This window comes from Carcharodon carcharias, chromosome 6 (genome assembly GCF_017639515.1).
Source record: "Carcharodon carcharias isolate sCarCar2 chromosome 6, sCarCar2.pri, whole genome shotgun sequence".
In the NCBI taxonomy this organism is placed as follows: domain Eukaryota; kingdom Metazoa; phylum Chordata; class Chondrichthyes; order Lamniformes; family Lamnidae; genus Carcharodon; species Carcharodon carcharias.
The window spans coordinates 27,328,270-27,616,627 of record NC_054472.1 but is presented as its reverse complement, the minus strand read 5'-3'; the positions used below and the strand labels follow the sequence as shown (position 1 = coordinate 27,616,627).

General features: G+C 41.0%; 2 protein-coding genes across 3 annotated transcripts; both read left to right on the top strand.

The window, feature by feature from the left end:
- Positions 1-69,302: 69,302 nt before the first annotated feature.
- On the top strand, positions 69,303-287,837 carry rttn (rotatin). 2 transcript variants are annotated; one of them, XM_041190273.1, is made up of 50 exons: positions 69,303-69,387; positions 69,515-69,650; positions 81,654-81,841; positions 90,009-90,204; positions 92,419-92,526; positions 96,401-96,491; positions 101,005-101,119; positions 103,318-103,468; positions 111,177-111,342; positions 120,062-120,249; positions 123,343-123,458; positions 128,667-128,837; positions 136,279-136,491; positions 139,231-139,343; positions 141,348-141,474; positions 142,686-142,811; positions 148,923-149,039; positions 160,682-160,821; positions 169,083-169,254; positions 171,632-171,731; positions 173,598-173,686; positions 176,009-176,126; positions 181,770-181,866; positions 182,898-182,954; positions 186,014-186,208; positions 187,463-187,702; positions 193,901-194,045; positions 197,494-197,648; positions 199,051-199,270; positions 200,563-200,691; positions 209,449-209,559; positions 210,411-210,569; positions 221,576-221,653; positions 223,415-223,607; positions 228,864-228,952; positions 229,293-229,410; positions 235,339-235,537; positions 249,039-249,129; positions 250,022-250,175; positions 254,128-254,265; positions 255,469-255,686; positions 260,675-260,780; positions 272,691-272,788; positions 273,972-274,049; positions 274,158-274,284; positions 280,363-280,565; positions 281,732-281,999; positions 284,396-284,499; positions 286,004-286,073; positions 287,650-287,837. In XM_041190273.1, exons 2-50 carry the CDS (start codon positions 69,614-69,616, stop codon positions 287,721-287,723), a joined length of 6,756 nt encoding a protein of 2,251 aa, XP_041046207.1. In that variant the 5' UTR covers positions 69,303-69,387; positions 69,515-69,613; the 3' UTR covers positions 287,724-287,837. The 2 variants fall into 2 exon arrangements, with proteins under 2 accessions (XP_041046207.1, XP_041046208.1); XM_041190274.1 differs by lacking the exons at positions 69,303-69,387; positions 69,515-69,650; positions 81,654-81,841 and having other exon boundaries at positions 90,175-90,295.
- On the top strand, positions 149,215-149,661 carry LOC121279230 (40S ribosomal protein S15-like). The gene has a single exon (XM_041190275.1). It carries the CDS (start codon positions 149,215-149,217, stop codon positions 149,659-149,661), a length of 447 nt encoding a protein of 148 aa, XP_041046209.1.
- Positions 287,838-288,358: the final 521 nt, after the last annotated feature.

Here is a 288,358-nt window from a genome sequence, read left to right as displayed (position 1 = left end):
AAAGCTTGAACTAGAGTTCCGAAAAGGAGAGATAAAAAAAATCTTGAATTAGAATTTTAGTTTGTTTGTTACAGTAAAAGTCTTAAAATGTGAGATCTTGTCCTTTGCTAATATCTGTTGGTCATTGGGAAATTAATCTCTTTTTGAAGTTATCGGTCTCGACTGGGATTGTAACAAATTGAGGGCTCTTGCAGAATCAAAACCCAAACGCTGTAAAAAAGGTACACTGGAATTTTCCAAAGTTAAAACAAATAAGATTTCATATATAAGTTTGCTGTATTCAATGAGAAGTCAACATGACTACTTTCAATGCTCAGGCATTTCTAGAGAGAGAAGGCCTGTCTGTTAATGTCTTGTGACAGTTAACAAGGTTAATTTTAAAGCTGTGACACAGAAATTAGGGATTGACTTAAAATTGGGGCTACAAAAAGCAGAGATTTTTTCAGAATTGGCTCAACACTTGAGGAGGAAAAGGGCGATGCCATTAGCATCACGTAGAGTTAGCTACTTCAATCACCTGAATTTATGAGAGAAAGAGAAATACGAAAGCTTGAATTAGAGTTCCAAAAAGGAGAGATAAAAAAAATCTTGAATCCAAATTCCAAAGAGAAAAAGAAACGGAAAAGCTTGAATTTCAAGAGAGAAAAGCAAGCAAGAGCATTCGAATTGGACAGGGAAAGGCTTCAGTTACACAAATGGTTGGGGGGAGGGCGGGGAAGGTTGGGGAGGCAGCAAAACTTGAGGACGACCCACACTTAACTCCTGGTTTTGATTTCGAAATGAATATTTGCTTAGTGCCTAACTTAAGTGAGAAAGAATTTCAAATGTATTATGTAAAGCAGACCTGAGAACTCGACTCATTCCTGGGAGGAAGGAGCTGTCTGACGATGAAAGGTGGAACAGATTGGGCCTATATCAATTCGAGTTTAGAAGAATGGGATGTGATCTTATTGAAACAAAAAAGATCCTGAGGGGACCATGTGAGGAGGGGTAAGAATTGACGCGCCCCCCCCCCACCTCCCCTTCCAACACCCTACCACTCCAAGTTTGATTGTAACAAGGTTTTTTTTGTGAATTCAGAGGTGATGTGCTTTGCCAATACTGCACGAGTCCCACCATGTATGCTTTCAGATTATAAAGAATTAGTCAACAGGTTCTCTGAATTTAAACAAAGAACAAGATAAAAACCCGCAGTTTTTTGTTTTTATCTCTTTGTTTAATTGACTGCCACTCCTCTTCAAGGAATGCCTACCTTGAAGAAGTTTTGTTCCTCTCTGTGACAAGATTTCCGTATCTCTCACTCAGTTCTGTCGAAGGGTCATGAGGACTCGAAACGTCAACTCTTTTCTTCTCCGCCGATGCTGCCAGACCTGCTGAGTTTTTCCAGGTAATTCTGCTTTTGTTTAAGAACAAGATAAGTCTATTGACATTACTTCCCGAATTTAAAAAAACTGGGTAAATCACAAACACCGTTAAAAAAAACTGGGTAAATCACAGCCACCATTCACACATCTCACACAAAAGAGGACAGGATTAAAGAATTTTTATAGTTCGTGAGGAAGATAGACAAACAGAAGAATATATGGTTAACTGTCCTTTGGCTGGTCACAATGCGGTGACTCCACATTGTGACCGGTTATTTCAACAAAAGCATTTAAAGTAGCCATCGATGCTAGTGACCCCAGTGTAGGGGCTGTCACACTCCTGGAGGATGAATCAGGCTTGGACACTGGTCGGGTATTTCTCCAAGAATTTGAACAAACACCTCGGGCTCCTTCCCCACTGGACCTGCTTTGTGACACTCTAGCCTGAGAAATGGAAATAGAAAAGGCACGTAAGGCTTCTAGCTTCGAATGGTCTCGCATTCATATGTCTGCTTACATACACGAACCTTCTTTAATCATCAATACATAATGGGCCTAAACTTCCTTGGAGTGGCGGTCAGAGTCAGGTTGCCTCTCCACTCCTAGTTTTTTACCTTAAATTTTTTTCGATCTTATCTTGCCTGATCTTCTGACCCAGGCCGGGTAGTGCAGCACAGCCTCGGGGCCTAGCGTCGAGGGCAGCTCTGACGAAGGCAAGGAGACCACAGCCCTTTTTATGGCACTAGCTGCTGTAAACCAGGTAGGTTTAAACGTCCAGCCAAGTTTAAAGCTCCTTGACAGCCAGGGAGAAGCTAAGTGTAGAAGGTAGGTGGGTAGGATTTGGGTTGGGGGGGGGTGGGATGCAGATTTGGTGGGGCAATGTTGGGTCGGGTCTCGGGGGGGGGGATGGGGAACGCATCGGGTTGGGTCGGGCCTGGGGCTGTGCAGGGACGGGTCGGTGGGGAGTCGGGTCACGCTCAGGAGCAGGGAGACGGGTCAGGTCCAGTCAGCCTTGGGGAAGTGGGGGTGAGAGTTTGGTCTGGTGGAGGAGAGAGGGCGTTGAGTTGGGCCAGGTGGGGAGGGGGAAAAGAGTCCCCGTGGGGGTGGATGTTCCAACCCGTAGGTTGGGGAGTTCCCGTCAGGAGTTGTAGTCACTTGCTGGTGGGCGGAGTCCGTGGGGGAGATAGTCATTGGGGGGGGGTGGGGAGAGACCCATGGAGGGGGCAGTCAGGGAGGTGGGAGAGGCACCTGATGGGTTGGGAGTGGGGTGGGGTTGTCCCATGGTGGGTGTAGCTGGAAGATCAGGGGAGTCGCCTGCGAGTTTGGAGGGTTGGGCATGTGCTGTGGGGGGAAGTAGTCTGGGGAGTTGCAGGGGAGACCCCTTCGGGATCGAGGCTGGGCGAATCTCCTTGCTGGGGGAGTGTAGTCAGGGGATGGAGGGAGTCCCCTGGGTGTTCAGGTGTGTGGGGGGAGTCCCGTAGGGGGTCGGTCTAGGTCTGCACAATAGTTACCCAGAAGGTAGAAGAGGTTTTAATTCTTCAAACTTTTTCTGGGTAACTATTGATGTAACACAGGCAGAACACAGGCATTTGATAAGGTACCACATCAAAGATTATTACAGAAAATAAAAGCGCTTGAAGTGCTTAGTAACATATTAGCATGGATAGAAGATTGGCTGGCTGGCAGAAAGCAGAGAGTATGCATAAATGGGTTGTTTTCTAGTTGGCAGATTGATACCAGGAATCAGTGGGTTGTCTTATGAGGAAAAGTCAGACAGACTGGGCTTGTTTCCACTGGAGTTTAGGAGAGTGAGGGGTGATTTGATTGAAGTAAATAGGATCCTGAACAGCCTTGATAAGGTGGATGTCAAAGGGATGTTTCCTTTTGTGGGTGAATCCAGAACTAGGGGGCACTGTTTTAAAATTAGAGGTCACCCTTTTAGGACAGAGACAAGGAGACATATTTTCTCTCAGACGGTTATGCGTCTTTGGAATTCTCTGCCTCAGAAGGTGGTGGAGGCAGGGTCATTGAATATTTTTAAGGCAGAGGTAGATAGATTCTTGTTAGGCAATGAAATCAAAGGTTATCAAGGGTTAGATGGAAATGTGGAAATCGAAACACAAGAAGATCAGACATGATCTTATTGAATGCCAGGGCAGGCTTGAGGGGTCGAATGGCCTACTCCTGTTCCTATTTCTTATGTTCTTACTGTTCCTATTTCTTAAGTTTGTGATTTAAATCACATTTTCGGATGGTTCCCAGTACAGGTCAATTGCCCAGAGGAAGTTTGCATTTCTGGGCAATTGCCATGCAAACCTTACCTGGGAACTGGCGGAAGGGTTCCTCAGTGCATCATTGGGGTAACCCCCCAGTACAAGTTACGGCCCGATGTTGCGGAGAGTGGAGCAATGGAAGGTGGCCTGACTTTTGTTCCTGTCACTCCCAAATGTCATGTTGTGCTTCCGATCTCAAACCACCCTGCTGGCCTGCTCCCTCTGAGTCACACTGTTCTGCCATGGTGGCGTCCAGCTGTGAGTATCCTGCAAGGCACAATTGCATGGCCACACCCTGAGAGCTGGGTGGAAAGAGGTAGGTGGAAGGGCAAAGGACAGTGGCAAATGTGGTGTGTATCAGTCATCGCCTCAGTCATTATAGTAACCTGAGACAATCAAGAATATCGTGAGCAGCTGATGGTGCCAAGATGCTGCCATCTCCATGACTGTGTCTTGTGAAGCATTTTCATCCTGAACTTGTTAGAGTGGCTGCTTCATTACAATGTGAATAGTCAGCAACAATGACTATATTTTCCTGTGGAAAGCCCATGATGGGCCACCTCTTCCTGAGTCAACAACCAGTGAGACAACTGCTACAGTTAGTACTCCCCTGACTGTTGATTGATGCCTCCTCCAAGCCACAGCAGCACTTCCATCCTCTTCCTGCTTCACAGCAGGAGTTCCTTATTGGCCCACATTTTAAACCCCAACCGAGATGCCTAAAAGTTGCTGGACCCACCTACTCGTCTCCACTACTTCCAGGGTTGGCGGGCTAGACGCTTGTTCTCCCCGGAGTGAAAATCTGACCATATGGGGAAGTTTCTCCCAAGTCAGGTTTGGGGAGTCAGGAATTTTCCTGACACAGGAGTGAAAATTCCCAATTCAGTAACTCATTGAAAAGGACAGCTGGTGTTTGCGACACAGTGAGAGAGAGAGGGAGAGAGACAGAGCAACTACTGCTGTGTGGAGAAACAATGCAGCTACTCTTTTGAAGAGTAAAGAAGTACTTACTGTTTTGTGGTAACAACCAGGCAGGAAGCTTATGGGGGGCTTGTTTTCTGTTTATAAGGAAGGGGACAGATAAGATGGGGCTTTTGAGATTTAAAGAATAAAGAGTTGCCAAGGTCAGCCTTCCTGGTGAAAGTCAGATCTGGAAAACTCAGGCTGAGTGGAACAACTTTCAAAGGACACTAGGAGTTTCGAGCTAGCACAGTTGGAGGCTAGGGGATAACTTTGGACAGGGTAATGGTTGGCTGTACTCTCAGTCAAGCATATAAAATGAAGCTTGGCTGAAAGCCCAGAAATTCATAACTCGGAAGAAACACCTGAGCCCCAGAGAAAACATTGCTTGATTGACAGCTCTGGGTCTCTAATCTCTGCTGCCAGTTTCACAAAGTTTATTTGCACAAAATTAAGAGGTATCAAGGGCTTGCAGTTTCTCTTATTGACACTTTAAAAGGGTCTGAATGATTGACACTTTTATTGGACTGTAGTGAAAAGACTTTTTTAACATAGTGGAAAGAAATGAATTACTTTTTTAAAGCTTTTTTTACACATTATATTGTGACAATAGGGTTCAATGTTTCTCCATAGTGCATAGTGGGTTAATGGTCATGGAAGTGACACATGGGGCATGAGGAACTGTGGGGTGGGTGGAGGGACATAGCTTGGCATAGGGGTCAGGAAGGGCCATGGGGGTTGGTTGGGGGGCACAAGGATAAGATTTTGAAGGTGTCATGTCCCTAAGATATGAAAGAGATCATAAACTGTTAAAACAAACCTTACATTTTTGCTTACATAAAAAGTGGGCTTTGCTGAACCAAAAGATGGCTGCTACAGGTCACATGGTTCACAAGTTGGCTACAGTATCTGGAAATTTCCAACAGCAGTTGCAGGACAAACGTTCAAAATTCATCCTTATGGAATCTCACATCTCTCATTGTGAGGACACATTACAATGAATGAAACCAGGGACCAGCCTGGTTCTATAAAAAGGGAGAGCCACTGAAACCTGTTATACCTGCAGAGCTGCTAATAGCCACCATCTATCGCCTAAGGGGAACAATGGATTTTGACCAGAGGCATAGAAACTGCTTGTTAACCTGCAACTGACTCATTCATGGGCAACATCACATGACCTAAGCTTCTGGCCTTTGGCAAGTTTTACTATTATATGTCTAGACTCACAACTCAGTCAGCTGTTTAACCTCCAGCCTGCAAACATCAAAGCATGGCTCCAGGGTGACCAACAGCCTGCAATATAAGTCTAAGCTGCTTCAAAGCTGTTTCTCTGGGAGATTCCTGCCATCACCTGCTGAGAAGAACAAGTCTCTGTACACCAACCTCACTCACTGTGTCGCCATCAACTCCTGTTCCAGCTAGCTGAACTCACCTGAATTGCAACTCCTCCATTTGGACTCTGACTTTCTGGACTCTGGCAATCACATGAACTGATATCCATACCTATTGTTCTTTCTCTCTTTCTCTCTCAAGTTACTCATAGTTGAAAAAAACTCCTCCTTCCTATCTTATTGTGTGCTTGTGTGTGTGCATGAAGTTGCGACCATTCTCCTGGGGTTGAATGCTTCTGATTTAACCTAAAGAGAGTTTGCTGCGAGTCATTTTAAAATCTACGTTACAAGCCAGGATTGGGGGAAAGACGTCACAGCCATTTTCAAAAAATTAAAACACTTCTGCCTATGGACAGATAGCAAGAAAATAAAGGAGTTCCGTTTTGCCTCGCTCCTCTGTCGGTAACAAAGTATTTCAATGCAGTATGCGATGAAATGGAGAGTTCTCAAGAATGGATCCATGCTAAATTTGGTCTAACATTCTTGGTTAGTTCAGAAGATTTTGAGAAGAAGCAAGGCACTGAGGAGAAGAGAGAAAGGTAAAGAAGAAGACCTGTTTGAACATGTCGCCTGTCTTGCCTGATCTGGACTATTACTCAACACTGGTCGCAGTCATATATTTTTGTTGTATAACAAATGCATATCCCATCTTAATCTCTGATTAAACTCAACTTACTCACCATGTTGGTTGTGGTTGATCCCGTGTTTCAAGGAGTTGAAAAGTTAACAGTTCCTAGTCTGCCATGCTGTGAATGCACACTATCCTGATGTGCATTGCTCAACTGGCTGATGTGATGCCAGGATACCAAACTTGGCCCATGCAGTTCCTGAAAACGGATTTGTCAACAACCAAGCATATCAAACAGTCTGAAGCTGCAAAATGGGCCCTACTAGTGTTCCATAAAGTGCCAGAAAACCAAATTGTAGGCAAGGCCATTTCTGAGAACTTCTGCTATTGTAGACTGTGTGGATCTATTGGAGGTGCTGTGGTGAGTTCCTGGATTTTCCAGTGTTGCTAGGTCCTCACAGCGCTGGCAGAGGAGCAACTGGCCTGTTCACACAAAGACTGTAATAGTTGCGGGGGCAGTAGTGGCAGTGCCTCTGTGACAGCATGACAGGGAGATGGGGCAGAGGCTGAGGAGAGGGCAAGCCCTGGCAATGCTGTCTGCCAAGTTGACACCAAACTCCTCCATAATCTTTGACAGTGACAAGAGGCTGCCTGGCAGGCCAGCCCAATGCACTGAGCATCCTGGCGTGCATTTTTTTTTATTCATTCACGGGATGTGGGCTTCGTTGGCTGGGCCAACATTTATTGCCCATCCCTAGTTGCCCTTGAGAGCTGCCTTCCTGAACCACTGCAGTCCACGTCCATTCAGCAGTCTCCTTTATGCTGCCCCATCAAGGTCCTCATCTGAATCCTCCGCAACAGAACTTGACCTCACTCTCCGGTATGCTGGCAAACAAACCTTCCTTTTCCCCTGGCCTGGCTGAAGCCTACTTGCACCTGGGCAATTCGCCAAGTGCTGATTACAACTCCATCTTAGCCCCCCAAGCCACATCCAGTGCCAATATCTGACCTGGTGGCTGCGGGTGTCAGATCAAGTGATGGGGCCTCTTCACCAGTGTGGTCTATATTGCTCCCTCTCTTCCTGCTGGGACTGCAATGGCTGTTCTTGAGGTCTGAAAGCAGGGCCTCAGAAAAGGAAGGTTGGCGTGAGGGAAATGGGATAGGGTAGGAAGCATGACAGCTGGGGGCGCCCGACAAACTGTCAAAGGCCTGTCAAGGCCATTAATAAACTAATTAACCTAATTGTCAAGGGCTGCCCGTCCAACCTTAAGGTTGCCAGACAGGCGAAGAGCCCAAATGGCCTTCGCATTTTTTATGAAACCTCATCCATGGGCAGGATGAGGTTTCATGAAGGGTGTATTAAATTAATAAATATTTTTTAAACATTTGATAAACATGCCCCAGTTCATGTGACGCTGTCACATGAGGGGACATGTCTAAATGATTTTTAACTTTTTTTATTTTGATGTTTCAAATTGAATATAATCTCCCTGAGGCAGCTCCGTGCTTGCACAAACGAGCGCAGACCCTGACTCTCCCTCCTCCCCCCACCCGCACAGGTAGTGCTGAGCGCTTCCAGCTGTGCGTCATGCTGGGTGGGCCTTAGTTGGACTGCCCACGTAAAATGGCAGCACACAGCCTACCGCGGGCAACGATCGGCTCCGCACCGGCTCCCGACCGGCCCGCCCGACGGGGAGAAAATTCTCCCCATGGTTACGCCATTTGTAGCTTGCTCACCATGCTATTTAACAGCTAGTGGATGAACTGGGAGTTGAGAGCAGGCATAAAGCAGGAACATACCATCATCCTCAATGTTCTCAGCAACGCTGGATGCCACTAGCTCTGGCACTAGCCACATGATGCTGAGAGCAAGCTCCTCCATGGGGCTCCCACCAGACTGCTTGGCTCCCTTCTATTTTGCCACCTTGTCCTGCAAGAGAGGTGGTGGAATGTCAGTGATTGTGTCGCACGCTGTTTGATTGATGTTCCTGTTATAGCTGAATAGCTGGTGGTACATTGGAGGCACTGAGGTGTGGATGTGAGGCTGGCAGCATTGTTAGGTGTGTGAGGCTGAGGTGGAGTAACTGGATGGTAGAAACAAGTCCTGAGTGCCAGGGAGTGATGAAGGTTGAACCATGAGGGTGTGGTGCATTAAGCAGGGCGGAAAGTTAGTGAACCGGTCAGTAGGTGTTATCATGTGAAAATGTATTCACCGACAGTCACTCCTCGTGGCATGGCTGCCAGGTCCTCAGATCCAGATGGCAGGAATTGAACTCCCTGGAAATTTCTTCCCACTTCCTTCTGAGGTCCTGGTTCCCCCAGGGGACCATCATACTTCCCCAGCCCCACCATTACTACCTCTAGTGCCACATCTGTCAACCCAGAACCCTCCCTCTGCCCTAGTGGTCAAATTTCCATCTAAATTTCCATTTAAATTCTGCCAGCATTACACAATGCAGCTTCCCTTTCAGAGGGACAGGGTGCCTTTAAGAACAGCAGGCTGGCTGCACCATGTGATATATGCAGAATGTTATTCAGCCGCCTTGCTGAGTGCAGAAGCAGCTCAGAGCACAAAGAAGAAAAAATCAGCAGGGGACCTCCTCAGCCACACCTGGCAATTATGCAGATGAGTTGGGTGCACCAAATTTGCTTGCCGCTCACTTCAATCAGAACTGGCAAGCCACAAATCATGACCCAAACAGGGCCATCTGAATATTGGTCATTATTGGAGTCATTTTAATCCTGTTAGTTTATTGGCATATTTACCAGTTTGAATGTGACGTTCAGTGTTTGTGATTAATTCATCGCAAAAATTGGGAGTTAACTTTACGAGATGGCAAAGGAAATTGAAATTGCCAAAACAAATAAGCAATATTAAGAATATTGTAGTCAAATAGTTGATTCAGACTCAAAGTGTGGACTCATTGGTCCACCTACTGGTTTCACTTTGTAATGCAACTAGTTTCAGTTTGGAATTTCTGTACATGGCACTTTTACTTGGATGTTCTATGCATTGCTTTGAGTGCAAAATCTTTCTCTCTGTTAATCACTGATTGAAGATAATTATTCTGAAGTAATACTCAAATATCTATTTTTATCTACCAGAATCGCATGCACTTAATAGAAACAACATTTGAGTTATCAGGCCAACTTAATGCCATCTGAAATAAAAACAGGAAACGCTGGGAGAAACTCAATAGGTCTGGCAGCATCTGTGGAGAGAGAAGCACAGTTAACAAAACATTCTGAGTGCATATGACTCTTCTTCAGAGCTAAAGAGAGGTAGAAATGTGATGGGCTTTATGCTGCTGAAGAGAGGGGGTGGAGCAGGTACAGCAAAATAAAAGTTCAGGGATAGGTTGTGTTGTATATGGTAGCAGCATGCCATTGTGATATAAAGATGTTTGGCAGAGCAGGGGTTAATGTGGGACTGAGGAATAGTACCGTCAACAGTATGATGTATAGAGTCACATGGTAATGGTCACATGGAAGTAGGGTCTGGAAGGAGCCATCATGGAGGCAGCACCCATGCATGGCAGTACCTGGGATATGTACATATTAAGTTCAACAATAAATGGTTTTTGTTTAAACATGCAAGTCGCAAGGTCAATTAGTGAGAGACCAAACAAAGCTTTACAACAGGGTTGGAGCTCAGAAGAGATTAAAAGACAAAGATGTCATGGGTACATGATTGTGTTAGAGACTAAGGCAGGTAATGATTGTGTTAGAGACTAAGGCAGGTGCTAATGTGGCATAATGGTCAGTTGGAGAATGTGTTAATAGCAGAATAATGCCAATGCCAACAATAGCAAGATAATGCCACCTGAAACAGGCTAAATGTGCTGGATTTGTAGATCTAGGTTGGATGTAATAAAACATGAACTTTTAGGTTTTAGTCTGCCAAATAAGATATTTGTTTTGTTTGTTTTCAGCATTAAATGTGTTTAAATCAGGACGATTTTTTTAATTCTTTCACGGGATGTGGGCATAACTGACTAGGTCAACATTTTTATTCACCATTCTCGATTGCCCTCGGGAAGGTTGTCATGAGCCAGCTTCTTGAACCACTTCAGTCCATGTGGTGTAGGTACACCCACAATGCTATTAGGGATGGAGTTCCAGGATTTTGACCTAGTCACAGTGAAGGAACAGTGATATAGTTCCAAGTCAAGACAATGTGTGGCTTGGAGGGGAACTTGCAGCTGGTGGTGTTCCTATGCATCGACTGCCCTTGTCCTTCTAGGTGATAGAGGTTTCAGGTTTGGAAGGTGCTGTTGAAGGAGCCTTGGTAAGTTGCTGCTGTGCATCCTGTAGTATGGTACACATTGCAGGCACTGTGCGTTAGTGGAGGGAATGAATACTTATTGTGGTGGATGGGATGCCAATCAAGCGGGCTACTTTGTCCTGAATGATATCGAGCTTCTTGAGTGTTGTGGGAGCTGCACTTGACTAGGCAAGTGGAGAGTATTCCATCACACTCCTGTCTTGTGCCTTGAAGATGGTGGAGAGGCTTTGGGGAGTCAGGAAGTGGGTTACCCTCTGCAGAATTGCCAGCCTCTGACCTGCTCTTGTAGCCACACTATTTATATGGCTGGTGCAGTTAAGCTTCTGATCACTGATAACCCCCAGAATGTTGATAGTAGGGGGTTCAGCGATGGTAATGCCATTAATTGTCAAAGGGAGATAATTGGATTCTCTCTTATTGGAGATAGTCGTTGCCTGGCATTTGTGTGGTGCAAATTTTATTTGCCACTTTTCAGCCCATGCCTGAATGTTGTCCAGTCTTGCTGCATGGGCACAGACAGCTTCAGTATCTGAGAAGTCATGAATGGTGCTGAACATTGTACAATCATTAACGAAAATCCCCACTTTTGGCCTTACGTTGGAGGGAAGGTCATTGATGAAGCAGCTGAAGATGGTTGGGCCCAGGACACTGCCCTGAGGAACTCCTGCACTGACATCTGGGACTGTTAGTCATTGATTCAAAATAATTATTCTGAAGTAATGCTCAAATTCTATTTTTATCTACCTGAATGGACTTAAGAGAAGCAATTTTAGCATTATCAGTGGCCAATATGATGCCATCATAAACAGGCTAAATGTGTTGCAGATGTGGATCCAGTTCAGCTATAATAGGGCATGAACTTTTCATGTTTTACTCCGCTAAATTAGAGAGATGAACATTTTTTTTTGTTTTCAACACAAAACATGGTTAAATCAGAGCAAAAATAAAATGTAGCCCTAATGATCTCCCATTTTAGAATTTTCAGTTCCCAATATGTCAGGTACATATTCATTTTTCATTTATACATGTATCTAGTTGATAGCAAAACTCAATGAAGATTGTGGTGCTTTTGGGCTATATTTAAATTTTATATAAGTCAATGATGACAGGTTTTAAATCAAATATTTAAATGAGGTAATAAGTATCTCCTTCTTAAAGGGATACCGCTAATAAGCTGTAACAAAAAAAAACTTCAAAGGAGACTTCAAACAAGTGAACAAGGTATTCAGTAAGCGCATACTTCCAACATACCATGTTAAGTCAATGTTATTACAATTACGCAGCTCTTCCTTGAGGATTTTCCCTGCCTGGTTGATGCTCTGTAACTACACAGTTGAAAGAAGAAATATTTTTATTAAGAGCTTCCAACTAACTGAGGTGTCTTCAGGTCAATACATATCCAAAAACCTGCTCTGAAAGCTCTGCTAACATTTTTACTTCTGCAACAAATTTCACCACAGCAACTGAGAGATTCCACAACATTCTAAAACAATCAGCAATATTCTAACTAAAACAACCCACAGTATCATTTTTTAAAAATGTCAATTATCTCCCAGTGGTAACAGATCCTTATAAAAAAGTCCCTGGATTCAGGTCCAGATCTGCAGCTTTGCCAAAAATTAACCAGTTCTTCCTTGGGCTGTACCCCACCTGAGTACCACGTTTTGCTGAGATCTGTCCATCAGCTTTTGAGATATAGGGTCAGATTTTCACTACTGTGGCAAAATTTCCCAACTCGGCAGACCTACCTCGATATAAAGGGATCTATCAAACACAATTTTCATGACCAAGTAGGGCCAGAGGTGGCCACAGAGAGCAAGTGGCAAGGTGGGCTGGTAGAAGTGAGATGAAAGTATTTGTCAGCTGATATCACTAACTATACAGGATAAAATATATCTAACAATTACTTTCTACCTTTTTAATTCTGTGTAAGGCTAGTCTTTCCACCCTACGGACCATAAATGGGTGTAAAATCTACCACACATAGGGCATTACTGCAAATAACATAAATAACTAGTCCAGAAAAGAAAACTTTGCCACAGTTTCCTTGTTGGGCCCTACATCTCCAAATAAGGTATCCAGTCAGACACCAAAAGCAACTGTCTTTGGGCAGTGCAATACTCATCCACTGACATTTCTAAAAAATAAATGTCCAGCAGAAATTTGAGAAGCCTAAGATGAAAGTAATCAGCAGTAACACAGGCCCCCCTTGTATTTCTAGCACATTGTCATGTTAAACAATGAAGTTTTAAACTTTCTGAAAATAAGATAATGGTTTATGTTGTCTTTTGTTTGTTAAATGATATTTTATCAGGTGAGAATAAAAGGAAACCCTTGTCCTCCATCTTCCCTTTGCCATATAATTTGCTGATAGCTCATCATTTTCCCTCTGTCCTGAACAGTGTCCACATTGGGTGTATTGTCCTCACGTGCAACAGTCTCACAGCATGGACACACAAAAACCAGAAGATCGTGAGAATGGTGATTTTTGGTAAAATTAGATATTATTGGCAAAGTGCTTTATTTGATAAAAATCAGATTGTGGGCACAGAGTTTATATGTGAGCAAATATTTGGGAGGGGGATGTAAAGTGTGGCAGAGGGTCAAAATTGTTCGTTTGCTGGTTTCCAATGCCAATTGGGTGTGGGGAATGATTTCAAAATCAAAAGAGATCGGCCTGATCAAAATTGAATTTCTGGCCTTAGGTGAATGCAATCCTTCAAATCCATGCAGCTGCTTGTAGCCGTCAGCTAAGTGCTGGGGTGGTGGGGGTGGGGGAACGGAATGGGGTGATAGTTTATTGAACGTGGGTAGTGGTCCTGGGATTTGCATAGCGCCCGTGCTCCTTCTTGCCTCATATGATAATGTTTTAAAGAAGAAAGCTGTCCCTTTTTGGTGGTGATTACTCAACAGGCTGCATCTACTCTAGGAAAGCCTCGGCAGAGCAGGCCCACTCAGGATAGACCAATATGGTATCAGTCCTAGAACAAGAACTTGACTCCTGATTAACACATTCAAGGGGCCTAACTGCTTGTTTAAGGCGACGACCAAAGAGGCCTCAAAAACTACATGACCAAACCGGGTGTACTTTGTGGGCAGAATTTTATGGCCCCATTTCAGCGGGGACAGGGCTGTAAAATGTGACAAACCATTATTAAACCCCATTGACTTCAGCGAGAATGTAAAATCCCGCTGCTGTAAAATTCTGCCCTGTGTATGGGACTTAGTACTGCAAAATTGCTCCACTTTGCTCCAATTATGTGCCTCGTAAATGAGCACAATGAGGACCAATTTCCTCTTGGAATTCAAACAAAAACCTATATTGTGAAAGCAAAATACTGCAGATACTGGAAATCGGAAATAGAAACAGAAAATGCTGGAAAAACTCAACAGATCTGGCAGCATTTGCAGAAAGAGAAACAGGGTTAACGGCCAGCATTTTGCCTTCGACGGGCGGGCAGCCGATTGCTGCCGCTGAAATGGGCCACACCGCTATTTTCCATGGGCGGGCCAATTAACGCCAGTCCAGTGGGTTAGCGACTCCCTGTGGAGAACGGGAAAATAGTCGTGGGTCTGGTGGCTTCAGACTGCCGGTTCCAATGGGGAGCCAGCAGTCTGTTTATAGAGTGGCCAGGCAGCCTCCTTGAGGCAGTGCACCATGGCCGCTCGGGGAGCGAGAGAGGCAGCTGTGGTTCCACAGGAACATGAGGAGGAGGAGGGGGTCAGGCTGCAGGAGAGGCCAGCGGGGGTGGGGGGGGTGCCCACTGTGCCCCTCGATTCTCCGATGCATACCTTGCTGTCCTCCTCCAAAAGGTTTCCAGCCATGGGGATGTATTGTATCCGGATGATGGGATGAGGAGGGCCCCCCATGTCACCAGCCAGGCGAGGGAGGAAGTTGGTGATGCTGTGAGTGCCCATGATGATGTGCAGCGCACTGGCACCCAGTGCCACAAGAGATTCAATAATTTGCTGCCTCTGGAAGGGTGAGTACCATATCTGTCTTGGCCATTTGACCCAGAAGGCAGCCTTAGCCTTTGAGTCCCCCCCACCTCCACACATTTTGCTGTCGTTACTGCATTGGGCATTTGGCGCACGCTGGGTGGGCAAACGGGTACTGACCATGCTTACATCAACCTTAGTGATTGAGGAGAAGATGGGTTCTCCCCCCAGCATATGTTGGTGTTTGTCGCATTTAAGTAGTCTGGGGGCAACCTGCAGGGGAGGCAGCTGGACACATACTCACAACTCCAACACATGTCATATTGATGGTGATGAGATGGTGGAAGGGGAGCCTCAAGGTGTCATGGCCAAGAGCCATCTGCTGTCCTCGGCGCCGCACCTAGCTGCGCCTCCTTGCCATGGGCACTAAGACCCGTGTGCTATTCAAAGTGATGGACGACGAATGTGTCCAAGGGGACCGTTGGGGGAGGGGGTTGGGACCAGCCATACTATCTTCTGGGGACTGATCACCAGTAGTGTGGACAGGAGCCGCTGGAGGCCTCAGATGGGCCTCTGTGGTTGGGGCGCAGCGTGCGTGAGCAGAGTACATGAGCGATCAGCTCCAATAAATCCTCTTCCCTGTTCTGCAGGCAAAAACTGAACACAATCAGCTGGAGCACCAGGGGACTGGAGGTGGGCACACCCTGCTCCAGTGCCTCACCACATTTCAGGAGGGGGCCATGGAGCTGGGGAGGAGGCAGGAGGCCAGGGCAGCCAGGGGCAGCGAGGCTGGGGTCCAGCGGCCAGGTATTTGAGGTCCACAGTCCCATCCGCTCTGTCTGCCCACCATCCAAACCACTGATGGCTGCTGCAATCATTAATGCTGCAACATTGCTCCTTCACAGACTGAGACACTCTGACGTGTGGGTCATACACAAAGGTCCCTCGTCCCCTTGAGGATTCGTGTCTCCACCATCTTCCAAAGTCACCTTATCCCATTTGTGACCACAATCACCATGGTCTAACATGCCATGGCATAACTGCTGCATAGCCAAAAACCTATTGCATCTGAGGTGGTTTGGAACCTCCAGCACCCTTTCAGCCAGTGCCCCCCACATTACTCTGTCCAAAAGGTCCTCAGCACATCAGCTGTGAACCTCATGGCACTCAACTTAAATAAATGCCACCACGTTACTCATCCCCGTGCCAAGGGGAAATGTTGCCTTCTGCCCACCCGGTCTATGCCCCTCCTAATGGTATGAAGGTCAATAATGTGACCTCTCAATCTCCTGTGACCCATGGCAAATGTTGCAAGTGTTTGCGATGTTTCCTCAGCCCCACAACTATCCAGGCCAGCATGCATCCAGGTCAGGAACCTCTGCACTCTCCCCACTCGAATGGTACATAACAGGCCATGTGGCATTCCTGAGCCTGTCTGTAGGCGCGTCTAATGTTTGGGCCTCCTCTTGACTCTTTTCCACCCAACCAATGTTCATCTCCTTAGGGTCTTGAAGGGTGAGCGACTTATGAGGCTGGGGGGAAAGGGATGAAAAGTTTAACTGGCTGTATGCTAACTGATGCGCTGTCCTTGTTGTTAATTTCAGCATCACTACCACTTCAGGCTTCCTCCACTGAGAGATTGGCGACCATCATGGAGAGGGGGTTCAATAGGATGGAAAATTTTCTGATTGGGTTATGCTCTGACCTACAAGCCCTCACAGCGGTACTGGCCACGGGTGGTCATTCCCAATGTGGGAGATGCTGTGGGCACCAAGCGTCGGCGCTCGGTGCCCATGCATCTGCAGTGAGCAGGGAGGTCCAATGGGACCTCATATCAGCACAGCAGCTGCCTGTCGTCGCTGCAAGCTCCTCTCAGGGCGCACCGGATGAGGGCAGCAGCTCCTCCACCCTTCTGCCAGTCAACGTTGCATCCATTGAGGCTGCGACAACTGGGGAGGTGCCAATTCTAGAACTGGCCACTCCCTCCCAGGCGGGGCCAGCACAAGCTCCACGGACCAGAGGACGGCCACCAAGGTCATCGAGGCCAACAGGACAGCAGAGTCAGCAGGCTGTCTCACAAGCCACTCCAACAAATGGGGAGGCACCTAGACGTAGCACCCACAAACGAAAGCATAGGCACTCAACAGGTATGTCACTGGTGATTTTGTGTTGGCCTTAGAATAGGGAACAAAATACTTATGTTTGCAATGGAGAAGTCTCTGTTATACTTTGGACATAATAAAGTGCACTTTTCTGACCATGGCTGAGGGTGTTTCCTTTGTGCTGCATTTTTCTTTTTCACAGACATATCATGAGTGTTTGAGTGGACATTGATGTTTCTGTACTAAGCCCTCATTTGCAGCTGATAAGGTGGAAGATGTAGCACCTAAGTGCCACGTGTGGAAGCACCAGGCAATGCTGCTCCTGCTGATCCATTTGTGTGGAGCTAGCTGAAGGTTCTTTGGATTAAATTGTCACGGGTGTCCCTGCCTCCTTGGTGTAATTGCAGGTTGGTGTTCTGCCCCTCATCATCACCCTGTGCTTCCTCATCCTCTGAGACACTGCTGGATTCATCATGTGCAGCCTCATCCATGATGTCAAGGTCTTCATCGCCAACTGCCTCCCCCCTTTCCAGCGCAAGATTGTGCAGAGCTCAGCAGACTACCACTATCAGAGAGAAGTGATCTGGGGGTACTGGAGTGCGCCCCCTGAGCGGTCCAGGCAATGAAAGCGCATCTTGAGAAGACCAATGCTTCTCTCCACCACAGTCCTTGTGGTGCCCTGGCTCCTATTGTCACACTCCTCAGCTTCTGTTCTTGGACGGCGGAGAGGCGTCATGAGCCACCTTCTGAGGGGATAGCCCTTGTCACCCAGCAGCCAACCATCCAGCCAAGCCGGAGCACTGAAGAGCCCCAGCATCTGGGAGTGACTGAGGATTTAGGCATCGTGGGAGCTGCCTGGGTACCTTGCACAGACTTGTAGAATCAGCATCCTGTGGTCACACACTATCCGCATGTTCATGGAGTGGAAGCCCTTCTTGTTGACGAAGGCACCGGGCTCACCTGCTGGTACCTTGATGGACACATGTGTACAATCGATGGCACCCTGGACGCGGGGGAAGCCAGCAATGGCCGCAAAGCCTCTGGCTCGCTGTACCTGACTTGTCTGGTCGCAGCAGAAGTGGATGAAAGTCAATACCCGTCTGAACAGAACGTCTGTAACCTGCTTGACACAAGTGTGGACAGCTGATTGGGAGACACCGCAAAGATCACCCACTGAGCCCTGGAAGGAGCCAGAGACCTAGAAGTGGAGGGCAACTGTGACCTTCAGAGCCGCTAGCATGGGGTGTCCACCCGCACAGTTAGGAGATATCTCAGGGTCAATAATCTGATAGATATAGGTGACTATTTCCCTTGAGAGTCGGAGCCTCCTTCAGCACTGCACCTCAGACATATTGAGGTAGTTGCTTCGCTGCCTGTATACCCTGGCAGCAGGATAGTGGCATCTTCTGCGGCCCCTTGCACCTTGGCCTGCCTCTTGGCCCTGCACCCCTTGTGCCTGTGCCTGACCTCCCAAAGGTGGCTCCCCTGGAGGCTGATTGTCCAGTCCTGGCCTACTCCTTATTCTATCCCTCCCTTCCTCCTCAGAGGAGCTGCCTCCAGTGGAGATGTCAGAACCCATATCCCCAGGCTAAATGGAGGCCTCTAGAAAGCTGCAGGCCCGAGAAAGATTACTGTCTGCAGACTGGTTTCAAATTACACAAGAAGCTCTTGGAAATCGATGTGAACTGCTAACAATCACACAGGCAACTTTAAAACACTTTCTGCAATTAAAACCTGGTGGAAAACATGAACAACCCCTCTGAGTCCACATATCCCGACATTGCATGAGTTTTATTTAAAAATCTCTAAGTCCTGGACAATTGGCAAGTTAAGGGCCTTAACGAGACCTTTAATTAATGGCGGGTGTGCGTCCCGCTGCTGAGCGCACCCACCGACCGAAATATGGTGATGCCGCGCGCTGACATCGGGACGCTCGCGCGATGTCACCGCGCAACATTTTAACTGCTGGTGTGTGGGCTCCGCCACCCGCACATCAGCTGCAAAATTCTGCTCCTATGTTTCAAGTCTGCATGACTCTTCTTCTGAATGCTGCCAGACCTGCTGAGTTATTTTTCCAGCGTTTTCTGCTTTTATTTAAGAAACCTATATGAATCTAATTTTATGATTGCTTTTTGTACATAATAGAAAAATTCAGCCTTTGATCCTTATCTTTGCTCCCTACAGAGGATTAAAAGCTCAAAAAACACAAAATTGGCAGATTCTGTGTGCTATCATAGTCAGAATTTGCCATAAGATACACATTTGTTGACTGCATCCATACAACATATTTGTGAAGTCAATCCATATTGGTGAGTTATTAAAGTGGCCTCAAATATAGGAACAATCAGACTGATGAGGAGAGATGCAGACAGGACACCGGAGGAAGAATTTTCCTTCCATCAGGGGGGAAGTGCAGGATCAGGCGTACCTCCAATCGGTACTCCCGATTGTGGGAGCACCGCTATTTTACGTGGGTGGGCCAATTAAGGCCCATCCAGCGTGATGTCCACCAGAAAGCACTATGCGCTCCCTGTGTGGGCAGGGGGAGATTCCTTGAGCCGAAAGTGTGCTCTTTCGCGCATGTGCGTGAAAGAGCGCACTCATTTCCCTGCGGCTAAGTGCTGCCTCAGGGAGATCAGCACCAAATTTTAAAATGGTGAAGGTGCAAAAATAAAATTTCCCCGACATGTCCCCTCATGTGACACTGTCACATGAGTTGGGCCATGTCCATCACTTTAAAGCATACATTTATTAAAATTTTAAAAACCCATCCGTGGAAGAGGTTTCATGTTTTTTCTGAAGCCCGCCAGGGCTCCTGGCCTGCCCGCCAACCTTAAGGTTGGACGGGCAGGTCCATTAATTATCTCAATTACTTTTTAAATGGCCTCAATAGGCTGTTAACAGTTCGGCTGATTTGGCTGCGCCCCCACCGACCTGAAAATTGAAATGATGCGGGTTGACATCGGGAGTTCCGCCAGACGCCATCCTGCGTTATTTTACGCGCCGGTGAGCTGGCCCCACCTCCCCACTCACCGACATAAAGGCCATGGCCCACATCACTGGTTTATTTCAATTCAGAAATGAGTATATTTTGTCTGTTTTAAACAAAATTTGACAGAATTAAGATATATTTACAGCTGACACAGGTTCCTTTAGTTGATGATCATATACTGAAGTTGATACAATTCAAACACATCAGCAGCCAGACATTGATGGAGGGTTTTTAGGGGGTATTTATTGAGCATGACTATTTAAATAACTGTTGTGCACCATACGTTCACATATTTTTTAAGTGGTTTTGAGTACTCAAGTGGCAAGATGGAGACATTTGCTTCTAATTGCATACAGGTGTTTGCTAATGTTCTGTGAAGTGAAGTAATTTTATTGCACACACTAATATCAATCAAACAGTGAGCAGCTAAATGACCTCTAAGCGAAATTGCTGGCCAGATATAATCTGTTCAAAAGAACAATGGATCCATTAAAATAAATCATGACACACACAACAATATGTTGAGCAAATTGGGTGGAAATGAGAACCAATAAAAATAACGCACTGCTGAGATTTTCAAAACTGAACTGCTCTTGACTGAATGACTATGAAATGCCTGAAAAAAGTTAGAAAAAATTTAATGCAGGAAAGCAACCAGGAGTATTTCCAAAAAGCTGGGATCTGTGTGGCCTAAATTCCTTGGCGCCTCAAACAGGGCTTGATTCTGACGTGTTAAGTTCTACCTTGGGCCTCATCAGGCCATCTGCAAGTGCCATCAGTCTCCTGTCAGCAGCCCACAATTGTGTTTGGAGCCAAGGGAGGTGTTCCAACTTCTTCCGCCTCGGCTAAAAACACAATTTCTGTGGCTATGCTGAAGACCTGAAAATACCAGCTAGGGCTAGGAAATCTTTGTAAAGCTTTCAACTAATGTAATTTATTATTCCAACTGGAAAAGAGCACGGGGCCCACATTTCAAAATACATTTCGGACGCAATGATATTAAATTTAGGGCCCCTTTCTCGCTCCCTCTGCATTCCTTTTGGCTTTGTGCCAGGAACTTTAACACGCACGGAACTCTGCACATCAGCCTTCAACTCAAACAATCCCATCTTTTCCCCATTTGAAGCTTAAAGGCTTTCCAGCTGTGCGCTTTACATATTTGTAATTAATGTCGAGAACACGAGCTTTGTGCTGGTCAGTTGCAGAATAAGTGCTTGATATGAGGTGTGAAACCATGGCCAGAATCTCCGGGTCGGCATGTGGGAGCGGGCCCTGCTCACCGACACGTGAAGTGATGCGTGGTGACATTAGCCGTGCATCCCAAAGTCACCGCGCGTCTTTCTGATCCTCAGCTCAGCGGGTGCGCACCAGAGTCGGCTGCGTGCCCGCCGAACTGTCAGAGGCCTATTAAGGCCACTTAAAAACTAATTAAAGTGATTAACTGAGCTGCCCATCCAACCTTAAGGTCGGCGGGGGGGCAGGCGAACAGCCCAGGCGGCTTTCGCATTTATCATGAAACCTCATCCACAGGCGGGATGGTGTTTCATGAAGGTTTTTAAACTTCAGTAAAAATCTTTAATGAGGTTCATAGACATGTCCCAGCTCATGTGACACTGTCATACGAGGGGACATGTCTTAGCATTTTTTTTCAATTCTTTACTTAAATTTTTAAAAATCAGCTCTGCGCCTCAGGAAGGCTTCTGCGCTCTTTCGCCTGCATGCATGAAAGAGCACAGGCCCCAACTCAGCCTACTCCCCCCTTGCCCGTACAGGGAGCGCCCAGGGCTTCTGAGTGCGCGTCAAGCTGGGCGGGCCGTAATCGACCCGCATGGTAAAATACCAACACGCAGCCGATTGCAGGCAACCATCGGCTGCACATCCCATGCCCGCTCCTGCCCAGCACCACCCCCCCCCCCCCCACCCCCCGACAGGGAGAAAATTCTCCCCTCTATGTTCAAGGTGGGATATCACTCCCAATATCAAGTCATGAATTAACCTTGATTTGACTGCAGTTATAATATCATTCCCGCTTCAAGGCAATGCTCATGTCTCTTTAAAGTTATAGAAAACCTGCCAAATAATTCCAACATTTAATTTAGCTCCTGTGTCATCAAAACAGTGCAGCATATTTTTAAACCACTATTATGAATCTTTTAAAAGAGCATCAAAGCAATAAAATGTAAATTTATCAAGAGAAAAAGACTTTTTTTTTACTAATTTTGTCTTGAATTTTGATGACATCCAAACAAAAAAGTTTGCTTCAGAACTAGTAGGACCAGAGTTACAGTGTAGAGGCATGACAGAGATAAAGGTTTGTATGGAAAACACGTGCTCCCATTCGACTTACCACTGGCACCTGGGAAATCCAGAAAGATCTCCTTATGGTAACACTCAAATGTTGATGAGTGCTGATGTGGGAAGTGAAGGGTTACCAGAGTTAATAGAGTTTGACTTGTTTTTCCCTCTCTGGATGTGTTATCTGTGTGTACAGGACACAAATGTGATTCTACGAAGGGACACAAATATGATCATACAAAGGGACACTTCCTCCTGAACCTGCTGTATAAGTGAATCTGCTGTAATTGAAAATTTTTGAGAGACTTCTGTTTGTTGAAGGCTCTCCCCTGCATGCTTGTAATAAAGACTTTCTGGCCTCAGCTTATTCCAGACTCCAAGTGGCTTTTGTCCCATAACAATTACCTATACATTTTCCAAAAACTTAAAAATAACCTGCAGCTGATCAACTAAATATATTAAACAATAAACTAGAATTCTATCAAATTGACCCTGTAGAATCGAACAAAAGCCTCATTGCATTAAAATCAAAAGCGGAAAAAATTAAACCTATGCTACATTAAGGGAAATATATCAAGATGTATAAAAACCTGTGGTGTAATATTATAAGTGCAAATCTTTTAAAAATAAGTCCGGTTTGATGTAACACAAAAGGCACTTGGGGGTAAATAACAGCAACTCAAAGCATTAGGCAAAGAAGTGAAGCAAACAACTGTTAAAAATTGTTCGGCATCCATTCACAAGTCAGTTACTGGGTACAATGCCAGGAGACAATTGAAATCTGTAATGCTGTGGAGGCCTCTGGGCTGGGGTGACTGCCAATCCATGGTTCATGGGTAAAAAATACAGCCCCTAAACCCAGAAATTACTGTTGAGATTATTAGTGAACAAACAAACGTGCACAACATTCCTCTGTCTGCTATGTTAGTGGAGATGTTAACACATTTAAAAACAATCCATAAAATAGCTTATAAACTAATGTCATAGGAATATGTCAAACATTCATTCCCTAATATCACTAACAGCAGTTCTCTTGGCTGCAGATTTAAAAGCTTAATAACCTGCCGAGGATTATCTGCAGTAACCCCAGAGCGACAACCATTTGAAAACCAAGAGCTTAAAGCATGTCAGATCTGTAAGCAGATTGATTTAATACTTACAAGACAAGCACAGATTAATGCAGTTCTCCATAGGAATTAATGTGTAAAATTCAGCCATAAGAAGGTTTTGGGAACTAAGCCCTGGCAGCCAACAAAATCTTGCACTTTTTTCCCACTGTGCTGGTTTAAACTAACAATTCAAAAGGAATTTTCTCCCTGAAAATTGGCTTCATTCAACTTTTCTCGTTGTTTGTATCAACACACATTCAAAGCGCACCTAAATATGTATATACTCAGACAGATACAATGATTTCATTGAAAAACATGTGTGCTCAGAAACTGTTTTTGAGATTCTATCAGTCAGATCAATATGTTTATATGAATTTTCAGTTCTAAGTTATGACTAAATTGTAAATGAAATGAAAATGCCTGATGATTAGCCAACTGTCAATTTAAAGGTGGAAGCTTAACACTGAAGCCCTCGGGGTAAGATGCAGATAAAAAATAGCTATAATAAAATAATAGCAGCAGTAATAAACATCCATCTGGTGGGGGGGAAGGCACACTTAAATGATGGTGACTTGACACTCGTTCTCCAATATAAGGATTGACTGGGACAGATTAATACAGTTCTCGCTAGGATGAAATGTGCAAAATTCTGTACTAAGAAGTTTGAGAAACTTGGCGATGTGAATCTTGTATATTCTTCACACCATGTTGGTCTAAATGAGAAATGCAGAAGAATTTTTTTACCCTGAAAATTGGCTTTATTTGTTGGTTGTACAACTTGCATTCAATGTTATGCACGAAAGCCTCAAAATATCAGTTGCTTCGAAAATGTGAGATGATATTTCCTACGGGCTGAATGTGAAAGACGAACAAGGATCTGTAAAGGTAATTAACTGAAAGGAATTTGAAGGCAAAAAATAAACTTGGTCTGCATCAAAAGATGGCTGACATTAACAGCTGAAACAGATGGCTGAGGAGAGGGCAGAAGGAGGAAGAGGTCAGATTTTTTTCTGTTATTGCAGCTATTTGATACTTCTGAATTCCCAATTGCAAACTAAGTAAGCATAAGATGGAATATTTTGGATATTTTATCAATGTAAATAAAAATTAACCAGATAGAGAGAAATTATTAGAAATTCCAACCCTCAGGAACATTCTTGAATTACGTCAGGTTTTGGGGATGACTAAGCACTTGAGCAGATTTCTGATGGATCTAATATCTGCACCGTCTGTGAATCCCTTAGTTTAGCAATTCTTGTATTTACTCGTTGACAACACCCATGATATATACCCTGTTTGAGTGTGACATTGCTGAGGTGTCAATTTGCAATAGGTGCCACATTTCCCGGAGTGATGTCCATTGCCCAATTTTCTATTGATTGGGCTTATGTTGCTCAGGTTGTTTACCTTCACGTGATTTTTAAGCTCTGATGCAAATTAGAAATTTATCAATGATTTTGACTGTACTGATTAGTCATGAACTATTCGCTCCAGTAAGGGTGGGGGCATATGCTTCGAATAGAGAGCAGCATTGAAGATTTGTTAGTGCCATTAGTCATTTTCATATGGATCTGTTTTCCTCTTCATGTTTTCATGTACATTTTAATTTTGACTTCTCAAAGTGGTTGGTACCAAAGCTCTGTGGAGAAGTGGAGGCATTTTGCTTAAACGCAAAATATTGCAAGTGGAGGTAGTGGTATAGTGGTACTTTTCACTGGGCTATTAGTCTGGGGACTGGGGTTCAAATCCTGCCACAGCAGATGGTGAAATTTGAATTCAATAAAAATCAAGGCCAGAATTTTTCAGTCGGTGTGTGGGGGTGGGCCTGACACGCGATGACGTTGGGCGTGCATCCTGACTGTCAGTGCGATGTTTCGTTCAGCGGGCGCAAGCCAGAGTTGGCTGCGTGCCCACTGATAATTGATAGGCCTGTTAAGGCCATTAACGAAGTAGTAAATGTCAAGTTTATGCTGCCTGTCCAACCTTACGGTTGGCAGGCAGGTGAAAAGGCCAAGCAGCCTTTATGTTTTTTTTAGGAAACCTCATTCACAAGCGGGATGAGGTTTCCTAAAGCTTTTCCTACTTAAATAAAAAGTTTCTATGAAAAATAAAAACACATCCCATCTCATGTCTTTAAAAATTTTTTAAAAACCGCTTCAATCTCCCTGAGACAGCTCTGTGCCTCAGGGAGATTGAAGCGCCCTTTCGCGCATGTGCGCAAAAGAGCGCTGGACCCAGCTCTACCTCCTCCCCTCCCGACCAGGTAGCACTCAGCAGTACCGCTCGCATAAAATAGCAGTGCGGAGCCGATCGAGGACAGCAGTCGGGCCTTGTGACCGTCTCCGTCTGCTCCCGCCAAGCCCACGCAAAGCAGGAAAAATTCAGGCCCTGAAGTTAAATGTCTGATTATGACCATGAAACCATTGCCAACTGTCGCAAAAACTCATCTGGTTCACTAATGTCCTTTAGGAAGGAAATCTGCTGTCCTTACCTGGTCTGGCCTACATGGGACTCCAGACCCACAGCAGCGTGACTGACTCTTAAATGCCCTCTGAACAAGGGCATTTAGGGATGGGCAATAAATGCTGGCCTAGCCAGCAACACCCACATCCCATGAATGAATGAAAGAAAACCTTACAACATTTATCATGAAGGATCTGCTGTGTTGTTATGTCCTTCAATGGTAAGACAGCAACATTTTTACATCTTCTAGTTCAGGTGTCTTTCAGAGGGTGATTTCTGATTTGCTATTTTCTTCTGAAGCCAAAGGAAGGAAAACTTTATGCCATCCTCTGGTTATTTTGCTTTTGTTTATTGGAAAAAGAGCTTTTGAGTGATCGTCTGGCTGTTGTAAGGTCGTGTCAGGCAATAATACTTTTCCACTGGCATCAGATCATAGCTGCAGTATAACAAATTATAGGCAGTGACAGGGACAACTGTGAGGCTTTAGATGTTCTGGGACCATCTGTTTCCATGATTCATTACAGGGAAAAGAAAACAATCTTGTAGTGTCCGAGTGAGTTTGTGAAATTGTTAAATATATGATTGATCATTTCTACTTTGTGTGCTAGTTGGAACTGCTCCGTTTCTATATTGAAGATTGTGGTCAACAGTGCACAAAATACATCATAATTTCTAAGAATTTATACCTAGTGCACCAGGAAGTCATTGTACTTTCGACTTCTGATCAGATTGTTCTGAATAAGAAGCAAGGAATGTAATATATAAAATATATGGGTTGGAGCTTCCTCAAAACTTGTCCAGAAACATCAACATAAATATGACGTAATGCTATTTTAACAGTGAAGGAAATGAAGGACATTTGGGTCACAATGGCTTTTGCATATTTTTATGCTATGTTAGAATTTCCTAGATCTTTCACGCCAATTTTGAGAGACTTCTGCTGCTCAATAACAAAGCTCCATCTGACATGAAAAAATGTAGCACATGCAAATTTTCTCAACTTACTCCAGTTCTGAATAGACTGCTAATTTAGACCTAAAATGTTAGGTGCAATAGGATCTACTAACATATTGTTAGTGTTTTATGGATGTTAAGTGTCTAATACACTTCAGTGAGACCTTCAATGCATTCTCTACATCTTTGAATGTATCTTTATAGCATCAGAAGCATTTGCATTCATAAATGAAAAGCTTGAATGATTATATATTCTTAAGCATGTTGTATCAAATATACAAAAATTATGGCTTGAACTTTAATATTCATGCAGAGAAACAAAGAAAGAACATGGCGCAAATTCACTGCTACCTTCAAGCCCCAATAGGTTATGCTGATTTCCACCTGTTTTATTCCAGCATATTCCAATCAGATTCCCAATAAAATACTGGTACAACTGGTCGGTTACGCATTACTGGAAGTTCTAGATCAATGTGATGTGGGTGACTCCAAGACTGACAATTATTGCCTTCCCCGATTACCCAGAGAAGGTGATGGTAAGCCTTCTTGAATTGTTGCAGCTCCTGTGGTAATGGTGCTTCCCTCAATCAATTGGACTGCTTTGTCATTAGATGATGTCAGGCTTTTTGAGTGCTGTTGCCAAGAGAGTGGTGAGTGGCGGGTATTAAACCTCTGATTTGAGCATTGCAGGCAGAGGTCAGTTGGTAAGCTGCCTGTCAGAGAGTGATAACGTTGCAAAGCCATGCTTTATATCTAAAATGACTTTATGCGTTTACCACTTTATTGAGTTTTAAGAGATACAGCAGCTAAGCTGGTGACCAAAAGTGAGGTGACTTCTGTCATTTCTGCACAAACTCAGAATTGCCTCAGATTTCTAGAAAGTTAAATGCCCTGCTTGGAATGGATACACTTAGACAAAACTACTTTTTTGATTTACACCTCATATTGTGTATGCCCTTAGCAAAACTCAAAATCCATGGAATCCCAGAGGCAATATCTCCAAGCTTGTAACAAAGATAAACCAGTTTATCATAAGCCGGTGAGAACAGCCACTATGCATCCCCATTGTGTACTGATGGCTTCTAACGTTGAATCATTTATGTGGAAAATAAAAGTATTGATCATGTGGTCACATGATCGAAACTGATTCAAGATAACAAATCTTATTACTCCAAGAACTAAGCCAATCTAGAAACAAACAGAAAGTCCCCAGAATCACAGAGTTGTTACGGTGTAGAAGGAGGCCATTCATCCCATCGTATCTGCACTGGCTCTCTGAGCATTTTAACTTAATGCCAGTCTCCTGCCTTTTCCCTGTAACCTTGCACATTGTTTCTATTTAAATAATCATCCAATGCCCTCTTGAATGCCTCAAATGAACCTTCCTCCACCACACTTCCAGGCATTGCATTCTAAACCCTAACTACTCACTGTGTGAAAAAGTTTTTTCTCACCTCACATTTTCTTCTTTTGCAAAACACTTTAAAACTGTGCCCTCTGGTTCTTGATCTGTTTGCGAGTGGGAACAGTTTCTCCCTATCTAATCTGTCCAAATCCCTCATGAGTTTGAAAACTTCTATCAGGTCTTCTCTCAGCCTTCTCCTCTTCAAGGAAAACATTCCCAACTTCTCCAATCTTTCCTCATAACTGAAGTGTCTCATCCCTGGAACCATTCTCGTAAACCTCTTCTGCACTCTGTCCAGTGCATTCACATCCTTCTGGTAGTGTGGCGCCCAGAACTGTATACAAAACTCCAGCTGATGTCTAACCAGTGTCTTATGCAAGTTCATCATAACCTCCCTGTTCTTGTACTCCATGCCCATATTAATGAAGCCTAGAATACAGTATGCTTTAAAAACAGCTCCCTCTACCTGTCCTGCCACCTTTAATGACTTATGTACATATACACCTAGGTCTCTCTGCTCCTGCACATCCTGTAGAATAGTATACTTTGTTTTATACTGTCTCTCCATGTTCTTTGTACCAAAATGTATCACTTCACACTTCTCTGCATTGAACTTCATCTGCCACCTATCTGCCCACTCCACCAATGTGTCAATGTCCTTTTGAAGTTCTACACTGTCCTCCTCAGTTTATAATTCTCCCAAGTTTTGTGTTGTCTGCAAACTTTGAAATTGTCCCCTGCACACCAAAATCTAGATCATTTATATTTATCAGGAAAAGCAAGGGTCCCAATACCGACCCCTAGGGAATTCCACTACAAACCTTCTTCCAGCCTGAAAAATACCCATTAACCATTGCTCTCTGTTTCCTATCCCTCCTATCCTGTCCCCAAGTGGACAGTCTCTCTCCCTCTGCTATTTGAGCAAGCTTGAGCCCTGTCTGCTGTTTGACTATCCACCCACCGCAGGCAGAGATTTTAAAATAGCAACCTAGCAGTAGCTGTCTCTGGAAGAAATTGACCATCAACATCTGTAAACTGCCTCGACCATCATTGATGCCAGTCTGGATCCATTCAAGTTATCAGCTTATAAGATCCTTTTAATTGTAATATTTATTAGACTTTAAAATATCACTTAGTCTATCCTCCCACTTTGTAACCTATTTGCGTATGTGTGTGTTTGTGAACCTGAGTACGTGAAACCAGTTTACAACTGTCTGCTCTGCCCGTCAGTGGCGGGCTGTGTTTCCTGTTGTCAAACGTCAGGAACCTCATTGTAATACATCTGCATATCGTTATAAGCCCAGCTCGCTGGAATCATTCCCCCCACGCTGGATCATCCAGACACATTGGCAGGAAAACACGCCGGTGCAGAACATGTCTTGACAAGTGTCACATGCAAAAATCAGGACTTACCATCAGGGCCTTGCTCACATCGTGGACATCTGAGGAGTAGAAGATGCTGGAGCTCAACAGCAATGGGAAGTCCATCGCATGCTGGGTGGAATCTCATGGACATGGCTCTGCTGTGAAGCAGCGCATGGAAGGTGGAAAGTCACCATTAAGGGTCTGCTCATAACAGATGATCATCGAGGGGGTGGAGAGGAAGGTCCAGCCGTGTTTGGGACTGGGAGATGTACCGGGGGGTGGGGAGGAAGGTCTGGTTTGAATGGGAGGAAGGTGTGTTGGGGGCATGAGGTTGGGAGGGGGGAACAAAAGTGTCAATGGAGGATGAGATTAGGAGTGGAGGAATGAAGGTGTCAGAATGTGAGTTTGGGGTCAGGGGAGAACAAAGGTGTCATTTGGGTGAGGTTTGGATGGGGAGCAAAGGTCTCTGGGGGGAGGTGGTGCTGTAGCGGAAGGGCTACAGGGAGGAGTGAGTAATGGGGGAGAAGATGGCAACTGGGGAGGTAGGTGTAATGGATAGAGTTCGGAGGGAGGAAGGGGTCCAGAGAGGGGAAGGAGTAAAGATGGAGGAAGAAGTAAGGGTGGAAGAAGGAGTTGGGAAGGAGGAATGACTAACAGGGGAGTCTGGGGGGCGGGGGGCAGTCCACGGGAGAGAAGGAGTTTCAGGGAAGGGGAGAGTCCAGGTGTGGGGAAGGAGTCTGGAGTGGGGAAGCAGTCTAGGGGAATGGAAGGAGTTCCAAGAGAGGAAGGAGTTCCAAGAAAGGAAGGAGTCCCAAGAGGGGAAAAAGTCTGGAGGGGAGGATGTCCAGGTGAACTTGCAAGGAAGGGCTCTGTTGAGTCTATGACTGCCTCCTGGGGAGTAAACTGAGGGTGGGCATGGTAGGAGAGAATGACTAAGGGCAGGGTGAGGTGGTAGGGTGAGGGTGTGACAGTATCAGTAGAAGAGACAGCGAGGGTGATTGCCGGGGACTCAGAGGCAGACACGAACCCTGAGGTGAGAAGGAGCAGATCGAGGAGATGAATGTGGATGGGGGTGGGATTTTTGGGAAGAAGTGAACATGCCCGTTCACCTGGACATCCCTAAAAGAAAAGCATTGTGGCTGGTAGGTGACAGTGGGGAGGTGGAAGGTGATTCTGTGGGCGGGAGGGGGGTGGTGTCCGTGACAGTAATTGGGGAAAGGAAATGGATGAATGGTGGAGCGGAAAGAACAGATTACCTGAAGAAAAATGGTAGATGCACCATGCCTGCTAAATTGAAAGTGAAACGAGAGTCGTGGTGGGCGAGAATAGGTGCTGCATTGGAGTGTGATCAGTGGGTGGGCAGAGATGCAGGTCAGCTCAAGTGGACAACTGAAAGTGAACTCCAGAAGTCAACAATCTCAGGACATTGAGATGAGTGTGATGTGGGAAGGATCCACATGCATGGCAGAGCGTTTGCACAAGGCTCTGTCTGCCACACACACAAACTTCTCCCTCCAGAATCACACGTGGGCGTGCCCGCAGCTGAACTGCTAGCTGGGGGGTGGGGGATGCAGGGGGTGGGGGTGGGGGGGGGGGTGGTGGTGGTACTCGTAAAGCCTGTCAATGAAGCTGAAAGAATCATTACATATTATTCAGTGAAAGTGAATATATTTTCAGATTATAAAGTGATGAAATGTGCTCACCCATGCAACCAACAGTGATCAGAATTTCTTAACTTTTCTAGACCTACCACTTCTAGGTGCAGCCCTGAGATCCGCAGTTGGGGTGGAGACAGCCTGTGCAACGGTTGGCCCAGTTGCCTTTGATGACTTTGGCATAGGTCCTCTGTAAAGCAAGGCCTTGAGGGCCCGGCTTGCTTTGGCTGTCCTCCTGTGGGCCATCTGCTCCTTCTGAAGTGACAGAGGATGAGGCTGAGGGGGTCACAGGCAAAGGGGATTCGGAAGGAGAGCACAGCCTCAGTGATTCCTGAGTGAATGACCCAGGGGCCCTCCCTTCAGATGCCCGAGGGCCCCACCTGATTCCTTGACAGGAAGGAGCACCTGGAGGGACGTCTAGGTGCCCCGTTTCCCTCTTGCGTTGCCACTGCAGGAACTCACCCATGGCTACCACAATGGAGTGCAGGCCTGTGCGCATCTACATGTTCTGCTGGACCAGGGTCTTCATAGCGTCCGCCATCCTTACCATGGAGATCTCCATACATGCATATGTGGGCACCACTTCATCTGAGAGTAGGCAGACGCACTCTTCCGACTCGTGTGCCACTCTGTTGCGGGCTTCCAACAGCTCTGGGTGATGTTCCCCTGCCTTCTGCTGATTCTCCACAATACATTGGAAGGCCGAATCCAGAGGCTCGTCACCTGACTTGGACCTTACAGATACCTCTTCCCCAGTAGTCCTCTGAGTGCCAGGGAGCTTGGCTGAATCCGTTTCCTCCTGCTATGGACATGTGTTCATGTGGCGACCACCAGATTATGAACCCGAGCCTGCTCTAGATCTAGTTCCCACTGAGGTGTGTGTTTCTGTGCTGGTGAAGGGTATGCGTAAGCTCTGTGACGGGTATTCCAGGCTGCTTATTTCCACCCCTTCACTGGAGGAGGAGTCCTTTTGGCTGGAGGTGAGGACCTGAATGGAGCTGAGGGACTGGCTGGCTGAGGGTGTTGGTCACTTGGCAGAGCTCCTTGTGAACCAAAGTAGAAATAATTAGTGTATGGCAGCACAGTCAAAGGCAGTAGAGAGAGAGAGCACCCAAAGTTGCGTTGAGAGAGGGATGATGTGGTGCAGGATCCTCACGTGGTGTTCGCTGCCAACCTCATCATTACTGCAGGCACAGTCCACGGCTTCACTGGTCAGCGTGATGGCACACTCCTCAAAATAAGTGAATGGCCTAATGTGGGCCACTCCACCCCTGGTCTGGGATCTCTCCCTGCTGCTGTGAGCCTGCATGAAAACAGATGGAGAGAGTATGAGCAGGACACATGGCACTACCTGGAAAGTTTGTGTGGTGAATGGCGCCATGGACAGGATGAGGATGTGAGTTCCAGAGGATATGAGCCTGATGGAGATGTGAGGGTGTGTGTGAGAATTAGGGGTGTTGTCCCTTGAGGTGTGAGATCCCTGTAGATGTGTGATGGGTTTGTGAGTGTGTGAGTTGAGAGTTATGAGAAGAGTGACTCACCCTGGAGGAACAGATGAGAACATTCATCCTGTGGTGGCACTGGGAGGCTGTCCTCTTTTGCAGGGCATTGGCACTGACCACCGCTGCCACGACCTCCCACGCTGGATTGATGACCTTGCTCGATGGTCTTTGCCCAGAGCGGGGGTAGCGGGCCTCCACTGCGTCCAAAAGGGATGCATCATTGAATTGGGGGCTGCAGTCTTCTTGCCTTTTGGGGCCATGTCTTCTGTGCAGTAGTCCTGCTCTTGAAGCACTAAGACGTGTGCGCGTGGCTGCACTTTAAATATGGCGCCAGGCATGATGAAGCAGCGAGGTGATGGCGTGGCGGGCGATGAGAGCCGGCCTGCCATTGAAATGGCGTGTTTCCCACGAACGCATAATTAATGAGGCGGGATTGGGACGATAGGGCGAGAAAGGCCACCATTGTGGCTGCCGGGTAGAACGTTCTTTTTCCCGCTCGCCACTGCCCTTAGGGCAGATCTCAGATGATTCCGCCCTGTGTGTGCCCTTTACAGTCATAGCACATAAACAGTCAAACACTCACTGAGTTGGCAAGCATGTCCTTTTGAAAAAAAACTTGCTGTGGTCAAACAAGCAGTGTTAAAAGCAGGGAGCCATTCTACCTCTCCTTACCTGATCACAACAATAAGACTGGTCCAGTTGAGATTCTGGTCAGGATGTGGTTGGTAGGGACTCTGTGAATGGTGAAGGTTAAGCAAATGGTGGCTGTATTGAGGTCAATGGGAAGGAAAATCCGGCGGGATATATGCTAGGTGGCACATCACCATCACCCATTTTATGCCCCTACCAAAGCTGAATTTTACCCTCTATGACTCAACAACAAGTTGCATTTGTTTAGCACCATTAACAGAATAAAACAGTTCAGGGCATTTCACAGGGTTGTAACAAAGAAAAAAATTGCCACTGAGCCACATTAAGGAGATTTTTGGGCAGATGATCAAAAGCTTTATCAACAAGATATGTTTTAAGGAATGTCTGAAAGGAGGAAAGAGAAGTGGAGAAGCAGAGGGTTTAGAGAGGGAATTCCAGAGCTTAAGGTCTTGGTAGGTGAAGAAATGGCCACCAATAGTGGAGCCATTAAAATTGGGGATGCTCAAGAGGCCAGAATTAGAGGAGCGCAGATATTTTGGAAGGTTGTGGGGTTGGAGGATTCCTTCAATACTCTAGCATTGAAGACATTATATGTCATCAAATGCAATGCAATTTAAGTATGATAAACCAACCACAGAATGGAGTGACAACCTTGGCCTTCACTCATTTCTGGAATAGAATCACACATCAAATCTGGAAGTTGTCCAATAATTTCTAAAGTTACAGCAACATTGAATTTTATAGCTGATAAATAATTCAATTTAACTGAAGCATTTAGGGGAAACCATTCCCTATTATGAGCCAAGTCAGTTGACCACACAAAAGCCTCATGCCCCATTATCCGATCCATACTCACACTATTCCCTAAGAGAATTGCTCAATACCCATTGGCAAAATGTAATACATGACAGAAATTTCCTGTTAACTGCACGATTTTCATCTTCTCACTCACAAGATGAGATGGAATTTTCCCTGCTAGTCAAATTCATCATTCTGATTTAGAGCAGAGGGTGATAGAATTCTAGATGGAACAGGAATGTAGAATTTCCACTTGGTAGAATGTAAGTAGGAGGATAGGGATTGGAAAGTTAGTGGGGGCTCTTCCTGAAATTGGTGGCTGCTCACTCTTTTTATACACCTATTTTGCCATCGGTATTGTCGGGGCCTTATTATGTATTTATAAGAGTTGGTAAAGAAAGCATTACAAGGTAGCCCTCAATTTCTTATGCTTCCTATAAAAAATTTCTACCCAGTTACATTTATCTATTTAAAATAGGCATTTGAGGTCAGCAAACTTATTTGCTGAAACTTTCATTTATTCAAAGGCTAAATTAAGTCAAAGTATTTGCATTCATAAAGTGGTTTTCATTGCCTCAGGACATATCCCAAAGCACTCAATAGCCAGTGAGGTACTTTTAGAATGTAGTCACGGTTATTATGGGGAAAATGTAACAGCCAATTTGTGCATATTAAGATCCTACATACAGCAGTGCAATAAATGGCCCAACAAGTTTTTTGTTAATACATTGGCTGGGGGATAAATGTTTGAAGAAGTCCATGCAGGAAGCTGGGGAGCTTTAGGTCATCTGCCACATCACTCCAGCCGCACCGCCCCCCCCCCTCCCCCACCGATCCACTTAACCATCCCCAAGCGCCTTGTGGCTGGCTCCCCACCCCACTCAACCACCTCGCTGAGACCCCTGACCCAGGACTTAACTCTGCTCCTCCGTGTGGTGGGGACCGCTGCTAGGACAACAGAGCTGGCAGCCATCCGATTGGCCAGCAACTCTGTAAGGCAGCACTCCCTCCTGGGAAAGGGATAGAAGTTTCGCCCTGAAGCAATGAATGTTGCTCCCCATGTTAAATTGCTGCGGCAGCCGTTGGGACTGTGGAACTAGGGAAGTTTTGCCACAAAACAAGACTACAACATACACAGCCTTTTCTGACTGGGCTCTACACATATTTTCTGAAGAATGCCAGGCACCTCGATAACACCTTCCCGTTCACCAATAGTCCCTTACTCCTTACTGTTCTTACATCGCTAACCATTACAACGTCCCCTTTCCAACAACACAAAACAAACCCAGAAAATGCACATTCCAAATCAATTTAATAAATTCAATCATGGCATGATGCATAGACAAATAAAATAATCACCCTGTGCCTTTCTTTAGTGCCCCTTCAGTATCCCTTTGTCTCTCCTAGTGTTCCTATGAGATTCTTCCCCAGTGGAGACACCATGTGTGTTTCAGACTGCACCATCATGCTGGGGTCCGCAAGTGTCTTGAGGGAGGTGGTCACCCATTCCGTGTTGGGAAAGATAGAGTCCAAGCTTGACGCAAATCAGTGCCAAGCCAGTCTTCCATGCTCCTCAATATTGAGCGCAGGCTTCCTGGCAGGCTTCCCAGTGGATTTCTTTATGTACAAAGTCCTCCACTGAGTCCTCTGTGGCAGAACTAGTCCATTGCTTCACCTTCCGTTGTGCTGGCACTTCCACCATCCTTTCCCCACATCCTGTTTGCAGGTAACTTGTGCCTATTATCTCACCAAGTGCAGAGCCCTCCTCTGTTCCATCCTCTAAAATGCATTCAGTGTCAGTATCTGAGTTGGTGGCTGCGAATGTAAGGTTGAATAACTATGTCACCTTGTCTTCACTATCTTCCTCTTTCTCAGCTGCCTTGGCAGGTTCCAGTTCTTAGGTCAAAACAAAAATACCTGGAAAAACTCAGCAGGTCTGACAGCATCTGCAGAGAGGGATAGTTGACATTTCAAGTCCGTATGACCCTTTATCAGAACTAAGACATATAGAAATGAGATGAAATATAAGCTGGGAGAAGGGGGTGGGACAGGAGAGCTCGATAGAGGGCCAGTGATAGGTGGAGGCCAAGAAGAGACTGCCAAAGATGTCATAGACAAAAGGACAAAGGGGTGTTGATATGGTGATATTATCTAAAGGATGTGCTAATGGGGACATTAAGGGAAGCAAGCTAGTGGCAGATGGCCCTGGTGGGGGTGGAGTGGGGGGAAGGGATCGAAATGAGCTAAAAGGTGGAGATGAAACAATAGATCAAGATAAATTTAAAAATAAGAGGGAAAAGAAAAAATTTAGTTGTAAAAAAATTATAAATTATTGGAAAAAGGGGGATCAGAAAGGGGGTGGGGATGGAGGAGAGAGTTCATGATCTGAAATTGTTGAACTCAATATTAAGTCCGGAAGGCTATAAAGTGCCTAGTCGGAAGATGAGGTGTTGTTCCTCCAGTTGGCATTGAACTGTTTTTGTTTTTGTTCTAGATTTCCAGCATCTGCAGTATTTGGCTTTTATCCAGATCTTAGGTGTCTGAAATGAAAAAGGACAGAGATAGGTCTATGTTGTATTCTTCCTACCAAAAATGTATAATTCCACATTTCTCCACATTATACTCCATCCCACACATTCTTGCCTAATCACCTATCCCTTGTTTATCCCCTTGCAGCCACTTTGCATCCTCCACACAGTTTACTTTTCTACCCAGCTTTGTATCATGAGCAAGCTTTGATATATTACACCCATTCACTCCAAGTCATTGATAGCTAAGGCTATTTACAAGGGAGGGATCCTTGAGGCACTTCTATAGTCGCGTCCCGCCACCCTGAAAATGACCCATTTATTTCCGCTCCCTATTTTTGTGACCATTAGCCAATCCTTAATCAACTGCATATTGATAATTTTGATTAAGTGTGAAGAATCGTTTAATAACATTCTCACCAAGCCCATGATTTCAGGAAACAGTGTTGTTCCACATATTAATGGCACATAGGGCGGAATTGTACTGCCCTGTAACAGTGGGCGAGGCCATAAGATAAGGCGAGCCGTTCCAAAGTCCATTGACTTGGGTGGGAGAGGAGAGCCCCGCTGGCGGGAGGGGCTGTAAAATTTTGCCCGTAAAGCTAAACACTTGATTAGATACACACGGACATCCTGAAAGCACAGAAAACAAAATGGGGGAAATAAAGACTGGATTAAGAAAAAGGACAAAAAAGAAGTAAGAAATATTGATGTAAGACATCTTAGATCTAACATTTTAAAAGTCTCCTAAAACAATTCATAAACTGAAGGGATTAGTCTCCGCCCTTATAATTGCTTACTTTCTGGGCATGAGAGTTTGCTTGGCAGTCATCAACAGTTAAAATAGCACTTTTGCTGATAAATTATTGGACTTAACTTTCTGTGATGCGTTTAATTGGCAATTAATGTACAAATGCAGCAACTTCGTGGAAGTTACAGGAAGACTGAGGGTGAAATCATTCCCCAAAAGCTAATGGCAGAGGGGCACAGATTGATCAGCAACTTGAGGTGATCTGTAACTCATGTGATATCTCTTCCTCGGCATAAGCTGCAGGCCAATTTGCACATTAACTTCTGCATGCACTGTTCAGACAGCATTATCTTTTCAGCAAACCTTGTCTTGGAGCTGACACAAGTGTTGCTGAAAGTCTGCCATCCGATGGATAGCAGTGGTAGTACAGCAATGCTTTCACATGAGGAAATTGCTTTAGGTTCTTACAGCAAGTATGGCAGATAGAGGGAAAAGAGGGAAATAGGATATGAGAGTGAAAAAAGACAAGATTAGGACAAAAAGAGAAAGTGAAAGAGTGAGGGGACTGGGAAATGGTTATTTACAAAACTTTTTTTGTTTTAAAATATTCCATTAGCACATCTGCACGACTATGCTTATTACTGGGTTCCCTGTGGGTCTCAGGGTCGCTATTAATGTTTTCAATTCCACCAGTGTCAAATCTGGTCAGTTTTGAATGCTGGAAATGAGGTAGGTTAAAAAGGGAAAAAAAAACTGCAACTTCCTCACTTACTTTCTGCTTGCACTTGCTCATCTTACAGAGTAAATCCATTCCCAAGCCAAAGGTTGCCAGCAGCCCAAGACTGGATTGCTTTCTTTGAATCTCATCAGTGTCTGGCTCCTTCAGAAATGTTATTTGGTGTCAATAACTTAAAGATTTTCTCCCAGGTGAAATGTTACAGCCCCGTTGTGGTAGAGGCAGGGTAGTAAAATGCAGGGAGCCGTTCAAAAGTCTATTGATTTGGGCAAGACCGGAAAATCCCACCAGCAGCAGGGGCGTAAAATTCCACCACCCCCGTCTTTGAATCATCCATTGGACTGAGACCAACCAAGGATCCCAAGGATACCTGAGCATCCTATTGGTCAGTTTGGCTGCTTCTCATCTATCCCTTACCCCCACCCCCCACCACCTCAATACATGTATATACACCTCAATATTTTCTGTTTCCAGTTTTACATTTAAGCTGCTAGAAGCCTGAGGACTGAAAATGCTAAACCCGTTTCACTCTCCGCAGATGCTCCCTGACCTGCTGGAAGTTTCCAGCTGTTTCTGATCTTGGGCGGAATCATCCCAGATTTGCACTCAGTGCATTAGCAGGCGGGCAAAGCGTTGTTTTACCCGCCGGCCGCAACGGCAGGTTTTCACGCTGTATTGTCCCAAACCTGCCGCATTATTTAAGCATCCCCGGGAAACGTGCCGCTTCCATGGTGGGCGGGCTCTCATTCGCCCCCACGCTATCACCTTCCTGCTTCAGTACGTCAGGCACCATATTTAAAATCCAGTCCCGCGCACACATCTCAGTGCTTCCAGCCCAGAGTTACTGCAGGGAAGATGTCTACAAAAGGCAAAAAAGACTGCAGCCCGCAGGTTTAATGATGTGTCAATGGAAGGCAATTTGGATACCATGGATGCCCGGTGTGATGTCCTCTGCATCCCGCCCTAGCTGCAGGGTGGACAGCAGCATCATCAATCCAGCATGGCAGTGCCAATGCTGTACGGAAGAGGTTGGCCATCCAATGCAGATAGTGGATGAATGATCTCATTCGTGAAGCCAGGGTATGGTAACTATCTCATCACTCTAAACTCACATTCACTGGCATCTCACTCACTGCCAGCTCAAGGGACACCACCACCCATTCTCACACACATGCCCTCAAATGTCCATCTGGCCTCATTTCCTCTGGAGACTGCCTCCTCAGGTATCACCATCTTGAGGCCACTTGCACAGATCAACATTTGCCCTGGCACACACCCTGGGATATCCCCCTTCACCAGTACACCTCTTGTCCTGCAGCGTCTTCCCTTGCCTAAGGCTACTTGTCCCCTTTCCCCAAGCAAGACCTTGCCCTGTATCCATTGAAAAGCCAACCACGTATGGCTGATCCGGTAGGTGCAGACCAACCCGTGAGGCCCCCTAAAAGTGATGTGGTGCTGTCTGTGAAGCCTGGTGCTGATGACTGCGAGTGCTGACCGAAGCAAGGTAGGCAAACAAAACAAAGCTTAAAGTTCTGGGCGAAGTGCATCCCCGCAGGTGCGTGTCACTTATGCGCTGTCGTGAAACACATTGGCGTATTTTCTGGCCGATGTGGGCGGGTGATCCTGTGTGGGCTGGTGGCGGGGGGGTGGGGGGGAGGTGATGGTGGCGGTGGGGGTGCTGAGTCCAGTGGGCTGGCCTTATAATGATACACTGATGTCTGATTACAATGAGGTTCCTGACGTCTGATGGTGGGAAATGTGGCCCGCCGCCCGCGGACTGAGGGGACGATTGCAAACTGATTTCAGGTCACCGTGAAACCAATCGCGCCATATTGTCCGCTCACGCCACCAAACGCACCCGACTCTGGTGGGCACAGAAAATTCCAGCCCTTATTTCATATTTAAGCTGCCGGGCTAAGGCTTTACTGATGGCCCTCCACATTCCCAGTCCTCTGCCAACCACCAGTTTTTAGTTTGCTCTGTGAACTCCAGTCACTGGGGTGCGTTACAGTAGAGGTCTGGTATCCTTTCATTTAAAGTTTCTTTTTCTGCCTTTGGGTCCTTAATCAGCGCAAGAACTGATTCCATTTATTTGGGGTAAAATATAACAGAAGTGTCCAAAGGCACCATTGACAATTGCTGCACCCGTCACAATATCAGCGTAGTGTCTGTCAGGTGATTTAAGGAGAAAATGGGCATAAATATTAACTTGAACATTCAATAATACTGAAGTTTTCCTGTTTTTTTAAACGATTTCCAGGACTCTTATTCACAGCAAAGTAATTCATTTAAAGATCTCCTGCACTTATGGACGGTCTAACACTGAGGCGCCTTAAACAACAGGCAAACACATATAATTTACCATTATTTACCGTCATGGTTAGCTGTGGCTTCATACTGGATATGGGGGTGCTAATCTCAAGGACTCTTTTAAACTGTTCTCTCTCTGAGCTCCCACAGGCTTACCTGGTGGTGACTACATCTCATAGTTCTTGGTGTACTGGCCCCGCTTCTTTGGGTAAAAGGATCTGCCATGTCCTGCTCTGTCCTCTTGGCATCACCAGCCTGCTGAAGGATGGCAGAGGCTCTTCCTCTCACAAGGACGCAAGGTATCACCCTCACTCCCCTAAATTCTTCATTTCCTTTTTTCAGAACGGAGGTCCACTCTCCCTAGTCAGATGTGATATGTCTATATGTTCTAACATGCTTCTTCAGGTTATGGACTTGATGACATTTGCCTCATAATTTGTGCAAAAATGTTTGTTTCACCTGGATCTCTGCCTTTCTCTGGGGCAGGATTTTTCGGGTCATCAGACGGGCCGGCCCCAGAGCGGCCAGGAAACAGCCCGCTGCCCGCAGTCGGCCCCCCGGCCGCGATTTCACGCTGGCTGGCCAATTAACGGCCAACCAGAGTGAAAGGCTCAACGCTGCCGGGGTGAGGGTGGGAGGAAGGCGAGTGTAAAGGTCCTGCGCAGGCGCGGTGGGGGGCAGGGTGGGGGGGGGAGGCGGGGGGAGCACCCACTGAAAGCAGGGAGCTGCCCCAAGGAGCTGAACAACCTTAAAATCAAAAATAAAGATTTTTAAAATATGAAAAAAATGCTCCGACTTGGGACGAGCTCACAGTGACATGAACAGAATCAAAACTCTGCCCAAAATTTATATTCATTTTTTTATTTAATTGTGGGAACCTCGTCCTGCCCCGTGGATGAGGTTTGCTAAAAAAAATCAAAAAGGCCGCCTGGCCGATTTGCTCACCCACCAACCATAAGGTTGGACGGGCAATGAAAAATGTGTTTAAGTCAATTGATTAAGGCCCTTAATAGGCCTCTTAATTGTCGGCGGGCGCGCTGCCGACTCTCGCCCGCACCCACCGAGTGAAATATCGCGCGAGTGCGCGATGATGTCAGGACACCCGCCCGACATCATCGCGCGCTATTTTATGTTCGACCAGGTCTGGCGCGCACCCATCCGCGGGGTGTAAAGTCCTGCCCTGCTATTTCCACTGAGGTTTATGACGGAAGTCATCACATTTACAGTGGACGTTGTTAACCCTTCAATTTAGATGTTGTCACCACACAGCAACAATACGGGGCTTTCCAGATGTTGTCCATCCTGACAGGGACTGACAACAAAAATGACAGAACCAAAGAGGAAACAACCATCCAGGAATTGGAGGGTAAGTCTTTAAAGGGTTCAGACAAGTGATCAGCAAGTCCATTATGAATCTCATTTTTATGACATTTCTGCTTCATAATCAGTTTCCCCCATAAATTATTCTCTATTTTCATGCACAATACACTAATGCATAAATTACAATTTTACAATTACAAATTTTGAAGTTTCTGCTAATTTTTTGATATACATGCAAACAAAAATTAAATAGAAATACGTCCCCAACTGAATTCACACACAAAGTGGGGCTAATCCAATATTGTGCCTGTTAACCTGATCCCATTGTTAGCTACCACCTGTAGAGTACCCTCAGCCGGATGTGCCCAGCACTAGTGTGCACGCTTGTCCAACAGACTAATTGCTTAATATTCTAGTAGCATGGAGTACTCTGAGTTTCCCAACCAAATTCTAAACTCCTATGGATGACCCATTTTCAACCACTGACACTGCTATCTGAAGGCTGGCTCACAGTACACCTCGAAAGGCACATGCTGCAAGTTATGAGGGAATGCATATGTTTCATCAGCACATACAGTCATCAATTAACTAAATTTAAGCCATAAAATTCACAATTGTCCCCAGTTTTTTGTTCATTTGTCTCAACCACATTTCACATCTTAGCTCAAGATGCTCATAGACTTTCTCCCTGTGATAAGATCAGAAGTGGGGAAGTTCGCTGATGATTGCACAATCTTATTACCATTTGCAACTTCTCAGATAATGAAGCAGTCCATTTTCACATGCAGCAAGCATTGGACAATATTCAGTTTTGAGCTAATAAGTGACAAGTAACATTCACACCAGACAAGTGCTAGGGGATGACCATCTCCAACAAGGGGCAACCTAACCATCTGCCCATGTGATTCAACAGCATTACCATCACTGAATCCCTCCACTATCAACATCCTGGGGAGTTACCATCGATGAAAAGTTTAACTGAACCAGTCCCAGCCATATAAATAATGTGACCATAAAAGCAGGTCAGAGGCTGGATACTCTGCAGCTACTATAACTCACCACTTGACTACCAAAGCCTCTCCACCATCTTCAAGGCACAAGTCATGAGTGTGGTAGAATATTTTCCACTTGACTGGAAGAGTGCAGCTCCAACAACACTCAAGAAGCTCAACACCATCCAGGATAAAGCAGCCCACTTGATCAGCACCTGATCTATCTATCACCTTAATAGGGGGTCAGGTAGCTCAGTTGACTGGTTTGTGATGCAGAGTGATGCCAACAGCGTAGGTTCAATTCCTGTACCAGCGGAGATCATCCATGAAGGCCCCACCTTCTCAATTTCACCCCTCGTCTGAGGTGTGGTGACCCTCAGGTTAAACTCACCATCAATCATTAAAGAGAGAGCAGCCTATGGTCCTCTGGATCTATGGCAACTTTCTATCACCTTAAACTTTTACTTCCTCCACCGCTAATGCACAGTGGCAGCAGTGTGTACCATCTGCAAGATGCAGTGCAACAACTTGCCAAGGCTCCTTCAACAGCACTTTCCAAACCTGTGACCTCTACTACCTAGAAGAGCAGGGGCAGCAGATGCATGGGAGCATCAACAACTGCAATTTCCCCTCCAAGCCACAGACCTGATTTGGAATTATATCACCGTTCCTTCACTGTTGCTGGGTCAAAGTCTTGGAATTCATTTTCTAATAGGACTGGGGATGTACCTACAGCACATGGTTCAATGGTTCAAGATGACAGCTCACCACTGCCTTCTCAAACAATTGGGGATGATCAACAAATACTGGCCCTGCCAATGATGTTTATAACTCAAGAACAAGTAAAGAAAAAGACAAAAATGGCTATTGGATTATACTTGATCCTATATCTTCAAAAGAATGATATGCTACTGTTGCTGAAAAAAAAGACATGCACTCATCAGGACAGCTATGCGAGATAAACCAACAGTAAAGAGAACAACAATTTATACTGCATGAGAAGAGAGTGCTGAATGGTTGGCAAGTGGACTCTGATTGGTAGAGGTGCTGCCATGGAAAAAGCAGCAGTTAACTGTTCTCTGCTGCATATGGGATGAGTTACAGATACCAAGCCCACTGAAAAAATACAATGCTATTATACTTTATGCTGCATTACTTCAAGGCAGTCTTATGGCCTAAGAAGCATGAAAATGAAATCATTACTCAAAAATAAAGTTATTTCATACACTGAATGTTCCTATTACCTAATGTTGTTCAGCAAGTATAATAAGTCTTGTACAAATGATATGTAAATGATGTGAAAATACACTGAACAATACAATGCCAATAGTTTGTGATGACTCAGTCAAATTCCATTTATTACATAAGATTCCAGAATTTTTAACTGTGGTTTTGGGAATCACAATCCATGATCTTCCATAGCAATGTACATTTTGCCTTGGACTTGTAGTTTTTGTGTTAATCTATGTATCATGTTAATTGCTGATGGCTGTACTTTCACTTTAAATGTGGGATTGATTATTCTGGATGTCACTGCCATCTGTTCTCCTATATCAGTTGAAATTGCACAACACAGTTGCAAATTGCCCGCAGTCTTGTTCAGGTATGTTCATCATTATAATTATGTGAGCATCAATCTCACTTGGATTCTACCTCGCTGGCATCATGTACTGCCATGAACAAAAATTAACAGTTCATTAAAACAAATGAGACCAGACACCTGCTAATTCAATGGCATTTTGCCTTTCTCATTACCCTATCCTTTTGAAAATACATTAAGTTCATTATTTGTGATTGAGGATGTAGATGTTCTCAATGATCTGCATCCATTAGTTCTTTAGCAAAACTCTGTAATACAAACCAACAGTACGCATCACAACCTTAACTCTCTGCAACCCATACCACGTGAAATTGGTGAAAGAAGGGAGAAATTTCGTGAGAGAGGGAAAAACACTGAAAGACAAAGGGCAGGATTTTTACCTGGTCGGACGGGCATGGCGGGCAGGCCTGGAAGCGGTCACGAAACTGACCGCTGCCCGCGATCGGGCCCTGACTGCGATTTCAAACTCACTGGCCAATTAACGGGCAGCCAGCATGAATGAGCGCTGCCAGGGTGGGGACAGGAGCAGGGTGAGGGCGGAAGTTTGTGCATGCTTGTGGGTGCGTGCACTGAAAGCTCCCTGAACGCACGGAACTGCCTTAGGGGGCTGAAGATTCATAACAGTACAAATAAAGACTTAAAAAATAAGGTGAACATGTCCCCTCATGCGACTCTGTCACATGAGCAGAGACATGTTATAAATGAGATTTAAACATTTTTATCTTAATTTAAATTCCTGTTGGAAACCTCACCCCACCCGTGGATGTGGTTTCATAAAAAATCCAAAGGCCGCTTGGCCTTTTCGCCCACCTGCTGACCGAATGGTTGGACGGGCTGTGAAAAGTCCAATTTAATTTATTGATTAAGGGCCTTAATAGGCCTCTTAACTGTCGTCAGGTACGCTGCTGTCTCTCGTGCGCACCTGCCAAGTGAAATATCACCAGTGCGCGATGATGTCGGGACACTCATCCGATGCACTGTTTTACTTTGGTTCGGGTCGGGAGCCTGCCAGCCCGCCCGATGAGAGAAACATTCTGCCCAATGTGTGCAAATATGAAAGAGAATGAGATACAGAGAGAGAGAGAGAGAGAGTGCACAAAAACATGGAAAATAAAATAATTGAACAGAGAGGGTTTCAAAAGGTGTGAGGATGAAATACATGGAAAGAATCGGAACTCCAGAAATAAAAGCTGATAAATGAACAATTTCCCATTGATATCTATGTCAAGTTTTCATCGGACTATAGGAACAGGAATAGGCCATTTAGCCTTTGCAGCCTGTTCATGCCATTCAATGAGGTCATTACTTATGACCTAGCTCCATATACCTGTCTTTGCCTCATATCCCTTAATACTTCAGGTTAACAAAAATCTCTCAATCCCTATTTTTAAATTAACAATTGAGCGAGCATCAATTGTCGTTTGTCAAAGAGTGTTCCAAACTTCTACAACCCTTTGTGCATCGAAGTGTTTTCTAATTTCACTCATGAAAGGAATGGAAGTTTAAAGTTAGAGCATCTGCAACGTTCTCACCTACTTCCTTTAAAACTCTGGAATAGAAACCATCAGGTGCTGGGGATTTGTTATTCTTTAGTGCCATTATTTTCTTCATTACTGTTATTTGCTTGCATTAATTTTGGTCAGTCCCTATCCCTGATTCAATATTAGTATCCTTGGGATGTCCTGCAAAGTAATTATTCACCACTTCCTTATTTTCATTGACAATATTGCCTTTATCAGTTTTCATGCGGTCCACATTACTCCCAATAGCCAACTTCGTTTTCATAATTGTAAAAATATTTGTGTTGGTTTTGATATTCTGTGCAAGTTCCTCATTATTTTACAGCAGTTGGGGCATTTATAGTATCAACTGTTTAAGATAACTTAGATAAAATGGTCACCAAAGAATGGACATTTCAAAATGCTGTTAATGCCCTGAAGGAATTTGGAAAAATTTCTCTGGCAGTACATACTGAACATATTAGGGCTGAATTTTTGGGCCCTGCCAAGGTTGGGAATGTAGGCTGCCACGGCCCAAAAGTTAAGAGGCTGGCATGCCGACACAGGTTTGGAGCCTGCAATACTAACCGTTCCCTGTGAAGCAGGCAGGCAATTAGGCTCATTCAGAGCCTTGTTAAGAGTAAGTGATGGAGGCATTTTAACTGCCTGGAGGTGGGCACCCAGTGGCAGGCCTGGATGCCAGGGGCATCCCTCCCTGCCTGCCTTGGGTGTGGGTACAACCAAAGGCCACCCGGTAGAGAGGTTCCCCACACACCCACTCCCAACAGTGACGGCCTGGCTGATTTTTTGCATTTTTTTAATTAAAATTTTTAAGAAGTGGCTGAGAGGGCACCTTCTTGAAGCACCCTCTCAGTTAATTACCTTGTACTGCAGCTGGCTGCTCCTCTGAAGCTAGAAGGCCTCAGATTGACCCACCAGTTTGAGCCCACCACCTCCCCCTCCCCTCAACCCCCTCTGCACTTAATTGGACAGGGAAATCCCAGGTCAGTGGCTGGTTTTCCCCGGAGATGGTGTTGTGTTTTCTGGCTCCCACAAGTTTAAACTAATCACATATTTGGACTCAAAATACTGGAGTTTCATCAAACATATTTTTTGTTGCTCTCCATGTGGCTGGTAGACTGATACATTGTTACTCAGCTACTGTGTAACAGTAAACGTGGCATCCTGGATGTACATTTGCGTAACAATTAGTTCCTAGTTCTTTACAAATAATATAACAATATTATAACAACATGCCTCTTTCTTTTAAAAAATGCCTCTATATCAATATAACTATACACCTATATATAATTATATATAACTATAATCATTCATATTTCTATATTATATTTAACCAGAAGAAGATTAACAATTGGCTTTTATAATTAAACTGAACATCTTTAGAGTCTTTTATAATTTGCTTTCTTTTCTCAAATAACATAATTCACAGTATTGCTTAGGAGGTAAAATGCTCTGCCTGTTCTTCTGAGCTAAAGCAGCACATTGTAGTCAGTCTTTGGCATGGCGGTACTTCTCCTCAAGCTCTGTGTTACAATTCTGCAGCATACACTGCTCTTCCAACCACTCCATCTGCCTGTCTTCCACCAGTTTTACAGCTTCCTGCTGTGCCTGCTCTGCTTGGCTTCTGGCATTTCATGCTTCCTCTTTTAAACTCTCCAGCCTCTTCCACAGTTTGTTCTTGGAGTCTCCATATCCTCCAACTGTGATGTATTGTTAAGCTGCATTTTCAGCTCAATGATTTGCTGTCCATTTCATCACGACCCATCACGTTTCTACCTTCCTTCAGTTCTGAAGAAGTCATATTTTACTTACCTATAACTCTGGTCTGAATTTCACTCTTGGCATGCGCGTGCAGTTGCTAGGCCCAGAAGCAGATGTAGAATCCGCTCCCGGGCGAGATCGCATTCTCAACTCGATATCATACTGGGTGGTCAATTAAGGGCGGTGGGGGGGGGTGCGAGGTGAGGGAGGGAATGGTGGGGGCTGCAAACAAAGTGCGATTGTTCTCTTTTTCAGGGAAATCCTTTTTAAAAAAACGTTTTTAATTGTGGAGGGATCTGGTCATATTCTACATCTCCTGCAGGGTCAGTTGGGACACCTCCAATGACATTGTGACCCAGTATCTGTATGCTGGGTCGGGATGAAGGTCTGGGTCATGGGGAGTCTGATGCTCAGAGACCCCCTACCCTCAACTCAACCAACACCCCTCCCACCCCACCCCCACAATACAATTGCAGTGGCAATATGCCAAAAGGCCTTGGATTTTCAAGGCCAGTATCTGTTGTAAACGACAATGTTCCCCATGGTTTGTACAGACTGATCTATTTTGTTAGAACTTTGGCACAGATCTGTAGGTGAACCAGCTTAGTACAATCGAAAGGAAATCTAGCAAAACTCAGAAATATGACGGCAGCAAAATCACAAAAGAATTAAAAGTGCTTGTGCTCCGTGGGCCTTTTATCCCACCCTTGGAACATGATTTGATAAAAACTTGCTGCCCGCCTGCCTGTTTTGCCCCTGCGACCAGCGCAAAATCACCCGGGCAACGTAAAATCTTGGTCGATGGGCTTTTTAATTACCTTAATTGGCCCTTTAGTTGTCGGTGGGCACGACTCCAACTCCCTCGTGTGCTCGCCTACCTTGGTATTGCACGCGTGCACCGCACATGTCACTTTGCGCAATTTTACGTGTGTTCACGTCGGGTGCGCACCCATCCTCGGATCGCAAAATTCAGGCCTCTGTTTCTCTCCCCGCGATGCTGGCAGACCCGCTGAGTGATTCCAGCACTTTCTGTTTTCATTACTGCCATTCTCTCCCTTCTGAAGTTCTTTTTTTGAAGCAATGCTGTTGATGTTTTGACCTGAGGTTCAGGATCTCCCTCTTGGATGCCTCCCCTGCCAACTGTTGAGTTACTATTCCTTTTCAGCATGTCACGTTATGTTCTGTTCAGTTTTTAGTCTTTCCAGGGCCTTTATTCTGTTGATCTAACTTTTCATCTTGGAGTGCTGTAAGTGTCTGGAAGTCCTCTTCTTTAGCCGTCTGAACTTTCCAAATTAGTTCTAATTCCTCCTCTGTTAAGAGCTTGTCGTGCCCTTCAATAGTGGCCCTGAAAATTTCAATATCTAACTGCAATCCATTCATTGGGCTTTGCATGTTCTCTCATAACAATGGAATTTACCCAATCCGTAGGCTCTGTGACTCTGGCACTCACTTTGGGCGGAATTGTCCCAGGTTTGCCCTAAGTGCAGTATTGGGCGTGAAAAAAGATGTTTTACCCACCAGCCGCAATGGCAGGATTTCGTGCCGTTTCATCCCAAACCCGGTGCATCCCGCCTCGTTAATAATGCGTTCGTGGGAGACACACCAGATGGCTGGCAGGTGGGCTCGGATTTGCCTGCTACACCATGACCTCAGTGCTTCCTCACTCAAAGCGCCATCTTTAAGGTGCACCAGACCACATGCCTTCTTCATGGGCAGGATTTTCCCCCTGTCGGGAGGGGGGGAATGTGCAAGAGCGGGTGGGTGAGTTCCCGACCGGCGCTCCTGGTTGGGGGCGCACCGCCATTTTAGGTGGGCGGGCCAGTTAAGGCCCGCCCAGCATGACGTCCACTCGGAAGTGCTGAGCTCTTCCTGTGCAGGCGGGGGTGGGGTGATTCCCTGAGCCGGGAGTGCACTCTTTCGTGCATGTGCGCGAAGGTGCGTGCAGATCTCCCTGAGACTAAGTGCTGCCTCAGGGAGATTGTTGAAAATTTAAAAATTTTTTTAAAAGGGTACAAAAAAATTTTCCTGACGTGTCCTCTCATGTGACACTGTCACATGAGCTGGGACATGTCAATTTCTTTTATTTAAACATTTCATATCCATTTTAAATTTTAAATCCCTTAAGAAACCTCATCCTGCCCGTCGATGAGGTTTCATGTTTTTTCTGAAGGCCGCCTGGGCTCTTCATCTGCCCGGCAACCTTAAGGTTGGATGGGCAGGTCCATTAAGTGTTTTAATTACTTTTTTACAGGACTTAAATGGCCATTGACAGTTCGGTGGGTGCACAGCCAACTCGGCTGCGCACCCACCGAACTAAATATCGAAATGAGGCTGGGTGACAACAGGACGCATGCCTGATGTCACCCTGTGTCATTTTATGCGTTGGCGAGTGGGATCTACCCTGACTGTCATTATTTAGCGATGCCTTTTTGGGGCACCTGCTGGATGTAGTGCAAGGCCACCGCTATGTCCTCTATCCCTGTTCTGGCTGCAGAAGGTCCACCAGCGTCACCAATCCAGCCTGGAAAGCGATGGCAGCGATGGTCAGTGCCACCAGAGCACAGAGGAGGTCAGCCATCCAATGCAGGAAGAGGGTGAATGCTCTCATCTGTTCTGCCAGGTTAAGTCAATCACCTCATCACTCTCAACTCATACACTCAAAAACCCACCACACATCCACAGGGGTCTCACACTGATTTTACACAGAAACTGATTTCTGCCCCTCAGGCCAATTTATACCCACCCCCCCCCGCCCCCAGCCTCCCACCCATCATGACACCCACTGACAATGGTACCAGACAATTCCACCCTCTCTTGTTTCTGATTGGGGTGGTGCTCTTCGAAGGAATGTCACGTCCTTCACCTTACAGTTTACTGAGATAACCTGCAACTCTTTACAACTGCCTCTTAATTGTCAGCAGGCACACTGCCTGATCCAACGAACGTAAAATCCTGCCTATGGTTTCATGTGCAGTGGGAGAGTCTGTAGAGAGCGATATTATCAGCTTGTCCATTCCAATTAAATCTTTTTGGCTTCAGGGTGTGCAACCCCAAATCAGCTGATCTATTAGCCTTTCATCTGTTTCCTTCAATTTACATTTTAAGGCTGCATTTTTCAATCTTGTTCAGAAATTGTCAACAGGCTCTCCTGGTTCTTGCCTCAGGCTTTGAAATTCACATCGGTGGATTTGATGACTTGACTTTGGCTGGATACGTGTGTTGAATTTTTCAAAAATTTTGTCTGTGTTTTTACTGTCATCCTCACTCATCTCCCATCTATTAAACACATTTAATCCTTTCTCTCCTGCCCACAAAAAGATGTAGCTGAGCCTTTCCTCTTTGCAAGTGTCTTTTGGAAAGCTACCGAATGTCAGTCTGCACTTTTGTTTAAACTTCTCAAATGCCTCTACTACATCATCGGTTTCCCAATTCATTAAGGGCTGGAGCTGTGTGTTAATTGCAATGGCAGCCACCATTTTGTTTTCGCATGATTTGCTCAGTTTTTTTCTCTCTCTCTCGCACTAATTGGGGTGGATTTTTCTCAATCTAATTCAACATTAAATCCATTTAAAATGTTTTAGTCTTACTCACAGACACCAACTGGCAACACATAATGTCTTCTGGTTCCTAGAAATTTGAAATAATCAGACCTTTATAATTGAAATGTGGGACCTTCGAGTGTATTTCTTGCTGTTCTCCATATGGCTGGTGGACTGATACATTGGCCCGAATCTTCCAAGCAGCGGCAACGATGAGTTCTGCTGTGCTCGAAGATTACCCCGACCCGACCCCACTGCACCTTCCTTTTGGGATCTTTGGATCCCGGCTGTCAAAGAAATGTGCTGTGCAGTATCCCTTGGGGAAATCTGTTGAAGTGGAGTAGAGTCGGGGAAGACAGGACATGTCCCCTTGTTATGGCATGAGCTGCCATATAAGTTTAAGGGTCCAGTCTTCGAATCTGAGTGAATGGGTGAGTGGATGAAAGTGTGAATGGATAGGTGCGTGAGTGAGTAGGTGGTGGAGTGGGTAGCTGTGTAGGTGAACGATAGGTCGGTTGGGTTGGTGAGGTGGGTGTGTGGGTAGATGGGTGAATGGGTAGATGAGGTGGATAGGTGGGTGAGGTGGGTAATTGGGTAAGTGGGTAAGGTGGGTGGGTGGATGAGATGTAGTCGGGTCAGGGAAGTAGTCAGGTGGTCAAGGGTTAGTTGGGTTGGGGGGATATTTGGGTGTTCGGGAGTAGTTGGGTTGCATCGGGCATAGTTGGGTCAGGTCGGGAGGGGTAGACGGGCAATAGGGGGCTTGTCAAGTCAGGTCAGGTGCATAGTCTGGGTCAGGAGGAGTCAGCAGGGGGGTAATAAGCTGGGGGTGTGGGGGATGTGGAGGCAGCTGTGTAGTTACCCAGGTGTTAGATTAGGTTTTAATCTGTCTAACATTTCCTGAGTAACTATCCAAGTAATGAGGAACCGTCTGAAGTTTCTAACTGAGAGTCAGAGACATTCGCGGTGAGTCCCGGAAAGCAGGGGAATGGCCCATTGAAAATTTAAACTCCCTGAGCAATTCCTACATAGGCCCACGCATCAGACCTCCGCAGGTTCCCAACACACATCTTCAGTTGTATGTCTGGTCTCCGATGATCCAGAGGCCGAAAGATTTGGCCCATGGTTGCTTGGCACCTGACTGCAGTGCAACAGTAGATGCAGCACCCTGAATGTACATTCTCATGACAATTAGTTCCTAACAAATTACAAATAATACAATAATATAACAGGTGGAAACGGACATGGCTCCTGGTTCCTGCCCCTAAAGCGAAAATTCAGCCGATAATTTGGATAAATCTGTTCTGCTTTGTAAATGAAATTGCAATCTTCAAAATCAATGAGTTTGCTCTCTGTACTTCCATAACTCCAAACTATCACTGTAATATTTTAATTTAGAAACATCCAGATCAACCACTGCAAATCATACTTGATGCTCCTTCACTGTAGTATCTTAAATGTTCTGAGCATGTTGAATATTAGGAAAAACAGTCTTGTTAAAAAATGTTAGTTCGAAGAGCCCAAGATTTTAATATTATAAATTTTTATCTATTTTTGATCCACCATATGCATACATTTTATTCATTTATGCATAAAACCACCATTTTAATAGACATGGTAGTTCCTTCCTAATTTACAGTGTTAGCCGGGAGTAGGATATTGTAATAGTCTTTACTGCTATTACTTGGTTGTGTCTTGGCATGTGGATCATAATTATGCAGTGGATGCTGCTTGTGTATAGCAAAGGGAAAGAAGACTCGTTTTGTTTTGTTTTTCCCTTCCGGCAGGCTGTCTTTTCCATCATTTGGTCATTTCTTTTGTCCTCAGCTTTTTTCGCACCCTTCCTGACTGCTTGTCTCCACGCACTCCAGTCAGCAGCGAGGACTTCCCATGCATAGACTCCAATTCCAGTCATCTTAAAGTCTCGCTTGCAGACATCCTTGTATAAGTTTAAGACATCTGAGGATGACTTAAATTATACTGCAATGGATTCCATATATTTCAATGTATTTTGTTCCATTCTCCACAATACTGATGACACTAACAGTCAGAAATCATTTTGTCTTTGACAGATACTCCAACCACGTATTACTGTCAAGGCATATATCAGCTTTACAGTGGCCTTGATACCTTGAACTGCCATGAACTGAGTCATTTAATCATCACATTGTGTTATCTCAAATATCAAATATCTCACAGCCATTAACTCAGATACTCACAATATTACCATTAATACTGCTAATCCAAATTGACACTATCATTAACATTTGAACAAAAGGCATTCACTGGATGTTAAATACCTTTAATCAGTGACTGGAAAATTGAAGTGATGTATTTGTCTTCATTTTGAATTAACCCTGACAAATGGGATACGTGACTCATGTACTAGTCTTCTTCTGGAAAGAATTTCTGTCAAAATGCACAAAAATGTTATTTGCAGCAATATTTAATTTGAGTAACTTGATTTTGTCAGCTTTAATTTGAAAAGTTTAAAATAATTGCTTAAATTCCCAATATTGACCAAAATGAAAAGTGCAAAATTGCAGCTTTAACTATTATGTAGACACCTTCACAATGATATTTTGCCAACAACAAAAACTGGAAAATGGATCAAAGTCTTTTAACCAGTATACCTGAAAATATTACCATGGATATTAGCCAAAACTGTTTCTGGAGCTTCTTTCAAATGAAGCCAAAATAACTAACATAAAAAAAAACCCATAATCTATTTGATTTTCTGAGGTTGTAAAAGGCTCTGCTCCAGTATTTTGTATCAAGGCAGTATCAGTTGAGTCCTTATGAAAGGACACCGTATAAACCATTATTTGTGTTCTCCAGATGACTTAGCAAACAAATCCAATCTCGATTATGGTATTCAGTTGGAAAGACCAAGCAAGTTCCAGGTTCAGTTCCTGACTTGGCCAAAGTTATCTGAATTTAACAGGTTGTTACAGTTGGCACCATTATCCATCATCAAAAATGTACCAACATGCACTTTCTACGATACACATGTAAAGATTTGGATGAAGTAGCAGTAAATTAAGCTCCTGGTGCCTAAACAATCATCTCCAAGCAATAATCAGGCTTAGATAAGGGTAGGAATAAAATACTGTGTGACATCTCACTCATTCTTTCATATAATTTCCAAGTCTCTGTTCATCTGCAATGTTCAATTAAATTGCAATATTTTTTTCATTCTCCCTTGCTTGCTTATCTTTCAATTTTCAAATTTGAGAAAGGTTTTGGATATTTTTCTTTGTTAAAGATGTTATATAAATGCAAATTGTTGTTTCTCTTTACGGATAATGATGGGCTTGTTGTGCGCTCCGCGCATTTTATTTTCTTTGGAGTTATATGAATTGTAATGTGCTTGTGACTAAAGATGCTCTATCGTTGACATCCAATGGTAATGACCAATCTATTAGGTTCTAGTAACTGCAGTGTATTTATTTAGAATGCAAATACAACAAATGATACTGCTTGAATAACATATGTTTGATATATTGTCACTCAGTTAACATATTCATCACTGGCCGCATATTGTTTGTTGACTATTGTAATTTTACTACAGATGGTTAAAGAACTTTATTTTATGTTGAGATACTCTGGTGTACAGTTGCCATCATTAGTGGATATAATGTGCAGTACATAATTCATCTTTATCCCTGTAGTTTTTTTAAAGCTTTAAAATTAGGACCATAGCATTCATTTTCCAAATATGGCAGTGCCAGCTGTTGTTGGTTGTTATATCAGCAGGAATCAGGCAAAGAAATTGCTGGGAAGGACAATACTGTTACCAGACATGGCTCTAAAACCATCATTTCCAATGTCACGCTTGTCTGATTTATGACGGCAACTAGCAGACACAGCTGAACGAACAAGAATTCAAATATAGTCTGGTTGGAACTCTTGAGGCAGCAGTTAAGCAGGAGACACTAAGTAGCCAGTCAGGAACTTAGATAGAAATCAAAGAAAAATAAATGAAGGTCAAAAGTATGTACTGCAGAAATGATGGTTCTGTTAGGGCGGAATCATCCCATATTTAGACCATAAGACATAGGAGCAGAAGTAGGCCATTCAGCCCATCGAGTCCACTCCACCATTCAATGAAATCGTGATTGATTCGATAATCCAAAACTCCACTTTCCCGCCTTTCCCCATAACCCTTGATTTCCTTACTGATTAAAAATCTGTCTATCTCTGCTTTAAATATACTTAACAACCCAGCTTCTACAGCTCTCTGCGGTAAAGAATCCCACAGATTAACTACCCTCTGAGAGAAGAAATTCCTCCTCATCTCTGTTTTAAATGGGCAACCTCTTACTTTGAGATTATGCTAGAGAACCATAGAAAAGTTACAGCACAGAAGGAGGCCATTCAGCCCATCTTGTCCATGCCAGCCCAAGGACACCCAGGTGCCCTTTCTAATCCCACCTTCCTGCACATAGCCCATAGCCCTGCAGCTTACAGCACTTAAGGTGCAGATCCAGGTACTTTAAATGAGTTTAAAGTTTCTGCCTCTACCACCAATTTGAGCAGCGAATTCCAGACACCCACTACTCTCTGCATAAAAAAGTTCTTCCTCACGTCACCCCTACACCTTCTGCCACTTATCTTGAATCTATGTCCCCTGGTTCTAGAATTCTCCATCAAGGGAAACAATTTTATCCTGTCCACTCTATCTATCCCCCTCATAATTTTGGACACCTCAATCAAGTCACCTCTCAGCCTTCTTTGTTCTAAGGAAAATAACCCCAACTATCCAATCTCTCCTCGCAGCTACACTTTTCTAACCCTGGCAACATTCTTGTAAACCTCCTGCACTCTCTCCAGAGCTATTACATTCTTCCTGTAATGTGGTGACCAGAACTGCACACAATACTCCAGTTGTGGCCTCACCAGTGTTTTATACAATTCCAAAATTATACCCTTAATTTTTTGTTCTATACCTCTGCCAATGAAGGAGAGCATTCCATATGCCTTCTGTACAACCTTGTCTACTTGAACTGCTGTCTTCAGGGACCTGTGTACTTGTACGCCAAGATCTCTCACTTCATCTACCCCTCTTAGTATATTCCCATTTATTGTGTAATCCCTGTAACTGTTTGACCTCCCTAAATGTATGACTTCACATTTCTCTATGTTAAAATCCATCTGCCACTTTACCACCCACTCCACCAACCCATCTATATCGTTTTGGAGATAATGGCTATCCTCTACACTATCCACTACTCGGCCAATCTTTGTGTCATCTGCAAATTTCTCAATCGTGCCCCCCACATTCACGTCCAAATCATTAATATATAACACAAACAGCAAGAGCCCAACACTGAGCCCTGTGGAACACTACTTGAGACAACTTTCCATTCGCAAGGGCATCCATCGACCATTACCCTTTGTTTCCTGTTACAAAGCCAACCTTTTATCCAGTTTGCCACATTACCCTGAATCCCATGTGCTTTTACTTTCCTGATCAATCTGCCATGTGGGGCCTTGTCAAATGCCTTGCTAAAATCCATGTACACACCATCCACTGCACTACCTTCATCAACCCTTCTTGTCACTTCCTCAAAGAATTCAATCAAATTTGTGAGGCAAGACCTTCCTTTAACAAATCCATGCTGACCATCCCTGACTAGTCCATGCCTTTCTACATGACAGTTAATCCTATCTCTCAGGATTGATTCGGCTAATTTGCTCACCACCGATGTAAGACTAACTGGCCTATAATTGTTTGGCAATTCCTTTGATCCCTTTTTAAACAATGGAACTATGTTTGCATTTCTCCAGTCCTCCGGTACCTCCCCTGTATCTAGTGAAGATTGGAAAATCATCCTCAGAGCATCTGCTATCTCCTCTCTGACTTCCTTCAGCAGCCTCGAAAACAATCCATCTGGCCCTAGTGACTTATCAACTTTCAAGGATTTCAGCCCTTCGAATACTTCCTCTTGCTTTATGACTATCCCGTCCAATATCTCGCAGTGTTCCTCCTGGACTACTATATCTACATCCTCCCTTTCCTTTGTAAACATGGAGACAAAATATTCATTCAAAACCCTTCCCACAGCCTCTGCGTCTACACACAAGTTTCCATCTTCATCTCTGATGGGTCCCACTTTTTTCTTAACTAACCTTTTAGCATTAATGTATTGGTAAAACATCTTTGGGGTTATCTTTAACTTTACTTGCTAATCTTTTTTCATGCCTTCTCTTTGATTTCCTTATTTCCTTTTTACTGCGTCCCTGCACTTCCTATATTTGTCTAGGCTATCTGCAGTGCTTAGTTCTTTGTGCCTATCGTACGCTTTCTTTTTCTGTTTGATCTTCCCCCGTATTCCTCTAGACAACCAGGGAGGTCTAGATTTAGCAGTACCACTCTTATTTTTGTAGAGGACATGTCACTTTGTACAATTAGGATCTCGCTTTTTAGTGCTTCCCACTGATTTTCCACTGTTTTATCCTCCAGCGGTGCTGTCCAGTCCACCTCAGCCAAATCCCTTTTCATTTCTGCAAAATTTGCCTTCCCCCAGTTCAAGACTTTTACTCCTGCCTTATCTCTGTCCTTTTCCATGGTAATGTTAAATCTAACTGAATTGTGATCACTATCCCTGATATGGTCACCGACTGTCACTTCACCCATTTGCCCTTCTTCATTCCCCAAGACTAAGTCTAGAATTGCATCTCCTCTCGTTGGGTATGTCACTAATTGGTTGAAAAAATTTTCCTGGACACACTGCATGAATTTTTCTCCCTTGGTGTTCCTTATATTGTTTGAATCCCAGTTGATATTAGGATAGTTGAAGTCTCCTACTATTATTGCCCTCTTGTTCTTACAGGCAGAAATTTGCCTACATATTTGTTCTTCTATCTCCCTTTCACTATTTGGGGGTCTGTAGTATACTCCCAGTAGTGTGACTGCCCCCTTTTTATTTCTAAGCTCAATCCATGAAACTTCGTTTGTTGACCCATTTCATATATCATCCCTTCTCACGACTGGAATTGATTCTTTAACCATTAGTGCTACCCACCCGCGCCCCCCACCACCACCCCCCCCTCCCCGCCCCCCACCACTCCCTCCTTTTTTGTCTCCTTCTCTATTGTGCCTGAAGACTCTATAACCAGGGATATTTAGCTGCCAGTTTTGTCCCTCCTTTAGCCAGGTCTCTGTTATAGCAATGACATCCTGCTGCCATGTGCCCACCTGTGCCCTTAACTCATCTACCTTGTTGTAATATTCCTTGCATTGAAATATAAACAGTTTAACCCCATCAATTTCCCTTGCTGGACACTTTTTAAACTTTGCTTCTCCTGTAACTCCATGTCTATCACAACGCCCCTAGCTAATGTTCTACCTCCATTTTTCTGATCTGAATCTGACCTATCTGATCCTACTCCTGGGATCTCATTCCCCTGCCACACTAGTTTAAATACTCCCCAACAGAACTAGCAAAAGCCCCCTCTGGTCCTAGACTCTCCCACAAGCATCTACTCTGTCAAGCCTCCTAAGAACCTTATATGTTTCAGTAAGGTCACCTCTCATTCTTCTAAACTCCAATGTGTACAGGTGCAGCCTACTCAACCTCTCCTCATAAGAAAATCCCTCCATACCCAGAATCAACCTAGTGAACCTGCTCTGGGCTGCCTCCAATGCCAGTATATCTTTCCTTAGATAAGGGGACCAAAATTGTTCACATTATTCTCGGTGTGGTCATAGCAAGACTTTCCTACTTTTATACTCCATTCTTTTTGAAATAAAGGCCAACATTCCATTTGCCTTCCCTATTATCTGTTGAACTTGTATTTTAGCTTTTTGAGATTCATGCACAAGGACTCCCGAACCCCTCTGTGCTGCAGCTTTCTGCAGTCTTTCTCCATTTAAATAATATTCAGCTCCTCTATTCTTCCTGCCAGAGTGCACAACCTCACATTTTCCCACATTGTATTCCATCTGCCACATTTTTGCCCACTCACTTAACCTGTCTATATCCCTCTGTAGACTCTTTGTGTCATCCTCACTACTTGCCTTCCCACCTATTTTTGTATCATTTGCACATTTGGTGATAGTACATTCACTTTCTCATCTAAGATATTAATATGCATAAAATGTGGTAGTGGGCAGAAAAAATAAAGTTTTACCTGTGGGCCGCAATGGCAGGTTTTCGCACTGTGTCGTCCTATTCCCAACGTGTCTCGCCTCAGTAGTAATGTATTCACGGGAAACATGCCAGCTTGCTGGTGGGCGGGCTTGGATTCGCCCACCACGCCGTGACCTTAGCGCTTCCTCGCTCCGGGCACCATATTTAAAGCATACCAGAGCGCAGCTTACTTCATGTCTTCAGACCAGGACTGCTCCAGGTGACTGATGACCCCAAAAGCAAAGACCACGGCAGTCCCAAATTTAGTAGCGTCTCTCTGGGGCACCTGCTGGACACAGTGGAAGGCCGCCGCGATGTCCTTTACTGCCACTCTGGCTGCAGGAGGTCCACCAGAGTCACCAATCCAGCATGGGAGACGGTTGCAGCGGCGGTCAGCACCATCGGAGCACAGAGGAGGTCAGCCATCCAGTGCAGGAAGAGGATGAATGCTCTCATCTGTTCCGCCAGGGTAAGACAACCACCTCATCACTCTCAACTCACAAACTCACAAACCCATTACTCATTTACAGGGATCTCACACCTCAAGAGACAACACCACTAACTCTCACACACACCCTCACATCTCCATCAGACTCATATCCTCGGGAGCTCGCTTCATCATCTTGTCCATGGCTCCGCTCACCACAAAAACATTACGTGCAGTGCCATTTGTCCGGCTCACACTCTCTCCATCTGTTATCAGGCAGGGGAAGCTGGCTCACAACAGCAGGGAGAGGTCCCAGACCAGGGGATGCAGTGGTCCACGTTAGGCCCCTCACTCACTTTGAGGAACGTGCCATCGTGCTGACTGGTGAGGACATGGACCCTGCCTGCAACAATGTTGAGGTCAGCGGCGAACACCCATGTAAGGATCCTGCACCACATCATCCCTCTCTCAATGCAAATGTGAGTGCTCTCTCTCCTGCTTTTGGCGCTGCTGCCATGCACTAGTTATCTCCACTTTGGTTCACAGGGATGCTGCAAAGTGACCAAAGCCCTCAGCCAGCCAGTCTCTCAGCTCCATCCACGTCCTCACCTCCAGCCAAGAGGACACCTTCTCCATTGAAGAGCTGGAGATAAGCAGTCTGGAAGAAATGTCACAGCTCTTAACCACATCCTCCAACAGCGCAGAGACACACACCTCAGTGGGACCTAAATCTAGAGCAGGCTCAGGTTCACAATCTGGTGGTCACAGCACCGACATGTGTCCGCAGCAGGAGGAAGCAGTTTCAGCCAAACTCCCTGGCACTCAGAGGACTGCTGGGGAAGAGGCATCTGTGAGGTCCAAGTCAGATGACGAATCTCTGGGTTAGGCCTTCCAACTCATTCTGGAGAGTCAGCAGAAGGCAGGGAAACATCACGCAGAGCTGTTGAAAGCCCTCAGCAGGCTGACACGCGAGTTGGAGGAGTGTGTCCGCCTGCTCTCTGATGAAGTGGTGCCCACATATGCGCCTATGGAGGTCTCCATGGGAAGGATGGTGGACGCCATAGAGACCCTGGTCCAGCAGAACACGGAGATGTGCGCAGACCTGCACTCCATGGGCGAGTTCCTGCAGTGGTAACGTGAGAGAGAAGTGAGGCACATTGATGCCCCTCCAGGTGCTCCTTCCCCTCAAGGAGTCAGGCCGGGCCATCAGGCACCAGAAAGGAGGAGGAGCGGCAGATGGACACCCCCGGGTCATCCACTCAGGAATCTCAGAGACTGCCCTCTCCGTCCAAATCGTCTCTGCCTGTGACCCCCCCCTCAACCTCATCCTCTGTCACTGCAGAGGGAGCAGCTGGCCCACAGGAGGACAGCCAAAGCAAGCCTGGGCCCTCAAGGCCTCAGTTGTACAAAAGACGCATGTGAAATTCATCAGAGGAAACAGGGCCAACCACAGGGCAGGCTGTCTCCACCCCAACTGCGGATGTCAGGGCAACGCCTAGAAGAAGTGGTAGGCCTAGAAAAGTTCAGAGATTCTGATCACAAGTGGTTGCACGGGTGAACACACTTCATCACTTTATAATCTGAAAATATATTCACTTTCACTGAATAATGTGTAATGGTGTCTTTCAGCTTCATTGACAGGCTTCACGAGTCCTCCCCCTGCACCCCCCCAACCCCAATCCTCCCCCATTAGCAGTTCTGTTGCGCACAGCTGGATCATTTGTGATTCTGGAGGGAGAAGTGTGAGTGTGACAGGGCCTTTTGGAGCCTCGTTCAAACACTTTCCCACGTATGCAGATCATCCATCACACTCATCTCAATGTCCTGAGCATTTTCAATGCTGCCTGCTGGGGTTCTCTTTCAGTTGTCCATCTGAGCTGACCTGCATCTCCACCCACCCACTTTCCTTACTCCCATGCAGCACCTGTGCCCGTCCAACAGGAGGCTCTGCTCACTTTCGATTTTGACAGCCATGGTAGTCGTTAAGGTTCTGATCAGTTAACCCGTCCTTCCCCCTCCTCCAGTCACCCATGTCCTTTCCCCCATCACTGTTGAACCTCTCAGCATCACCATCCAGCTCCCCACTGTCACCTACAAACCCAAACCCTTTTCTTTCTAGGATGTCCAGGTGAACGTGTGCATTTCCTACCTTCCTGAGAATCCCAACACCATCCATATTGACCTCCTAGACCTCCTCCTTCCCACAACTAGGGTCCATATCTGCCTCCCCACCAACCACCCTCACAGTCCATTCTACCGCTACTGTTACATCCTCATCCTCCCACCCTTTTGTCTCATTCTGCACCCTCTCATACTCATCATTCCCTCCTACTACGCCCACCCTCAGTTTGCTCCACAGGAGGCATTGACTCCACATACGCCTCCCTTGCATGTTCACCTGGACATCCCCCGCCCTTACACCTTCCACCCTTATTCCTGCTCCACCCTTACTCTCTTTTCCACCCTTACTCCCTCCTCCCTCCCGAACACCTTGCCTCCTCCGAACTCACTCCTCCCCAGGACATGTTCCTCGCTCTGAACTCCTTCCCCTCTTTGAACTTCTTCCCTCCTCCGAACTCCTTCTCCCAGAACCCCTTCCCTCACACCTTCCTCCCCATTACACCTACCTTCCCACTTGCCGCATTCTCCCCTATTTCACCTTCCTACCCCATAATCCTTCCTCCCCCTCCCAACCTCACCCCGCTGACACCTTTGTTTCTCTCCCCACTAACCTCACCCCTCCGACACCTTCACCTCCCATTTCCAACCTCAGCCCCACTCCCAACCTCACCCCCACTGGTACACCTTCCACTCCCACTCATAGATGGACCTTCGTCTCCCCACCCGCCCTCACCAATCATCCATAGCAACCTATGGCCAAGACTGTGATGTTCCAAAGCAGACCCCAGACATCAACGGAGACCTCCCACCTTCCGTGGGCTGCTTTGTGCCATGTCCATGAGAATGCACCCAACATGCAATGCACGTGTTCCTCCAAGGTCCAGTAGCTTTAGGGCTCCAGCATCTTCTGCTCCTTGAATGTCCGCAATCTGAGCAAGGCCCTAACAGTAAGTCCCAACTTCTGCATGTCACACTTGTCCAGGCGTGTTCTGGGCTGGCTTGTTTTTCAGCTGGCGTAATGGTAAATCTGTGGTGGGGGGATGCAAGGCGAGTTCATGCCGGTCTCCAGCTGTATTGGTGTTCTGCCATGGTGGACACCATTGGATGATCCTGCTGTGCTTTCACACTGGTGTGAAACCAATTTTTGGCCTTCTCACAATATTGTCCTCCCCAGCCCACCATGACACCCGATGCCAACAGGGCCGGAAAATTCCGACCTTTGATTTTGCTATTGGTTTGTCCTACTGCCTAATGCCATAGTTGTTGCAATGTCGGAAGGTTATACTAAAGATCTTGAGACTAGCAGAGTGAATTGATTTAAAGAATATTGTATATGCTATTTGTCAGATGTCCATAGCACATCGTAGCTGGGATGTACTCGGGGTCAACTTATCTGAATATAGAATATAATGCTCCGAAGCAAACATTGCCATCGAAAGAAAATACATGATACCAACCAATGAAGAATGCAAATTAAAGAGAAATAATTAATATTATGTTCAGGTCGGGATACAATGAGATTAATCACATTCCCAGGATGTACTCAGGACCGTTGTTTTAAATCAAATTCTACCTTATTACTCCACACACTTTTTTCATCCCTTGATACCTTGAACTGCTGATTATTCTCCTGTACGCATCAAAGCATCATTATTTGAAGGGGAGGGAAGGCTGCACTGCCAATTCATCCTGTCACTGAAGAAGTGATTCTTCACAAAAGCACAAAACACAGGGGCAAGGACAGAGTCTATAGCTGTGCCTTTTTGTTAACATTTAGGCTTGCATGCCATTTCAGGTAAATACATTTGCTTAATAAGAGTAAGGAATGTTTCCACTATGGATAACGGAACGTATCATGTTCTCTTTGTTGCTGGAGATTAGTGCCGTGAAGAAGAAAGTGCAAACTGAGTGTGAAAATCATTCCAAAGTCATGCAGATTGTAAACACTGAAAAAGACAGGGAGTAAACAGGGAAAATTGAAAAAAAAAGTGCTGGTAAATGAAAAAGGAACTGAGAGTGAATGCAGAATCCAAATGATACTCTCGCCAGGCTTTATTGCTTCCCATTTCTTTTCTCGTTTGCAATCGTGTCTTCAATTTCCCCCAGACCTTTACTTCCAAGGCATCAGCCCTCAAATTTGCCCTCTAATTCTAATTCATTGCCCATATTTGTGTTGGTTCTGCACCAACCCTCACTTCCTGTTTGTCAATATCCTGTAAATTCTAAAATTGGTTTTTACCTCCACTATCCCCTGTTCACCTTAAATGTCATGTTTGCTGGTCTTTGGTTCCACTGGCACAGAATGGCCAAGGTAGTCATTCTCTATGCTTGAGTGTAGAAAGGGTTAATTGATAGATGATTCAAAAATTATGACAACCTAAAAATGAGCAAAAACTGATCAACAGTTTTTTAAAAATCAGGCAATTCGGAAACAGCCTATAAAAAACATCTAGGGGAGAATTTTCCCCAAGTCAGGTGGGCCGGTCAGGATTGGGCGCAGGCGGGCGCAGAGCCGATCGCCACCTGCGATCGGCTTCGTGCCGCCATTTTACGTGGGCAGGCCAAATAAGGCCCGCCCAGCATGACGCACAGCCGGAAGCGCTCTGCGCCACCTGTGCGGGCTGGGGGGGGAGGAGGGAGAGTCGGGGCCCTCGTGAAAGAGCCCAGAAATCTCCTGAGGCAGCTCTGTGCCTCAGGGAGATTAAGTTCATATTGAAATCTTTAGATAAAGAAAAATAAGAATTATTTAGACATGCCCCCTCATGTGACAGTGTCACATGAGCGGGGACATGTTTATGAATTGTTCAAAAAATATTTATAGATTTTATTAAACCTTCAGGAAACTTCATCCCGCCTGTGGATGAGTTTTCCTGAAAAATCCGAAGGCCGTTATCCTTAGGGTTGGACGGGCAGCCCTGTTAATTATCTAACTTAGTACCCTAATGGCCTTAACAGGCCTTTGGCAGTTCGGCGGGTGCGCAGCTGCTTCCAGCGCATGCCTGCTGAACAAAAGGTCTGAATGACGTGCAGTGCATCGAGCTGCTGGGCTCACCCTCGCACACCAACGTGAAAATTCTCCCCCTAATATAGAAAGTATTCAGTGGCAATGTGCTGTGGCAATTTGCAAGTCAGCAAACATGGTCCTGTGAAACACTGGCACAGGGTATTTATCTCTGAGCACCAAAGGCAGCCCTGTTTTTACCACCTGTCTGGCAGTGAGACTGAGGGGCACTTGGGTGAGGACTAGCATTTAAAGAAGTAATACATATTTTGCAACAAACGTATATTTCTTTCAAGCACTAAGACTCCACAGAAAAGGTGGTCCAACTATGGTCAGCAAGAGGAGTTAGACATTGTACTAAATCAATGGAAATGGCTTATAATGTTTCCAAAAAGAATAGTAAGCCTTAGGTAAAAGCAAAATACTGCTGGAATGCTTTTATTTTGTTTTTTTAACAACTTTTTTTTTTATCTTCACTCTTATTTTTAAATTTATTTCGATCTATTGTTTCACCTCAACCTTTTTAGCCCATTTTGATCCCTTCTCCCCACCCACCCACACTAGGGCCATCTGCCACTAGCTTGCTTCCCTTAATGTCCCCATTAGTACAACTTTTAGATAATATCACCACTGTCAACACCCCTTTGTCCTTTTGTCTATGATACCTTTGGCAGTCTCTTCTTGGCCTCCACTATCACTGGCCCCCTATCGAGCTCTCCTGTCCCACTCCCTTCCATTGGCTTATATTTCATCTCATTTCTATATGTCTTAGTTCTGATAAAGGGTCGTACGGACTCGAAACTTCAACTGTATTCCTCTCTGCAGATGTTGTCAGACCGGCTGAGTTTTTCCAGATATTTTTGTTTTTGTTCTAGTAAGCCTTAGGATTGGGACAATTTTAGGATTCAGCAAAGGAAGACCAAGAAATTGATAAAAGTGAAAAGAAAATGTGAGTAGACTAGCACGAGACATAAGAATAATAGATTGCAAACGTTTCATAGATATGCAAATAGGAAGAGATTAGTGAAAATAAACATGGACCCAGTAGAGCCAAAGACTGGTGAAATTATAATGGTGACAGACAAAATTATAATTGGGAATAAGGAAACAACAGAGACATTAAACAAGTACATGGTATCTGCCTGCACGATCAGGGACACAAAAAACATTTTGGAAATAATGGGGAACCAAGGGTCCAGCAAGAATGAGGTACTTAAAGAAATCAGTGCAAGTAAAGAAATAATACTGTGGAAAATAAAGGGACTTAATGGTGACAAATTCCTGGGCCTAAAACCGTGCATCCTGAGGTTTTAAGGGAGATAGCTGAGGAGATGGTGGGTGCGTTGGTTTTGATCTTCCAGAATTCCTTAGATTCTGGAAGAAATCCTGAGGTTTGGAAGATTGCAAACATAATCCTGCTATTTGAGAACGGAGAAAGAGAAAAATCAGGAAGCTATAGGCCAGTTTGTCTAAGATCAGTGGTAGGCAAAATGCTAGAACCTACTTTTAGGGATGTGGTAAATGGACACTTAGAAAACCATAATATGATTAAGCAGAGTGTCTTGTCCATAAGTCATGAAAAAGATCATAAATAGTTTAAATCAAACCTTACTTTTTGCTTTTTTAAAAACTGACTTTGTGGGACCAAAATCATGGTTACTACAGGTCACATGATTTGCAAGTTGGCTACAGTTCTGGAAGCTTCCAACAGTAATTACAAGGACAAAGCTCAACCCTCATCCTTGTGGAATCTCACGCTTATTGTTGTGTGAACCCATCGCAATCAATGAAACAAGGGAGAAGCAGATGGTCTGTCTCCCCATCTTGGACTGATAACAAAGAGAGAGAACCATCAAAACTCATTATACCTGCAAAGGCAATGCCATCATCTTATAGTATTATCACCAGCTTTGAAGGAATTTGGCAACTCCTGCTTTCAGCTGGTTGAACCCACCTGAACTTTAACCCCTACGTAAAGGAACCCTCAGTGGACTCTGACATTCATGTGAATTAATATCCATATCTTCAGTTTTCTTTTGTGTTGATATTCCTTGTTGTAAAGCTCTTTCCTTCTTGTGTGCTTGTGTCTGTGTGTGTGCGTGTGTAGTTGCAACAGCTATCCCCTGTATTTGAATGTATGAATAAACAATACTTCTGATTTAACCCTAAAAAGAGTTTGCTGCGAGTCACTTTCAAGCTGACTTCACCAACAGAGGGTTTAGGAGAAACAGGCCACAGCCTATTTCAAAAATTAAAATAACCCTGCTTACAGACAGATGGCGAGAAAAATAAAGATCACTTTGCCTCTTTCCCCTGTCTGTACCAACAGTTAACTGGATTTATGAAAGGGAAATTATGGTCAGCATTTTCTATTTGGCATGCAGGGGCAGGCATGAAATAACGCGTGGTGACGTTGGGCACGCATCCCGACATCACAGCGCGTCATTCCCCACTTTCATTCAGCGCGCGCACACTGGACTCAGCTGCGCACTGCCACACTATCAAAGACCAGTTAAGGCCATTAACAAACCAATTAAGCAGATTGACAGGGCTGCCCATCCAACCTTAAGGTTGGCAGGCAGATGAAGAGCCCAGGCGGCCTTCGCATTTTTCACAAAACCTCATCCACGGGCAGGATGAGGTTTCATGAAGGGTTTGTTGAATTAATAAATATTACTCAAACATTTCATAAGCATGTCCCAGCCCATGTGATGCTGTTACATGAGGGGACACGTGGAATTGATTTTTCACTTTCTTTATTAAAAATTCTCATTATGAAATTAATCACTCTGAGGCAGGTAGCACTGAGCTAATTGGCCCACCCACGTAAAATGGTGGCGCGCAGCCGATCACGGACAGTGATCAGCTCCACGCCCACTCCCAACTGGCCCTCCCGACAGGAGAAAATTCTTCCCTATGTTTGACAAATCTGTTGGAGATTTTTGAGGATGTAACTAGTAAAATGGATAAGGGGGAGCCAGTGATTGTAGTGTATTTTGATTTACAAAAAGTATTCAATAAGGTGCCACACAAGAGCTATTGCATAACATTAGGACAAATGGGATTGGAGTCAATATGTTAACCTGGATTGAGGATTGGCTAATGGACTGAAAACATAGGGAAGTAATAATCTGGACATTTTTGGATTGGCAGGATGTAACAAGCTATTTACAACCTATATTAATGAGGGTATTGAGTGTAATATATTTCAAGTTTGCTGATGGTGCAAAGTTAGTTGTTGGGAAAATATGTTGTGGGGAGGACACAAGGAGTCTGCAGAGGGATATAGACAGTGTGGATGATTGGGCAAGATCATGGCAGATGATCAAAGTGTGAAGTTATTCACTTTGACAGGAAAATAAAATAAAGCAGAATATTTTTTGGATTGTGAGATTTTGGAAATATTTGTATTAAGAGAGTTTGGGGATCCTCTTATATGCATTATCTAAATAATGTGGCTACAAGATCAGGCAAGAGGCTGGAAGTTTTGATCCAGTGATAGAGACAGAACGGCAATATATTTCCAAGGCAGGTGTGTGGTTTGGTGGTGCAGTTCCCAGGTTCTGTTCCCCTTGTTCCTCTAGGTGGTAGAGGTTGTGAGTTTGGAAGGTGCTATTAAAGGATCCTTGGTGAGTTGCAGCAGTGCATCTTGTAAATGGTACAGGCTACAGCCATGGTCTGCCTTTGGTGCAGGGAATGAATGTATAAAGTAGTGAATGAGGCAAATAACTCACATCCTGACTCCCTAACGCCTGTTCATCATCTACTAGACAATACTCAAGAAACTGGACACCATCCAGAACAAATCAGCCCACTTGATTGGCAGCCCTTCCACCACCTTAAAGTTCCACTTCCTCCAGGCTCCACCACACTCTCCAAGCTCCCACCTACACCCTCCAGGCCCCTGTCTAAACCCTCCAAGGCCCCACCACGCCCTCCAAGCCCCTGCCTATACCCTCCAAGGCCCCGCCTACACCCTCCAAGGCCCCACCTACACCCTCCAAGGCACCCCCCCACACCCTCCAAGCCCCCCCCCCCTGCCTACACCCTCCAAGCAAAAACAGAAAATGCTGGAAAAACTCAGCAGGTCCAACAGCATCTGTTTGTGGAGAGAAAAAAGTTAACATTTCAAGACAAAACAAAAACAGAAACACCTGAAAAAACTCAGCAGGTCTGGCAGCATCGTTCTGTTGAAGGGTCATGAGGACTCGAAACGTCAACTTTGCTCTTCTCCGCCGATGCTGCCAGACCTGCTGAGTTTTTCCAGGTGTTTCTGTTTTTGCTGTGGATTTCCAGCATCCGCAGTTTTTTGATTTTAACCTTTCAAGTCTTTATGACTCTTCATAAGGAACGCCCTCCAAGCCCCGCCCACGCCCTCAAGACGCCACCCCCAATCCCCATGTCCCGCTCACGCTTCAATCTCCGCCCACACGCTCAAGGTCCCGCCCCCAGCTTCCAAGCCCCGCCCTCCCGCCATCCGTCTGCGGAAACCCGCGAGCAACTGCGCGAACGGACTGTTTCCCAGGGACCGGTGGGAGTTGGGAGGAACTACAATTCCCAGAATACAGTTGGTTTGAGGTAAATATTAACAAGGATCAATAACAATTCAATCCCCAATTCAATCAAAATTACAGGCAATTAATCATACCAGCTATGCTTTCAGTTATATTCGTTGCAAAATCATCAGCGTCATTTTTTTCTCCAGGGGACGGTTTGATGAGGTTAATGTTTCACCCGGACCAGATTCCCCGGCGGACCCGGCGCGACGGTTGAATCGAGCGGATCCGGGAGCTGAGAGACGGGGATGGTCATGGAGCTGTCAGCGCTCATCAAGAAACTGGGTACAGAGCGGGCCGGGAACATTAGTGTTATATCAAAAATAGTCCAACAACTGTGGAGTCTCTCTCATATGTATATATATATATATGTAAAATACTGTATCCGGTCTCTATTATAGTGTCTCGGTGGAATGTGAGAGAGACACACACACTCCACCGGGACACTGTAATAGGGAGAATGTCTGTCTGTCTCTCTCTCTCTATTATAGTGTCCCGGTGGAGTGTGTGTGTCTCTATTATAGTGTCTCGGTGGAGTGTGTCTGTGTGTGTGTCTCTGTTATAGTGTCTCGGTGGAGTGTGTCTGTGTGTGTGTCTCTCTCTATTATAGTGTCTCGGTGGAGTGTGTCTGTGTGTCTGTCTCTATTATAGTGTCTCGGTGGAGTGTGTCTGTGTGTGTGTCTCTGTTATAGTGTCTCGGTGGAGTGTGTCTGTGTGTGTGTCTCTCTCTATTATAGTGTCTCGGTGGAGTGTGTCTGTGTGTGTGTCTCTATTATAGTGTCTCGGTGGAGTGTGTGTGTGTGTCTCTATTATAGTGTCTCGGTGGAGTGTGTCTGTGTGTGTGTCTCTATTATAGTGTCTCGGTGGAGTGTGTCTGTGTCTCTATTATAGTGTCTCGGTGGAGTGTATCTATGTGTGTGTCTCTATTGTAGTGTCTCGGTGGAGTGTGTCTGTGTGTGTCTCTCTATTATAGTGTCTCGGTGGAGTGTGTGTGTGTGTGTCTCCCTCTATTAAAGTGTCCCGGTAGAGGGTGTCTGTATGTCTCTCTCTATTATAGTGTCTCGGTGGAGTGTGTCTGTGTGTGTGTCTCTATTATAGTGTCTCGGTGGAGTGTGTCTGTGTGTGTGTCTCTATTATAGTGTCTCGGTGGAGTGTGTCTGTGTCTCTATTATAGTGTCTCGGTGGAGTGTATCTATGTGTGTGTCTCTATTGTAGTGTCTCGGTGGAGTGTGTCTGTGTGTGTCTCTCTATTATAGTGTCTCGGTGGAGTGTGTCTGTGTGTGTCTCCCTCTATTAAAGTGTCCCGGTAGAGGGTGTCTGTATGTCTCTCTCTATTATAGTGTCTCGGTGGAGTGTGTCTGTGTGTGTCTCTCTCTCTCTCTACTATAGTGTATCGGTGGAGTGTGTCTGTGTGTCTCTCTCTCTCTATTATAGTGTCCTGGTGGAGTGTGTCTCTCTCTCTCTATTATAGTGTCTCGGTGGAGTGTGTGTGTGTCTCTATTATAGTGCCCAATGGAGCGTGTCTGTGTGTCTCTCTATTATAGTGTCTCGGTGGAGTGTGTGTATCTCTCTTTAATATAGTGTCCCAGTTGAGTGTATGTGTGTCTCTATTATAGTGTTTTGGTGGAGTGTGTGTGTCTCTCTATTATAATGTCTCAGAGAGGGACACACACTCTACCATCTATTATAGTGCCTTGATGGAGTGTGTGTGTGTCTCTCTCTGCCTATTATAGTGTCCTGGTGGAGTGTGTCTTTCTCTCTATTATAGTGTCTCGGTGGAGTGTGTCTGTGTGTGTGTCTCTATTATAGTGTCTCAGTGGAGTGTGTCTGTGTGTGTGTCTCTATTATAGTGTCTCGGTGGAGTGTGTCTGTGTGTGTGTCTCTCTATTATAGTGTCTCGGTGGAGTGTGTCTGTGTGTGTCTCTCTATTATAGTGTCTCGGTGGAGTGTGTCTGTGTGTGTGTGTGTGTGTCTCTATTATAGTGTCTCGGTGGAGTGTGTCTGTGTGTGTGTCTATTATAGTGTCTCGGTGGAGTGTGTCTGTGTGTGTGTGTCTATTATAGTGTCTTGGTGGAGTGTATCTGTGTGTGTGTCTCTATTATAGTGTCTCGGTGGAGTGTGTCTGTGTGTCTCTCTCTCTCTTATAGTGTCTCGGTGGAGTGTGTCTTTGTGTGTCTCTCTCTCGATTATAGTGTCTTGGTAGTGTGTGTGTCTCTCTCTCTCTTTCTTTATTATAGTGTCCTGGTGGAATGTGTGGTTGTCTGTGTTTTTCTCTATTATAGTGTACCCATGGAGTGTGTATATCTCTCTCTATTATAGTGTCTCGGTGGAGTGTGTGTGTGTGTGTGTCTCTATTATGGTGTCTCGGTGGAGTGTGTGTGTGTCTCTATTATAGTGTCTCGGTGGAGTGTGTCTGTGTGTGTGTCTCTATTGTAGTGTCTCGGTGGAATGTGTCTGTGTGTGTGTCTCTCTATAGTGTCTCGGTGGAGTGTGTCTGTGTGTGTGTGTGTCTCTATTATAGTGTCTCGGTGGAATGTATGTGTGTGTGTCTCTATTATAGTGTCTCGGTGGAGTGTGTCTGTGTGTGTGTGTGTCTCTATTATAGTGTCTCGGTGGAGTGTGTCTGTGTGTGTCTCTCTATTATAGTGTCTCGGTGGAGTGTGTCTGTGTGTGTGTGTCTATTATAGTGTCTCGGTGGAGTGTGTCTGTGTGTGTGTGTCTATTATAGTGTCTTGGTGGAGTGTATCTGTGTGTGTGTCTCTATTATAGTGTCTCGGTGGAGTGTGTCTGTGTGTGTCTCTCTATTATAGTGTCTCGGTGGAGTGTGTCTGTGTGTGTCTCCCTCTATTAAAGTGTCCCGGTAGAGGGTGTCTGTATGTCTCTCTCTATTATAGTGTCTCGGTGGAGTGTGTCTGTGTGTGTGTCTCTATTATAGTGTCTCGGTGGAGTGTGTCTGTGTGTGTGTCTCTATTATAGTGTCTCGGTGGAGTGTGTCTGTGTCTCTATTATAGTGTCTCGGTGGAGTGTATCTATGTGTGTGTCTCTATTGTAGTGTCTCGTTGGAGTGTGTCTGTGTGTGTCTCTCTATTATAGTGTCTCGGTGGAGTGTGTCTGTGTGTGTCTCCCTCTATTAAAGTGTCCCGGTAGAGGGTGTCTGTATGTCTCTCTATTATAGTGTCTCGGTGGAGTGTGTCTGTGTGTGTCTCTCTCTCTCTCTACTATAGTGTATCGGTGGAGTGTGTCTGTGTGTCTCTTTCTCTCTATTATAGTGTCCTGGTGGAGTGTGTCTCTCTCTCTCTATTATAGTGTCTCGGTGGAGTGTGTGTGTGTCTCTATTATAGTGCCCAATGGAGCGTGTCTGTGTGTCTCTCTATTATAGTGTCTCGGTGGAGTGTGTGTATCTCTCTTTAATATAGTGTCCCAGTTGAGTGTATGTGTGTCTCTATTATAGTGTTTTGGTGGAGTGTGTGTGTCTCTCTATTATAATGTCTCGGTAGAGTGTGTGTCCCTCTCTATCTATTATAGTGCCTTGATGGAGTGTGTGTGTGTCTGTCTCTGCCTATTATAGTGTCCTGGTGGAGTGTGTCTTTCTCTCTATTATAGTGTCTCGGTGGAGTGTGTCTGTGTGTGTGTGTGTGTGTCTCTATTATAGTGTCTCGGTGGAGTGTGTCTGTGTGTGTGTGTCTATTATAGTGTCTCGGTGGAGTGTGTCTGTGTGTGTGTGTCTATTATAGTGTCTCGGTGGAGTGTGTCTGTGTGTGTGTGTCTATTATAGTGTCTTGGTGGAGTGTATCTGTGTGTGTGTCTCTATTATAGTGTCTCGGTGGAGTGTGTCTGTGTGTCTCTCTCTCTCTTATAGTGTCTCGGTGGAGTGTGTCTTTGTGTGTCTCTCTCTCGATTATAGTGTCTTGGTAGTGTGTGTGTCTCTCTCTCTCTTTCTTTATTATAGTGTCCTGGTGGAATGTGTGGCTGTCTGTGTTTTTCTCTATTATAGTGTACCCATGGAGTGTGTATATCTCTCTCTATTATAGTGTCTCGGTGGAATGTATGTGTGTGTGTCTCTATTATAGTGTCTCGGTGGAGTGTGTCTGTGTGTGTCTCTCTCTATTATAGTGTCTCGGTGGAGTGTGTCTGTGTGTGTGTGTGTCTCTATTATAGTGTCTCGGTGAAGTGTGCCTGTGTGTGTGTCTCTATTGTAGTGTCTCGGTGGAGTGTGTCTGTGTGTGTCTCTCTCTATTATAGTGTCTCGGTGGAGTGTGTCTGTGTGTGTGAGTATTATAGTCTCGGTGGAGTGTGTGTCTCTATTATAGTGTCTCGGTGGAGTGTGTGTCTCTCTCTATTATAGTGTCTCGGTGGAGTGTGTCTGTGTGTGTGTCTCTATTATAGTGTCTCGGTGGAGTGTGTCTGTGTGTGTGTGTGTGTGTGTGTGTCTCTATTATAGTGTTTCGGTGGAGTGTGTCTGTGTGTGTGTGTGTCTCTATTATAGTGTCTCGGTGGAGTGTGTCTGTGTGTGTGTCTCTATTGTAGTGTCTCGGTGGAATGTGTCTGTGTGTGTGTCTCTCTATAGTGTCTCGGTGGAGTGTGTCTGTGTGTGTGTGTCTCTATTATAGTGTCTCGGTGGAATGTATGTGTGTGTGTCTCTATTATAGTGTCTCGGTGGAGTGTGTCTGTGTGTGTCTCTCTCTATTATAGTGTCTCGGTGGAGTGTGTCTGTGTGTGTGTGTGTGTGTGTGTGTGTCTCTATTATAGTGTTTCGGTGGAGTGTGTCTGTGTGTGTGTCTCTCTATTATAGTGTCTCGGTGGAGTGTCTGTGTGTGTGTGTCTCTCTATTATAGTGTCTCGGTGGAGTGTATCTGTGTGTGTGTCTCTCCATTATAGTGTCTTGGTGGAGTGTGTCTGTGTGTCTCTCTCTACTATAGTGTCTCGGTGGAGTGTGTCTGTATGTCTCTCTCTCTCTCTTAGTGTCTCGGTGGAGTGTGTCTTTGTGTCTCTCTCTCTCGATTATAGTGTCTCGGTGGAGTGTGTGTGTGTCTCTATTATAGTGCCCGATGGAGTGTGTCTGTGTGTCTCTCTCTATTATAGTGTCTCGGTGGAGTGTGTGTCTCTCCCTAATAAAGTAGCTCGGTGGAGTGTGTGTGTGTGTCTCTACTATAGTGCCTTGGTGGAGTGTGTGTCTCTCTATTATAGCGTCTCGGTAGAATGTGTCTGTGTCTCTCTCTCTCTCTATTATAGTGTCCCAGTGGAGTGTGTCTGTGTGTCTCTCTCTCTCTATTATAGTGTCCCAGTGGAGTGTGTGTGTGTGTCTCTCTCTCTCTCTCTCTCTCTCTATTATAGTGTCCCAGTAGTGTGTGTCTGTCTGTGTTTTTCTCTATTATAGTGTACCCATGGAGTGTGTATGTCTCCTTCTATTATAGTGTCCCGGTAAAGTGTGTCGGTATGTCTCTCTCTATTATAGTGTCTCGGTGGAGTGTGTGTGTGTCTCTATTATAGTGCCCAATGGAGCGTGTCTGTGTGTCTCTATTATAGTGTCTCGGTGGAGCGTGTGTATCTCTCTCTAATATAGTGTCTCGGTGGAGTGTGTGTGTGTCTCTATTATAGTGCCCAATGGAGCGTGTCTGTGTGTCTCTCTATTATAGTGTCTCGGTGGAGCGTGTGTATCTCTCTCTAATATAGTGTCTCGGTGGAGTGTGTGTGTGTCTCTATTATAGTGTTTTGGTGGAGTGTGTTTGTCTCTCTATTATAATGTCTCGGTAGAGTGTGTGTCCCTCTCTATCTATTATAGTGTCTTGATGGAGTGTGTGTGTGTCTCTTTCTACCTATTATAGTGTCCCAGTGGAGTGTGTCTTTCTCTCTGTATTATAGTGTCCCGGTGGAGTGTGTCTTTCTCTCTATTATAGTGTCTCGGTGGAGTGTGTCTGTGTGTGTGTGTCTCTCTATTATAGTGTCTCGGTGGAGTGTGTCTGTGTGTGTGTCTCTCTATTATAGTGTCTCGGTGGAGTGTGTCTGTGTGTGTGTGACTCTATTATAGTGTCTCGGTGGAGTGTGTCTGTGTGTGTGTGTCTCTATTATAGTGTCTCGGTGGAGTGTGTCTGTGTGTGTGTGTGTGTGTGTGTCTCTCTATTATAGTGTCTCGGTGGAGTGTGTCTGTGTGTCTCTCTCTCTCCTATAGTGTCTCGGTGGAGTGTGTCTTTGTGTCTCTTTCTCTCGATTTTAGTGTCTCGGTAGTGTGTGTGTCTCTCTCTCTCTCTCTCTTTATTATAGTGTCCTGGTGGAGTGTGTGTCTGTCTGTGTTTTTCTCTATTATAGTGTACCCATGGAGTGTGTATATCTCTCTATTCTAGTATCCCGGTAGAGTGTGTTTGTGTGTGTGTCTCTCTCTCTGTAAGTGTCCTGGTGGCGTGTGTGTGTCTCTGTCTCTTTCTGCCTCCACCTTCCATGAAGTTACAATCACTGTTGCATTGCCACTCCACTGCTATTTTATTAGCTTGTGCCGGTGCTCCGCATTTCTCACCTGGGCTTCCTAACTGACCCTCTTCAGAAATGCGGAGCATAACTGTTCTGGCAATCCTTCTACATTATACAGGGTTGGGGGTTGCTAAGCTATGCCCCCTTGTTAGAGCACTTGGTGCAGTATTTTGGTAAATCTTTGTTAGCTAACACAGTGAAAAGCTTTGGGGCATTGAAACAGCTTTTCAATGTGTTAGTGAATGAGCAAGGTAAGTGGGTAGGGTGATGAGGTTGGGCTGGGGGTTTGGAGTAGTCAGTTCTGATTGGGTTGGGGAGGGGGCGCTGGTTGGAGTGTGTTGCGGTCGGAATACCAGGCTAAGTAGTCGGTGTCAAGGGGGGAGGTGCTGGGGTTGAGTGGAGTGGCCAGTGTGAGTGATTATGGATAGTTACCCAGAAGTTAGAACTGCGTTCCCTTTCTCATGTCTAACATTTCTTCTGTAACTATCCAATGAGCAAGTCCGAACTATCTGAAGTCTCCATTGCTAACTCTGAGTTGGAAACTTTTTCGGAGAATTATGGATGCAGGGGAATCGCCCATCGGAAGTTCAAACTTCCCGAGCAATTTCCACATAGTCAGTGTTCTGGGACTTCCTAAGAGTCCCGTAACTGATCTTGGAGGGATAGGTCCGGAGATTGGAAGTTCTGGGCCCATAACTCAATATATGAAATGGCAGCGTATTGGAATGGGAATGTCATTTTAGCTGGTATTTTTTCACTTTTCGAAGTAATGGTAAATGTAGTTCTCTCCATTTAACATAGCTTGAGGCATATAAAACAACCTGGCATATAAGACAACCCCATTTTCTCAACACTGGAAATATTTGGAGTGTAAGTCAACTGCCTTTCCTGCTAAGAAATGCTATACTTGCAGTAGGAGTTGGCCTCAATCTTTCACCTCAGAAATGCATGTTAAACTTATAAGGTGCATGCTATCAACTAGGTGATACTGGCCATGTTATCAAGAAGATGTGGGATTTAAGACACGCCCACACATGTCAAACAATGAACAGAAATGGGTCATCCGGAAAAAAGATTTGAATTACAATGCTGGTTTCAAGCTAAAATTCATAACATTTGTTAACTCGTCCAAAAACTGTGCTGCAGCAAGAGAATTTGGTGTTAGTGAAAAACCGGTACAAGAATGGAAGAAGGAATCTACCCTGGAGAAGAAACTTAAGATCAAATGTGTCATGAGGACAGGGACCCAGCCACTGGCCTGATCTTGAGAAGCATGTATTGGAATAGGTCCTCAATCTTCAAAATGGTAACATCATCACCAGAAATGTAATGTGTACATATGCACATAAGTGGGTCAAATCACATCCTAAGTCCAGCAAAGATTTCAAGCAACAGCTAGTTAGTGTAGCTGCTTTAAAAATGAAACTGTCTAGTGTTGCAGCGGCAGACAAGATCGTTCAGAGATTGCCAACATTACCAGTTTTCAGCAATTCATCATCAGACAACAGGAAAAACATGAGTCCCATTATGTCACATTGGCAATATGAATGAAATGCCCATGAATTTCGATATGCCCATCAGTCAAACTGTGGAGTGGAAAGGCTCAAAAACAGTTCTAGTGAAAACCACAAGACATGAGAAGACAAGATGCCCAGTAGTACCATCCTGCATGGCTGACAATGAAATTAAAACCTATTGTAATTTTCAACTGTAAAACCATGCTGAAAATGAAGTTTCTTCCAGGGATTTTTGTGCATGTCCATGACAACAGGCAGATGGATGAGGATAGAGTAAAGTTGTGGGTTGATAATGAATGGAACAAGTGTGCCAGTGGCCTACACACAGAATGCAGCTTATTAATGTGGGACATATTCAGATCCCATAAAATCGATGAGATCAAGAGGCGCCTGCAGAGAAATAACACCCAAATTGCAGTTATACTGGGAGGAGGGGGAGACTAATGTCCATAGTTAAACCTTTGGATGTGTGCCTCAACAAGTCATTCAAGGATCACGTTCACGTTTATTGGAATAGGTGGATAGCTGAATGAGAAAAAACCTTCACAAAGAGTGGAATTATGTGTGCTGTCCTATTTAATGGTTTCTATGGTTTCTTCATCAAATTGTGGGATGCGTTTAATTCACAAACTAACATCAGTTCATTCAAAAAATATGGAATTTCTGTTTCAGTGGATGGAAAAGAAAATGATTTGTTATGGGCGGTTGATTCTGAAATTGAAAGTGCCAACTCTGATCCAAAGTCGGATCCTTACAATGATGCTATAGCCACACTGACTCAGAATGAATTTGATGAGCTCTATGCATCAGATGCCGAACGCAATGAATTTGACGATGTTTAAAATGGTTTGATTGTGGTTGAAGGTATTCTTGTAGAATTTATTCACTTAATTTGAATTGATTTAATTTGAATTACTGTTATTTTTCTTCACATTTCAAAATGGACAGTACCTACACCAACACTGGCAGTTCACATTTTATACTTGGCATATAAGTTGACCTCTGTTTTTGGAAGGATTTTTTGAGGCCCCAAAGGTTGACGGTTGACATATGTTGCGATCTGCAGTATAGATTGAGAGATTGATCTATAAAACAAATAATTGGGTTATCTATTTTTGTTGCAATATGATCCTTGCAATCTTCCATAATTTCATGGATAACATTAACATCAGGGTGGTGATACCTTCCCCTTAGTGGAGCTTCCCCACCTGGCTGGCTCTTTCACCATTTGCCCTGTTAAGACTGTCACAGTGGTGGTGTGGCATTTATTGTTGCATCATACCTTAAACCTGACCCCCTACTTCTTTGGCATTTTCTCCTCCTTTTGAGCAACTTGCCTTATTCCACCCCTCTCTCCTTTCATGCAGAATCATCATTCTGAACCACCATGTTGGATAAAAATTTTCTCATCAAGCTATCTTCACTTCCTCCCTCCTTCAGCCTCTGCTCTGAACAACTTCTCATCCTCAGTGATTTCAACCTTCCATCTCAAATTATCATGTTCTCTTTCCTCTGTGTTCATTGCCATCTTAACCTCCCTAAATCTGCCCCTCCATGTAAACTCCCTAACTCATGCATTACTGCACCCTTCACCTTGCAATCTTGCTAGTCTCATTGTATCAATCACAGATCAGGTCATCACATTTTGGTTTTAGCTGCTTTTTTCTGGCTATCATTCTAATTTTAGCCATTTTTGCTTTAATTGCATTTATTTTCCCAATTAAATTACAAGTAAGATAACATTTCCCCTTTTAGCTGTTTTTCCTACTTGGTGTGCTGTTTGACTCTGAACTAAGCTTCAAACACTATATCCTGTCCATCATTTGGACTGCTAAATTCCACAGCATTGCCTATATCTGCTGATGCCTTCCTGCTGCCACTGATATAATTGTACACTTTATAATATATATAATAAATATATTATATTTAATAAAAAATGTTTATTTGTGAGAAAATTTTGAATGTATAAGATATTTAACAATAAAACATAGCAAGCGCTGTCTTTAATTAAAAACAACCTATTTGAACTGTACCTAAAAAGATTAGCTTTGGTTGGACAGAAGTCTTTCTCAAACCTACTTTTGGCTTGTGTACAAAGCATTGTAAGTTGATATGAAATCAATTAAACCTTTCGTAGAGACAAAACACTGCTTATGTGTGCCTTTGTGTTTTCTTACTGCATGTATTGTGTAGTGTATTATATCCAGTGTAGATATCGCTGCCAAATCTTGTATTATGCTGTGCGAGCAGAAGATCTTGGCAACAGAAGTTAGAGTAACTGAGCGTTTGGCATTGGAAAGACATGATTACAAATGCAAGGTTTTTAAAGATAGTTATGTTTCAAGCTGTCTCATTTAATTAAAGGTAAAATGGAGTAGTAATGAGCGTTATGTGACCTAGTTCTGCTCAGCAATAAGCCCATGTGGCCTGGTGGCCAAGGAAACCGGGGCCCAGGTCCAAGCCCTATTGTAAGCAAGTTGCAAATTTTTAACTATAATCAAAACAAAAAGTGCTAGAAACATGTAGCAGGTCTGAAAGCATTAGTGAAGAGAGAAACAGTGTTACTGTTTCGAGTTGAATATGACTCTGCAGAACTGGTTCTGAGCTGGCTCTCTCTCCACAAATGCTGCCAGACCTGCAGAGTATTTCCAGTCTTTTGTGTTTTTACTGCAGATACTGGAAATCTGAAATATTTTGCTTTTATCATGCAAATTTTTAACACCTGGAGACAAAGGAAAAGGCAGTTGGCCTTACTGCTGCCAGACTTACTGACTGAGACCCTGGACAGCGTGAGTGAATCTCTGAGAGAAAGCGAGACAGGAAAACAGCAGCTGCTTTGAACTGCAGAGGGAAAAAGACTGTTTTCCATTAGCCACCAGACAGAATTATGGTGGGAACTTATTTTTTGGTCAGACAGACAGGGCCTCTGTACTTAGGCAAAACTTTACTCCTTGTTATGATTCCTGTAGAGACCAATAAGTTTTAAAAAGAGATTTCAATTCCCAGTAACTGATCAGGCAGGATTTCACATTTTAGCACTTCTCTGTAACAACCACACTAAAAACAGCATTGACTAAACATTACTTAGTAGGCAACAAACACATTAAGCTACACAATAACTATTCCTTGATAACAACACAACCGAAAATTCCACGCCATGTTTATACATTATATTGTACTCCATGCAGAATTGTAGTCTTTACAGGATCAGTTCAGTGTTACTCCCAGATTCCAATAGGCTCACTTCTCCAGTTTTGCTGAGTCATGACATCCAGTGTCCATGGAAAGTCGTTTTCCTCTGTCTTCCAAAATGACTTCCAGCAGCAAGGCCCTCTTCAGCAGCTCCATTTCCAGGCCACACAAGGATGAGTGAGAAGTGGGCCTATTGGAATCTGGGAGTAACTTTGAACTGTTCCTGTAAAGGCTACAATTCTGTAGAGAGTACGATGTAACATATAAATGTGGTGTGGAATTTTTGGTTGTGTTGTTATCAAGGAATAGCTATTGTGTGGCTTAATGTACTAGTTGCCTACTAAGTAATGTTTAGTCAAAAGCAAAAAACTGCGGATGCTGGAAATCCAAAATAAAAACAAAAATAAAAATATCTGGAAAAACTCAGCAGGTCTGACAGCATCCGCAGAGAGGAACACAGTTAACGTTTCGAGTCCGTATGACTCTTCAACAGAACTAAGGAAAAATAGAAAAGAGGTGAAATATAAGCTGGTTTAAGGGGGTGGGGTGGGACAGGTAGAGCTGGATAGATTAGTCAATGTTGTTTTTAGTGTGGTTGTTACAGAGAAGTGCTAAAATGTGAAATCCTGCCTGATCACTTGAGTCTGTTACTGGGAATTGAAATCTCTCTTTAAAACATATTGGTCTCTACGGAATCATAACGAGCAGGAGTAAAGTTTTGCCTAAGAATAGCCATCACAGGATTATATGCAAAGATTCTTTTAAATTAATCCTGTTCTGAACTGAAGAGCTCCACTGAATGGTAGCAATGGTAGTCTCCCTTGTTGTATTTGCAGTCAATTGTGTGTTGTCCTAAGCGTTGCTGTGAGATGTTGGTGGTTCAGTTACTGAATCAGTGGAAACGAGGGGAAGCAGCTCCGTCATATTTATGCTTAAGCCTTGGACTGTTCATACTATGAAACGCAGCAAATGGAGGCAAACCCCTACATCTCTCATTGGCCATACTGCTACAATATAAAAATGCTAATTAGATGCTTGTGTGCCTTAACTGATAATCTAAAAGCAATTTAAATTACCCTAGTGGACCTCAACTTTTACTCTTTCTTTCTTGTAGGTCACCAACTGGTGGAAATTAGAGTTCGAGCACTAAAGAATATTTTGTGCAAAATTGATCACGGTTTGGTTTCTGTTATTGATTTGGCTCAAGAAAAGAGTCTTTTCATTCGACTATTTGAATGGTTCAACTTTCCAACTGTCCCTATGCAGGAAGAGGTACTCGCATTATGTAGTCGCCTTGTAAAGGTGAGTTATTTGTAGAACACCTCCTTCAGTCTGTTTTGTTGTGAGAGCATTAGAGGAATTAATTAGGTTTTATCGATAAGTATTGGAAAGTGCAATGAAACTGTTGTCCTTTAGCTTGTTTTATAATTACCAATGATGTTTAAGTATCTAATAGAATCGATGAATATTGAGGCAATGAAAAGAATCCTGCCAAGGTTGCTCTGTGTCAAGCTAGTGTGAATGTTGAACTTAGGCTGGCTTAATAAATGTTCTTAAGTTTGGTGAATTATGTAGTCAGTAGAATAGACTGGAAGATTTAAAACATATTGTGAAATTCCTGCTTGGCTATTATGACTTATATATCTGCTTAACTGCTGTTAACTCCAATTATTTTCTAAAATCTTAGCAAAGGATCTTCATCACAGAATTGTTACGGTGCTGGAGGCCACTTGGCCCAACACATTTGGCTCTCTGAATGTGCAAATCACCTAGTACTATTGCCCTGTCTTCTCCCTGTAACCCTGCACATTCTTCCTTTTCAGATAACAGTCTAATTCCCTTTTGAATGCTGCATTTGAGCCTGCACTCGCTGCATAAAAAGTTTCTTCTCACACCACTTTTTTTGCTTCTTTTATTAATTACATTAAATCTGTGCCCTCTCATTCTCAATTTTTTCATGAGTGGGAACAGTTGATCCCTATCTACTCTGACCAGAAATCTCATGATTTTGAATACCTCTATCAAATCTCCTCTCAATCTTCTTGCCTCCAATGGACACAGTCCTAATTCCTCCAATCTATCTTCATAGCTGAAGTTCTTCATAACTGGAGCCGTTCTAGTGATTTGTTTCTGCACCCTCTCTAATATCTTCACATCCTTCCTAAAGTGCGGCGTTTAAAACTTGACGCTGTACTCTACCTGAGGCCAAACTAGTGACTTAAACAAATTCAACATTGTCTCCTTTCTGTTGCTCTCTCTGCCTGTCCTGCCACCTTCAATGATTTGTGCACATATATACTCAGGTCCCTCTGCTCCTCTACTCCCTTTAAAGTTGTACACTTATATTCTCTCTCCCTGTTCTTCCTACCAACATGAATCACCTCACACTTCTCTGCATTAAACTTCATCTGCCACCTGTCCACCCATTTCATCAATTTGTCTATGACCCTTTGAAGTTCTACACTATCCTCCCCTTGGTTCACAATGCTTCCAAGTTTCGTATCATCTGTAAACTTTGAAATTGTGCCCTAAACACCAAAGTCTATGTAATTAATATATATCAGGAAAAGGATCCGAACACTGACCCCTGGGAAACTCCACTACAAATCTTCCTCCAGCATGAAAAACATCTATTGTCTACTACTCTCTGTTTCCTCTCACTCAAGTTAATTTCGTATCCATGTTTTTACTATCCATTTATTCCAAGTTATAACTTTGCTCACAGATCTGTTGTGTGGCACTGTATCAAATGCCTTTTGGAAGTCCATGTACACTATATTAGCAGCATTGCCCTGATCAACCCTCTGTTACCACTTCAAAAAACCCCAGCAAGTTAAACACAATTTGCCCTCGAGGCTTTCCTTAATTAACCCACATTTGCCCATGTGACTATTAATTTTGCCCTGAATTATTGTTCTGGAAGTTAAACTGACTGGCCTGTAGCTGCAGGGCTTAGCTTTACACCCTTTTTTTGAACAGGGGTGTAATGTTTGCATTTCTCCAGTCCTCGGGGACCACCCCAAGTCTAAGGAAGACTGGAAAATTTTGGCCAGTGCCTCTGCAATTTTGACTCTCTCTTCCCTCAGTATCCTTGGATGCATCTCATCTGGCCCTAGTGCATTATCAACTTTAAGTACAAATAACCAATCCAATATTACCTCCTTTTCAATTTTGAATCCATCTAGTGTCTGAATTACCTCATCTTTTACCATGGCCCAGATAGCATTTTCTTCCTTGGTGAAGACAGATGCAAAGTATTTATTTAATACCTCAGCCATGCACTCTACCTTCAAGTGTATATCCCCTTTTTGGCCCTATTCTTTTTATCACATTTTACTATTTATATGCCCATAGGAGACTTTGTGATTCCCTCTTATGCTAGCTGCCAGTCTCTCTTTGTACTGCCTCTTTGTTTCTCTTTGCTGTTTCACCTCTCCTCTGAACCTTTTATATTCAACTTGGGTTTTCAATTGTACTTTCTACCTGAACACCTGTCATAAGTACACTTTTTCTTCTTTATCTCTCCTATGTACTAATCTATGTCATCGGTACCAATATGGACCACGACTGCTGGCTGTTCACCTCCTTTCTCCCCCCCCCACCTCACTCTCCTGCAGCCGCTCAGTGGAATCCTTGACCCTGGCACCAGGGGGGCGACACACTATCTTGGATTCATGTCTGTGGCCACAGAAACGCCCATTTATTCTCCTAACTGTTGAATCACCTATCACTATTGCTCTTCCAGACTTCCTTGTGACCCCCTGTACAGCTGAGCCACCTGTGGTGCCATGGACTTGGCTCTGGCTGGACTCCCCAGATAAACCATCAGTCTGAATACTGGTTGGAGAGTGGGATGCACTCAGGGGACTTCTGCTCTACCTTCCTGTTCCTTTTTGACTGTATGGTGGTCACTTCTTCCTTCTCTGCCTGCATTTATTAAGCTGTGGGATGACCACATCTATAAATGTGCTATCCGTGTAGCTCTCCACCTGTCAGAAGCTCTGCAGTGATGCCAGCATTGCTCCAGTTTCACAACCCGGAGCTCCAGCTGCTGCAACTGATGAACCTTCCTGCATAAATCGTTATCCAGGACACAGCAAGTGTCTTGGAGCCCCACATAGCACAGGATGGAGCAGCCCTGCCATTTCTCTATTTATTAACTGATATCCTGTGACTGTGATTAAACCTTACCACTAGTAATAAACCTTACCAATATTAATAAAGCTTTACCAATACTGATAAAACTTTTAATAAACCTTAGCAATATTGATAAACCTTACCAATACGTAGTACACCTTACTAGTAATAAATCTTACTTAAGAATGAAAGATAAGACTCAAATATTCAGGTTGAGATATATTTTCATCATCAGGGAATCTAGACTTGATGGTTAGATATACTTCCAGATTAAATATAGGCAAGTATTATAGTGATCGTTACACCTCAGCAGCCTTGATCTATTTCACCTATTATTCTCCTTCTCAATGGTTATATTACCTAACTGTTGCTTATGTACTTGTTCACTTTCTGCTTAATATTTTTGAAATAAAATGAGGTTATGATTCCTCAACTGCACCTTTTTGAAGAGTGGCCAGAGGCCTTACTGAGACATAAGATGAATCTAGTGAAAAAAGAGCTAACTTGTATTTGTATAGTATCATTGACAACCTCAGAACTTCCCAAACGCGTCACAGTCAATTAAGAACTTTTAAAGTATAATCAGTACAGTAATGTGGAGGAATGTTGGCACCAGTTTTTACACCAGTTCCCACAAATAGGAATAAGATTATCGAGCAGATAATCTGTTTCAATCAAGTTGATTGAAGGCAAAATATTGGACAGGACACTAGGAGAACTCCCTTGCTCTCTTTGAATAGTGCCATGGCATCATTTACGTCCACCCAAGAGAGCAGACTGGGCTTCAGTTTAATGTTTTGTCTGAAAGATGGCATATCCGCTTGTGCGGCAATCTCTTAGTATTGCACCAAAACATCAACTTATGTGCCTGAGTCTCCGGAAAAGGGCTTGAATTTCTGACTCATGAAGACAATAGTGGTACTGCTGAACAAAGACATGCATCTAGTAGCAAGGATAGAGGGTATTTTGAGAGTATGGAGAGTTGTATCTCATTTCTGAAAACAATATAGGGTAAGAAAGACAAAATAGTATAGATTCAGACAGCTAGAAAGCATCATCCCCCCCCCTCCCAAATTTAAGGGCTTCCTTAGTCAGTATCGCTGAAAAAAAGAGACATGCTGTTGAAGCTTTCTATCTTGTACTCATCAGGACAGATGCAGAAATGCTAAATTTCAAAGGGAACAATAATTTCCACTGCATGAGAAAATGGTACTAATTGATTGGCAAGTTAGCTCTGATAGGTCAAGACATTGCCTTGGCGAATGCATCAGTGAGATATTGTCCCCCATGCTTTTGTTTATTCAAATAAGGTGCAATGTCTGGACATATTCCTTTTGACTGCAGAGGACAGGTCCCTGCATATGAATATATGTAGGTTCTAGCAAGCTTAAGTGAGCTACATTGCAGAATCACACCTAACGTTAGACATTTATTTTGAGTTTTGCAAGCATGGGTTTGTTGATTGCAGTGAGTACACTGCCTATTTCAAGCAGTCGAAGGAACGTGCTGTTTGATACGATGCACTGGTTGTTGGACCTACATACCTGACATCCCACCAGCACTGAAATTCATTTACCACAATACTCATTTGTGTGGTAGGCAAAGCATCTTTTTAACTTGATGGCAGCATCCTGTTAGTGGAAAAAAACAACTCGTGCTGCCACTGCATATTAGCAACATGAATCTGCTAGCTTGACCTGTTGCTTAATTTTGTTGAGATACTTTATCCTTCCAGGGTAATTTGAGCTGGGCACTTTTCAGGTCTAAACTTGCCCACCTTGGTCCATTCATGAATATGTGCGATACACGGCAAGCATTGATCTGATCAGGGTAATCATTATCCCGCAGGGTAGCTTTGATGCGCCCTATTTTGGCATCAAGCTTGCACGGTGAGCAAATGGCTCGGGCTCTAGTAGCAACATCAGCGGTTTCCCACTAACAGGATGCTGCCATCAGTCAAAAGACATTCTTCCTATCACAAATGAGTAATGCGTTACATGAATTTCCATGCTGGTGCAATGCCAGGTACATAGGCCATATGTCCCAATGACTGGTGGATTGTACCAAACGGCACGTTCCTTCAGTTGTTCACAATAGGCAAAGTACTCGCTGTACTCAACCATCCTGGGCTTGCAAAACTCATAACATAATGTCTAACGTTGGGTGTGATTCTGTGACTGGGTAGCACTTGCTGAACAATCCTGAGTGTGCTAAGAATTACACTAACAACAATTTAAGATTATCAGTCAGGCTCACAATGTAGCTCACTTATGCTTGCTAGAAGCTATATATTTTTGTATACAGAGACCTGTCCTTTGTAAGGGAAAGGAATGATATCCGGACATTGCACCTTTATTGAGTAATAACGCATGGGGGACAATAGCTCCATAGTGAATTCCCCATGGCAACATCTTAACCAATCAGATTCGACTTGCCAACCAGCACCCTTTTCTCATGCAGTATAAATTATTATTCCCTTTGAAATTTGGCATTCTTTTGCCTGTTCTGATGAGTACAAGATGAAAAGCTTCAACAGCATGTCCCTTCTTTCTCAATAATACTCAAGTTCTGTACTACCAAGCGACTATTTAGGTGAAATTATCCAAGGAGTGGCTGTTATGGCACAGCCGATGGTAAATGCTGAGTTTTCAAATCTCAAAGGGAAACTTGAAACAACTGCCACAACTTGTTTTGCAATTTGTATAAATTTCAAGATGTGTGCCCTGAATTCAGTAGCAATAAGACCACCAAGTCTTATAGGTTTTTACAAAACTAGATAAAACATTTATTAATAAGAGAAATTATTTTAAATACATAAATAGATCTACAAATTACTACTGTGATAACTTCTAAATCCTCTACTTAATCTGAATCCCAGTTACACTTTCGTTAAGACAGTAGTAAGGCACATATTTTGAAAACACCCAGGCAAAGTAAACAATACCTTAAACAGTCAAACTGAAAGTGAGCTCTCTTAACTTCAACCCTGAAGGCCAAGTTTGAGGCATAGATGCTGAAGGCTTTTCACACTTATTGAATCTTAGACTGCCTTCCCTTACACAGTCTTCTCTCCTCTATACATATTTTCCCCTTTGAACGCAAATTCCCATTGTTTCACAATGTCTTTGGACTTGATCTTTCTGATAACAATCTTCAGAGCACTAACTTTTACCAGTATCCTTTTGGAAAAATAAACACACTCTTTTTAAACTTCAAAACAAAAATACCTGGAAAAACTCAGCAGGTCTGGCAGCATCTGCGGAGAGGAACACAGTTAACGTTTCGAGTCCGAATGACCCTTCAACAGAACTAAGTAAAAATAGAAGGGAGGTGAAATCTCTGAGAACCAGGCCTGCTGAGTTTTTCCAGGTATTTTTGTTTTTGTTTTGGATTTCCAGCATCCGCAGTTTTTTGCTTTTTAAACTTCACCTGGTTAGGTGACACATTTCACTCCCTCTTGAAAACAAACTAGACTGGTTTATTTTAAAATGCAAATGTTCCCTTGACATCTATGTTTCTAAACTTCCCCATGTTTACCTAATTAACATTTCAAACCTAACTTCTCTTCTTAATTCAAAGCACCCAGACTAGCTGCCTCTAAATCGGTTAAGTCTCTTGCACGCACACATATAGACACATAGATGCATCCCACTATTACTCATTTTTTACAATAAATTCCAATAACATTGAGAATTATTATATCATCCTGACAGTGGCACTCACTGTCAGATTGCCACTCCGCTCCTATTTTCTTACCCAACACCCGGACTTCCGAAACGGACCTCTTCAGAAATGCGGAGAGTACCTGTTCTTGGGGTCCTTCCTCATATTTCAGGATAGTTGGGGGAATCCAAGCCATGCCCCATTTTTTAATGATACTCACTGTTGTATTTTGTTAAGTCTTCATTCGCGAACATACTGAAAAGATTTGGGACATTTAAGTAGCTTTTCAGTGTCTTAATGCGTAATGTGAGTGAGGTAAATGGGTAAATGAGCGGAGCAGGTAGGGTGGCAGGATAAGTAGGGTGCCCACTGGGTGGCGGGGGTTGGTTTCAGAGGGTTGGGGGGAGTCAGAGCAGGGGGTCAGGGGGATCGGTTGTATAGTTGCCCAGGAGTTGTACCTGGTTTTTTTTGGTCTAAAATTTCCTGGGTAACTATCCAGATAAGTAAGTCGGAACCCGCTGAAGTCTCCGACTCTAAATCTGACCATCTGGGGACTGCATGACCTGGACCTATGTTTCCTTATTCATTAATTGGGTACATCTCCTGCCTCTGCAGTAATGAATGGCTGTGAAGCTCAGATTAAGGAGAGTGTTTTGTAGAGCGTCTATCTAGACTAAGGCTTAATGCAAAATGTTTCACAGTTAATGATTAACTTCTGAATGCAGTCACTGCTGGCTTCAAAGTTGTAACCAAAAAGAGGCCTTCCAGAAGAGAATGGGGAAAATAGCTTAGTGACCTGGATTTTGCAGTCAGCGGTGAAGTAAATACACCAGCTGTGTATAAAAAGCAGCCCACATTTCTAGCAATCTCTGTGGCGCGGTTTTCCCTTTCTCCTCGGCAGCTTAAATCTGGTGCCAAGGCAAGGGGATCACCAGGCATGCAACAGCAGTGATGTCAGCAAGCAGGTATACAGCCAATCACATTGAAGTACTCTCACTCTGCAAACCTGGAAGTTAAAAACAATTAAAACCCTTCACTTTTAATTTGAATTTCCAGATAGTGAAACACATGATTATGATGTGATTTAATTAGAAGCTGAAATAAACTATTTAAAAAAAGAAAATATTGTTTCTTTTAAAAAGTGACAAAGTGACTTATCATAATGGAGAAATTTGACATTCTACAAATATCAAATTAGCCTTTCAAAGCTAGTGAGGGCATCTGGCATTATTTATTAAATTAATACACCTTTAAATACCCAGTTACATCTTTTTCAAAGATTTCTACGGTGAAACTAACATTGTTAAAGTGGAAGCACTCATCAACTCCATGATTGCAGTTTGGAGGGTGGGGATTGTCTCAACAGCTCACCCTCTGAAGAAGTCTAGAATCGTTGACAGCAACTTCTGGATTTCTGCAATATTCTGCACATTTGCAAACTAGTAATTTCCGTCAGTTTCACTGGAGTAATGATGGTAAATGCTGACTATTTCATTGCAGCAAAATCCAGACCAATTTAATCATTGTCAAGTTCTTAATGGGACAGTATAGCTAATTTCTCATTGTAGAATTTTGACATTGTACATCTTATGTCAAGTTAGACTGCAGTCATACAACGAGGAAGAAAAGAACTGAATAGTAAATCTAATGTTTGTTTTTCCATTTAAAGCATTCTTCAGTAGCCCAACTATTTCGAGAAATTGGAGCTTTAGAATTCCTAGCACAGCTGCGACCCAACGTAGAGCCAGAGCTGCAAGCATGCATCGATGAGGTTATGGATGACCTGTTCAAACTGCCTGATACTATTGTTGATGCACCAGCTATTGCTTATCAGTCACCGCCTCTGAAATCCTCTGAGGACAAAGGTAATCTGAGCAGATCAATACTGGGAGGAAGCAGTCTATTGTTTTGTCTCACAGTACAAAATGTTTTCAAGGGAGCTGACTCTGTGAATAGGTGTGTTGGATTTCTTTCTTGTTGCTATGTGAATGTATTTTAAAATAATGAATTACTGGCAGCCTTGGGTGTAGGCATTTATGTAGCAATTCCTTCATTGTACATTTTTTGTATCACCAGACTCAAAGTATATTGAAGATAAAGAGAGATTCTGAATATTTTTAAATATGATATCCTTTGGGTATACAAAGCTTAAAAAAAGCAATTGCCACATAAAAGTAAACCTTGTAACAGTTGAGAACAATAATGCAAAAACTGCTACAGTAACTGGTAGAAAATGAAAGCTGGAATAGCAGTTTCTCAGAGTTGAATTTCCACGTGAGCTTGTCTCCTGTTGGAATTATCAACTTTCACTTAAAAAGATGTTGTAACTGTGAAACAAGACTTTGACTAATTCAGAAACAAAAATTGCTGAAAAAACTCAGCAGGTCGACAGCACCTGTAGAGAGGAAGACAGAGTTAATGTTTCGAGTCCGCATGGTGAAGACTCACATGGACTTGAAACATTAACTCTGTCTTCCTCTCCTCAGATGCTGTCAGACCTGCTGAGTGTTTCCAGCAATTTTTGCTTTTGTTTCAGATTTCCAGCATCAGCAATATTTTGCTTTTATATTTGACTAATTCAGGTTGGCCTTGCGTATGTACTTGGGTTCGATGCCCCTCAGCCACTCCCATAAGTGGATCCCATGTTCCTTACTTTTCAAAGTAGACTCAGTATCCAGTAACTAATTTTGAAATAACATAAGCCAGTAGCTAAACTTGCCCTTGCAGTTTTAAGTTTAGAACTGGACTTTACAGTCTTTTCTGTATTTTTTGTCTCCCAGCTAAAAAGGAAAGGCTGCCAGACAACTTCAGTTGAGCACCTAAAACTAGAGACCTCCCAGCACAATGATATGTTTGGCAATTTCTGAGACAAATTAATTAAGTACTTATTGTTTTTGTTTTGGGGAAAACAGTTTCAATAAATAGTACATAAGCATATTAATCATCAAGCTTTTGTTTTAATCCTATGTGAATAAACTTTGCTTCAAAAACATTTGACAAGTATTCTTTTGCCAAATATTTTCTGTGGAAAGGATTGCTCTCTTGCAAAGAAACTTAGTCCTTACAATATGCACTAATATGTCTGACAATTCTCATGGACACCAAGAACCAGCTGCACATCCTCCAACTTTGCTCTGTACAAAACAAAAACAGAATTACCTGGAAAAACTCAGCAGGTCTGGCAGCATCGGCGGAGAAGAAAAGAGTTGACGTTTCGAGTCCTCATGACCCTTCGACAGTTCTGTCGAAGGGTCATGAGGACTCGAAACGTCAACTCTTTTCTTCTCCGCCGATGCTGCCAGACCTGCTGAGTTTTTCCAGGTAATTCTGTTTTTGTTTTGGATTTCCAGCATCCGCAGTTTTTTTGTTTTTATTTTTTTGCTCTGTACAATCCTGGCCTCTTTGAACAGTGAAACTTTAAATTCCTTTGGTGCATCACTTGTTTTGCTTGTGTAGAAGAAAATTGTCAAAAAAATCCACGACTTGATAAGGATACGCTTATGCTGAGATTTAACACTGCCAGTAACTGGGAGACTGAAACTTGGATAACTCACTTTTAAATCTGGTCATTTGAAGCTATTCACCTAGAAATAGCATAAAGACCTATGTGCAGAATGCTTCAGGTGTAGATGAATGTTAGAGACCCCTTTACTAAAGACAACCTACTCCAGTTTAATAATGTGAGTTCTCGTTAAATACAAATGCCCCCATTTTTGACAAACACTCAAAGCATTGACACGCTATGTTGGGTGATATCCACCCAGGTGATAAGATCCACCATTATGTTTTCCTAATGGCAGGATCTGGCATTAAGAATTACAATGATATGCTGCAATGAAAATGGAGAAATTGCATTTTACCATAACATCAGATTCATTCACTGATATTTGATGCATAAAGTAAAAGTTAACCTTTTTCCACAGTTATCAGTCTGTCTTTCACAAATTATCTCCCATAGAAAAGCTACTTGATGTTCCTTCAGTGATTTGGGAGACTTAGATTAAATGTAAGTTATGATTTGGAATTTTAAAGTGACGTTTAACGTGGTACCTATCCAACTTTTAAAATCATTTCTACAGCTGTACGATCTGTAACATTGGAAGAGGAAGAAACAATGGTTGGTTACTTTCAGAGAAGTTACAACAGTCAAGCAAAAACAAGCAAAATTCTGCCACAGAAAGCAATTGGTGAGTTGTCCAGAATAGTATGTGCTTGATTACTTTGAGATATTCTTTCCCATTAGAAGATTGAGTCTTGAAGATTAAGATACCTACATTTTAATCTGCTTCTTATTACAGTGGAAACTCTAAGGCACTATTGTTTTGGTGAAATAGCAAAAGGTGCAAGGAGGCAAGGCTGTGTTGAAAAAGTCTGGGTTCAGAACACAGTTGTGCAAATATAATGAGTGACAACTGAGTTCAGCAAGATAAAAATTGTCAGTTACATAGTATATTCCCTTTCCGTATTGTATAAAACCACTCTGAACGGGTTGGCAATTCCTTTTTTGCTGCCTTTTCAACACCTGTGTCATCAGTTTAAATGGAGAATTAACACCTGTGCAAGTACTGGAGGACAGTTGTGTGCACTGTTTCGAGAGAAGCTGAAAACAAATAAATGTTTCTGATGCACTGTTTTCGAGGGCCCTTTTTCATGTATTGGTACTGTGCTTTCGGAAAAATTGCACAACTCCTTTCAGTGTTTCACCAATACAGAAAAATCAATAACTGAAGCGATTACTGTGCCTTACTTGGGGGCTGGTGGAAAAGAAAGAAAGCCCCTTAACTTTCTTTTTGCCATCATAATCTATATAAAAATATATTGGTAATGGCAGTGGAGGACTCTGTGAATGAAAATGTGCCCCCAAGCTCCCCATCCCTGGTCTGAAACAGACGGTGGAGAAATAGGAACCATTAATTAGATAAAAGCAAATGCTGGGAATCTGAAATAAGAACAAAAAATGATGGAAAAACTTAGCAGATCTAACAGCATCTGTGGAAAGAAAAAAAAGAGTTAACAGAGTTATGAAGAATCATATGGACTCGAAACGTTAACTCTAGTTTTTTTTTCTCTCCACAGATGCTGTTAGACCTACTGAGATTTTCCACCATTAATTGGATGATCTTTTTTAATAGGTGCTGGTTCAATGGGTACCTTCCCCCTTTTAAATGTTGCGCAAGACATTCAATGTGTTGTTAACATTACATAAAACATAAGAAATATGAGCAGGAGTAGGCCATTCGGCCCCTCAAGCCTGCCCCACCATTCAATAAGATCATGGCTGATCTGCCCCAGGCCTCAACTCCTCTTTCATGCCAGCTCCTCAAAACCCTCAATCCCCTGATATTTCAAAAAATCTATCTACCTCCTCTTTAAATACTTTGTGATCTAGCCTCCACAATTCTCTGGGTAGAGAATTCCAGACATTCACTACCCTCAGAGAAGAAATTACTTTGCATCTCTGTTTTAAATGAGTATTCCCTTTTTCTGTAACTATTTCCCCTAGTTTGAGATTCCCCCACTATCTTCTCAACATCTACCCTGTCAAGCCCCCCTCAGAATCTTATACCTTTTAATACGATCACTCCTCACTCTTCTAAATTCCAATGAATAAAGAATAACCTGTTTAGCTGTTCTTATTAAGTCACCCCTTCATCCCTGGAATCAAGCCTAGTGAATCTCTTTTGAACTGCCTCCAATGGTAGTAGATCCTTTCTTAAATACGGGGACCAAAACTGTACACAGTACTCCAGGTGCGGCCTCACCAACACCCTGTATAGTTGTAACAAGACTTACCTATTTTTAAACTCCAACCCCTTAGCAATGCAGGCCAAAATTCCATTTGCTGCCTTAATTACTTGCTGTACCTGCATGCTAACTTTGTGTTTCATGCACAAGAGCATCCAGATCCTTCTGTGCTACACCTTTTTGGAGTCTGCCTCCATTTAAATATTAGTCTGCCTTTTGATTTTTCCTACCAAAGTCCATGACCACACGCATTAAACTTCATCTGTCAAGTTTTTGCCCACTCACTGAACCTGTCTGTCTCCCCTTGCAGATTCCTTTATGTCCTCATCACAACATGTCCTCCCACCTCTTTTTTGTATCGTCAACAAATTTGGATACATTACACTCTGCCCCCTCCTTCAAGTAATTAATATAGATATTAAATAACTGAGGTCCTCGGACTGATCCTTATGGCATTCCACTAGTTACTTCTTTCCAACCTGAAAAAGACCCATTAATCCTGACTCTGTCTTCTGTGTGTTAACCAATCTTCAATCCATGCTAAGGCATTGCCCCCAATACCGTGAGCGCCTATCTTGTGCAATAACCTTCTATGTGGCACCTTATCGAATGCCTTCTGGAAATCCAAATATACTACATCTACCAGTTCCCCTATATCAACTCTCCTTGTTATATCCTCTAGTAAATTTGTAAACATAATTTCCCTTTCACAAAACCATATTGACTCTATTTGATTGGGTTAAGCTTTTCTAAATGTCCTGCTATTTCTTCCTTAATAATGGACTCTAGCATTTTCCCAATGATAGATGTTAGGCTGACTGGCCTATAGTTTCCTGCTTTTTGTCTCCCTCCCTTCTTGAACAGAGCGTCACTTTAGTGGTTTCCCAATCCACTGGGACCCTCCCTGAATCCAGTGAGTTGTGGAATATTTTGACCAATGCCTCCACTATCTCTACAGCCACTCCCTTTAAAACCCTTGGATGCAGACCATAAGGTCCTGGCGACTTGTCTGCCTGTGGTCCCATTAGTTTGTCAAATACTTTGTCCCCCATGATAGAGATTGTTACAAGATCTTTCCTCCCATTAGCTCCTTGCCTATCTGATATCTTTGGAATGTTTATCGTGTCCTCCACTGTGAAGACCGATGCAAAATATTGGTTTAAATTATGTGCCATTTCCCTGTTCCCCATTATCAATTCTCCAGGAAGGGACCCCCACTAACTTTAGCTACTCTTTCCTTTTATATACCCGTAGAAGCTCTTGCTGTTTATTTTTATATTTCTTGCCAATTTACGTTCACAATCAGTTTTCTCCCTCTTTATTAGCCTTTTAGTCATCCGCTGCTGGTTCCTAAAAAAAAATTCCAACCCTCTGGCCTACCACCAGTTTTCGCCACTTTGTATTACTTAATTTTTGATTGGATACTCTCCTTGACTGCCTTTTGTTTACCAAGGGTGGTTCATCCTTCTCATTGAGTCCTTCTTTTTAACCGGGACAAATTTTTGCTGGGCATTATGAAATATCTGCTTAAATGTCTGCCACTGCTCATCCACTGACCTTCCCCTTAGTCTATTTTCCCAGCCCGCTTTAGACAGCTCTTTCTTCACACTTTTGTAATTGCCCTTATTAAAGTTGAGAACACTGGTTTGAGACCCGAGTTGCTCACCCTCAAACTGAATTTTAAATTCTGCCATGTTGTGATTGCTACCCCCTAGAGGATCCTTAACTACAAGGTCTCTTATTAATCCTACCTCATTACACATTACTGGATCTAAAATAGCCTGTTGCTGGGTAGGTTCTGCAACATATTGCTCTAAGAAACAATCCCCCGTGCACTCTACAAATTCGTCTTCCTGCCAATCTGATTTGTCCAGTCAAATCAAGTCCAGTCAGATTAAAATCACCCATGACAATTGTATCACCCTCCTTACACGCCTCCATTATTTCTCAATTTATACTTTCACCTACAGTGAGGCAGCTCTTGAGGGGCCTATAGAGGACTCCCGCTTGTGACTTCTTCCCCTTGCTATTTCTTATTTTTACCCAAACTGATTCCACATCATGATCTATGACACCTATATCACTAGTCACCACCGCACTGATACCTTCCCTCATTAGCAAAGCTACCCCGCCTCCTTTTCCTTTTTGGCTATTTTTCCAGAACCTCGAATACCCTTGAATATCGAGTTCCCAGACTTGGTCACCCTGCAGCCACGTCTCTGTAATAGCTATCAAGTCATATTGTTAATGAATGCATATGGTATTTTGCAATTGATTTTGCATCCTCATTTCAAGGCTTTTGTTTTTTGCTCTTAGTTAATGATGCAGTGAAATGTCTGAAATATTCCACCTTTCCTTGGCTGACGCTGACTGTGACAGACAGACATGTTCTTTTATCAAATGAGAGGTAGGTCATAGTAAGTTTGAATGATAGCATGAGTAACATTGGAAAAATAATATTCTCAGTTTAAACTGTGAAAAGCTGTGTTTCGGTATCCTTATAAGAAAATGACAATGCAAATTTGTGTGTGTTTGCTTGTTTGCGTATGAACCATTAAAATGCTGCACTTCAACCAATTTGCTCTGCCTTTGGCATATTAAGGTGGATAAATCTGGTACCAGTGATCATGTGTTTTATTCATAGCTTTCTGATTCCATTCACTACAATTAGTTCTTTAAGTGCATTGATGACCCAAAATTGTGTGATTGAAATAAAACATTGTTTATATTGTCTCACATTATCTTCATCTAAAAAATATGAATTCAGAATTGTGAAATAAATTGAAAACAACATTTGTATACATTTTTGAAAATGTCTTCTGAAAGCTGAAAGAAGTTATGTATCCCATAAAGGTTCATGCTTTGGGTTAAATATGTCGTCGTAGGTTATCCAATCCTGATCAGCTCACCTCATCCTGACCACTATTATTTGCTTTTAGCCTCTTAAGTTATGGTGAACCCTGTGGTATTGCCTTCCTTGGCTGGCATGAGTTATTCGTAAATCTCATTGAAACCAAGTAACAATTAAGGCAAGAAATTAGAGAAAGAGAGTATTGAAGAAAAGGAGTATACAGTATTATGTAGGTTACCTGTGATCTTTCCTCATTGGAAATGTAGCAGACTTTATGCAAAACTTTCTGAGCTATTCCTGCTGTTGTTACTTGGCCTTGGCCAAAATTTCCCAACATGGTGACAATACTCCTAATATTATACAACTATGAAGTTGTCCTTGCACTTCAGTAAACTAGATTTTTTTAAATTCATTCACGTGATGTGGGCTTCACTGCCTGGGCCAGCATTTATTGCTCATCCCTAGTTGTCCTTGAGAAGGTGATGGTGAGCTGCCTTCTTGAACCGCTGCAGTCGATGTGGTGTAGGCACACCTACAGTGCTGTTAGGGAAAGAGTTCCAGGATTTAGAAACGGCGATATATTTCCAAGTCAGGATGGTGAGTGACTTGGAGGGGAACTTCCAGGTGGTGGTGCTCCCATCTATCTGTTGCCCTTGTCCTTCTAGCTAGTAATGGTCATGGAATTGGAAGGTGCTGTCGAAGGAGCCTTGGTTAATTCCAGCAGTGCATCTTGAAGATGGTGCTACCGTGTGTCTGTGGTGGAGGGAGTGAATGTTTATGGATGTGGTGCCAATCAATCGGGCTGCTTTGTTCTGGATGGTGTCAAGCTTATTGAGTGTTGTGGGAGCTGCACTCATCCAGGCAAGTTGGGGGGTATTCCATCACACTCCTGACTTGTGCCTTGTAAATGGTAGACAGGCTTTGGGGAGTCAGGAGGTGGGTTATTCGTCACACGATTCCTAGCCTGTGACCTGCTCTTGTAGCCACAGCATTTATATAGCTCGTCCAGTTCAGTTTCTGGTCAGTGGCAATCCCGAGGATGTTGAAAGTGGGGATTCAGTAATGGTAATGCCATTGAACATCAAGAGGCGATGGTTGGATTCTCTCTTGTTGGAGATAGTCATTGCCTGACACTTGTGTGGCACGAATGTTAGTTGCCACTTGTCAGCCCAAGCCTGGATATTGTCCAGGTCTTGCTGCATTTGGACATGGACTGCTTCATTATCTGAGGAGTCACAAATGGTGCTAAACATCGTGCAATCATCAGCAAACATCCCCACTTCTGACATTATGATGGAAGGAAGGTCATTGATGAAGTAGCTGAAGATGGTTGGGCCAAGGACACTACCCTGAGGAACTCCTGCACTGATGTCCTGGAGCTGAGATGACTGATCATAGCCATCTTCCTTTGTGCTAGGTATGACTCCAACCAGCGGAGAGTTTTCCCCCTGATTCCCATTGACTCCAATTTTGCTAGGGCTCTTTGATGCCACACTCTGTCAAATGTGGCCTTGATGTCAAGAGCAGTCACTCTCACCTCACCTCGGGAGTTCAACTCTTTTGTCCATGTTTGAACCAAAACCGTAATGAGTTCAGGAGCTGAGTGGCCCTGGCAGAACCCAAACTGGGCGTCAGTGAGCAGGCTATTGCTAAGCAAGTGGCGTTTGATAGCACTGATGACCCCTCCCATTACTTTACTGATGGGGCGGTATTGGCTGGGTTGGATTTGTCCTACTTTTTGTGTGCAGGACATACCGAGGCAATTTTCCACATAGCTGGGTAGATGCCAGTGTTGTAGCTGTACTGGAACAGCTTGGCTAGGTACGTAACAAGTCCTGGAGCACAAGTCTTCAGTACTATTGTTGGAATATTGTCAGGGCCCATAGCCTTTGCAGTATCCAGTGCCTTCAGCCGTTTCTTGATATCGTGGCGTGAAGCGAATTGGCCAAAGATCGGCATCTGTGATGCTGGAGACCTTCGGAGGAAGCCGAGATGGATTGTTCACTCAGCACTTGTGGCTGAAGATTGTTGCGAATGCCTCAGCCTTATTTTTTGCACTAATGTGCTAGGCTCCTCCATCATTGAGGATGGTGATATTTGTGGAGCTGCCCCCTCCAGTGAGTTGCTTAATTGTCCACTATTATTCACGACTGGATGTGGCAGGACTGCAGAGTTTAGATCTGATTCGTTGGTTGTGGGATCGCTTAGCTCTGTCTATCACTTGCTGCTTATGCTCTTTAGCATACAAGTAATCCTGTTTTATAGCTTCACCAGGTTGACACCTCATTGTTAGGTATGCCTGGTGCTGCTCCGAGCATACCCTCCTGTACTCTTCATTGAACCAAGGTTGATCCCCTGGCTTGAGGGTAATGGTAGAGTGGGGGATATGCCGAGTCATGTGGTTACAGATTGTGTTCGAGTACAATTCTGCTGCTGCTGATGGCCCATAGCGCCTCATGGATGCCCAGTCTTGAGTTGCTAGATCTGTTTGAAATCTCTCCCATTTGGCACGGTGGTAGTGCCACACAATATGATGGTGGGTATTCTCAATGTGAAGGCAGGATTTCATCTCCACAACGACTGTGTGATTGTCACTCCTACCGACACTGTCGTGGACAGATGCATCTGCGGCAGGCAGGCTGTTGAGGATGAGGTCAAGTATGTTTTTCCCTCTTGTTGGTTCCCTCACCACTTGCCACAGACCCAGTCTAGCAGCTATGCCAGCTCGGTCTGTAGTGGTGCTACAGAGTCACTCTTGGTGATGGACATTGAAGCCCCCCACCCAGAGTACATTCTGTGCCCTTACCACCCTCAGTGCTTCCTCCAAGTGATGTTGAACATGGAGGAGCACTGATTTATTGGCTGAGGAGGGCATTACATGGTAATCAGCAGGAGGTTTCCTTGCCCATGTTTAACCTGATGCCATGAAACTTCATGGGATCCTGAATTGATGTTGAGGACTCCGACGGCAACTCCCTCCTGACTGTATACCACTGTGCCACCACTTCTGCCGGGTTTGTCCTGCTGGTGGGACAGGACATATCCAGGGATGGTGGCGTCTGGGACATTATCTGTAAGACATGATTCCATGAGGATGACTATGTTAGGCTGTTGCTTCACTAGCCTGTGAGACAGCTCTCCCAGTTTTGGCCCCAGATGTTAGTGAGAAGGACTTTGCAGGGTCGACAGGGCTGTGATTGCTGTTGTCGTTTCCGGTGCCTAGGCCGATGCCGGATGGTCCGTCTAGTTTCATTTCTTTTTTGTGACTTTGTAGCAGTTTCTTACAACTGAGTAGCTAGCTAGCCATTTCAGAGGACATTTAAGAGTCGACCACATTGCTATGGGTCTGGAGTCACATGTAGGCCAGACCAGGTAAGGATAGCAGATTTCCTTCCCGGAAGGACACTAGTGAACCAGATAGGTTTTTGCAACAATCAAATGGTTCATGGTCATCATTCGACTTTTAATTCCAGAGTTTTATTGAATTCAAATTCCACCAACTGCTGTGGCGGGATTCGAACCTGGGTCCCCAGTGCATTCCCTGGGCTACTAGTCCAGTGACAATGCCAGATGCTACCCCTTGTTTTGTGGGAGGTTGTGTGGTACACAAAGTTTATTCACCAAATGAGTAAAGAAGCATCTGTTTGCAGTAATGAGTGTAAATCATTCTATATCCAATTAAGATATGCAGAATTGGGCTCGCATGACCTACCTACCTTGTGTGTGTTTTACCAGTATAGGGAAGAACCTAAACTTTCCTCTGAGGATTCTTCTCCTCCACAAATGCCTATTGCTTTATACATAAATTAAAAGATTCAGTTATTCTCATACATGTGCATTGAAACAGAATGTGTTTCTATCTTTGGCCATCTGTAAACCAGAATAGAGACAATCCAGCTGAGGATAAACCACTGTGCAGCACAACCAAGTTCTGCAAGCTTAGACTTGAGCTTATACACAGCACTGCTCTTGTTGTGAATGCATTTCTTGGGCCATTTGTCCAAACTCTCAGTATGTTACGGTGGGGGGGGGGAAAGTGAAAAAGTAAATGTTACATTTTTTTTAATAGTTCTCTGAAAAGCAGCAATCGCACCTTAGTTCGCAATACCTGTGAGCTTCTACAAGATGTTATCATGCAGGATTTTCCAGCTGAGATCTTCCTTCAGCGCCCAAAGATCATACAGGTGAGAAACACATTGTCATATGTTGATCCTGTGTCTGGGATCCTCCTTAGTACTGTAAGAATGAACTATTTCCAATTTAACATTTAGGTTCTCTATTGATAGAAAAGCCAAAGCCATATTCAGACCTTGTTAAGTAAAATGTGATTGATCATAACAGCAGACCAGAGCTCTTGAATTGAAACTATATCATGACAGGTCGTGAAATTGAATTTCAGGCTGAGACCAGAGAGAATAACCATGAAAGTTGCCGGGTTGTCATAAAAATCCAATTGGTTCACTGTCCTTGAGGGAATGGGACGTCACCCCAACTGGCCGACGTGCAACTCCAGTCTCCGACTATGTTGTTGACTCTTCGTGTCCTCTGAAGTTCTGTAAATAAAAATAATTACTATAAAGGACGAAGGCATCCCGCTATCTTTAATTTATGGAAATTGAAGGATAAATGATAACGTGAGCTTATTGGTGCTGCTCACAACCTGAAGAAATATTTTTAAAAATCATTAATGTAGCAAGAAGGTACAGTTTGCTACTGATTAGAAATGAGATCCCTATGTTTTAAAGAATGTGCTCTGTTGATAATTGTAATTCATAGTGAATGAAAACTGTTACTGCTTCCTTGGAATTTAAAAGCTAATTATGTTGAGAAGAACCAGATGCTAAATTTCCTTGTCTACAGGATTTTGTTTTTTTTTAATCTTGAAGTAACTCAGAGCTTGTGGTTAATTCAACAAACAAAGGATAAGTATTAAACTGTCTCGCTTGGTATGATAGCATAAAGGTATAGTGTCACTTTGTATCTATGGAGAAAAACTGTCAAATTTAGTTCAAAGACAGCATAAAATATGCTTTGTTTTTCATGATTATCCTTTTCTGGTACATTGCATATTGCCATCTGTTATTTGCTTGAGCAAGACGCATCTGTAGGAAGGTAAAGGAAAGGGGAGATATATGAAGGTTAGCATTAAGTAGCTATCGTGAATCAAAATATTTTTCTTTTTAATAAAATCTCTTGGATTTGTTTTTGTTAAATTTGGAAGAGATTTGTCATTGCGTACAGTTAGGTGAGATAAGGAAGCTTAATATCATACCAAAATGAAACTTGTATGGAACTTAGGACAAAATTCAGGTGGAGTTGGGATAGGTCAGAAACCTGGCCCGTAATAAACAATTTCAGATCCCTTTAACTTTGAAGTTGGATCATACTTGGATGTTGCCCAGTTGTTGGCCTTACTTGACTACCCTACTTTTTAAAAAAATTTGTTTATGATGTGGGCTTTGCTGCAAGGCCAGGATTTATTGACCATCACTAATTGCTCTTCAAAAGTTGGTGGTGAGCCACCTTCTCAAACTGCTGCAGTCTATGTGCTGTAGGTACACCCACAGTGCTATTATGGAATTCCACAATTTTATCCTAGCAGTAATAAAGGAGCGGTGATATATTTCCAAATCAGGATGGTGTGTGACTTGGATGGAACTTGCAGACGTTGGTTTTCCCATATAGCTTGTCTTTATTCTTCTAGGTGGTAGAGGTCGTAGGTTTGGAAGGTATTGTTGAAGGAACCTTGACAAGTTGCTACAGTGCATCTTGTCGATGGTATAAAGCTATGGTGTGGCAGGAGGGAGTGAATGCTTGTTTAAGGTGGTGGATGGGGTGTCAAATCAAGTGGACTGCTTTGTTTTGGATGTGTCAAGCTTGAGTGTTGGGGCTGCACCCATACAGGCAAGTGAGGGTATTCCATCACACTCCTGAGTTTGCCTTGTAGGTGGTGGACAGGCTTTGGGGACATACACGTCACAAAATCCCCAGCCTTTGACTTACTCTTGTAACTGCAGTGTTTGTAGCTAGTCCAGTTAAATTTCTGGTCAGTTGTAACTTCTAGAATGTTGATGGTGAAGGATTCAGCATTGAGTAATGCTGCTTTGCTCAATGGGTAGGTTGCAATCATCAGCCCCATGCTAATTATTCATGTGTGAACCGTTCCTTGCTTACTCCAGAGCACTGAAGTCAATGGAGCACCTGTGCTATTACCCTTGGTTATAATTGGTTAAGACAGACAAGTGATGAATTGAGCCTTGGACCTTTCTGGTCTCCATGTTTCTGCTACTTGCCACATAAATTTGTTGACCCATTAGGGAGGTTCCTTGCTTTTCATTTAAGCATGATCATTAGTATTTGTAACTCTTTTTTTCATTTTTAGAACCTTCTTTTGTTGACAAAATTAGCATTTGGCAGAGATGGAACTCAGCATTTAGCACTGCAAGCTATAGGTTGCCTGACCCAACTGTCCACCTATTTACAAAGTAGACTGAACTTCCACAGGGATCCCAGCTTCTTTTCTGCAAAACAAGGTACGTGAACCACTTATTGGCCCCAATTTGTTCGCAGAGAGGGAGTGGGTAGGAGATGGAGTGACAGGGGAACACGGAAGAAAGGGTTGTCAGGAAATTCTACCAAATTTTATTTATAGGCTCTAATTTAAGTTTCTGAACTCCGTTTGCCCTATCTAGAATCTGGCTGGCTATTGAGTAGGAAGACTTGTGGCAACCAAGGTGCTGAGAAGAGGGGTGGGGTAGATTGAGGCACCCACTATCCCATTCCCCCCTCTTACTTGAAAGGTTGGTTGGGGTCAGAGAGACCTTGTGGGTGGTGTAAGTGCAATAGTTGAGGTATCGTGGGGTCCAATTGCAGGTAGGTTAACAAGTTTCCTTGACTGGGCCAGGGGAAACATTCTTGCTACTCCAGGCCTATAAACAGTGCTGAAAACACCAGGTGCTCCCTCTCCTGGGGTACCCACACAGATGTCAGCACCGAAGAGAGGCAGGCAGTCAGGCCAAATAATCCATGTGTCTGTATCTTATTCTACTCAAAGGACTATAAACAAATGAACTAATAGTCAAATTAACTAATTAACAGCCTCTTAAAGGGACACTGTAACAAAAAGACAAAAATTTAAAAGAAACTTAGCAAATGCAATTGAAATGTCATTTCTGGGGCTGATGATGCACTCTGGCCCTTGCGACACCCACCAATCACGCTAGGCCCCTCAAGCATACTAGTAGATGCGAAGTGCTTCCTACCCAGCCTTACCCCATACAGATGTAGCCACGAAGAATGACCCATGTGTCTCTATACTCTTGGATAAACAATAAACCGATAAAATAAACTAATTAACAATTAACAGGGGTGACAGCTCCTTAAAGGGGCAATATGTCCCGTTGTGTACATGAAAACCCAATTAATGTTCACCACCTGCATTCAATTAAACTCAATTCATTGACACTTAACAGATTCCCTCCTTTCTCTTTAAGTAAAAAATGGAATTAATATGTGCAGCCAAAATTTCAGAACAAATCAAATCAAAAAAGCTCCACAGTCTGCACAAAACATTACATTGCAAGATATTTCTCCTAGGATCCTTAACAATTTCTTTGTGCCAAGCATTTCTATTGTAAAATAATAAAACTGCTGATGACTTGTATCCACCCATTTAATTTTAATGATTTCCATTCTCTCCATTTATTTCAAGCCAGCAAGGCCAAGCCATAAACTTTTCCAACTCACTTTTCATGCAGTGTACATTATCTTGCAATGAGCGATTTTCTACATAACTTTCTACATATTATCTTCAATATGCCCCTTGTTTAGTATCTCACTTAGAGTATTTGACAAATAGAATCCCACATCCACTACCTCCACATAAGCCAGTGTTTCAGCAGCTAAAGTACTTTTAGCAACCCTTTTTATTTTGTTAGCTTCACAAGCTAAAGGAAAACTCGCATTTTCATTCATAAGAAATATTATGAAACCAACTGCGCCCAAATACCCATCAGGGCGATTAGCATGTGATTCATCGCTGAAAATGACTCACTTCACGTTCTTTCGTTCACCTAAGAATGGAAACTTAAGTTTTAATTTTAATTTTTTATATTTGCCCTTAAAACATTAACTTTAAGATGTTTCGTCTCTATTACTTAACTCCAACCCATCAAGATTAGCATCTGGTCTCATCTGAGTGCACAATTAGTTCAACCCAATTCAACTGTTTTAATCTGGAATCTAGTTGGTGAAGGATAATACTGGAGCCAGCCTTTACTTGGCCTTACATTCATTTACAGAATCAAACTTTACAAACATACACCTCCTAACTCAGGCTTTGCAATTGCTCAGTCTCTTACTTAGTTATAACATCACCTTGTGATGACCAAGCACATTTAACAGGATGGCAGTCACATTTTCTAAATAGGATTGTGGATTTAAAAAGTTATTCTAGACCTACTCTGCTTAATATCTAAACAAATATATTTAAAAGCTGCACAGACCTGACTCCTAGTGTTAATATTAATAACACATTTCTCAAATTCTACAGTACCACTCCACAAGAAACCATCAGCATCATGAAGATGCCTGAAAGTTTCCCTTGATACCAATAGCCCGTTGTGGGATCTGCTTTAAGGTTTTCAGAAAAACAAATCTCACTGAAAAATACCACACCCTGGAAGCATCATTCAAGCCATAGACACATCCCATAGTTTCCCTTCTGCATCTGCTGCCTCTTTGGATGGCTTCAGAAACACTTCTCTGAAAAGTATCGCCCTACAGAAATGAGGCTTTTATGTTGATTGATCAACACTCCCAATGAATGTGTGATCAAAAGAGTATAAAGGATTTTCAAGATTACTTTTCCAGCTATGGGAGAATGCATTCTGACACCTGTGTCACCCAATTCTTCAAAACCCCTAGCAACTAGCCTAGCTTTAGCCTTAAGTCCCACCTGCAAGGATACTTTCAGTACAAATCCAGATGGTTTCCCCCTTATTGGGTACTTCAGAATAGACTCCAAACTCTTTCCAACTAGCAAATTCCCCTTGTTTTGCTCTTATTAGTTTATCCTCAAGTTTACTGACAAACAGCACAACCTCATGGCAATGAGGCCTTCTGCTCCTATTGCAAGATTTAGTCTGTGGCCTTTATTTCATTGTGTAATCTACTCAAAGCTATGGCCTCTACTTTCACTTGCACATTCTATGTCATTGAAACTACTACTGAGATCTCCCTCGCACTGTTGGAGGTTCTTTCTCAGTATGCTTCCTATGGTATAGAGCCAAAAACTGCACGTAGTATTCTAACTATGGGTTTACTGAGGTGTAATTGAATTCTTCATCGCAATGCAACTTTTACATTTGCACCTTGTGCCAGAAACCCAGTATCCTATTAACTTTTGTAAAGGCCTTATCCACTTTAGGTGTTGCTTTTAAAGTCTTGCAAATCTGAATCCTCAAATTCATCTGTCCTTAAGCATCAAGCAGCTTTCCTCCAGTAACTTTATTTCAACAATATACCACTTTACATTTGCTTATTGAATTCCATGAGGCACATTTTTTTGTCCATTCCACTATTTACATTCGAAATAGGAGCAGAAGTAGGCCATTTGGCCCATCGAGCTTGCTCCGCCATTTAATAAGATCATGGCTGATCTGTTTGTATTTCAAGTTCTACATTCCCATCTACCCCTGTTCACCTTTGATTCCCTTGCCTAACAAGGATCTATCTACCGCGCCTTAAAAATATTCAGCAGCCCTACTTCTACCGCCTTCTGAGGCAGAGAATTCCAAAGTTGCACATCCTTCAGACACAAAAATTATCCTCATCTCTGTCCTATAAGGGTGACCCCTAATTTTAAAACTGTGCCCCCTAGTCCTGGACTCAACCACAAAAGGAAATATCCTTTCCACTTCCAGTTGGTCAAGACCATTCAGGACCTTATACACTTCAATCAAGTCACCCCTCACTCTCCTAAACTCCAGTGGAAATAAGCCCAATCTGTTCAACCTATCCTTATAATACAACCCGCTCATTCCAAGTATCTTGCTAGTAAACTTCCTCTGAACTACCTCCAACGCATTTACATCCTTCCTTAAAAAAAGGAGACCAAAACTGTGTGCAGTATTAGAGAAGCAGTCTCACCAATTCCCTGTATAACTGAAGCACAACATCCTTTTATGTTCAATTCCTCTTGTAATAAAGGATAGCAGTCCATTAGCCGCCTTGATTACGTGCTGCACCTGAATACTAACCTTTTGTACTCATGCACAAGAACACTTGGATCCCTCTGCACCTCGGGATTCTGCAGTCGTTCTCCTTTTAAGTAATACTCTACATTTTATTCTCCCTGCCAAAGTGAACAACTTCACATTTTCCCACACTTTACTCCATTTGCCAGATTTCTGCCCACTCACTCAACTTATCTGTATCCATCTGCAAACTCCCTATTTCTTCTTCCCAACATGCTGTCCTATCTATCTTTGTGTTGTCTGCAAATTTAGCTGCCGTGCCTTCACTCCCCTCATCTAAATCATTGATGTAAATTTTAAAAAGTTGAGCCCAGCACAGACCCCTGCGGTACTCCACTCATCACTTCCTGCCAATCAAGCAAAGACCCATTTATGCATACTCTGTTTTCTGCCAGCCAGCCAACCTTCTATTCAGGATAATATGTTACCCCCTACACCATGAGCTTTTATTTTCCACAGTAACCTTTGATGTGGCACCTTATCAAACGCTTTCTGGAAATCCAAGTACAGTACGTCCAAAGATTCCCCTCTGTCCATTGCACATGTTATTCCTTCAAAGAGCTTTAATAAATTGGTTGAACATGATTTCCCTTTCACGAAACCAACTGACTCTTCCTGATTACCTTGAGTTTCTTTAAGTGTCAAGTTATAACTTCCTTAATGATCGATTCTAACACCTTCCTCACGACAGATGTCAAGCTAACTGGCCTAAGATTTCCTGTTTTCTGCCTCCCTCCCTTCTTGAATAAAGGGTTATATTTGCTACTTTCCAGCCTGATGGAATCTTTCCAGAATCTAGGGAATGTTGAAAAATTTTTAAAGCCCTAGGATGAAGTCCTTCAGGCCCTAGAGACTTGTCAGTCCACAGCTCCATCAGTTTGCTCACTACTGCTTCCCTAGTGTTTGTAATTTCACCAAATTCCTCTTTCCCTTCCACCTCCCGATTTACAGCTATTACTGGAATGTTTTTTGAATTCCCTATGGTGAAAGCAGAAGCAAAATACTTGTTCATTTCATCTGCCATTTCCTTATTATCTACTATTAACTCCCTATTCTCACTCTCTAGAGGACCACCAGATATGTTACCTACCTTTTTTACTGTTTAAATACCTGTAGAAACTCTTGGCTATCCATTTTACATTTCTACCTATCTTCCTCTCATAGTCTAATTTATTTCTCCTGATTAACCTTTTAGTCATTTTCTGTTGTTCTTTATATTCGGAACAATCATCTGACTTGCCACTCATCTTTGCGCAGTTATATGGTTTTTCCTAACTACTTTAGTTAACCAGGGATGGTGAGTCCTCCCTTTAGACTTTTTCTTTATAGTAGGAATATACTTATTCTGAGTATTCTGAAATATCCCCTTAAATGCTTGCCACTGCTTCTCTATTGATTTATCCCCTAGCCTAGTATCCTGGTTCACTTCAGCTAGCTCAGCTTTCATGCCCACATAGTTGTCCTTATTTAAGTTTAAAGTACTGGCCCAACCTTCTCTCTTTCAAACTGTATGTAAATTCAATCATATTGTGGTTGTTATTGCCTAGGGATGCCTTTATTTTGAGGTCATTAATTAATCCTGTCACATTACACAATACCAAGCCTATTATAACCTGCTTCCTGGTTGGTTCCAGAAAGTGCTGCTCTAAGAAACTATCTCGAAAGCATTCTATGAGCTCGTCATCCAGGCTACTACTGCCAATTTGATTTTTTCAGGTTATATATTGATTAAAGTCACCCACAATTATTTGCGTCCCTTTATCACAAGCACTCAACATTTCTCCTTGTGTACATTGTGGTTACATTTAGGGGCCTATAGACCACTATTGTCCCACTAGTGACTTCTTTCCCTTACTTTTCCTCATCTCCACCCAAACCAATTCTACATCCTGATCTTCTGAACCAAGGTCATCTCTAACCATTGCACAAATGCCATCCTTAATCAATAGTGCTACCCCTTCACCTTTATCTAGCTTTCTATTCTTCTTGAAGGTCATATACCCCTCAATATTCAGGACCCAATCCTTGTCATCTTGCAGCCAGGTCTCCATAATGGCTACCTGATCATATTTACTTGAATCTTTGACATACCTCAACTTTCCACTTTTTATCCCTTGCACCCGCTATTTCATTTAAAAACCTCTCTGCTTCCCTAGTTATGTGGTTTGCAAGAACACTGGTCCCAGCCTGGTTCAGGTGTAGATCACCTCAATGGTTATAGCGCCCCCCCCACCCCCAACCACCACTTTCCCTAGTACTGGTGCCAGTGCTCGACAAAATGGAACCCACTTCTTCCACACTAGCCTTTCCGCCATATATTCATCTCTAATTTAAACCACCCTATTCCAATTTGCTAGCGGCTCAGGTAATAATCCAGAGATTATAACCTTTTGATGTTCTGCTTTTCAATTTAGTGCCCAGCTCCTCATACTTTCTATGCAGAACCTCTCTCCTGGTTCTACCTATGTCATTGGTACCTACATGGACCACAACACTAGGGTCCTCCCCCTCCCACTGCAAGTTCCTCTCCAGCCCTGAGCAGATGTCCCAAACCCTGGCACCGGGCAGGCAACACAGCCACCTAAACTCTTGCTCTTTGCTACAGAGAACATTGTCATTCACCCTCACTATACTGTACCCTTCCACCACCACTTTCCTTTTTGCTCCCCCCACTTAAGGCTTCCTGTACCGGAGTTCCATGGTCAATTTATTCATCCACCCAGTAGCCCCTGCTCTCTTCCAAGCAAGCAGAGAGCGTCTTAAACCTAATGGACAATTACAGAGGCTCACATTCCTGCAGTCTTGCCCCCTGGGTCCCCTTGCCTGTCTCTCACTCGCATTCACACCTTCCTGTCCCTGACCACTGATCAAATCAGAAGACCCTATCCTAAGTGGTATGACTGCCTCCGGGTGTAAAGCAGACAGCTAACTTTCCCCCTCCCTGAGGTGTCGCAGAGTCTGCAGCAAATCTGCAGCTCAGCCTCCAGGTCAATGCCTCTGAGCCGAATTTCCTTAAGCCACAAACATTTACTGCAGATGTGTTTGCCCTGGATCACAGATTTGATGGGCCACCTGGTCTTCATCTGTCTATCTTTCTTATGTTCTGTTTTTGCACAGTTACCTGACCCTCGTGTTTCTAAATTCTGGCCTATTCCAATTGATGTCCTTATTTTTGTACTTTTTTTTCTCAGTTTAAAACTATATCTAATCATATTATGTGCACTTCCCAAAGCACTCACTCTCAGTTAATTCATCTATCTCTCCTATTCCATTGCTCTTGACTAGTTTTAACAATGCCTGCCTCCTTTGTAAGCATACAGACATATTGCTTATTTCCTTAAATGCCTTCCCTGCCCCAACCAATGACTGAATAATTAAAATCTCCTAGCATGATAATCTTATTATTCCTACTTATCTTTATTTCTCCCCAGTATTAAGAGGTTTCAAGTGCAGCCCGCAAAACAAAACAGCCTACATTTTAACTCTGATCTTCTGACAGATTACTTTAACATCGGGGCCTTGAAAGATCTAGAGCGTACTTGAAGGACATTTGAATTTGCCTGCTGTGACTAAACTCTTGCAGCCAGTTCATTGACTTTCAACTGGATAACGGACCCTGGCTTAGGCAAGGCTGATGGTAGAGAAATTTGGCATTGAAGGGTATTGTGTGGGACAACAGGTAGAGCAAGGAAGTGCAAAACTGATTGTCTATCAGAAGAAATAATTAGGAGTAATAATTTAAGTTAGGGTTCTGCAGGATTGCAAATGGACATCTCAGAACATTCAACATTTAAGTAATCACTGAATTGAGAAAGGATTTGTTCTCGATTGACCCCTGATATAAACAACTTTTTTTTTTAAAAAAGCACGTGCATTTACACCAGTTCAAGCCTGTAACCCCTACACTAAGTTAGCATTTAAGAAGAATTAGAAATTGATTTTTTTTTTTAAATAATTTTTGTTTCTCTTTCTCATGGGTTTTCAGACTTAGTTTCCCAGAACTCTTCTGTGGCTTATTCCCAGGAAACAAGGGGGACAAACATTTCCCAAAATCCTTCTCCTAGAAGTACTAGCCCTAGACCATCTGTGATTGGACGAACTGTTCAGCGTCCCAGAGGGGATGGCCAAGATGGTGATGCAGCATCATCAAGGTAAATGAAATGTGGCTTGGGGATCATACTACCTATGACCACTTCTGTATCCTGGCGATTACTTCCATTTCAGTAGCTAACAAATGTAACTTGGTTCTGTTAATGTACAATGTCTATTTGCGTACTTGCACATTTTTCAGGTTTATGTTTATTTAGACTTCATTTTAATTGAATCACTCTTAATTTCACTTAGAATATTCTGATTGAAGTTTACCAATATGCCAATTTTTCTTTGAAAATAAAAGCTTCTGAGAATTGTAAACATTTACCGTTTTTTGAACATGGGAGCCCAGCAACTACAGACTAGTCAGTTTAATTTCGGTGGTGTGGAAACTTCTAGAAACAATAATTCTGGACAAAATTAATAGTCGCATGGGTAGATGTGGATTAATTAAGGAATGCCATCATGGATTTCTTAAGGGAAAATTGTGTTTAACTAACTTGCTTGAGTTGTTTTGAAGAGGTGGCACAGAGGTTTGATGAGGACAATGCTGTTCATGTGGTATACAGGGACTTCCAAAAAGCATTTGATATGGTGCTGCACAACAGACTTGAGCAAAGTTGTATAGCTCATGGAATAAAAGGGACAATAGCAACATGGATACGAAATTGACTGAGTGACAGGAAACAGTCATGCTTAACGGATGTTTTTCATGCTGAAGAGCTCCCCAGGGATCAGTGTTGCTGATATATATAATGACCTAGACCTTGGTGTACAGGGCACAATTTCAAAGTTTGCGGATGATACAAAATTTGGAAGCATTATGAACTGTGTGGAAGATAATAAAGGAATTTCAAAAGGAGATAGACAAATTGGTGTAATGGACGGACAGGTGGCAGGTGAAGTTCAATGTGCAGAAATGTGAAATGATTCATTTTGGTAGCAAGAACATGGAGAGACAATATAAAGGGGGCGCAGGAGCAAAGAGACTTGGGTGTAAATGTGTGTAAGTCATTGAAGGTGGCATGACAGCTTGAGAGAGTGGTTAATAAAACATAACAGTATCCTAGACTTTAATAAGGAGCATAGAGTGCAAGAACAAGGGGGTTATGTTGAATTTGTCTAAGACATTAGTTTGGCCTCAGCTGGAATATCGCACCCAGTTCTTGGTGCTGCACTTTAAGAAGGATGTGAAGGCATTGGAGAGAGTGCAGAAAAGATTCACAAGAATGGCTCCAGGGATTGGGAACTTCAGTTATGAGGATAGATTGGAGACGTTGGGACTGTTTTCTTTGGAGCAAAGAAGGCTGAGAGGAAATTTGATGGAAATATTCAAAATTGAGGAGTCTGGACAGAGTAGATAGGGAGAAACTGTCTCCACAAGTGAAAGGATCAAGAGCAAGAGAGCACAGATTTAAAGTAATTAGCAAAAGAAGAAAAAGCGATATGAGAAAAGCGTTCTCACGCAGCGAGTGGTTAGGGTCTGGAATGCACTGCCTGAGCGTGTGGTGGAGGCAAGTTCAAATGAAGCATTCAAAAGAGCACTAGACTGATATCTGTAGGGTTATGGGAGAATGGCAATAAGTAAATTGCTTATTTGGAGAGTCAGATCAGACACAATAGAGAATACAGAGACCTGAAGAAGAGTAATAACGAATTGTTAACTCTGTCTTTCTCTCCACAGATGCTGGCAGACCTGCTGAGTTTTTCCTGAATTTTTTTTTGTTCCATTTTTGCTCTTGGGTGTGGAATAATGTGCTGCATATATCCATTATATTATTTTTTTTTACATTTCCAGCGCTGCTTTCTTTCTTTTATCTTCCCTGTTTGGAGGAGTGTCAAGATTGAGTTTACCCATTGCTAAGTTTGAGGTTTGCTTTTGTTAATGAGCTATGTTCTTCACTGAGGTAAATCCTATGCTGTTCCTTTATGAAAATTAAAGTTTGGCATTTTGTAGTATTCAAACAATAAGGCAATGTTTTATCACTCATTTCCTGCGATGACAAAGAAATGATGGAAAGGCTGTACATATTCTACGAAGTGCAAAGGAAATTCATTACAGAAAGTTTTGCAATCTTGAGTCAATCTCAATTGATTTATGAGCTTGTAGGAATAGAAAAACTTCTTTAAATGCTTGAGTGAGCATTAGAAAAGTAGAATCGTTCAACTCACCAGTTTGCTCTGCAATCCAGATCTAAGTGACAGCTTAGCTAAATTGGTAGACGGCTGTAGATTGAAGCTGTATGCCAGGACGTGAACCCTGAAACAAGGTTGACACAGCAGTGCAGGACTGAAAGAGTGGATTGATCTATAAATTGTGAGATGAATGTTTATCTCCAGTTTTTCTTTTTTTTAAAAAAAAGGAAAATGAGATACTAAATTAAGCATTAACAGAGATTAAGTGTGAATCTAGAGAGACTTATTTGTGCTGCGGTAATCCCATCTGCAGTTTTGTCACCTAATTGTAAGGTATATTTTTGTCCCAGACAGGAAAGAGTGATTTAGGAAATTTGGCAACTAATTTGCACACTCAAAGGTTCCACAATCAGGAATTTAAATTATGTGGAAAGGTTAAGAAAGATGGACTTTATTTTTGAAAAGGAAGAGGCCATGTGATGATCTAATTAAGTTTTCAAGATTATAAAATGAATGTATGAAATTGATCCAGGCAAATTCTCATTCTGGGTTAAAATGCCAGAGTATGCTAATCTAAAGATTAGAAAGTTAAGGGTGAGAAGGGAAATTGGGAGGAATTTTTTTTTGCCCAAAGGTGTGCGACGTTGTTATGGAGATTGGCAGCATCGGCAGAGAAGAACAAAGTTGATGTTTCGAGTCCTCATGACCCTTCAACAGAACAGTTCTGTTGAAAGGTCATGAGGACTCGAAACGTCAACTTTGTTCTTCTCTGCCGACGATGCCAGACCTGCTGAGTTTTTCCAGATATTTCTGTTTTTGTTTTGGATTTCCAGCATCCGCAGTTTTTTGTTTTTATTTAATATTGTTATGGAGATTATTCGTTGCCCATGGTTAAGAGAGGAAGTGGGCCGGACAAGCTGTAATTCAAGCCAAATTATGCCAATATTCTACCTTTTATCCAGAATTCTGTTGGTTGCTACCTGTCAGTGTTTGCCAGAACACCCCCACATTGGGGATTGGACAATGCAATGATCTTTCAGCTCTCTAAAGTAGCCTAGACTGAGTGGATGAAAGTTTCCTGAATGTGGACACAGACCCGCAATACAAAGCTCACTCTAATTGGCAGTCCCTATCTATCTAACAGGTCACAGTTTGGCTGGTGTCGATGTAGACAAATGTTACCTAATTGATCCAGGGGATGGAACTTTGTAAAGAAGGAAGGAAAGACTTACATTTATATACATCGTTCACAAGCTCAGGGCTTCTTGAAGAACTTTACAACCAATGAAGTACTTTCGAAGTATAGTTACTTGTGGTTTAGGAAAATTGGCAACTAATTTGCACACACAAAGGTTCCACAAGCAGCAATGTGATGATCACCAGGTTTTTGTGATGTTGGTGGAGAAGTAAATATTTACTTGAACAGTGGGGAGAACTTGCCTGTTTTACTTTTAAATAGTGCCACTGAATCTTTTCTGTCCACTTGAGAGTGCTGACCGAGTCTTGATTTAGCATCTCTTCCAAAAGACAGGACTTGTGACAGTGCGGCACTCACTTCAGTACAGTGCTGAGAATCGGACAAGATTGTGCTCTCAATTCCCTGGAGTGGAACTTGAACCCACAACCATCTGAGTCACAGCTGATACCTCCACTTGCCTAGAATTTCTTGACTAGGCACTTGGTTCATGAAAATGCTCTTTCATGAATGTTCATCACCTTGGCAAGTATAAAAATTCACTAAGTAACCTTTTCCTTTGCAAGCCTGCTCTAATGAACAACCTGCTTCAAAATCCATGGCCATAGTGGTAGGTCTACTCCAAGGGCATCTCTGAGATGGAACAATACCAAGATTAACACATGGCATCTCATAATTGCCAATTATGGTATTAGCCTATCAACTTCAAAGGCATAGCACCTTAAGATTATGTTTGGCACGTTCTTAATACTTATATTTATCTGTGACATTTGTGATAAAGGGGTTCGAAAACATATAGATATGGTTCTTAAATGGGTTCTTAAAATGGTTCTTTACTGTTTGATGGATCCTTCTAGATGTATGCTAATTCTTTTTTATTCCTTCACAAGCTGGGCTACCCTTCTTATGTCTGGGAAATAAAGGGGTGGAAGTTCAAAAATAAGATTTAAAAGAGATTTTTTTGAAGTAACAAGCTGAGATATTGTCCCTACGGTCATATGAACTGAATGTGATAGGTATTAAAGCTGAAAATCAGACCACAAATGTTTCTATGAAGTAATTTATTTGCAGTATATCTTGTATCCAAAAGATTTCATTCAACAATTAATTTCATTACCTTTTTTCACACACTAATTTTAATTCACAATCTTAATCCCACAAATACATAAATCCACACAAATTAAACTCAAAGATTTTGACAAAAAATATTTATTTTTACAATCAATTTACTTTAATTTGTTTGACTTGACTCTAGTTTAATTAACAAATTATTTTACAAATTTTACTATATGATTTTGATTCATATCCCCTACCTCCTCAGTGTCACACTCGAAGTTCTTAGGATGAAAATCTACATCTACATTTACTTCTTCAATGCTTGTCAATACTCTGAATATTTCATCATCAGTATCAAAGGCATTATCTCTATATCATTCTACATTTTCAGTGTCGCTGTCTGTATTTCCAGTGTATGTTGAAACATTAAATATTTCATCATAGACCACATTAGAAGTCTGCCCTCCTTAAGCCAAAATAAATTCAGTTGTTACATTTTTGATGTTTTCCAAGAAGTGTTTTGATTTTGTTGTTGCTCCCATAAGGAGAACATTCACTGGGTCAGGTGGCTCACTTAACAGTGGCAATCTACCATTTGGGCAACACATTGAAGGTGGCTCTTTTCTCCACTTTTTTTCACCACAATATTCACATACCTCTGATCTACCACCTATATCATATTCTGGGTCTGACTCATAATTATATGATGAGGATCATGGATGAAAGCTTCTTTTAGGAGCCTTGATCACTTACTTACAATACTGGTTGCTCTTGCATTCTGTTGCTCTCTCAACTTCTTGCTTTAGCCTTTTCACTTTCCTTTTCTCTCATTGCTGCTTATTGCTTTCTGCCAACTTTTTGCCCTGTCCTCTTCATCTTCCCTGGCTCTGTGTGCCATCTGTTGCTTGCCTTTACCAAGTAATAACACGTAGTGTCTCAGAACATGACCTACATGTAACAAATAAAATGAGAAAATAAACAAATGAAATATGAAAGAAAGTGTGATGGAATACTCTCCCTTGCCTGGATGAGTGTAGCTCCAACAACACTCGTGAAGCTCAACACCATTCGGGACAAAACAGCCCACGTGATCAGCACCCCATCCACCACTTTAAACATTCCCTCCCTGCACCACCAGTGCACAGTGGCAGCAGTATGTACCATCTACAGGATGTGCTGCAGCAACTCACTAAGCCATTCATTCATTTAATTGCCTCATAGATAATTATTCAAGTAAGTGCTGAAACCTGTGTTAACTACTTTCTCTTAAAGGTATTAAGAGTCAGTGGTGAGGATGAAACTTTCACCAGAAGCTACTCTATTACCAGGTACAGTGGGTGTGGTGGTTATGTGGCTAGACTAGTAATCCAGAGGCCTAGACTAATGATCCGGTGACATGAGTTTAAACATGATTCTAAGCATCACCTCTTCACATTCAATGGCATTACCTGTGCTGAATCTTCCACCACCAATATCCGGGAGGGTGGGGATGTGGTGGTGGCCACAAAACCAGAAACTTAACTGGACCAACTACACAAATACTGCAGCTAGAAGAGCAGGTCAGACGCTGAGTATTCTGAATAACCCACCTCCTTGCTCCCAAATCCTTTGCAGCATCGACAAGGCACAAGTCAGGAATGTGATGGAATAAACTCTACTTGTCTGGTTGACAAGTTCCAACAATTATCAAGAAACTTGACACTATCCAGGACTTAGAAGCAGGAGAAGAGGGGGGCAAGAACAAAAGAGGAAGAAGGGCTGTGGTAGGACAGAAGGAAGGAAATAGTAAATGACAAAAAGGCTGATTGTACAAAGTAAGAGGAGGTGGTAATGTAACAAGGAAACAAAAGATAGATCAGGAGGTGTTGGAAATGGGAGTAGCAGAATCATTACCAGCAGCTGCTGTCTGAAAAAATGATGCCAAGATTTGAAATTGTTGAACTGGATGTTGAGTCTGAAAGGCCGTAAAGTGCTTAATTGAAAGAAGCAGTGCTTCTTTGGCGCAGGACATGAAGCCGAGGTCAAAGTGGGAATGGGCCAACTGGGGACTTAGGGCCACCCTTGCAAAGCAGTCACCCAAGCTATGTCTGGTCTCCCCAATGTAGAGGAGGCAGCATCATGAGCAGCAAAATACAGTATATTATACTGAAAGTACAAGAAAATTGTTGTTTCACCCAGGAAATATGTTTGGGCTTTGGATGGTATGAAGGGAGAAGGATTGCATTTACTGTGCTTTGAATGTGCCTTGGAAAGGTGAGAAAGCATTATGGGTGATTGAGGAATGGACCAGGATGTCGCAGAGGGAAACGTGCTTTCAGAATACTAAAAGGGGGTGGGGGAGATGTGTTTGGTGGTAGCATTATGCTGGAGGTGGCAAAAATTACACAGGTGGTTTGTTGACTGTGGAGGCTGGTGAGTTGAAAGGTGAGCACAAAGACATCCATATTATGGTTCTGGGATGGAGGGGAAAGGTTGAGAGTAGAAGTGCAGTAAATGGAACAAGGGCCCTGTCAACCACAGTGGAAGGGAATTCTTGGTTGTGAAAAATGGAAGGCACGTTGGAATCATTGGTATGGAAAGTAACATTGTCAGAATGGATGTGATGGAGAAGCTGAGAGAATTGAATAGAATCCTTACAGAAACGGCATGAGGGGAAGTGTAGTCAAAGTTGCTGTGGGAATCGAGTTGGGAATGGATTGAATGTATTTATCATGGATACAGCTAGGTAATTCAGCAAATAATTAAGATCAAAATTTTGGAGCAAGCCAAATTGCCATCTGCAAAGCTTTGAAGCATCTGTTTTAAAAACAAAATTACATAAAATTAAAAGATGGCTTATTAATCTAGGGATTATGTTCATTTTGCTGACATTGGCCTTCCATTCCCCATTCGGAGATTAAGGATAATTTCCATTTGTTTAAAGATCCATCAATGTCTTTTGTTCAGTTGGGAAGAGGTTGCTGGCAACTGCTTTGTGCTGAAAATCTGCAACCTTTTGTATTTAATTTTTTATGATCATGAAATGTATGCTGCTGTTAAATTGCCGAAAAGTGGTACTTAGAAACTGATTTTTCCTACTTTGCTTTGTATCAGGATAACAGCCCTTAGTGATAAATTGTCTGAGAGTAAATGAGGGATGGAATTGGATTTGCCATCATAGCACTTTATTTCTGTGCTACTCAGTCCTTCCTGTCAATCATGATGTCATCAGTACACTTTTAGTTTGTGAACCAACATCCATTTAAAGCATTGAAGAAATTGAATCAAGCCACACGTTTCAGATATATGATGTCTCCGGACTCAAAAAAAGCTTTTCTCTTGGCCGTTGTATTGAACCACTTGGCTTGAAAGATTTTTACTTGCTGGTTATGTGTACTGTGTAGTAAAACTACTTTCCGACTAATGTTGATCAGCTGCCATCACAGGAGCAGGGCCATGTTGAAAATTCCTATTTTGGAGGAAATGCCACATTCTTTTTCCTAATAAACACAAAGTGGCAGATTTCAGGTAATGACTGTGTTTAATGGGAAATCTAACAAAAACTAACAGTGTAATATGCTGCTAAATCCTAATGCACATGATTACTTCTAATTACATTATTGATTTCCAAGAGTAATTACAAAAGCAAAGTAAACCCAATCTTTCTTTCCCTCTTTTATTTCTCTTTCTGCACCTAATTTGACATTGAGTTCACCCCCTTTAATTTACCTTCCTTCTCTTGTGTTTTTTCCAATTCTTAAATCTCTTAAGGATCTACTTTTGCTTGCTTTGCTCACTGGAGTCCCAGATGCCTAATTTCCCTTGCTTCGTTGTTACCCATATGGACTTTCAGGTACTTTGTTGGCAAAATTATTTGAGTTGAAGGGTGCAAGAACGATTTTAACCAGTGGGAAAAGCCATTATATGTTTCTTATAGAAAACTAAAACTAGTTTTGATTTACTTGCTGGTTAAAATGCTTCAGTTTGGAGAAGTCACTCCAGTTATGCTGTAGTTTTTTTGTGATGTAGGATTTGAGTTGCAGAAACGCAAAAAATTATAATATATCTTTTAGCTGGTGATTATTTTTGCTGTTCTCAGAAGATCTTATCTTGGATATTACTCAGATTAGTCCTTTTGATAAAGTTTGCACCTGTGATCACGTGAATTACAGACCCTTGGAGCCAATCCACCTGATGTGTGATGCATCTTGCCACATAAAAATTACTAAGGTTTTTGTGCTAGCCAACACTTGCATAATGCCAAGAGCTGGAGTCCAATAAGAGGTCAAAAAATATAGCCTGATATGCCATTGGTGCTTTATAGCCTGATCTTTTTCTTTCTGCTGAAGAAATGAAAGCATGAGTTGTATGTTTTAAAGATTTTGGTTCCCTAAATGCTCTTTCTATTCTAGTGGAAGCAGTTCCCAAGGGTTTCCTAACTCTGGAAGTCCGATGTCTAACCATTCTGTAGTTGACTTGGCCCACTTGGAGTTGCCTGAGATGGAGAGTGAGGATTCCTTGGAGCTTCAGTTCCAGCAACTTAGTCTCCCACAATTCTGTGTGGTTGTCCTAGAACATGCAGTGCCAATGCTCAGAACAGGTAACCAGCCTTGTGGAAACACTTTTTTCTTAGTAACATTTTAAGTTTTATTCTTTTGTTACGTAACCCAAGTTAAAAGGGAGGGACACATGTTCACATTTTTAATGCGGGATTAGGGAGGTAGAGGTCAACTAAGAAATTACCTCAGTATACTGTTTCCAAAAATGTGTAGGAACGACTTGGTATCATAGTGCTGAGCAAGTGAGACAGGAAGTGCTTGGTCAGTGATGTTCGCTGATGACATTGAGCTATGTGGCCAGGATGATGGAAACATGACTGAATATCTGGAGAACTGGAGTAAAGCCCTGGAAGACAGGGATATGAAGATCAGTCGACCAAAGATCCATTTATGGACTGTTTGAACCTAGGGAAGAGGATCAGAATGAAGGTGTAAAGATTATTGATCCAGAAGTTAAATTCAGCTGAGAATTGATGACTTTTCCCTGTAAACAATTATAATCTCCTATGGATCATCTAAATGTGAATAGCACACTGGTAGAATGAGAGGTAGCCCTCTGAGGTTAAAGTTGAGGTGTATTGTTGAGATGGTATAGCAATTGATTTTTGCATTTGGCCTTGTTACAATGAATTTCAAATGAGATTTGGCACCATTGAATGGGGTCTATATTACATACCGCAGGACTTGGAGAAAGTGAGTAGTTTCAAGTACCTGGGGTCAGAGGTAACAGAAGATTGAAGTATGGGAATGGAAATTAAGCAATAGATTAGCTCTGGTTGGTGTAATTGGAAGAAGTGCACTGGAGTGCTGTGTGATAGAAAAGTATCACTGAAACTGAAAGGAAGAATCTACAGGATGGTTATGAAACTGGCCTTGTTGTTATGTAGTGCAGAAACCTGCGCAACATCAAGAAAAGAGGATCAGGACTGAATAGTAATGAGATGTGTTTGCTGAGATGGCTGTGTGGAGTAGAGAGAGGGTGAAATCAGGACCAGAACATCAGGGGGTCTGTGAGGATTGGGAGCGTCGAAGAAAGTAGCCGAAAAGAGATTGCAACGGCATGGTCATTGCTGAGCGAGGGAGAGAGAGAGAGAGAGAGAGGAAATATGATGAGGCGAGTTAAAGTGATGGGATTGCCAGGAAGTAGAAGAGGAAGACCCAACACCAGATGGATAGATGTGATGGTGAGATGCTTAAATGCAACCGGATTGGATGAAGACTAACAGGGTGACTAACAGGAAGAGATTTAGAAGAGTGATCAACCAGCGTCGTGGTAACCCCAAGAAAAATGGAAGAAGATGAAAGAAGAGGTTGGTGGAACAACATTGTTTGATCCTGAAATTAAATTCAGCTGAGAATCAACAACTTTTCCCTGTTGACAATTATAATCTCACGTTGGCCATCTAAATCTGAAAAAGCACACTGGCGGAATGGTAGGCACTCCTCTTAGGTTTGGGTTGAGATATGTTGTTGGGATGATATAGTAGTTGATTTTTGCATTTGGTCTTGTTATAATGACCTTGGGATGGCAATTTAGTACTGCTGAATGTGATCTCTATTACCTACCGCAAACTTACATTTGTGACCTAGATGGCACAAAAAAATTAAATTGCATAAGCGATGCCAATGACTTGGTATTTTATAATGAAAGCCAGGACCGATTAAAAGGAGAATGAGATCCATAATTAGATTTTTTTTCCCAGTGATTCATTATGAAAATGGATCTATTACTGTCTTTTATCCTGTTTTTTATCCATTACTTTTATTTGATAATTGATATTGTGGTGTTGCACACAGGTAATCTGGAGTACACTTGTGACCATTAGCTGTTAATGTGGCCAGTCCCTTCAGGATCATCGCTCACTGTGGGGAAATACACTAAATAGGGCATGGCTGATGTCAATTAAAGGCTAATTTGCCACTAATTCTATCTAGATTAGCATCTACTTTGATCCTCTTGTTGGAAGGAGCCTAATTTTGAGGAAGTGACCGTTTTTTCCTCCCTGTTTTTTATACTTTAGATTGTTCTTTAAAGGGAAAAAGGAATTATGTGTTTTCTCCACATGCTGTCGTTGAATATTGATGAGCAATGAACTTTATGTAAATGTATGTTGACAATTGTACTGAAAGATTAATTCATTGATTACAAAATAAAGGTGAAACATGAGATAAGAGTTCACTGCCAGGAAATACCATTACCAAAAATAATTTCTAATATGGGGAAAGGGTTAGCAAAGTTTGGGTTTTTGTATTAATTTGTAACTTGGCCTTTTGGAAAGTTATCTTTTGGGCAGTTGCTCATAATATGGACAGTAAAGGATAGAGAGCACTTACAGCTATCAGTGATACAATGCACTTTGTGTAAAGTGGAGAAAGATTGAGGGGAGTAGTCCTTGTTCAAAGTGCTCCATCATTTTATGTAGAAGAATAATATTTTTCAATGTTATGTAAAAAAAAATGTTTTCCGGTCTGTTTGGGGAGCCTCTTATCAGGTTATTCTCATTGCCAGGCTTCTCAATGAAAGCACAATTGTGGCATCACAGCCTTCAATCGTACTGAAGAGATTCCATAATAAACAATGGTGCTACTACTTCATAATGACTTGTGAACACTCCTTAGCTCTGTCCAACTCCAAGAAACCATGCCTCAGGTTGGGATACTGCATCCCTAATTAGTACTGTGATTTACAAAGATTATGACTTTTGGCTACTCTTGTTTTCTGTGGAGCGTAGTAAGGTTAACTGGGCTATTTTATATCAGTAACATCCTTGAGGGTGGCCTAGCAGAATCTCTGAAGCAATGAAAATACTGTTTCTGCAGAAAATGCAAAAGATATAATGGTACTTTTCTGTATGAAGTGATGGCATACTTCAAATATCAGACAAAACTACTTCCCTTTCTCACTTTTTTGAAACTTTTTTTAAGTGCATGTTGCAACAAAGTATTCTGAAGTTTTTTCAAAACTTATCTAAGTGCACATATCTTTATTTGTTTCTTGAATACTATTCTTTTCCAATGCAGGTGCATTGTTTGCTTTCGCTGTCTTCCGTATATTCACTTTATAAAATATAAATTCTTAATGCCATTGAACACTGCATTGTTAAGCATTAAGTTGGCAACAATCCCTTTTGCAGGTAGTCGGAAGATTGTGATGCGTGTTTTGGAGCTGCTGGCTGAAGTGGTGTTGCTCATCAATGATTCAATCTCAGAAGATGTCTGGGTTGATGACAGTCTTGCAGGTCGAGAACTGGTAAGACTATTCATTATGTGCTGCGGCTTGCTGATCATGGTACGCTTGGTGCATGTTACTATCTAGCATCTTGCATTTCTATATTACATTTACATTAATAAATATGCCTATAAACAGAATCTAATATTTTATTAAGGAGAAACTGAATGGGTTGGGGCAGTTATTGGTCTGTTTGAGATCAAGTACAGTCTTAATTTTTTGTAGATGTACTGAATTAGTGATGACTTCAGTCCTCCATACAGAATGTGAAGTTATTTATTTTATTTATTTGCACCCCAAGGATGTCAAGTGTGTACTGGCAGCTGGTTTTGTTTTCTAAAGGGACCCAGTGGCAGCAATTAAAAACCCCCACTGGGAGCAGATGGTAATAAAAATCCATCAGTTATTTCTCTTCAGAGTTTCTGATGTCAGTCAAAACTAGTTTGTCTCTAGCACATTAGATAAATGAAAGACTTGCATTTATATAGCACCTTTGACAAATTCAGAATGTCCTAAAAATGCTTTTTGGCCAATAACATATTTTTGAACTGTAGTCACTGTTGTAATGTAACAAAAAATAAAGTCATCCTGTGCATTTGGAGCTCTGCAAAGTTCAGGATATGACTCTGGGAGTGCATTGGATAGTGATAAATGCCATCAAAGTCTGGGGAGAGGTAAGAGGTAGAAATGAAAATTATTGCAGCATGCCTTGATTTAAAATGACAATAGTAAATAACAGCAGTTTAATTGTTGAGTATTTGCAGGGTTTTTTTTTTTGTTCCACTGTGCATGGTAAACCTAAAAATTATTCCTTTTGTCCAAACACAATTTCTCCATCGATGCTGCCAGACCTGCTGAGTTTTTCCAGGTATTCCTGTTTTTGTTTTACAATTAATAGCTATCTTGGCAAATCTTGCTTCAAGTTTCACTGACCACTGTCACAAGAGAAACAGCAACGGTTGTTTAGGCAAGTTACGGTTTCAGTCAAAGCTTCCCAATCTGGTGAATATCCTGTTCTAACCAGTAGGGGGGAGCAGTAAATCAGTAATAAGTCCATACTGTAGAAGTGCTAAAATACGCACAAAAACTGCTCAATCCTCTAGCTATATTAAGGGATGTCTTCAGAGCTTGAAATAAATCCTGGTTGCATGAGTAAATATCCCGGCAACTAGATGTCAGGGCAGTGCTAATTTGGAAATCTGACTTCAATAATTGTTTCTGAAAAAAGAGCCCCTGCTTAACTTAAAACTTTCAGGCATCAAAGAGTCAGACTATAGCTGATTTCCAGCATTCATAGTATTTTGCTTGTGGACAGACTATTTTTGCAACGTTGTCTGTTGGAAATAGGGATGTGATCTGAAGCTGTAGGAATCTTACTCTGTAGGTATACCTGGCTGACAATACCAAGTTCTTTTTAATCCATTGACCACAGACAGTCATTACTAATTCCAATTCAGAAATTATTTGTTTGGGGAGCTGACAACAGGCAAGTTTCATAGCAATTTCTTGCATCTCACAAGTTTGCCTGCCTTGATGTGTACAAAGTCTGGCATGCGCCATTCACTTATAAGGCCCAGGCGAAACCTAGTTAATGCTCAGTACATATTTGCTGCTAGAAGATATTTATAACCATTTAGAAATGAAGCAGAAGAGAAAAATGGGTATAGATGGTGGTGATTGGGTAGTCAAGCTAGTTTGTTCCCACTTATTACGTTTTACTTCAAGGTGCATCAGGCTTGGGGGATTCAAGAGCATAAATGTTTTAGGGATAAGGATAGCAGCTTGCATTTTTATAGAAGAAAATCCTAAGGTATATCACATGGATGAACACAGACAAAACTGGATCCCAAGCTTAAGAAGAGATGAGATATAAGGAGGGGGTGAACAAAAGTTTGGTCAAGGGGATGCATTTTAAGGAGCATCTTAATATAGATGGTGGAGAGAAAGAGAGGTAGGTCTTCCGGAGAGAATTCCAGATCATTGGGATTTAACAGGATAAAGGCACAGCTGCCCATGGTGGGGGAGAGCGTGGAATGTAGTGTTTGGCCTGGGGTGTGGAAGGAAAACTGGTTGTAGAGACAGAGGATGTTGCAGAGAGAGGGAACGGGAAGTTATGAAGTGATTTAAACACAAAGATGAGAATTTTAAATTGGAGGAATTGGGGGATTGGGAGTTCAGCAAGAGTAGAAAAAAGAGCTTGATCTAGTGCAGGAATAAGACATAGCAACAGGCCATTCAGTCTCCTCTGTCATTCAGTTTGATTATGGCTGATTTGCACAAACTTCATTTTTCCACCTTTTCTCCATATCCCTTGATACCCTTATCTAAGCAAAATCTGTTTAACTCTTCTTGAAAACTCCAGTTGTCCTAGCATCTGCAGCACTTTGGAGGAAACCTGTACTATCTTTTTTTTGAATAAAGTGTTTCCTGCTTTGTTCCTGAATGGCCCAGTTCTAATTTTGAAATTATGTCCCCTCGTTCTTGTTTATCCCCACCAGAAGAAATAGTTTCTTTGTATCCGCCTTATTAATTTTTTAAAAATTCATTCATGGCACGTGGGTGTCGCAGGCTAGGCCAGCATTTATGCCCATCCCTAATTGCCCTTGAAAAGGTGGTGGTGAGCTGCCTTCTTGAACCGCAGCAGTCCATGTGGTGTAGGTACACTCACACTGCTGTTAGGGAGGGAGTTCCAGGATTTTGATGCAGCAACAGTGAAAGAAAGGTGATATATTTCCAAGTCAGGATGGTGAGTGGCTTAGAGGGGTACTTCCAGGTGTTTGCTGCCCTTGTCCTTCTAGATGGTAGCCGTCGCGGGTTAGGAAGGTGCTGTCTAAGGAGGATTGGTAAGTTCCTGTAGTGCATCTTGTAGACACTGCTGCCACTGTGCGTTGGCGGTTGAGGGAATGAATGTTTGTGAAAGGGGTGCCAATCAAGCAGGCTACCTTGTCCTGGGTGGTGTCAAGCTTCTTGATTTTTGTTGGAGTTGCACTCATCCAGGTAAGTGGAGAGTATTTATCACACTCCTGACCTGTGCCTTGTAGATGGTGGACAGGCTTTTGGGAGTCACAGGATTCCTAGCCTCCGACCTCCTCTTATAGCCACAGTATTTATATGGCTAGTCCAGTTCATTTCTTGTCAATGATGACACCCAGGATGTTGATAGTGGGGGATTCAATGAAGGTAATGCTAATGAACATCAAGGGGTGACAGGTTCTCTCTTGTTGGAGATAGTCAATGCCTGGCACTTGGGTGGCATGAAGTTACTTTCCACTTGTTAGCCCAAGCTTGGAATTTGAACAGGTCTTGCTGCATTTGGACATGAACTGCTTCAGTGTCTGAGAAGTCACGAATGGTGCTGATCATTGTGCAATCATCAGCAAACATCCCCATTCCTGACCTTATGATGGAAGGAAGGTCATTGATGAAGCAGCTGATATGGTTGGGCCTAGGACATTACCCCGAGGAACTTTATTTGATTAGATCACACCTCAAGATAATACGCGCATACGAACAAGGAGCAGGAGTAGGCCATTCAGCCCCTCGAACCTGCTCTGCTATTTAATAAGATCATGGATGATCTGAAAGTAACTCAAAAATGTATCTCACCTACCGCCGATAACCTATCACCCCCTAGCTCACCAAGAATTTACCCACCTCTACCTTAAAAATATTCAAAGACTCTGCTTCCACCACCTTTTCGGGAAGAGAGTTCCAAAGACTCACGACCCACAGTGAAAAATTTCCCCTCATCTCTGTTTTAAATGGATGCCCCCTTATTATTAAACAGTGACCCTTAGTTCTAGATTCTTTCACAAAAGAAATCCTCTCCGCATTCATCCTTGTCAAGACCTCTCAGGATCTTATGTTTCAATCAACAACCAAGTCGCCTCTTACTTTTAACTCCAACAGATACAAGCCTAGTCTGCCCAACCTTTCTTCATAAGACAACCCACCCGTTCCAGGTATTAGTCTGATAAACCTTCTCTGAACTGTTTCCAAGCATTTACATCCTTCCTTAAATAAGGTGACCAATACTGTACACAGTACTCCATATGTGGTCTCACTAGTATCCTGAACAACTGAAGTATAACCTCCCTACTTTTGTATTCAATTCTCCTCACAATAAATGATAACATTCTATTGGCTTTCTTAATTACTTGCATATTAGTTTTTTGCGATTCATGCACTAGGACACCCAAACCCCTCTGCACCTCAGCTCTGCAATCTCTCACCATTTAGATAATATGCTTCTCTTTTATTCTTCTTGCCATAATGGACAATTTCACATTTTCCCACATTATACACCATTTGCCAGATCTTTGTCCATTCATTTAACCTATCCATATCTTTTTGAAGCTTCCTTATGCCCTCTATCTATCCTATCTATCTTTGTGTAATCAGCAAATTTGGCAACCATCCTATCCATCCCTTCATCCAAGTCACTTATATAAATTGTGAACAGTTGAGATCCCAGCACTGATCCCTATGACACATCACTCGTTACACCCTGCCAGCCTGAAAAAGACCCATTTATGCATACTCTCTTGTTCCTGTTAGTCAGCCAATCGTCTATCCATGCCAATATGTTACTCCCTATACCATGAGCTTCTGCAATAACCTTTGATGTGGCACTTTATCAAACACCTTCTGGAAATCTAAGTACAGTACATCTACCGGTTCCCCTTTATCCACAGCACATGTTACTTCCTCAAAAAACTCCAATAAGTTGGTGAAACATGATTTCCCTTTCACAAAACCATGTTGACTCTGCCTGATGGCCTTGAGCTTATCCAAGTGCCCTGCTATAACCTCTTGAAGAATAGCTTCTAACATTTTCCCTACGACAGGTAAAAATATAAGGTAAGCTTATGTAACGTGCCCGGTAAGGTAATAGTCAAGGACACTCATTCAAAATTTAATATTGGATTGGCAGGTCGGGTGAGTTGAAGTATGAGAAAATAAGCTTCGTTAGATCACGTAATTATTTTTCAGTTGTGGCTCTTATGTTCTTACTTTCAGACAAATGCATGTTTTTGAATAGTTACTTAAGTTGTTACTTTTATTACTAAATGTTTAATTGTCCCTTTCTCAGCACAAACTGATATCTGTACATTCTTAGATTTTGTTTAAGAAAACCATTATAGCTTGGATAACCTGTTGCAGCATGTAATTAGCCAGTGTTATTGATCTATGAGAAGCAATAATATTTTTCATTCCTGCTGTTTACAGAAGGAAAGCCTGATAGCAAGCTTGGATGCTTTAGGGGAAGCTCTCGGCTATCACAATAGCAGCATTACTGCAGAGCAGCCAGAGGCTACTATAGTGCATCACCGAATGGCATTTGTCAGCATTGCATTATTCACTGTACGTCTGCTACAGATAATTCTCCCTGTGGAGAAGGTGAGATGATGATCTTGTACATTTTTACATTAACAGTTAGGGTCATAATAAGTAATAATTGTCAGTTATTTCCAATAGATTAAAAAACGACCTCGTACAATGAGATCTATATTTACATCTGTGTGTACTTTTGAGTATATAATTAACTATGGTTTGAGGGCTATCATAGTTTCTTGGTATATTAATTTTTGCAATATTGATCCTTGATTCTGAAGTATACTTATGATTCTAATTTTGTGAATTTATGATTTCCCTTTTGGTCTTTTATAACTGCCATTTTAACTGACTATTCATCATGTAAAGTGCATGGCATAACAGTGCACTGGGTGCAGACAATGGAACATGCAATAGAAATGTTTAACTGAGCAAGGCAATATCAGTTGATGAGAATTTTGAAGGATTTCCTTCCATTAATATTGATAAGCTATTGTCCTGAGGGTTACAGACATAGCACGATTGTGGTGTAATTTACAATGATAATTTGAAAAAAGCACTGTGTTCTTCCGATTTAGTCTTGGTCTGTGAATGTGATATGGGATAAAATGCTAGCTTACTCTTACTAATCCCAAACTTTACTCTTTGAGTGAACTGTTGGAAATAATTAACGCAACCCATAATCTTTTCCTGTAAAGCAGCCAAGAAATAGGGCTAGTAACTCTCAGGAACCGCATATCACTTACTGCAGAAAATTTATTTTGAAATAACTTGAAACAATACAGAATTCTCAAGAAGCTTGTCCCTTTGGAGTTCCCTTGATGCTGCAGATACTGTTAGTAGGGTGTACACTTGCTTCATTCTGCACAGTACCTCTATACACATGTGCAGTTGTCTACATTTAGAAGCTAAGCATGGCATCATCATGTGGATGTATTAAGAAATAAATTGCCTGTTACAAAAAACCTAGCTCACTGAACTGAGACTGAGAGCAGAATAAAATTACAATGTGATGTCTCCAGTGAATTTTAGTGACAAATGGGTCTGAAATCACATTGGTTACTTTCCTAGTTACCTTCTGGGATCAGGCAATCTAAACAGGGACTGCTAATCTATCAGACTTACTGGTACACCAATCAAAATCAAGATTTTTAAATTATGACATTGTTCAAGGGAACTTAAGACTGAAGGGGTAAGCAACTTGAGAATTGTGTTGTTTAACTTATCATAAAATAAATTTCCTACAATGAGTGTTATGCTTTCTACTGAGTTACTGAAGTTACTGAGAGTTTTGACTGTGTTACAGGGTCAAGTTTATGGGTTGTGTTAGTTTCCAAAGGTTTCCTCCAAGAGAAGGAAATTGTGACTGTTTCAAGCAAACTAGCATTTTGGCCTTTGTACCAAATCTGGACCATGACTTGATGGGAACAAAACAAACTGCACTTTCTAGATGAATTATATCACAAGCATGGTTATGTCTGCAATCCTCGGGGCAATAGCATGTCAATATTAAGTGAGGGCAGATCCTTAAAAATTCTCATCAATTCATATTGCTTTGTTCATACTGAATATAATGGTATTTTCAATCTAAACTAAAACCAGCCATTTTGTTATTTCCTCCTCCAGCTGTTGTGTGCTCCCCATTATGAGGAAGGGCTGTGTTCAGTCTGAAGCAGATCCATTAATTTAATGGGGATTGTCATTAGAGTTAGTCTTGAGAATAACTCTGGAGCCACATGACCTTAGGGAGATGAAATTATTAATGGTTTGGCTTTAAGGAACTTCCCAAAAATTATCTTCACCTGCAATAATTTTGAGTTATGATAAACTTCAAGTAATCATAATCCTTGCCATATGTACATTCCAAAATCCCAGGGGTATATTGTAGGGACCACAAGCAGATGAGCATAATTTTGCACATCTTTAAGTATTGTTAAAAATCCAAGCTTCCTTTACAGGATACGCTGTGTGAAATTAGAAGAGATACGATACACAACCAAACTTTAGATTGTACACTCGGTCTTGGTTCCCATAAATCAAACATGAGAAATCTGTCTTGAGTCTTCTCCTAATAACTTTCTTTGCTGATGCATTTCTGAAAAAAAATACAGCAAACAGACCTTCCACTCCTGCCCCACCTCTGCCTATGCCAAAGCACAGTTCAAAAAATCATTCTGTCTTTGAGATTTAATCAAGAAAAATCCTTTGAAGTTTGGTTTCAATCTGGCTTACTATCAAAAACTGATACAAAATGCCACTTCTAATAACACAAATGTCAGGTTCCAAGGCTGTGTGTTCAGTCATTTGTTAGCAGCAGGTTAGAAACAGACTTTTTTATGTAGAACTACTCTAATATAATAATATTCAGAAATTGAATATGATTGCACGCACAAATGGAAATAACATTAATGCAATGATAAAAACCCCTTTAGAGTAGCAAGGGCACAAAATGTACTCTGGGTGGGGGCCTTCAGTGTCCATCACTGAGGATGGAGATGATAGTGGAACCTTCTCCTCCAGTTATTTTAGTTATCCACCAACATTCGCGACTGGATATAGCAAAACTGCAGATCTCTGATCTGTTAGTTATGGGATCACTTAGCTCTGTCAATCACATGCTGCTTACCATGCGTGTAGTTCTGTGTTGTAGCTTCACCAGATTCATACCTCATTTTTAGGTTCACCTAGTGCTGCTCCTGCCATGTGCTCTTACACTGGTCATTGAACTAGGGTTGGTCTCCTGGCTTGAAGATAATGTAGAGCGAGGGATATCCTGATCAATGAGGTCAGGTTGTGGTTGAAAACAATTCTGCTGCTGCTGGCTCACAACAGCTCAAGGATGCCCAGTTTTGTGTTGCAAGATCTGTTCTGAATCTATATAATTTAGTTCAGCAGCACGACTACTAACTGAGACCATTGAGCCCTAAAGGACATAACTGCCAGTCTGGACCTGCGGTAGATGATAAGAGAACCAAGACAAGTGGAAATACCTATTTTATCTTGCCCACACCATTCTTCCTGTCGCAGATGCATCTGTCCATTATGGAATTGATAGGAATGACCTTGACAGTCTTTGTGGGTATGGAGATCCATCTTCACATTGAGGATACCCTCCATCATGTCGCATGGCATTGTCACTGTGTAAACATTCCCATCCTCAATGATGATGGAGCCCAACATCCATCTTGGCTGCCTCCTGCGTTCCCCATCATCACAGATGCCAGTGAACCAATTGGCTTCACCCCATGTGATTTCAGTAAACAGCTGAGTACACTGGATACACCAAGGACAATGGGCTCTAACAACATCCTGGCAGTAATCATGAAGACTTGTGCTCCAGAATTAGCTGTTCCTCTAGCCAAACTGTTCCAGTACAGCTAAAATACTAGCATTTACCTGACCATGTGAAAAATTGGCCAAGTATGTCCTGTCTGGAAAAAGCAGGACAAAACAATCCTGAATTTGGGAAGGTCAAACAAGCCAAAGGATTACACAATGAATGGGAGGATACTGAAAGCTGTAGCGGAAGTGAGAGACATTGGAATGAATGTCCACAGATCCCTGAAGGTAGAGGACAGGTTGATAAGGTAGTTAAGAAGGCATATAGAATCCTTTCATTTATTAGCCCAGGCATAGAATATAAAAGCAGGGAAATTATGCTGGAACTGTTTAAATCATTAGTTAGGCCACAACTTGGGAGCTATGTACCGTTCTGATCGTCTCATTACAGAAAGGGTGTAATAGCATTAGAGAGGGTCCAGAGGAGATTTAAGAGTATGTTTCCAGGACTGGAAAATTGCAGCAATGATGAAAGATTGGATAGGCTGGGGTTGTTCTCCTTGGAACAGAGGAGGCTGAAAGGAGATTTGATTGAGATGTACAAATTGTGAGGAGCCTGGATAGAGTGCATGTGAAGAGTCTATTTACTTTAGCGAAGAGATCAGTGACTAGGGGACATAGATTTAAAGTGATTGGTAGAAAGATTAGAGGGGAGACGAGGAAGGATTTTTCCCACCCAGAGAGTTGTGTGGAACTCACTGCCTGAAAGTATAGTAGAGACAGAAACCCTTAACTCATTTAAAAGGTGTCTGGATATGCACCTGAAGTGCTGAAACCTGCAGTGTTGCGGACAAATGCTAGAAAATGGTATTTGTCTGGGTGGCTCTTTTTTTTGGCTGGCGCAGACATGATGGGCTAAGTGGCCTTTTCTGTGCTGTATACTTTATATGATTCTATTCTATGATTCTGAAAATCAATCCAACAAATTACTGCCCCTATCAGTCTACTCTCAATCATAGGCAAAGTGATGGAAGGTGTCATCGATAGTGGCACTTTACACAGCAATAACCTGCCCACCAGTGCTCAGCATGAGTTCTGTTAGGATCACCGGGCTCGTGACCTCATTACTGCCTTGGACCAAGCATGGACATAAGAGTTGAATCCAGAGGTGAGGTGATTACCCTTGATGTCATAGTAGCATTGATGGCGTGTGGCATGGAAGAGTTGTAGTAAAAATTGAAGTCAGTGAGAATTGGAGAAAAACTCGTCACTGGCTGGAATCATATCTAGTACAAAAGAAAATGTTGTTGTTGGAGGCCAAACTTCTCAGCTCCAGTGTATCGCTGCAGGAGTCCCTCAGGGCTGTGTTCAAGGCCCAACCATCTTCACCTGCTTCATCAGTGACCTTCCCTCGCATCATAAGGTCAAAAGTGAGTGCGTTCACTGGTGATTACACAGTCTTCAGTTCCATTGGCAAATCCTGATAAAAAAGAAGCTGTCCATGCCAGCATGCAGCAAGACCTGGATGCCATTCAGGCTGGGCTGCTGAGTGGCAAGTAACATTCGCGGCAGGCAATGATCATCCCCAACAAGGGGGAATCTAACCATCTCCCCATGACATTCATTAGTATTGCCATTGCTGAATCCCTCACCATAAACATCCTGGGAATTGCCACTGACCAGAAACTGAAGTTGACCAGCTACATAAATATTGTGGTTACAAGGGCAGGTCATAGGCTAGAAATTCTGCAGCGAATAACTCGCCTCCTGACTCCTAAAGCCTGTCCACCATCTACAAATGCAAGTCAGGTGTGTGATGGAATACTCTCCACTTGCCTGGATGAATGCAGCTCCCACAACAGCCAAAGAAAAAAACTTGACATCATCAGGGCAAAGCAGTCTGCTTGATTGGAAACCCAGCCAACACACGTTTCGAGTCCTCTTGATCCTTCAACAGAACTGAGTAATATTAGGAGAGGGGTGAAATATAAGCTGGTTTAAGGAGGGGGGGGGGGGGTGGTGGGGAGGAGAGAAGTGGGGGTGGTGGGGTGTGGTTGTAGGGACAAGCAAGCAGTGATAGGAGCAGATAATCAAAAGATGTCACAGACAAAAAAAACAGAGGTGTTGAAGGTGGTGGTATTATCTAAACGAATGTGCTAATTAAGAATGGATGGCAGGACACACAACGTACAGCTCTAGTGGGGCATGAAAAGTATAGATTTAAAAATAATGGAAATAGGTGGGCAAAGAAAAATCCATATAAATTATTGGAAAAAACAAAAGGAAGGGGGAAGAAATGGAAAGGGGTGGGGATGGAGGAGGGAGTTCAAGATCTGAAGTTGTTGAATTCAATATTCAGTTCGGAAGGCTATAAAATGCCTAGTCAGAAGATGAGGTGCTGTTCTTCCAGTTTGCGTTGGGCTTCACTGGAACAATGCAGCAAGCCAAGGACAGACATGTGGGCAAGAGAGCAGGGTGGAGTGTTAAAATGGCAAGCGACAGGGAGGTTTGGGTCTTTCTTGCGGAAAGACCGCAGGTGTTCTGCAAAGCAGTCGCCCAGTTTATGTTGGCCTCTCCAATGTAGAGGAGACTGCATTGGGACCAATGAATGCCGTAGACTAAGTTAGGGGAAATGCAAGTGAAATGCTGCTTCGCTTGAAAGGAGTGTTTGGGCCCTTGGACGGTGAGGAGAGAGGAAGTGAAGGGGCAGGTGTAGCATGTTTTGTGTGGGCATGGGGAGGTGCCATAGGTGGCGGTTGAGGAGTAGGGGGTGATGGAGGAGTGGACCAGGGTGTCCCGGAAGGAACGATCCCTATGGAATGCCACTGGAGGTGTGTGTGTTTGTGTGTGTCTGTGTGTGTCTGTCTGTCTGTGTGTGTCTGTCTGTATAAGTGAGGACAAGGGGGACCCTGTCAGCGTCGCTGGCAAGACCAGCATTTAATGCCCATCCCTAACTGCCCCTGAGCAGATGGTGGTGAGCTGCCGCCTTGAATTGCTGCACCCTGTGGTATAGGTTCACCCACACTGCTCTTAGAGAGGGTTTTCCAGGATTTTGACCCAGCGACAGTGAAGGAATGGTGATATATGTCCAAGCTAGGATGATGAGTTATTTGGAGGGGAACCTCCAGGTGGTGGTGTTCCCATCTATCTGTTGCCCTTGTCCTTCTAGGTGGTAGTGGTTGTGGGTTTGGAAGATCTAAGGAGGCTTGGTGAATTTCTGCAGTGTATCTTGTAGATGGTGCACACTGCTGCCACTGTACGTCAATGATGGAGGGAGTGAATGTTTGTGGATGGAGTGTTTTGTGTTGCCTTGACAGGGTAGTTGAAATATTGGTTACAACTAGCTTTGGATTTAGTTATTTTTTCTGCTTCCATCAGCAGTTTTTAATAATTAAGCTATTATAAAAAGGCATAACTGAGAGACGTTAATCTTGCAGATACCTAGCACCAATGCCCTGCGCCCCCCAATTCCACTTTTCTCTGCTCCTGCCCTAAAGACAGTGATTATTTGGCATATTGTTCCAAGAGACATAATTCAAACTGGCTGCAAAGATTTTGCAAAAGAGCCTGTTTTGTTCCGCAATTCAAAGTCTTTCTTGACTCCTGGTTTGTGAACTATGAGGGCTGAACACAATTCTCTCAGTTCTCTATTATAGCACCTCTTAGTGGTCATACTTCAATTATGAATGGAACATTTGGTGTCAGTAAGTTATTCAGTCCTGAGAAACATCACACTCCAGCTTTGTGGTGTCTTTATTGGATGTTTATCTGCACGTGCACTTTCCAGCAGGCACCATAGGTGCAGAAGTCCTGAATCATTTGTCTTTGTCTCTCTATAGCTTTGGGATACTGAAAATGTTCCCTGTTCTGACCCTTGGTGTAATTTTGCAATACAATAGGGGAAAGATATATGCATTTGTATAGGGATCATAATAGGAGAATATACTCTCTAAATTAACAAATATTTGCATAAGGTATCTATAAAGCTAAATTAAATTAAAATGGTAGATTTTGCTCGATGTAAGTATTTTGATCTTTCACAGAATCAAATCTGTAGCTCAAGCACCTTTTCATTTTGTGAAATTGAGCATTAAAGTCACTTCAGAAGGCACTGAGTTAATAAGTTCACCAGGATGGATGCTGCTGCAGTTTAAGTTATAGTTTTCTAATGTCTTGCTGGAAATGATTACATTTGTGATTTATCTTAAGGTTTTTAATTCTCTTGCAGGCTAGTGAGATTCTGCCAGAGAGCGTAGGAAATGCTCTGTATCTTCTGTCCCTGGATATATCATTTCGTTTAAGCTATCTCAGCATTCATGAGTCCATCACTGTCTACTTAGAACAGGTTAGCCCGGAGAGTTACAAGATGTATAAGAGAGCCACAGAGGTGGCACACTCGATGGAGTATACGTGTACTTTTATTAAGGAAGTTGAAGCAAAGGTAATTACTACTGCTGGTTTATTTATAAGGTCTGAGAACGTTTGTTGAAATTGACTTTTCTTTCAAAGAGCAAATCTTGCATCTTGTTCTTGTTTTCACACAGCAAGTAAGGTAATTGAATATTTTCATGTATTGCTCTAATTGAAAGGGTACATCAGGTTATTTGTTCTTGGACATTACATCATTGTGTGTTTTTGCAACTCTGTTACTTTCAAGCATTAATGTATGTAATTTTCAGAAATTTAATCCCTATTTTAAATTAAAAAGAAATGTTTTTTGTACTTTTGTACCACTGTTCAGAAGAATGAGGTAAGAGAGATGCTACTAGGCTTATGCCAGTGTCATTTAATCTGGCTTTAGAGATATAGGAGAGTAACCTCTGATATTTTTCTTCTAACAATGCCCACTTTATGAACCAAAAATGTTAAACTTTCTCAATTTTCTGTTTGTAGTACATGCTATATTGATTTGCCATTAATCAAGGGCACTCCTTGAGTGTGACCATTTTAAAGAAAGTTGTGTGTGGTTAATGAACAATTGAATTTGAATTGTACTTGCTGCAAATATGCAACCTTTTTCTATTTTATTCACGACTGTTTGGCATATGCAGCAAGTTTTCCATTAGTTGGTGTATTTGTGAAGTAGTATTTATTAGTGTAAATTCTTGTTTAATTTTTGAATAGAAATCTTCCTGCATGAAACTATGCTTTTTTTCAAAAAAGTTAGATAACTACCAAATAAAGATAAATAATTTAAGAGCCTGAAGAAAATATCAATGGCACAAGATTTGCATTTTGATATTAATTATATTATTATAGTCCAGATTTTGAAGGGACCTGTTTCGGATCTCCCACTCGAGACAGTTGCAGACATTTCATCATGAAGCAATTGCAGAATTGTGAAGAAGTTTCTTGAACATCCAAATCATTGTAGCACAGTCCATTTACTGAAATTGACTGTGTCAGAGGCTTAGGTCAGGTCAATGAATGCAATGAAGATTCTCTGGTGTTATTTTTGATTTTTTTTGGGATTGTCTGGCAACAAATACCATGTCAGAAGTTCCTCTGGCAGACCTAAAGCCACAGTGTATCTCAGCCACAGGAAGTAGGCGATTCAGGAGAGTGCATGTCTGCATTTTCCCTATGATGAGCAAGAGGGAAATACCTTGATAGTTTCCAGACTAGGGAAAACAAGGCTATTCACCTCGTCAAAGGTCAACTGCCCTCTGAGTATTAAATACCATCTAGATAGAAATGCCAAAACTAAACTGACCACCATAGATATATGATCTACAATTTGCTGATGACTACAGTGTTGTTGACCACACTGCACCAGATTTGCAAGCCATTCTCGATTTCTTCAATTCTCCAGCCAAGAAACTCTGCCTGCCCTTGGATGTTGCCAAATTAAAACTCATAAATCAATCCAAACCTCATCAGCTAAATAGTCCACCCCCCATATATGTTGAAGGAAAGACTCCGGAACATGTTGATCACTTCTTGTGCTTCGGCAGTCACCTTTCACTACAGACATGATTGACGAGGAGATCCTTCATTGGATCAGCTGCATCAGTTCAACCTTTTACAAATTACGGCTGCAAGTGTTTGACAACAAAGCTGCACAATTGAGCAAAAGTCTTTGTATACAAAGTAGTTGTCGTTACCACGCTTCTGTACTGCAGCAAAAATCTAGATTGTGTATCAGTGACACCTAGGAGCGTTAGAGAAATTCTGTCAGCAGTACCTCTGCCACACCCTCCAGATTCGACAGGAGGATTATCAGACCAATGCTAGTGACCTCCTTGAAGCTAGGTCTACAGGCATTCAGGCAAAATTCATGGAAATTAGACTTAAGTAGACTGGCCAGTGTTTTAAGAGCTGACCACTGTCCATATGGCTGGAAATAATCTCCCCTGCCAGGACTCAATTCTGAAATGGCCAATGTTCCAGGGCAGGACAAAGAAAAAGCTTCAAAGATACTCTGAAGCTCCAACACCATTGACCTTAATGACTGGAAGGAGCTTGCTACCAGTAGCTCAGAATTGCAACAACATGTTCAGCAATCTGCATCATGCTTCAAGTCCCAACGCCTTAATGATGAGACAGAGCAACCATAAAGAAGAAAAGTGCTAACCCTGCACTCTGGATCCCACTTCCTTATGGGATGTCCTGCCCCCGTGCCCAAAGATCTGTGGGTTGACAAAGAGTTCATTCAGTCACACACAGACCCATGGCAGAAACTTGTGACCCTGAATAGACATCATCTCTAATCGAGGGATGGATGATGATGACGAGTGTTACAATTTATTTTTAAAGTCTTCATCAGTTGTAGCTACAATTTCTACAGCAAGTACAGATACATTTTGAACTTGGCTGTGAATTGTTTGTTTTCAAAATAGTTAAGATTTCACATTAAAATAAGAATGCTATGCAACTGTTGAAACATTTACAGATTGTTATATTTCACTGGTGCTTTAGAAAAAGAGATTCCATTCTGGTCACTACAGAAAGGTCATCATCATTGTACTGATGCCATTTGTAAATAATACAGCATTTTTTGGTGATGCAAAGTAATAGTTTGGCAACTTTCTGTTTTTTGGCATCTTCCATAATTGAATAATGATGGTACCCTGATTTCAAATGCTGTCTTTAGTATATAGTCTCTGGTTTACTTGATGTAAAATATTTTTTGAATAGTGAAAAGAATCTTCGCCACCTAATTGCATTTTTCTTTTTCTAGGGTGAAAGGAATCTTATGGACCTGATTGAGTTCGCAGACCAGGCACTGACCAGCCTTCCCTATCATCAGCAGCTACAGCTGATCCGAAAATATATTGAAATCTGCTCAGAAATGTAAAGAATGGGATTTCTCATTGAGATTGCTCTTCCCCTAATGCAGATACAGGATTATGTCAAGACTAACAAAGCCACTTTTCTAAACACAGTTTCTCATCAATCGAACCCAAGCAATGTCACTTATTTGATTCATTAGAATATGTTAAAGCCATCTTTTTGGAATAGTTTTCCAAATCAGATTCTTTTGTCTACACTGAAAATGAATGCGATTAGGTTGGTTACCTGTTGAAGGGATGGTGCACTCCAGTGTAGATTGTGAATGATTGTCCTTAAACATGTAGACCTTTAACGTTATTATTCCATTTTGGGTGTCAATACAGTTTGCAATGTCTTTCTTAAAAAAGAAAATTCTATATCTATTGTTCAAAGTGAATGAATTATAAATTTTCTCAATTATTTTGAATACATTTTTGGCATTAATTTAAGGTATGTGGCAGCACTAGTTATTTTACTGGGTTAGTAATCTAGGAGCCTGGACGAAGGATTTAGAGACATGAGTTCAAATCTCACCCTCGCAGCAGAAGGTTTTAAATTCAATTAATTAAATACAAAAATTGGAATAAAACGCTACTATCAGTAGTAGTAGTGCCTTTGGTATTACTGAATTGTCATTTTTTAAAAATCTTACTTAGTTTACTAATGTCCTTTTTTTTAGGGAATCAAATCTGCTGTCATTACCAGGCCTGACGTGTATGTGACTCCAGATCTACAACAATGTGATTGACTCTTAACTGTCCTCTGAAATGGCCTGGCAAACCATTCAGTTGCATCTAAGAAGGTGGCTCACCACCTTTTTCTCAGGGGAAAGAGGATGCATAAAAAAATGTTATTGATTCAGCTTCAAATTGCCATAACAGATCCTTGTTCCTTGCCCTAATTTTTGCTTATTTATTATCCTTAAGCTCTTAATACTAATCTGTCAGCAGAAAGGATAGATAGGACCCTGATGATGCTACTTTGTGACCACTAGCAGCTGCGGTGGAGCAACCCAACTTCCTCCTGGTGTTCTCTTCGATTCTGCGCTCCCCCACCCCCACCACTCCAGTGGCTACCTGGCAATTTTACCTTGCTGATAAGTCAACATAATGTTTCAATTATTCAGATATTCTATGCTAAATCCAAATACCACGCCATATCTCCAAGGTTCTCAGAACTTTTTGTTAGCAACATGATGCTGAGACCAAGTTGGAAATGCTACTTGGAAAAATGTCTTTTGAACTATGTTTACTTTTTTTTGCACAATTGTACAACTTGTATAAATAGCAGTTTCTATGTTCAATTAAAGTAGGCATATAAAAGGACCCTAATTTGCTGTCAAAATAGCTGCGAGGTTAATGGCACTTGCTATCATTTATGTGTAAACCGTGCAGCAACTTCAGCCAACAGGCAGAACATGCAGTTACCTCAAATATCCAAAATTTGTGTCTAATTTATGCCACTCTGCTGTTAGTCACATAAAAAGGACTGTTTGCTATTTGCCTCACCATTGAAATGCACTTTACAATAAGTTAATTTTTTTATCTATTTCAGTCTAGGTACACTTTTAATTGTATAATAAGTGTTAACTACTGCCAAATTACCTCTCTGACACTGAAACTTAACTGTTACAAATGTGGAGTATCATTCCTTCAGTTTTTAATTGCTAGATTTTAAAAACTTATAATTTGAAATTTTGAAAGCAAAATAGTGTGGATGCTGGAAAAACTCAGCAGGTCTGGCAGCATCTGTTGAGAGAGAAACAGAGTTAACATTTCGAGTCCGTATGACTCGTCTTCAGTGCGGCCAGACCTGCTGAGTTTTTCCAGCAATTTTTGTTTTTATTTCAGATTTCCAGCATCCACAATATTTGGCTTTCATTGTATTGAAATAATTATGCACTAATATTGAAAAAAATGTTTGTTTTGAAATATTAGCAGCTGGCATGTTTTATTCTGGTCAGAAAGGAAATGTACTATGCTTGGGAAACTTTGAAGAATATTGTTGCTTTTTGTCTCCCCACAGTTCCAAATCTGTACAGGCCAGCCCAATACTTCAAGGAGAGAGTCAGAAAGTGTTCCTGAAATTTTTGTCTCATCCCTTGCCATCTATTAAAGTCGAGTCTTATCGCTGTTCTTTAAATCTTGTGAAGGTGAGCTATAAACAACTTTGACCTGTTAACGACCTGTAGATTTTATTTTTACTATTATATATCTGCACTTAAGGGGAACCTAGGTAAGCACATGAGGGAGAAAGGAATGGAAGGATATATTTGTTGGGTGAGATAAAGTAAAGGTGGGAGAATCCTCATGTGGAAGCATGAACATTCGTATAGACTTTTTGGGTTGAATGGCCTGTTATAAAATTCTGTGTAGTCTTCAATAATGTTGCATATTGGCTGAAGATGAGGCCAGGCAAGTTGAGGTGGGCACTGAGGCTGGGGAAAAGCAAGGGGTTTGGGTCGAGGCTGGACAGCGAGTAAACACATCACAAGCACACTGCCTATCAAACTGCAAGAGAGTCGAAGACTGATGGGTAAGGATGGTGAAGGTTGCTGGTGGAAGTCTCGGGCACTAAAGAACAGAGTCTGCTGGTCTGTGTTATGAAGGTAACTTGAGACTCAGTTCTGTGCTTATGTATCTTTGAGTTTGCTGTGGAGAATGAAACAAGGAGCTGTTGTGACCTCGCAACATTATTTTAACCAGTGAGAGATATTAGAAAAACTGAACCAATAAGAGAGCTCAGCCATGAGTTTAACCTGAACCAATTAGGACATCTCAAGAACTTCACAGCCAAAGAATTACCTTTGAAATATAATGACTATTTTTGATGTAGCTGATTTGCACACAGGGAGTCCCGCAAGCAGCATTGTGATAAATTTGCAAATAATCTGTTTCTGATGGTGGTGATTGAGGGACAAATGGTGGTCCAGAAGCCATAAAACCTCCCCTGCATTTCCTCAGTGCAACATGATTTATTTTCCACCTGTACAAGAAGATGAGCCTCACTTCTTATGATTCATTCAAAAGATGATATTTTAACAGTATCGCATTCCACAATATTGCATTAAGGTGTCAGTCTGGTAAAGTCCTGGTGTGGGGCATGAACTCAAAACCTTTTAATTCAGTTGAAAGAGCTAGCATTGAGCTAAGGTGAGATGAGCCTAAAGCTGCAACATGTTTAATGTATTATCAATATTGATTCTGTTCTATCAAAAGATGATTTTTCATGAAGGCAGGATAGTAATTTTGTGGGTAACCATTAAAATCTTTCCCCCGTATATTTCGGAAATACCATTGGCTAGCAGATGTAGATCTTGGTCTTGAAACGTTAATAATTTTTATTTACCTTTTTCTTATGAAGGATTGCTTAGGAATCCACAACGTTACCAAGCCAGTATCATCAGTTTCTCAAGGTGTTCATTTCCTTCTCCATCCTCGGGTTTTGTATGAAATATGCACATTTGGCCTACAGGACTCAACTGAACAGGTGATTATTTAGATCATTAAATGATTATGTACAAAGTAGAAGGGTGATTTGGAGAGTGAATAAGCTATGATAAGAGAGGAATAATAGAATGAGAGCACAGGAGGAGGCCATTCAACCCATCATACATGTGCCAGCTCTTTGAAAGAGCTATCCATTTAGTCCCACCCCCTTGCCCTTTCCCCACTGTCTTAAATTTTTCCACTTCAAGTATTTATCAATTTTCTTTTTGAAAGTTACTATTGAATCTGCTTCCAACATCCTTTGCAGGCAGTGCAAGCCACATCCTCGTTATTTTCATCTTTCATCTGGCTCTTTTACCAGTTAACTTAATCTGTGTCCTCTGGTCATCAATCCTTCAGCGATTGGAAACAGTTTCTCCATATTTGCTCTATTAAAACCCTTCAAAATTTTGAACGCATCTATTAAAACTCTGTTTACTCAAAGAGCGTAAGACTTATATAAGAAATAGGAGCAGGAGTAGGCCATTCAACATTTGAAGCCTGCTCCACCATTCGATAAGATCATGGCTGATCTGATTGTGCCCTCAACTCCATCTTCCTATCTACCCCCAATAACCCTTGACCCCCTTTGTAGATCAAAACTCTGTCTGGGTCAGCCTTGAATATATTTAATGACCCAGTCTCTGCTACTCTCAAGTAGAGAATTACAAAGATTAACAACCCTCAAGAGAAAAAAATTCTTCTCAACTCTGATAAATGGGAGACCCCTTGTTCTGAAACTGTGTTCCCAGTTCTAGATTCCCATGTTTAAAAAGCAGCTGGATCTGCACCTAAAGTGCTGTAACTTGCAAGGTTACGGACCATTGCTGGAAGGTGGGTTAAAATGGGCAGCTAGTTTTTTTTAATTTTTCAGCTGGTGCAGACACGATGAGCTGAATGGCCTCTTTCTGTGCTGTAACTTTCCTATGGTTCTATGAGGGGAAACCTCCTCTCAGTATCTATCTTGTCAAGCCCCCTCAGGATTTTATATCTTTCAATAAAATCACCTCTTATTCTTCTAAACTCCAGTGAGTACACGCCCAGCCTTTCCTCATAAGAGAACCTCGTCATTCCAGGTAAATACCCTAAGGTGAACAATCCCAGCTTCTTCAGTCTCTCCATGTAATTAAAGTCCCATATAGACTCAGACATTTACAGCACAGAAGGAGGCCATTTGGCCCATCGTGTCCATGCCGGTCAACAAAGATCTGACTACACTAATCCCATTTTCTAGCGCTTGGCCCATAGCCCTGCAGGCTACGGCAATGCAAGTGAATATATAAATACTTAAATATTATGAGAATTTCTGACTCAACCACCCTTTCAGGCAGAGAGTTCAGACACCCACCACCCTCTGGGTGAAAAATTTCTCCTCAACTCCCGTCTTAGATTTAAGGTAAGAGATAGAAGGCTATGCCCCCGGTTATTGACTCCGCTACTTACGGAAAAAGTGCCTTCCTGTCCACCCTGTCTATACCCCTCTTAATCTTATACACCTCTATCTGACCCCCTCTCAACCTTTGCTGCTCCAAAGAAAACAGCCCCAGCCTATCCAATCTATCCTCAGAGCTCAGACCCTCCAGCTCAAGCAGGATCCTGGCAACTCTCCTCTGCACACACTCACGTCCTTCCTATAAGGTGGTGACCAGAATTGCATGCAGCACTCCAGTTGTGGCCTAACCAGCGTTTTACACAGTTCCAGTATAACCTCCCTGCTCTTGTATTCTATGCCTCAGCTAATAAAGGCAATTATTCCACATGCTTCTTAACCACCTTATCCACCTGCCCTGCTACCTTCAGGGATCAGTGGATATGCACACCAAAGTCCCTCTGATCTTTAGTAATTTTAGGTTCCTGCCATTCATAGTGTAATTCTTTGCGATGTTAGCCCTCCCCAAGAGCATTACCTCAGACTTTTCGGAGTTGAATTCCATTTGCCACTGTTCTGCCCGCCTGACCAGTCCATACATATCATTCTGCAGTTTATGGCTATCCTCCTCACTATTTACCACCCTACCAATTTTCGTGTCATCCACGAACTTCTTGATCATACCCCCTACACTTAAGTCTATATCATCTATATACACCACAAACAGCAAGGGCCGAGCTCTGCGGAACCCCACTGGAAATAGACTTCCAGTCACAGAAACATTCCTCTGCCATCACCCTCTGCTTCTTGCCCCTCAGCCAATTTTCTAATGCTATTCTGATAAATCTATTCTGCGTCTTCCCTAAGGTCTTGACAACCTTTCAAATGTGGTGCCCGGAATTAGACACACTACTTCAGCTGGTATCCGACCATTGATTTATAAAGTTCTACCATAACTCCCTTGCTTTTGTACTCTATAGGGGAAGGTGGACTTTTAAAGGCAAAGGAGAGGTAGGTTTGGGTATGTGCAGGGAGTTAAATCCCCTAAAAGTAATAAAAGCAAAATACTGCTGGCAATCTGAAACAAAAACAAAAATAGCTGAAAAACTCAGCAGGTCTGACAGCATCTGTGGAGAGGAATACAGTTGACTTTTCCATATGACTCGTCATCAGAACTAAGGAAATAGAGAAATGACGTGAAATATAAGCTGGTAGAGGAGGGTGGGACAGGTAGAGCTGAATCGGAGGCCAGTGATAGGTGGAGGTAAAGAAAAGATTGCCAAAGATGTCATCGACAAAAGGACAAAGGGGTGTTGACGGTGGTGATATTATCTAAGGAATGTGCTATGGGGGTAGCAAGCAGGACAAGCTAGTGGCAGATGGCCCTAATGGGAGTGAGGTCGGGTGGTTGGGGGGGGGGGGGGTGGTGGGGGGGGGAGATCAAAATGGGCTATAAGGTGGAAAAAAACAATAGATCGAAATAAATTTAAAAATAGGTGGGAAAGAAAAATATATCTTTTAAATTATTGGAAAAAGGGGGATCGGAAAGGGGGAGGAGATGGAGGAGAGAGTTCATGATTTGAAATTGTTGAACTCAATATTAAGTTCGGAAGGCTGTAAAATGCCTAGTCGGAAGATGAGGTGCTGTTCCTCCAGTTTGCGTTGAACTTCACTGGAACATTGCAGCAGGCCAAGGACGGACATGTGAGCATAAGAGCAGGGTGGAGTGTTGAAATGGCAAGCGGGGAGGTCTGAGTCATGCTTGTGGACAGACCGAAGGTGTTTCGCAAAACGGTCACCCAGTCTGTATTTGGTCTCGCCAATGTAGGGGAGACAGCATTGGGAGCAGCGAATGCAATAGAACTAAATTGAGGGAAGTGTTCACAGCACACCTCAGAGTACTTTCAGTGTTTGACAGGTGATTGCCAACCTCTGGAAGTCATTTCACCTGTCTAGGACTTCTCTCATTCAACTATACTTCCCTGCTGTCAGCCTTCACCATGTCATGGACAAGCTTATAAGGTTACATCTTGCACCTCTGATGAAGAGCAACAGCTGAAACCAACAGCAGGAAAAATGCCAGAACACGCTGCCTTCTCAGCCACATGTTGCTCCATAGAACAGAGCAGCAATCTAGCTCGAAAGAGATGAGACCCCCATCATGAGATCTCCAGTTGGCTCTTTTGACATCTATGAGCTCTGGTGCCTCAGGAGACTCAGATTTTCACAGCAGATCATTTCTGACATCTGTAGCCTCCTGAGACAAAACCTCTTCCTCAGTGGACCTGGTGGACTTAGCCCATCCAGGTACCTGTCATGGGAGGGCCAACATCCCTCACCCCAGATGTCTGCCCATCCCTTAAGTTGTGTGTTCTCTTCTGCAAGGAGAGGAAGCAGAGAGTTATGAGTGTTAGTTATAGCTTCTGTGGACAGTAGGGAAGGAACAATATTTGTGGAGGGCAATTGTGTGATATCAGTTTGAGAGAGCAATAGTCTTAGTGTTGAGATGAGGATATGAGGTACCTGGAGAGAGGTGAATGAGTGGAGCTGCAAGGTGTGTTGTTCTGAGAAGTACTGTGCAAGGCAATGCTGGGAAAATTAGAGTGTGGGGCTTTGCACATGAAAGTGTTATTCCACTCACCTTAACCATACTCCTGAGATCCTTGATCAGAGCTTAAGAAATAGGAGAAGTGGTTAAGCCATTTGGCTCCTCGAGTCATTCAATGGGATCATGGCTGATCTGATGGTGGCCTTGCTCCACTTCCCCCATAGCTTTTGACTCCCCTGTACATCAAAAATCTGTTTAACAGACAAATCCTCATGGTACACTGTTTCCAGGTTAGAGGGTCTAGACTTCCCTTGGTTCCTTCCAACCACATCTGCCAGTTCTTTCGGCAAGGCTACCCTCTCCCTTCCAGCCTTGGGAAAGATCACCTCACTATACTTCCTTGGATCCCTAAGCAGCACCTCCACGTAAGGGTGAGACACCCAGAGAACAGTTTCCCAGATTTCCACTTCAATCCTGTGGTTGCTGCACCCTCAGAAATCGATATGCAGGTGAGCCTTTGTAACCAGTGCCGTGGTGCCTTTAGTTAGAAATCCTTCCTTTGACAAATTCAGCACATGAGATCCGCCTGCGCTCCCTAAATGTTGGGAACTAGGAAGCAGTTCTTTATTGTATTATGAGCCTGATATTTATCAGTATATTTATATTTATCAGGTCAGTCTGGAAACATACTGATCGAGGACTGGAAAATGAGATCGTAATTGGTTGTATCACCCGAAAGTAGAGGAGTTTAAAATGAAAGAGCCAGAAGTCGAGGGGAACCTATTTCTGATTTTAAAGAAATTCTATTTCCACAGGAGAGATATTTAATTATTGATGGAATCAGGATGGGGGTATAAAGATTATTTCATAATTGACTACTGCAAAGCTTCTTTTTAAGAGAAGATTAATTTATTGATGTTTTGTGACCCCGAATGAAAAGGTGAAGAGTAACCATTGCAAAAGTAAAACCTGAAGATTAGAACTGAAAATGCACAGGGGATGTGTTGGCATGTGAAAAGAGAGAAGATTGCCTAAGATCTTTACAGCATTAATCTATTTTTTTCATTATTTTCTGTTTTTAATTACACGTTCCCTGAATTAGCAGTATTACTGTATATTCTCCAAGTAGGCCATGGAGTCAAATTAGACCGTAAACTAGTTTTCAATTATTTATTCATCTCTTTATTGATTTGATTTGCATGAGGATGAGTTTACAACACTATTCATTTATATATCGCCTTTAATAGAGCACAGTGTTCAAAGGTGCTTCACGGTCTAGGGTCAAACCTGAGCAGGAGTACAAGTGAGAAGGAAGTTTCTATGTGTGGGATCCATTTAGACAGATGTTGGCAACACCCAGCTTTACTTGCACCCTAGCCACCTTTGTTCTCCAAATATTTAGTGACTATTGAATTTTAGATGAGCAAAAGCTTGTTACTGCTCATCATCAGCAACACCAAACTCATGCTATTCTGTTCCACCAAACATTCAACACCTCTAGATCCTATTCCATTTCTCTCCCCGGTTTCCTGGTAATGCACAACCTCAATTCCTGTCCCTGAGCCAAATTTTAAACTCCACGTCCTTGCCCCCATTATAAAAAAAATCAAGTATTTCCATAGCATCTCTTGACTGTGCTTTTGCCTTTCCTCTACTTCCACAGAAAGTATTAGCCATACCCCAGATAATGCCACACTCATTTCTTCCAATGCTGTCTTTGTTACCCTTTCAAGTTGTATCCTTTACAAATTGAAACTTGTGCAACATGCCACACCTGCAGCCTGTTTCACAAGCTGAACTGTTTTATTTGACCCTAATTTCTAACTTTGACTCCCAATCTCCAGGCACATTGACTTCAAAATCTTTGTCCTCTTCTGTAGGTGCCTTTGTGACATTATCCCTCTACATCTCTGTATGTTCTGTAGCTTTATGTTCCAGCATGTGCACTCCCTTCTGTGTTTGGCTTCCTTTGAATCCCACCTGCTATTTAGCCTTTGCAGCCGAACCTTCCCCTTGCTCTAGAAAATCAACCTTAAACCCCTCCAATTTGTCATATCTTTCCCTTTCCTCAAAAGTTTTCTTAAATCTATCTTTTTGATCTTACCTTATCCTAGATTTCTTGGTTCATTTGCTGAAGATGTGTAGATTTTTTTTAAAATACCTTTAACAACTGGTGTTTCTCTATTGTCCTGCAGGTGAACAGTGCAGCAAAGGAAATCCTCATTTACTTAATGCAGAGTCGCCTAGTTATGAGCACTTTAAGCTGGAATAAGTTTATTGAAGCTTTATATCCTGTGATTCCAGTTCTGCAGGTAAGTTTAACTATATAATTGTGAAGCAGGACTTTTAGGCTTTTGCAGAAAATATGCCACTCTGGCTCAATTTTGATTGGTATGCAAATATTAGGATAGGAAGCAGTTAAGAGTCAACTAGTGATTTACTGAGTAATTAGAGCTAACTTAGTTAAGCACATCACTGGCTACATAAATGGCTGACCAAATAGATCAGGAGAAGAAAAGAACTTTTGGGAAATTTACCTACAGAGGTGTTGACCTGGATCAGCTCCTCGACATATCCTATGAACAGCTGATGCAGTTGTATTGTGCCTGTCAATGTAGGCGTTTGAACAGAGGTCTTTGCTGCAAACAGCAGTTCCTCCTGAAAAGGCTGTGCAAGGCGAAAAAGGAAGCTCCTTCAATGGAGAAACCAGAGGTTGTCAAGACTCATCTTCGGGAAATGGTTATCCTCCCAGAAATGATCGGTAGCATGGTTGGTCTGTACAATGGGGGAACCTTTAATCAGGTCGAAATGAAGCCTGAAATGATTGGCCATTATCTTGGAGAGTTCTTCATCACCTACAAGCCTGTCAAGCATGGCAGACCTGGTATTGGTGCCACTCTCTCCTCCAAGTCCAAGTTCATCTCTCTGAAGTAAACAGCTTACAATGGAAATGTTACGTAAATAAAATGAATTCCAGTCAAAAAAAGGGGAAACAGGTGGTCATCTGGAAATGGAGTTTTATGTCAGTGAGAGTAAAGCTCTATGTGGAAGATGTCCAAGATTTTGTTTTTGTTTTTATTACCTATATACCATTGGAGTTTTGCAGTGGTAGCAGAGGATAGTTTCTGCTTGCAAGTAAAGGATTGGAAACTAAGCTGTCTTCAGACAAAAGACTGTATTTGGAGTTAACTTTAAGAGATGAATGGCTTGGAGCCACTTTGGAAAATAGCTGAAGCAAAATGTAGAGCGTTGGGTATGGTTACCCACCGACGTTTGAGTGTCAACCTGATGAGCAATGAAAAAATGAAGTAGCCATGTGACATGGGTTATGTCCTTGCCAAAGAAAAATATGAGGGATGACTTTGGCACTTTTGCTACTGTTGGAAAGCAAAATAAGATGCAAAGTACTTTGAATTGGAGCTGAGCATTTGGACATGGATGAAGGATATGATTTATCAATAGGTTGACTTAAGTGCCTATGAGGCATGGGCAGATTTTTGACAAGTTTAGAAAGTTGGAGGATGTTTCCACAGAAGGTTACGTAATGGAATTCAGTAGACTATATGCAAGATTGTGGAACTTCTAGATGGAATTTTTGCAATCAGTACTGGCATTTAAGTTATTAGACTGTGCTAAAGTATTGAATATGGACAGACTTCTAGCTTTGATGGGAGTTAAATTTGTGGAAAGACACACACTGCCAGAGCAAATGTCAGAAGCTCCTAAAAATTCCTCGGAAAACATTCCAGTAGCATTCATGGTGCAAGTGGGCCATTTGGCGGTAAGACAGAAAATGGAAGATACAATGTTAATGGGGTGGCAAGACCATCTAGATGCAGGACGCAAGGGTTAGTACGAAAGGAGATTTATGACTAGAAACAATGAGGGCAGAAACACCTTTGACAATTATTGCAGGACAAACAAATTGGAAACTTATAATAGAAGAATGAACCCCAGAAATGACCAGGGTATGATTTGAAATATCATTATGCAATAAACTGCCCTAAATTGTATAATAAGGTGTTCGAAATTAAACATGAGGCAGATGACTCTGAGGAAGATGATATAAAGGGCCAATTTACTTTAGCAGAGGTCAGTGACTAAAGGGCATGGATTTAAACTGATTGGTGGAAAGATTAGGGGAGATGAGAAAAGATTTTTTTTAACCAAGAGGGTTTTTTGGGCCTGGAACTCGCTGCCTGAAAGGGTAATAAAGGCAGAAACCCTTAATCCGTTTAAAATCTGTCTAGATATGCACCTGAAGTGCCATAACCTGCAGGGCTGCAGACAAATGCTGGAAAGCGGCATTAGGCTCGATGGCTCATTTTCTGGCTGGCGCAGAGATGATGGGCTAAGTGGCCTCTTTATGTGCTGTAAACTTTCTATGATTCTTTTCTATGAAAATATTGACCAAAGAAAGGACATTGTGTTAGTTAGAAGAACATGTGAACATACAAATTAGGTGCAGAACTAGGCCACTTGGCCCCTCGAGCCTGCTCTGCCATTCAAGAAGATCATGGCTGATCTAATTGTAACCTCAACCCCATATTCCTGCCTACCCCTGATAATCTTTCATCCCCTTGGTAATCTAGAATCTATCTAGCTCTGTCTTAAAAATATTTTAAGACTCTGCTTTCACTGCACTTTGAGGAAGAAAGTTCCAAAGACTCACCACTCTCTGAGGAAAAATGTTTCTTCATCTGTCTTAAATGAGCGATCCCTTATTTTGAAACAGTGACCCCTAGTTCTAGATTCTCCCATAAGAGGAAACACCCTCTCCACATCCACCTTGTCAAAACTCCTCAGGATCGTGCATATTTCAATCAAATCGCTTTACACTCTTGTAAATTCCTTTGGATACAAGCCTAATCTGTCCAACCTTTCCTTATAAGGCAACCCATCCATTCCTGGTATTAGTCTAGTAAACCTTCTCTGAACTGCTTCTAACACATTAACATCTTAAATAAGGAGACCATTACTGTACACAGTAGTCCAGATGTAGCCTCACCAGTGCCCTGTACAACTGAAGCATAACCTCTATTTTTGTAACCAAATTCCCACTCAGTAAATGATAACATTCTATTAGCTTTCCTAATTACCTGCTGTACCCGCATATTAGCCTTTTGTGATCCATGCACTAGGGCACCCAGATCCCTCTGAATCTCAGAGCTCTGCAATCTCTCACCATTTAGATAATAAACTTTTTTTTTCATGCTGCCAAAATGAAGACTTTTGCACATGCCCACTACTCCATTTGCCAGATCTTTGCCCACTCACTTAACCTATCTATGTCACTTTGTAGCTTCCTTATATCCTCTTCACAATTTACTTTCTTACCTATCTTTATGTCATCAGCAAATTTAGCAACCATTCCTTCAGTCCCTTCATCCAAGTCATTTATATAAATTGTAAAAAGTTGAGGCCCCAGCACTGATCCCTGTTGCACACCACTCATCACATCCTGCCATCCAGAAAAATACACATGCCAACTTTCTGCTTCCTGTTAGCTAGTCAATTTTCTATCTATGCCAATACGTTGCCCCTATACCATGAGCTTTTATTTTACATAATAACCTTTGATGTGGCACTTTATCAAATGCCTTCTGGAAATCTAAGTACAGTAAGTTCACCAGTTCCTCTTTATCCACAGCACATGTGACTCCTTCAAAAAACTCCAATAAATTGATTAAAAATGATTTCCCATTCACAACACCATGTTGATTCTGCCCAGCTGCTTTGAATTTTTTGAAGTGACCTGTTATAAAGTCTTTAATGATAGCTTCTAGAATTTTCCCTATGACAGAAGTTAGGTTAACTGGCCTGTAGTTTCCTGCTTTCTGTCTCCCTCCCTTTTTGAATAAAGGAGTTACATTTGCTATTTTCCAATCTGATAAACCTTCCACGAATCTAGGGAATTTTGTAAAATTAAAACCAATGCGTCAATTATCTCACTAGCTGCCACTTTCAAGACCTTAGGGTGAAGCCCATCTGGACCTGGAGAATTGTCAGTGTGCAACTCCAATTGCTCAATATCACTTCCCCAGTGATTGTAATTTTCCCAAGTTCCTCCCTCCCTCCCATTTCCTGATTTACAGCTATTTGCGGGATGTTACTTGTGTCCTCTATAGTGAAGACCGAAGTAAAATATCTGTTTAATTCATCCACTATCTCCCCACTTACCATTATCAATTCCCCAGATGCACTGTGTATAGAACCAATGCTTACTTTGTTAACTCTTATTTAAATATCTATAGAAACTCTTTCTATCTGTCTTTATATTACTAGATAGCTTTCTCTCATACTCTAACCTTTTCCTCCTTATTAATCTTTTTGTCAATCTTTGCTGTTCTTTATATTCTTAACAATCTTCTGATCTGCCACCCATCTTTGTGTATTTATATGCTTTTTCTTTAAATTTGATACTGTCTTTAACTTTTTGGGTTAACCATGGATGGTGGATCCTCCGCTTGGAATTTTTCTTTTTCATTGGAATGCACATATTCTGTGTATTCTGAAGTATCCTGTGTAGTTACAATTAGGGGGCTTGTACATCACTCTGTCAAGTGACTTCTTACTTTTATCATTTCTTATCTCAACCTGCACCACTTCTACACCTGGTTTCCTGAACCGAGGTTATCCCTCTAGTGTGTTAATACCATCATTAATTAGCAGAATCACCTCTCCACCTTTCCCTAACTTCCTGTCCTTCCTAAATGTCATTACCATTCAATATTCAGGTCCCAATCTATGTCATCCTGTAGCCATGCCTCTATTGGCTATCAGACCGTACTTATTTATTTCTATTTGCGCTATCAGTTCATCTGTTTTGTTTTGAATGCTACGTGTGTTTAGATACAGAGCCTTTAGTTTTGTCCCTTTTTTTAGCGTCTAGGTGATGAATGTGTTGGTTGCAGAGCTCTTCAGTTGTGCGCTGCTAGATGGTGGATGCACGTCTGGTGTGTGTAATAGACTGGCTAAAGTGCTACCTAGATGCCTTAAGTGACAACCCGAACAAGGTTAAGGAATTTGAGAGTTCCATCAGTTTCAGATTTGGCGATGATAGCACACTAAAATCTTTAAGAAGAGTGATGATTCCATGTAAGATAGCTGGAGTCAATAATTTTATCAACATGGGCGTAGTGTTCAGTGAATACCATAACTGTTGAGCAGGCTGTCGATTCTTGAAAAAAGGCAAATGAAACAGGACATAGAAAATGACAAGGCCATTGTATTTGGAAAACCTGTGGATTTACTGTTTACACAATCTAGGCACTATTGTATTCCTTTAATGAAACCTAACTTTTTCTACCAAGGAGATTAAAGAAGTGCTATTAGCATCAGGGGATAGGAATTTAAAAGACAAAAACCTAATTGTGTTAAAGTTGTGATGGCAATTTGCCTATCCCTCTTCCCAAAGGTTAAAAGGGATGGAGAGTACACTAAATTTATAGAGGAGATAAGCGTGGGTGTGATATTTGTACAAAGTACAGAAGTACACTGCCGCGGCCCATAGTGAGTCTACCCTTGATGAGGGATTTCAATGAAGTCGTGGCTATGGATTTAAAGGTATGGGTTAAAAAAAAAATTCATTTTACATTTCGTAGATTTAGCCAGTCAACTAGGTTTAACTAGTCGACAAACATACATAGTAAAGAAAATAATTGTGGATCAGGTAATGAATAAGTGGATATGGACCGGACTAGGGCCACTAGCAAAGTTCCTCACTGATATTGAGGGGAATTTGCCAATGATGAATCTCGGGATATGTGCGAAAACATGAATATAATAGTTATGCATAGGACAACAGAGGAATCATGCGGTGATAGATGAGCTGCTTCGTAAAATTTTGGCAGATAAACCAAGCTGTAAATTAACAACTGTAAATTAAATTTGTCCTGTGTCCAAGATATCTTTGTCAAATTTCTCCTTAGCTCCCGCCTATCCTTGACCTTCTATTTTGCTCCACCTGGACAGTATAAAATCATCACATTTCTACTTCTCTTTAACTCTGTTTCTCTTTCCACAGATGCTGCCAAATCTGCTGAATTTTTCCTGCAATTTCTGATTTTATTTCAGATTTCCAGCATTTGCAGTATTTTGCTTTTAATTTAATTAAGTTGTAAATTTACGTCTGCCCGAGCATGGGCTGTCTATGCCAAGATTTCACTGCAGATGGCTGGGGGCTATAGTTCATATCAATTGATTTTAAGCAGGAATCCAAAAATTCCTTCAGCCCTGAGTGATCATCCTCCAGCTTGGGAGGGAACGATGATGAGCTCAACTTTTTGAGAATTTGAATGCACTGCACAAGGGCAGAAGAGCATTCCTTAAAGCTGAAGTTTCAGGAAAAATTCAGTGAGCCTTAAGACAGAATGTACGGCCATTGGAAATTATTTTCAATCAGAGATAGATGGTGTACTACAAAAGAGAAGGACTTAATGAGTGAAATGGCCTAGGAAAGGTTATTGGTAAGGATGGTAAAAGTAATTTTACAGCATGGGAACCAGACTATTCAGGTACACTCATCGAGGTTAGTTGCCATGGATTGCAAATTTGTGGGTCCAGAAAGGGTTTTCAAAAGTGATGAGGAACCATGTACTTCTCATACCCACATTTTGCATAATTATGAGGACCAGATTGCTGCAATTGACAAGATGTCTGAAGATGGGGACAGTAATTTAGGTGAGGTGATTTGTCCCAAAGGACAACTGTCTAAAGCTGGCACTAAAGTTACATACTTGCCAGAAGAGGCCAGTCAATGGAGGGATGCAACGATTGTAGGTAGAGCAGGGAAGGCCACTGGAAAATATAAAAACTGGTTAAATGTACAAGATATGGGGCAGGAGGTTAGGACCATGGATTGGAAACGTGAAGTACAAAAATGGGAGGCATGAAAATGTGAGTTTGGACAGTGGGTCTGGGAGTGAATGTACCCCTAGGAAGAGATCATAAACTGTTGAAAGAACATCTGTTAATAGGAGGGGGAGATGAAACAGTGGCAGTCCAGAACGAAACAGAAGGCAGGATAGAGGACATAGTGTAATAAGGTCAAGAAATATGGCACAGACTAGGAATGCTATAAAGAGCAAAAGCCCGGGTGATCGAGAAGTCTTAGTGGCTTCCAGCAATTAGAAAGCAAATTAATAAAAGATGACACAGCAAGAATCACACACCTAGAGAGAATTTGGTGTGTACACAGAGATGCCAGATAGGGGACAACTGGCCTCTCATAGGTGGATATGCACCAAAAAGATGCTTTCTGGTGGCACTTATGAAACTAAATCCAGGCTAGTGGCACAAGGTTTGAAGAAAAATTGGGTGACCAAAATATAAGAGTAGATTTGCCTATGGCAGGAAAGGTCATTTTGAAGATCATCTTGGTTTTGTTAGCTGCATATTCTTGGGAATGCCATTCAATGGATAGTAAAGCTGCTTATTTGCAGGGAGACCAGCCTCAAAGGGAAGTTTTACCCTGCCCTTTGAAAGAGGTGCCAAATGCAGAAGGGACACTCTGGAAATTAAATGCGTATATGGTTTAAATTACGCCTCTAAAGTTTGGTATTTCTCAGTGAGGTCAGTTTTACTAAAATTGGGCTGCGTGCAGTTGAAAGTTGACTTACTGGCACCATGGAGGGAAATTTTCAGGCGTCTTCATGATACGTGTCGGCGATTTTTTGTGGGGTGACAGTAGTGAATTTGAAAAGATTGTCATTAATGGGCTTAGAACAGAGTTCAAAATTGGAAGTCAGGCTTCTGGGGTATTTTAAATACATCGGATTGGGAATCAGGCACAGTGGATCAAATATCATCCTATTCAGAGAATGTAAATCAGATCCCAATTAGTTGTGGTAGGGCCTCATAAAAAGATACAGTGGCTTCTAAAACTGAAAGAGGAATTCAGAAGTCATACGGACTCGAAACGTTAACTGTATTCCTTTCTGCAGATGCTGCAGATCTGCTGAGTTTTCCAGGTATTTTTATTTTTGTTTTTGTTTTTAATCCAGATGTCTAATTGGGCAACTGAATTGGCTCAGCAAACAAACAAGGCTTGTGTCAGTTTTGATATTTTAGAATTGAAGATTGAAGAAATTATTTGGACAAACAAAATATTGAAAAAGCTAAAAATGAAGCATTGTGTCTTGAAATTCCCCTTCGTGTGATGCTAGGAATATGAAACCAATTGTTTTAGTGACTTGTCTTATGCAAATCTATGTGATAGGTTTTCAAGCACAGGAGGATTTATAATATTTCTCATGGTGGGGCGAAGGGGTACCTGTTGCCCTTTGGTGTGGGAAGCTTAAAAGATAGGGAGAGAAATAGAGTGCTTCAGCAGCAGAAACTCTCACCCTTGTTGAGGCAGTAGATATGGCATTCTTTAGTATGAAGGTAGTAGAAGAAATTTCAAATTTTAAAAGATTCAGGACCTATTGAATGTTTCATAGACAACAGATCACTTTGGGATAATGTGCATTCCACAAATTGCATTAATGAATAAAGATTATGAATTGATATTGCGAGCATAAAACAAATGTTAGGGAATAAGGAAATTTCCAAAATCAAATGGGTTGATACCAGCTACTAATTGTCGAATTGTTTCATGAAAAGAGGTGCGAGCTCCAAGAAATTATTGGAGCCATAAAATACATTTTTTGTGGATGTTTTTATACATGTTTTCTTTTTTTAAGAAAGGGGGGATAGGGAGATTGTATGTGAAAAAAATTTGATTGTATTGTGTTAAGAAAAATTCATCTTTATATCTTTGTTCCACTTAAGTATTTCTTTTTTAAGAAAAAGAGGGGAATCTGTTAGGATAGGAAACAGTTAAGAGCCAAATAGTGATTAAGTGAGTAATTAGAGGTAAATTGGTTAAGCACATCACTGGGTGCATAAAAAGGTGGTTATCTGGGAATGGAGTTTTATGTCAGTGAGAGCGAAGTTCTATGTGGAAGAAGTCAGGGTTTGGTTTCTGTCTTTATTATCTACTAACCATTGGAGTTTTACAACAAAGTCCTTTTGAATGACAGTGAACTAGCGTTTGTTTATTTATCCAATACCTGGGCAGATATTGTAAAATGCAAACAAACAGAGATTGCTTATCACTGTATCCTGCTTTACTTCAACACATCATGTATTACCATGTAAGTTAGTTACCTTTGATAGGGGAGTTAAGTACACACACTTAATAAAACCAGGCTGTGGAGTAAGAAATGAGCTTCATTAACATTGACAAAATTAAGCATTATAATTCTACAGGTTCAATATCATCAATGAGTTCCAGTGCATATTGGTGTAGTTCACCAGTTACATTGGCATTCCTTTGCAGCAAAAATGAATTTGTGCCATGTTTCGGTGAATATATTTTACTGCAATGCTTTTTTCTGATTTTGCTTCAGAACATATAATTTGTGCATCAGTGAGCAAGGGGCAGCAGCTCCATGGAGTTTTCTTTTTATATGGCACATTCTCTGGTGAAGCAAATATTCTATCGCGAACTGGGTGATTTGTGGCACACAAGCAATTATATTATAAAGTCCAGATGTTCCCCATGAGCTCTAGTTATCAGGCAAAATGCCTTAGATAAGCTTTCTAAAGCACCAAAGTTATTGAGTTTAGAGAGAGAATGGAATTGAACACAATTATAATATTAATAGAAAATAAAGTTCCTCAGTTGCTGGAAATCTATAATAAACACAGCAAATGTATTGTTTTTCTTCTCAACTGCTGCCTAAATTGCTGAGTGTTTCCAACATTATCCATTTGTGTTTTATTCTGAACTTGTCACATGGTTAAAATTCAGTCTAGAATAATTAATACCATTCTAAGGACATTTAAACTGTAATATTATGATTATTTTCTCTTTATTCCCTTCATTATCATCTCTTCATACTACATGGCACCAAGATTTAAAATTAGTAGCTATAATTAATATCCCTCCTGAAAATTGTACATCAGTGACTTTGTTGACTGGACTTTTGGAATTCTCTTGCATGTGTGTGAGAGACACACCACTATCAGCATATTTGTTCCATTTGAAATGATTATCATGATGTAAGAAGACCATCTTTAATGGCTGTTTTCATTGTTTTTTAATAGTTATTCTTCTCTTTTACTAATGTGTGTGTGTTTGTCATTTGCACACAGTCCCATCTGAATTACTTTGATTGCTGCTTACGTAGAACAGAAGTAGACCATTCAGCCCCTTGCACCTGCTGTGCCATTCATTTCGATTAATTCCATTTACCTGCTTTTGATGCACATCCCAAAATAGTGTTTCCTAACAAAAGTCTTATCCAAATCCTTCCTGAAAATTTCAATTGATCCAGCATGTTGGGAGAATTAATTCAGTTCTTCACCACCAGCTAAATGCAAAAATCTCCAAGTGGTCTAAGCTCTATTTTTAAGATTGTCGTCTTTTTCTGGATTCGCCTATCAGCAGAAATACTTTCTCTATATTGAATCACTTAATCATTTTAAATACCTCAGTTAGATTACCCCACAACCTTCTCAACTCGAGGGAAATAAAGGCAAGTTTATGCAACTTGTCCTTGTACTTTAACCCTTTAAAACCCAGGAGCATTCTTGTAAATTTGTGCTGCACCCACTCTAAGTCTAATATATCTTTCCTGAAGTGTGGTGCCCACAACTGCATGCAGAGCTCCAGATAGGGTCTGATCTAGACTTTGTGCAGCTGAAGTTTAATTTCCTCACTTGCAATAAAAACCAACATTCCATTGGATCTTTAGATTCACTTTTGTACCGGTGTACATGGACAATCCCTTTGTTTCTCCACAGCTCATAGTTTCTTACTTTCAGGAAGTATTTTGCTTTCTCGTTCTCAGATCCAAAGTGGATGATTTGACATTCCGTACACTGACCTCCATTTTCTATTGTTTTTCCCATTCACTTAGTCTGTCTATGTCTCTGTAGTTCTTTTCCTAACTGCACAAATTAGTTAACCTGGTGTCATCTGCACATTCGAATAAGCAACTTTCTGTATCAAAAGTTATTAATACATATGGTAAAAAGCTGAGGCCCCAGTACAGCTCACTGGCAATTACCACTTGTTACGTTCCACTAGTCAGAGAACAAACCCTTTAACTCCTGTATCTGTTTCCTACCCTCAACTAATTACCAGCCCATATCACAAGCTTGCCTCCCACCCTTTGGAAATCCATGCTAACTCTCGTTGATCAGCTTGTACTTGGCCAGATGCTCAGCCCAGTAAATTCCACATAATTGATGTTAAACGGACAAGTCTGTAGTTAAAATTTCCCCCTCCTTTCTTTTTCAATAATGGAAGTACATTTGTTTTTATTTCTAATCTTAAGGTACAATGTGAGTCGAGAGAGCATTGGAAAATTGCCATTAATTCATCCAAAATTTCCCTTTTTTTTTTTGAGACTCTTTTGTGGAAACCATCAAGCCCTGAAGACATTTATCTTAAGTCCCATTATTTTCTCAATTATCATTTTTGTGATCTGTATTAAATCCACTCGATTTGTCAACCCCCCACCCCCCACCTCTTTGACTTTTATTTAGGTTCCTTGCAAAGTATTTTATCTTTTCTCTATTGCCATTTCAATGGGTTTTGACTGCAGTTCCTAAAGATGGCTTTATTCCATATGCCTCATTGGTTTTTACTCTTGGATTATACCACCCTCCTCATTGATGCAATCTCTCTAACTGGATGCTTTGAGTGTAAATGGAGATAGTTTAGCAGATCAGCTCCTTTGTTAATCAGTGTACCTTGACGTGTAATTTCAGATGTTCCCTTATGCTTCTATAAAAGCCCACACATCGATAGTTCATCAGGCTGAGCTACATCATTTAAGAGCTGCTGATTAAATATTACACTTAAGCCCACATGTCTATTGAGTACCTGTGTTTGAGTCTCAAATGGTGTTTGTTCCAGTTTTGAAGTCTTCTCATACCTTATGTTCTCTGGTTTTTCTAGGGCTTTGCAGCTACAGAAGGTCCACTAGGAAGCTGCATCCTTGCACTGAGTGAGCCATGCAACGAAGCTACTGCTGGCATTCTATCACGCACAGCCAGGATTCGTGCCTCTCTTCGACTTTTTATGAACAAATTGCATTTGTAAGCATGTTCTAATTTATTTTGAAATGAACCACTTTTTGAACTGAGATGCAGCTATTAAGTTCAGTAAAATTAGAAAGAACACTTCACACCCATGAAGAACTTCTGAAGCACGGTTAGTTGTTTAACTCCTTTCTCTGTCTCCTACCCTCAATTAAATACCAGCCATATCACAAGTTGACCTCCCACCCTTTGGAAATCCATGCTAACTCTCCTTGATCAGCTCTTACTTGTCCGTATGCCCACTGCAAGGTCTCACAAACACATGACAAATTAATTGGTTGCTACTGATCCCATGATACAAGTCAAAGAAGACCAGAGAAGACATTTCAATGTCCTGGAAAATACTTATCCCTCAACCAAAACCACGAAAGCAGATTATCTGGTCATTGTTGTATGTGGAACCTTGCCGTGCACATATTAACCATTGTTTTCCTATGGTATAGCAGTAACTTCACTAAAAGATATATTGATAAAGTGGGATGAAGTAATCTGGGAGGTGGCTTGTTGGGAGTATAAGCAACGGTGTAGTAGACCTGTTTGGTCAAATGGTTTGTTCTTGTGCTGTAAATTCTGTGTAAAAGTACTCTTTGAAATGCCCTGAGGTTAGGAAAGGTTCTTAAATTGCTCATCCTTCCTTTCTTGTACTTACTTTAGTATGATTTCATGAAGATAATGAGTCACAATGATGAACAATTCAAGTTTCTTGGTTTACTGATGGTAGAAAAATTAAAAATTAGAATTCAAATTCACTCTAGGTCATTTCAACAGCGAGAAGCAGATGCTACATGTTACTTTTTGGAAAAACATTTTGCATTAAAATCAAGCCTTTAGCATTCTTTGCCGGAGTATCATTATCAATGCTATTTTTTAAATATATAACCTGCAACATGTCTAACTATAGGAAGTTCCTTGTTTGGAAGAGCTGTGATGGTTATTGATCTCCCAACATGCTGCATGATTGAGTTATAAGATGTAGGTTAGCACAAAAGTTACACGTTGACTTCCCAATCTCATGAGGCTACCTGAGAGACGTTCCATTATTTGGGCAAATGCTTCCCCACAAGACAAGTGGACCTTCAAAACACTTCCAAATAACCATCTGTGGGGCTGCATTGGTTGTAAAATTCTAGGAACAAATGACCTGCCAGGCTTCTCTACTGGTAAATACAGGTAGGGGTAAAATTCCCCATTGTTTCTCATTAATAGATACTGACCTTTGTTCTGTCAGCAGATAGAATTACATGGAATGTACAGCACAGAAACAACCCAACTTGATCAACTGGTGTTTATGCTCCACACACGCTCCTTTCCATCTGACTTCATCAAACCCTATCAATCTGGAATTAAACATTTCAGAGTTTATTTGTAGGAAAAACAAATGAGGATAATTTATTCCTCCCTTGAAGGTTTTTTAATAATAGTTGAGGTAATGGTAGAAAAAATTTAAATTCGTACACCAATTTTAAATTAACTTGAAAAGTTTGATCTCTGAAAAAGAAATGTGATATAAAAATAAGATTAAAAGGTACCTGCTGGTGCACCAATTCTTTGTTGAATTACACATAGAAATCTAATAATAAACCTGTGAGAAGCAATGGAAGTAAAATGATAGAACTCCCACTGCAATGATCAAACGACAGTATCGTACAGGGTTAAGGACACAACTCATCTCAAAGAATAATTGGATCTTTTCCATAGCCATTAAAATAAATTTATTGGACTGGGAATATTTGATGTAATGCAAATCTCTAGCCAGATATGATTTGCAGTATTAGTTTACCCTCCATCAATTTATTACAGAAATGGAATTATATTGTAGAGACGTTAACTTCTGTGTTAACAGTGTGTCAGTTAAATGGCTGAAATTCTGATATTTAATTTATTCTACATTCCAAATATCTTACAGATACCATTATTATAGCACCAGATTGAATATGAGGAGAGTCACCCTTTAATACATTTTTTGGGAGCACATGTTTTGTGCACTCCTGTAGGAACACTTCGGACATGAACCATTTGTGCAAATTAGCCATTAATTTTCTTTTGGGGGAGGAGAAAAATTGAGGCCATTATAAAATTGTGTCAGTCTTGACCACAGATCAACCCCCAACTGATAGCTTCTCATGGACATTAGTTCATTTGATCTGTGTCAGCTTGTATGAACATGACTGATGATCAGTAGTCACCAGTCTAACCTGGCTTTTTTGTTTTAGTGCAGCACTGTCACAATTTGAGGCCAGCTACAAAGGGAAGTAAGGGAGCTTGATTTAATTCATTACCTTTGTTAGGCCAAGACAAAAATAGTGTTCTGGTACCAGATCCACCTTGTTATACATCCTGTAATTATACTAATTTTAACATTTGTCTGTTTCTCAATCAAAGTCTAACTAATCCTTTCAAAAGGACTTTGCACTCAGGTGACCAATTGTCTGTTGCAAAAGTGGAGTTTCCTGGAGCTGTAGCTCTTCCTGTTATTTCACAATAAAATGTTCACTGGCATTTCTGTTCCTGAAATTGAGACCCTGAGCTTGGAACCTAAATTCTCATTCCATGTAAGGGAATATTTCTTCACCCCTTTCTCTTTCATTTGTAGAATCCTCAGGTAAAGGCCACCAGGGTAACTGTCATAGCCCCACACTGGCCCCCATGCAGGACCTTCGGTCACAGCTAGATGGCTGCATTTGCTACTAACCTCTCCTTGACTGCTTTGCTGTTGAATAGATGAGAAACCAGGGGATTACTGTTCAAAGTGGCAGAGAATGATGATGGCAACCAGAACTCTTTGAAGCATATTTTTAATGCCCTTCTCAAGTATTTATTCAATTCCCTTTTGAGCATTACTATTGAATATTTTTCCATTGCCCTTTCAGGCAGTGCATTATAGGTCTCAACAATTTTTTATGTAAGAAAATAAATGTTTCCTCGTGCTACCTCTGGGTCTTTTGACAATCACCTTAAATCTGTGCCCCCTGGTTAATGGCCCTTCTGCCAATGGAAATAGTTTCCCCTTATTTACTCCCAAACCTGTTCATGCCTTTGAGCACCTCTATCAAATCTTCTCTTGATCTTAAACAAAAACAGAATTACCTGGAAAAACTCAGCAGGTCTGGCAGCATCGGCGGAGAAGAAAAGAGTTGACGTTTCGAGTCCTCATGACCCTTCGACAGAACTTGAGTTCGAGTCCAAGAAAGAGTTGAAATATAAGCTGGTTTAAGGTGTGTGTGTGGGGGGCGGAGAGATAGAGAGAGAGAGAAGTGGAGGGGGGGGTGTGGTTGTAGGGACAAACAAGCAGTGATAGAAGCAGATCATCAAAAGATGTCAACGACAATAGTACAATAGAACACATAGGTGTTAAAGTTAAAGTTGGTGATATTATCTAAACGAATGTGCTAATTAAGAATGGATGGTAGGGCACTCAAGGTATAGCTCTAGTGGCGTTTTTTTTTAAAATGGAAATAGGTGGGAAAAGGAAAATCTTTATAATTTATTGGAAAAAAAAGAAGGGGGAAACAGAAAGGGGGTGGGGATGGGGGAGAGAGCTCACGACCTAAAGTTGTTGAATTCAATATTCAGTCCGGAAGGCTGTAAAGTCCCTAGTCGGAAGATGAGGTGTTGTTCCTCCAGTTTGCGTTGAGCTTCACTGGAACAATGCAGCAAGCCAAGGACAGACATGTGGGCAAGAGAGCAGGGTGGAGTGTTAAAATGCCATTTTAACACTCCACCCTGCTCTCTTGCCCACATGTCTGTCCTTGGCTTGCTGCATTGTTCCAGTGAAGCTCAACGCAAACTGGAGGAACAACACCTCATCTTCCGACTAGGGACTTTACAGCCTTCCGGACTGAATATTGAATTCAACAACTTTAGGTCGTGAGCTCCCTCCCCCATCCCCACCCCCTTTCTGTTTCCCCCTTCTTTTTTTTCCAATAAATTATAAAGATTTTCCTTTTCCCACCTATTTCCATTATATAAAAAAAAACCCCACTAGAGCTATACCTTGAGTGCCCTACCATCCATTCTTAATTAGCACATTCGTTTAGATAATATCACCAACTTTAACTTTAACACCTGTGTGTTCTATTGTACTATTGTCGTTGACATCTTTTGATGATCTGCTTCTATCACTGCTTGTTTGTCTCTACAACCACACCCCCCCCTCCACCTCTCTCTCTCTCTCTATCTCTATCTCTCCGCCCCCCACACACACACACCTTAAACCAGCTTATATTTCAACTCTGTCTTGGAATCGAACTCAAGTTCTGTCGAAGGGTCATGAGGACTCGAAACGTCAACTCTTTTCTTCTCCGCCGATGCTGCCAGACCTGCTGAGTTTTTCCAGGTAATTCTGTTTTTGTTTTGGATTTCCAGCATCCGCAGTTTTTTTGTTTTTATTTCTTCTCTTGATCTTCTCTGCTCTAAGGAGAAAAACTCCACCTTCTCCAATCTCTCCACATAATTGAAGTCCTTCATCCCTGATACTATTCTGTTAAATTTCTGTACTTTCTCTAGGCCTTGATGTCCTTCCTAAAGTGTGCACAGAATTGAACAGCTACTCTAAGATCTAACCAGTAATTTATAAAGATTTAGCATAACGTTTTTGCTTTTTACTCTAGCCCACTATTTATAAAGCCAAGGATCCCATGTTTTTTTAAACAGTCATCTCAACTTGTCCTGCCAACTTCAAAGATTAATGTATGCACACTCCTGAGTTCTGTTTCTGTGCCCCCTTTAGAATTGTATGAATTAGTATGTATTGCGCCTCCTAATTCTTCCTACCAAAATGTATCACTTCACACTTTTTTTAAAAAAAAGAAAATCTCTTTTAGCATTGTACCTCTGGTATGATGGCTTGTCAACAACCAATTCCGACAAGTACAACGCATGATTGAGTGACTTGCTGCATTTGGCGCAGTAAACACAACATCTTTAGCTGTCCAAAATCACCTCCAGCCACCTTGGCTCATTTTGTTGCTGTGATGATCCATCATCTGTGTGGATCCTTTTCATAACGTGTGCTTTTAAGGGTTCTTTTTCCTTAGACATGATGGAGCCAAATTCGTATCAGGTTTTGTTTATTGTATCAATTTTAATTACACTTCCTATATTCAGCAGTGTTCTCTGTTGTATAACAAACCTTGTATTTGATCATATGCCTCCTTTGTTGCTCTCATTTTAACTCTATCTTTAGTCATCCAGGGAGCTCTAGCTTTGGATGTCTTTCCTTTCCCCTCATGATCATTTGCCCCCCTATCTGATTCCTCCAATTTCTCTAGTGCTATTTGTGTCTCCCAGTCCTATGTGTTTCTCCTTTCTAATGTTTCATGCTGGTGCCCATTATCCTGCCAAATTAGTTTAAATCCTCTCCTACTGTACAAGTTGAGCTTTCTGTCAGGATATTGGTGCCAGAACTGTTCAGCTGGTCCTGGTCCAAATGCCCCAGGAAACTAAAGTCTGCCCTCTGAAGTCTTTTCTCCTGCACCATTTCCCCAGCCACACACTAACCCATCTTATTCTGCCGTTCCTATACGCACTCGTGTATGGCACTGGGAACAATTCAGAGTTTGCTACCTTGAGTTTCTACTCTTCAATTTCCTTCTGAAACTCTGGCTGCAGAATCCTAATCCTTTTCATTCTGATGTCATTGATTACTGTGTATTCACCTTCTCCCTGTAGAATGTTCTGCACCATCTCAGTGAAGCCCTTTACTCTGACACCAGGGAGCAACATACCATGCAGGACTTAAGCTGGTGTTTACAGCAAGATCTGTCTATCCCCTTGTGTGTCAAATCCCCCATGAGGCACAGTATTTCTACATTTTGTTGTGCTGCTCTATGCATCCATTTGCCTCAAATTGCTATGGATATTCTTTAGACTGCAGTATCCTGAGGTGTTGTCACCTTCACCAAAAGTGTTGAAAACCAGTTTGAAATGGTCACACTCTTATAGGCTTCCTTTACTGTCTGCCTTTTCCCAACCTGCTGGATAGTCACCCGCTTGCTAGTGTCCTGAACGCTCTGTTGCAGCATAGCCATCTCTTGAACCATGCACAGAAGTAAATATTCTACCTCCCGAGTTCAGAAACCTTGAGCTCCAGTTTAAGCAACTAGAAACACATATCCTAGGTGGTTATCGGGGAAACACGAAGTGTTCTGATGTGGGACGAGAATTATGGGTAATGGCCCTTAGCTGCCTCGTAATTTTAAGCTCAAAGTTGTATAGTAAAAATGTGTGTATAATATATATCGTTTTAGTTTCATATTCTCCATTATTTATTATTCAATTATTTATATATATATCAAATTTTTATTTAATATAATTCTGATCCCTCTAATGTTGCTGTACTCAATTTTTACTTTATCCCTTTAGATTTAATTACTCTGATTATTTATATATTTACTGTTACCCCTTGATTTAAAGCATTAAACGCCACCTTCCTTCTCTGCACCAAAGTCTTGTGCTGTTGATCCAGACTGCCTTAATTGGCATGAACATAGGACTGTATTTTGGATTCCTATTCAAATTCTCTCTGAAATGCCAGTTTTCTCACGAAATTACCTTTCATTCTGCATCACTCCATTGTGATTGCAAAAAAGGATTTACATTGTAATGCAGATAAATCAAAACCTCTTTTTAAATTCTGTAAATAATTTATATTTTAGAAGCCCCTTGAGTAGATAAACCTATACCAAAACAGCAGGATGTGACTTGGTTATCTTTACATTGTTATCAAGCAGATAAATAAACATGTCCTTCAATTAAGAATAGTGCTGCTTCTTGGGGCGATCATAAACAGTTTTATTTGTATTCATGAACAAAGCAAGATATGTAGTTTTTGGGCACATGAGCCTTAAGAAAAAGCATCTATCACCTTCTTCTCATATAATAGACCATAATCTGTCAATTTGGTCCACTGAGTATATTTATTCTGATGGACTGCATGAAATAACCTTGATTTATTCCATATCCAGAACTCTGTGAGTAACTGTTGTCAACATCCAAGCAGGGAAAAACACTAACTAATCACCACCTATTTTCAATCCTTGGAGGAATTGAATGAAAAATTGTAGGATTTCAGTCTAGAATGCTTCAGAACTCACCTATTCCATTCTAAATAAGGTGCCATTAATTTTCTGACAAAAGTATTAAAATTTTGTATTTGTTTTTGCTTCACAAGATGATCATTATGGCTCAGATTTTGCAGTAGGAACAACATTGAGGCTAACAGCACACTTAGGTATTAATGAATAAATTGGACAGCAACTTCTGACCCCCACACATGTACAGTTAAATGCTTCCTGATGTCAGTTGCTGTCTGAGTTGGCCTGCTCCTTTAGAAGCTTTGCTGTACCGATATCTTGCCGAGAAACCCTGCATTGAAATACATGGAACGGGTGTAGAATCTCATTCCTTAAAACCTCCTTGGAGGTTTTAAAAGATTTAATAGTTTTTTCTTTTGTTTTATGTTTCCATCTGTTCTCTTTTAATCCCATCTTTCTTCCCTCACTTTATTTTGCTTTCTGTGCATAGTTTGATATTGAATTAACTATTCTAAGTGACACTTTCTGGTTTAGATTCAGTGCGTCTCTGTAAAGATTATTTAATCTGATTACTTGGTTAAATAGACATGCCATTGCTTACCTGATTTACACAGATCCAGATGGCCTGTAGAGGGTGCAATACTGTTTTGCTTTTAATAACTGCAAGTTCCAGTGTGTGAAAAAAAACCCACAAAGTCTGGACAACTGTAATTGTAATGACTGGCTTGTGCCATTCGCTGACTGCAAAATTCGAGCCATACCTTGAAGGCATTCTTTAAGTGTGCCATGATCCATATAACAAATAGCTGCTAGCTTGTTCGTTCTTTTCTTGTAGTAAACTTATCAAGGTTACTGCTTTCTCGATAAATGTTACCAAGAGAGAGAAATATCTAGATTTATACTAAATGTGATAGTGTTTGCTTCTCTGGGCAAAAGGTATTTGAGGATATATTCATAAGATCTATGATATATATAAAAGGGGGAGCATTTCTAGAATTTTGGAGTGGTATCAAAAACATCTTCATGGGAGTGGAATTTTTCTCTGGGTTCAATCTATTGCGGAATGGAGGATGACCTGCTTAAAGAAGTTTGACCCTACAAGGCAAGATAATCTTGACTAGTTTTTGCAGTTGTTCTGCTAGCCATGAGCAGCTTTTTTAATAATATAGCCTTACTGCTTTTGTATCAGAAGAACCATTTAATTGTTCTAATTTTGTTCAATAGAGTGCGCTCTATAGCTCTTGCACACTTGATGCCGTACCTGGTAAATGAAGAAGGTGCCTCCAATAAACAGCCTGTGTTACAAGGAAATATATTGAATGGTGTGTCTGATTTGTATATATTGGATAAATCTATTGATTTGCAATTAGAAGACTCTGGCAAATCTTTTTTTAAGGTGAGAATCCGTCAATTTTGTTTCTTCTTCCAACTCTATAGGATACGTAAAGTATCTATTTGTGTCTGTGTTGACATTCTGTGTAGAATCTATTTGTTTGTATGCAGTTAAATATGTAATTAGACATTATTTTATTAGAATAATTTTAATTTCCAAAAATATAACAATATGAAGCTAAAGGTAGAAGAAAAGTGAGAGACGTTATTAATTATAGCATATACACCGATGTGAAAAGCCATTCAGCTCATTGCTTCTCCTTCACATAGGAAGACAATACAATCTTTCTCCATTATTCTTTCCAAACGCTTCTTAAATAATTTGAAAGCTCGTGATCACTGCTTGGGTTCAGTTCTAAATTTGCTTTTCTCTTGTTTGGACCTGGGATCCCTTGTCCTTCTGTCATAGTTTAACTTAAATTGTTCTGAATACTGATTTCCTACATTGTTTATTACCTAATATACACTTATAAGATCAACTCTTTATTACATTTAAAGCTGAAAAGCAAATAAGATTCCCTAGCCTTTGGGATTGGTTTCAAGGCTTCTCTCCACCACATTAATGGTAGTAAATTCCTCCCCTATGTGTTGGTTACGAGGCAGTTGATCTGACAACCATTTGCGTTGTTATGCACAACTTCCTCCAACTTGGTTTTGGCAAAGCAAATCAACATCTTGTTGAATGATGGTCCAGAGTGTTTGAATATATTAAGTAGGTACAAATGGTAAATAATAGCTAAGCTAATGGCACTTACCATTATATCTAAGTAAATGGTACAGCAATTTCAGGCAAGGAACAGATGCATGGTTCAGTATGAATATCCAGAAGATGTTCTGAGTTTCGCCACGTAGAGCATCTTTGCAAACAGCACATCTACGTTTCGCCTCTTTGTTTTTAGGAACTTGCTGTATTTGACTATTAATTGCCCATTTAAACTTGGTGTAGAAAGTTAATTCCGATCATTACAGTGCAAGTCCATTTTTTAAAATGTGTTAAGTATTAATGGCTGCCAATTAGCCTCTCTGGCACAGAAAATTAACCATAATTATGGAGTTTCATTCCTTCTATGTTTTTCATTTTTTAGGGAGAAAAATAATAAATATTTAGTATCGTTACTTTTCCTTTGTTTCTTCTCTCTCCAATCCATTCTCTCTTTTCCTGCCCTTATTTGTCTTTTTGCACCTGATTTGACTTGAATTCACCCCCTCTACTTCACCTTCTTTCTCTGTCTTCCTTGCATTTATTCCCAAATCATTAAGTCTCATTGGTTAAGTAAATGGCTTGTTCTTTCAGGTCCTAAATACCTTTGTTTCCCTCACTATGTTGTTATCAGCTTGCACTTTCAACAATATTGCAGGAAAAAGCTTCTTTGGCTGAAGGCCGCAGGGGCAAGTCAGCAGCAGATGCTGTTCAACGCTCTGCTACAGCAAATTCTGGCCAAATATGTCTAGAGCTCTTTCAGCTAACCTCTTAACTAGACTATTGATGACATTCATTTTCTTCGTGCTACATGCAATACCTTACGCCTGTCCATGTTAAATTTCATTTGCCATTATACTTCATGCTCGCGTACTTATTCGACTTGTTTCGTTATTCCTGGGGTACTGCCTCAGATTCTGCTGCCCCATTTAGATTGACATTGTCTGTGAATTTGATCAGCTTACATTGAGTTTCTAAATCCTATTTATTGATGTAAATATAAACTGTAGGTGTTCTGGTAATGATTCTAGGGACAGTCCAGTCGCCTAAAAACATATAGAATCACAGAACTACATAAAACTTTGTAGCATTGAAGCAGACTGTTTGGCCCAACTACTCTGCCAATCTTTTACCCTATCAATATCTTTTTCGATCCCTTTCCTCTCATGTACTTATCTAACTTAAATGCAACAATGTTATTTGCCTCACCCAGTGTATTTAGCAACGAGTTGCACACTCTTACCACACTCTGGGTAAAATAAAATCCACCTCCAGTTGCATAAATGAGGGCAGGAGATTGGTATGGGAAAGGGAGACCCTGGTCACCAAGCATCATTTCACCATTTTGCAGAATGTTATTTACACTCCAGAGTACTGTTTCCTGCATTCTAGATTGCAAAGAATTAAAGGTGCTTTAAATCCATATACACTGCTTCATGAATTATTTTAAAACCCACTGAATTTAAACTTTAGTATCTTTATTGTTTAGTGATACAATAATATGTTAAAGGGCTGTGCTGATAATTACTGTTATAGTATTAGATTATGAAACTGGGTAGGACCCCTCCTGTGCATGATTATTCCAACTTTTTCATGTGCAGCCCTGCATGTGCCAAATTTAAACATATGATTCAATGAATTATTCTATAAGGATAATATTCTATTGTTCTTTATGCCATAGGATGATAATGTTTGCAAAGTGTATGAAATCCTGATTTCTGAGACTGTTGACCTGGCTCTTCGGAAATCTGCAGCAGAGCAACTTGCTATTATGGCACAAGGTAAGCGCTTCTCATGCAGTGCTGTCCATAATTTTTCAAATGTGGAATGAGTGATGGCGGATCAGGCTGAATATTATGTTATATTGCACATGAGTAGCATTTTTCTTTCTACTTTAAGGATCTGTTAGCAAAGACTGCAATAATGAGCGTTGCACAACATTAAAAATTGATGGCACCTGCCCTTCCCCTCTACATGGCAGATTAATAGTTTCAGTTGTGCTGTGATAAGCAAGCATTAAATGCAAGACAACCCTTTCCACAGAAGGGAGGGGAACTGACAGCATCCCAAGCAGGTGCCTGCTAACATATCTGGCAAAATGTCACCTATGCACATGTGCAGCCATGCATGAGGCAGGACACAGTAGAAACATTTAAAGCAAGAAAGTAATAAGCATAATTTAAAAGGAGGAAGAGGAAAGGAGAAGAGATTCTATTAAGGTATGAAAACAGCAGCTGCACCAACTCTGCATCTGCTCTTTTTTTTCTTTTCTGGACCCAGACTCAGCCGTGCAGACCAAGATGATCCTGAGTTTTATTCCCAATCTGTGTTGACTTACCTGATCACAGCCCATGCAGAGTATTAAGAATTACAATTAGCCTCGGAGCACTTGAGTTAACTAAGGGAAAATTGATTCACGGTTACTGCCCCTGACTGCTATCAGTGACTAGTGATTGATGGGTGCCTGTATGAGCTTCCTTTGGGGTTAGTTTTGGGATGGTGACCCATGGTTAAATAACTTGTTAATAGCCACCGTGGAGGCTTGTGCAGGAAGAATGGCCACTCACGTACAACATAACATGGTGTCTAGAGCTGTACCCCACCGAGGAGTTAATTGCTTTCGGGAAGGAAGCAGAGAAGATTGTGTTTTTTTTAAAACAATTAGATTAATTTCTTTTTGCTACTTTTAATTTAATAGCTTGTGCCTCCTAGACACAATTGTAACAAACTGTCAGATATGGATTATCATTAAACAGCAGCAAAACAATATGCATGATAATATCAAAGAAAAGGATTGACCCTAGATGCAAAATAATAGTGGAATCGAAAGAAATAAAACAAGTAGAATCATTTTCTTATCTGGGTTGCTTAATAAAACCTGAGAAAAATGATCAAGACATCAGGAAACATACTAACGCTTGCAGAACAAACCTTCACATAAAAGTCAGACCTCTTTACAAATAAGAATATGTCTATGGAAAGCATAATGAGATAATTGGCTACAGTGTGTACTGTTTACCAGATGCACTGCAGAAATGCCCAAGTTTTTTTCCTAAATTGGCAACCACTACCACCTAGAAGGACAAGGCCTGCAGATGCGTGGGAGCACGACTACCTTCAACTTCCCCTCAAGTCACACGCCATCTTGATTTGGACACATATTATCATTGCTGCTTCATCACTGGGTCTAAAGCCTGGAACTTGCTACTTAACAGCAGCAAGGGAGTACATTCACTATGCATACAGCAGTAGTGCAAGACCACTGCTACTTTCTCGAGCAGTAAAGGATTGGCAATAAACCATGGTCTTGTGTAGCAATGCCTACATCCTAGGAATGAATAAAAAAGTTTACAGCTTTTGTAGATGTTATGTTTAAAATTAGTATTCATGAACTCATAGAATGATTCAGCACAGAAGGAAGCCTTTTGATCCATAGTGCCCTTGCCTGCTCTTTGTAGAGCTATCTAATTAGTTCCTCTCCCCTGATCTTTCCCCTTTATCCTTTAAATTATTACCTTTCCAGTATTTATCCAATTCTCTTTCGAATATTACTTTTGAATCTGCTTTCGCTATCCTTTCAGGTAACGCATTCCCAATCACAGCTTGCGGTATAAAAAAAAAATTCCTTATTTGTTTCTTATTTACAGATGCCAAAATCCATGCAGTGTTGAAAAACCAGGGGATAGTAGAAAAGATCATTTCATTTACACATGAAAGTGTGTATAAAAATGGAAAGGTATGTAAAACGCTTTACAATCATAGTTTGTGGTAATTGCCAATGTGATTGCAAAGTTGATGCTTTGTGAAAGGTTTTATATAAAGGCTTTTTAAAATGTCTTTAACTTTCTAATTTTCTGTAATTATTTTCAAGTCTGAAAAAAAACTTGAATTCTGCTTTTGGCTTGTATCCATTTTAAAAGCTTGAATTTTATTTGTTAATCTGTAACTCATCATAAAATCAAAAGTTTTTGTGTGGTGTGAGTGAGCCAGAAAACTGCATTGAGCTACCACCAGAAATGTTTTATTTATTCTTGGGATGTGAGTGTCACTTGGCATGACTGACATTTATTTCTCGTCTTTAGTTATCTTGAGTTTGACACTACTGAGTGGTTTGTTAGGCAAATAAAGAGTCAAGTATGTTGGTGTGGAACTAAAGTCACATGTAGCTCAGTCGGTTAAGAATGGCTAGTTTCCCTTAAGGACATTAGTGAACCAGTTGGATTTTCTTCAACAATCCACAGCTTTTGGGCACTTTTATTGATATCTAATTTTTAGTTCCAAATTTTTAAAACTGAATTCAAATATTGAAATTGACATGGTGGAATTTGGGTAATTAGGGATGGGCAGTAAATGCTGATCTTGCTAGTGACATCGCATGACCAAATGATATTTGAAAAAAAACAGCAATTCAACACAAGTTATCTGGATCACTTGTCCAGTAACATAACTGCACTACTGTGCCCCAGTAAATGTTAAGAAAGGATAATCCCAATTCCTTAATTTTGAAAATGTTTGAAATATCAAGCATGACTGAATTTGCTTAAATTGATAAATCGGCAAAAATATTCCCATTGTCTACAAATTAATGATAAAAGGACAAATGCTTAACAGATTCACAACATTATCAGTTTATTTTAAATATAGTAGTCTCACCGTTTGCAGGATTACATTCCCGTGAAACCAAGCAAACAGTGAAATCATGAACTATGAACATACTTTACAATGGGAGTCAATTAGATAGGTTCCAGCTGTCCTAAAATTTGACATGCATAAAAGACCAAATACAATAATAACTATATTTTTAATAATTTTAAGAGAAGTTTACTGAGGAAGTTGTTTAATAGAACGAGAACGATGTAAAATTTGTCACACTTAGAGTACACCGAGAGTAGAGGTGGACTGATCAGGAATTAAATTGCAGCAACAAGGAACAACCACATGCAAACAACAGCAGACACCGCACGTGCACTTTCTACTGCAGGAAATGTGTTAGAACACCACCCTTTAACTTAATTTAGATGTTTTTTCTTCTCTTTGGCATTTTCTAAAGTTGGCTTTTTATTATTAAAACCGCTGATAAGCGAACATTTAGGCTGAGATGGGCGATCTGGTATACAAAAACTTGTGCGCGGTTAAGCAAATTCATGAAACAAGGCAGTCATGAATGGCGAGGCTTTACTGTACAAAGGAATGTTGTACAAACATGCTGAGTGCTTTTTCTACTAAAATTGCTAGCAATTATTCCAAGTTTCATACTTCAGAGGATTTCCATCAATCTCTCCTGCAATAATGCAATGCCAAATAGTAGTGTGAGCCTACAATATATCAAGTATTCAAGGTAGTGTTTTCAGTTGGATCAAATAAATCAGAAGATGTCTTAGTTCTTCGTTCCACAAGTTGGAAAGTTGGGCACATTCTGTCTAATTCAGTTACCTCTCATTATTTTGTCCATTTTTAAAATGAATTTTTGATGGTGCTCATATTTTGTCATTCGATATAAGTTGTTACTGTATTTCTTACTCTGTTCTGGTATTCTGTTAACATTAGGTACCTCAACGTTCTATTTAGGGATGCGAGATTGACTCCAATAATCTGTTTCAGCTGTCAGTGGCTAGAATGTTGTGCACAGAAACAAATGCTGGCAAACTATTGAGTATTTTAAGAGCACTTGAAATAACTGATTTTTTGCTGTTTGTCTTCACTTAAAACCATGTTGATCTTTTTATATCATTTGTATTGAGTGGAATAAAAGCTCATTTGCATGGGTTAAATGATGCAAGCCTGGTGATTAAGCTTCTGAGTCAATTCAGTAGTTGAGTTCTGATTAGATGCCTTAATCTGTTGGCAGAGTTTCTTGTCTACTTGTGATGAGTGATGCATGGAAAATGGTAAATTAATGGCATTTCTTCTAAAACTAGTTGAAAATAACTGCTCAGGATTCCTTCTGCATTGTTCTTTACATTTACTAGAGCTATAAACTAAGTCACTTAACTGATGGTTAAAATGTGAATATATATTCTCAATGAACAATGTTTGTATATATTTTTTTGTTGACTAGAGTATGCAGTGCTTGGTGTTACCATGTCTTGCTGTTTTAAGAAAGCTGGTTTACTTGGATCCAACCCTGCGCCACAGCCTAGCTCAGCAGTCCTCTTTCCTGCTTTCCCTCTTCAGAGGTGAGATTCCTGAACTTAGATATTACAATACATTATATTCTTCAACTGAAATTTTCTGTTGGTGAGCACTCAACCTAAATCACTAAAGGTGAGAGAGTTTAGGTAATTTTTTAGCTCAGCCTATTCTCTTCAGCTTCGCATCTGGTTTAAGATTTGTTCTTATGTGCTATACCATTTCTCATTGCTTTCCATACTAAGTTGAGGACTACTGTGCTCTCTTGTACTATGTTGTCATCTTGCTATTTCTCTTCTTTGTCCCTGCTTTTTTCCTTCTGTCTCTTATTTCTCCTTATCTTCACTTCTCCCTCTGTCCTATTCCACTTTTTTTTTCTATCCTTTCTGTGGGAACTGGTGAGAAGAGGAGCCAGGGAAGGCTGCAACTAAGTCACATTTTCTGCAGGCAGCTGCAAGGAAAATGAAACCTGTATCCCTCAGTGACTTCCTTCCTTCCTCACCCTTATTGCTTGTTCTTTCCCTACTCTTTTGATTTCCCACTATACCTTCTCATTCCCATGGTTATCGCCACTCTCACTTTATTGCCATCTCTACCTTTTGCCCTCCAAACTACTCACTCAACCCTTGTATCCTCTCCCTCAGTCTGTTGCAAAAAAAGTCATTTGATTCTTCACACTTCATCCACTGTCCTCGCTCTCAAAGAGGAGCAATAGTGTATTTACAGCATTACAAGTTCCCATGGCGAGTTTCTATTATGTGTGGACATAGGAATTTATAATGGAAGATTTTGTAAGGAAGTGTTTGTTTGTCTGATGGATATATCATCTCCCATGGCGCTGCTTATATGTCTTTTGGGATTGGAAGCAGATTGTGTTCAATTGTTAAGGCAGACCTGTGTAAAACATGGCCCGGCTCTGTAAGACATTGCTCAGATACTCCTTGTTGGGGCGTTTCACATCCGGAGGTGGTTTGTTGAGTGAACTTTTGTAGGCTGGCAGGTTATTGGTAATTCCTTGCTCTTGTGCTTGGGGAAGAGTCTTTAAATATTTGGGGAAGAAACAGAGGATGACTTGCTTTTTTAAATATAATTTTGACACTTTGAACTATGATGGGCTTGCACACTCAATGCCAGATTTATGAAATGTGCCTTTTTAAGTTTCATTGAAAATCATCATCCTAAGCCTGTAATGAATTTAAGACTAATCTGAAAGTGGATCCAGAGCTGCCTGCCCTTTGAGGAAGGAAGGGGGAAGAAGCACATTACTCATGCACAATCATTCAGCAGAGGGTCCTGAATGAAAGAAATACTAGAAAATTTCTGACCTAATAGCTTAAGCACTGGAAATAGTAAACTTTCATACATTTTTGTTTCATTTTATTTACTGTCAGTACAGATTTTATTATATCTGAATGTGTTTTTGTTAGATGCCTTTTTATTAATGAAAATAGAAAGTACTGTAATTAGTTATATCCCAGATTTTATAAATAGGTTCCGAATCATAGGTACCTTCAGAAAGAAAAGTGTGATACTTTTCTTGAACATGTAGTACCTCAAGTTCGGGCAGTGGTCAGGGTCTGCAGGGTATGATTGCAAGTGAGGCAGGTAGAGGGATCCTGTGTTCAGGAACAGAGGATCCTCAGTTCTTGACCTTATCCAACAGGTACGAGGTACTCGCTCCCTTTATGGATAAGGAACGGGGCTGTAGGGAGGATGAGCCAGCTGACCGTGGCACAGGAGGACATTCAAGAGGGGTGAGCAAAAAGACAAGTGGTAGTTGTAGGGGATTCTATAATTAGGGGAATTGATAGCATCCTTTGTAAGCAGGATCGAGAGTCCCGCTTGGTATGTTGCCTGCCCGGTGCCAGGGTGAGGGACATCTCTGACCGGTTTGAAAGGATATTGGAGAGGGAGGGGGAGGATCCAGTTGTTGTAGTCCACATCGGGACAAATAACATAGGTAAGACTAGGAAAGTGGACCTGCTTGGGGATTATAGGAACTAGGAACTAAATTAAAGAACAGGTCCCCAAGGATTATAATCTCCGGATTACTACCCGAGCTGCATGCAATTGTTATAGGGACACGAGAATAAGGGAATTAAGCACGTGGCTAAAGGAATGGTGCGGGAAAGAGGGGTTCCATTTCGTGGGGCTATGGCATCAGTATTGGAACAGGAGGGATCTGTACCGTTGGGATGGTCTCCACCTGAACAGATCTGGGACCAATGCTCTAGAGAAAAGGGTAAACAGGGTGGTCAACAGGACTTTAAACTAGAAAGTGGGGGGAGGGAATGGTAAAACTCCAAGAAGTATGACTAATGGAAAACAAAGCAGCAGGTTAGCGTGTGGGGTGGGGGGTGGATTCAACTTCTTGGAAAATTATGAAAAAACTGAAAAGAAAGGAGAGCCCAGGAGAGGCTATTAAAGTCCGCAGAACACAAAATAGGACAGAGTGTTTGGAAAGGGCTAGGAATCTAACTTCAAGCACATCAGAAAAAGGAACGACAATGAGCAAGGGTACGGGAAATACAGGACTGAAGGTGTTGTTTCTGAATGTACGCAGTATACGAAATAAGGTAAATGAGCTTGTGGCGCAGATTGAAATTGGCAGGTACGATGTGGTGGGCATCATGGAGACATGGCTGCAAGAGGATCAGGACTAGGAGCTAAATATCCAAGGCTATACATCCTATCAAAAAGATAGGCAGGTTGGCAGAGGGGGTGGGTTTGCTTTGTTAGTAAGAAATGAAATTAAGTCAATAGCAAGAAATGACGAAGGGTCAGATGTTGTAGAATTTGTGTCGGTAGAGTTGGGGAACCGCAAAGGTAAAAAAACCATAATGGGAGTTATGTACAGGCCTCCGAACAGTAATCAGGATGTGGGGCACAAGATACATAAGCAGATAGAAAAGGCGTGTAAGAAAGACAAGGTTACAGTGATCATGGGGGATTTCAATATGCAGGTAGACTGGGAAAATCAGGTTGGTAGTGGATCCCAAGAAAAGGAATTTGTAGAATGTCTGCGAGATGGCTTTTTGGAGCCCACTAGGGAACAGGCAATTCTAGATTTAGTGATATGTAATGTGGTAGATTTGATAAGGGAGCTTAAGGTGAAGGAATCCTTAGGAGGAAGTGACACTAATCCAACTAGCAACTATACTTCAGATTGAAAAAAATTGTCTTAGCGCTCCTAAACTTGACTGAATTCTGTTAGTTAACTTTTACCTTGGTTTCTTGTTTCATATAACATGATTTGCATTAGATTGTAAAATTATAATTGTGACATCACACACATCAAAATGCTTCATTAAGCCAGCAGAATGCATGATAGAATTTACCCTGCAATTTGAGAGGAAAAAGCTGGAATCAGATGTAACAGTATTACAGTTGAATAAAGGCAAGGAGGAGCTGGCCATAATTGACTGGGAGATGAGCCTAGCAGGAAAGACTGTGGAACAACAATGGCAGGAGTTTCTGGGAGTAATTTGGGAGACACAGCAAAAATTCATCCCTAGGAAGAAGAAACATACTAAAGGGAGGACGAGACAACCATGGCTGACAAGGGAAGTCAGGGACAGCATAAAAGCTAAAGAGAAAGCATACAATGTGGCAAAGAGCAGTGGGAAACCAGGGGATCTGGAAGCTTACAAAGACCAACTGAGGACAACTAAATAAGAAATAAAGAGGGAGAAGATTAAATATGAGGGTAAACTAGCCAGTAATATAAAAGAAGATTGCAAGAGTTTTTTAGATATATAAAGGGTAAGAGAGAGGCAAAAGTGGGAAAACTGAAAGGTCTGAAGGTGGATAAATCACCAGATGGATTACACCCCAGAGTTCTGAAGGAGATAGCTGAAGAGATAGTGGAGGCATTAGTGGTGATCTTTCAAGAATCACTTGAGTCAGAGAGGGTCCCAGAGGACTGGAAAATTGCTAATGTAATGTTTAAGAAGGGAGTGAGGCAAAAGACAGGAAATTACAGGCCGATTAGCCTGACCTCGGTCGTTGGTAAGATTTTAGAATCCATTATTAAGGATGAGATTTCAGAATACTTGGAAGTGCATGGTAAAATAGGGCAAAGTCAGCATGGTTTCATCAAGGGGAGGTCATGTCTGACAAATCTGTTAGAATTCTTTGAGGAGATAATGAGTAGGTTAGACAAAGGAGAGCCAATGGATGTTATCTAGTTGGACTTCCAGAAGGCCTTTGACAAGGTGCCGCACAGGAGGCTGCTCAGTAAGATAAGAGCCCATGGTGTTAGAGGCAAGGTACTAGCATGGATAGAAGATTGGCTGTCTGGCAGGAGGCAGAGAGTGGGCATAAGGGGGTCCTTCTCAGGATGGTGGCCGGTGACTAGTGGAGTTCCACAGGGGTCAGTGTTGGGACCACAACTTTTCACTTTATACATTAATGATCTACATGAAGGAACTGAGGGCATCCTGGCTAAGTTTGCAGATGATACAAAGATAGGTGGAGGGAAAGGTAGTATTGAGGAGGCGGGGAGGCTGCAGAAGCATTTGGACAGGTTAGGAGAATGGACGAAGAAGTGGCAGATGGAATACAACGTGGGGCAGTGTGAGGTCATGCACTGTGGTAAGAAGAATAGAGGCATAGACTATTTTCTAAATGGGCAGAGAATTCAGAAATCTGGAGTGCAAAGGACTTGGGAGTCCTAGTCCAGGATTCTCTTAAGGTTAACTTGCAGGTTGAGTCAGTAGCTAGGAAGGCAAATGAAATGTTGGCATTTATTTCGAGAGGACTAGAATATAAAGGCAGGGATGTGCTGCTGAGGCTTTATAAGGCTCCAGTCAGACCTCTTTTAGAATATTGTGAGCAATTTTGGGCCCCGTATCTCAGGAAGGATGTTCTGGCCCTAGAGAGGGTCCAGAGGAGATTCATGAGAACGATCCCAGGAATGAAAAGCTTAACATATGAGGAATGTTTGAGGACTCTGGGTCTATACTCGATGGAGTTTAGAAGGATGAGGGGGGATCTGATTGAAACTTACAGAATACTGATAGAGTGGACGTGGGGAAGATGTTTCCATTAGTAGGAGAGACTAGGACCCGAGTAAGACAGCCTCAGAGTAAAGGGAAGACCTTTTAAAACAGAGATGAGGAGAAACTTCTTTAGCCAGAGAGTGGTGAATCTATGGGATTCATTGCCTCAGAGGGCTGTGGAGGCCAGGTCATTTAGTGTACTTAAGACCGAGATAGATAGATTCTTGACTGGTGAGGGGATCAATGGTTACGGGGAGAATGGGGTTGAGAAACTTATCAGCCATGATTGAATGGCGGAATAGACTCGATGGGCTGAATGGCCTAATTTCTGCTCCTATGTCTTATGGTCTTATGGTGTAAGTAGTCATATGAGCACACCTTTTGTGACAATAATCCAACTAGCAATTATACTTCAGATTGAAAAAAGTTGTCTTAAAATTGACTGAATTCAGTTTGTTAACTTTTACCTTGGTTTCTTGGTTCCTATAACATGATTTGCATTAGATTGTAAAATTATAATTATGACATCACACACATCAAAATGCTTCATTAGGCCAGCAGAATGCATGTGAGAAATACCAGCAGTTAAGTTGAATTGGGACGATTACTATTTCAAAAGATAACCTTGCACCTTGTTTCATGTATGATGTTATTCCAGAAACTTGTAAATTATTTTTCTTGTCCATTCAGTATCCCTGGTTTTACAGAAAGACAAAGGCACTCTTGCTGAGGTAGCAGCTTTACTAACTCTACTGCTGTTTGATGAAGTAGCCAGGATAGATTCTTGGTAAGACAAAACAAGTTGTCAATTTCAATACTGAACCAGTAAAATTTCATAAAAGCAAAATACTGCTGATGCTGGAAATCTGAAACAAAAAAAATTAGCTGGAAAAACTCAGCAGGCCTGACAGCATCTGCAGAGAGGAATACAGTTAACGTTTCGAGTCCATATGACTCTTCATCAGAACAGTTCTGATGAAGAGTCATACGGACTCGAAACTTTAACTGTATTCCTCTTCGCAGATGCTGTCAGGCCTGCTGAGTTTTCCCAGCTATTTTTGTTTCTGTTTCAGTAAAATGTCATGTTTTGAACAATATAATATACACTCGTAATTTAAAGTGCTAATTTTAAAATGATTTTCTTAGTGTCGTACTTAAGAGAAAGACAAAGATGTTTAATATTTGAACTAATATTTATAAATTATCGGGTATTATTGTGTAAACCAGTGTATATTTGCTATCAATTTCAATTTAAACGACTGGGTTTGGTAAATGTCATGTCTAACTTTTTGCTTTATTTTAGTACTCTGGAGAGATTTTAATTAGTCTTTGACATTTTTTTGGCTCATTCAAATATTCATGGGTCAAATCTCCCTGGGCTATATTCTTAGACAGCTGAAAATGACAAATCACACAAGATGAAAATCCCCTTTGTTGTGCTGTAAGAAAATCAGTTAACATTTTATACTTTTTTGTTGTAAATTTTCATTCTTTTTGAAACTGACTATTAAAAGTAAAGCAAAACCTCCCTCACTCTTATTGGAACTTTTTTAAAAAAATTACTTACTGAAGGGTTGTGCAAATTAATAACATCTCTCATCTGCTATAAAGCAAGTATATGTGATACGGGTGGTAACTTCTGTATGAACTGAATTAGAGCTTTAATATAAAGGGTACATTCTGCTGTTGAAAATGACCATGTTTGTAGTCCAGTGCTCAGTTGGGAGTTAGTTTAAAAAAAATAATGATCTTGCATTGTACTGTGTTGATGTGTTTTATTCATTGATTACTTTACCCATAATACTGTCCTTGTAACAGGTCTGATAGCATCACAGCTCCCCCTCCATTCAGCTTACCTGTTATTGTAACTCAAAGGTAATCCTTTACACTTTCTTCTGCCGTCATCATGTTTTAGTATCATCTTTTTACCTATATAAAACATCATAGCACTGTGCACATATTTTCATCCATCTTGACCTGATGTGACACATAGTTGATTTGCAAACATTTTATTTAGAAAAATGCAATATATTAGAAACAACTGCGATAAGTTATGAAAATCTGTTAATTTGATATGGTTCAATTTTTGTGTTGAAAATGGCTTTACGAAAGTCCTCTTTCAATCAATTTTCTTGACTCTAAAATGTAGCTTGCAACATAATAAAGAGCATTTATGAAAAATTGAATTATAGTAATGTCAATCAAACCTGTCTATAAACTCTAAGATAAAAGCGAAATATTGCAGATGATGGAAATCTGAAACAAAAACAGAAAATGCTGGTAAAACTCAGCAGGCCTAACAGAATCTGTGGCGGGAGAAACAGAGTTAACATTTCGAGTCCGTCTGGCTCATAAGGACACGAAACATTAACTCTGTGTCTGTCTCTCTCTCTCTCTTTCTCTCCCTGCACAGATGCTGTTAGGCCTGATGAGCTCTTCCAGCATTTTCTGTTTTTGCTGCTGCTGTTGTCTATAAACTCAGCTGGCTGAGAAGAGGGCCCAGAGAAAACAGAGACCAGTGAATCTTGCATGTTATCAGCCAACTGTTATTCTCTGCAGCAAATGCAGCAGAGTCTGTCATTTCCAGAGTGGGGCTCCTGAGCCACACCAGGCGACACTTAACACTGAGTCGACGACCAGGGCGCAAACCATCATCTTATGAGACGGAAAGCTGTCACCACTGGATCAAACTTGTCTATAAACGTATATTTTTTAAAAAAGACACAAAATACTGCAGATGCTGAAAATCTGAAATAAAACAAAGAATTCTGGAAATGTTCAGCAGGTCAGATGGCCTCTGTGGAGAAAGAAACAAACCTAATGTTTTGGGTCAATTTACCTTTCGTCAGCACTGGAAAAAATTGGGGATGTCACAGGTTTTCAGCAGGTACAGAGGCACGGAAAGGGGACTGGGAGGAAAGAACAAAAGGGTTGATGGTGCAGGACAAGGAAAGGAACAAAAGATGGTCCAGAAGATGTGTAAACGGACATAGCAGAATCCTCTCCTACAGTTACCACCAAAGAAAATGGGGGAAGAGATTGTCAACTGAAATTGTTGAACTTTTAATTAGGCACTTTACAAACTCAAAAAAAAATAAGATGCCATTCCTTGAGCTTATATCTGAACTTCATTGAACAGCACAGGAAGCCAAGGTCAGAGTGGAAGTGAGCGGAGAATCAAAATGACAGGTGGCTGGAAGCCCAGGATCATGCTTGTGGACTGGACGAAGCATGATCCTGAGACATGCACCATCTATAAACTTGTCTTGTGTATCTTTGAGGAATTCATTGAGCGTTATACTTGGAACCTTCAGCTTCTCTCAATTGTCTTGGATTACAATTCATATTCTTCTGTCAGTTGGAGGAAATTACTAACTACTGTACACCCTTGAAATTCTAGTACATTGTGAAGAATTTCCCAATTTTTATATCACTGCCTTTGGATATCATTACAACAAGAATTTGTACTTAGATAACACCTTTAATTTATTAAAATGTCCCAAGTGTTTCACAGAGGCATTGTAAAGCAAAATATGACAGTAAACCATATAAAGTGCTATTAAGGCAGATGACAAAGCTTGGTCAAAGAGGCAGGTTTTATAGGGGCGTCTTAAAGGAGACAGGTGAGGTAGAGATGCACAGAAGTTAAGGGAGGGAATTCCAGAGCTTCAGGCCTATGCAGCTGAAGGCATCACCAGCAATAGTGAAGCACATAAAACTAGGGATGTGAAGGAGGCTGGAATTAGAGGAGCACAGTTTTCTCAAGTGGGTTGTAAGGGCTGGAAGAGATTGCATAGGTAAGGAGAGAGCAAGTCCATGAAGGAATTTGAAAACAAAGGATGAGGTAATGTTTAACCAAGAGCCAGAATAGGTTAGTGAGCAAAGGAGTGATAGCTGAACAGCATTTGGTTGAGTTAGGTCACAGGCAGCAGAGCTTTGGATGACCTCAAATTTACAGTTGGTAGAATGTAGAGGGTGCTTGTTAGGAGTGCATTAGAATAATCAAATCTAGAGGTAACAAAGGTATGGATGAGAGTTTCAACAGCAAAAGAGCTGAGACAGACAGAGATGGACTATGTTGCAGAAGTGGAAACAGGAGGGCTCCGTGACACCACGGTATGTGGTTGAAAGCTCATCTCAGTCAAATATGACACCAAGTTTGCAAACAGCCTCATACAGTTGCCAGTGAAAAGGAGTGGAATTGGTGATGAGAGAGAGAAGTTTGTAGCAGGGACTGAAGACAATGGCCTCACCCTTCCCAACATTTAATTGGAGGAAATTTCTGCTCATCTAGTACTGGATATATATTATAAAATATTTCATTGGAGTTAAACACATCTCATAGGCTTCATTTCCCAGCACCAAAATGGAAACAGGGTAAAGTGCATTTGATCAAGTATTCTTGACACACGGACAAATATATATACTAGAGATTGTTTTCATATGCAGCCTATGCTTACATAAAACAGTAATATATTTTTGTCTTTTAAGAACTTCATTAATGCTTTTGTAAAACATATATCATTACACCAATCTCGTTCTCCTTGATTTGCTCTGTCCAGTATTGGCATGCAAGTTTAAAAGTTGTAAATACCTGGATCTAACCGTGAAATAAACTTATGGTTTATTAGTTTAATATTTGAAAAGAAATCTGTGCTGTTAACCTTTCCAGTGCCACCAACATAATGACTCATTTTGGCAGTTAGGTACTGTTGGCATGATGACTTTAGTGTTTGGTGACCAGATGCCTGATTGGAAATGTATCAGGTGTTTATTCTGTCAGATCCAACAATGCAGCCAGGTTACAATTCACTGTTCACTCTTCTAACTTAACTGGAAAAGCTATGTTGGGTGTTAATTGCTGTAGATGTTTTCTAACAACTGTGTTTGTTATGGCATGTTCTTCATGGTTTCACTTGTTTTAATTTGATAAGGTACAACTTGATGGTCAAAGTGGCAGTTCATCATGCTGTGAGTCCCTACTGTATTGTGGTTCCATCATCTTCAGACCCTATGACCTTAAAACCTATGTCAGACATGTTGAAAGTAGCCTGGAATCTTGCATGGTATCATGGGATTGATCAGATTCTAGATCAGAATGGATATCCAGGAATTGATACATCACCAGAGTAAGTATAGAAGTAATCTGCAGATGTTTACATACAAAATTAACAGCTTTTGAAGCATGGGTGGCTGGGCAGATGTTAACTCTATGCCAGAGGGCAGAGGAAATTGTACTGGACACTAACTTTGATTGCCTTAGATATTGTAGCTGGAGCAAATCTTAACTGCAGTAACTGGTGTCAGATAGGTACAAGACTCACTTCTGGAAAAAAGCACAATTCCAAGACTTCAGAAAGACAACATATTTTTCTCTGAAGAGTTTTATGCACAGGTCTAATGATGACATTTATTTGGAAAATGAAGTTACCATCAACCTTCACATGCTTTAGTTTGTTGCAAAACTATTATTGTTACATTGACTGTAATTCTTATATTACAGTGGACCCCACTACAATGCAAGCATTTGCTCCAGCAATGTATAAGACAAAGTTAATCTCATACAATTTCCTCTGCCCTTTGGCATGGAATTAACATCTGCCCAGCCACCCGTGCTCCAAAAAAGGTGTCACTTTTTAATCCACTCCAATTCTTTGCTGTTGGCTTCTTTGAAAGCAGTGACTTGTTCTGGGGTCTATTTGTTACTTAACTTTTATCTACATGACTATGCTTTGTATGTAAACATGGACAGCTCACTGATAATCTGCCCAACTAATGAGCCAAATGTATTTGTTTTCTTTTCTACAAGTATTGTCTTCCAACAGGTATTTCTGAATAGCTATAAGTTTGGGGAACCCTTGACTGTTTTGGCTGTTGATAAATACATCATTGAACCAGGACCAGGATTGACTGACTCCATAGAGACCAGTAACTTGAAACTCTGACATTGATGGTCTGCATTGTTTAGTGTACTTACCCACCAAGTTCAAATCGTTACTTTTTGACCGTTCCTGAGTTGTCATTACAATGCCTTGTACAAAAACACATGCTACTTCTCAAACCAGTATACCTGAATAATGTACAGTAATCTGCATAAATTTTGTCAAACCAGCAGCCCAGCAAGGATTAGAGTTTCAAAATAATAATTCCAATCCAAAATGCCCTAAATAAATCACGCTGTGCCATCCAATAGCCTTAAACTGCTATTATGGTTTAATTGTTTCCACCTAAAATTATTTGATTATTTGCTTTCCAAATAGAGTTCAAGTGTTCTGTGCATGATCTCCCTGTGCATTAAATATTGATGCTAGAAATTATGATTGAATACATACTGACTTCTTGACACATTGATTTGTTGGTCTATATATTTTTTTCTTTTATAGATTTTTAGAGAACCTGAAGTTGTTGCCTGTTGATGTTGTTGTGCTCCAAGCAACCCATGTTACTAGTGGTCTGCGGGAATGTCTCACTTCCATCACCCAGGCAGTCTCTCACGGTGTTGTCAGTTCTACTCTTCCCAGAATGAGATTGTATTTATTGAATGACAAACTAGCTTTGAAACGAGGAACCGATAGCAGTATAACTATATTACAACACCTTGAATGGCAAACAGCACTGGGCAGGTATGTGCAATTACTGAAAACTGCAACACAAAAGTTAGTAGCTACCCAACAAAAGAGCCCCAATCTGTTCGCTACTTAGTAGCTAGTTATTTTCAAATTATGTTTACTATATCTAAGACGTTTAACAGTTATATGTACATACCTTCATTGTTTATTCCAGTCTTTTAACAAGATTCTTATCTATCATTTTTAATCTCTCCAAGTGGTTCATTTTCAAGATATCTTTATAAATACAGTCAAAGTTACTGCTTGAGTTTTCTGCAAAGTGCACTTAACTGCTAATAAAAGGGGCTGCGCCTAAATGATTTTCTGTCATTGGACCAGTGCTAGACAATGTTCCTGGGAAAACCTTACAATTTGTTTTTAATAATAAATTTGAACCTTTAAGAATCACTGAAGCACACTTTTTTGGGGGGGCTTTGTTTATTTCAAATTTTCTGAAACACTGGCATTAGTGAACAGAATGCATACCAACCAATTTTAGTTTTGTTTCCTCAAGCCCCATTCTATTTTTTTGTTGCAAGATAGGTACCATCAACTATTGAGTCTTGTAAATTTTAATGTAGTTCTAATAAGGTACTTGAAGAACTTTAGCTTACACTATGTAACTCCTTTTACATAACAAATGTTGTAGGACGACGCTTGTAGTAAGAAGAAGAAACATTGCGTGTTATCAAAAATGCTGCTGAAGTAAAGTATTTCGACATTGCTTTTGAAGGTAAAGAAAGAGTTGGCAAAATGATAAAGCTTTAGGAAGTTGGAGAATGTAAAAGTCTGGTGACCATAGGACCTACCAGTACAGGTGGAACGAAGAGAAGCGAAATTATAGTCAACCAAAGATAGAAGAACAATGTTGAGTGCTGAGATATGGGGCTGGGATCATAGAAAAGAATGAGAACATGGAAAATTTTAAAGGAAATCAGGAATTTAAAGTGTAATGGGACATGGGGAACCAGTGAAGGTTAGCAAGGACAGAATACAGCAATTAGAGTGGGTTAGAATGCAACAAGTAGAGTTCTGGATGACTTGGCATTTAAGTAGGTTGGTGCTCAAGCAGCTGCTGTGGAGCTTCTAGAAATATTGAGCTTTAAAACCATAGAAAAGTTACAGCACAGAAGAAGGCCATTCAGTCCATCTTGTCCATGCCAGCCCGAGGACACCCAGGTGCCCTTTCTAATCCCACCTTCCTGCACCCGGCCCATAGCCCTGCAGCTTACAGCACATAAGGTGCAGATCCAGGTACTTTTTAAAAGAACTTAGAATTTCTGCCTTTACCACCAACTTGAGTAGCGAATTCTAGACACCCACTCCCTCTGCGTAAAAAAAGTTCTTCCTCATGTCCCCACTACACCTTCTGCCACTTATCTTGAATCTATGTCCCTGGGTTCTAGAATTCTCCACCAAGGGAAACAATCTCATCCTGTCCACTCTATCTATTCCCCTCATAATTTTGTACACCTCAATCAAGTCACCTCTCAGCCTTCTTTGTTCTAAGGAAAATAACCCCAACCTATCCAATCTCTCCTCGTAGCTACACTTTTCTAACCCTGGCAACATTCTTGTAAACCTCCTCTGCACTCTCTCCAGAGCTATTACGTCCTTCCTGTAATGTGGTGGCTAGAACTGCACACAATACTCCAGTTGTGGCCTCGCCAGTGTTTTATACAATTCCAACATTATATCCTTACTTTTATATTCTATACCTCTGCCAATGAAGGAGAGCATTCCATATGCTTTCTTTACAACCTCGTCTACTTGAACTGCTGCCTTCAGGGACTTGTGTACTTGTACGCCAAGATCTCTCACTTCATCTACCCCCTTAGTATATTCCCGTTTATTGTGTAATCCCTGTAACTGTTTGACTTCCCTAAATGTATGACCTCACACTTATCTATGTTAAAATCCATCTGCCACTTTACCACCTACTCCACCAACCCATCTATATCGTTTTGGAGATAATGACTATCCTCTACACTATCCACTACTTGGCCAATCTTTGTGTCATCTGCAAATTTCCAAATCGTACCCTCCACATTCACGTCCAAATCGTTAATATATAACACAAACAGCAAGGGTCCCAACACCGAGCCCTGTGGAACACCACTTGAGACAACTTTCCATTCGCAAGGGCATCCATTGACCATTACCCTTTGTTTCCTGTTACAAAGCCAACCTTTTATCCAGTTTGCCACATTACCCTGAATCCCATGGGCTTTTACTTTCCTGACCAATCTGCCATGTGGGACCTTGTCAAACGCCTTGCCTTCTTGTCACTTCCTCAAAGAATTCAATCAAATTTGTGAGGCAAGACCTTCCTTTAACAAATCCATGCTGACCATCCCTGACTAATCCATACCTTTCCACATGACAGTTAATCCCATCTCTCAGGATTGATTCGACTAATTTGCTCACCACTGATATAAGGCTAATTGGCCTATAATTGTTTGGCATTTCCTTTGATCCCTTTTTAAACAATGGAACTAATGTTTGCATTTCTCCAGTCCTCCGGTACCTCCCCTGTATCTAGTGAAGATTGAAAAATCATCCTCAGAGCATCTGCTATCTCCTCCCTGACTTCCTTCAGCAGCCTCGGAAACAATCCATCTGGTCCTGGTGAATTATCAACTTTCAAGGATTTCAACCCTATGAGTACTTTCTCTCTCTTTATGACTATCCCGTCCAATATCTCGCAGTGTTCCTCCTGGACTACTATATCTACATCCTCCCTTTCCTTTGTAAACACGGAGACAAAATATTCATTTAAAACCCTTCCCACAGCCTCTGCATCTACAAACAAGTTTCCATCTTCATCTCTGATAAGTCACACTTTCTCCTTAACTAACGTTTTAGCAATAATGTAATGTATTGCTAATCTTTTTTCATGCCTTCTCTTTGATTTCCTTATTTCCTTTTTTACTTCGTCCCTGCGCTTCCTATATTTGTCTAGGCTATCTACAGTGCTTAGTTATTTGTGCCTATCGTACGCTTTCTTTTTCTATTTGATCTTCCCCTGTATTCCTCTAGACAACCAGGGGGGATCTAGATTTGGCAGTACCACTCATTTTTGTAGAGGACTTGTCTGCTTTGAACAATTAGGACCTTGCTTTTTAGTGCTTCCCACTGGCTTTCAACTGTTTTATCCTCCAGCAGTGCTGTCCAGTCCACCTCAGCCAAGTCCCTTCTCATTTCTGCAAAATTTGCCTTCCCCCCCAGTTCAAGACCTTTACTCTTGCTTTACCTCTGTCCTTTTCCATGGTAATCCTAAATCTGACTGACTTGTGATCACTGTCCCCGATATGGTCGCCAACTGTCACTTCACCCACCTGCCCTTCTTCGTTCCCCAAGACTAGGTCGAGAATTGCATCTTCTCTCATTGGGTTTGTCACTGATTGATTGAAAACATTTTCCTGGACACACTGCATGAATTTTTCTCCCTCAGTGCCCCTTATATTGTTTGAATCTCAGTTGATATTAGGATAGTTGAAGTCTCCTACTAATATTGCCCTCTTGTTCTTACAAGCAGAAATTTGCCTAAATATTTGTTCTTCTATCTCCCTTTCACTATTTGGGGGTCTGTAGTATACTCCCAGTAGTGTGACTGCCCCTTTTTTATTTCTAAGCTCAATCTGTAAATCCTCATTTGTCGACCCATTTAGTATATCATCCCTTCTCACAACTGGAATTGATTCTTTAACTATTAATGCTACCCCCCTCCTTTTCCATCTCCTACTCTATCGTGTCTGAAGATTCTATAACCAGGGATATTAAGCTGCCAGTTTTGTCCCTCCTTTAACCAGGTCTCCGTTATAGCAATGACATCCTGCTGTCATGTGCCTAACTGTGCCCTTAACTCATCTACCTTGTTTGTAATATTCCTTGCATTGAAATATAAACAGTTTAACCCCGTCAATTTCCCTTGCTGGACACTTTTTAAACTTTGCTTCTCCTGTAACTCCGTGTCTATCACAATGTCCTTAGCTAAAGTTCTACCTCCATTTTTCTGATCTGAACCTGACCTATCTGATCCTGCTCCTGGGATCCCATCCCCCTGCCACACTAGTTTAAATACTCCTCAACAGAACTAGCAAAAGCCCCCGCAAGGACACTGCCCCAGCCCTGCCTGGGTGCAGCCCGTCCAGTTTGTACAGGTCCCACCTTCCTTAGAACTGGTCCCAGTGCCTCAAGAATCTGAATCCCTCCCGGTTACACCATATCTCCAGCCATGTGTTCCTTTGGTCTATCCTCTTATTCCTGCTCTCGCTAGCACATGGATCTGGGAGTAATCCTGAGATTACTACATTTGAGGCCCTGCATTTTAATTTATCTCCTAATTTCCTGTACTGAACTTGCAGGTCCTCATCCCTTAGTTTTCCTATGTCATTGGTACCAATGTGTACCACGATCACAGGCTGTTTACCTTCCCTCCCGAGACTGTCCTGCAGCAGCTCGGTGACATCCTGGACCCTGGCACTAGGGAGGCAATGTTCCATCCTTAATTCACGTTTGCAGCCACAGAAGCGTCTGTCTGTGCCCCTAACAATTGAATCCTCTATCACTATAGCCCTACCACTTGTTTTCCTCCCGCCCCTCTGAATAGCAGAGCCACCCATGGTGCCGTGAACTTGGCTGTTGCTGCTTTCCCCTGAGAGGCCATCCCCCCCAACAGTATCCAAAGCAGTATATCTGTTAGAGAGGAGGATAACCACAGGGGACTCCTGCACTACCTTCCTGAGTCTTTTACTGTTCCTGATGGTCACCCATTCCCTTGCTGCCTGTGTAATCTTCACCTGCGGTATGACCACCTCGCTAAACATGCTGTCCACGACTTGCTCAGCATCGCGGATGCTCCACAATGAGTCCACCCGCAGTTCCAGCTCTAAAATCCGGTTAGCTAGAAGCTGCATTTGGATACACCTTTCGCACACATGAGCACCAGGGACGCTGGAAGTGTCCCTCATTTCCCACATCCTGCAGGAGGAGCATATCACGGGTCTGAGTTCTCCTGCCATGACGTCCCTCTCGATTAAGCTCGTTACTCCCTTAAAAAATACGCTAGCTCGGGGCCTTATTTATGTTAGTTAGGATAGGAACCTTGCTTCTTGACTAATTATACTTGTACAGTACTACTCTATACTTTTTTAGCTCCTACCTCAGTATTAAGCAATTAATTACTTTAATAGATTGAGAAAAAAACTCACCAGGATTTACTCACCCATCAGCTGCTTTTTTTAAAATCCACTTTCAGAAGAGTGTCCCTCACAGGTCTGGTGCATTCCTGAAGGTACTGCCTCTCCCTCTCTTTTTTTTTTTGTTTGAGGAGGGAGGGAGGAATGGAAACACCACAGCAATGTAATGTTTGGGGCTTTTCCATTTTTTGACAGTGGGTCCTCCTCGATCCCCCTATGAAGGAGGGTTTCAGCATGCACAGGAATTTAGTCAGATATTGTTATGTAGGTCACAGTTGTGGTTGTGGCATCAAAAGGGATGATATAGTCTTGGTGTGGATTTTGAAGTTCTGTTTACGGTCAAAAAGGACACAGGGTGAGCACTGTCAGGTTCAGCTTGTGTGAGCAGCCAGAATGAGGGACTAAGTACTAGAGATGCAGACGTTCAGGTGGGAACACGACTGGCATTAACGCTGATATATGCAGTTTATTCCAATTTGATTTTCCTCATTTCAGTTAGACTGAAAGCAATGAAACCAAAGCTGAAATCCTGATGAAACTGCAGTAATGGCAGAGTAGGAAGTGAATGCCAGCATTTCTCTTTCAATCAATATTTTCCACCTCCTTCATGAAACTACCCTGACAAATTGGAATAGGAATGTGGTGGGTCGTTGCCTCTCCCAGGCATATACATAACACCTGAAAGAACCCATGTCTTAGTTCCAGAGCTTTTTGTTTGCATAATTAAGTGTGACGTGTGCATTGCAAAAGAGTACAGGTAAAATAAGTATGCAGCTGTCAGAAATGGAGTGCGTACAGAATGTGCATGAATTAACCATTACATTACTCTGAAGAGTTGGAATTATATTCTGTCTTTCATTATTTCAAATCCAGCTTTTGGTTTGTTTTTACCTGCTTAATTTACATAAAGCTAGTATTTCAAAAATAACAATCACATGCATAAAATGTTACTCTCAGGTTGTGGTAACCTGCATTAGTTGACATTTTACTGTCATTATAAATTATGTTCTAGATTTTTACAAGTTCTTCCAGCCTGTGTTGAAGATGAGAAACTCCTGGCCGATGTTGTGGCTTTCCTGAGCAAAATATTGATAGCACAAAGGGATAGTCCGGACATCCGGGACCTAAATCTGCTTTTGGAGCTCCTACTTAGACAGGTAAAACATTATTAATGCTACTAGTCAATGTAGATGAATTAATGCTATACAAAATGGCTCTAATCCAATCAAGGGCATCCGGTATCATCAGAATGGCCAATAATGTCAGCTGAATGCCAAAGTTGGCATTTGGCCTTAAGATAATGGACTCAGGACAGCCATTTTTTACATAGGCGAACAGCTGTTCGTATTTTCTTTTGCTGAATTTGGTGAAATTGGGCACAAATGATTACATCATCTTTCAGGTATTTCTCTTGCACTGTAAAAACTTGACCAATCTTTCTTGGTTCTGGGTATTTTTTTTTCTCTGTAATGTCATTGAGGTTGCTCTCCTGTTGCTACCTTTTAATTAGGACCAAAATGACTTGAAAGATCTTTTCTTTTGTTGCAGATAGACATGGGATTTACTTGAATTGTGTTTCCTCAACTCCTTATCCATTCAAGTGCTAACTTTGCATTAGTTTAGCCAGTTAGACTCAACTTTGCAAGGAACAAACACACCCTTATTCAGCAGTCTTCAGAAGGTATTCTGTTAACATACCACGGTCTCCACATTACAAAGATGATATAGGAGCACTGGAAAAGGTAAAAGAAAGATTGACAAGCTTGATAGCAGAACTAAGTGGTTAGAATTATCAAGAAAGGCTGAATAGACTGTTGCTCTTTTTCTCTAGAAACAAAAAGACTGAGAGTTGACCTAATTAGTGGTTGAAAATTATGAAGAGGTTTGGTAGGATCAACGTAGAGAAGATGTTTCCGCTTGTGGGCTGGCCCAAAATTAGAGTCACTAATAAATCCAGTAAGCAATTCAGGTGAAATTTCTTTACCCAGTGAGTAGTTGGAATGTGTAACTTGTTACCACAAGGAGTAGCTGAGATAAATATCTCACATTTTTCTGAAAAGAAGCAGCTGGATAGGTACATGGGAGGAAAAGGAATAGGATATACTGTTAAATGAGGCTTATGCAGAACATAAACCCCAACATAGACCAGTTGGACCAATTAAAATGTTTCTTGGTAGTACGGAGCTTGAATATTTTTGAAAAGAAAGATGTTGCCAAAGCTTTTTGCCTTTAATTCATCAGGACAAATGCAAAAATGCCAAATTTCAAACTGATTATCCAGGCAGAGTACAGACTATACTCAACCAGCACAGCGCTTGTGAAACCCAAACCAAAAGTCTACTGTTAGATGTGATTCCACAATTGGGCAGCACTTGCTGAACAATCCTGAGTGCGCTAATCACAGAATCATAGTTTACAACACGAAAGAGACCACTTATTCAAGTGTGTCTGTGAAACAAGCCACCCAGCTTAATACCATTTCCAAGCCTTTGGTCCGTAGCTCAACAGGCTACAGCACTTCAGGTGCATATCCAGACACATTTTAAGTGACTTAAGGGTTTCTGCCTCTACTCCCCTTTCAGATAGAGCTCCAGACCCCCAAACCCCTCTGGGTGAAAAAGATTTTCCTCACTCCCCACTAACCTTTCTACCAATCACTTTAAATCTATGTCCTCTATTCACTGAACTCTCTGCATATGTAAATAGGCCCTTCCCATCCACTCTATCCCTTGCAATTTTGTTCATTTCTATCAAATCTCATCTCGGCTTCCTCTGTTCCAAGGAGGACAACGCCAGCCTGTCCAATCTTTCCTAGTTGTTGCAATTTTCCAGTCCCTAGCAGCATTCTCATAAACCTCCTCTGTACCATCTCCAGTGCAATTACATCCTTTCTATAATGAGATGATCAAAACTGTACCCAGTACTGAATTTGTGGCCTAACTATATAGCTCCACCATTAACTCCCTGTCCTTGTGTTCTATGCCTCAGCTAATAAATGAAAGAATTCCATATGCCTTCTTAATCACCTTTATCAACATGTCCTGCTACCTTCAGGGAACTGTGGACATCACTCCCAAGACCTTCCACTAGCTACATTAGCATCCAATTTAAGATAATCAGTGGAGCTGGTTACATGGCTCCCCTTGCTAGAAATAACATACATTCATACACAGGGACCCATTCTCTGCAAACAAAGGAAATATGTTCAAGCCTTACACCTTTTTTTGAATTATTTGAGAGCCTTGGGAGTTGCTTTCTTCATGGCCATGCCTTAGATGATTAGACAGCTTGCCAACCAGTCAACACACTTTTTTTCTGTAATATAAATTTCTGCGATCGTTTGTTATTTGGCATTCTTGCATTTGTCCTGATGAGTGCAAGATGAAAAGTTTTAACAACTTGTTTTTTTTCAGCAATATTAAGATATTTTTGTGCTGGAATTTCCATATAACTGGAGTTGATGGCCTGCTCCTACTGCTGTTTATGCTCTTATGTTAATGCCTCCACCTTCTCAAACTTCATTTGGCTATCTGAATATGAAGAACTTGTAAGATCAGGAGATGAATTATTAAAATGAGATCATTGTATTTTCTGCATCTCTGCACTGTGCACTTGTTTAAAAATCTTCTCAAAACATATCTCTTTGCCCAGTGTTGGAATAATCCTCTGAATCTCACCTTTCCCATATTCGTGTCCACTTTCTTGCACAAATTTGTGAAGTGCTTTGGAGCGCTTCTTATGTGCATGATGCTGTATAAAAGCAAGCTGTTACTGTGCTACTCTTGCACAGCCCTGATCAGAATCTGCTCACAGTTTGCATGCTGATTAGAGAATATCCTAGTATTCTCACAAAGAGAATTAAGTAGAGCTGTATTCTGAATGAATGTGCTAGGGTTTTACAAAACTATAATAGCCATCAATAATGTTTATATTGTATCAACCAAATTTTAGCATCATCCACCTATTTGTTAGGTCATGTGATTGTCATGCAGTATCTTTTTTTGACGCTCAGATGTTTATTTTCGTATTTTCATATTAGCATGTATATGAATTACATACATATTCAAAGGAGACAATATTACATGAAAGTCACTCCTGATAATCTAAACCTTTCATTCTCAGGGTAACACCACCATCCTGCTATCACCAATCTACATCCCCTAGCATATAAATTGAATACTGGATAATACTGTGTTCACTGAAAAAATAGATGGGAACACACATTTGTTTTGTGTGCGTTGACAATTTTGCATCCCAATGGCATCCATCTATTTGAATACAAACATGTCTGTTTGCCAGGGTTGAAATAAACCTTTTCATTCTCCCAAGCTTATCTGCATAATAAATTTGTAAATCATCTATAAATACTCAAACTTTTGTCCTCTTCCTGCTCTTTCAAGTTTTGTGACCCTGTCACTATAGTTCATTAACTAAACCCCTCAACATTGCCGCAGAACAGCTGGGGTGAACAGACAGTGCAGGTGTTCAGTAAAACCCATAGAACTGTATCAGTTACAGAAGTGTGTATTTTTGGGTGTGGAGTTGAGGTTTCAAGAAATGGAACATTTGACTCACTTTATATTTGATATGGCATTTAACTGGCAGGAAACCAATCCACTGATGAATTTGTTGGTGCAAACTGAATCACCTATGCAAGGTGAAATGGATGAAGTTCAAACCCTTGTAAAGCAGAAGCTGCAAAAGGAGCTGACTGGATTCTTCAACATAATATTGCGATCCCTCACCTCTGTTACAAACAGGTACTAGCAGTTGAAGTTGATTATATCTTTTGTTTATTAACAGTTTAATCTGCAGTTTTTGCACAGGGCCCTCTTCTCGAATGCAGCCCAGTTCTGCCACCATGTTAATACACTATTTGGCGTGTGCAGTTTCTGACTTGGCAAGTTCACAATTTTAACAAAGTCATCAGGAAAGCACATTTTGTAGGCCAGGTGCTTTCAACAGCGAGAAAGAGGAGCCAGTTAAGTTGCTCTTGCAGACATTTTGGATTTGCTTGCCTACTTTCACTGATTCATACTTGCAGCATTTGGTTTGAGTTATGATGCTAGTTAACTAAATAGTTTACATTATTCAAAATTTTCTTGAACATTATTAAATTGATTCGGAACTCTTGGCAATGTTTTTTTCATGCGTTTCCAATGTACCAACTCAAGCCAAATCCTGGTTGCCTGCCTCCCCAGCCCTCACTGACCTATTCTAGATCCGGTTTCCTAAAACTAAAATTTTAAATTTTCATTCTTGTGTTTAAATCCCTGCATGACTACCTGTTCCTATCCCTTTAGCCTCATCTATGTTAATTATATATTAACTGGATGTTTAATTGTATTCAGGTGGTGGGCATTAACTGGGGATTCACTTGTGCTTCTAGATATAGTAGCAGATTAAAACTGTTCGTTGGTTTTGGAGGTACATGCTTGTACTGTGTGTCTCTGTGAATAAAAACTTACAGGTCTGTAAAGGCTATCTTTCACCACCTGGTTATCTCAATTGTTACAATATAGCCTGAGTACCCCAATCCCCTACCCAAGCTTTCCATCCTCTGATCCCATTCTCTTGTGCATTCCCCCTCCCTTTTTGTACAATTGGCTGCTGCGCTTTCCTCCATTGAGGAATCACACTTTGGAATTCCCTCCCTAAATCACCTTTCCTTTCCACACCTTTTTAAAAACTTTCCCATCGACTAAGCTCTTGGTCACCCTTCCAAATCCCCCCTCCTTTGGATTGGCATCCTTCTTTACTTTACACCTCTGTAAAGCCACAGCAACAATTTCCATTTATATGTAAACACCTGAGGAAAGTTTTCTTCATTTGCTATATAAATGCAGGTTGTGGTAATGTATCTGTCAGCCAACCTCAAAAATTCCCTGCAGAACATGAACTGCTTACTTCCTCAAATGCCTGAAAGTATCATTTGCCATTTTTTGAGATTGTGATGGTTTTTCTAACTATTCAACCTACTAATTATATATCCTTTTTATCGGCAGAAACATTGCTTTTGTGAAACTTTCATTTGAAGGCCATTTGTATCTGAAATGAATTATTATGCCCTTTTTTAATTAAGTTTTTGCTTCAGTAACTGAAGAAGTTTGATCTACTTAAATAAATTCTACTCTGCATTTCCATTGTGTTGCTGCTTTTCAGAAAGTGCCTGTTGTTGGCTGGTCCTTTCAGAACTCGCTTGTCGCTTAAACTCCTACAGTGTTTGCGAATTACAGATGCACCACATTTCTATGGTCTACCTTCATTAGAGCGGACACTGCGTGGAATGGTCCACGTTACTGCTCTTCCTGGCTGGAGCTTGCACTCAGCCACTGTGGAATCCTATTGCCTTTGTATGAAATATTTGAATGGGCTGCTGGAGGTATGTGTTCAAATGTCAAATAGAATTTATGAAAGTTAATTACATTTTAAATTGAATTAAGATTTGAAATAAAAGTAGAAAACGCTGGAAACATTTAGCAGGTTAAACATCTGTGGCGAAAGAAATAGAGTTGGAGCAATGACCTCTCGTTTCATTAGGATTTGTGCATGTTAGTTTTTCATCCATATGGAGAAGAGTGTTAAGAGAAATTAAGGATGAGATAAAGGCCATTTTGTCCAAAAAGTTAGTATTATTTTGATTGACCTCCTATCTTCCACCATTTTCCTTAATCTCCCATTTCTGCAGAAGCATATTTGATATAAAATAGGCCAGGCTAGCATTGTGGTTATGTTACTGGACTAGTAATCCAGAGGCCTGGACTAATGATCTGGAAATAGGTGTTCAAATCCCATCATGGTGCTGAAGAATTTAAATTCAGTTAATTAAATAATTCTGGAATATATAGCAAGTCAGTAATTCTGACAGCATGTCAGTGTTATCTCCTTTAATATATAGGATGTTAAAGTCCACAGAGTAGAAGCCAGATTATTAGAGCTGCACTGTGTTTGCATCACCAAAACAAGGATTGCGTTGGTTTAAGTAGAAAGTCCATCCTGATCTCAGGGCAATTAGGGACATGCAATAAATGCGGCCTTTGAAGTGATGCCTGTGTGACTGTAGCTACAAAATACTCAAGAAGCTCGACGGGACAAAACAGCCACTTGATTGGCACCCCATCCATCACCTTAAACATTCCTTAAACAAACTATTGGACTGTTGTAAAACCTTTCTAGTTCATTAATGTCTTTCAGGGAAGCAAACCTGCCATCCTTACCTGGTTGACTTTTAACTGCCCTTTGAAATGGCCCAGTGAGTCACTGAGTTGTATAAAACCCTTAATACATAATTAAAGGGAAGTAAATAGATGAGAGCAGTAACAGTGATGTCTAAATGATATAAATAAAGGATAGAAATAACCATAATCATTTAATGGGATTGAAAATTTGATAGTAAAAATAAGAAAAATGGAAAATAATACTAAAATGCTACATGGGAATTAGAAGTATGCTGAAATTAAACAAATAAATACTTTGTACATTAAGTGTGCTGATAGGCACTGGTGCAGAAAGTTTCTTCAGAATCAGCCAGCTCATTTCCTGTCCCGTATTGATTTGAGCCGGACCTATAACTGAACCTGTGAAGGGACATGAGGTAAATATTTTCATCACAGCGCCGCTGAAACATTTTGCTTACTTGTAATTTTTCACTCTGCTAACTCTTATCATTAACAGGTCATTTCATCTTTTTATGTGGAATGGGGAGGAAATTCAATGTCTTTCATGGGTAAAGGAGTCACAAAGAGTGCAGTTATCTGCTTGCTCCAGCTGTCCTTTGAGATGATAACACATGCCAAAGATAAGGTAGGAGCATCAATAGGATCCTTACATGTTTCTTGAACACCAAGGTTCCTTTTTAGAGAAAACAAATATATTTTCTGATATTTTGCTTGCAAGTGTGTGGTCGGATTTAATCAAGAATGCATCCAGTTCAATGAACTGTATTTAGGCTATGAATCATAGTGTTCAGCTGAACATAGATTAAGCGTTTAAACATAAGTAATTTACATAATTTCATTGCATAGCATGCCCAGTTTTAATAAATGGTGCACACACCAAACTCATCTCAATATTTTGCTTTATTGACCTTATGTCCTCATCATTTGCACAATAATCTATTGTTTTGAAATTTGAAACTTCACATTTTAGGAACCACTTCAATGCCTTGCCCACATCAATTATAATTTACATTATAGTAGCAAAATATTGTACTAATGTATTTGTTTAAAATATATGGCAGATGCTCTGAAATGAAATTACAAAAGTTATAATGTATCAACTGAAAAACTGTTCTGGGGAGCAATCTAACTGGATAACAGTCAAAATTACCATGGTTAGGAAATACATGGAACTTCAAATGAGTGGGTGTACAAATATGTTGATAGCCAGGGTAATAAATTTTAGATTGTTAGAGGAGGCAAAGAACGAGGAAGGAATGCATATGGTGAAAGAACAACTTTTGTGGAGTGGGCACGGGTTACACTTTGGGGTGTGTGTACAAAATTTATAGTTCTAATCAGTTGGAAGTCTTTTTATTAAAAAAAGACACTCTGAATTTAATTAGGATTTTTAAAAATTGTAGTGCTTTCAGTTATTCAGAAACCACAGTGAAGCTAAAGGACACTTAAAATAAAAACAGACCTTAATAGATCTCAAAATTGGAATTGAAGAAATTTAGTAAGCATGTCTGGCAGAGTACAGGGACATTGTGTCAGCAAAAACAAATTGAAATGCCTAAAACAAAGCTTCTTCAAACAGACAATCTGCACATGTAACAAGGGCTATTTCAGTTTTTCTGAAAGTAGACTTTTGTGCGATGAATAGTTCAAACTCAAATCCTAGATCTGATAGGCCAGTATCCTAATCCATGCAACCCTTCAGAATTCTTTGTCATAAATATACTGAATTGATTTTAAGAATCCTTTTTAAAGGCATGAAAGGAAGACGGGATGTTTAAAACATCTATTGCCTGATAATAGCAGGACTTGGCAGCCACGCATGGATGTTATCCAAGTGGCAGGTAATGATTGTGCCAGGTTAAGTACCAGGTTTTGACAAGAAAAAGTCCAACTATCTCCTTCTAACCTTCAATAGCACTGCTATTGCTGAATTCTCCATAATCGACTTCTTGGGCCTCATCATTGAAAATTCATCGGACCAGCATATCAGTACCTCTGCTGCAGTGCAGGGCAAAGCTGGGTGCTGTGGAATGTGGCCTATCCCTTGAGCCCATCTTTCTGCACTCTACAAGTCTCAAATCATGAGTATTATGGAATGCCCACCACTTGGCTCCATGGGTGCAACTCAAAAAAAACCAGAAGCCTGCCATCATCTAGTGGAAAACAATTTGAAGCCCTGTCTCTGATCTCATTAGCCATCTTTTCACCATCAGTTTGCTGTAGATGCAATCTGTCCCGTCCGCAAGATCCCATCTGAAAAGTCTGGAGCCAGGACTGTTGAATTGCCGTCCCTGCCCTTTTTTAAGCCATGTTTCAGTAATAGTTATGATATTTGCTTCCAAGTGTCTATCTTTGTTCTCAACTAAACTGCACTGGCTGCATTGGGGCTAGTGCAATTAAATAAGAATAATCCAATAGAATTGAGCAATATAGCAAAGGTTACAGAAGAGAAAGACGTGATCAACAGCATTAGATGTCATGTAAGGGTTGATGGAAATGAGGAATAATCTAGAAAGTAACATGGATGGTTGAATTCACAGAATCATATTGCAGAAGAGGCCCTTCGGCCTATCGAGTCTGCACCGACATGCGAGAAACACCTGACCTACCTACCTAACCCCATTTACCAGCACTTGGCCGATAGCCTTGAATGTTATGACGTGCCAAATGCTCATCCAGGTACTATTTAAACGAAGTGAGGCAACCCGCCTCCACCACCCTCCCAGGCAGCGCATTCCAGACTGTCACAACCCTCTGGGTAAAAACATTTTTCCTCACAATCCCCCCACAAAACCTCCTGCCCCTCATGTTGAACTTATGCCCCCTTGTGACTGACCCTTCAACTAAGGGGAACAGCTGCTCCCTATCCATCCTGTCCAGGCCTCTCATAATCTTGTACACCTCGATCAGGTCGCCCCTCAGTCTTTTCTGCTCCAACAAACAACCCAGATCTATCCAACCTCTCTTTATAACTTAAATGTTTCATCCCAGGCAACACCCTGGTGAATCTCCAGTGCAATTCAGTTCAATTAATTAATAAATCTGGAATTCAAAGCTAGTCTCAGTAATAGTGACCATGAAACCACCTATTCACTAATGTCCTTCAGGGAAAGAAATCTGCTGCCCTTGCCTGGCTTGGCCTAAATATGACTCTAGACCCACAGACATGCGGTTGACTTTTAACTGACCTTTAAAGTGAAAAAGCGCTCAATTGTACTAAACTGTTATAGAAAAGTCGAAGGAATAAAACCGGATGGCCCACCCAGCATCAACTGAGGCACCAGAAATGACGCAGAGCCTGCCCAGTCAACCCTGCAGAGTCCTCCTTACTAACATTTATGTGGAGATCATAAGTGATGCAACTAAATAATTCTGGGTGAGGGACTTCAAGGTCCCTCACCAGAGTATGTTGTGTGTCCTTGCTACCCTCAGTGCTGCTTCCAAGTGGTGGTCAACATGGCAGATTACTCATAGCTGAAGGAGAATGGTGGCTGGTACATGGGATATATCCTTGCCCATGTTTGACCTGATGTCATGAGACTTCATGGAGTCCAGAGTTAATATTAAGAGCTCCCAGGGCAACTCCCTCCCATTGTATACCACTGTGCCGCTGCCTTTGCTGGGCCTGCCTTCCAGTGGGGCAGGACATAGCCTGATGGAGGAACCTGGGACATTGCCTTAAGGTATGATTTGGTGAGTATGACTAAGTGCAAACCTGTCAGACCCCGTCACACACTACTGACTGAGATGGCCGAATGATGAAGTACATATCTGCCAGACTGCGCCTGCTGCAGGCAGTGAGCGAAACAATAAAACTGAAAACCCTGCTTGATCTCGCCCTCATCAACCTGCCTGGCGCAGATACATCTGTCCATGATAGTACTGATAGGAGTGACCACCACACAGTCCTTATGGAGATGAAATTCCATCTTTACACTGAGGATACCGTTCATCATGTGATGTGACAATACCACCATGCTAAATGGGATATCTTCAGAAAAGATCTAGCAACTCTAAACTGGACATCCACGAGGCACTGTGAGCCATCAGCAGAAGAATGGAATTCAACCACAATCTGTAATCTCATGGCCTGATATATCTCTCACTCTACCATTACAATCAGGCCAAGGTATCAATCCTGTCTCAATGAAGCGTGCAGGAGGTCATACAAGGAGCAGAACCAAGCATACCTAAAAATGAGATGTCAACCTGGTGAAGCTACAACACAAAATTACTTGCTGCCAAACAGTGAAAGCAGCCTGCAATGGACTGAGCTAGGCATTCCCACAACCAACTTAAGCCCTGCAATTCTACCACATCCAGTTATGAATAGTGGTGGACAATTAAACAACTAACCAGTGGAGGAAGCTCCATAAATATCCCCATTCTTAATGATGGAGGAGCCCAACACATCTGTGCAAAGGCTAAAGAACCTGCAACCATATTCGGGCAGAAATGCCGAGTAGATGATCCATCTCGGCCTCCTCGGGAGATCCCCAGCATCACAGATGCCAGTCTTCAGCCAATTCAATTTGCTCCACATGATATCAAGAAATGGCTGAAGGCACTGAATAGTGCAAATGCTATGGACCCTGACAATATTCCTGCAATAGTACTGAAGAATTGTGCTGCAGAACTTGCCACGCCCCTAGCCAAGCTGTTCCAGTACAGCTATACCACTGACATCTACCCGACTATGTGGAAAATTGCTCAGCTATGTCCGGTACACGCAAAGCAGGACAAATCCAATGCGGCCAATTACCGCCCTATCAGTGTACTCCCGATCATCAGCAAAGTAATGGAATTTGTAATCAACACTACTAGTTAGGAGCACACAGCAATAACCTGCTCAACGATGCTAAGTTTGAGTTCGGCCCGTCGACCTTGACCCAAGCATGAACATAAGAATTGAATTCAGGAGGTGAGAGTTACTGACCTTGACATTGAGGTAGAATTTGACCAAATGTGGCATCAAGGAGTCTTAATAAAATTGAAATTAATAGAAACCCATTTGAGGGACAGGTAACAAATGCTGGTCTTACAGCTGCACTCACTTCTTGTGAAAGAATTAGAAATAGACCAAACCTCCTTTTGGAGATACAAATGCATGTACATTTAGTTGAAATATGTGGTTAGTTCAGCAAACAAAGGTCATTTTTCAAATAAGGAACATTAATTTCATGATCATTGTGTGTTATGAGTTTGTATTTTTTTTCCTCATTATTTGGGTTGCTAAGACAATTGCTTTGATATTAACCAGGCTAGTTGGGTGCAAGAATGGGAATGGACAGTTAACAATTTCAAAACCAGGACTGCATCTCCAACCCGTTGCTGATATGCACCAATTTCATTTTCACGATGACTGGTTTTGGGCAATGTGATTGTTTCACTGTCGAGCAGTGAGGAACTTTGTCAGCGTGTTTGAATTAGTTTTCCATTGTACAGTTGGGAGCCTGGTTTCAATTTAACTGATGCCACACTGCCTTCCCAGGGCTCAGGGAACCTGGTTTTAAAAGGGAGGTGGGAGCTGCTAATTGAATATTTTTTTGTGTCTTTTACTGCACTCCCACTTGGCCCCTCAACAAAGTCTTCAGCCTCCTCCCTGCTAACTCCCTCCCCTCCGCCATGATCACTGACCTTGCCACTGCACCCCCCCCCCCCCCACAGTTGCGAACTCCCTCCAACAATTGCCTGTCTTTTCCCTCACCCCTCCTGATTGCCAAGAACTGTCCTCCAGGATGACCTGCTATCTCCTGCCACTGACTTTCCCAACTGGCAGCTGGTCAGCATGTAAACTTGACCCAATACCATCCTCGTAAATATCAGGGCTAGTATTGCTGGAACTGTCTCATGTACTCTTACCACCTGTGGCTAAGAGCCTTTTTTGTATTTGTATGACCTAACAGTCAGCATTCGAATAGCATCACACTGCGGATCACAATTTCCATTTTGTTTTGCAATAAAGTGCAATCATTTATTTGAGTAGTAATTATTTATTAAAACCTGGCTGGGAGTGTCTACAATTAAAGTACAGTAACTTTTATTAACTCAGTGGAATTATACATATTGAAAAGATTAGACACCAGGAATTTGAGCGTTTTAAAAGCATCAAAGCATGACACGGCAGTATTCTGGAAATGTGTGTATGCTTGCTACACAAAACTACAATGCAGACCTCCTATTTCTCAGTTTACAAAGATAATTTGATGCTTAATACTTTTCACTAATTGGAAAAAAAAATGCAAATTGTTTAACAGTTTTCAGAAAAATGCATGATTATTCTGTAGACTGATATCAACATATCGGTACAAATTTTGGCATTGCACAGGTTGATCAGTTACCCTGTTGATGCCCTTCCTAAATTGCCTAAGTTAATTCTAATTTACAGATCATCATTTCCTTTTCCTCCAGATACATGTACAAGAATATGTATGCTTTGTTTTACCTTTCACATCTCCTTCCAGAGTCTGAGCATACAATCTAGGACCACACTCCAACTCAATACTGAGAGTAGAGTTGCATTGTTTGAGACACCTTCCTCAGCCAATATGCAAATCACAGGATTTTGTGTGCTTGTTCCAATGGACCTTAAGGATTTCAAAGGTTAACATGGAGCTTATCTGATACCCTGACCAATATTCCCCCTTCAACCCAAAAACAGGTTAACTAAGCATTCAACTCATTGTTGTTTTCAGTATTTTGCTATTTACAAAATGGCTGCCAACCTCTGCCCTCTTAATAGCCACCACTGCACTTTAAAGTAGTTAAAACACTTTGTACAAAAAATATCTAAGGGTAGAGATTATTCCTCATGCTGTTGGAAGTTTTTCTGTGAGGAACACCATATTTACAATAGTATAAGTATATAGCATATTTCACTTGAAAGAGCATAATAATGTGCCTTCACTTTTAAAAGCATAGAATGTTTTATAGTTACATTGGAACTGGGTAAACTTACAACAAACAAGATAAAAAGCTGGACCCAGGAATATAACACCCCATAAAATTATCATGCTTGACGCAGGTAACATGAATTCTTCATTCATCCACTTTAGAGCGCTTAAAAAATTGTTTTGTCCTCTGACTCATTGGAGAACTCTGAAATTACAACAACTTTATTCCCAGCAGAGATATCACTGTTAATTGTCCATCAAAATCTGCATAAAATATATGGATCTTAAAAGATTATCATTTATGAACCTATATTCTTAAAGACTAGTGGATTTGATTTGCTTTTCTGTACCCACTTCATGTTTTATATTGCGGATTCAAAATGACAGCAAACATTAACACTGAATGTGGGATTAGCACTGATGTGAAGAAAACTTGCAATATACATGTTTGATCCTTCTATGGGGCGAATTTGAATCTTCTCTTCCTGAGAGGGGCTGCAGATGTTGAGAGCTTTTACAATCTTTTTTTCTGGACCACTTTGAGTCTAGCAACCTTTTAAGACCAAATTCTGTAGACATTTTTGTTGCATATGTTTTGCTGCTGCAAAAATATTGAAAAGTTTTCACAGATATAATTTACTAATTTAGCTGAGAAATCTATTTCTGTTCAGAATTTAGTTGGGTATGTCATTTCCATCCTTCATTACCAGAAATGATTAAGTTCAGCTTGTTAGTAGATCATTTTTTTATTATAAAAAATGGTAAATTGTCATTCTCCCCTTCAAATTTATTTTAGATGGTATGTCATCTAACAATGTTTTTAATAGGGATTATGCCAATTTACCATATTGCTAATAAATGTATCACAAATGCAACACCATGGCCGGGATTTTCTGGTCCCGCCGAGGGTGGGAATCGTCACAGATGGGATGGAAAATTTGGTGTACCAGCTAAAGGTTGTTTGACTTTGGGCGGAAATTTCCAGTCCTGCTGTGGTCAGGACTGAAAAATCCCAGCCCACATGCTGGGAACAGTCATAGGTGTCAGCTGTGGCTCAGTGGATCACAATTGTCCCTCTGAATCAAATATTTCTGAGTTCAAGTCCCACCTGAGGAAAAACTGTACTGTCAGAGATTGCATCTTTCAGGTGAGACAATAAACCAAGGACCCCTGAGTCCTATTAGGTAGATGTAAATAGATGGCACTATTTCGAAGAAATTGAGTTTTCCATTTGTCCTAAAAAAAAGACTATCTGACTAGTATCTCATTGCTGTTTGAGGAACTTTGTTATATGCAAATTGGCTGGCTGCTGTATCTCTTTTATTACAGTTATTACTGCTCTTGAAAAGGTACTTAATAGGTTGTGAAGCACTTCGGGACTTCCTGAGGTTGTGAAAGGTGCTATATAAATGCAAATATACCTGATAGTTGTGCACATCAACCCACCCAATGGTTAGCACTTCCATTAAAAGGAAGGTCATGTTTAAGTATTCATCTGTGATGTTTCAGAACTTAATTTTTTTGTGGATTAAAAAAAAATAGTAGTTTATGTCAAGCTCCTGCTGTTAAATAAAATTCATTACCAGGCTTAAAGCCATGTAAAAGATGAGTTTTTGAGACTGCTTATTAAATATGCATGAACTCGCTAAAGAAGTGATTTTTGCATCGTACATAATCTTGAAGCAGTGGAGACATTTTGAGTAAATATCGTATGTAATAAGTTGTATAACCTCATTCATTTGAGCACAGTAGCTATAGCTGCTGGGGGCAGCTTACACCTAGGATGGTGCTAACCAGTTTGATTGTTATCTTGTTATATTGTTAGCTGGGAGAATGCCAAAGATGTCAATTGTTTGGCTTCTGTTCAGTTCAGAAAAACAGACAATTTGCAGTAATCCGGAATGAAAGTTAGACACAGAGGTTAATAACTTGCTTTCCAAGGTTGGGGCCAGCGCATTCCAGATTTGCTAGTCAGTAAACTAAGAGTGGCTTGTTAACGGGCATGCTTTTTAAAAATTTCTTAACTGGAACATTATGAAACACGTTTAAAATCACAGTAAATGCTCTGTTTGTTCACATTACATATAAAATAAATGAGCTTATTGGTTTGCAGTTAGCTTTGTCTCATTCAAATGCTGATCACCAAGTATTCTGGAAGATAGCCAAAATTCATGTGCAGGTGCATGCAATAGTATATACATCCAGTGCATTAAACAAGAGGGCTCATTAGCAGTGGAGGTAAACTACTAATTGTAGGGGATACTTGATCTACTTATGGGAGATAACAGCTGCCGTTGATTCTGAGAGAATATCCAGTGTAGACCCAAGATCTGTAACTGATGATATTACCAACAGAAATTTTGTTTGTAAAGCTGCACTGTGACATATAGGTTGTGCTACCATGTTTGAGGTTACAGAAACCATGTGAGTGTTTGACTTGAATGAAACTACCTTGGTATGTGACGTTCATTTTAGTTTATTTTTGTTAGGATTGGATATCCCTGTGGTCTTTGGCCTACGAGCATAACAATGAGGATCAAATGCCATCACGACTGGGCCTGGCATGGCTTATTCCTCTCTGGGTTGATCGAGACCCTGAGGTATAATGAGGTTTTGTTGCTTTTTTTTAAATTGTGATCCATTTTAGTGTAATGCTGCATCACTGCTCATGTTCTGCTCGTTTCTTCTCTCTTTCTTTGCTCATCCAGTATGGTTTCACAGGCTATACATTGTTAATCTTTTCAGTATCTCCCACTGGGAGTCATACAGCTTGAATTTACACAGTACATCATCATACTGAAGAGTTTGCCTGGTTCTGCACATACTTCTCAATACCACCTGGATTTGCATATTAGTTCACACCCTTTAAAGCAAGTAAAACCACTATTATTTTGAGTGCAGAATAGTGTTCTAGTCACAATACCAGTTGTTATCCTTAATGGTGAAATTGTACCCTAAGCTATCCAGAGTAGTTTTCACCTGTGCTAAGCACCACATCTGATAAATAGATTATAATTTTCATAGCTTCTTGTCTTAATTAACAGGAAGCATGCTATAAATCAAATTTATAAGAAAATATGTTTTCATTCACAGAAATATGACTTTTTTGCCTGTGGACTGGTGTCAATTTATCACTATATACCCACATATGCTACTACTGAAATATGATAAGTTAGTAATCTCTTCACTAATATATTATTATTTCCTGATGAGCTCTGTTTTAGCTTAGCATTATTTATTATTCTAACCCTTTTCAACAGTATAAAGCAGTTTATATTCCTTTGCACAATTTTAATTTTATTGCAAAACATGTCACAGATTGGAGTTGATTTTCTGTTCGTGATTGGTTTAATATGCATATTTTATATTTCCAGTGATTTGGACCAAATTTTATATGGTAATTTTGTTCAGTGTCAGAAATATGTACTAGTTTCTGTTCAAATTGTCTTAGGTCCGTTTTGGCAGCTTGGGTATTGGATCAGCACTAACTCTAGTTGAAAATGGCTGCATTGCATTGGCAGCCAGCTGTCAAAATATTTCTGGAGGATTATGGGGCACAGTTCTAAACATCCTTCTGGACCAATCTGAGTGCAGCATGGTTCGTAAGGAGGTGAGTAATGTTTCTAAATTTTGCAGTTGACATCCATGCTATGTCTCCGCTTCCTCCAAATATTTTTAGCTTGCGTTCATAGCAACAAGGCAGTTTGCATAAATAGTCTCCTACAATGCAAAGATAAAAACAAAAAAGACTGCGGATGCTGGAAATCCAAAACAAAAACAGAATTACCTGGAAAACCTCAGCAGGTCTGGCAGCATCGGCGGAGAAGGAAAGAGTTGACGTTTCGAGTCCTCATGACCCTTCGACAGAACTTGAGTTCGAGTCCAAGAAAGAGTTGAAGTATAAGCTGGTTTAAGGTGTGTGGGGGGGCGGAGAGAGAGAGAGGTGGAAGGGGGGGTGTGGTTGTAGGGACAAACAAGCAGTGATAGAAGCAGATTGTTGTGGACATCTTTTGATGATCTGCTTCTATCACTGCTTGTTTGTCCCTACAACCACACCCCCCCCTCCACTTCTCTCTCTCTCTCTCTGCACCCCCCACACACCTTAAACCAGCTTATATTTCAACTCTTTCTTGGACTCGAACTCAAGTTCTGCCGAAGGGTCATGAGGACTCGAAACGTCAACTCTTTTCTTCTCCGCCGATGCTGCCAGGCCTGCTGAGTTTTTCCAGGTAATTCTGTTTTTGTTTCCTACAATGCAAAGCCTAACTTGGTAGATACAATAAAGGAGATGACAACACCAGAGCTAACAATTCCTCTAATTCAAATATAGGGCATTAGAAACCACATAGGATGTCCACCATGTTGCCTTGCCTATTCTGAAAAATGGTAAAAACCTCACTGGCAGGCCATTATGTTTGGGCTAAAACTAATGACCAGAATTATTCAGAAGTAAGGTAACCTCTAAGAAGTGGAGAGATGCATCATGGTACAAGTATTTAAGAAGACTAAAGCTAAAATAGGTTAAAATATCTTCCACAGTACACATCATGCATAAATAATGATAATGCAACATTTGTGAAGGAAGCACTCTTTCTGAACTACTTCATGTGATGTTTGTGCATGATGAGGTAATATTCCTGACTGCCACGCTATGTTCAAGTATCTGACAATTAGACTGGACCAAACTTGAAGATGAAAATAAGTAGATTGAGGAAAGGCTGCAATAAATATTCCTCGACAACCAGCTCTTTGGATAAGCAAAGGAAAAATACTGCAGATGCTGGAAATCTGATAAATAAACAGAAGATGCTGGAAACAGTCAGCAGGCCAGGCAACATCTGGGGGAAAGAAACAAATTTAACTTTTTAAGGTCAATGGCCTTTCTTCATAACTAGAAACAGAAATGTAAGAGGTTTTAGCAAGAATGGAGGAAAGGAAGGAACAAGCAAAAAGGAAGGTCTTATTGTGGAAGGAGGAATTGATTTAAATTAGCAGCGGAATCATTGCCAGAACATGCTGCCTGAAAAAGCGGAAGCAGTGGAAATGATCCAAAATTGTTGAACTCAGTGTTGACTCTGGATGGTTGTAAAATGCCCAATCGAAAGAAGAAGTGCTGTTGCTAAAGCTTCCATTGAGCAGTGTAGGAGGCCAAGATCAGAATGGAGCAGAGAAGGAAAGTTAAAATGGCTAGTCACCAGTAACTCAGGGTCACACTTGTAGGCTGAACAAAAATGTTAGCAGGAGGCGGGGGAGAATATCTGATGCCATGTGTAATTCAGCCCTAAGATTTTGGTAGCTTGCCTTTTTGATTCTTTGTTGCATTACCACTCTGGCTTCTCTGCCCTTGATGTCCAACATGAATCCAATTAAGTTCAATGGACACTTGAGGAACAACAGCTTTCAATAGGCACTTTATAGACATCCAGACCGAACATCATGTTTAACAATTGCAAACCATAATCACTGCTCAGATTTTTTCCAAACACCATGTTTAGGTTATGGTTCTGCTGTACTTTTATTCAGTCCTTCCTTCCACCATGTCTTAGACCACCCCTCTTGTCCTTTCCCTCCCTCTTCTCTTTCACTGCTCTATTTGCTTAAAACCTGCTACAGCTGTGATATCTTTCAGCTCTGACAAAAGTGTTTCAAGTTTGTAACCTAACACTGTTCCTTGTTCCAGATGCTGCCTGGCCTGCTGAGTATTGTCTATGAGTTATATCTTTGAATAATCAGTTGAGAGTCAATCGAGTTCGATGGTATGGTGTATCGGATGCATTGAATGACTTGGCAGGCATAGATGCAATTTTGATGGGAAGAATGATTTAGAAGCAATATGCTTAGAACTCAACTCAAAAGTGAAGAAGAGATGCTTTAGTTGTACAGAGCCTTGGTCAGACCCCATTTGGAGTACTGTATTCTGGTTTGGACACAACCCTCAGAAAATAAGTTTTGATTTTGGAAGGGCAACAGTAACACATGTTGACCCGTTGCACAAATGTGAATTGTATTTACTTGAGTTTAGAAGGTTGAGAACTAAACTAATTAAAGAATTTGAAATTATTGAAGGACTCTGTAATATAGCTGCTGATAGACTACATCCTCCATTGAGAGAATCCAGAACAAGGGGGCATAATCTTAATATTACAGCTAGCCAATTGAAGAACGAAATTGTGAAGCACTTTACCCACTAAAAAAAAATAGTGGAAATCTGAGACTCCACTCCTTCAAAAAGCCTTGGAAGCTGAATCAATTTAAATTTTCAAGATTGAGAGTGATTTTTTTTTGTAAGGGAAAGGCTATCGATGGAACAAAAGATGGGTGGTTGGAGTTGAGGCACAAATCAGCCATGATCTAATTGAACAGTTTTTAAAAGTTCATCTACAGGATGTGGGCATCGCTGGCTAGGCCAGCATTTATTGCGCATCCCTAATTTGTTGCCTATCCCTAATTGCCCTTGAGAAGGTGATGATGAGCTGCCTTCTTGAACTGTTGCAGTCCCTTTGGTGTAGGTACCTGCACAATGCTGTTAGGGAGGGAGTTCCAGGATTTTGACCCAGTGAAAGTGAAGGAACGGCGATATATTTCCAAGTCAGGATGATGAATGGCTTGGAGGAGAACTTCCAGGTGATGTGTCTGCTGCCCTTGTCCTTCCCGATGGTAGCGGTCGTACACATGGAAGTTGCTGCCTAAGGAGCCTTGGTGAGTTTCTGCTGTGCATCTTGTAGGTGGTACACACTGCTACCACTGTTCCTCGGTGATGGAAGAAGTGAATGGTTGTGGAAGAGGTGCCAATCAAGCCGTCTGCTTTGCCCTGGATGGTGTCAAGCTTCTTGAGTGTCGTTGGAGCTGCATTCATTCAGTCAAATGGAGAGCATTCCTGACTTTTGCCTTGTAGATGGTGGACAGGCTTTGTGGAGTCAGAAGATGAGGTATTTGATGCAGGATTCCTAGCCTCTGACCTCCTCTTGTAGCCACAGTATTTATATGGCTAAATCAGTTCAATTTAGGGATGCTGAATCCCCCAGGATTTGATAGTGGGGAATTCAGCGATGGTAAATCATTAAACATCAAGGGGTGATGGTTAGATCCTGTCTCAGAGAAGGTCGTTGCCTGGCACTTGTGGCAAGTAACATTTCCACCACACTTGTCAGCCCAAGCCTGGATATTCTCCAGGTCTTGTTGCATTTGCACAGGGATTGCTTCAGTATCTGAGGCATTGTGAATGGTGCTGAATGTTGTGCAATCATCAGTGAACATCCCTATTTCTGACCTTATGATGGAAGGAAGGTCATTGATGAAGCAGTTAAAGATAGTTGGGCCTAGAACACTACCCTGAGGAACTCCTGCAGTGATGTCCTGAAACTGAGATGATTGACTTCCAACCACCAAAACCACCTTCCTTTGTGCTAGGTATGACCCTAACCAGTGAAGAGTTTTCCCCCTGACTCCAGTTTTGCTTAGGCTCCTTGATGCCATACTCTGTCAAATGCTGCCTTGATGTCAAGGGCAGTCACTCTCGCCTCCCCTCAGGAGTTCAGCTCTTTTGTCCATGTTTGAACCAAGGCTCTGATGAGGTCAGAAGTTGAATGACCCTGACGGAAGCCAAACTGAGCGTCAGCGAGCAGGTTATGCGAAGCAAGTGCCGCTTGATAGCACTGTTGATGATGCCTCCATCACTTTACTGATGATGAAAAGTAAGACTGATGGGGTGGTAATTGGCCACATTGCATTTATCATGTTTTTTGTGTACAGGACATAGCTGGGCAATTTTCCATGTTGCCGAGTAGATGCCAGTGGTGTAACTGTACTGGAACAGCTGGCTAGGGGTGCAGCAAGTTCTGGAGCACAAGTCTTCAGTACTATTGCCGGAATATTGTCAGGGCCCATAGCCTTTGAAGTATCTAGTGCCTTCAGACATTTCTTGATATCATGTGGAGTGAATCGAATTGGCTGAAGACTGGCATCAATGACGCTGGGGATCTCCCAAGGAGGCCGTGATGGATCACCCACTCGGCACTTCTGGCTTAAGATTGTCACAAATGCTTCAGCCTTATCTCTTGCACTGATGTGCTGGGCTCTTCCAATGGATGGGGATATTTGTGGAGCCGCCTCCTCCAGTGAGTTGTTTAGTTGTCGTCCACCATTTACGACTGGATGTGGCCTTAGAACTGATCCGTTGGATGTGGAATCGCTTGGCTCTATCTATCACTTGCTGCTTATGCTGTTTGGTATACAAGTAGACTTGTGTTGTAGCGTCACCAAGTCGACACTTCATTTTTAGGTATGCCAGGTGCCGCTCCTGGCATGCCCCCCTGCACTCATCATTGAACCCAGGTGGAAACCCTGGCTTAGTGGTAATGGTAGAGTGCAGGATATGTCGGGTCATGAAATTGCAGATTGTGTTCAAGTACAGTTCTACTGCTGCTGATGGCCCACAGTGCCTCATGGATGCCTAGCCTTGAGTTGCTAGATCTGCTTGAAATCAATCCCATTTAGCAAGGCAGTAGCGTCACACAACATGATGAAGTGTATCCTCGATGTGAAAACGAGACTTTGCCTCCACAATGACTGTACCGTGGTCACTCCTACCGATACTGCCATGGATTGATGCATCTACGGCAGGCAGGTTGGTGCAGATGTGGTCAAGTATGTTTTCCCCTCTTGTTGGTTCCCACCCCACATACCGCAGACCCGGTCTAGCAGCTATGTCCTTCAGGACTCTGCCAGCTCAGTCTGTGGTGGTGCTACCGAGCCAGTGTTGGTGATGGACATTGAAGTCCACCACCCAGTGTACATTCTGCGCCCTTGCCATTCTCAAATGGAGTACTGATACTGACATGGGGCGGTATGTGGTAATCAGTAGGAAGTTTGGTTTGACCTCATGCTATGAAACATCATGAGGTCCGGAATCGATGCTGAGGTCTCCCAGGGTAACTCCCTCCCAACTGTATACCATGTGCCACCACTTCTGCTCAGTCCATCCTGCCAGTGTGACAGGACATACCCAGGGATGATGAAAGTGGTGTCTGGGACATTATATCTAACGTATGATTCGGAGAGTGTCAGGTTGTTGTGTAACTAACCTGTAGACGGCTCTCCCAATTTTGGCACAAGTTCCCAGATGTCCGTACAGAGGACTTTGCAGGGTTGACAGGGCTGGGTCTGCCATTGTTGTTTCTGGTGCTTAGATCAATGATGAGTGGTCTGTCTGGTTCCATTCCTTTTAGAATTTTTGGCGGTTGGATACAACTGAGTGGCTTGCTCTGCCATTTAAGAGTTAACCACATTACTAAGGATCTGGAGTCACATGTAGGCCAGACCAGGTGAGGATGGCAGATTTCCTTCCCTAAAGGGCATTAATTAGTGAATCAGATGGGTTTTTACAGCAATTAATAATGTTTTCATGATCATCATTATACTTTTAAATCCAGATTTTTATTAGATTCACATTCAACCATCTGCTGTGGTGGGATTTGAATCCGGGTCCCCCTGGGCCTCTGCATTACTACCACTATCCACTCTGGATGATACCACTACACCACCACCTCCCCCTGAAACAGTCTCGAGGGGTTAAATGGCCTCCATGTGTTTCTATGTCATACCTGATGAATCAACTAGCATTCCATAAAGAAGTAATCAAATTAGGGGCAGAGTATGATCCCATTAATGTAAAGCAGTTGGATTTTGAGATGAAATTAATGAAGTTGCTAATCTGAACCTTTTTAAAGAAGTTAAAGTTGCATCAAGTTCAGGACAAGTTAGGTAGCTGAAATGAAAATTCATTTAAGTAAAATGTTAATTACATTTTCAATAGACACCAAATTTGCATGAAGTTAAATGTAGATCTTTTATGGGTCATCTGCTGAATGCACTATTTTTAAACTGTATGGAGGAGGGCAGTTTTAGTAAGACTGGCCTATTCAGTAATCTCATTAAGCAAAGTGGTCAATTGGATTTTGGAAAAACTAATACCATTCCAAGGGATATACTGTAAATAGCTTTAAAAAATCCTGAATGAATTTGAACATGAAAAAAAATGCAAGGTACTGGAGAATCAATAAGGTTAACCTAGAAAATGCCTTTTAAAGAATTTGACAGTCAAAGAAGGTTATTTAAATTGTATAAATCACTAATTTTACCACTTTTAAACATTTTGTAGAATTTTAATACCTTTTTAATGGTATTTAAGCCTCATACCATTTTAAAAATAATTGATTTGTTGAGAGTGGAGGAAAAATGACAAGGCTGGATCGAATGCTTTCTTATAAAGAAGACCGAAAGATTGCTCTTCTAATTGGGCTAAAAATGATTGAAAGGATTGTGATAGTTTTATTTAAAATGCTGAAAGGCATGGGCATTATGGATCGAGTTGAATTGTTTAAGTTAAACAATGGCCCTTGGGTAGAAATACAACTTTGTTCCTCAGATGAGACAAGATATTATGACGAATTTCTTTTGGTAGGGAGTGGTAGGTAACATGGTAAGTTACATCAAGAGCAGTTAACCTTGTGCTGATAACTTCTTTCAAAGGAGCAATTAAAGGAACCTCTTGTGAAAGAAATTGAAGCGGATGGGTACAATTTAGGACTAGAATGATTTTTTTTCAATCAGCCATGACGAAATTATAATTGTGTCATTGGTTAAATTAAGTTAAAGATATGACCCTTGAACTATTCATTCTGTTATCTTTGGGGGTACGGAGGAGATTTTGAAATGACCTAATTGACAAATTGAATAGTTGACATTTAACCAAGGAAGCAAGACGATCTTATGCTTTAATGTATCTGAATATTAAAATAACGTACCAAATATTTGGCGTACACTGAGATGGCTTCCATCAGGCAAATGACTTTGGATTTAGAATGCAAGAATACTTTGAGAGAGGTTTGACAAGATTGATCCAGGGAGATTATTCACTGTGGTAAATTGGATAAATATCAGGGTGTTCAAATTAAAAACTAGTACTGTATTAGAAAAAGTTATCAGGAAGCTGCCAGATGTCATAAAAATCTAACAGGTTCAGTAATGTCTTTTTGAGGAAGGAAGCTGCTCTCCTTATTGATTACTAACTAAGATAAAAACAAAATACTGTGGCTACTGGAAATCTGAAACAAAAACAAGAATAGCTGGAAAAACTCAGCAGGTCTGCCAGCATCTGTGGAGTTAACGTTTCGATTCTGTATGACTGTTGAAGAGTCATACGGACTTGAAACGTTAACCCTGTCTTCATCTTCACAGACGCTGTCAGACCTGCTGATTACTAACTAATGTGGATGACTCCTAACTGCCCTTGAAAGTGGCTGAAGAAGCCACTCAGTTGTATGAGACCACTTTCACAGGGCAACGAGTAATGGGTTATAAATTATTTTTTTCTAGCATTTACAAAACTAGAAGGTAAATGGCAGAATCCATAGGGTGAAAGGTTCGCAGAATATGTTGCTGGGAAGCCACTTGAAGCAGGCAGCATAAGGTTTATTCAAGAGGCAGTTGAATTTGCTTAAAGAACGAGATGGAGATGTAATTGAACAATTTTGTAAGGGAGAGTGTGTAGGTGACTCAAAAAAGAGATGGCCTATTCTTCTTTAAAGTATTTTTGCATTCTAAACCCAGTGCCATTTGCCTAGTGGAAACCATCTCAATGTCTGCCAAATATTTTAAATATTCTGTTCTTTGCTAAAATGGTTAATTTGGTGTTCAAATACATCAAAACATAAAATGTTGTAGCATCCTGGTTAAATGTGAATTTGATGCTACTTTTTGGTTTCACAGTGAGCTGGTCAGCTAATAAGGCACAAACCCAAAATAAATTTTAATTTGCTCAGCATTGTAGCTTTAGCAAAAGGTTTGCTAAACTGATTAATTAAACTGTCCCTTGACTTAACTTTTCACTTCACAAGGTTGTAGACCTAGTGCAAAAAATTCTGTTCTGTTGAAGGGTCATGAGGACTCGAAATGTCAACTTTGCTCTTCTTCGCCGATGCTGCCAGACCTGCTGAGTTTTTCCGGATATTTCTGTTTTTGTTGTGTAGAAAGAATGTTATTTTTATTTTTTTTTGTTCAGAAATTGGTTATTTGAAGACCTGAAGCACTGCCTTTACATTTTTTTTTAAATGGGGTAGAGTTTCTGCTTTGGGCACAATCAGAAAATGGGACCTCAAATGTGTTTGAACTTGTGCTGGTCCAGTTTCAGTTCATGTTTCCACCTAAAATTAATTTGCTGATTCACAGACATAATCTTCCATGGATAAGTGCAATCAGGCAGTGTAACAGATTGTAATTATTTCTTTTCTCTCTTACCATTTAAATGCATTTCCTTATGCATTTATAAGTTGGTTACCTGGAATGCAGCTGAAAATGGGTTATCAGCAAAAATAAACATTTTTAGCAAGGGTGTACTTGTGAGTAACTTGATTTTAAAATCACTGGAATAACCTTTGGGGGAAAGAAAACTATACTGACACATTTGTTTACACTAGTCAATTTCTTAGTAAAGTTCTTATTTATTGTTACACAAAACTTTTCAAATGTACATACTCAGCCTGTGCACCTTAGAAAATGAAAACAATTTGAAGAACCTCCCTGAACCAGCGCAATTGGTGAAATCTTGTAATTTCTACTTGGGGCATAGCCTGTTTTGGAGGCAAATTCTGATCTGGTAAATTGAATCATGAACCAATGTAAAAGATCACAGAACCATGAATATGAGTGATTTTGGGCGTAACTCAGTGTAACAATTCCCTGATCTTTTGCACTAGTTCGGCTGAGACTGTTCCGATCACATTGCTATTACTAATGGAAACAAGCAGAAACTCAATCCTGAAAAATATTTTCAATTGCTGCTGATGTCTGTTCATTCAGTATCATCCTCAGGATATTATAGGTTGTTGAACCAGAATTAGATCATGTGCTGGGGAAACTTTTAAGAGGGTCAGTGCTCTTTATGGCATTTTTGATAGCTGTATTGGCAAAGTTTAAATGATATTGACCTCCTTATCACCTTAGGTTTCACATATTGAAGTTCTGTGTCTGCTTGCGCAAACACTGATTCAGCCAGGAGTGATATTGTCCACTTTTTGGATCCCATTTCATAAGTTACCATTAATTTGCTACTGTTTTCTTTCTTCTTGCATATTCTGTGTAGTTAAAGTTTATTTTTATTTTTCACAGTTAAGCTGTTTGTTTGGGGAATAAAAAAACATTAACGCTTTTTCAGAGGATCATTCTAATATCAATAGTATCAGTCCTGCAGAGGACTTTGACTATGCTGGTCACCAAATAGTACCAACCATGGTCATGCCCTTGTTATTTTCACCCAGTGGTGCTGATCAAGATGAATTAGCTAAGACCATTTCTTACTGTCTCAATTTTCCTGGACCACTCGATAGGGTGAGCCCCTGGTAACACTTTCTGATAAACCCACTGACTGGCATTAGCTGGCACCAAGATGTCATTCATGACTAGCTTCGGATGCCGTATGGAAAACATTGATGCAGTGACATTTAATTAATTGTTTTAACCCTCTCTCCTAAGGTCTAATTATCAGTATGACATTTCTGGCTACAAATGAAACCTAGCTGCATTCTGTGTGTCTTTCTGCAATTCAGATCTCTTACTGGGTTATTAAGAAGGTACACTGTAGTGTCTCGAGTCAGGAAAGCCACCTGGAAACTGAATCTTGACACACCTCCACTCATTCTAGCCAGAATATTGATCTGGTCCTTCACAGGTTGACATACCTGTCATAGAATGTTTTTAATGTGTGAAATTGTGATTCCTTCATCCTATCCAGCTCTTCATAAATCTGATTAGAATGGTGTTTCTACTATGATAACGCTTATAGGACTTTGACTTTTTGCACTGATTTGGTCAAGTTTCTGAGCTAGACTTAACAGCTACTTTGTACCTATGTACCCAAGGTACTCGGAAGGGCAGTTTCTAAAAAGATTTGCAAATGGGTATAAATAATGTAGTGCAATCTTCACTGCTGCCACCTCTCCAGCAGGAAACTTCTTACATCTGCAAGAAGTCCTGTTCCACAATTGTTTCATGGGCATTGTTGTAACATGTCTGTTGACAATTTCTAAAGCTGTAAGGTAGAGTAGCCAACATTTTTTTTTTTACAAATTATGTTTGGGATTAACTGTCAGGAATTATGCCTTTTACTGATTTATGCTGATGTCTGAGATCTCTGCACACAAAGTCTCTGCATTCTCCTCAGCTTGAGGAATACTTGTTTGGATAAAAGATGTTGAATTCATCCATGTCTATTTTAATAAAGAACAAAACTAAATGTTACTTTAATGCTTGCGCAGAAGCTTTGTCTTGCATGGAGCTGGAATACCATGTGATTAGGCATTATACTGACATCAAAAATGTCATATTGAAGGAATGAATCCTTTCCAGGTTTCCCCGAATATGATCCAAGAATGTGTAACCTGGTGCAATTCCACTGGTATTGTTGGGCTTTTCTTTCATTCAAAGAATGAAGGAGACCCTACACGTTAATTTTTCTTACTCTGTGACATCTTTAAAAAAAATCATTGGTTCCATTTGATGTTGCTATACTGTTTAACACCCACTGGTAAAGAAAAACTGCAATAGTGTTGTTTCTTGCAGGCAGCATCTATACTGCAGAATTTACTGACGATTCGTATGCCAGCCACAATGGAGGAAGCCAAAGATTATGTATGGCAGGTAAGGAAAGTCAGAAGAAACTACTTCGTTAACATTTATGTTGGTTACACTTATTTTTAAAGGTCGAATTAATAGCTTACCATGTGGATGTCAATTCTTCATACATGAATACTTTTTTTTGAAAGGATGGCTGAATTTTGGGATGCAGCCTACAAGTACGAGCATATTCTTCCGTACGTTTTTTGTTAGCTATTCAAAATTGTTACCAATAGAGCTTTGCCATATGTTTTGTAGCAAAGCTTGAATCTTAATGATGCCTTCCTTTTGATGTATTAGCCCCATGAACCAACATAATATAATTAGAACTTGCATTTATGTAGTGTCTCTTTACCTCAACCCAAAACATCCCCTTAGTACTCTGCTTAAAACAGTGAAGTGCCTATTATAGAGGTAAACATAATTTTAGAAGAGTATTTGTAAATTAAGCCTATAAATTTGGACACCCTGGTATAGAAAGAATGCAAGAACTGTAGAAACAGTGCAGTATAAATTTACTAGGTTGTTAGAGCTCACCATTATGAAGACAAATTTGAGAAGTTTTTTTTTTAACAACAAAGCTGAGAAAGTTGAAGGAAAATCTTGAAGGCCTTTAAAATTATGAAGGGCTAGATATGTTAGATCATGTTTGTTTGCATTGGTCTGAGATGATAAACAGGCACAAAGTTAAAGATGAGTTCAGTGAAGAATTCTTTCCAGCAGGTTTGATGAGAGCATGGAATTCTCTGTCTCAAACATTTGGTGAAACAAATCCATAATTTGTTTTAGAAGGGGATTGGAGAATTGCCTAAAGAAGTGGAATATTAAAAGGAGGAGAACAAATGGAAGAATAGAATTAGACTCTGATCTGTATAAAAATACTGGAACGGAATGGGCCAAATGGCCTTTTTCTGTAGTGTAGCATTAAATGATTCGACTTTCTGTCCCATAGGCTTTTTAGAAGATTTAAATGGTATAATATCCATATTTATGTACTTCAATGAACAGTGTCAAGTTTTGTTGATTATTCTCCTTAGTGTTATGCAAGGGCAGTCACCAGATTATTTTTTGAAGTGCAGTATTTAATCAAAAAGTGATTGATTGTAGGGGCTGTAATTGGACTCAGGCGGACAGGCAAAGGAGTGAGGGATTGCAGGCACATTGGATAAGCATAATGGAATTGCAAGTTAAATGTTTCTTTGAAAAGTTACATGACCTTTCATTGCACTCACCTATCACTGCATCACCTACAGGAGTGACAGATACTGCACAGAATATTGTGATTCACCGAGCCATTTCAATATGTACACTACATGGAGGTGATTACTGAGCTGATTATTTTACTAAATAAATAAGGAATCATTTGGAGTTTTCTTGCTGAGTAATGCTAACTTTATGTCTAGCAGTGAAAGGACTGAGGTCATTCTTAATTGGTGAAAGGAGCAAAAAGTCCAGCTCCGTTTTAATGACCATAAAGGGATAGGAATCTGGCCTTGATAAGTTGGTGAATTCCCCAAATACTTGAAGTATATTTCAATTTGAATGACTACCCTTAAAAGCAAATTATCTAAATTTTCATACTGATTACTACAATTTTAAACCAAAGTAATATATGATAAATCAACAAATATATAATTAACATATATGGTGCACTGTATGGGTGAGTCCGAAATGGGGTACTGGGCAAAATGTGTTTGATAGGTAAGATGAGGAAAGCCTATTTCATTGTATTGAGGATTTATGGTTTTAGTTTCATACTTGCCTGAATATGTTTCATTCCTGTAGAGTCCTTGTGTTCATGATGAAGAGTCTGGTTTATCACTGGTTGGGCTGCCTGCTCTCCAGGCTCTACTGTATCACTGCCAATTCTATGAGCGTTTGGCTCATATAGCAAAACAGTGCTACCTCGGAAGATACATGTTTGATTTGAATTTTCCGAAATCTACTGGCAGCAATTTGCTCAGCACCAATTTAGAAGGTATGAATTTTAAGAATATCAATGCCTTGGGTGTGTTTTTAAGTTTCGGCAATACAAGCATGCTTTGATGCACCTTGTGTTTCTAAGGGTAATAAAATTGAGGAAGATGAGAATAGGAGATGCATTTAATTTTTGTCAGTATTGATTCCTGTTCAAGATATTGTAAACTCCAAGTATTGGAGACAAATGGAAAGATGCTGTCTTAACTTTTGAAATCCTAAACTAAGAAATATCTTAATGTACTATGTAAGCTTAGTAATTCATTGCAGTTTAAAAACATTATTATTATGGTTTTGCAAATTTATATAATTCAAAGAATTAATAACTTTTAAATAGAAAGCAAAATCTGATACTAGCAATCAATTTCTAAATGCTATTTATTAATCACTTTTTAATTTGTGGTTTAGGATAATGAGAATTTTAACATATAACTTCTCACCTCTACCGCATCCTTCTCCCATTAGATTATTTTCTGGTTTTATCTCTTGGTGTCCACTGATGTAGATACTGCACTGAGTTATCTCAAGTGTTTTGGCCACTGATACTTCATCTTATTTACTTTTATGCTTGTACAATGTGATTGGAAAGTATGTAAAGAGCTCTAAGAACCACACTATGTGTGTTTTTTAAAACAATCTATATTTTGAGACTGAAATTTAGAGATGCTGGTCTCATCCACCAAGTGGTGGGCTGGTTGGGGTACAGAAAAGAATTTGATTTGAAATATAAAATGCAAATATATAAGTTAAACTAGATAATGTACTAAGTATAATCTGGTTTATATGTGAAACTTCTCTTCACGCATTAAGTATAAGGGAATGATCCTTTTTTAAAAATCAAAAACTTCTGAAATATTCAAGTCTGGCAACATCGATGAAGAGAGAAATTTTAGACTTTATTTCATAAAGGCTGGGCTACCTGTCCTACATCCAGAAAGTAAAGAGATGAAAGTTTAAAAATAAGATGGTAGGATTGTCATATGAGGAGAGTTTGGACTGAATGTGCCTCTGTTCATTAGTTTAGAAGAATGAGAGGGGATCGCATTGAAACATATAAAATCCTGACAGGGCTAGGACGGACTGGACGCAGGAATGCTGTTTCCTCTGGCTGGGGAATCTAGAACAAGGGATCACAATCTCAGGATACATGGTAGGCCATTTAGGACTGAGATGAGGAGAAACCTCACTCAGAGGGTGGTGAACCTGTGGAATTGTTTACCACAGAGGGCTGTAGAGGCTATGCCTCTGAATATATTTAAGAAGGAAACAGGTTTCCAGGCTCTAAAGGCATTAAGGGGTCTGGGGAGAGAATGGGAGTATGGTGTTGAGAAAGAGGATCAGTCATGATCATAATGAATAGTGGAGCAGTCTCGAAGGGCCGAATGACTTACTCCTGCTTCTATTTTCTATGTTTCTATTTTAAAAATAAGATTTAAAAAAATGTTTTTATGAAGTAACAAGCTGAGATATTCACCTTATGGGCATATGGACTAAATGAAATAGGTAATATAGCTGAAGATCATCATAAATATTTCTGTGAAGTAATTTATTTGAAGCATTTCTTATATTCAATAGAGTTCATTCAATAATTCACTTAATTACCTTCTTTAACACAATTATTTTTATTTTAATCCCATAGCCATTTCGTAGTACAGACCTTGAATATTGCTGAGAAAAGCCATTTTGTCGAAGCTTTTCATCTTGTACTCATCAGGACAATCACAAGAATACCAAGAATAAAAAATAATTTATACTGTGTGAAAAGAGTGCTGATTGATTGGCAAGTGGACTCTGGTAGAGGTGTTGCCGTGGAGAATGCAGCAGTTAATGGTGACTGACAGCTTGACTCTGGTCAAGGCATTGCCCTGCGGAATGAAGCAGTGAATGGCTATCACTTGGTGCTTGTTTCAGCTAAACACAATAAGTGATAGCCATTTGGTGGTTCATTCCTAAGGGCAATCGGGGGTCGAGCTATCTGGTTTAAATTTCAAACAATGCTTGGCAGTTAACTGTCAGTCACCATTAACTGCTGTATTCTGCATGGCAATGCCTCTACCAATCAGAGTCCACTTGCCAATCAATCAGCACTCCTCTCATGCAGTAAAAAGTTGTTGCTTCCACTGTCATTGGTATTTTTGCGATTGTGCTGATGAGTGTAAGCTGAAAAGCTTTGACAAAATGCCTTTTTTCAACAATACTCAAATTTTAATCTCACAATATGAAATACAAAGACCTAAATTCACATAATTATCATACTTAAAAGCGTTATTTGACAAAAAAAATTATTTTCATAATGAATTTACCTTCTTTCGTTTTACATTACTTGGTTTGACTCTCATTTAATTAGAAAACACTTTTTACTATATGATTTCTACTAATCATTCTCTACATCCTCAGTATCACTCAAAATCCTCGGGATCAAAATCTGTGCCTACACGTATTTACTCTGAATGTTTTATCATTATCAAAGGCAACGTCACTTGCATTTCAATGTCACTATCTGTATTTTCTGTGTTTGTTGGAACATTAAATATTTCATGATAAACCACATTAGAAGTCTGTCTGTCTTGAGCCAAAATAAATAGATTTCTTGGTGATCCTACTCAGTTGTTATATTTTTTGATGTTTTTCAAGAAGTGTTTTGATTTTGTTGTTGTTGTTCCCATCAGAACAACATTCACTGGGTCAGTTGGTTCACTCAAGAGTGGCAATTGTACTTTACCATTTGCGCAACAAATAAAGGTGGTTCTTTTTTCCACTTTGTTGCACCACAGTTTTCACATACCTCTGATCTTCCACTATCATACTCTGGATCTGACTGTCATGATGAGAATCACAAATGAAAGTTTCTTTAAAGAGTCTTGGTCGCTTAATTACAATACTGGTGCTTCTTGCATTCTGTTGCTCTCCGTTAACTTCTTGCTTTAGCCTTTTCACGATCCCTTTCTCTAATTGCTGCCTGTTGCTTTCTGCCAACCTTTGCTCTGGCCTCTTCATATTCCCTGGCCGTGTGCATTCTGTTGCTTGCCTTTACCAAGTAATAGCGTGTAGTATCTCAGCTTATTACCTACATGAAACAAATAAAATAAAAAACAAATGAAATATGAAAGAAAGTTGGGGATTTATGACATAACGTTGTTGCACTCTTGCTTAGAATGTATAGTTAAAGTATGACACCATAACTCAGGCAATGAGGACATCTTGTGGGCAGGGCTGCAGGACCCCTACTAGGAGGCCAAAGCATCACTACGTGTCTCTCTCTCTTCCCCCCACCCCCCCGACCCAGGGTGAGGGTAGGTGGACTACAACTCCCCTACGACAGTATTCCCTTGGTCCAAGGTATCATTCCAAGTTAAGCTGAGATCAGCCCTGATACAACTTAGTAGATTCATAGGCTACTTCAGAGGGCAATCAGGAGTCAGTACATTGGTGATGATCTGGAGTCACTTGTAAACTAAACAGGGCAAAGACATTAGTGAATCAGTTTTTTATGACAACTTCTTAGGTACTTTTACTCATATCAGCTTTTTATTTCTGGATTTATTATTAAACCAAGAACTCAGTTTCAATTTAATGCTTTGGAGCTTTAGTCCAGGCCTCTTGATTACAAGTCCAGTGACAAAATCATGACATTACAGGAGTTTTGCAGGCTATCCTGATCGAGTCTTCATTTGACTTGTATACATGGACTGCCAAAAGACATTTCATAAATGCCACATAACAGGCTTGTCAACCAAGTTGTGACCCATGAATAAAAAGGATAGTGACAGCATATGAAGTTGGCTGAATCACAGGAAACAGTAGTGGTAAACAATTATTTTTCGGACTGGAGGACAGTATATAGTGGGATTCTCCAGGAGTTGGTATTAAGACCACTGCTTTTCTTGATCTATTTTAATGACCGAGACTTGGGGGTACAGGGTACAATTTCAAAATTTGCAGATGACAGAAAACTTGGAATCATTGCGTACTGTGAGGAGGATAGTGATAAACTTCAAGAGGACATAGACTGGCTAGTAGAATTGATGGTCATATGGCAGATGAAATTTTAATGCACAACAGTGTTTGGTGAAACTTTTAGTAGGTGGAATGAGGAAAGACAATATACAGTTCCAGCAGAAATCATTAGAGGTGGCAGGACAGATTGAGAGAGCAGTTAATATGACACATGGGATGCTGGGTTTTATACATAGAGGCATAGAATACAAAAGCAAGGAGGTTTTGGTGAACTTTTATAAAACATTGGTTTGGCTTCAACTGCAGCATGTGTCCAATTCCAGGTACCATATTTTAGGAAGCATGTGAAGATGGTAAGAGGATCTGAAAAGATTTACGAGAATGGCTCTCAGGATGAGAGCACTATTTTAAAGGGATTTTCAAAAACGAGATGCGGCATGAGGAAAAAAGTTCTTTCGCAGCATGTGGTTAGGATCTTGAATGTAATGCCTGAGGGTTGGGTGGAGGCAGATTCAATCATGGCTTGCAAAAGGGAGTTGGATAATTACGTGAAGAGAGATGATTTGCAGGGTGATAGGGAAAAGGTGGAGGAATGGGACTAGAGTTGCTCTCTCAGAGAGCTGACATGGATACATCAGGGTGAATGGCTTGCTTCTGTATTCTGTGATCTACAGTAGCAGCACTGGATAATAAGTAAAATTCTGCTGTGTCTCATATTACTTCAAAAGATAGTTAATGTCAGCCACATGAGACACTTTTTGTAAAAAGCTAGGCTATTAAACTTAATGGGATAGAATTACTTACAGAAGCAAGCAGTCTAAGTGAGGTCTTAAACTGCCTAATGTGAATGAAGCATTTCTCAAAAAAATAAGTCTTATTTCTTGATGGAAACAACTACAATCTTTGTACAAATCACGTAAAAGCAAACTCATAAATTTGAGTTTAATCTCCTCACGCTGCCACAAAACAAACTGAACTTTTAACACACACAGTGTGTGTTTTGAATACTTATAACCCCCTTCATAACCAGGCACAAGCATTAAAGGCCAGTCTATCAGATAAAGATAATGATCCTGAATATTACCAACAATCTTTATAGCCTATAAACACATAGGCATAGAAATGACCACTGGGACTGCTGATGAGATTAATACACATTCTCTCGATTTGGAGAATTAGTTCCTCAGCAACATCGTGCGTCTTTTATATTCTTACACCATTCACTAGCATAAACCTACACATACAAATTGCAACTGTGCATAGATTTGATACCTGGTAACACTTAATTTTGTTTCAGCAGACACTGACTCATTAAAATATTGGAGAACATCTTCTAGTCTGTCAAATCACAGTCACTTGTCAAGTTTTCCATCAACATCAAGCACTTTGGTATGTGGTAAGGCAATGAATGTAGAAACATTTCTGGAGAACGCTTCTTGTTAGAATTTTAGGAAAAAATCCTTTGTTTACAGCAGTAACTTTTCAACAAATAATTTATTGGATGTGACACAGTTTAGGACATCCCAAGGAGTGATGAGTTATATATGTGTTACATTCATCGCTTTATTTTACTTTTGCCAAAGTTTTATTTTAAACCTATTTTAGAAAGGCAGATCTTTTTGAGAACTAGATATAAATCACATCAATGAAAGATTTCTGAAAGTAAAAAGTATCAAAATAGTATTCAGTATTGATGCCTGTTAATTTGTTGTGAAATTCCAATTCCCAGATTTTGCCATCACCATCTTTATCAGTTGGTGCCTCCGAGTTCCATGGGCTGCTGCACAATTCGGCTATATCTCCTATTCTTATTCCTGAATCTCCAACCAATAGGTTAACGGCTCAAGGTAGGCTGAAGTTCTCCATCTTATATAGAGTTACATAAAATATGGACAGAAACAGTTTACTCAGCCCAATTGATCCACGAGGCTTCTCTTACCTTCTCTCATCTAACTATCAACATAATTTTCTTCTCTCTTCTCCCTCATGCTTATCTAACTTGCCTTTAAATGCATCTATACTATTCATCGTAATTACCCCCCATGACACTGAGTTCCACATCTTCATAACTCTCTGGCTAAAGAAATTTCTTCAGAATTCCCTATTTGATTTCTTTGTGACTATTTAAATTGATGGCCACTAGTCATACTCTTTGTCATGTATTCTCTCTCTTTTCTATCAAAAGCTTTTATAATTTTAAAGACGACTTCTGTTCAGTCATTCCTCGATATTTAGTCTCCCTTTGCTTAAATGAGGTTAACTTAAAATTAATATTGAGGATTATTGTAGATGCTGGAACCCTGAAATAAATACCAAATGATGGAAACACTCAACAGGTCAGGCAGTATCTGTGGAGAGAAAAACGGAGTTAACATTTCTGACCAGATGACCTTCTGTCAAAACTGGAAGTTGCAAACAGAATCTGTTTGAATGTGAATCCAGTACCAGTATAGAATTGTCATGCACATACATTGGCCCTGGTGCCTGTGCCAGCTCTGCTGTCCAATTAGCCCCACTCTCCTCTTTCCCCATAGAACTAAAAACGATTTTAAAAATATATATATCCAAATTCTGTTTAGATGTTACTATTGAATCAGCTTCTACCACCCTTTCAGACAGTACATTCCAGATTATAATAACTCACTGCATTAAAACAAAATCCCCTCCCCTTCCCTCCTGATGGTTCTCTTGCCAATTATCTTAATTCTGTATCCTGCATTTATTGACCCTCCTGCAGTGGAAACAGTTTCCCCCCATTGTGCAAGGACAGAGAAATTTAGGATTCATGTGCGTAGATCTTTGAAAGCAGCAAGATATATGAGAGAGTAGGTAGCAAAACTTATAGGATCTTCAGCTTCGTAAATAGAGGTATTGAATGCGAAAACAGGGAAGTTATGCTGAACTTTTATAAAGCCCTGGTTAGGCCACAACGGGAGCATTGCATCCGGTTGTGGTGGTCACACTTTAGAAAGGATGTGAGGGCCCTTAATACGATGCAGAGGAGATTTGCCAAATGGTTCTAGGGGTGAGGAATTTTACCTACAAAATTAGGTTGGGAAGCCATGGTTGCTTTCTTTGGAGCAAAGGAGATTGAGGGTAGTATAAACAGTTCTGGAAATTCTCAGCAGGCCTGGCAGCATCTGTGGAGAGAAAAACAGAGTTAACGTTTTGAGGCAAAGAAAAGCTTTTGGTTCTGAAGAGGCAATATTCAACTTGAAATATGAGCTCTGTTTCTCTCTCCACAGATGCTGCCAGACCTCCTGAGTATTTCCAGCAGTTTCTTTTTTCAGATTTCCAGCATCCACAGTATTTTGCTTTTATTTTGGGGATTGGGGGGGAGATTTGATCAAAGTCTTTGACTTGAAAAGGACAAGAAAAGTTGTTCTCATGAGCTGATGGTACAATGACTGGGGGTGGGGGCTGGGGCGGGGGGGTGGTGTTTGGGGAGGGGAGGGGGAAACAGTGTAATTTCCTGGGCAAGAAATGCAGAGGGATGTGAGGAAAAACTTTTTTATGCGACAGATGGTAATGACTTGAAATTTGCTTCGAATGAGTTTGGTGGAAGCAGAGATGATCAATCATTTCAAAAGGAAATTGGATAGGTGCTTGAGGAAATAAACTTGCAGGGCTATTGAGATAGAGTGGGGGGGTGGTGAGGGTGGTCTAACTGGATTTCTCCACAGAAATCAGCATAGACTTGATGGGCCGAATGATTATATATCAGGAGGGGGACATCTGAAATCCTGAAGAACATTTAATTGGTGTGTAAAACATTTTAACTGTTTTACTGTCATCCAAATGGAAACCTGCTGGTAAAGTGAAAGGCTTAAATCTTGAAGTTATGTTGTGTAGATTACTACTCCTTCATTGACTGGAAGAGCAGGTTGTCGAAAATGTAAAGAATAAATTGTATTTCCGAAAGATGAGCATTTGGACTATAACACAGAATTTCCAGTTCAGGAACAGACCATTCAGCCCAACTGTATAAGTATTTGTGCTCCACACAAGCCTCAACCCTCCCTGCTCCATATAGCTCTATCTATGTTTGGTTTCTTCGTACCAGTGAATAAATACTAATTATTCAATTTGAATGGACTTCTGATGGGGTTTGCCTCTGCATGTCTAAATTGTAGAGAAGCAGTGGGAAAATAATGCTATGGAACAATCGTTGCATTCGTTACTCCTGAATGCAGTAATTTGAAATCTGAAGTTTATTCTTTTTGTATACCTGACACTTCTATTCTATCGAACTCTAATCTAAGAGCGCTAATTACTATGCCAGTGTGAATTCTTTTCTTCCTCAGGTTAGTCTTCCTTATGTTGTTTTTGAGTGAGATTAGCAATTTAGCACCAATTTTCATTAAATTAAGAATAGATATACATTGCAGGAATTCACCAAGGCTCCTTCGACAGCACCTTCCAAACCCATGACCACCACCATCTAGGAGGACAAGGGCAGCAGATAGATGGGAACACCACCACCTGGAAGTTCCCCTCCAAGTCACTCACCACCCTGATTTGGAAATATATCACCATTCCTTCACTCTCACTGGGTCAAAATCCTGGAAGTCCCTTCCTAACAGCACTGTGGGTGTACCTACACCACATGGACTGCAGCGGTTCAAGAAGGCAGCTCACCACCACCTTCTCAAGGGCAACTAGGGATGGGCAATAAGTACTGGCCCAGCCAGCGAAGCCCACATCCTGTGAGTAAATTTTTTAAAAAGTGATTAAGTTGTCCCCACCAGGACCAAGATTGAGACTATCCAAATCTGTTTCACAGATTTTTCCAGCCAAAAAATGGAAATGCTTTCACCCCATCAGTTTGGGCTAACGCTGAGCTTATTGCAAAAGGTGAAGGAGCTAATTCCTATAAAATTGTATGCATCAATTTTTTAAAGAAATTAGTTTGGGTTGGATTAAACCAGTTTGTGCTCCCTCTTCCACAGCATCGCAACTAAATAAATGTAACAATTCACTGGCAAAACACACTTTTACTAAAACTCTGCACGTACTATCATATTTTCGAAATTTATGAGGACGTGTCTAAACATTCCTGCAACTTTTAGTGTTTTAAAGTTGAAATGTTATCATGCCATCTAGTTGTGTGACATTATTTGTAATAACCTCAAGTTAAATCTCGATGGCTAGCTATTGTGATTGCCATGAAAATATTAGTGGTTTACAACAGAGGTATTTGATATACAGCAAGGTTACAAAGTGTCAGATACAGCAATTATCTGATAAGCACAAATGTAGCTTTCAGCAATTTTCTCTTGTTCAAAACTACTCAGTTTAATTCAATTTTTACTGAAGCTCAAGTTATTTTGTATTTTTATATCACCTTTATTTTGCAAAAAAAATCTTCAGTGTGATAACAAATGATTACTTCTGAAATCAGTTTTCCCTTGGTTTTAATCTGCTTGTAATTTTTTTTTTTAAATTATGCTTATGTGAAGCCATGTGTGTAATGCCATGGATAACCTTCAGCCAACCAGGTTAAAAAACCAGAGACCAGGAGCCCTTAACCAAATCAGATGCTGAAGACCACTGCCCCTTTGTCAATCAGTTCTCAGACCAATGCCACTGGAAACTATGCTGGCACCAACTCTTGGGCGTAATTTCTGGTGTGGTTGTTTTTGTAACTGTCTTGCCTGTCCCACTCTATAAAGAATGCTATAATTCATGAAACAAGTTTCAAACATAACCATTAACTGTCCAATCACTTTTCTGTATCTCTCTCCTCCAACTCCGTTATAGTACCAATACCCATGATTTCTAGTGCACTTTCCTAGATAGTATCCATGCGCAGCCTAGTCATTGAGGTCTGGCCCAAATCGGGCCAGATGTGAAAAATTTGCAAACAAGCTACTCTGTCTGCCCTGACCTAGAGTTGTCCACTTGGTGTCAGGTTCCAGCTACTCAGGCATATCCATTTGCACATCTGTTGTCCTTCGATGAGAGCTGCAATTGCTCAACTTTGCATTCCCAACACCTATCTAATAGCACCGCAGAGTCCCAGCCAGCTCCACCTCTTGTCATACACTCCACACCCAGCAAGTACTGAATTGTGCCTCTATCTCAATCTGGCAACTTTCAAAGTCACTCCAGGTTCAGATTTTTCAGCTCTGCATCCTGATCACTGCAATATCAAAAGGCGCATCTGCAGTGGCTCTCCAAAGACTGACATTAAATGTTGGCCTAATTTTCACAAGCTGTACATCTGAGTTGCTGAAATAATCAAAACAACCATGTAACATATTACAGAACTGATAAACTTTAAACATTTATAATCTTCAACATTGGTCAAGCATATGGCCTACAGAAAACAATCATCTCATACTTCTTCCAAGAGGAGATTGGTAATAACTTGGCAAATGTCAACACAGATCTCGGAATTGTAAATTGTACTGCAAAGTGTCAGCAGTACTGTAAAAATATGTAATACAAATCTCCGCAGAAAATTAAGAGCATTATAGTTTGTAACTGGAGAAGGTCTGAAAGCCAAATGGAAAGGTAGAGAAAAAGTGGAAGACAGTAAAAAAAAAAGAAATTAAGCTTGCATTTTAACTCAGCAGAAGTTGTGTGGGTGGAGCCATGTGGGAGGATTCTAACCCTTCAGTTCCCATCTGATGCCTGAGAAATTTTAACTTTAGGACCTTCTGTGCATGATGACCATCATGCATTTGTGCACAAATTAGGCAAGTTTGCCCCAGCTGACTGGCAATTGGGAGTGGGGTTTTGGATGGCAGGAGACCACAGCCAGAGACTCTAGAGGAGTGCTACCAGGCAATCAAATGTGTAGAGGGGGTGTGGGGGGAAGGTGGTCTCAGGGACATATCATACTAAGGGGAGGGAATCGTGAGGTAAGAAGGGCCCAAGGTTTCCTTTTGGGGCCTGGAGGAACACACACAATCCTCCTGGTCCATGTGGAAACCAAAAAAAATGAAGTAATATTTCTGGGTCTGCTCCAGCCCCAGATCCTCTTGTCAACTGGCTGACCCAGCAAAGAAGCCATGACAGCTTCCCTCCAAGGTCTCGGGTAAAAATTGTAACCCGGCCCTTATGAAAATGTTGGAACTTGACCTGTATTTTTAAAACAGGACCCTGCTTCCTCCTAGCAAGTGTCCCACTGACTGCTGAAATAAGATGGTTCTCTGAAGAGTCATATAGACTCGAAACATTGGCTCTGTTTCTTTCTCCACACATGCTGCCAGACCTCCTGAGTTTTTCCAGCTTTTTCTTTTTAGTTCAAATTATAATGCCCCATTCAAATGATGGCAGCAGGATCAGCGATGTGAATTGCTGCCCCAATCTTAACTGCCCCACTACCCAGCTCCTTAGTTGTATTATAATTTTAACAGGCAAGTTCTACACTATTGTCTGCTACTTTTAAATGTGCAGCTTTTCGTTATTATAATTATCAAATTCAACACCGATGAAGAAAAATGTTTGGAAATTCTGTTGCCTTTATCGCTAATACATTAATAGACGAATTAATGCTACAAGAATCACAAAGCAAGCTAGTTTTGACCTTGCCTAGAAAGCAGCCCTTTACTTGATATTCTCTTGCCCTCTTCTTCATTTGAAGATAATGCAGCTAGAATTAGAGTGTCTGACCTCTTAGTAACTCCACCTTTGCTTTAAGGCAATGTTACTCAACTATCTTGATAATTCATGCTCATCATAGTCAAGAAATGTCTAGCTAATGAGGTATTGTTCGTTGTCAAATGTTTTCACTGCTAATTTCATTTTAGCTATTTTTCTTCATTTAGGCCAGAGTGACTCAGAAGCTACACAATCTCTGCACAGTAAGAATTCCCATGTTTCTGATCCTCCATTAGAGCAATGTGCAGTCATTACCCTTCACTTCTCATCAGCTCTCTGCGGCTTACTTGGTAATCTACTGGCTACAATTCCAGAAGATACATTAACTGCAGTCAAGCAAAACCAGCTTCTTGCAGCTTTCCATGGGTAGGTAATCTTGTATAACAATGTTTGGAAATTGTTGAAGGATGGTAATGTTCTCTTGTTTAAGACTACAGGGGATATTTCTCCAGAATTTGCTGGAGCAGGGCATCTTGTCACGTGTTCCATTTTTATTGAAAGTGCAAGCTGATAACTTATTAGTGCAATGAGGCAGCTGGAATCTTGGTGAACAATGGAAGCAACAGTCTATCTCCTTAATCAATGAGAGCTAAGGATTGAGAAGAAACAGAGGAAGCACAAGAGAGTATAAATGAAACTGGATGAATTAAAATTAAATCAGATACAGAACAAGAAATATAGAGAAGGAAATAAGAGACTGAGAGAAAAAAGGAAAAGTGAGAAAAAAAAAATTAACATTATAATGCTAGCAATTTCTAGCAACAATTTATTACCTGGTGGGTTGAAACTCCAGTTTAAGTTATTCCCTTTCTAGATTGGAGAGGTTAATTTCCATTACAGGAGCATAAATCTCATTATTAAAATATTTCATCGTTTTCAAAGGTCCTTGCTCTGTTCAGTAGCAGCCCTAACTTTATGATGTGTTTAATTGGCATTTCATGTGCACATGTGGTAACCTCATGAAACTTGAGAGGAATTTGAGGATGAGTTGATGTTTTTATGGCGGAAGGGTGCAAATTGTCCAGCAACTTGTGACAATTCACATGCAGAGTGCATTTCTTCCTCAGCACAAGTTGCTGGGCATTCCACACATCAAAAACAGCAAACATCATTAAACTAATGATTTTTTTGGCAGAAAGCACTGAATCCATGTTAGTCAGCCAGCCATATATAGGACTGAGCTCTCTCTTAGAAAATAACTGAGATGACCATCTAATAAAGGTAACACAGGCCAATTTTTGTGATGGGAAAGAAACTCAAAACTAGTCAGCAGCAATGAATTATATACAACCACAATCTGTAACCTGAAATAAAATGGAAAATGCTAGAAAGTTCTGCTTTTAACAATCTGTAACCTCATGACCCGGCATATCTCCCACTTTACCATTACCCTCAAGCCGGGGATCAACCCTGGTTCAATGAAGAGTACAGGAGGGCATGCCAGGAGCAGCATCAGGCATACCTAAAAGTGAGGTCTCAACCTGGTGAAGTTACATCACAGGACTACTTGCATGCCAAGCAGCAAAAACAGCATGCAATAGGTAGAGCTAAACAATGTCATAACCAAAAGATTAGATCTAAGCTCTGCAGCCCTGTCACATCCAGTCGTGAATAGTGATGACAACTAACAGGAGGGGGCGGCTTCACAAATATCCCCATCCTCAGTGATGGGGAGCCCAGTGCAAAAGGCAAGACTGAAACACTTCCAGCAATCTTCAGCCACAAATGCCGAGTGGATCTTGGCCTCCTCCTCAGCATCACAGATGCCTGTCTTCGGCCAATTCAATTCACTCCACATGATATCAAGAAACAGCTGAAGGCACTGGATATTGCAAAGGCTATAGGCCCTGTCAACATTCCAGCAATATTACTGAAGACTTGTGCTCCAGAAGTAGCTGCGCCCTTTGTCAAGCTGTCCTAGCACAGCTACATCATTCTGGCAGCTACCCGACAATGTGGAAAACTGCCCAGGTATGTCCTGAACACAAAAATCAGGACACATCCAACCCAGCCAATTACCGACCCATCAGTACTCTCGATCATCAGCAAAGTGGTGGAAGGGGTTGTTGACAGTGCTATCAAGCGGCACTTACTCAACAATAACCTGTTCACTGAAGCTCAGTTTGGCTTCCACAAGAGCTGCTCAGCTCCTGACCTCATTACAGCCTGATCCAAAAAATGGACAAAAGTGCTGAACTCCTGAGGTGAGGTGAGAATGACTGCCCTTGAAATCAAGATAGCATTTGACCGAATGTGGCATCAAGGAGTCCTAGCAAAACTGAAGTCAATGGGAATTGACAGGGGGCTGGGTTGAGCCGCCCAATGGTTAGAGTCATACCTAGCACAAAGGAAAAAGGTTGTGGCTGTTGGAGGTCAATGGGAGTTCCTCAGGGTAGCATCCTAGGTCCAACCATCTTCAAATGCTTTATCAATGACTTTCCTTTCATAAGGTCAGAATTGGGAATGTTCACTGATGATTGTACAATGTTCATCATTTGCGACTCCTCAGATACTGAAGTAGTCTATGCCTATATGCAGCAAGACCTGAACAACTTTCAGGCTTGGGCTGATAAGTGGCAAGTAACATTGAGCGCCCCAAGTGCCAAGCAATGACCCTCTCCAACATGAAAGAATCTAACCATCGCTCCTTGACATTCAATGTCATTACCATCATTGAATCCCCCACCATCAACATCCTGGAGGTTACCATTGACTAGAAACTGAACTGGACCAGCCATACAGATACTGTGGTTACAAGAGCAGATCAGAGGCTGGAAATTCTGTTGAAAATAACTCACTTCCTGACTCCCCAAAGCCTGTCCACCATCTACAAGGCACAAGTCAGGAGTGTGACGGAATACTCCCCACTTGCCTGGATAAGTGCAGCTTCCACAACACTGGAAGCTTGACACCATCCAGGACAGCCTACTTGATTGGCACCCCATCCACCACCTTCAACATCCATTCCCTCACCACTGACACACAGTGGCAGCAGTATGTGCCATCTACAAGATGCACTGCAGCAACTCACCAAGGCTCCTTCAACAGAACCTTCCAAACCTGTGACCTTCGACCATCTAGAAGGACAAGGGAATCAAATGCATAGGAATACTACCACCTGCAAGTTCCCCTCCAAGCCCCACACCACCCTGACTTGGCATTATATCGCAGGACTTCCACTGTTGCAGGGTCAAAATCCAGGAACTCCCTTCATAGCACTGTGGGTGTGTACTACTCTACATGCACTGCAGCGGTTCAAGAAGGTAGCTCACCACTATCTTCTCAAGGGCAATTAGGGATGGGTAATAAATGCTGGCCTAGCCAGCGCTGCCTACATCCCATGAAACAATTTTTTTTCTAATGGGAACAAATGGCAATCCTGCAGGGGAGTTTTCGTTGGAGGCAGACAGATTTTAACAGCCAGAAATAGAAACAGAAAATGCTAGAAACACTGCAGGTCTGGCAGCATCTTTGGAGAAACAAACAGAGATCATGTTTCAGGTCCATGACCTTTCATGAACCTGAAACATTAACTCTGTTTCTATCTCCACAGATGCTGCCGGACCTGATTAATTCCAGCATTTTCTATTTTTTATTTGATTTCTAGCACCCTCAATATTTTGCAACTGTTTTAATAGCCAGATATCATTTCATTGCCACTGGTCACTTGCTCACCCGTTATGTCCAGAAGGATGGGGGAATCAAAGATTGGTCACGTGCCAACGCCAAGACAGGTTAAAATTCCCATGGTGTCTTGATTCAAATAACTTAAATTTGGAATTTGCATCCACAGAACAGTTTTTGATATAAAAAGTATTTTCTATATTGTACTGATTCATCCTATTACCTCCAATTGATTGATGGTTTTCAGAGATAATATTTTTAAATATATCAAATGAAATTTATGCGCTCTACTGTTTATCCACATTATTCTATCCATATGTACGACCAAATTTCTCGTAACAGACATTGTGATCAAAATTATTTTTCCATCCCCCATTACTGACAACTGTTTTCATCTGGATCAAATTGATAGGCAGTTGGCTAATTTGGCATGCTGAGGGGATCAAAGTATCCTCTTGTCTTGTAATAATCAGATATTGGACAACCTCAGAGGAAAAGAGATTCTCTGAGTGCAAGCACTGATGTATTAAAAGCAGGTATTACAGCAACACAGGAGCTCACGGTCTTGGGAGTAATGAATTAGCATAACGCACAAGACAGTCAGGATTAAATGGGTCATTTTCAGGTCGGAAAGACATAACTAGTGGAGTACCACAAGGATCAGTCCCAGGGCCTCAATTATTTCCTATCTATATTAATGACTTGGAGGAGGGGGCAGAATGTAATGTATCCAAATTTGCTGATGATACAACAATAGATGGAAGGGTATGTTGTGATGAGGACAGAGGGAATCTGCAAGGGGATATAGACAGGTTGAGTGAGTGGGCAATAACTTGGAAGATGGAGTTTAACGTGGGAAAGTGTGAGGTCACGGCAGACTATTATTTAAATGGAGAGAGACTCCAAAAAAAGTGCGCACAGAGGGATCTGGGTGTTCTTGTGCGTGAAACACAAAGTTAGCATGCAGGTGCAGCAAATAATTAAAAAGGCAAATGGAATTTTGGCCTGTATTGCTAGGGGGTTGGAGTTTAAAAATAAGGTAGTCTTGTTACAACTGTGCAGGGTGTTGGTGAGGCCGCATCTGGAGTACTGTGTACAGTTTTGGCCCCTGTATTAAGAAAGGACTGGCATTGGAGGCAGTTCAAAAGAGATTCACTAGGCTGATTCTTGGGATGTAGGGGTTGACTTTTCAAGAGCGGCTAAACAGGTTAGGCCTTTACTCATTAGAGTTTAGAAGGTGAGCGGCGAAGTTATTGAAACGTACAAGATTCTGAGGGGGCCTGACAGGGTAGATGTTGAGAAGATGTTTCCACTAGTGGGGGAATCTCGAACTAGGGGACATAGTTACAGAATAAGGGGACACTCATTTAAAACTGAGCTGTGAAGGAATTTCTTTTCTGAGGGTTGTGAATGTCTGGAATTCTGGAGTTGTGGAGGCGAGATCACTGAAAGTGTTTAAAGAGGAGGTAGATTTTTGAAATATCGGGGAGTTGACTGTTATGAGGAGCTGAAATATCAGGGAGTTGAAGGTTATGAGGAGCTGGCAAGAAAGAGAAGTTGCTGCCTGGGGCAGATCAGCCATGATCTTATTGAATGGTGGGGCAAGCTTGAGGGGCTGAATGGGCTACTCCTCCTGTTTCTTATGTTCTTAACAGTAGGTTAAAATATTTCTTTATGTAGGCTACTTTAATGACAAAGCTGAGCTGTTAATTGCATCTACCAGTCCCTAGTATTAGTTTCAAAGATCAGATAAAACAGAGTGCTTCATGATGCAATAGAAATGTGTTACATTTATTGTAATCTTATAAATCTAAAAAAATGTTATGTAGCAACTCCATTAGCTTGTCCCCATCCCTTACAAATCATCCAAGTGTTACGGACAAGAGGGGTTTAATTTAAACAACCCTGATTTCTCCTCTCACCACCCGTCCATGTTTTGGTTTTGATTTTCCCCTTTATAAGTGGTGGCATATTTCCCAAACCCATAGTTTTGGTATAATCTATTTCTATTAATTAGCCCACATCAAACTTGAGATGGGGTATACTCAGAAGGTTAGTTTATTCTCACACACACTCAAAACACAGAAGGGAGGTGTCGCTATTTAGCCCCCTGTGCATTCAAACAATAAATGAGGGATAAAGAAAGAGATTTACAAGGCAAAGACCACAACATAAAGAATTATTGTTCCATATGAGCCCAGAATCAAAATCCACTGTATTCCTGTGTATTCCTTCACAGAGGTCAGTAGGCTGAAAACTGAGGCTGCATAATTCACTTTTACGGCAGAGATGACTTCTACAATGAGTGATGCAGTGATGAATTGGTCTTGCAGGCAATAGTGTAGAAGGTCAGCAGAAGTTACAGTAGAAACATTGTAGATGGGGGCCAGGCATTCAAACCTGAACCGAGCCCTTGTCCTGGGCTGCTACTTGCTAGATGGAAGATGGCAGACTGAGCTTTGCAGCTCCACAAGGCAGTTTCGCAGGTGCTTCTGGCTATGAGGGTCATGTCACATGACTCCAACCTCTCCACTTTGGCTTTGACAAGGGTGTATATTCCTTTGTCTGGGTTCCTGAAATGTTAATGTTCCAACTATTAAGAATTTGAAAGGAGATTGCAGGGTCCTTTGCCCTAGCAGACTAGGAGACTCCGGTGGCCTGGCCTGGATTATGAAATGTAGATGGCCTTCGCATCATTCCCTTTGAATTTGGTCTCTACAGCCCACGAGGCCTTTCAGAGATAACGAAGTGCCCACTTCTCTGATACTACCAAAAGTTCATTTTGTTCAGGGTTGCAGGCAGACATAGCTTCAGTCTTTTTATAGCCTTTGTCCAGTTTTTTAAATTTTAGAAATTGGCCATGATATATATATTTCATAAAAACATGGTGTGAGGTCCTAGCTGGTTACAAGTGTTTACCTATTTCTTGCTTTACAAATGCAGCTGCAGGAAAACAGGTGTATGTCACTCCCAGGATGCCCAGACCTAATACAAAAACAAAGACCTGCAGTGGCTGGAATTCTGAAATAAAAATATAAAACACAAGAAATACTTGGTGGACCTGGCAGCATCTGTAAAGAATAAAACTGAAGTAACTTCTCAGGTCGATAACCTTTCAAATAAAAAATATTTTGATTGATGAGGGTCAGAGAGGGGAAGGTTAGGAGGGATCTTGAAGCTGTGAAGTCACCTTGAAGTTAGCTCTTTCTTGGTCCACAGATGCTGGCAGACGTGATGAGCATTTGCAGCATATTTTGTTTTTATTGCACCAGAACTATCATGGCAAACTAACCTCTTGTCATAGTTGAAACTAGACAAGTAGTGCAGCAAAACAATGATGTTGAGGTTCTACAAACAGAATAAATGATACCTCACTTGCTTTTTCTCTCCAACATTTGTACAAAACCAGTCAGATGGAGTTGTTACGGATGCTGAGCACAATAACAATCAGTACATTCTTCTAACTCCTCCTGATTCTGTCATGGTTCAGGCCAACTGAGACCTTAATGGGCAATTCTCCACGCTCTTAAGCACTAGGAAGAGAACCTTAAATATACCTGTGGTGATTTCCACTACCTACGGAGGAAGGTGAGCTCAGGAAGTTTCAACCAATTTCACAGACCAGCATATTTTTGGGGGTGCATCGTTTTGATTGTTTTCTCCAATGAAAGAAAACTCTGGCTTTGTGTGGAAGTCAGTGTCACCCCATCCACCTTTTCTTTCATAGAAAAAAATTACTAGCTGTGCAGCAGCACTTCATTGTATCACTACCACTAGAAGTCTGAAATGAAGCCTTTATTTTGTTGAACGTATCCCAGCCATGTCTGCCCTATCCACTTTGCTTCAACATATGAGGTATTTTTTAATTTAAGGCAGCGTGTGAAAATATTGTCACTGAGGTAAACCAGCTACTTTAGAAGACTGAAATCACGACTTTCCGGCAGCCAATCAATGACCTGCACAACAGTATATTTTCTGCTACATTACAATCTGATAATTAATCTTGTTCCTTCCTTACTCCCCAAGACCTTCCACATGCTGATACACCTAGAATCAAGCCTTAGGAGCCAAGAAGAACCAACTGATCCATTTCTATGCTCTTTATTTACCCGTGCATGGTGTTGGAAGGTCACTAGACTAGTCCAAGACAATGAACCATTCACTAAAAGTCTGCTAGTAGTCACAGCACAAGAACAGAGGAGCAGTTTTGAATCATGTATCAAATGGATCTTATTCCATGTTAGATCCTACTAATTCCATGCTGCTCTTCAGTTGTTAAGTAAGGCCTACAACCAAAATAGCATGACTACCCAGATGTGGTTGTGCCCCAATCATAAGTACCATGAAGTGCTTTTAAAATCCCCCACCACCAAGTGCTGGGTCTAATGCCTGGTCTCCACCTACCTCTCACCCCTCTCCGCCTTCCCTTTTCCCCTTCCTGCTTCCTTCACAATACTATTCTCGGTCCACTTATTCCCCTACCTTCCAACTGTGCTTGCACCAAATGTTGTTCTCACCCTTGATTATTTCCCTGTTCAACCCCACTGATGAATGACCAGAGGTAAATTTACTTTAGAAGAGTTTTTTTAATTCAAGCCCAAGTTGATATTTTAATATGAAGCTTTTTTTTTCTTCTTCTCATTGCACTCAAAACTCCTTGTTCACTTTAAACTTCTCTCTTATTAATATGGAAGTGGCAATTATGTTTCATCAGTTTCATGCTTGGTACTGCTGCAGCTGCAAGCTCGAGACATTGCTGCAGTTACAGCCTCTGACATTGATTTGTGGAGTAGCCCAGGATCATAAATTCCTGTTGCTTAAGGAGCAACGTAATGACACCTTTCGCAAGCTAGGCTGCTCTAAAGAAATAAACAAAATTGTCTAAGCAAAGATGTTAACAGAGAAGGATCCAAACATATGAGTTGTATTGCCAGAAGAACATTTTCATTTTAGATTTGTTTTGCAGTAATTGCCTGTCAAAAGATATTCTAATTAAGGATATTGGTCCTTGTATTCCCACTGTATTTGCTCTGTGAACAGTAGAAACAGATTATTATACTTTGCATTGACTCAAACATTATAAAGCATGACTCAGACCATGAATTAATGTATTTTTCCTTTCTTCCAACTTTTTTATTAACACATTGACAATCATTTACAAACAGTTATCTGTAACCTTGATCTCTGCTGTTTGCTGCCATAAGGATGACTAATCGTGTGTCACAATTGGCTGGAATTACAGGATTTGTCTTCTGGTCCTATGGGTTTGAATTTGCTATGTACATTTTGAGTTGAAGGCTGTCATGGCCATTGGGAGTAAAGCCATTAACATCATTTGGCACAATTATTCTTATATTCCTTGGGTCAGGTAGTTATGTGTTGAGGCGCTAGTCCAGGATTTGAATACACAATCGAGGCTAGCACTTAATACAGTACTGAGGGAGAGTTGCATTGCCAGAAATGCCATATATCTGATGAAATGCTGAACTTTGGTTTTTCAGGTGGATATAGTTAACCCCTTTAAGCGAAGAACAGAGGGTTCTCCTACTGTCCTGGCCTACATTTATCCCTCAACTGACAAAACTAAGACAAATTAATTGACTATTTAACTCATTGGTGTTTGTGGGGCTGTGTGAAAGTTGGCTGTCATGTTTGCTTACATTATAGCAATGAGTATTCATTAAAAGTATCTCATTCTTTGATGAGCTGTGAACCTCTTTGGAACATCCTGAGGAAACAAAATGTGCTATAATCAAGATGCTGATCTGTAGTTCTCAATTTTATTGTGTGTTATAAATCTTTAATGCACTGCCTGTCAATCAGAGAGGAACCGTCTATTTAATAAACAATTAAATAATTTAGAAAAGTTATTTGCTGGAAAATATGAAGTTTCAGTGGAGTTATCAATTCTTTCATATGGATATTGTTGTGCAGTGATTCAAAGGTATAGTGATACTTGATGTTCAAAGTGTAGCAACAATTGCTGGTTTTCAGTGCATCCCAATGAATAAATTTCTGATTGAAACTAAAAGTATAGATAATTAACGAGAAAAAAAGTTAAAACTGTTATTAATTAAAAATCTAATCTCAGTTCAGATGTAATCACTGCTGGTTAACCATTATCATTGAGAGTAGCAAGGGGAAATGTGGGCCTATTAAATACAGATGAAAGGAAACGGCAATTTTTTAATCTATTTTCACAGTGGTGGAAGACAACAACAAAACAAAGGAACCTAAGGATAAGTCAGAGGAGAAATTGAATGAATTTAATATAAGTTTTTAAATATAGTAATGAAGAAAATAATGGGATTTGTGATGAACAATTCTTTCATTAGCTGAGGGATATCAAGACATATGGATCAAAATGAATAAATGAATTTGAGGTACAGATTAGCCATAATCTGATTGAATGGCAAGACTGGCTCAAGGGGCTGAATGGCCTATTCCTGTTCCTATATAACAGGAAATAATGTAACACAGACAGAAAGTACTTGCAGAGATTTTAATTTAAGTATCATCAGAAGCCTGACAGAAATTCGGTGAGTTTGGTGTAATGTAAACTTTTGCAGCTTGAAAAATTAAAGGTGTCCTGCTTTTCAAGGTCGAGCCAATGAATTATTCAGTTGAATACTAATAAGAAATCTTAATGTTTATCCATAAAATAAATGTTTCAGATTCCAAATCTATAAATTGCAAATATTAAATTATGTTTCTTCAATTAAATTTGACATGGTGTCCTTTCAGTTATTTGTCGACATCTTCAGATTTTTGGCCTTGTATTACGACCCCTGTGGAGCTGGAAAAAAAATCTACACGGAAAAAAAAGAGAATTTTGTTTTGTCAGCCGGTTGCCCCGTGGATGGACACTCACCAATATGCTAACGAGTCAAAAGCAAACAGTTGAGAAATTGATGTAGAGTTTATGTTGGGCTCATGTGTAGTACATGCTCTCTCTGTAAGGAAACACCACATGCCTAAAAAAACTGAGAAAACCTGGATAAGGATTGCAGGAGCCAAGGTTGCAGGTCTCACAGTTATGCACAGGGTGTGCAGCCAAAATCTCTGACCATATCCAGCACAAAGCACAGCTGAGTTTCATGCAGCTTATCCAGCTGTCAGTGTCCTATTCATTAAGGCATTAGTTTGCATGATTGTCTAGCACCAACAAGGAAAAATTCCACACTCCATTATTATGTTAATATGCCTGCCTAGTATTCAACAATTCCCTGGAGTTTTGCAGATGTAGCTCAAGTATCAGATTACCAGGTCTGGCACAGGAGGTTGACTTAACTCCAATTACCTAGTATCCACTGCTTTTCTTGATCCATATTGTTATGCCTTGTGGTTCCCAAAAGTTCAGAATAATCACATAGTTACTGGAGCTTTCCATTGACTATATTTTTCCACATTTCACCATGTGCTGCAGGACAATAAGTTTTGTCTGTGACATCTTTTGGTTATCTCCACCTATCACTGGCCCTCTATCCAGCTCTACTTGTCCCACACCCCCCTTAAACCAGCTTATATTTCACCTCCTTTCTATTTTTACTTAGTTCTGTTGAAGAGTCATACGGACTCGAAACGTTAACTGTGTTCCTCTCCGCAGATGCTGTCAGACCTGCTGAGTTTTTCTTGGTATTTTTGTTTTTGTTTTGGATTTCCAGCATCCGCAGTTTTTTGCTTTTATCTTAGGACAATAAGTTGTTACTTTGGGGCTGACTGTAGTACAGTAGTAAGTGATGTGGCACTCAGGATATACATGTGTAGCTGCACATGACAATATAATTCTATATGATTTTGGAATAATGTAACCTATGTTAATCACCCAGACTTGGTTGCGTGGGGCACAATTTCAAAATTTGCAGATGACCAATTAATTATCTAATAATTTCACAATTTTAGAGGCCTTGCAGTCATTGGAGAAAGACTAGGAAGAGCAGGAGACAGTTTTCTCCTTTGCTGTCTGGTCCCAAAGCACAGTGTTGAATCTAAAGTTGATATCCACAAGAACTTTTAGTTACTGATAAGGATTAGTGATTGGGCTAGAAACCCAGTGTATCTTCCCATGAAAACACTTAACTCCTCGTCTTTCATTATACCACATAGATGGTCAGCCGCCACCATATTTCATAACTTGTCCAATAATTCTCAAGTGCAATTAGGGATGGACTTAGCCACGACACCCACATCTCAAGAAAAAATAAAGAAATTCAAGCTAGTGGGTAGAATGTTGCAGATCCCCAATGAAGTGGGAGAAAATAAGGGGAATGGAGTACAACAGCTCCACTATGGAGCTAGCATTTGCATGAGATAATGGGCCAAATGCACACCTTCTGTACTGAAATTTCAGTAATTCCATGGTGCCATCCATACATCATTAGACTTTAATAGAATGTGTGACAGAAATGAGCATACTTCAGTCCCCTTTCATGTTATAATCTCAACTATTTCTACTTGGATTTGGAGTAAACAACCTGGATAAAATCCAGAATTAGACCACACATTTCCACACCTTCCAGTCTCATGAATGTCAGAAGAAGTACTAGATTGAAGAGAGAAAGCTAGAAATGTGGACAATGTGTTTAAGGAGTTTATGAGAGCATGTGACACAAACTGCAAGGGAACTAACATAAAGGGAGTGTGAAAAAGTCAAAGCAAGACATAACAATGGGAAAGCTCCAAAGGGAGAGGGTAAGATATACAGGGGGGAAAAAATCAGAGAAGAGTTGAAGATAAACTCTGAGATAAAGATGGCAAGCAACCTGTATTTTGAGATTAATCAGACAAATAAGGAGAGAGATACGGAAAAAGTTAGTGAGTAGAAACTAGGCAGAAAAGGGAAAATATTATGTTTTGGTCATGAACGAGTGCCAAAAGTGTAAACATATTTTTTGTATTTGCTTTAAAATTTGTTATCCTATGCCGGCATGTACATTTTTTTTGTTGTTCATGAGTTGTGAGCATTGCTGATGTGGCCAACATTTGTTGCCCATCCCTAATTACCCTTGAGAAAGTGGTGGTGGTGAGCTGCCTCCTTGAACTGCTGCAGTCCAGGTGATGTAGGTGCACTCACTGTGCTGTTCGGAAGGGAGTTCCAGAGCTTTGACCCAGTTACAAAGAAGGAATAAGAATATAGTTCTAAGTCAGGCTGGTGTGTGGCTTGACTGGGAACTTGCATGTCATGGTGTTCCCAGATATCTGCCCTTGATTTTCTAGGTGGTCGAGTTGCTGGTTTTCTGAAGTTATTTTCAAAGGAGATTTGGGGAGTTGCTGCAGTGCATCTTTTATGTGCCAGTGGTAGAGAGCAGAATATTTAAGGTGGTGAATGGGATGCCAATGAAGTGGGCTGCTTTATCCTGTTGAACTTGCGTTTTATTGAGAAACACTCGAGACAGGCAAGTGAAGGGTATTCCATCATAGTTTTGACTTGTGCCTAGTAGATGGTGGACAGGCTCTGGGGAGGCAGGAGGTGAGTTATTCACTGCAGAATTCCTAGCCTCTGACCAGCTCTTGTTGCTACATTATTTATATGGCTGGTCCAATTCAATTTCTAGTCGATGATGACCCCCAGGAAGGTGATGGTGTGGGATTCAGCGATGGTAATGCCATTAAATGCCAAGGGTACATGGTTAGAATCTCCTCTTGTTGGAGGTGCTCATTGCTGGCACTTGTATGGCGTGAATGTTAATTTTCACTTATGAGCCCAAACTCTGTGCAGACATGAAACAAAAACAAAAATACCTGGAAAAACCCAGACTGCAGGTATTTTTGTTTTTGTTTCAGATTTCTAGCATCCGCAGTGTTTTGCTTTTATCTGTGTGCAGACATGGACTGTTTCAAGGTATAATATTAATCATTTAAGCCTTACCTCAAATATATTTTGTTAATCAGATAGTGAACTAGAAATACAAATTCTGCATTTGAGAACATATTTAACAGCTGTTTTGCTGCTTTTCTTAAATAACCTTGTATGTGTAATGTGTACCCAAGAATCTTTAAAAAGCCTACATCTGGTGAAATACATGAGTAACACTACATGAATTTGAGCTCAAATGCCATCACAACCCATAAGCATAAAAATCCTGTGATCTTTATTAAAGAAGACTTGTGTGAAATTTAAATACTTTGGACAGGTTGGGAGATTATTGGATGTTATGATATTCATACATATTTAGACAATATAAATGTTTCCACTAGACTGTTCTAACTTAATATCATTTTCCATGTCTTTGTTTTCTTAAAGTTTGGTAAATACTGGTTTACTAGAGAGGTGCCTGTGGGAGCTAGGCACGCCACTGACTCGTACAAACCACAACGAGGATATTAAAGCTCAGGTCAGTGTAATATACTACAGTTTCGGCCCTTGATATTTATATGAAGAAAGATCCTAGATCTAGAATTGAATTTCTACTACATCAACTTACTGCAGTATCTAAGAGGCAGAACCATCATCTCCATTACTCACTGCAACAGGCTACTCATCTCTCTCGTTTTGTGTGTGACTAATAAACTCCATTATTTGTCTTGAGGCTCATTGAAAAATTGGCAGTTTTTGTTTTGTGCTAGTCTGCAAATACTCTACCGTAGTCCAGCCTACTCCCATCCCAATTTTGTGGTGACAAAATCTCCCTCCTCAATCCCTGACTGTTCCCTGTAATTTCCTGCTTCTCAACTATTCCACGAATCCAAGTTGAAATGCCGCATTGGAACCTGTGTCAACATAATATTACTAGCCTCTATCTTTGTGCATCTAGCCTGCCTTAACAGTATACATGTCAGCATTGGTACAAACCGATTTCCTTTTTCCACTAGCACTAACCTGTTCTAACCCTCGACCAAAAAATAATTGAGAATTCCTACTCCAATATTCGACCTTGTTCTTTGAACCCAACTTTATGTTTTTGACAGTAAATGGATGTTTATTTGAAAATTAGGGCACATGCTGTGCATGCTTTCTGATGAGTCAGATTATTGCTCAAAGTGGAAATGTTTCAAATGAGCACAATTCTACTCTTGTATCTTGCATAAATAATAAGTTATCTTTCACATTTCACCAAGTTCTGCCATTTGCTTTTTATCCCATCACTTCATGCACAAAGGATCAATTTGAATGTCATGGGCCACAGTCCATTCACCAAACATGCGCAGTAGACTCTGTTTCCACTGTGGGATTTTTAAGTTGATATATTGTTGCACAGTGTCTATCATTATTGTTTTTCTCTGCAGGTTTTGAGCCACCTTCAGTACCTCTCCGCTCTTTCTGGACTATTTCAACCCTGTTTGATTTTGCATCAAGAGCACGTATTGCAGGATGACTTGTTAAAGCCATTGTTGTCAAATATATTTGCAGTACTTTGTATACGTTGCAAGGACTATTTTGGTAATGTACTTTAACTTTTCTTCATTCCAGAATACCCTTTTTTTTGCAAAAGGGAACTCATGTTTAACCAATTTATTGGAGTTCTTTGAAGGAGTCACATGTGCTGTGGACCAAGGGGAATCAGTGGATGTACCGTCCTTAGATTTCCTGAAGGCATTTGATAAAGTGCCACATCAAAGGTTATTGCAGAAAATAAAAGCTCATGGTGTAGGGGCCAACATATTGGCATGGATAGCAGATGGGCTAGCTAACAGGAAGCAGAGAGTTGGCATAAATAGGTATTTTTTCTGGTTAGCAGGATGTGACAAGTGGTGTGCGACAGGGATCAATGCTGGGGCCTCAGTTTTTTACAATTTATATAAATGTCTTGGATGAAGGGACCGAATGTTGCTAAATTTGCTGACAACACAAAAATAGGTAGGAAAGTAAATTGTGAAGAGGACGTAAGGAGGCTACAAAGTGACATAGGTTAAGTGAGTGCAAAGATCTGGCTAATGGAGAATAATGTGGGCAAACATGAAATCGTTCATTTTGGCAGGAAGAATAAAAAAGAAGCTCATTATCTAAATGGTGAGAGATTGCAGAGCTCTGAGATTCAGAGGGATCTGGGTGTCCCTACTATATAAATCACAAAAGGTTAGTATGCAGGTATAGCAGGTAATTAGGAAAGCTAATAGAATGTTATACAACAAAAACAAAGTGCTGGAAAACTCAGCAGGTCTAACAGCATCTGTGGAGAGAAAGACAGAGTTAACATTTCGAGTCCATATGACTCTTCAGAGACTCTTCTGAAGAAAAAGAGTCATACAGACTCAAAGCATTAACCCTGTCTTTCTCTCCAAAGACGCTGTTAGACCTGCTGAGTTTTTCCAGGATTTTCTGTTTTTGTTTCAAATTTCCAGCATCCGTGATACTTTGCCTTTTTTTATAGAATGTTATCATTTATTGTGAGGGGAATTGATTACAAAAGTAGAGGTTATGCTTCTGTTGTACAGGGCATTGGTGAGACCACATCTGGATCATTGTGTACAGTACTGGTCTCCTTCTTTAAAGAAAGCTGTAACTGTGCTAGAAGCAGTTGAGAGAAGTTTACTAGACTAATACCAGGAATGGCCGGATTGCCTAATGAGGAAAGGCTGGACAGGTTAGGCTTGTATCCACTGGAATTTAGAAGAGTAAGAGGTGACTTAACTGAAACCTTTAAGATCATGAGGGTTCTTGACAGGCTGGATATGGGTAGGATGCTTGTTGTTGTGGGAGAAACTAGAACTATGGGTCACTGTTTAAAAATAAGGGGTCGCTCATTTAAGACAGAAATGAGGAGAAATTTTTTTGGAGGGTTGAGAGTCTTTGGAATTCACTCTTCCTCAAAAGATGGTGGAAGCAGAGTCTTTGAATATTATTAAGGCAGAGCTCGATAGATTCTTGATTAACAAAGGGATGAAAGGTTTTCAGGGATAGGCAGGAATATGGGGTTGAGGTTACATTCAGATCAGCCATGATTTTATTAAATGGCAGAGCAATCTCAAGTGGCCTACTCATGCTCCTAATTCGTATGTTCGTATGGTTTCCAGTATATTTTTCCCAGTTATTGCAATATAAGTGCATGTGTTTCTCTTTTAAGAGAAAATTAAATTGGATTCGACTGGAAGGAAGTTACTCAGCTCATTGTTGTTAGTTTTACACAGTAAAATCTGCATCTCATGTTTATGCCTGACAAAACTAACTTTTGTCTTTTAAGTACCTTTGTGGTTTCTCTAACCTGTGACAGCAGAGATTGCACCTATGCTCCTTCATAAACTCAAAATGCTCCATAGGAATTGTTGAATACTTTCACGTATCACAGAAGTGTTGCAGTGCAGGAGGAAGCCATTTGGCCCATTGTATCTGCACAGGCTCTCCGAATGAGCATTTCACCTAGTGCCATTCTCCTGCCATCTCCCTGTAACCCTGCAGATTGTTCCTTTCTAAATAATTATCTAATTCCCTCTTGAATGCCTTGATTGAGCCTGCCTCCAGCACACTCCTCAGGCAGTGCATTCCAGACCTAATCATTTGTTGTGTGAAAACGTTTTTTCTCACATGCTAAGCATGAGCAGCTGCCACCATCACTTGAAGTTATATACTAAGCAAACAAAATATATTAAGGGTATCTGCAGTGTAGAATTATTCCTGTAGAATGACTAATTACTTTTGATATGATTTAAGAAATAAAAATAATAGGTTCTGTTTGCGACGCCTTTCACGTTGGAAGGCCTCGATGTATTTTACACAAGGAATTTGTGCCCAATATTAAATCTGTCAGTGAATGTGTTTTTAAACAAGTTAAAATCTCGCTCTTTATTTTTATTTCATTTAATTTTGAAGTGCAATGACTCTTGTTATGTAGGGCAGTTTATTGACTTGCACTTTAAATACTTCAGCATTTTGGTACTAAATCTTTGCTGAAGACATTTCAGTTTCCCCTGTGAAAGTTTTTCTTCCATGATGCATGTGGATAAACGTTCCAAGAAAATTGATTTTAGTTTTAAATCAGTTAGACCAGTTAGCTCAGCAGGTCAGGATATCCCAGGTGCATTGCTGGAAAAGTCTCTGCCTTTGCTTTTGTCCAACAGTTACAAGGTTCTTGCTACCTGTGTGGATGATGGCAAAGTCTGTAGGATGATATAGGAGCACATTCAAGTGGGTTTAGTGAAAAGGAATGCGATAGTGGTAGGGGACTGTATGTTCGGGGGGGGGTGGGATGGGGGGATAGACATTGTTTTCTACAGCTGCAACCGAGAGTCCCAAATGTTGTGCTGCTTGCCTGGTGCCAGGGTTAAGCACATCTCTTCGCTGCTGGAGAAGAACTTGGAGTGGACTTGGGAGGGGAAGAAGGATCAGATTGTCATGGGCCACATAAGAACTAATGACATAGAATGAAGGAAGAGGTCCATTGAGTGAGTTTCAGGAGCTAGGGTTAGAGTTAATAAGCAACATAAAGATAATTTCTGGGAGTGATAACAATCAGAAAATCATAATATGATTAAGGCAGAATCAGCGTGCTTTTTTGAAAATGAAATCATGTTTGACACATATGTTAGAGCTTTTTGAGGATGTAACTGGCAGCGTAAATGAAGGGGATGTAATGGGTGTACTGTATTTGGGATTTCAAAAGGCACTTGATAAGGTGCCACACACAAGGAAAGGGGTCGTGGGATTAGAGATAAAATGTTCACTTGGATAGAAGATTGATTAAAAAATATAAAACAGGGAGTAGGAATAAACAGTTCACTTATTACTATTGAGGAGACCTCAACAAGGTAGATGCTGAGAGGATGTTTGCCCTGGCTGGAGAGTCTAGAACCCGGGACACGGTCCCAGGATAAGGGGTTGGTTATTCAAGACTGAGATGAGAAATTTCTTCATTCATAGGGCTCAGAATCTTTGGATTCCTCTACCCCAGAGAGCTATGAATGCTCAGACGTCAATTATATTCATTCAATAAAATTTTGCACTCAAAGAGACTCATGGAATATGGGAATTGGATGGAAAGTGGAGTTGAGGTCGAAAATCAGTCATGATCTTATTGAATGGTGGATAGGCTCCAGGGGTCCAATGGCCTATTCCTGCTCCTGTATCTTTGTTTTGACAATGCTTGGCTTGCCAGATTTTTGTAATTAGTTTTTACTAAGGACCTCAAATATTGCAAACGAACAAAACAAGTTTGGAACTATAATAGAGTTCAGGAGACAACTGATTATTAATTCTGTAAGCAGATGTGGATGTTTGTTGTGCTCTTAGCGCTTGCTTTTAAATAGAATACTAAACATTAACAAAGGGTTTTGCAAAAATAGTTTAAAGTCAAAACGTGACATGTTTATTGTTACCCAGCAGTGGCTCTTAAAAGTTGGGAACCTCTTTTTAAACTAGTGACTTTTCAATGCTGAGCTAATAACAATCTGTGTTTTAGACTGTGAGGTAACATCTACCATCTATCAAGCATGGACAGACCTGTTTATCCTTTTGAACACAATTCTACGGAAAAGTGGTCAGGATGCGTTCCCAGCAGTCATTGCTGCAATGGCAAAGCAGTGGACTGCTCTCACAGGTAATATAAACCAGCTAATGTGTGTGTTTCATGTATCCTGGAGGCCAGATTTTCGCCTTGGGTACTTAGATCATGTGGGCACCACTGATATTAATGTAGCATTTCCAAGTGTGTGTCTTGCAATAAAATATTTTAGAAATAAATTTGAATTGTGTAACTAATTTTGAATCCATGCTGAAAAAGTATTATTCCTATTGATTTTTTCCATATTTAAATGTACAATTAATATTGCACAGTTTGAAATTAACAGCATAACAGATTTGGTCTGTTACTGCACACACAATCACTAGCCTATCCCTGCTGCAACTTTTCACATGATATAGGAACAAGTTAGTCACTTAAAACCTATCGATCTGAGATATTGAGGCTTATTTAAAAGTTAGTTTTGATTTGAACAAACTGAACATAAGTTACAAAGATGATGCATTGTAAGCAGCAGACCGCTTATAGCTCTGAGTAGATCTCTAATTCAACACATAGAATATTGATGTGTCACCTACCCCTGCTTTTCTTAAAGCTTTCCTTGTAATTAATCTCAAGGGTGAAATTCATCATTTTAAGCACCTGTAATTTAATATGCAGCACTGCAGGAATATTTTGATACATTTTCTGATTAGTTTTCTCATTTAACAGTTGCACATTGAGTATCAAAATTGTCATTTGTTAAAATTCTTATACCATTTGTAATCCTTTTTGAAAAGAGAGCAAGAATTTCTCTCCATTCATTGTAGGGTTTTTTTACACAAACTTATCAAAGTTAGTTTTGAATTGTCATTTTTCCTCAGAATTTTCTGCTCCCTCCTGCCCTCAAGGTGTCAACTTTCGCTGGAGCATGCTTGCATGGATACGGGCAACTCTTTGCTATGTATATGTATGCTATTCTTGTATAAACCATGAAAGAGAACATTTGTGGGCTGCTCAATTATGGCAGGCATAACAACAGAGCCTTCCTCTTTTCAGTCACCGTCTATATCTAGAACTTTCAGCTACAGATTGTCATACAGTGATTAGCCGCAGAAACTTGCCCTGAATATTCTGGAAGCCCCAGATCCATTTGTAGCTTCCCAATTATTCTCTGACTAAAACCAGCTAATTTAACATCAATGCAAGATTAAACTTCAGCCTTTTTTGGTCTGTATGGTTTAATACTGTACTAAGGGAATTAAGTTTGCATTGTTTAATGAATATTTATTTGTCTTTTAGATACAATTTCCTTGTGCATTCAGCAGTCTATCACCAGACCTAGTTTGTATGAGGTATCCTTACAATTCATTTCTCTCCTTCTGACTGAAGAGGGAAAGAGGCAGCTCCAAATTGGAGCAGTAAGCCACTCAATCAACTCTCTGACTCTTACTAAGCTTTTAGATGGAAATGAAAGGGATGAATCATCAGGCAGTCAGCTCTGTGAGAGCATATTAAAGGTACTCTACGAATTCCAATGCAAATTAATTGTAGTTATTTTGAATGTGTGAAGAAACTAAATTAACTAATATAAGTACAATATTTACAATTAATCTGCTTAGCTTTAGTTGCAGAACTGAATTATTGCAAAGTAGCAATACAGACCTGTTTAAACTTCAGCATCAAAAATTCCAGGCAAATCATACTTTGAGGATTATAGTTGATTTTATTGGTGTTTTGATCTCTAGACCTCCAGACACGGTGAACTTGTCAAGTTGAGGTATGAACAAGAAGACTCGCTCCAGTGTCAGCCATGGATCAGTTAACAGCACTCTTGTTTCTGAGTCAGCAGTTGTGGGTTGAAGTCTCTCTCCAGAGGCTTACGCACAAAAATCTAGGCTGACCCTGCAGTGCAGCGCTGATAGCATTGCACATTGGAGGTGCTCTCCTTCAGATGAGACATTAAACTGAGGTCCTGTCTGCTCTCTCTGATCAACATGAAAGCTCCAATTGTACTATTTTAAAGAATACCATGGAAGTTATTTCCAATGTTGTGCACAAATTTGTGCATATTTCCTATGTTACAGAGTGACAATGCTTCAAAAGTACAGTATTGGCTGTAAAACACTTTGGGATGTCCTGAGGCTGTGAATGTTGCTATAGCAATGCAAGTTTTGTTTCATTTTTTTTCTTTTTCCAATCTCGTGCTTCAGAATGGACACTGATTTGGTACTACATTGTCCCACTCCAGAAAGAATTTGAGCACAGTGCATAATATAGCAGTCATTAACTTCAAGCTGCATACTGAACAAATACAAAACCACACTGACTTAACTACTCTTCCTCATTGGTGTGATGCAGAATTGTATCTGCCTGCAATTTGAAGCAAATGGCTCCAAAGATTTTTCCCAGGAGTAGAACCAGGTCAATGTGGGTATTTGAAAAGCTGTTATCTGTATTTGTGAACAGAGTCTTGTTCTCTCATCATCTCTGATCTGTTAAAATTCTGCAAAGAACTAAATAGTGCACATAGCTCTGATTTTCAGATTTCAATTTTAGATGTAAAAATTCTTGCCTTTCCAACATATTATGAAAGTACTGTGTCCAGATGTTGCTGTAGAATTAACACTAAAGCTAACATTGCTCATGATTCTTTATGTAGAAATCAAATAATTTCCACGATTGAACATGCAAATTAACTGCAGAAATTAGAAAATGCTGTCTGAGATACCCTGCTCCTCCAAAAGTAACAGTATCTTGTTGAGAGACTCATCATTCAAATATATTGTATGATATGCAATGACTGTGCAAGATAGGATTAAAACTCCTTAAAAAATTGGGCCTTGTTCAGTCCAATGTATGCAGCCTTTTAATGGCGAGATAAGTCTTAATTATTGCCAAACAACCTCTCTGGCACTGAAAAGTAACTTCGTGTGGTGATTCCTTCAGATTTTAGTTATTGGAAATTTTAAAAATATGTGCATTTCTACTTTTTCTCTGTCTTTATCTTATCTCTTTCTTTCCCTCTCAGTATCACTCTCTGTATTTGATTTGACATTGAATTAAATATTCTAACTAATACTTGCTGGTTCAGACCCTGTGCTCAGTAGAGATTCTTCAATCTGAGTTACACAGTTGCGTGCCTGTTTACACAGGTCCCAGATACTTTTTAGAGCAAGCTGCACTTTTTGATTCCTTAATTTACAATCTAAACCAGTATAAGAGCCCATTGAAGGTGTGTGGGAGTGCAAGTGTGATGAACAGCTGTCACTGCTCATTTACCACTGACTGCAAAATCTAGCCAAATGAATATCGAGCTTTAGAGAAAGAAAGACTTGCATTTGTATAATGCTTTCAGCTAACTCTAAGCTAGTCACCAATAAATTCAGTAATGAATTCGGAAGAAACCTCTTTATCCAGAGTATGTCTGAAATGTCTACAATTATTCAGCTGTTTGAGACTGCACTAACATGGTTTCATCTTTATTTGTCCAGTCATAGTCAGAAAATCACCTGCAAAGGCTTCTCTTCCTGAGTCCCCCAAGTAGTTAAGCTGGTGCTGGCTGAAACCATTATTTAAACTTTGTATTCACTTTATACTGTACTTATCACCTTTAAGGTTAGAGTTCAAAACAACATCCCTCCTGATGTGCTTGTTTCAGTATCTGCCATTTAGTGCATTTGAAATCTGTTCCACTGGGGGAGCCTGAACATCTCTTATGAAGTTATGAAGGGTGGATTCGTCCCAGACTTGCACTAAAACGCTGTTTTACTCGCTGGCCGCAATGGTGATTTCTCACACCGTATCGTCACAAACCTGCCGCCTTAATTATGCATTCCCAGGAAACACACATTTTGATGGTGGGCAGGCTCTCATTCGCCCGCCATGCCGTCACTTCACCACTTCATCACACCAGGCACCATATTTGAAGCACTGCTGCGTGCACACCTCTCGGTGCTTCCAACCCAAGTCTCCTCACTGCATGTCATCATCATCCTCCACAAATCTAACAGCTATGAGGGCCTCCTGAGCGTGCCTGCATCATCTGGCCAGTGCAAGGGCTTCATCGTCGTCATCATCATCGCCTTCGAGGACCTCTTCACCCTCTTGACCATTGGCCTCATCCTCATCGGAGCAGACCTCCAGTTCCTCCATCTCTCCTCAGCCAGCTCCTCTCCCCGTTGCAGCACCAGGCTATAAAGGCACAGCAGACGACGATGATGCGTAACATCCACTGAGGACTACATTGCAGGCCTCCACCAAACCAGGTAGCGGAACCTCGTTTTCAGCATCCCGATGGTTTGCCCCACCAAGTTGCATTTGCAGCATGAGTCTCATTATGCCTTCGTTCTGCTGCAGTCTGAGACTGACGCACATCAGCCACATCCTCCGCGGGTGGCCCTTGGAGCCATCGCTGCAGCCTCTGGACTCTAAAATACGTCAGGGATCTGTGACTGACTGAGAATGTAGGATTCATGCACATTCCCTGGAAACCGTGCACAGACCTGCAGGATGCGTTTGTGGTGGTTGCACACCAGCTGCACATTCAGCGAATGGAATCCCTTGTGGTTAACTTAGTTGATCCCTTGTTGCGACAGATCTGAGCACCACATAAGTACAGTCGATGGCGCCCTTCACCTGTAGGAATCCTGAGATTAGGCAAATCCAATCGCTTTTGCATCCTGGCTCTCCTGGTCCCAGGCAAAATGCACAAAGTTGTGTGCCCTCAGGAAGAAGGCATCCATGGCCTCATGGATGTATTTGTTGGTGGAGGCTTGTGATATCCCACAGAGGTCACCTGTGGAGCCCTGAAAGGAGCCACTGGCATAAAAATTGAGGGCTGTGGTCACTTTCACGCCCACTGGCAGTGGACGCCCTCCATGTCCCATGGTGCCAAATCCTGCAGTAGCTGGCAGATGTGACCAACTAGTTTTCCAGACATGCAGAGTCTTTGGCAAAACTGGTTCTTGGTCACCTGCAGGAATGAAAGGTGGTATCTATAAGACCCTGGGTCTAGCTAGGCGCCAACCAGCGACAGCTTGCTGTGGCTTCAGTGGTGTGTGTGCGGAAGCCTCAGTTGCCCCTTCATTCTGAGCATGCCGCTCCTCCCTCTGTGCATCTAGGCACCTCAGCCGCCCTCTTCTTCATCGTCTTCACTCTGTGTATGCCACGAGGCATACAGCTCGTTCACCAGGCTCCATGCTCCTGATGTACTCCTGCAGGATAAAAGAGAGAGATGCATGGATTAGCATGGGTGTTCTAAGAACCCCTCTTGGTTAAGTCTGAAGGCCCCTTAACACCTCCTGGAGAGTACTGGCCGTCACTTGGATGGCCAGAGATTAATGCGCTGCATTGCTGACCAAAACTCCACCCACCTCCGTCCCACTCCACCTGACTGATTGGCAGCAGTTTTGTCCACTGGACTGCATGCTGTGCTCTCAGCTCAGGCGCAGGCATTCTCCTTACCCACTGGTAAGGCTGCACTGTTACCTTGAACCATGGGGGAGACTCGTCCAAACCGGGATGGTGACATTGCAAGGGGCTGTAAATGCCTCCATCAGTCACTGCCCCATGGCCAGCTTTAGCAAGGAGAATGTACGACAGCTCATCCAGCTGTTCTGCAGTCCACTAAAAGGCTCATTAGTTTGCAGTTTGTGCCTGAGGGGTGAAAAGCTCTGGAGCACTTGTGGCACTTTCATGCCTCTGCGTTGCTTGAGTGGGCAGATAAGCAATACTTGGCCATCCCCAGATAGCCCTGCAAAATCTGTTCAGTGATGAACTGCTTAGAATTTCTCTGGTGTGCAGTGCTTAGAAAAATTCAGATCCTTTATTTAGACATACATCAGTTCATCTCAACTTCTTAAATGTATAGACTGATTTAAGAGATTGAGAAAAATTGACACAGAACCAGTACTGTGGAAGACATTGTAACATTATAGGGGCTGTTAGTATGAATTAAAATACATACCCCTACTTGTTCCAGGAACATGCGTGGGAAAAATAAATTCTCTCCGAAAACATCAAATATTCAGTGAAGACTGATGGAAGTAAAAGCCCAATTAGACAAAAAGTCACTGAAGCCATTAATGAGGGATGGACAGCATCTACCTATTTGTTTAGCTGCTGAAATTGTAATGATCATCAAATGTAATCCAATTGCCAAGCAAATGTGACTACTGAGAAAATCAGTTTAAAAATAAATTCTCTGGATTAGTTACTTGCTTTATATTCTTTTTGCCCTTGCAATAAGCTTGTGTTTAATTGTCTGTACATTGATAGATTCCATTGTATTTTCTGAGTGGAGGCAAGTACTGTTAAATATTTGAGTAACAAAAGGAGACTTAAAGAGGATCTGTGTTTTGAAAATTACAAAGGATATAGAGCTAGCTGAAACCAAAATAAAATAAGAAAAAGAAATATTGAAATTTCTACTTGAGTATTATGAGAAATATATTTTTCAGTCGCCTGTGGTTGATTTAGTTGTGGCTTTTCCATTTTTTTTTTGCAGAGCTATGAAGGTAAATCGTCTGACGATAATCACAGAAAGGTTGCGGCGAGTGCTCTAACAGCATTGCTTCCTGTAAGCATTTGTGCCCAGAAGCATGCCTTGCAGGGTAAGTCATAAAAATATTCCAGTGCACTTGTAAAATTAATCTTGAGCTGCCTTTAACTGGATTATCTAAACATGGAGTGATCAGCAAAGTAATGAGATATATGAACTAAAAAGGCTATGTTCGAATCCACCTTAAGCTCATAGCATCAATAGCCATCCTCTCCAATGACTATTAAAGATCACAAGTGAAATGAATTGTAACTTCTCAATCTGTTTACCAGTGGTCATGAGTTTGTAGTTCATATGTGCCAGTAATAAGGCCATAACAGCTTGGATACAAGAAGAATAAAAAGGGTATTCAGACCTTGCGAGAACTGATCTTTCTGGTCACCTGCATGCATGATTCTTAAAGCTGGTCACTTACTATCATTTATAAATTGGTTATAGAAGGGAGTGGTAGAAGAAGGAAAAGGAAATATCTTCATTCATTATCCTTCATAAATTTTGAGAATAGAACCTAGCATTGATAGGATCCAAAGCAGCAACATTCTTATGTGATGCTAAAACGTATTACATGCGTAATGTCATAAGTAGTTCCAAGATCTGTGATATTTCACTAATTGATTTTTCCTGAAGCTTCTTTGTTCTTTGCATTTATACTTCTCAGCCACAATAGTTTAGGAAACACAAATAGTGACCAAACATCACAGTTGAATGAGAAGTCAAATATTATGTCTGGACCTGAAGACATTGCAATTGACAACTTGGTTTTTTTGAAGCTGCTGACTGTAAGCCAGGCTCTTCTTTCTTACTAATATTGAGATCATTCAGTTGCCTCTGCCACACCACCCTTCCCCGTAGCCTCCAGAGAAACCCTCCTGCCATTGAACTGAACCCACATCTTTCACTAGTTTCACTCCCATTTTCCCTCATGCCCTGTCTGAGCTCATGACACCCACCTCCTGCTTGCTTAACCACATTTGCACGAATCATGCAACTTCCTTTGATAGCCACATGCTAATTACGAATGATTCCACTTGCTCAAATGTTGTCTCCCTCCATTTCAAAACAGTCATCATTATCCTTAAATAAACCAACCCAGAACTTATCTGTCTTTGAAAACTGCCTGCCAACCCATCTCCAACTTCTCTCTCTTCTCTATGTTGTCAGCTTCCAGATCCAAGACCATCTTTCCTACAACTTTATGCTCGAGTCTCTCTAATCTGGCTTCCCACCCCCACCTGCCACAGCACTGAAAAGGACTTAATCAGTCACAAATTAAGTTTGCTGTGAACATTTCCATGGGGCATTGTTCCGCTTTGCCTTTCTCAACCTTTCTCTAATTTTTGGCATGGTTCACCTCACAGTCCTCCGACAGTGCCTCCCCCATGTCCACGTCAATGGATCTGCCCTTTGAGTTCCACTCTCTCCTATTCAAACATAGCCAGGTCATCTCCAGCAATGAGCTACTTTTTCTTCCCCCACACTGTTACCTCTGGGGTCTCCCAAGGATATACCCTTGACCTACTCCTTGCCTGCTACATGCTGTCGCTTGGTGATATCATCCTAAGACTTGGGCCACGTTCCACATTTGTACTGACGATACCCAACTCTGCCACTCCACCACCTCTCTCAATCCATCCACTGCTCCACCTTGTAAAACTGCTTGTCTGAGATCTGGATATGGATGAGCAAGCGATTCCTCGAATTAAACATTGAGAAAACCAAGCACATCATTTTCAGCCATGCCACAAACTCCTTCTCTGCACTTAACTTCCTCCAGTACTACAGCTACCTGAGAACTCCGCATTTAGCCACTGGTATATCCTCCATTCCTTTTGCCTGGCCATTGTCTTTCATGTCTTCAACTGTCTATATCCTTTGCTCTGAATTCCTCTGCCTAAACCTCTGTGGCTCTCCTTTTCCTTTAAGACCCATCCTTAAAACCTCTTTTACCAAACTTTTAATGACATGTACCCACCCCGTCAAAATATCTTCTCTTTGACTCGAAGTACGTTTTTGAAGTATGTTTCTATGAATCACCTTTATCTTCATTAAAAGCATTAAATAAAAGCAAATTTTGACTGCCTTGCAATCTTTAATTAGTTCAGGATATCCACTGATGGAGCTTATAACACAAAATGGAAAAGGTTTGAGTGATTATGTTCAAATTCAGTTAATGCTGACTTAGTGTACAACTGAATTTATTTGGTCTGTTTCTTGTAGTGTTGAACTGTTATTTTGGTTCTGGCTCCGATAGTATGTAATGTACCCTGAGGTACCTTTAGTGTCTGGTGGACATTAATTCAGAATTAATTCTATTTGAGTTCACATTATCATTTTATACTCTCTCACCTATTTCAGATTGTATTTTTTAAGGATCTCCCTTTTTTTATTCATTCATGGGATGTGGGCTTTGTTGGCTGCGTCAGCATTTATTGCCCATCCCTAGTTGCCCTTGAGAAGGTGGTGGTGAGCTGCCTTCTTGAACTGCTGCAGTCCATGTGGTGTGGGTACACCCACAGTGCTGTTAGGAAGGGAGTTGCATGATTTTTACCCAGCGACAGTGAAGGAATGGTGATATATGTCCAAGCCAGGATGGTGAGCGACTTGGAGGGGAACTTCCAGGTGGCGGCATTCCCATCTGTCTGCTGCCCTTGCCCTTCCAGATGGCAGTGATCATGGGTTTGGAAGGTGCTGTCTAAGGAGCCTTGGTAAATTCCTGCAGTGTAGCTTGTAGATGACGCACACTGCAGCTACTGTGCATCGGAGGTGGAGGGATTGAGTGTTTGTGGATACAGTGCCAATCAAACGGGCTGCTTTGTCCTGGATGGTGTCAAGCTTCTTTAGTGCTGTGGGAGCTGCACTTATCCAGGCAATTAGAGAGTATTCCATCACACTCCTGACTCGTGCCTTATAGATGGTGGAAAGGCTTTGGGGAGTCAGGAGGTGAGTTACTTGTCGCATGATTCCTCATCTCTGACCTGCCCTTGTAGCCACAGTATTTATATGGCTAGTCCAGTTCAGTTTCTGGTAATGGTAACCCCCAGGATATTGTTAGTGGGGGATTCAGTGATGGTAATGCCAAGATGAGATGGTTAGATTCTCTCTTGTTGGAGCTGGTCATTGTGTGGTGCGAGTGTTACTTGCCACTTGTCAGCTCAGTCCTGGATATTGTCTAGGTCTTGCTACATTTGGACATGGACTGCTTCAGTATCTGAGGAGTCGCGAATGGTGCTGAGCATTGTGCAATCTTCAGCGAACATTCCCACTTCTGACCTTATGATGGAAGGAAGGTCATTGATCAAACAGCTGAAGATGGTTGGGCCAAGAACACCTGTGGAACTCCTGCAGTGATGTCCTGGTGCTGAGATGACAACTGCAATCATCTTCCTTTGTGTTTGGTATGAATCCAACCAGTGGAGAGTTTTCCCCGATTCCCATTGACTCCAGTTTTGCTAGGGCTCCTTAATGCCACACTGTGTCAAATACTGCCTTGATGTCAAGGGCAACCATTCTCCCCTCCCCTCGCAAGTTCAGCTCTTTTGTCTATGTTTGAACCAAGGCTGTAATGAGGTCAGGAGCTGAGTGGCCCTGACGGAATCCGAACTTGGGCGTCAGTGAGCAGGTTACTGCTAAGCAAGTGCCGCTTGATAGCACTGTTGATGACCCCTTGCTTTACTGATGATGGAGAGTAGACTGATGGGGTGGTAATTGCTGGATTAGATTTGTCCTCCATTTTGTGTACCAGACATACCTGGGCAATTTTCCACATAGCCAGGTAGATGTCAGTGTTTTAACTGTACTGGAACAGCTTGGCTAGGGGCACGGCAAGTTCTGTGTCCAGTTAGGATCTCATTTTCCAAATGATTATTCATCAAAGGTACTGTATCCACCGTTCAGATTTGTTCAAACAACTGGGTTTAAATTCCTTTCATTGAAAACTACATTATTGTTAACATTTGTATCAATTTGTAAAGTCAGTGCTGTGCAAGGCTTTATTGTAAATCAACTCATTTGATTTGTCACTTCAGTAGAGTGATCCTCAGGACTCACCCAAATATTTAACTCAAAGCTACTTCCATATTTAAATTGAATCAGAAAATTGTCCTCAAATCATTTGATCCTACTTTGAACGAGTCAGAAGTGGAATGACATTTCCACTAAGATCTTTATTTCCACTGAGGCCTTTTAACAGTTATTCATTTTCTGTAATGCAAGAACTCAGACAATTGGTTGGTAAGCAGCAGATTGCAATGTGATTGGTTAAGTGTATCGTACGTTCTACCATCTTGCAGAGGAAAAGCACAGGCAAGTTAATGACAGTTCCATCTATTCCAGATAATTTTCCCATTTGGGAAAACTGTTGCATGTTTACTAAACATTATCATGTAGATTTAATTGCCATTATAGCATCTTTAATGGATCAACTCCAGTTCCTACACATGAGCTTCCCTTTTCAATTTTGCTCAAATTTGATATGCACAAACGAGGTGTAAGGATGCAGAGTGAAGATTATATATTATCTACCTAATAGGATCTTTGCCATTCTTTCACTGATATGCATTCTTCATATAGTATAAGCATTCTCATACATCCCTCCCAGTCTCAGAGAGCTACCATTTTATTTTGGAGAGGTTGTAAAGATCTTATTTTTAATTTTTCTTGGCTTTAAAATTGGACTGTGGCTTTGAAAAAACTATCATGTCTGCACTTGAAAGTGTTGTTTGCTGGAACAGGATGAGGAATATCTACAATGTTGCTATCCTGGTATATAGGGTACCATAAGAGAACAGGATAGTGCCAGAAAAGAGTTCTGGACTAGGAGGAACTGCCTAACAACAGCATTTTAATTGGCTCTTGACCGGGTAACCTGGGCTTTGTGTGGTAATCGTGCAGGCAGAACAGCTCCTAGCCTGCAAAGTGGAAAGACCTGAAATCCCTCTCCTGGGTTTGTAAGATTCCAGCAATTCTGCCATAATAGCTAGCTGGCTATCCCTCACATCTCTATAACCTGTTTTCTCTGAAAGCTCCTGTCAAGAGGAAAAAGGGAAAAATCACCAGTAGAGACATTGAAAAACAAGTTTTTCAACCAGTGAACCACAGATTGGAAGTGCTGGGAAACCATCTCATGTCATCAACAACAAACTGCAAGGAAGTTGGAAGACATCAACCATGTGTGTGTGTGTAAGAAGGGGTAGAGTTTCAGCTATTCAGTTAGCAGTTCATATTTCTTTCTTTTGCCGCTGGTTAAAGACAGTTTGTGCAATAAACAGTTATTTACTTATTAAGTTTGTAAACCTGGTGCTCATATTCTGTTAACCTAAATTAAACGGTTAGGTAGAATTGGGGCAATCTGGTTGTTTGGTCAAACTTCACATTTGTCAGGCATCAGGGAACAGTGGGGCTCGATATTACAGTTCATTATCCCCTGTGAGCCGTAACAAAGTGTGGGGGCTTGAATCCAGGATATTTTGCAACAAAAGATAACAACGATTTGGGTGTAGATTTAGTTAGTAATAAGATCTAAAAGGAAACACCAGGTTTGTACTATCAAAAATAAGATGGCACTGGAAACTGCTAAAATCTTCCTACAAGTGGAAGAGATGCCCCTGACCATTTTACAAGGGATCCCAAAAGCCAGGTTAATTGAATTGGCAAGTAAATTAAGAGTAGGATTTGCTGCCAAAGCTAGGAAACCAGAGATAATCGAAGAGATGGCGCAGCATTTAAAACTGGAAGGAATATCCAAGAGATTGAGTTCTCCAAGGGGCGGTTCATTGGAATGGGCTCAGGTTCATTTGCAAATGAAAAAATTGGAACTAGAGGCAGCAGAAAAAGAAGGCATTCCAAAGGGAACAGGCAGGATTCCAGGTGAGAGAGAAGGATAAAGAAAGATAATTCCAGCTTAGAATGCTGGCAGTTAAAAAAGAGACACCAGGAGGTGAGGCAGGACTTATGTCCAGCTCAGAATCCAGTGGGGAGATGTTTAAATTTGTACATGCTCTTCCAAAATTTTAAGAAAGAGGTGTTGAAGCCTTCTTTATTTCACTTGAGAAGATAATTAAACAGATGAACTGGCCAAAGGACAACTGGACATTGCCCATGCAGAGCAAATTGACAGGTAGAGCACAGGAAATTTATGCTTCACTGTCAAATTTCTAGGGACTATGATGTGGTGGAAAAGGCCATTTTGAGTGCATGTGAGTTAGTCCCTGAAGCATACAGACAAAAGTTTCAAAATTTAACGGAACAGCCTGGGCAAACTTATATTGAATTTGAAAGAGTTAAGCAAAGTCGTTTTGACAGGTGGATATGAGCATTAGGAGTTGAAACTACCTATGAAGTTCTCAGACCCTTTTCTTGGAAGAATTTAAAAACTCCCTACCTTCTGTAATAAGAACCCACGTTGAAGACCAGAGGGTTGCAACTGCTAGACAGGCAGCAGTAATGACTGATGATTATGAGCTGATCCATAAAACTAAAACTTTTTTCCATCTCCCCCATAAATTTGAAAAGGATAGAAAGTGGGAGAGTGAAGAGGAGGCAGGTAACCAGGGTAAAGAAAGCTGGAAATACCTTGAGATCCCCTCCCCAGATCAGGAAGGAAATAAGGTGCTGAGGATGGAGGTGAAACTCGAAGGCCTAAGTGTTTCCATTGTAATAAATTGGGACATATTCATTCAGAATGCTGGAAGTTGCGAGGGAAGCCAATAGGATTTATTGGAGTTCATAAGAGTGAGCCCAAAAAGGGAGCTCAAAAAGAAAATGCCACAGACCAAATTGTAGCTTTAACTACAAATAAGGGTCTGGAGATAAACACTGCTGTGAATGCAGGTGAAGTAAATAAAGTAGATGAGAGGATATAAAGGGTTTTTGTCTAAAGGAAAGATAACCCTTTTTTCATCAAATGATGCAGCTAAACTCATAACTATATTAAGGGACACCGGAGCTACTAAAACGTTTTTGCTGGAGAAGGACCTAGTTTCCCTTCCAGAGAGTTTAATGAAAACTAAAGTATTGGCAAATGGGATAAATAGAGAGTATATCCTGGTTCTATTATATAAAGTGCAATTGGAAAGTGAATTTTTTTGTCTAGGTCGGTGGTTGTAGGAGTGGTTAGGAAATTTCCCTTGGATGGAGTTGATTTACTCCTGGGGAACGATTTGGCAGGAGTGAAGGTTATAGCTTTGCCCATAATTATGGAAAGTCTGAGGAGGCTAAAGAGACCAAACTGTTACAAGAACAAGTTTTTTCCATCATGTGTAGTGACCAGAGCAATGGCTAAGCAAAGTCCATCACCAGAGGTCAAAGGAATACCATGATCAGATGTTAGAGTAACCGAAAATTTCTTCAAGGATGAGAATAATTCAAAGGAAGTGTTTAGCATGTCTTCCTTAATTGAGGCTCGGAAAGCAGATCGAGAGTTAAACAAGTTAGCACAGTCAGCTCACACTGAAGTTGAGGCTGAAGGAGTTCCAGAGCGCAATTATCTTAGAAATGGAGCTCTGGTGAGGAAGTGGAGACACCCTCACAGACCTGCGGATGAGGAATGGATGGTTGCTCATCAGATAGTGGTACAGCCCAAATATCGTAAGGAGATATTGCGAGTAGTACATGAAATCCCAATGGCAGGACATGTAGAAATACGGAAAACCCAAGCATTGATAAACAGGCTTCATAAGGACATAATTCAATTTTGTAAGACATGTCATACATGTCAGGGAGCAGGTAAACGCCAGTGTGTAATTACACCAGCAACTTTAATACCCATACCAAGTTTTGAAGAACCATTCAGTTGGGTATTAGTAGATTGTGTAGGACTAATACCCAAAAGAAAAGGAGAACATCAATATATCTTTACAATCATGGATATGACCACCCGATTTCCAGAAGCTATTCCTTTAAGGATGATTGCAGCTAAGATGGTAGTGGAAAAGTTAACTCAGTTTTTCACTTGTTATGGCCGACCAATTGAAATACAATCTGACCAAGGTTCTAACTTCATGTCTAAGATTTTCTAGGACATAATCAGCAATTTGGGTATCAAACAACTAAACTTTAGCACTTATCACCTGCAGACACAGGGAGCTTTAGAGAGATATCATCAGACTCAAAACCATGATTAAGATCTATTGCCATGTACACCCACAGGATTGGGACAAAGGATTAGATTTCTTACAATTTGCTACCAGAGATTCTTCTAGTGAATCTACTGGATTTAGTCCATTCGAATTGATCTGTGGTTATGAAATAAGAGGCCCATTAAAATTGATTAGAGAAAAGTTCCTGAAGCCGAAAGATGAATCCTCCATGTTGGATTACATGTCCATATTCCTGGAAAGACTCGCAGGAGCACTTAAAGTAGCACAAGAGCACTTGAAAATTTCCCAAGCCAAAATGAAAGAATGGGCAGACAAAACATGCTACATTTAGAACATTCCAAGCAGGAGACAAAGTATTGGCATTGTTACCTTTGCAGGGTGAACCCCTGAAAGTGAATTTCAGTGGCCCCTACAAAATAGCTAGGAGAGTTCATGCAGTGACTTATCTGATAGATACTCCTGAGCATAGGAAGAAGAAACGGTTATGTCACATAAACATGTTTGAACAGTTTCATTGCAGAGGAGATGATCAGAAAGAGCAAGTGTGCTAGGTGGTTGGAGTAGTGGAAAATGACAACAGTAAAAGGTAGAAGGAGAAATACTGTGCAAAATGAACCACCTACAATTTAACTAGCCAATACGAAAATAATGGGACAGTTAGACATTGTGTTCTCGTATTTAGAGGAAGGACCACGGAAAGATTTAATAAGGTTACTTAGGAAGTATAAGGAAATTTGTAGGGGTACACTTGGATGTACTACGTTAACTAAACATGATGTGGACGTAGGAGCCTCAGTGCCAATAAAACAACATCCATATCGGTTGGGCTCAAATAAATGAGCTCAGGAACAGAAATCAAATATATGCTGGAAACTAAATTGATTGAGCCCAGCCAAAGCAGCTGGAGCTCACTGGTCGTGTTTGTTCCTAAGCCGAATGGATCCACTCAATTTTGTATAGATTATAGGAAAATGAATGTAGTAACAAGGACACATTTGTACTCAATTCCTCGGTTAGAGGATTGCATCGATAGGGTGGATAATGCTTCATTTCTTTTTAAAATTGATCTATTAAGGGGGTACTGGCATGTGCCATTAACATCAAAGGCTAAAGAAATATCCACCTTTATTACACCAAGTGGACTGTGTCAATGTCTAGTCATGCCGTTTGGGTTTAAAAACGCCCCAGCTACATTCCAGAGACTTATGCATCGAGTCGCAGCTGAAGTACCTTTTTTTATAATTCATCCACGGGATGTGGGCTTTGCTGGCTGGGCCAGCATTTATTGCCCATCTCTAGTTTCCTTTGAGAAGGTGGTGGTGAGCTGCCTTCTTGAACTGCTGCAATCCATGTGGTGTAGGTTCACCCACAGTGCTGTGAAGAAGGGAGTTCCAGGACCCAGCTACAGTGATGGAACACCGACATATTTCCTTGAAGTACCTAACTGTGTGGTTTATTTAGATGATGCTGTCGTATATAGTGACACATGGGAAGATCATGTAAAGCAATTAAAGGACCTATTTAAGCAATTGCTGTTGGCTGGTTTAGCCATAAATCTGGCCAAAAGCGAACTTGCAAAAGCAAGGGTAACTTACCTTGGTCACATTGTCGGACAAGGGCAGGTGTTGCCAAGAACAGCAAAAGTGAACGCTCTAATAGAATTTTCCATTCCTAAAACCAAATGAGAAATTGAAGTTTTTGGGAATGTGTGTATTTTATAGGAAGTTTGTGCCTAATTTCCGCATAAAAGCTGTACCTCTAACCAATTTGTTAAGAAAACGGACAAAAGAGGTATGGTCAACAGAATGCCAAGTGGCCTTTGAAAAGCTGAAGGCAGTCCTGATAAATGAACCCGTGTTGGCCTCTCTTGACTTTGCCAAACTTTTTAGGATGGCAACTGATGCTAGCGACTTGGGGTTATGTACGGTCCTATTACAAGGTGATAAATTAGGGATAGAGAAGCCGGTGGGGTACTTTTCCAAGAAACTAAATCAATAGCAGAGGAAGTACTGTACAATAGAAAAAGAAACTCTAGCATTGTTGTTGTCTCTTCAAAACTTTGAAGTTTACGTCCGACACAATAACAAAGAAACACTAATCTACATTGACCATAATCCGCTGGCTTTAATTGAAAAGTTTAAAACTTGAAATGTGAAACTGTTTAAATGGAGTCTGTTGTTTCAACCATTCAATGTAAAGATTGTTCACATTGCATTCCCATTAAAGATAATGTGATGGTGGATGCATTGTCCTGGGTATAAATTACTGAAATAAGTGTAAGGGGGATGGATGAATGAATGTAAGTCTCATGTTTTGTTGTCCATGTGTCACATAGCTTATGATGAAACAAATTTTTGAAATGGTGTTTCATCTCTTTTAAGGGTGGAGGCATGTAAAGAACCTATTTTTTTATTTTTCTTGGACTATGGCTTTAAAAAACTACCATGCCTACAGTTGAGAGACATGATCACTGGAACAGGATGAGCAATATCTACAATGTTGCTATCCTGGAAAATAGGGTGCCATAAGAGAACAGGATGGTGCCGGAAAGGAGTTCTGGACTAGAGGGGGATCTGCCTTTTAATTGGCTCTTGACCAGGTGACCAGGGTTTTGTGTGGTAACAATACAGGTAGAACAGGTCCCAGCCTGCAAAGAAGGAAGACCTGAAACCTTCTCTCCTGTGTTTGTAAGATTCCAGCAATTCTGCCATAATAGCTAGCTGGCTATCCCTCACATCTCTGTAACCTGCTTTCTCTGAAAGCCCCGGTGAAGAGGAATAGAGGAAAAATCACTGTTAGAAACATTGAAAAGCAAGTTTTTCAACCAGTGAACCACAGACTGGAAGTGCTGGGAGACCACCTCATATCGTCAACAACAAACTGTAAGGAATTTGGAAGACATCAATCAAAATCAACCCATCTAATCCTGTACTCCAGATTGGTGCAATTGAACTATTTTATCTTGCCCTTAAAATCTGTGTGTATTTGTTCAATAAATTTATTAAGTTTACAAACCCAGTGCTCGTATTCTGTTAACCTAAATTAAACAGTTAGGTAGAATTGGGGCAATCTGGTGGTTTGGTCAAACTTTTCACATTTGCCGCAGCTTGGGGAACAGTGGGGTTTGATATTACCAAGCACTATCCCCAGTGAGTCGTGATGGCTGGAGTTTGTTTCAGGCTGATACAAAGGTGGAACTCTACAGCACAAAATTAAAACCTGTTCAAATATGTCGGTTTTATGTTTCACAGGGCTTCTTATTCATCAAAAGCACCCATTATACTTGGAGCAGTGGATTAGCACACTGTCCTTCCTGTTTTTGCCTTACAATCTTAGTGAATTGGTAAATATGATTGATGTGGGAAATAGAATATACCACATTTGTGCAAGAAAAAAAAATCCTTGGATTGGATTAAGGCTTATTCTTGAGGCAGTAAATGGGGAGCTTTTCCTTGATGTGGACATCTCTGACTCTGATAGGGACAAACTGGAGGAGATGCACTTTATTACACCACAATGATATCCCACAAATATCACTCCAAGAAAAATCTGTTTTGGGAATTAATTTCAGCATACTCTCTTCAATGCTGAAGATTTCAATAGAAAAATAGTTATGCTTATTTCATAATATATTTGCATAACAAATGTACTGGTTCTATACATCACCTCTTATTTCCAGTGTATATCATAAATTAAAATTTAGTTTGAGGTAATTTTTGCAGATGTATAAGAATTTCTGTCAGTTGAAAACATACATTGAGCATAACTGAATATATGAAAAATTAAATATTTTGCAAGATTGAGATCAAATAACCATGGGCAATTATTTTGTCTGGTTAATATTTTTAGTATTCCTCCTTGTTTAGCTGGCCTTGTTGACAGCTGTATAGAACAGATGAAGCATACCTATGTGCAATTCAACTTAGATTCGCTGAGACCTGGAAAAGTGATCCAAAGGAAAAAGGTAAGCATGGAGTCAAGAAAAGCAAATAATTTAGTAAACACATTCAAGAAAAATGTTTAATGACCAAGCCCTGCTACAAAAACATTAAGGTGTTTGCGGTAACTATGGTTTTATCTGATGTGTAGTATACCTTTAAGAAGAATGTTACAAAGGAAGATCACAAAATCTTGTGTAACAATAGTGGAGTAGTGCAGGTTAACTCTAGTTAGTTAGTAGTTAGTTGGAAGTCAGTCTGCAAGTGAGCAGTAGAAGTATGTAGATAGAGTTTGGTGTAGCTGCTGAGTACCTTGTAAATAAACAGAATGTGGCCCACCTAAGAAGTGTCTGCAGAACTACTCCATCTAAAGTACCAACTTGGTCACCCCGCAACAAGCGTATGTGACTCTCAAGTCACAACAATGTTATACTTAACTAGTTCAATGATTTTAATTTTAAAGATTCCTGATGCACTGTTGGTAATTTCTTGGCATGTCTCTCTTTTTAGTTAGGAGAGGTGGTAGCATAGTGGTATTGTCACTAGATTAGTATCCCAGAAGACCCAGGGTAATTCTCTGGGGACCCGGGTTCGAATCACACCACAGCAGATGATGAAATTTGAATTCAATAAAAATCTGGAATTAAAAGTCTGACGATGACCATGAAACTATTGCCGATTATCGTTTAAAACCCATCTGGTTCACTAATGTCCTTTAGGGAAGGGAATCTGCTGCCCTTACCTTGCCTGGCCTGCATGTGACTCCAGATCCACAGCAATGTGGTTGACTCTTAAATACCTTCTGAACATTAGAGATGGGCAATAAATGCTGGCGTAGCCAGCGACACCCACATCCCATAAATGAATAAAAAAAAAATATTCATAGCTGGTCCAAGTTGATTCACATTATCCCTAAGGAGATATTGTATTTGCTGAACAGCAAAATTCCTTGAGACCAGGGGATTTCACATGTGCTCATCTGATTGAAGTTCACTATGCCTCATGCTAGTTTGCCTCTGTGCTTAGAAAAATCCCTTTTAGCTAATTACTGTGCATTTTTTAAAATCCACACATCATTTTGCTAACATTTTTCAAGTTGAATTGTGTATGTGTTTTATTTATAAAGTAGCAAATATAACAATACATAATTTGTCACTTGTTATTCATGTTTCATAATTATTCGCATAGCCTATTTATGTCTAAACACAGGATGACAGTCTTACTAGAGAGCTGAAAATGGTGATGCAGTTGCTGAGGAATTGCTTGTATCACAATGTTGAATGCAAAGTAAGTCTGGTGCCAAAATAATGCATTCATTGGTAAGAGTTCTTAATTACTGTTTGCATAATCGTTCAAACTGAGAGGTTCCTCTTCTGCCCCCACTTTTTCTTATAGGTTGCAGCGTCTGATGCTCATCTTGTGAGTGCAGTTTATTCACTTTGGCCCTGGTTTTTAATGGATGACACATTGATGTTGGCAGCTCTGAAACTGTTATGTGTCTACACAGCAAACCTGCCGGCATGTGAGTAGAGCTAATGAACTGAGGAAGGCCCGTGATTAAAACAGCAGTCTCATTGTATAAAATATCTTGTTAAATACAAATAACTTATCAAGAGTTGTTTGGGCTATCAGCAAACTGGAAGCGAAATCAGCTTTCAAACTCTTGTTCCACAGTACACTTTATCCAAACTCAAGTTTCAGCCTAACTGATGATGATACCTATCTGAACCAGACACCCACAAATGGATCCCATTTCAGTTACTTGCTGCTATTAGCAAAACAAAATGAGAAACAGTTGTGGTCTGTTAACAATTAAAATATTTCACAGAGGTGATAAATATTCCAATTAATACAATTCCTTGTTCAATCTAAATGTTACTTTCCCCTTAGAGACCTAACTTTTTAAGAGATGAGTTCCAGCGACCGATGGATATAACAGAAGGACAAGATTTCATGTTTTAAGACTCTTACTGTAACAAATAAAATAAAATCAACATAAATAAAATATTACTTAATGGACAACTCATACACCAAACTGAAAAAAGATACTTAAAGAAAAGAAAAAAGATACTTCACATTAACTAATTAACGCAATCGAGGTACATCTTACAACTCCTTTGGCTATGCACCGCACTTGTGGCCAGTGTGTAGCAATATAAGATTAAATCCCAAGTTAATCCCAGCTTTCTAGCAGGCTCACTTCTGCCTCCCATATCAGGTCAAATCTTTCAGTGTCCTTCTAAAATCGTTCCACTCGGCCTTAGTATTCAGAACTGACTTTCATCAGCAAGGTCCACATCAGTAACCCCTTGTTCCTTATATCTCCAGAAATCCCATCTGTTTTGTCCTTTTTTTTTCTTGAAGAAAGCCAGCTCTCACAAGCATCTTACTTGGTTGCTAACATAAGCTTTTTCCTGCTCTACCTAGCAGCAGATGTTTTTTTTTTGTCTCCCCCTCTGTGCCCAGAAAGCAGCTGCCCTGTTTTCTGTGTCAAGATGTGAAAAAGTGTCACTTGATTTTTTTTTATTGCTTTTGGATTAGCTTTCTTTCCCCATGACAAGCAGATCACATGGGTCTGTCTTCGGGAAGATGTTTAATATAACCACCAGTCCCCTATCCAGAGCATTGCTTTACCCAAAATTAAAGGAGAGATTTTAAAACAACCATCTTGTAAATCCATCGCTCGTGACGTTAAGCAAAAGTGATTGGATTAACTTGTGCTATCTTCAGGTTTAAAAGACTTATTTATGAATTAAATTTGTTGTGTGAATTTATAAAAGTTAAGCGAACATATATTTAAAAGTGAACTTATTATGTACAGCTATGAGAATTCTATCCTTTAATTCAGAGTAGATGGGAATTGTTTTGGCATAATATAATGGTTGGATAAGGTCTGTACTTATCTGTTTAATAGCATATAATTATGTTTGAAGCATATGAAAGTTTTTAATTAACTAAATTGTACAAAAAGGACACATATCAAGATGAACCAATATTGTAGGCAGCTAATCAAAATTCTGAATGAAATACAAAAGACTTTCAAAGTGTGTTTTTTCGCAACCAAATATCACTCTTCTAAGATGGCAAGTCATCAAACTCTGAACGTTTTCAAGATTTCAAAATCTGCTCCCTGTTAAAATTCATCTTTGTAAAGTTAATATCGCAGAAATATGTAAAACTTCAAAGGGAGAACTAACTTGCATTTATTACAGCACCTTTCACAACATCAGGATGTCCCTGTAGAACAAGCTTATTCAGTTCAACATGCTCCATAAACTGAAGGAGTAAACCCAGGTTGGCAGACATTGGAGATGTCATGTATACGACCTGTTCCCGTGCTACAGAAGAGTATCTTCTCCCCTTACCCTTGACCCGCATTCACTGTTCTGGTAGTTGCCCTTGGTTCTTATTCCTGTTGTTAAGTTCACTCGCCTTACTTTTTTCTCGGTTGTTCTTAGAATAGTTGGAAGTGATGTATTTACAGGTTTCTGTATCTGTTCAGAAATTGTTCTCTCTTGTCTTGTATTGGCTTATTTTTTTCAAAACCTAGTCAGTGGTTCTTGGTAATTTTTGTAAGCTAGTAGAAGCTCTTAACCTCAAACACTGCAAGAAACGATTCAGGCATGGTAGATGATAGCCATTCAATGGCCACTCCTAGCAGATAGTAGCAATTACTCAAATGCAGGAATTTACATTCCATTTTCGAGAATGTTTGAAAAGCTGTAGCTATTTAAATCCTCCAGTTAGTTTTGAAATTCTAAGAGATGGAGTTGAAACTAGTGCATCTCCTACATAGTAAGAAATACAAGTTGAAAAGAAACAATGGATGGAAAATTTATTTACAAAATAAGTGAACATTTAGATTGAGGATTTAGACAACAGGATTTCTACTGTTGCTTCCATGTTAATTTTTTTATGTCTATCTTTCGTTACATTAATTCAATTAATAGTTTAAAGCTAAAACAAGATCTGATGTTATGATGCTCTACAGTTTTCAAACAGTGAGCGAATTCTTGTGGAATCATGAGAGAATCCCAGTAGTTAAAATTATTCATAAAAAGACTTCTGACTATTACATTGGAATATACAGCATAGAAACAGGCTGCGCAGCCTAAAAAGTCCATGCTGGTGTTTATGCTGCACTCGAGCCACTTCCCATCTTTTCTCATCTGAATCTACCCTCATAATCATCCTTACCCTTCTCCCTCATATGCCTGTCTAACTTATTTTAAATATATCTATAAGATTCACTGTGGCAATGAGTCCCACATTCTCACCACTCTTTTGGGTAAAGAAGCTTCTTCTGAATTCCTATTGGATTTCTTGGTGAAAATGTTATATTAATGGCCTTTAGTTATGCTCTTTCCCACAAGAGGAAACATATTTTCTCTGTATCCCCCAAAACCTTAATTTTAAAGACTTCTATGATGTAACCCATTTTTCAAGAGAGGAGACTCAGCCTGTCAACCCTTTCCTGATAAGTATTCCCGCACATCAGGTATCATCCTTGTAAATTTTCTCTGCACCCTCTCCAGTGCCTCTATATCCTTTTTATAGTATGGTGACCAACAAACAATACGGCAAGTGTGGTTTAACCAAGTTTGGCATAACTTCCCTACTTTTCAATTCTATTCCACTGGAAAAAGTTTGTTTGCTATTTTTATGACCTTGCTAACCTGTGGCGCAACTTTTAGTGATTGATGTACTTGTACTCCAAGATCCCTTTGTCCCTCTAACCACCACACCCCCCCCCCCACCGCCCCTGAATTGTACTTTCCAAGTACTCAGTGATCTCCCTATTCTTCCCACCAAAATGTACTACCACACATTTATCAGTATTGAACTTCATTTGCTAACTATTTGCCCATTCTGCAAGTTTATTAATGTCCTCTTTTAATTTGTTGCAATCCTCCTCAGTTATTGACTATTGTCCCCAGTATGGCGTCATCTGAGAATTTGGAAATTATGTTTAGGATTCTGAAGTCCAAATCATTAAAGTGTGACCGGCAGTGGTCCTACCACTAAGTCTCGTTTAACACCTCTTGCCACCTCCTGCCATTCTGAACAGCTACCCTTTCTTCCCACTCTAGGAGTATTTTCCTGGGTATGGAACCAAAAGTTTACCTAGATTTCAAAGCAATTACAGCAACAGCAACTTGCATTTAGGTAGTGTTTTGAATGTAGCAAAACATCCCAAGATGCTTATTGGGATATAAGCATGCTTGTGAAACTTAAGGTGTTGAGACACATCGGCAACAGTGACCGAAAATATAAAACTGTATTGTAAGAATGATGGAAACAACCCAAAAACATACAGCTATGTCAACCTATAGGCAGTATATTTTCTGGATACACAGATTTCTGCATGTGTTCCCTTGACGCTGTGCTCATTGAACCCCTTTAAACGCCATTCAAAATATGACCCAGTGGTACATGATATCCTCATAAGCATCTTGGAATATTTTATTCCATTAAAATGCTATATAAATGCACATTGCTGGTGTTGTAATTGCCTTGAAATCTAGGTAAACTCTTGGATTCATGCCCAGTGGAAGTAAAGAACAGTTATTCAGAGTGGAAGAAAGTAGGAAGTGGTATTACACAAGGATCAATGTTGGGACCACTGCTGATCACAATTTATATTAACGGTGTCACTCTTGCCTTGAATCTCAAAGCTGTGGGTTTAAACATCACTCTTTTAGATCAGACAATATACAAAGGTTCAATATGCTTGTACAGGTAAACATGAAAGACCCCCATGGCACCTTTTCAAAAGACAGAATTTGTCTAGTATCTTCCTTTGAATAACATCGCTAAAGTAAGTGGCCTCTAATCTAATTTGTAAGATCTTGATGTGTGAAAATTCATCACCATATTTGCTCATATAACAGTGGCTGCCCTTCCAAAATAACTGAATTGAATGTGAAATACTTTGGGATGTTCTGAGGATGTGAAATGGATTTAAATAAATTCAAGTTTTTTTCTTTCTTATCATGGCAATAAACAGGGACAGAATCCCTGTACTTCACAGCAACTAAATGGTCAAATATTATATCTAATTTTGGAGATGTTCCTTTTTTTTCCTTGATCATTGAAAGATGGAAACTGTTTGATCAGGATCTCCTGTCCTCAGTGGGTAGAAACTTTGGTTATTTCATTGGTGATATCCACTTGTTATGAGCCAGCCTTCTAGTGAAATTATTTAAAAATCAGAGGGAAACTTTAAACAACTGTCATAACCTATTTTTAAAGTGGCATGTTTGAGATGCAACTCAAAATTCAGGAATCACACCATCAGTTCTCGAGAGGTTTTATATTAAACTAAATGAAACATTTTATTAATTTACACAAGTTAAGTACATATACATGGCCACAAATTACTACTTTCACAATTTTTATTATTACTATTTAACAAATTCCTAAACTAATCTCCATTAAGACAACAACTTCCCATAGATTTTTAAGCAGACACCAGGCAAAGCATTTTTACCTTACAAATTCAAAATGAGGCTCCTTTCACTTTGGTTCCTGTGGAGACAGTTGTAGGCTTCCAGCTACTTTGAACTTACATTGCCTCTCCGCTGCACACATACAAACTGCTTAAGTTATACCTTGCACAGTTCATTGAATGTAAGTTCTCATTGTATCACCAGCCTCTTTGTGTCACCAGCCTCTTTGTGTCACCAGCCTCTTTGTGTCACCAGCCTCTTTGTGTCACCAGCCTCTTTGTGTCACCAGCCTCTTTGTGTCACCAGCCTCTTTGTGTCACCAGCCTCTTTGTGTCACCAGCCTCTTTGTGTCACCAGCCTCTTTGTGTCACCAGCCTCTTTGTGTCACCAGCCTCTTTGTGTCACCAGCCTCTTTGAATCCAACTCTTCTGATGATAAAACCCCTTTCATAGTACCAATGTTATTAGTAATATAAACATATTGCTTGGTTGCTGCTTGCTAGGTGCCAGATTTCACCCCACATCTTGAATGGCCTATTCAAAAAATGCAAATGCACTCTACCTCTCTGTTTACGTCTCAAAACTAGTACATATCAAAGCACCCAGACTAGCTGGCTTTAATCCAATTAAGACACACCCAAAGACTAAACGTCTATTTTAAAAGAAAAATATTTTCCAATAATATTATATACATTAATAGCTTCATGACACCACTAATAAGGTATACAACACAAAATGGATAAAAATGCTGCAATGATATTCTAAATTGATTATTCCTTTTACATCTGATCTCTGGTATCTGTTCAACAGTTGGAGTCCTAAGGTTTTTTTAAAATTCTTTCATGGGATGTGAGCATTGTTGGCTAAGCCAGTATTTGTTGCCCATCTCTAATTGCCCTTGAGAAGGTGGTGGTGAGCTAAAGAATTTATTTATTTGGATTTCTTTATTTTGCATCTTATTTTGTAATGCAATTAATTATTGTTCTCCCTACTTTTTAATTCAGATTAAATCCAGAGAAGAATTATATCAGAAGTGTTAGTATATTTAGTTAGCACATTTCATGTTAGTCATATATATGCCATATTAATATATAACCTATCTAGAATTAAAGACCAAAGTCTTGCCCATTTTTCTAAATTGGTATCTTTTAGCATGTGTTTCCCTGTGCTGTGGCAATGGAGCACCACCTGTTTCCCATTCTTCTCAAAGAGGCCTGGCAGGTAGTTCTCTGGTGCATATGATCATGAAGCAAGCCTTACAGAAGACGCATGACAACAGTACCATTCAACAAATGGCGTTTGCAGTCCTCTCCAACTTGGTCATGTCCCATGAATGTAAAGGCGTGTTGCAGAAGGTTAGTAATGCTTAGCGAGTAAAGTTATTGATATAACCTAGCAGTTTCTTCTGTGAGTCTTAAAATACCTCCAATTATTTTTTTAAAATAAGTATTTATATTTAGTAGAATCAGATGTTCAGCAATGCTCTTGTAATTCATAACTGCAATATCTTATAGGTATAGTAAAACCAGGGCTAACAGTACCAAATAAAATTAGGTGGAATGTAGAATGTCTTCTAGTGGAAATAGAAAAGGAAATGAAAGGGCTAGAAGGCAACATGCTGAAAGACTATCAGATAATATAAAAGATATGAGGCTTTTATAAATATATTAAACATAAAAAAAAGTAAAGAAATATCATTCAGGTATTAAGGAGGAATCTAGTTGTGGATAATGAGGGTACAAAGAGGTATTAAATGTTTTGTCAGTTTTTACAAAAGATAGTGGAAGTGAGAATATAAGTGTACCAAAGGAGGATGTTAAGCCCAAGCCACTGATTATTTTGGAAAGGAATTGGTTCTGAAAACATTAACAGAACATGAGTTGAAGAAGTCAATGAGCCCTAATGGCATGTACCCTTGGAAATCAAACAGCGGCTCTGACCACAATTTTGATGTTAATGGTGATAGGTACTCAAAGAAGGACTGAAAAGGCAAAACCATTCAATCTTTTCCAGCTGCATGCTTGCCTTGTACTGTGTTTGAAAGTGATTGACAGATTTGAAGTGATTACAAGGTACATAAAGAATGCTCATTTCCATGTTTTACAAGGAGTTCATTGCTGATTGAATCAGAACGGATATTAGCTGAACTCTTTAACATCCTATAGAGCTAAAATGTCATCAATTAGGGGACTTCAAGTAGTAATTTATACAAACATTTCTCTTAATTTGGTAAGAAATGCAAAACTACAGAGCATTAATTTGTTACACATAAATGCACTTTGAATTGAAAGTTTTTAGCTCCATTATAAAAATGCAAGAAGTTAGTTTATTACTCTGCATGGTTCAGATTTCTATTCAGACTTTGGATTGGAAGGTTGACACTTAACAGGCACATCTGAAAAACCAACTCACCACAGCCCACTAGGCAGGTAGCATTTTGATTGTTGATATCAATGGTGCTTTGCTTTCTAAGTCAATGTAAGGACATTTGTTCATTTCATGCTTCTAATCTTTATTTTAGAGCAATTTTTTGAATAACTTCCTTGCCCTGCCATTACCAAAGACAGCAGGAAAACCCCTAAGTATTTTGGCCATGCTTTGGTTGAAGCTATTGCTGAATATGTCTTTTGGAGATGAGGGACAGCAGATGATTCTGAAGATGAATGGAAGTCTGGAACTTCTAACAGCAATGTCTCAGCACAAGCACAAGAACAACCAGACTACTGCCCTTCTTGTGCTTCATAACATTTGCTTCAATCCTGCTAATAAGCCAAAGGTTCTAGCTAATGGTTAGTAACTTTAAATTTTCCACTTTTCCCTGATTATCCTATTTTACTGGTTTGTCAATGAATGGATGATAACTAAATTGCTTTCAAACCTGTTGAAAATTAATTTATTATCCTTAATTTTATTGTTAATGTAAAGTAGTGGTTTATGAGTGTAACTTCTATTTATATAGTTATTTAGCTTTAAGAACCTTTGCAGACTTCAACGTGTCAAAAGGTGTTAGTTTTCTTCTCTGTGTGCAGAAGCTGCCAATTTGCAAACAGCTAGCAATGTGCAAACTTCACATTCGGAACAGAAAGTAAACTCTGACTTAAGGAACTTTTAGAGCATTTCTCTCCGAAGACTAACTGGAGGAACAGCACCTCATCTTTCGACTGAGCACTCCCTGTGCAGGCGAGGGCGGATTCCCTGCGAAGAGCGCAGGGATCTCCCTAAGGCACGGAGGTACCTCAGGGAGATTTGTTTAACTTATGGAAATGTGAATAAAGATGGGGAAAAATCTTAAGGACATGTCCCTTCATGTGAAACTGTCACATGAGCTGGGCGATGTCCATTATTTATTTCAAAAATTTTTATTTAAATAATAAACCCTTCATGTAACCTCATCCCGCCCATGGATGAGGTTTCATGAAAAGTGCGAAGGCCACCTGGGCTCTTTGCCTGCCTGCCGACCTTAAGGTTGGACAGGCAGCTCAGTTCATTACTTTAATTACTTTTTAACAGGCCTTAATAGGCCTTTGACAGTTCGTCAGGCACACAGCGATTCAGCTGAGCAGCCACCAAACTGAATTTCTGAATGACGTGCGGTGAGGTTAGGACACCTGCCCGACATCGCGCGTCATTTTACGTGTCAGCGAGCGGGCCCTGCCCCCGCTCACGACGGGAAAATGCTGCCCATGAAATGGCAGATGCAGCAAAGGCTATCCCATGTAGGTAGTAGGCAGTCCAGCCTGTCTGTATGGTCCCAGTTTCAACCCCACGGTTCTTCCATGAAGAATTCCAGTTCCTTACCTTCCAAGACTTAGCAAATTCTCTGCAGGCAGCAGCATCCATGTAAACAAGGTTCTACTTGTGCAACCTTCCACACAATGGCACACCTCTTTCCACAACCTTCTCAACTCTCAGCTCCCCTCTCCTCTTGGTATTCCTGTTCTTGTGTAGGCCATCTGGATGTTAAATTCTTTTCTGTTGGTACTGCTTCCAGGTGAAAGGTCACCAGGTCACATGAACCAGTATTTTTATTATTCAGTAATTATAATTGATCCCTTTACAATTGATACAAGCTCTTAAAATGAGTTTTCAAACATTTTTGAAACAATTATAGATTCCCCAAACATTTCAAAGTAATCTCAAATCTTCCTTATGTCATGACTCACTGGGGAGAGTGCGCCGTAATATCGAGCCCCACTGGTCCCTGAGCCGCAACAAATGTGAAAAGGTTTGACCAAACCACCAGATTGCCCCAATTCTACCTAACTGTTTAATATAGGTTAACAGAATGCAAGCACAGGTTTGTAAACTTAATAAGTAAATAACTGCTTATTGAACAAACAGTCTTTAACCAGTGGCAAAAGAAAGAACTATGAACTGCTAATTTCTAACTATAACCTAAACTCTACCCCTTCTTAAATCCCTATACACACACATACAAGACATGTAAGACACACAAAAATATGGATTTTATGGGTGGAATAAAACAGTTCAATAGCACCAATTCCGGAGTATAGGATTCGATGGGTTGATTTTGATCGATGTCTTCCAAATTCGTTTCAGTTCTTCTTGATGACATGAGGTGGTCTTCCAGCATTTTCAGCATTTAGTTCACTGGTTGAGCACTTGCCTTTCAGTGTCTCTGATAATGATTTTCCCCTTTTGCCTCTTGACAGGGGTTTTCAGAGAGAGAGAGAGAGAGAGAGCAGGTTATAGAGATATGAGAAGCAAAAGCTAGCTAGCTATTATTGTGGAACTACTGGAATCTTCCACATGTAGGAGTAAGAGGATTTAGGCCTTGGTCCTTTCAGGCTGGGAGCTATTCTGCTCTGCTTTCTCACAAACCCTAGCCACCTGGTCAGGAGCCAATTAAAATGTTGCCAGGCAGCTGCCTTGGTCTAGGACTCCTGTCCAGCAACATCCTGTCTTTCATGGCACACTCTATTCCAAGACTGCAACATTATATGTATATCTCACCCTGTTCCAGTGGATATGTCTTTCAACCTGCAGCCATTGTAATTTTAATCCCCAGTCCAACAGAAGATAAAAAAAGATATGTTCTTTACAACAGTCCAACAGAAATAAAAATATATATGTTCCTTACACTTACTATTATTGCTTCCAGGTCAAACAACTGTATGTGAAATGGTGTTCACTGTGTTCTTGACTTTTCCTATTTTGTCCTCAGATAAAACTGTGTCAATATTTGCTGCTTGTCTAGAAAATAACAATCCTGTAGTTCAGACTATAGGTGCTTCAGCACTTTGGGCTTTACTTCATAATTACCAAAAGGTGAGTGTGCCATTAAATTATCTACATTGTGATATCACTTTCAGCTTGAATTCAATCCTGTTTGTAATGCATCTCCTAACTGAAGAGTGCACCTTTTAACTTTTTTTTCAAGTTAACGCTATCCCATCATTGGTCATTTTCTCCAAAATTTTAATACCAAAGAAAACAGCTGTATCATGAAACAGGTTTAATTTCACACAACCATTTATTTCACATAGCTCAAGGATGTGAGATCAGTGAAATGAACTGACAAATAAATAACAAAGAAATTTACACTGTCAGAATTATTTCTGGGTGACATTGTCCCATATATATGAGTATTGCAATCTGATAACTTCAACTTACACCATGCCCTGTTGATGAAAAATAGGTACCAAGTCTAATTTTTGTATCAACTGCTCTGAAATCTGCACCCTTGTGTTGCAACTCTGTTAAGTTTTCACCCTTGTATATTGCTTGAGAATTCTGAACGCCTTTTGAATGAGAAATGTGTCCTTTGAAGAAGATGGTGAAGATCGAAGAGCCATTGAGCCATTGTAATAAATTATGGCATTGTGTTTGCGTTTCTTCCATCAGCAACACACAAATGGAAGATACGAATACTTTCCTGTTTCATCATGTCGATTTGCACATTGGTTAATTTTAACACAACTTTCTTTTGCCAGGAAAAATTCCCTCTCCCTTTCTCTCGTATAAATATATATTTGCAATGAATAACCTTGTGTTTGCTATTACCTATGTCTGTTTGCTTTAAGGGAGATTTTGTCACAACATATGGATTCATTTTATTATTCTGTCAATGTATTTTTAAACAAATTTACAATTTCATTAATGCAGAGGAAAGTTTGGAGATCAGTTGCTTAATTATTAATTTTCTTTTTTTAATAGCATGCATGCATAATATACTCACCCAATACTCATAGCGACATATGACACTGTACCTATTGGCTACCATGTGCCTTGTTTGCCCACCGTTTTACCAAAGGCAAGGCATAGAAATTAACTGCATCAGTAAAAGGACGTGTGTTAGCCATACTTAAGATTTGGGAGGGAAACAAAACAGACTTACGGTGAATAATAGGGTTAGAAAACTAATCCGGCAGAAATGAGTGAGAAAAATGGAGACAGAATGCATTAAAAAGTATTAGAGAATGTGAACAAACAGAATAGATAGCCATAGGAAGAGAAATATGAGTTTTATTTAGATATGTAAGAAAAACCACAGGAGATGAACAAGTGAGGTTTCATTTTGTATTGTGAAATATTTAAGCATGTTTTTACATTTCCAAAATTAGCGCTGTTAACAGCCCATTAAACAAATCAAATATGGTTTTTTTTAGCACTCAAGACAAATCGCATTCTTTTGTTCGACTCCTATAATGAATTAACCTGTTGAGATTATTTTTACTTTGGCATTGGTGTCCTAATAATAATGATAATAATAAACATAATAAGCATTATGTGGATTTGCATGTTATCAATTTGAGATAAATGTTGCTCACAGGCCAAAGTTACACTGAAAAATCCATCAATCAAGAGGAGAGTGGATGAAGCTTATCTATCAGTCAAAAAGTGTAAGTACTGAAATGAATATAATTTTTACATGTACATCCATCAAAGAAGCGGTTTATTTTTCAAACCTTTTCAAGAATTGATTGATTTTGTATGTTTATTTTTTGAAGTGCATAATTTAGAATTTGAGTTTAACTGCCAGCTCCTGACAGATTGCAAGATGTAGGAGTTTGGCTTTCAATTAAAGATCCCAGATGATGGTCCTAGAGGTACTACAGAAACAGCAATTACAATGTTAGAATTTTTTCATTTATATTCTCATCAACCAATGAGGCTTATCAAGAAACAAATTGAATACCTGTCAAAAGACAAAATTAAATGAAATATTTGGCAGTTTTTTTATAACCTAGACTACTTTTTAGCTGAGCATTCATGTAAATACATTAGTTTTTGAACCTGGGTACCTAAAATTAATATTAATTATGAAGATAAGCATACCACTATGCCAGGAGCCATCTTTTTGAAAATAAAGTAAAAATTAATATCACATATTTGGGTTCATGGCAGGTCAGTGCCAGCAGCCATTTAGTGAGTCATCGTTGCCAGTTAAACTGAGTGTACCTTGATGTGCCTGTGGCTTAGGCTAGAAACTGCAAAGTGAGATTTATTAAAGATAACAGATAAGCAGTAGCAGAAACAATGCAGTAGTCTACTATTTTTTATAAAACTTTGAACTTGGACTCCTGGGTTCCGAAAGGGAACAAAAGACATACTTTACTAACCTTGCTGATGCTAAACCTGAAGTGGGACCTTTTCTGGAGCTCTCTATGTGGGAATATGGGAATTTGTATGGCCATGGAGTTGCAACATAGCATCTCCAGATATATAGCAAAACAGTGGTGCAAGAAGAATCAGCAACATGAGAGAGAGAGTGGCAAGATCTGCTCCTCTCCAGACATGCAGCAGTTAATCACCTAACCGGAGACAAATTGTGGAACCTCCTCCCAACAAAATAAGCAGATAATATGAGTTCAGGTTTCTTATCTGTTCCCAAGACAAAGGCAGTCAAACTGCCTTTGTACAAATCAATGTGGTTTAACACTCATCGTGGGTGTTTTAAGGTTTTGTTTCCAAGTCTGTCACCAGCAAACTGAAGCAACAAATGAGCAAGTGTCCAGATTGAATGAACTTGATTATCTGATCACATGTTCGGTGGGTCAATTTCCTCTTACTGCAGTTTCTAAACTAGCCTATAGATCATAAATTCCAGCTCAACCCAGGACACCTATATTCATAACATCAGGTTCAAGTGACCAACCATCCCTCATAATAAGAATATATAGAATTTGTGGTGTGAATTATGACAACTGCTATGCATCACAGTTATACACTGAAATCTTTTTGGAAATCAATGTTAAGTAATTTGTCAGTTACTCTTACTGCAATGTAAGTTTTTGCTCCACATCTTTCGATATGTACAGCACACCAATTTTGTGATTATTGATCATTTGGTGGTTGAACATGAGTTGTTAGCATGAGCTGGGTGTTTGTATGAAAACTAATTTTGCTTTTTTTTTAATACCTATCTATCATATAAATAATATATATATATATATATATATATGAATTGTTTTCTAGGTATCCTTGAAGGTCCTCTGAATATTTATCAGTTGAAGTGTCTAGAAAATCTAGCAGTCCAGCTGAACAATTAGTGGGTGCCCTACTAATGTGAGCATTTTATTGTGGAGTTGAGTTTTGCCTGACTGTAAATCATGTGTATATTTCATTAAATTCTAATATATTTTCTATAATAAAATTTTCATGTTTATGTTTGTCAGTATTACTTTGATTTTATTTTAAGAATATACCAACATCAGTGAGATAAAGGGCACTATCTGGTGTGATCCTGAGCCAGACAGACTACAAAGAACCCAGGGAAAGTGGGAAGGCCATGATTGTGGAGTCAAGGAACTATCCCACCCTCAAACCCATAATGTCGCCAGGCTGCAGCTGCTGGCCACCCCATGGAAGGATTGCCCCTCCAGGATCATGCCCAGGCAGCTGCAGCCATTTTAAAAATAAAAATAACTTACCTGACCTCCTCCCTTTCTCTCTCTCCATGTTCAAATCAGCAGCTCCCACCTCGAACAGTGGGGCTATTGATCTGAATGCTGGGGAGTTGGGGAGGGGGCCTCCCAGCATTAAGAGCCCGCCTGTCGCCCCTGATTGGATGGTGAGCCTGCTCCCTGACCTTTTAGCCGGCTTCCCATTTCAAAATAGTGGTGGACATGTATCTAATGCAGGATCAGGACCTGGAACTAGAGCCCATGTCAGGTCCTGAATGAAA

Excerpts from the sequence above, each read along its gene's own strand:
- rttn (XM_041190273.1), top strand. The coding sequence starts at position 69,614 with ATGGTCATGGAGCTGTCAGCGCTCATCAAGAAACTGG. Across the intron at positions 128,838-136,278 it reads TAATTCTCCCTGTGGAGAAG|GCTAGTGAGATTCTGCCAGA; the intron begins GTGAGATGATGA and ends ATTCTCTTGCAG. Across the intron at positions 249,130-250,021 it reads ACGAGGATATTAAAGCTCAG|GTTTTGAGCCACCTTCAGTA; the intron begins GTCAGTGTAATA and ends TTTTCTCTGCAG.
- LOC121279230 (XM_041190275.1), top strand. The coding sequence starts at position 149,215 with ATGGCTGACCAAATAGATCAGGAGAAGAAAAGAACTTTTGGGAAATTT.